General features: G+C 41.1%; 2 protein-coding genes and 2 long non-coding RNA genes across 12 annotated transcripts; 3 read left to right on the top strand and 1 right to left on the bottom strand.

The window, feature by feature from the left end:
* Positions 1–37,712: 37,712 nt before the first annotated feature.
* On the bottom strand, positions 37,713–47,954 carry LOC135311912 (uncharacterized). Its single transcript, XR_010371459.1, has 2 exons — positions 44,858–47,954; positions 37,713–41,013 (listed from the first exon to the last, which is right to left on the bottom strand). It is a non-coding gene; the product is annotated as an uncharacterized LOC135311912 (long non-coding RNA).
* A 69-nt stretch (positions 47,955–48,023) lies between these two features.
* RAB2A (RAB2A, member RAS oncogene family) lies at positions 48,024–93,421 on the top strand. The gene is made up of 9 exons (XM_064442656.1): positions 48,024–48,179; positions 48,305–48,440; positions 57,540–57,611; positions 61,190–61,257; positions 71,473–71,555; positions 72,947–73,039; positions 77,182–77,293; positions 89,470–89,538; positions 91,794–93,421. Exons 2-9 carry the CDS (start codon positions 48,395–48,397, stop codon positions 91,887–91,889), a joined length of 639 nt encoding a protein of 212 aa, XP_064298726.1. The 5' UTR covers positions 48,024–48,179; positions 48,305–48,394; the 3' UTR covers positions 91,890–93,421.
* Positions 93,422–99,440: 6,019 nt separating this feature from the next.
* LOC135311911 (uncharacterized) lies at positions 99,441–109,386 on the top strand. 4 transcript variants are annotated; one of them, XR_010371457.1, is made up of 4 exons: positions 99,441–99,735; positions 104,794–104,855; positions 105,186–105,530; positions 106,699–109,386. It is a non-coding gene; the product is annotated as an uncharacterized LOC135311911 (long non-coding RNA). The 4 variants fall into 4 exon arrangements; XR_010371455.1 differs by lacking the exon at positions 99,441–99,735 and adding an exon at positions 100,387–100,906; XR_010371456.1 differs by lacking the exon at positions 99,441–99,735 and adding an exon at positions 100,387–101,150.
* A 3,140-nt stretch (positions 109,387–112,526) lies between these two features.
* CHD7 (chromodomain helicase DNA binding protein 7) lies at positions 112,527–244,756 on the top strand. Of its 6 annotated transcripts, none has more exons than XM_064442655.1 (39): positions 112,528–113,026; positions 154,802–156,659; positions 186,700–187,121; positions 195,458–195,596; positions 198,445–198,582; positions 199,660–199,725; positions 204,607–204,662; positions 205,873–205,987; positions 207,401–207,484; positions 208,419–208,556; positions 208,653–208,774; positions 209,239–209,482; positions 215,318–215,494; positions 216,988–217,131; positions 219,470–219,725; positions 224,253–224,463; positions 224,988–225,183; positions 225,404–225,571; positions 226,224–226,403; positions 226,690–226,800; positions 226,886–227,091; positions 228,018–228,217; positions 228,818–228,977; positions 232,073–232,162; positions 232,697–232,800; positions 234,159–234,288; positions 234,556–234,628; positions 234,846–234,900; positions 235,611–235,839; positions 236,008–236,216; positions 236,351–237,028; positions 237,443–237,603; positions 239,241–239,468; positions 239,715–239,832; positions 240,061–240,158; positions 240,736–240,957; positions 241,369–241,509; positions 241,977–242,081; positions 242,868–244,756. In XM_064442655.1, exons 2-39 carry the CDS (start codon positions 154,977–154,979, stop codon positions 243,822–243,824), a joined length of 8,814 nt encoding a protein of 2,937 aa, XP_064298725.1. In that variant the 5' UTR covers positions 112,528–113,026; positions 154,802–154,976; the 3' UTR covers positions 243,825–244,756. The 6 variants fall into 6 exon arrangements, with proteins under 6 accessions (XP_064298723.1, XP_064298724.1, XP_064298725.1 ...); XM_064442652.1 differs by adding an exon at positions 149,090–149,204 and having other exon boundaries at positions 239,715–240,158; XM_064442651.1 differs by adding an exon at positions 115,158–115,261 and having other exon boundaries at positions 239,715–240,158.
* Positions 244,757–262,946: the final 18,190 nt, after the last annotated feature.

Below are 262,946 nucleotides of genomic sequence, written 5' to 3'. Positions count from 1 at the left end.
GACAGAGCAATGGTAATGAAAAAGTTAAGTATTAAAGGCACTTTTGGGCAGTCTATCAGTGTTTATCACTACTATTATTACATACATATCCACAATATCCATTTTTCAAAGCAGACAATAGTAACAATTTAGGAAAGCAGTGACTTAAGATAAAAGTGGTGTTGGCTGGTTTTACAGTAAGCAATAGCAGAGCTACTCACCTATCAGATAAGAAGAAAGGAGGGAGAAGAGTTTAAAATACTTTGTTTGAAGTGATATGACCTGGCACAAATAGCCTTGGTGACATTTTAAGATCAAATAGTCCAAGCATCAAGTACATGTACTTCAATACATAAGGGGAAGTCATGAAAGTTCAGCCTGATCTGTCCAAGCAAAGGATCTAGTGCCCAGGGTGACAGAGACTTTTATTTAATTCTGAGTTCCTGAAGTTAATCCTGCATATTTTTACAAGTATCACCAGGTTGTATTTACTTATCTATTTGACTTCAAGTATTTTCTAGTGATAATATTCTATTGAAGTGTTTCATACAGTAATTAAAAATTCATTTACCAAGCTTCATTTTTAGATTAGTGACTGTTTTCCTGAAAGAATGGAAGGCAATTGCTACCAAGGCAAAAGTAAGTATTTCTGAAATTGATAAAGAGATACATGCTTAGAAATTTTTTTAAAAATAACTATACTTAAATATGATAGTCAGTAAAAGGAACATTAAAAATGTTGAACAAATACTAAAGAAAGAGAAAGCACTGAGAAAGGTAGGGAAGTCAGGGAGATTATCAAGTGGCCTACACCATCAAAAATACATTCAATCAGAGACTACAAGATGTTGAGACCCAAGCTCAATCACCAATGATGCAGAAAAGGCAGAGGTCCTCAACAACTTCTTCACCTCTGTCTTTACCAGCACTGTTGGGTCCCAGGCTTTGGGAACAAAATTGCCGATTGAACCAAACATCGACCCACCATCGGTGAAGGAAGAGCTAGTATATGAATTACTACAGGAGCTTGACCCCCACAAATCAATGGGCCCTGACGCCATCCACCCGAGGGTGTTGAGAGAGCTGGCTGACATCATCGCAAGGCCGCTCTCCAGTTGTGGAGAACAGGGGATGTCCCAGAGGACTGGAGAAAGGCAAATGTTACCCATATCTACAAGAAGGGCTCGAGGGAGGATCCGGGTAACTATAGGCCCATCAGCCTTACTTCAATCCCTGGGAAATTTATGGAACAAATCCTCCTGGGGGCCATCACAAGTCAAATGAAGCACCTGATTGGGAAAAGCCAACATGGCTTCACTAAAGGCAGATCGTGCTTGACTAACCTGGTGGCCTTCTATGTCAAACTGACTTGCCTGGTTGACGTGGGGTGGGCAGTGGACACTGTTTACCTGGACTTCTCCAAGGCGTTTGATACAGTCCCCCACAGTCTCCTCCTGGAGAAACTGATGTGTTATGGCCTAGACAAGTGGTCTGTGCAGTGGGTGGGGAACTGACTGACAGGCTGCACCCAAAGGGTGGTGGTAAATAGCTCTTTCTCAAACTGGCAACCTGTCACTAGTGGAGTCCCCCAGGGATCGATATTGGGCCCAATGTTATTCAACATCTTTATAAGTGATCTGGATAACGGCATCAAGTGTAGCCTGATGAAGTTTGCTGATGACACCAAGTTGAGTGGGGAAGTAGACACTCCAGAAGGGAGAGCTGCTCTGCAGGGAGATCTGGATAGGCTGGAAGAGTGGGCCAGCAAGAACCTTATGAAGTTCAACAAAGAGAAGTGTAAGATCATGCACCTGGGAAAACATAATCCAGGAGTGCAGTACAGCCTGGGATCCACCTGGCTGGAGAGCAGCTCTGTCGAAAGGGACCTGGGGGTCCTGGTGGACAGAAAGCTCAACATGAGCGAACAGTGTGCTGCTGCGGCCAGGAAGGCCAACAGGATGCTGGGTTGCATCAAAAAGGGCATCGCCAGCAGAGATAAAGAAGTCATTATCCTGCTCTGCTCAGCACTTGCCAGGCCACACCTGGAGTACTGTGTACAGTTCTGGTCCCCTCTATACAAAAAGGATGTGGACAGGCTGGAAGGGGTCCAGAGAAGGGCCACCGAGATGATCAAAGGACTGGGAAGCTGCCATATGAGGATAGGCTGGGAGAGAAAAGGAAGCTCAGAGGGGATCTCATCACCATGTACCAGCACTTAAGGGGTAGCTACAAAGAAGACGGAGACTCCCTTTTTACATGGAGTCACATGGAGAGGACAAGGGGGAATGGACACAAGTTGCTCTTGGGGAGATTCCGATTAGACATCAGAGGGAAATTTTTCACAGTGAGGACAGTCACCCATTGGAATAATCTCCCCAGGGAAGTGGTTGACTCAGCCACATTGGACACTTTTAAGAGTCGTCTGGACAGGGTGCTGGGCCATCTTGTTTAGACTGTGCTTTTCCTAGGAAGGTTGGACTAGATGATCCCTGAGGTCCCTTCCAACTTGTGATTCTGTGATTCTGTGAAGCTGTGAGAAGTCAGCAGGAAAACAAAGTGCTAACTTTGCCTACAGTAAAGCACAAGAGGTGCATGAGGAGGGGATTTAAAATCTTGCCTGCGGTTGTGTTTTGGGGAAGTGTCATTCTGAGGCAAACGGGCAGGTGGGCAGCTGTTGCATAAAAAGTAACTGTGGGGAAAAGCAATGTCACCTATAAAAATCATTGGAAAAGAGGGTTAGAAGTTTCTTCCATTGCAAAGGCTTTCATTCAGAGGAAACAAATAAAGGACATTTTTGCAGCACAGAGCAGTCTGTCAAAGCCTGCCCCCTACCCCCCATGCAACAAATATCACTTCTGTTAGAAAGGAAATGTATATTTTCAGCCAGCATCGCTCTCTGGGAGTCAGTGCGGTGCCAGAGATGGCCACCTCTGCAGAGCACACCGAGCCCCAGCAGGACCTGCATGAGAAACAGGGCTTGAGCATGACAGCCAGTCTGTGGAGAATCTGGCCACAAGGAACAACCATCACTGCTCATTCAACGCTCACTGTATAAAAGCAGATACCTTTGGATTAATTATATTGTATGCCTGCTTTATGTTGATTATCATAGAAATCTATCTTGGAAGCAATGTCTTCTGCCTGGAAAATAAATGTCTCTACTTTGCTTCATTGCCTAATAGCTGGCGGAGTCCATTATCGTGGGAAAACATTTTTTCCATTTACACTGACTCTTAAATATTTTATGATCATTTTCCTTTCTAGATTTCACAGTAAATAAAACAAATACATGACAGACACAAGATGTTAAATAGTCACCAATGTGTATAATTTAGTGTATACATTGAATCCTCACCTATTTCATCCTGACTTTCGATAAATTGTACTGTACACTATACTGCTTCCTTCAACTATTTTAATTTACTGTAGACTGTCAGTGCTTAGTTCAAATACCATTCAGTCTCTGTGTTATAAGTGCTTCATAGTGGGCTTCAGGAGGTACAGCTTTTAAATGATGTAGCTCTGGGACTTGGATCCTAGTGTTGGAAAGACATTTAATTATTACTTCTCTTCTGTGAGGATTGCTGCAGTGAAATTTCAGTGCGGTACCTCTGCTGTTACCCCACTTTCAGTTAGTTTAGAACCAAACATTATTTTTATCAGCTGAAAAAGATGGTAAAAGACTTTTTTATATTAATCAAATGTGATACATTCTGTAATTCTGCACATACAGCCAAAATAGCTTGTGTAATCCAGCTACGCTGGTTGAAACCAGAGAGGAGGCGGGGACTCAAAGGCATCTTAGGGATGCACTGATTGAAAATATCCCTGAAAACTTATTTCTATAGCACTGTTTTTTTTGTCTCCTCTCTGTTTTCAGGAATCCTGATGAAAGAAGAATGGCAGGAAGATCATCAGCTGCATGGAAATGTCCAGGTAAGTACAGGGAAACTGAGCCAAGACCTCCTTAAGATGAGAGCGGGCTCTGCTTTCTATGCTGAACTGCTCCAGACTGGGTTATAGGTAACAGGCAGAGTCTTTGTTGCATATATAAAGCACAGTGTGCATGCTTGAGCCGTACAAGTAAAGGGATGATCATTACAATAATAACAACTGAATGTTGAACATTCAATTAAACCAAACCAAAATTTTGTAACATTGTAGGAAAAATATATCTAGGCTTATTATGGTCTATAAAATCTTGTTGTAAAATCTGGCTTGGTTTTTTCAGTCTCAAGTTGCAAACACTTAGAAAAGACATGCTTCTTACTTGCTGAAATGGAAAAAATAAAGTAGGCCCCTTTCATAAGTTTTATCCTGACTACTAAAGCAAAAAAAAAAATTATTCTCTGTGGAAAACCTCATCTTTTCCATAAAGTGTCTCTCTCCATTTTTCTGGTGCAAAACACACATTGATATTGAACAAAATGTTTCAGGAATTCCTCCAACCTTTGTGAAACAGTTACATTTACTATTTGCAGGATATATATGACATCGATTTTCAAAGGTCAAGATATGAAATATTACATTATTACAACATATTAACTGTACCCGACTATCACCATCTGTACACCACTGACTAGGCATCACAGCATTAACATTTTTTTTCTGAAAAGAAAAAAAAAAAGTCTTGAGAATACAGTCTTTTACCAAACTACCTTCTCCAAATCTTGCACGCTTTAGAAATTTGGTCTGTTTCCAAGGAGTAGTTACAAAAGAGGTGAGATTTAAGGCTGGCATCAGAGCTGGGCAAATAAGCTTTTGTGTAAAGTAAATGAACTCTGGGGGGACTGGGACTAGGGAACTTTGGATAAAATCAGCTAATAAATTCAGGCAGAAACAGGGACTGACTGGGGAGAATAAAAAGATCGCAATATTTTAGTTTCACATTTTCCTTATTAATGAAATTCTTTATTTTGAAAGCATTAAATATTTTGTTATGATAACTTTTAAACAAAACATTTTACATCATGTTTTTAAGCACCACTCTTAATTACTATTTTTTTATTTGAATAAGTTAATCAAAAAGTCTTAGCCCAAAATCTTAAAAGAGCATTTTGATCTTTTGGAAAAAAAAAACCAAAGTTTGGCAGGTTCCAAAATGGACTTCCCAAAAGCCTCAGAATATATATATTTTTCCCATTCATTTAGTTTTTCCTCTGAACAAAAATGTTTGCTCTTCAGATTACTTTCTTATAGTGAAGCATAGAGTGTGTAATCTGCAGAGCTGTAGCTTGCACTACAGTTGAATTTACTTTTTAGAACATTTTCTGAAATGTGCTTTATAGGTATATTCATTTGACCTAAATTTTACCTAAATCCCTGAGCCTGTTGTCTCCTATTGGCCCACCCTAGGCCTTCAGAGAAGCCTTGTCAAAGGGGAGCATTAATGCTCAAAAATTTAACTGGAGTTTAAGCTGTTTGAAAGTGGTCCTAGATTTATTGTAATTCCTTACAATGAACTTTCAAAAGTATATATAATATCTAATACAATACATGACATGGGGGGGGGGGGTGTTGGCTGTTTATATGGTTCATTACTGTCTTCGCTAAATGAATAGGAATATTTACAGGAATATTTTCTGAGACTGTTTACTAAACCATCATACTGGGGAACTGTACATCATGAACGCACTTATTTCTTGAGTCATACAGAGAGGCATGACAGTGATGCTATTATGAAGAGGAACAGAACATGTCCAAAATACATATTCAGCAATTCAGGGTGAGGCAGTAGCATTGGCCATAACTTCACTGAAACATCAGTGAAGGAAATATCCTCGAAGAAGTGTAATTTCCTTTCAAATATTTATTTCGGTGTATATCTTTTGTTCTTATTTATAGAAATAGATATGAATCCAGTCTATCACTTTAGATATCCAAAGCAACATATTCCTTAACATTGTCTTCATCCCATGCCCAGTAATCATCACACAAAGACCAGCCCATACTTCATTCCTGCTTTCCAGCCCTACCTTCAACCACTGAAAAGGGGTAAAGGAGAAGAGAGACTTTCCAGCATACCTTGAGGGAGAAAATAATCCAGGATTAAGGTCAGGAGCAATTTCTAAAGTTGAGGAGGGCACATGAAAAACCATTTTCCTCCAGTCCCAAAATTTGGATAGGTATAACTGCAATTTAAATTCTTCCACAGATGGGCACTGGGGTACAGTGCTCTGAGTGCTGAGTAAGCTAAACCAGCTTATTTCTTCAGGCCAAATGTTTCTTTAGGAGTCCTGTTTGTTTAGATTGTCAAAATCATCTGATTAATTGGAGTTCTCTCATACTTCTGTTTCTCACCAGGCTAATAAATATGAAAACTGTAACGGAAAAGATATAATAAACTTAATATTACTTACTTGCATTATTCATTTGTACCCTATTGCTGTTTGTTGTTTTTATAACTTCAGCCTAATGCAAAAAGTACTTTTCAGATAGTATCCATGCAAGCAAAATCCCTCTGTCTCATCCAGGTTTTGGTTGAATAAAAGCAAAGGAACAAGTCTTTCTCCTCTTAACTTGAATTCCTCCATCTTTGCAACATACCCTCAGAAGGTATATGACAAACTGCTATTGTAATCAGAAAAAACTACCTACTGATAGCAAAAATGATGCAAGCTTAGAATATTGGATTTGTCATGCTGAAACTTAGCCCCAATGTATTTCAACTACTCTCTGACAGAGGCCTCCTCAAGATATCCCTGCAGAAAGCAATATCATCACTCTCAGTGCCTACAAAAACTCTCCAAAGTGCATCTGATCAGTGTTTATTCTCATAGAGTGCTTGGGATGGAGACACATGAGTGACTCTAACCAGAAGCGCATGAACAACAAGAATATCATCTGCCAGTTTTCCTTTCTCTTTACATGGTTTTGTTTTCCCGAATCTCATAGCTGGTATCTGCTTAGAAGGATAAATACAGTTGTTAGGGATTTACGGGAAATGTCTGAACAGTGTATGGCATCACTTGAACTGTATCAATTCTCTCGACATTTTTCAAAAAGGTAGAAACTTAGTTTTACCCAGCACTAGAGATGGCCTTCAGCTTTTGCAAGCCCTATTTGAGTGTCTGTGTCATATGTGTGTCCCCAGAGAGCACTTTCTCTTCTTTCATCCTCTGACTTCCAGCTGGTATTCACTGCAATTTAGCTTCTAGGAATCCCATATATAAGAGTGAAATGGCTACACTGAGAATTTTAACTTGTTTCTCTACCTACACAACCCAGCTGACAAATCTCTGTTTTATGAAAACACAAATGCACGAAACAAAGTATGTGTGTTCAACATTGACCTTTATTTTCTGTGACTATGTTTCACTGTAAATTTAGGATCTAAAACCTCAGTTTGAATCCAGGCAGAGGCATGCACTTATACATTTTTTATTATGGCAAAAATAATTCTGTTACAGCTTGATCCACTTACTACTCTTACAAAGTCTTTTTATGTAAAAGGTATTTATTTTTAAGCCAAATTTCATCCATTTAACATGTAATGATTTATCATAAACACTTATGATAAATCTTACATAGCTTAAGGTAACTGGCAAAGAAAATCATGCTTCCCTCCCTCTCAGAAACGTAAAAATAAATCAGCAATGTATGTTGGCCTGCACTAATATAGGAGCACTTCCATCATTCCTCACTGCCTAGTGCCTCTTCCTTGACAGGATCTTTTCCCTACCTCTGCTGCCTTCCAGTGGCTCTGTTGCATTTCAGCTGTAACCTACTCTCAACAAGAAAACCCAACTCTGTAGGTTTGTCTTTTCCCGATACTTGTGTGAATGACTGTCCTCTTTCAGACTGCAGGTAAGAAAACTTCTCAGAGGGCAAATGGGAATTTTTTTACTAACAAAAGTGTCAAGAAGGGCAAGAAGGAGGACCTGGAAAACTATAAACCAGTCATTCTCACCTCCATCCCCAGAAAAGTGATGGAACAGTTTCTTCTGGAGGTCATCTCCAGGCATGTAGAGGACAAGAAGGTTATCAGAAGTAGTCAACAAGGTTTCACCTTGACCAACCTGATAGCCTTCTATGATAGCATGACTGGCTGTGGAGATGAAGGGAGAACAGCAGTGGATGTTTACCTCAACTTCATCAAGGCTTTTGACACTGTCTCCCATAATATCCACATAGACAAGCCAAGGAAGTGTGGGTGAGATGAGTGGACAGTGAGGTGGATTGAGAACTGGCTGAACAGCAGAGCTCAGAGGGTTGTGATCAACAGGGCAGAGTCTGGTTGGAGGCCTGTCACTAGCGGTGTTCCCCAGGGGTCTGTGCTGGGTCCAGTCCTGTTCAATGTATTCATCAATGACCTGGGCGAAGGGACAGAGTGTGCCCTCAGCAAGTTCGCCGATGATACAAAACTGGGAGGAGTGGCTGATACAGCAGAAGGCTGTGCTGCCATCCAGTGAGACCTGGACAGGCTGGAGAGCTGGGCCCAGGGGAACCGCATGAAATTCAACCAAAGCAAGTTTAAGGTCCTGCACCTGGGGAGGAACAACCCCATGCACCAGTACAGGTTGGGGGCTGACCTGCTGGAAAGCAGCTCTGTTGAGAAGGACCTGGGAGTGCTGGTGGACAACAAGCTGACCATAAGCCAGCACTGTGCCCTTGTGGCCAAGGCAGCCAAGGGTATCCTGAGGTGCATTAAAAGGATTGTGGCCAGCAGGTCGAGGGAGGTTATCCTCCCCCTCTACTCTGCCCTGGTGAGGCCACATCAGGAGTACTGCGTCCACTTCTGGGCTCCCCAGTTCAACAAAGATAGGGAACAACTGGAGAGAGTCCAGCAGAGAGCTACGGAGACGATCAGGGAACTGAAGCATCTCCCTTATGAGGAAAGGCTGAGCGATCAGCATTTGTTTAGCCCGGAGAAGACTGAGGGGGGATCTTATCAACGCTTATAAATATCTAAAGGGAGGGTGTCACGAGGATGGGGCCAGACCCTGTTCAGTGGTGCCCAACGACAGGCCAAGGGGCAATGGGCACAAGCTGGAACACAGGAAGTTCCACCTGACTATGAGGAAAACTTCTTTCCTGTGAGGGTGACAGAGCAGTGGCACAGGCTGCCCAGGGAGGTTGTGGAGTCTCCTTCCCTGGAGACATTCAAAACCCGCCTGGATGCGTTCCTGTGCCCCCTGCTCTGGGTGTCCCTGCTCAAGCGGGGGAAAGATGATCTCCAGAGGTCCCTTCGAACCCCTACCATTCTATGATTCTGTGATTCTGTATGAACAGTGCAACTCTCCTCATGAAGCTCAGACAGGGTTCATTTCGCAGACAATACAAGCTATTAGTGCAGAAAAACAAAATTAGCTCTTATGTCATTCAACTTTGCCTGTGCCAAAACAAGAAGTAAATCACGGATGCTGTGTATTATGCATGAGATATACAACATTGTTGAAAACTGATTTTTTTTTTCTAAATGATAAAAGGGAATTTGCACAGGAGTGAGATGTGATTTTAAATTCTTAGCCTAATATCATTGCTAATTTTAACTGCTATTGGAACAACCTTGTTTTCCTCTAAGGCATTATATGAAGAATCATTCTAGCCCAAATATGCATGGGAAATGTTTAGGGGCCATTACAGAACAAACAATGACTATGAGAGCAACAGCAGTAAACTAGCAAATATCCCTAGCTATGATGCCAGGACTTGGCTGTTTAGCTATCAAGCAGACGTTAACAGATGACAGATAAGTAATTATTCAACAAAGTTGGATGAAAAACGCTTAAATGCATCCAAACAATAATGCCAAATAAAATCTAAAATTTGATGAATGGGGAAAATTACACATAACATAACAACATAATTTCTATATAATATTCTTAATTATGAAATATTAACATTTCAGCATGCAAGGTTTTAGCAGCAGTTTGGACTCCCATTTATGAAACCGAGTCCCACACATTTACATATAATTGGATACGTGCAAAAAATTCCAGTTTGTGCTGAGAACAGACTTTGGCACACAGTCCCTTGTGGGGGAAACAGCACAAGGGCCACTGCATCCTATACCTCGCCTAGACACTTTTCTGCTCAGAAGCAGAGCTGTCCTGTATAACAAGAGCAACAGACAGAAGCTCTTATCACCTTACAGGAGGTGACCTTCGTAGGAAGGCAGAAAGGCTCTTTAAAGGCACACCCTTTTCCTCTTCTGACCTCAGGAAAGCCCCGCTCGTTGCTGAATGAGAGAAGTGACATTGGTGAAGGACAATGCATGGGATCCCAAAAATAGTGCCTGCAAAAACTCAGCAGTGCTAGGTTAATGGTTGGACTTGATGATCTTAAAGTCTTTTCCAACCTAAATGATTCTATGATTCTATGCAAGAGATACTAGCAGGGAGATAAAATGGAGTACTTTGCAATGGTTGGGGACTTTAACACATCTAACTAAAACACATGAAATTACAGTGAAAAAGGAAATCTTATATTTAAGTAGCATGCAAGTAAGTGTGATTCAATGACAAAAAAGTATTACACAGCAAAACTAGAGCTGGCTGAACATTCACCTAGAAACAGTGCAGGGATGCAAGCAGACAGATATTTATTAGTGTTGTTGAAGATGTAAGCAGATGCTGTGTTCATGGAAAAAATAAAAAAAAAAACCAAGTAACAGAAAGCAAAAATATTTTTAATCGAATTTTCTAAACAAGTGTAGCTTTTCCATAAGGATGGGAATTGGAATAAACCAGTGCATGTAACCAAATCCAGCATAAAAATCTTGATCATGGTGACAGCACAGACTCAAATGCCGCCTTCGTAAGTATCTCCTGTAAAGTGTATTACGAAATGAGGGAATAAGGAAGCAGGAGAAAAAGAATACAACTCAGAGTCCAGCTCATTAGCTGAGGCATTCTCTAATAAAGGACCACATTTGTGCTAGTCTGCAATATAAACTCTGAGAACTATCCAAAGTAGACAGATTCTAGGGTAATTTGTAAATCAATTACTTACTTGTTAACACTGTTATGAAGAGCACTTTGGACATTACACAGACATTTGCCCAAAACAACAACCAATTTGGGTTTAATAGGAGAGAAGTGCCTGTAGCCAAACAAACATGCAGGCCATATGTAGAACAATTTCACAAAACTAATAACTATATTGAGTCAATTCATAATCAGTTAATTTGAAGAAAAACTATAGTTTAAAATATCCCATGAGACATGTAGTTGCTAGAATTTTTCCTGTATGCTCTGTGTTCTCACTGGCAGGAACAAATTGGTCATAACAATTACATTTTAATGAGTAACAAAACAAGGAGGTAATGTAAAAGACATAATGACAAGTAAAAACAACAAATTCTGGCACTGTAGTCTGAAAAGGAACAAATAGAAACCATAAAGTATTAGTCATAGTAGTCACAACACTTAGTTTTGATATATTTGAGGGAGTGAGAACAAAACTGCATATTGGCATAAGGATTTTTTTCTGATCGAGCAACACAAATCTTTTTGTGGATAAAAGGATGGAAAAATATTTAGACTGAGTTGCGTTAAACACAATATTCTTAGGTCATAAAAACATCTGATTTATGTTTTTTGTCATAAAATGCTATTTGTGTATAAATACAGACTGATTGGCTGGAAAAGAAGTCTGTATGCTAAATCATTAATTGCTTACCACACATTAACTTGGAATTGTAGTTAACTATTTCAGAATTTTTCTAATGAAAGGTTACTTACATTGTTTGACATGGATATGCATATTTTCTGCCATTCTTCATTGCTCAGTGTTTTGCATATTTCATAGGAATATAAGACTGGAAGCCCTCCCCTGCCCTTTAGTCACTAAATACATTCCCTGCCGAGAAAGACAACCATGTGAATAGTTTGCTATCATTCAGTTATTATTAGATACATTAGACAGCTTCCTTTTTCTTTTTTCAATAATATTGTCCAGGGAAGCTCTGTAAGTCTCATTATGTTAGGTTCACTGCCAATGCTCATGAACAAAGGGGAAACACATACAACAAAAACAAAACCAGTTATCTTTTAACCACATGTGAATTTCTGGCATGACTGAAGTCAAGGGGTGTCTTGCCATTTGTGCGGGATTTCGCCCTGCAATTATAGAAAGGGGGTGTTCTCACTCTTAAGGGCTTTTCTCATTTAGCAATCAGAAGCATGAGAGCAAGGATGGGAATATAAAGCTAGATTCATAAAAAGATTAAGGTCAAGGATTTACGCACTGAATCTAAAACTCACCTACCTGAAGCCCTCACTTGGCAGCTCCTTGCTTGAGGAAGGCTTAAAGTTTCCAGATACCTAAATTTTGCCAATAAAATGTCTGGGACACACCCAGAATTACTCATGTCCTCAGAGGGAATTCCCAAATTATAGAAGTGCCATTGCCTTTCTCCCTTGTGAGGCCATATGCGACTCATATTTAAAAAAAAAAAAGCTGTTTCTTCTACAAAATTAAGAAAAAGTACTGTATCTTTTGTCCTCAGCTTTTAATGTCCTAATCATTTATTTAAAATTTAGAAGACAACTTGAACTACATCCCCCACTTCCCAGGGGAATATATTATCACTGTTTCTCAAAAATTTTCTCAATTAGTCCTCTTAAACTGTCTCTGCATATAGCAATTTGATAGGAGTTCAAAGACTGGAGAGATCTGAACAGTCAAAGTCCATTCAACCACTTCATACAGTACGCAAAAGTTTTATCACAAGAAACTATAAAACCCACACTCGACTCTGCCCTCACTGCCACATCCAAAGACAGAACAAGTCTGAATACAGCAGTGAGTGTTTCACAACACTGAATAAACTGCATTGGATCTGCCTCTCACCTGCCTTAGCGATTTCTGAGAAAGGACACCTAACTTCAGGAGAGAGTTACTGAAGATGGAAAGCCTTAGCTTTTTATGGAGTGAGGCTTATGCTTAATTGGGGTTTCTTGTTATCATTGCATGCCAACAAGTGACCTCCCATAGACCCCACCCTTGCACACATAACTCTCCATATATATAGTATGATTGCTTAACTGTTGATTTCTCCACATTGAAAAGATGATCCCCAAAAAATCTTTAACTGAGGCATAGAGAATAAAAGAAAATACAATTTCTTCCTGTCACTCTTTATCTCTAAATTACTAAACTTACTGATCAAAGGTGATATAACACCAGTGTGAAACTGGACTGTTAAAATATTTTCCTGGGGAAGTAATACTTCTGGGACTTGCATAAATGTTCTTGTATTCATGGAAACATGGAGTTAATGAAGTACTTTTGGACTGAAAATCAATATTTCCCTTACACAGAACAAGTCATGCAGACTCCTTTAACCAGTTGTGAAATAAGCAAAAAATGTCAGCTTGAAAACATGTTTGAACTGATGGGCTAAGGTGAAAGATACTTGCATTTGCTGTCTTCTGAACACAAAACAAGGCTTTCACTTTCCAGCAAACAGTGATTTTTTCTTATACGTTTCATTGTGTTGTGCATTGGTATTACTGAGGTCGCTTTTACACAGCTGCTTTTGGCGAGAGGAAGGAGTTCACAACCTCCCTTCTTGTGAGCTTTCACTTGTTCTACAGAGACACACTTTAAAAGAAAAATCTCCATCATTGCACCTGAACTTTGTGTCCCACGATTTTATCTCTGACTGTGGACATCTTGGCTCTTAATCTCTTGTTTCTACCTTAATTAAGTAGAAAACAATTGCTCAGACTATCCAGCTATCTGGAATATTTCCATACAGAGATTTGAAAACAGGAGTTTTTTCCTCAGTCTGGCTCTCACTTCTGTTGCTTTGAAGCGCAACCAATATAAATTATTTTCTGGTCTCTGTCCATCATATAATATTTGAGAGTGTGTCAACCTCCTGTAGCATTACCTGTGTGGTTACAATGCTTAAAAGGGCTGGCACAGCAAAACTTAAGGTGAAGAATAGTCAAGAATACTCTTACACATGGCACATAATGCTTGAAAATGGACCAAACAATTCTCAGCATAGCAGAGACATTAATAAACTCTCCCTACCTGTGTTGAAATCAGAGGATTTTTTGCTTTCCTGATCAATTAATCCTTTCCAAAGCTGTACCATCAAAAAAAAAAAAAAAAAAAGGCAATTGCTAGCTACTTTTCATTAAATAACTCTAGATAGACCATCCCTTCAAAAAACAGTTAAAGAGGTGGAGGTGATTTGTAAGATATGAATACAATAGCACTCCTTATGACTACCATGCTAATTTGGTACACCTACATGCGCCTTATTTAAACACTTCTGAACACTTTTAAGCACTTATGAAAACAAACAGGATATGTTTTCTTAGAGAGCAAAAAGGAAAAAGTGAAAGACTGAAGTTCATTATTGCCAAACCAGAAAGTGCAAAACTGGTACAATGCAGAAGTCAGAAGAGTTGCTGTGATCTAGGTTTCTGAGAAGTAATCTGCATTTGTCAGATCTTGGGATGGGTTCAACTAGCTCTTTTTTCTGTACTGATGAAGACCCCCAAAAGACTTTTAAATTCAGAGAAGTCAGTTTTCCTTAGCAAACTGAATTATTTGCTTTTTATACCCAGGAAACTCAAAGTGATTCAACCAGGCAAAACAGAAATTTTAAAGTTTACAAACAACCCTCTGTTTGCCTTCCATACCCTACAGAGGCCTTCTTGTGTCCAGGCTTTGTGACAGCCAGCTCAGTGGCCTTCTGGACCAAAGAAAACTGCACAGTCCCCTGTGGATCCCAGGAAATTTCTCTTTTCTTACTCATGGACACTCCCTGTCTCTCTTGGAAGTCTCTTAGCCTGAGCAGCAGCTCCTAGCTCATGCTTTAAACCGACTCCTGCTCTTCTCCCACTGGTTCCAGTCACTAAAAAGTGTATTAAATGGCTGGAGATATCCATTCATTAATCTGCCAAAGGACATAGATGTCTGCTCTCTGCAATTTTTGCAGGATCTTTTATGCTGTGAGCATTGCAGGTGAAGTGAAGGCTGTCATACAGCATATGCATTAAGCTCTGCGCTTGCACCAATCCTGTTTATCTACAGTTTTAATGGTTTCTTGTAACAACAGTGAAGCCTTTGGCCAGAAGCCTCTGCTGTGTCTGTACCATCACTGTGGATCCACCAGCAGGAGAACTTTGACCACCAGCGCAATCAGAGCAGACAGACCTTTTTCTCTGTTGTTCCTTATGTTCACTACCGTTTAGCACTGTTGAGCCTGCATCTCAAAGAATCATAGAATCATAGAATTGTTAAGGTTGGAAAAGACCCTTAAGATCATTGAGTCCAACAGCTAACCTATCACTGCCAAGTCCACCACTCAACCATATCCTCAAGCACCACATCTACCCTTCTTTTAAATGCCTCCAGGGATGGAGACTCAACCACCTATCTGGGCAGCCTGTTCCAATGTTTGACAACCCTTTCGGTGAAGACGTTTTTCCTAATATCCAACCTAACCTTCCCCTGGTGCAGCTTGGGGCCATTTCCTCTCGTCCTATCGCTTGTTACAAGGGAGAAGAGACCAACCCCCATCTCGCTACAACCTCCTTTCAGGTAGTTGTAGAGAGCAATAAGGTCTCCCCTCAGCCTCCTCTTCTCCAGATTAAACCACACCAGCTCACTCAGCCACTCCTCATAAGACTTGTTCTCTAGACCCTTCACCATCTTCATTGCCCTTCTCTGGACACGCTCCAGCACCTCAGTGCCTTTCTTGTAGTGAGGGGCCCAAAACTGCACACAGCACTCAAAGTGCGGCTTCACCAGTGCTGAGTACAGGGGCACGATCACCTCCCTGATCCTGCTTGCCACACTATTCCTGATACAAGCCAGGATGCCATTGGACTTCTCGGCCGCCTGAGCACACTGCCGGCTCATTTCAGGCGGCTGTCAACCAACCCCCCCAGGTCCTTTTCCTCCAGGCAGCTCTCCAGCCACTCCTCCCCAAGCCTGTAGAGTTGCATGGGGTTGTTGTGACCCAGGTGCAGCACCTGGCGCTTGGCCTTGTTGAATCTCATACCTTTGGCTCCGGCCCAACAATCCGGCCTGTCCGGGTCCCTCTGTAGGGCCTTCCTGCCCTCCAGCAGATCAACACTTCCACCCAGCTTGGTGTCACCTGCAAACTTACTGAGGGTGCACTCAATCCCCTCATCCAGATCATCAGTGAAGATATTGAACAGGACCGGCCCCAACACTCAGCTCTGGGGAACACCACCTGTGACCGGCCGCTAACTGGATTTGACTCCATTCACCACCACTCGCTGGCCTCGGCCAGACAGCCAGTTTTTAACCCAGCACACAGTGCATTTTTCCAAGCCATGAGCAGCCAGCTTCTCCAGGAGAATGCTGTGGGAGACAGTGTCAAAGGCCTTACTAAAGTCCAAGTAGACAATGTCCACAGCCTTCCCCTCATCCACTAAGCGGGTCACCTTATCATAGAAGGAGACCAGGTTAGTGAGGCAGGACCTTCCTTTCATAAACCCATGCTGGCTGAGCCCGATCCCCTGGGTGTCCCACACGTGCTGCTTAATGGCATTCAGGATGATCTGCTCCATGACCTTTCCCGGCACCGAGGTCAGGCCGACAGGCCTGTAGTTCCCCGGGTCCTCCTTCCGACCCTTCTTGTAGAGCGGTGTCACGTTTGCTACCTTCCAGTCATCTGGGACCTCCCCAGTTGACCAGGACTGCTGATAAATGATGGAGAGTGGCTTGGCAAGCTCCTCTGCCAGCTCCCTCAGTATCCTCGGGTGGATCCCATCTGGCCCCATGGACTTGTGAACATCGAGGTGAAGGAGCAGGTCGGTGACTGCCACCTCTTCAACAACTGGGACTTCATTCTGCATACTATCTCCATCTCCCAGCACAGGGGCCCGACCACCCCGGGATGACCAGTCTGACTATTTGCCAGACTGAGGCAAAGAAAGCATTAAGTACCTCAGCCTTCTCCTCATCTTTTGTGGCAAGGTTACCTTCCGCATCCAACAAAGGAGGGAGATTCTCCCTGGCCCTCCTTTGGTCACTGATGTATTTATAAAAACATTTTTTGTTATCTTTAACAGTGGCGGCCACTTTAAGTTCCAGCTGGGCCTTCGCTTTCCTAATCTTTTCCCTGCATAACCTCACAACATCCTTGTAGTCCTCCTGAGTCACCTGCCCCTTCTTCCAAAGGTGGTAAGCTCTCCTTTTTTTCTTTCTCATTTGGACCAATTGTGCTGTCACTCTGTCCAAGAACATAATTCCTGTATTTGCAGGTTTTTTCAGTCCAAAGCGTACTCACTGGCCACCAGTGTAATACTAGTGCTATGCAGTCTGTCCTAGACAGCTACACGATGGGATTTTGGGATACGAGCAGGTGTTGGATACATGTCCAGACGAAGTCAGATTCAGTGCAGCCCTCTGCCAAACTGTATGGGAGTTACCCTAAAACAAATTACCAGCCGGGCCTGGATTTACATTTGGGTGAAATAATTGCCAGCTTCTGATGGGAGGCAGGTATGATGGCTCTTCAAGGAAAATGAGGCCCAGAAACAGAAACAAGGAATGACCAAAACAGTGTGAGAATACCTTCACATTCCCCAACACTAATGCAGGCCTTCATCGTGCTCATGAGGCAAATACACACACTACAAGAAAACCTAAGTCTTAACTACTGCTGTCACATGTCTTCCATCTCACATCAGTTCCTGCAGCGCTCCTAGAGGATGACAAAACCCCAGGGCACCCCTTGTCAGACTGTCCCATTCCATCTCACCCCATACAGGAGCAGCTGGGGGGCAGCAGGGCAGCCCCAGCCCCGGGCATTGTGCACCTCCCTGGAGACAGGCAGTGCCTTCAGGCAGGGACAGAAAGGAGACCCCTAATCTAAGCTTTAGCTTCGTAGAACCCTTACTTCAGCCTCAGCCCTACCTTTGGCTGTGGCCAGGGAATAAATTCTTACTGTAAAAGTGAACACAAGCGCTATGAATAAAGACAAAAATGAATTCACCAGCATCTCTTTGACAACAGGGCAGCCGTCACTGATCACCAGAGACTGGCAAGCTTTGATGCCCAACCTGAAACAAAGTCCTGCCTTTAGTGCTGGACAGCTGACAAATTCAGGAAATGAATACCACAATCACCCACTGCTGACACTGATGCCCTTCATAAATTCAGAGCATTAGGTAAAAATCAGCTGTAACTTGAGCCCTCAAGGGTTTCAATTCCCAGGCCCTAACCCTAGCCATACCCTTATCCCTAATCATAATTATACCGGTGAGACCATCGCTTACAATAACAGAAACAGAGCTTCAATGCTTCTTCTAATGCTTTGGGCAACATAAACAGCAGCAATAAATTGGGGTCTTAAGGCTATCAAACCCTCACCCTGACTCTGACTTTAATTCCCAGCAGGGGTTCCGTTTCATCAGTGAAAAGAAAATAATGCATTGCCTCCTAATGATCAATTCCCCTTTCTACCCCAGAGGGCCCTAAAAAATGCCGTAACAAACTCAAGTCTTCAAATATTGGTTTTCCAAACGATAACTCATACATTCAATCTTAATTATGTTTAATTAGATATGGCCTCTACTACCAGTAATATCTTTAAGAAATTGCCCTTTACACACATACGTAGACCTTACAAAAGAGGAGAATATACTGAAGTTTAGAACCTTTAGATTTCTGAGCTCTAAATTTACTTCCAGTCCTGAACATAAACCTAATTATTAGCAGCAGTCCCTTCTAGTGTTCTTCCCTATATTATTTAATAATTTTGAAAGCTGTTATTTTATAATAACTATTACTATAAATAAATATTAATTCTTTCTGTCTTGGTAATTCATAAAAAGTGCAAATGCTAATGCAAAATTTAATTTTATGAATGAATTGAAGGAAGCCCAGAAGTAAATGAGATCATAAAGCATTGGCCCATCCAACTGTTTTCTTTACTTGCAGTTATCTAGAACCTCTAGAATGCAAAAATGAAAGAGGTTCCTTTACGCATTAAGCCCAAAACTTTAACCCTAGCTTCAATCCTAATGTTAACAACACCACCAGCAGTGAGCACAGCAATGAAAGCAAAAGAAAAGCATATTCCCATAGAGAAACACATCATCTTTGTATTTCCCTAGTACATGGAGAATCTACCTTAAGCTGGGAACAGTAAGCTTTAGATTCCTGTTTCCTAACAGTAACCCTAGTCAGTACAGCTGTATAAATCCAGCTTTTAAAAGACAATGTAGAGCATTGGTCTTTTCCAAAACCTGCCCGCTTCCAACTCGTTAGTAATAAGATGCAGCAATGATCTGGGCCCTTAGGAAGGAATGTGTTGATAGGAGAGAATAACTCTTAACCTGAAACCTAACGTCAGTGCTAAATTTAAAGCAAGTTAGAGCCATAACCTAACACATAGCCCACCACTAGCCCAAACCTTAGTTATAACCCAGTATGCATCCAAGCAACCAGATGCACAGCATTTGCCTTTACCAGCACCTACTACCTTGTCTTCTGTACTCTGCAAGCCACAGAGAGTAGATTATAAACTAGAGTCTTGAAAATCCAGTTCCAAACCTTATGTTTGACCTTAATTATTTGCAGCTTAATTATTTGCAGCATAATAAAAGAGTATATCCAGTCTTTTACACTCTCATCACCTGCCCTCTTCCTAATTCTGTCAGACCACCAGAATAGACATGAACAAATATCTTGAAGACCTGAATTTTCAAACCCCAGCTCTACTACTTGCGTTAATTAAACACACATAAATAGTAAAGAAGGACATAGAGCATTTACCCCTTTCTGCCATCTTTCTGATTCTTCACTCCTACGAGAAAATCAAAAAATCAAATTCTTTCTTATACTCCCAAACCCCAACTCAGAATGTACCTTGAAGCTTAATGTTAGCTAGCACACCCAAACAAGCGATGGCCCTTTCTGAATTGTCTCCTTCTGGACATGTGGGTCCTAGAACCCTTACACTCTGATTCTTACACCAACCATATACCACTTTTAATTATTTCCAGCAGGCAGTTGTGCAGACTGCAAGTTCCTGGCAGATTTGTTCTGGCAGATTAAGAAAAACTGGCCCAGTTAGTCTTTATTCTCCTCCCACCTATATGGGACCTATAGAACACTGCAATGCACATGGCTCCTGAATCTGCAGAAACTCCAAAGTTAACCCCAGTCTTGATTCTGCTTAATGGTTGGGACCTACATCCAATATAAAAAGACACATTAAAATAGTCCTTTTTGTCAGCATTTGCCCTTTTCCTAGTTCTGAGGAACCTGATAACTTAATATTGGCCTTGTTGACAGAAGCAGGGGTAATAATAAAATATGACATTTCCTTAACTTATGATTAACTGGGATCCAGTTAAATAGGGTTTTTAAAAAATAAATATCTCTTTTTGGCAAAGATTTTTCACTGTTTCTTCCTCTAGACAGTCTGCATTGTAAGCACCTCATTAGAATGAGCTGGATGGTAAAGGAAAATATTTTAAATTAATACATTCCACAGAAAAGTTGATAACTAGTGAAATCAACTTCTTCAGCTAATATATCAAGAAATATATGCTAATCCTTTTATTAATTTTTAAACGTAAATTAATATAGTGCTCTACAACCTCACTGAATTACTATGCTACAAATTTAAAAGTGCTTTTCACCAGAAATGATAAAAGGAAAGTATGATACAAAACCTATTCAGTTATTAGGAGTTTAATTTTTGCAGCAGTGGCTACTATATCAGTTAGTTCTAACATTTTTAGTTGCATACTTGATGCAAGCTCTCCACCTAGTGGAGTAATTTTTAATGCTCCAAAGGATCCCAATTCCTTGCATGTCATTTTTATTTCTGATTCATTTAAGGAGTAATAGCAACAGTTTCCTGACATAATATTTTATAAATATTTAAGCTATACAATAAGTTTTTCCAAATTAATATTAATTTCACACAGCAACTGAAACATTTATAATAGCTTTGGAAAACATTAAGGCCAAGAGAGGTATAAGAGAAAACCCAGTCACAACAATCAAACTGTATCCACAAAACTATTTGAACCAAGCAACCTCAGATGTTTTGTTTATCTAGGTTTTGGTAGTTGAGCAAAGTTCTATTTTTAGAAAACCCTATACGCTTCACAAATACTAACAACAATCATATTCTAAAGAAAATTTTAGAGCAGGCAACATACCTGCTTATATAGCATCGACAGAACAAACCCATCCAGGTGCCAGAGTAAAAAGGAGCAATTTGAACAACTTATGGGATGAAGTTCTTTGATGGCTGGGTAGGACTGTAAAATATGTATTCTGGTCTGACCACATCACATACGTATGTATGTATGTACATTGTGCAGGAATCCCAGGGGAAAGGAGAAGGAGCATTGCCAAGCAGCAAGTCAAACCAGATGAACATAATCATCCACCCAGCTTAAACATCTGAATCATGATAATACTCCTCCCTGTGCTTATGAAGAACAGCCTCTTGGAAAAAAAATACAAAGGTAAGACCTATTAAAACTTAAGCCAACTCCCAGCTCCAGTACCTGTAATCACAACTGTAGCACACAGCACAAAGAAACAGATGTCCCTTCAGGTAGGTGGGTCCTGAGCCATTTAGGGAGACAAAGATCAAAACAGAGGATATGAATTTCACCTCTGTTCTTGCTGGCAACGCATCAGCTCCCAAAGCAATTGGTGTAATGCGCTCTGCTCCTTGCATGACACATAATAATTGCATGGCTGCATTTCAAGGCACCCTCAGTTCACAGTAGTCTTTAGCTGTGACTTGACAGCAAGTGTGGGTTACAGTTATCCTGTACTTGAGATAATTAAGGTGTAGATTATAGTAGAGAGCCCACATCAGACAAAAGAGGTCACCCATCCTGACTCGATACAGCTCAACATTATAAACTTGATCTCATATAACATGAGCATCAGAAAGGTGCCCTGACTCGTTCAGTGCACTTAACCAGAACTCAGTTTGCCAGTACTGGAGATCATATTCCCTTGAGCTGCTGAAGTTTCATTTCAATCTTTCTTACTGTATGGGCTGACTCTGCCACAGCACCAAGTCTTGCAGATGAAGGTAGATGTACTGGGTAACCTAACTCCCAGCCAGCACATCATCTCACATGTATGCTTTGCTGCTTGCATAGCAGCAGCAGGCAGATGTCCCTGCTGCACAGAAGGGGAAACTGAGGCAGCAGGAGGCTAAGACTTACCTGAACAGATCGCAAACAAGTAGCAGCGGAGTAAAGAGACTTAACTGAAATATTGTCCTGTATGCTAATAACACATACACTTCGAAAACAGTGCATTATCCTTCCAAGCAGGAAGACAGTACTTAATCCACCACAAAAGATTTCTTAATGCTAGATTAAGCAACATAAACACAGTATCCTGCAGGATATGACACGAGGCAAGAAAAGACAGGAGTTTCCTTGTGATCATGGGACATACACATAAAATACTGTCTTTTAAGGTGCCTAACTTTCAACTGTGGCACAAACCTTAGCCCATGAATTTTGTTGTATTTACTCTTTCTTAGAGAAAAACTAAAATATGGAGCTATGGAGCTTGTGGAATCATATGGCTTTTTTTTCTTTTTTTTTTTAAGTTACTGATCTCCCTGAGTTTCCACAAAATTTTGGCCACCTTGAAGCAACTTCAGTACACTTTTTACTGTGATTCTAGTTCATGATTCATCACCAAGAGCAAATCCCTCTTTCTCATTTCTGGAGATCAGAGTGCAGGCTTTAAAACCCCAGCAGCTCTTGAGTGGAAACAAAAAAGATAAACTGCGGAAGCCAGCACCATCACCTCCCCGGCTGGAGCCTGTAAGGAATACAAGTGTATAGCAAAGGTTAGGTGTGAAGCTAACAGGCCCCAAATAACTGTTCTAAGAAAGGTCCTCACCCCCTCAGCAACTTTTGCTGTAAACATTTCACTTTGTTTTCAACGCACATGGGTAAATTTTGTGACACACACACCCTGCTTTTGCAAAGGGCTGCTCAGGGAGCCGGGGCTGCCTAATTGCATGATGAGTTAGCCAGTGTGTGTACTCGAAGCCTACTTTCTGGCCCTTGGCGTGTTCCAGTAGTCATCTGCACAGCTGAAATCAAAGAGTATTGCTTAACAAGGGCTGCCAGATACTAGGGTGCAAATACCCCAAGCACAGTTACAAGGAAACATCAGACTTAGTAACTAAGTCAGACCATACAAGCAGTCTGGTTGAAGCAGGAGGGCAAAATTCATCACCCCCTCTTCCCTCTTCTTCTGCCTGGAAACATGTCTTCCACTCTTCAGTTGTAGCTACACTGAACTTTTGCCAACATACTGCTTTTGAGATTTTCTTCTTCAGTGTCAGTAGTCTACTGATTCCATCTGCTATTCCTGCTTATAAGTTTCCATTATTTCTTCCTGAGAATCAATAAATATTACTGTTATTCAGAGGCAGGAAGATAGACTGGGTAATGGTGTTCCCTGCTTGCCAGGTTCCTTCCGCTGAGATTGCAGCAACAAGGTTTCGGGTAATGAGCTAGAAAACCCCTGCAACATTCTTCCATCCTGCTCTCCACAAAGGAGGGAGTTCATGTGCTGTATGTATATATTCAAGTAAGTCCTAAATTTTTGTAGTCTGGCTGAAATTAGTTTGCTATCTGAATGAAAAACTGACGTTATGTTCCTTGCTAAAATGCAAATAACCAGGAGAAAAAGATATCCTCAGCCATTTGAAAAAAAAAACCCAAAACGATTAATTGCGGATTATGCCTTGATTTTTAGATGTGTTCATGGAGGGGTTGCCGAGAAATCTCTTGATACTGAGAAGATAGTAATTTATAAGGATGTAGCTACAAGACACTTCTTCATGAGTAAGAACTAATGCATAGTGCTGAGGTTTTTTAAATTCCCTCAACAATTGTGTGACCTTTTCAGTACACCAGCAACACAAAATGAAGTTTGGGAGCACTTCAGAGCTCCTACCCTGCCAAATTTCACCTTGCTTACCACTTACTGCTTTGGTGCTAGGATTGTAACAAGTTTTAAAATAATTTTTATAGGGAGAAATATTTTTTACTTGTCGTGATTTTAAAAAAGGCAGATTTCTTTTGTGAAATCTTTGCAAAAAAACCCCGTATGAATCAGAAAATGTAACTGAGGCAAATGGAAGCTTCTAGAAGTGATGAACACATGGAAATATTGACTAACATTCTTAGTCAGACTTGCAACTAATGCACTGGTGTATGCAAGTTGGTGAAGTTCTTTACTTTGGAACAAAGTCACAACTATCTATAATTCACATCATTATCAATGCAGGTGTCCTTTTGGGTTTGGGTTTTTTTTCAGTTATATTAAATTAAGCTGGTATCTGGTTTTGACTTTGGGCTACTTGATACTTTCTTAATAGCACGGCAGATTCTTCTTTCTTAATCGCAGTTCATTAAAGGATCCCTTAAAAAAAGTGTGCTATTACAAGAACACAGCTCACTGTTAGAAAACATATATTCATATATCTAGAGCTGAAGGCAATTTTCTGCAGATTGCCACTGTGCAGCTACAGGAAGAGAGGGAACTTTCCTTCATTATATTATCATTATAATTAGGGTCATATTGGACACAGAAGAAGTATCCCTTGGGGTTGGACAGTGATTCCAAATTCTTTTTTCTTCCTAAAGATGATAAATGCAAAACATTTTAAGTAGCTGTTGTTCCTTCTTTATCTAGAGTACACGGACAAAATCTGTCACATTGTTCTTTTATGAATTGACCATTTACTGAGTACTTCAGAAATTCTAAAATGCCTTTCACAGATGGACATTGTTGGCAAGGATCGTATTCAGAGTTATGATTGTGGATGACATGGGAGACATGTGGTCTATTTATGTGTATATGACTTGATTTTTTCCTCTCATCTGTACCACAGTCCCTAACTGAAGATTTACAAGGGAAGTTTTAGAAAATTGAAACCTTCAGCTTTTATTGGACAGTACCACAGTTTCATCACTTGCTTGTTACCCACTAAAATAAAGTTCAGAACACAAAGAAGTTGATTTCATACTGCCCAAGGTAAAAATCATGGCTCTGTATATAGTTCATGGAGCAAAAGAAGTCAAATTATTATCTGAAGGAGCTCTCTGCATTGCTTTCTGAAGTTGTCTGCCTCCATTGACTAGAGAGGGAACTTAGAAGGGCTGATGGCTAAACCTAGACAGGAAAAAAAGTTAGATGTTTTCAGGAAGATTTTGATGTAAATTAGGATAGCCTCAAGGAAGTAACTATTTTAAGCTCTGAGTTTGTTATTGGGGTAACAACAGCTAAACATTTCTATTTGCAAGGCTGAGATCGTCTTATGAAAACAGCAATGGAAGGCTTAGTCGGGCACGGGGGTGGTTGCTATTGTCATGATATTAAGATTGTGATATGCAGATTTTTTTGATGTTTTTTCCATTCACCATTGCAGTCTTACAGTTAAGCAAAATGGATTGCCATCCTGCCCTTTGAATTGGCCCTTAAAATCCTTGTGTTTCCCTGCCTCCCTAAGATAGGAAGAGATTAAGGGTGACTGACAGCAGAAAAAAATTATGCAGCCACATATATGTTAATCTTGCCATCTTTTCTGCAGGATTTGGAAGGAGAGGGATATTTATAGCTGTTCCTTTGTCTTGCTTTTGGACTAGCCACTGATTTCCCAGCACCCTAGAAAACATTTCTAAAGGTCTGGGACAGAAAAATAATTCTTTCGAGACAACTAATCTCTCCATTCATGTCATTCATATGAAAGTAATTCTACACTCTTAATATTGGCCAGAATATTTGGTCTTGAGTCTCAGGCCAGGAAAAGACTGGGAGACTCTGATAAACATTTCCTTTATCACAGTCTTAGCAAACCCAATTTAATGTAACATTTGAAATTAAATCAGTATACTTTTGCATGTTGGCAAACATGGGACAGCAGTCTGTTTCTGGCCACAGGCTGCAAAGGTTTTTTTCAACCACAAACACAACCAAGGTCTTATCTGAAGGCCTTCTTAAATGAAAAGCGCCCAAAATCTTGACTTGTATAATCTGGCTATGTAAATGTTATTAATTCAAAGTTGTTAACCTGGTTTATAGGAGCTGAGATACGAGGTTTCTTTAATAGTAAGTTAAGGCCTATTCATTTCTCAAAAAAAACCCCACCTCCAAATCCCCTCTAACATTTATTCTACTTCATGTATTTTCAGAATAGTTAAGTCCCACTGTTCTACAGATTAGGCTCAGAATATTGTTTCCTCTGCATCTGAAGCAGACCCTTGTCTTTGCCTATTCAACCCCACATTAAGTACCAAACTGGAAAAGTTTGGTACTGCTGCATATCCCTAACCACCACCACTTGTTATTACTACTTTTTTGAGATGGCCATATTGGGTACCATGACAACAGATTCTGGACAAGAATGACAGGACTTACAGGGAACATGAATGACTGACCTTTGTTCACTTACAACTAAGTATGATAACTTCAGTTTTTCACTTTATTAATATTTTACATACATAAAGATCCTTTTGTCCTAATGGATTCCAAGGCAAACCATTAAAAAAGGAATAGGAGTGATTTAGATATTACTCCCCATAATTGGGTTATATATTCCTTGCTTCTGTGTTAAATTACTGTAGCAGTTCAGCCTACAGATGACCAAAGTCTCTGATTTCTCAGTTGAGAAACAGTCTTTTCTTTGAGCAACAGACTTGTAATTGTAGCACAGAATTTGTCAAAAGAGCCATTCTATCCTCTGCTGAATTAAACTCATAAAAGATGCAAGAACACATTTGTGCTGCTGATAGTGACAGTACTAGCTCTGCAGATGTCACTGTTGCTGTCACTTTGTCCTACATAACTCAGGCAATCTTGGGTATCCTTCCAGAAACTAGCACAAAGCCTGATTCAGTCCTTTGCTTTTAAATGTGGCCTTTATAGTACATGGAATTATAGCAAACAGGAAAAGGAGAATGCCATTTGGAGAGCAATTTCTAATTAATTTATATTTTCAGTGTCTGAACTACAGTTTCAGCAAGCTATTACTTCTCGATTCTTGGAGATGCAAGGAAGAGGGTCAGCAAAACTGCTACGCTGAACTTCAGAAGGGCAGACTTCAGATTATTAAGGCGTCTGGTTAACAGAGTCCCTTGGGAAGCAGTCCTGAAGGGCAAAGGAGTCCAGGAAGGCTGGATGTTATTGAAGAAGGAAGACTCAAAGGCGCAAGAGCAGGCTGTCCCAATGTGCCGTAAGTCAAGCAGACAGGGGAGAAGACTGGCTTGGCTGAATAGTGAGCTTTGGCTAGAACTGAAGAAAAAAAGGAGAGCTTACCACCTTTGGAAGAAGGGGCAGGTGACTCAGGAGGACTACAAGGATGTTGTGAGGTTATGCAGGGAAAAGATTAGGAAAGCGAAGGCCCAGCTGGAACTTAAAGTGGCCGCCACTGTTAAAGATAACAAAAAATGTTTTTATAAATACATCAGTGACCAAAGGAGGGCCAGGGAGAATCTCCCTCCTTTGTTGGATGCGGAAGGTAACCTTGCCACAAAAGATGAGGAGAAGGCTGAGGTACTTAATGCTTTCTTTGCCTCAGTCTGGCAAATAGTCAGACTGGTCATCCTCGGGGTGGTCGGGCCCCTGTGCTGAGAGATGGAGATAGTATGCAGAATGAAGTCCCAGTTGTTGAAGAGGTGGCAGTCACCGACCTGCTCCTTCACCTCGATGTTCACAAGTCCATGGGGCCAGATGGGATCCACCCGAGGATACTGAGGGAGCTGGCAGAGGAGCTTGCCAAGCCACTCTCCATCATTTATCAGCAGTCCTGGTCAACTGGGGAGGTCCCAGATGACTGGAAGGTAGCAAACGTGACACCGCTCTACAAGAAGGGTCGGAAGGAGGACCCGGGGAACTACAGGCCTGTCGGCCTGACCTCAGTGCCGGGAAAGGTCATGGAGCAGATCATCCTGAATGCCATTAAGCAGCACGTGTGGGACACCCAGGGGATCGGGCTCAGCCAGCATGGGTTTATGAAAGGGAGGTCCTGCCTCACTAACCTGGTCTCCTTCTATGATAAGGTGACCTGCTTAGTGGATGAGGGGAAGGCTGTGGACATTGTCTACTTGGACTTTAGTAAGGCCTTTGACACTGTCTCCCACAGCATTCTCCTGGAGAAGCTGGCTGCTCATGGCTTGGACAAGTGCACTGTGCGCTGGGTTAAAAACTGGCTGTCTGGCCGAGGCCAGCGAGTGGTGGTGAATGGAGTCAAATCCAGTTAGCGGCCGGTCACAGGTGGTGTTCCCCAGAGCTGAGTGTTGGGGCCGGTCCTGTTCAATATCTTCACTGATGATCTGGATGAGGGGATTGAGTGCACCCTCAGTAAGTTTGCAGGTGACACCAAGCTGGGTGGAAGTGTTGATCTGCTGGAGGGCAGGAAGGCCCTACAGAGGGACCCGGACAGGCCGGATTGTTGGGCCGGAGCCAAAGGTATGAGATTCAACAAGGCCAAGCGCCAGGTGCTGCACCTGGGTCACAACAACCCCATGCAACTCTACAGGCTTGGGGAGGAGTGGCTGGAGAGCTGCCTGGAGGAAAAGGACCTGGGGGGGTTGGTTGACAGCCGCCTGAAATGAGCCGGCAGTGTGCTCAGGCGGCCGAGAAGTCCAATGGCATCCTGGCTTGTATCAGGAATAGTGTGGCAAGCAGGATCAGGGAGGTGATCGTGCCCCTGTACTCAGCACTGGTGAAGCCGCACTTTGAGTGCTGTGTGCAGTTTTGGGCCCCTCACTACAAGAAAGGCACTGAGGTGCTGGAGCGTGTCCAGAGAAGGGCAATGAAGATGGTGAAGGGTCTAGAGAACAAGTCTTATGAGGAGTGGCTGAGTGAGCTGGTGTGGTTTAATCTGGAGAAGAGGAGGCTGAGGGGAGACCTTATTGCTCTCTACAACTACCTGAAAGGAGGTTGTAGCGAGATGGGGGTTGGTCTCTTCTCCTTTGTAACAAGCGATAGGACGAGAGGAAATGGCCTCAAGCTGCACCAGGGGAAGGTTAGGTTGGATATTAGGAAAAACGTCTTCACCAAAAGGGTTGTCAAACATTGGAACAGGCTGCCCAGATAGGTGGTTGAGTCTCCATCCCTGGAGGCATTTAAAAGAAGGGTAGATGTGGTGCTTGAGGATATGGTTGAGTGGTGGACTTGGCAGTGATAGGTTAGCGGTTGGACTCAATGATCTTAAGGGTCTTTTCCAACCTTAACAATTCTATGATTCTATGATTCTATTGGTCCTTAATTTGGCCCTTTGGGGTTAAGTCCCTCTAGATCTCTGGCTTTGGAACATTCTTCTAAGCCAGTGGGCTCAATGTGAAGTGCTGACTGGTGCAGAACTCGGTTTTTTGAAAGACCAGTGTTCAGTTATATTTTAGAAGTTCCATGCTGTAAGCAGTTAGTGAGATATAGCCACAGAGTTTCTAAAGGGAAGCCAAATAATACTTGTAAATGTTCGCTTTCTTTCAGGATTGCAACTCAAAGAAAGAGGCAAAAGGGAGTAATCACAGGATTGTAGCAGTCATGTTTTTTGGAAAATCATCTTGCAAGAGAGGTACCCATCCAAGCTATGGTATGAAGGTTTTTACATGCCTCAAGTTAATAGATCTCTAGTTTTAAAACTGCCTCTTGTAACATTTAACTAGCCTGGCAGGAGATGCTGAACTGTTAAGATCCTCATTTACGTGATGCAGATTGCTCTAGGAGAAGTTAGTGTGGAAGATTTAGTTACTCACAAGTATAATCTAATGAATAGTTGAAAGATTTTTGCATTGGTATAGAAGGACTCAACATCAGCTAAAGAAAGAATATTTCAGGGAAGTCTTTGAGTATTTTTGGGGGGGGAATGGCATAGAATTACAGCAAAAATCCATTCTCACATAATCAAATATTAAATTACTTACAGAAGAATAATTAGCAAAATTGAAATGAACTCCAACAAGGGAAAAAAGAAAGACGGGAGACTTCAGAAACACTATAATGAAAACCTAAAATTGACATACTGTTCCAAGAAAGCATAAAGGAAACTATGTGCCAGTGGAAAATCTGTTAACCATCAGCAACCAAACCCAGAACAAGTAAAATAAAACACTTCAAAAATCACACCTCTCTGTAAACAGAGAGATAACTCAGCTTCAGCCGGTTTGGTTTATCATAATGAAAATGGGATTTGACCAGGGTATCCTGGATAATTGTAAAAAGGGAGTGTTAATTCTGTGAAAAGTCGTATTTGGGACCGGTGGCTGGGATACAGGATGCAGAGTAGTATCATCCAAAATGCCATGCAAAAGAATAACAAGTGAACAGACACAAAGCAGGAAACACTGGCACCTAAAATACTGTGAGTAAATTAGATTTACTGATGTAGTTGGAAACAGAAGAATAAACAATGAGGTTGTGGGAGACATTGGAGCCCACGGGCAAGTGATTTTCTGTGGATACACCCTAGAAAGTTTGGAGAGTAAGGGAAGAGTGTGACTGTCAGTGGACATAAATATATTAGAAAGTATAGAGGTAGCTTTTCTTTTAATTAAGCACAAAGGTTACCAAGCTGGTCATTAATTGTCCCCAGCTGGACTGGGCACTTGATCAATAGCTACAATATTTCTGAAATTATAAACATAGTGCAGCACAGTAAGTACTATGGCTCCAGTTCACTAGCGTGGTATCAAAATTGACCTTGCTAAGAGTGTGGAATATGTTCTTCATCAGGTTGGCACTTGTGGACATTATTACATTCCTATAATTTAGGCATACTGAAAAGGAAAGGGAATTAATTGTCTCCCCAGAGAAAGTCCCTAATGGGGCACGTTAGACTTGTGGACCTAGTTACTGAAAATTTAACAGCAGCATTCTTGAGGAATACTACTGCTCAGTGACTCAAGAAGAGAAAATAAAACATACTAATCTAAGTATTTTAAAGAATTATATTGGTGTTATCTTAAAAAGACAAGACTGTTGGTAAGTTTACAGAGATGAAATTGCAGTGGACACTCAGCACGTGTAGGTGGAATCTATCTGGAAAAAGAAGATTTTGTGTCTTGGATTAGCCAACACTGAGAATAGCTGCTTTGAATCAGCAGTAAGCCACTTATTGGAGATGTACAGGAAAATAGCTTACAAAATACTCAAAGAAGAGTATTGGAACATCTTTGAAGGTTTAGGCTGGATCTCTAGTCTGCATGTATATATTAAGAAATATGACCAGTAACCTGTAGAGAAGACATACTAGTGTCTTACCTGATATGCCAAATGATCAAGGAAAACAAAAAAGAATGATAAAGTATACCAAACTCCGGCTCTGAGAAACTGGAGAAAAACATACTGGTATACAACAGATCTCTCAAGTCCAGGGCTTTCAATAGGTAAATCTTGCTACTTACTCTTAGAGCAAGAAAAAGCCTGAGATAACCATTAAGGGTTAACAGTTGAACAAAGCATAGTCTTCTGTAGGCACAAAAATCCTATTTGGTTGAACAAATATACATGAAGCTTGTAACACTGGATAAAAATATCATGCAAAACTTCAAGGTGAGATACGTGTTCCAAATGTGGAATAACTCGTGTCACTACTGAGGACTATGGCGTGAGTGTAAGAAAAATGTTGCAGCTATCGTAAGAACATTGAATACATCTGGATGTTGGTGAGCCTTCAAATAAACCTCTTTGCTTCATTAAAATGGGCTGAAATTCATCCTCCTGTAAGGTTCATTGGCAGAGAATTGATGCAAGTTCTTAAACTTCCTCATCTGCTTTCAGAAGTATATTTGAAATTTTTTCAAGTACCAATACGTAAAAAAAAAAACACTACAGAAAGGAAGGGAAGGAAAGGATATATAATATCAAAATAGTTTTTGAAATTACCCTCTGCAATTAGTCAGCTCAAGAAATACTTTCACAGGTATTTTTTTCTAGACAAAAGCTGGCACAGTGCAGTAAATTTCTTGGTGAAAATATATTTAATAACTCAAAATATTTAGTAATTACTTCTAAGTTGTTAGAAATTCATTACTTACTACAAAAGTGACAAAATTTTAGAGAGGACAAGCTTAATCACTGTTTTAAGTGAAAGACTGATTTCAGTTCTGTTATGAAAATTCTGGTTACATTTCACAGTAAATTCAGAAAAGAGTTACTAATATAGCTGTATCCCATATATGGAGAATATTTATACAATCCCAAACTCTGAGGATGTTTACATAAACAACATAAGCAACATAACATCCACCTATCTCTGGGATAATATTTTACAACAGGACAGGAAGATGTCTTACTGAAGATCTAAATGATCTTGAGTAATCTAACCATGGTCAAAACATCATCGCAAATCTGGCCCAAATATAAACAGAGCCTTGGTCATTCCAGCTTGGGAATCACAGAAGATGATGGTGGCTTTAGCCTTGTGCACACACAATTTGTTACAGAAGTACACACTTTCTACTGAGTTACCTAGTTTCAGTTGACTGCATATCTAATAGGCTTGCATGGCCCCCATTACTATGATAGCTGAGCTCTTCAGTCTTTCTTGATCCTGGTAATACTCGCATAGTGCAAGAAAGTGCTAACCAGAATTTTTACCAAGACAACGGCACATCTATGGTAGAGCAGTAAATTCAAGTCACTAGCTGATGTCCCAGTTCTTAAGCCAAACTTCCCTGATATGGTCTAAGTAAATTTAAACTCTCCATCCCAAAAATATCCGACTTTCACTCTTAAGTGAAGTTTTGCAGCGAGAAAAGCTGGCAGTAATAAGCTGCTTTGCTGTTTCTACATTATTTAACCAGAAAGACGTGACTGGGGGGGGATGGTAAAAGTGACCTTGAAACTTCTTGGTGTATAATAGAAGTAAATTTTGTAATGTAGGCCTCTCAATTAACATAGAATATTGCAAAAGAAACACTGACTTCAATAACGTATGCTAGCCTAAACTGTTTATTTTTAGTCACTCAAGAAAGTGATGTTCAGCCATGACTGCTGACCTTCCTCAAGGTTTCTTCCAAATGAGTCAAAACAAACTCTCCAAATACCTAGAAGAAATGCAATGTCAAAACAGCGTGCTTCAGAATAACTGTCAACATGTATGACTAAATTAAATTAACCTGAACCGAAGATTCAATGCCGTTGTTCTGAAATGCATATCAAGCTTTGTATTTATTGAGGGAACTGCAGCAAGGTAACCTTGATAATTTCTGTGGATTTGGGGAGGGAGACACAAATACAGAGCCTCTTAAAAACAGTGGTCAGCAGTCAGCGTTGGCCCATGGAAACAATGAAAAGCCAATACTGTGTTAAATGGAACAGCAGTAGTTTCAGTTTTAGGATTTAATATCTGAGGTATTGACAATGTTGGATACAATGGTTAACATAAATCACGGTTTGGGGAAAGAAGCTCTATGTTCTGAAGTATCAACTAACTGTAATAGTGTTGTGGAGATTTTTAATGGTTATCTCAGGATTTCTTTCTGCAGTTAGTAAGAGCATCCAAATGCTGAAATGGTAGCCTGTAGGAAACAACTACGGTGCATTTAGATTTTAAAAGCCAATCATGTTACTCAGATTACTTTCATTGGTAATAAAATAATTACAGTAAAGCAGGAATAAGCTCCACTGAAGACTAAACTACAGGGTTTACAACAGAAGCAAACCCTGGAAAAGATTTTATACAGCTATTATTCATACATATATTCAAACATTTAGGCTTCCTCAAGGGAGTTGGAGTTGCACTGTTTAGCCCTGAGTTAGTTATATAAATCTAAACTGTCTGTTTCTCATCTATTTAAATTCAAATTCCTGGCAGTATAACTGGGGGAGCAGATGTGGGCTTCTATACACAAAATTTTTTAGATTATTTAACTGAAAATAGAAGACATTGCAAATTAAAAAAACAATACCTAGAACAAACTGTTGGTTGTGAGACAGACATCACTGTTTAGTACATGCAAAGCCAAGGCTGGGTTTTTCCCCTTGGTGTTCACAGATACGTTTCTTGCTATTTAAACTCCAGTAATTCCTCTTTTAAATATCCAGTATCACTTAACATGCCAGGAAAAGTACATGAGCCAAAATGCATCTTTGGGGAGGTGTTATGCTGGTCTGAGTGGTTCACTGTTCCAACATTTAGAATCTATGGTTCTGTCATTAGATACAGATGACGTTTAAACCTTCGGGATCTGTGAGGTTTTGAGGGTAAATTCAGCCCAGTCAAAAAAGAAGCTATTAGTAAATTTTAAGTGGTTTCTTTCCTTTGTTTCTCAATGGAAGCTGCTATCGTATAAACTACTCCAAAGCCTATTATTAACTTTCCTGGAATAACTGCAGCTCTAGGAAATGCTTGCATGCCACCACAATCCATACAGTTAAAGGATCTAAATTATTCAGTGAAGCATCTTTTCCAAACCTCAAATCTCAGCAAAGCCTGCTCCTTAGAGAAAGACTCTACTAGAATGGACCATCGCACTCTGATCCCCATAGCTCCTCTTTCCTGTAGTTACTAGCAACTATCTAGAAAAAGGCTTCTCCTTTGCAAACCAAAACTAGGTTTGCAGTTTCTTATGAACTTAAATGGTTCTTAAGGTCTCCTTCCTTATTCTGCACTTTTCAAGCATAACAAAGATACCATACCAAACTTCCACTACCCTTCCACATTCCGTTGAGGCAAAAAGATGAGAAACTTGCTAACCTTATTCCACCATTGGAAGAAGGTTCTCCCCTTCTCTCCAGTGCTTCCCACAAGGTAGCCTTCTCTGATGAGGGATTATGTTTGCCCTTGTGCTGTCTTCCTTTCAGCAATGGCCCCCTAGTCACTGTCAGACGCGAAGACTATTATTGTTTGACAAAGAATTTAAACTGTTCAACTCAAGTCTAAAATCTGGTCTTGTTTCAGTATCTCGGGAAATTTGCCAGTGACTTATATGATTTACTTTAATAGATTCAGATTTTTAGCCAGTAGTCTAAGGTCAAGACTTGCTAAATACACTCTGAGCCAAGTTCATCAGTTGTAACTGAAACCTGAAGTCCTCGGGCTGATGCTCCTTGGTTACTTTTTGAAGCTTTTCATTCACAATGCACTTCTTGTTTTCTGCAATGTATTCTCCATGCTGTTAACTTTATCTTTATTGCATCACCTACTATTTCTTCCATGAAGAAGCAACGGTTTCTAATAAGTATTAGTGTAATACTGAAAATGCTTGTTCTTAAATAGTATTGAACATCAGAGACAGGATAAAAAGAAATAGCAGATACAGTTAACTGGGTATTTTCAAAAGAGCAGGATAAGGAATGTATTTTTTTTCTGACAGAAGAGAATATTTTCTCATAAATAAAGAAGAAAATACACATGACAAAATTATGTCAGAGATCCTTTACTGCAGATGTTTTTATTACATATAAATAATGCATAATATAGATTATCATATATTATATAATATTTCATAATATAAAGTATGAATTTTTTTGAAAGCATGGTTGCTGTTTTAACAATAACACCTAGTGCTTCGTGCATATAATTTGAAGTAGGTTTGGGGAATTGGGCAGCGATAACTTATCTCTCTTTGTGCCAATTTTAAAGATACTAAACTTCTGAAACGATGTTGTTGTTATTCCCATCTATTCCCGATACACATCATGTACATTTCCAAAGTGTTACAGTGCCACAGAGACACATCTATGTCCTCCAGTCTGTGGCAGTACTTTAGTCAAAAGTGTTTTGAATCCTCTCATTTTGTTTCACATTTACCCTAAATATAAACAAGCATACACTGTGTCACAGCTTTTTTTGGACTTACATAGTTTCTGTTTATCAAATATGATACTAATCATATTAATGTTATAAATAAACATATAATAGGTAATGAATTTTTCCCCCTCACAGAACTGCATTCATGAAAGTTAAATTTGTAATTTCTTTTTTCCTCATTCAGTATACATCATTAACAGAACTTCAATTCTGATCAAGGTAATCACTTTAAAATAACTCTCAGCAAAATACTATTTCTTACTGGTTGGTTTCTCAGTTCCAGTCTACTTTTCTTTAAAACTCAGCTAGATCACATTCATTACTAAACATCATTTAGACCTCTGTAATCTCTTTGGTGGAAAAAGCAGAGCCCAACTTATATATACAAAAATGCATGGAATTTACTCACCTCAGAACATAAGGTCAAACACCTGCTTACTGCAAGTATGGTATTTAAGCCTACTTGATCTTTATCTGAGGTGTAGGATAAAATGTTTTCATGTTTTAAAAGATACTTGTAAACTTACCATTTGTAAAGCTGAACTACTGAATTATTCCAAACAATGGGACAATTCTATGTTCCAGATCGACTTATGGAAAACAAAATAAATATGCCTGTTGTCATTACTAAAGCAAAATTTTCATGTAAGAAAGTACAATGAAATCGTCAGTATTTTTTCATAATTTAAATGCAAATTACTGGCAGAAAATTCAACTTATTAAGATGAAACCTGAAAGAATAAGCCACAGGGTCCACAGATGTTCAGCAAACCCATCCAGTTCATGCCCCAAAAGGTCCCAATTACAATTTTTCTTTCCAGTAAAAGTGGAAAGAGAAGCAGGCTTAATTCAGAGAAATTAGGGATTAATTTACTGGGAAATGTTAGCAAGCCTATGAATCTCTACATGGCCCCTCTTTTGGAAACCAGTCGATATGTATAACTGATCTGTTCCTTTATCTTTCCTTTTCTTTCTCTTCTCTTCTTCCCTTCAATGCCTACTGTAGTCAACATATTTTTTTTTGCAAAACAGTTGGGTTTATTTTATACATTACATTGTACTACTTAAGCTGGCTGTTACATTCCTCCATTTTCATTGGACATAAATACTGTAGTTGTCATAAGCTTTTCTCTGTTTTCTCTTTGCTTCAACCGACATTATCTTAGAGGAACTATACATTTTCATTGCTTTCACTTGGAGGAACTGTTTTAATACCTTGCTTTGTGTCATCAAGATACAAATATTTTGATCTCTACTTAGTCTGACTCACGTGAATCAGATTATTGCTGCCATATCTTCCTGGGAAGGTTGGCTGTTTGGTTTCTTTCTGTACCAAGACAGGTTGCATTCTCAATCCATGGCAGAATTTTATTATGTAGCCTCAGCATAGTAAGCCTGGTGCACCATGGGAGCATCCCATTATACTGACTAGGTAAAGACTGATTGTGTATGTTACACAGAGTATACACTATGGAGAGGATGGCTTTGGCCTGACTGCTAATGCAGAAAGAATTTACCTAGTATGCACCTGGTCACTCTTTTTATCAGGGGCAGCTCTGCTTTTCCCCATCATGTGGCTAGGTTCATGTGCATGGCAAGAACAACTATGGAAAATTTCCATATTACTGGTTGCTCATGGGAAAAAAAAATCATTCAGGCTCTTCCCTGTATGCTCCTCCATTGCCTCTGTCAAAAAAAACCCTCCTAGAAATAGTACTAGGAGTAGGCTCCCAGTCCCTACAGAGCATAGGTTAGCATGCTGACTCTGTTGTATATCGCCTTGGCCAGTTGTTATATGGCTGATGATTTTCTAAAAGGACCAAGTTTGGGATTTATTTCTGAAACACTAAATTACTTTTCATAGTTTGTGGACCACTCTGTGCTTATACTAGGGAGTACTATATACTGTTTATTTTTTTCCTACAGCACCAAGGAGTTCTGCAAAGAGACAGCTTACCTTACCTTTTGAAAATATGGGAAGAAAATACCATGACTGGAATTGTTAACTAGAAGGTCATTTTGTCAATTTTCATTTATTTTTTGACCACATAAAATAAATGAAGGTCAGCCTGGAAAAAAATACAAACAGGATTGAGAAACATAGCAGGAAAAAATGCTGAATAGGAACAGGCCTTGGACAAGAGGACTGTCAACACAGCACAGGGCAAGCCTTATGGTGATGAGGGCTTGGCACTGCCATAAACTGCAAGCGTTTTCTGTGCTGAGTAAGTATGATGACATGAAGGTAGCGACAACTAAACAAGCTTTGCTGTTAAAAAGGGTGGGATTACAGTGGCTATTGATATCACTGGAATTTAAGTCTTAGCAGACAGGAGCTTTCTTAAGTCAAGATGCGATACAACCCTTCTTTCCATTTGTTGACTAGAAATAAAGAATTGAAAAATCCCTTTTTCAAGTGGTATAGAAGTAAACTATAGAACTATAAAGGAAGAAACTCTTCCAACAAAGAGGAATCCGACTAAAAATAAACTGGACCTTAAAGCCAGAAGAATTACTTTTCTCCTAGTTATTGCCATGAAATGTAAGACAGAATCTTTGACATCCAAAATTTTGTACTATTTGACATCTCATGATCAGAGCAACAAGATATTCTCAATAAACATGTAGAAATTGAACACCTAATAATTTGCCATCTGAAACGAATGCAAGTTGATGGGGGGTGGGGTGGGGTGTTGCCCCATTACAATTAATTCTCTTGGGTTTTTTCCCTTTCTAACATGTAATGTTTACCCTTCTCAGCCAGTGTATGAATGGCCAACAGATGACGATATAGGAACTTTCATGAAAGGAAAAAAATTAACACTTGTCCACCTTCTGATCTGTGGAATTAAAGACTCCCTAGCTTACAATGTAAGGCTACAATGGCACAGCTCATGTGCTGGCAATAACAGCTTTGGTGTGACCTTCACAGCCTGAAGACAAGTGAGGGAAACTGTGCTGAAATAACCTCGAAAAGGCTGGAGTTCTGAATCAGATTCAATCAAATGAAGGAAAATACATGCAGAAGCATGTGCTACCCTCTACGTCAACAATGGCTGAATAGAAAAGGAGCCTACATACGTATTTGCCAAAGTAAAACATCTTCTAATTTAAAATACTTAAGAAAAAGCCTATTCAGTGGAATGCACAAATACTTAGAAATAAACCTCTAGTTTCTCAACTCAAATCCTTTAGCAACTCTGCTGACTCTCAGAATCATAGACAGTTCCTGACTTTCTACAGCCACCAAAAGACATCAGTGGAGGTGTCTGAAAAAGAAAAAAATAATTACTATTGAAAGAGAAAAAGAAACCTTTTTTACAAAAAGATTTAAAAAGGAAGCCTTTTTTAACTCTTTCAGACAAAAATATTTTCAATTTGAAAAAATATGTATGTGACCAGGCTTGCCTATCCTATTGTCTTTTAAGCAAACCAATTCCCTTAAAGTTGTCTCACTTCTTGCTATGAGTAAACAGGAAGTTTTCATTTTTTTCGCTTCCTGTGAGACTGTGCAGTAACTCTTTATTTACCTTCCACTTTATTAAACCATTGTTAAAACAATTTCTGGGATCTAAAGGAAATTAAGAAAAGTTTTGCCTCTAAAGTAAAAACAAAAATTAAAATTTACCTTGATGCCAGTTTAACTAGACTTCTGCACTGATCTCTGACATTGTCTGTGTAGCACTAATGCTCCATGCTCTTGTGATCTTTGTGATAGGAGCACACATTTTCTAATCCTTCTGAGAATTAAAAAAAAACCACAACATATCTTTTCAGTTGGTTCGTTAGCCATTTCAAGGTTATTTCAAGGATCCTTTTGTTTTCCCAGTTTTTATGGGAAAAATGTATTAAAATTTATCATGTCCAAACTGTTTATTTTTATATCAGGCCAGTGAAAAACAAGGTTATTTGCAAGGAAAAACAGGGTGCAATGATAACAGTGGCAAAGGTCCTTAGCGAATAAACAAGGATAAAGCAGAGGTTGGGTAAATATTTCCACGAGTTCAAAAAACTAAAATATGAATACAGCTGGGAAACTGAAGAACTCTAGTTTTATTTTTTTTGTGGCACTGGCTTGAAGATGTAGTCTCAAGATTGTACTTCAAAACCAAATATATTCTATTAAAACTGTTTTTTTACAATCCCCCAAAAATATGTCAATGTAGTTGATCGGGAGTAAAATATTAAATAACTATAGTGATTGTAGAAATACTGTGTCTTTCAGAATGCATTACTTTTATTTTTAGTGTTTATCTAATAGCATTTAACTAAGACTGTTCATTAAATACTACACCATTCTACACAAAGGTTTTAAAAAATAAACCCATTTCCAAGCTTTTCTCACCAGATCAAAAGCAACAATGAAACTTAGATTAGGTCTTTTAAAAATATATTAATTGTCCTTTAGTAAAACTGATGTATTTCTGAAAGCAAAGAGGCTACAGAAATTGTGGGGTAACAGCCTTTGCACATATGTTCCAGCTGTTAGCTGAAATCCTAGCCAAAGCTGCCTGGACTAGGACCCTCAGAGCCTGAGTCACCTATCCCTAATAGGCACATATTTCTAGGTACTCTGCTCAGAAGCCCAGTCTCCAGTTTCCCTCTTCTTCACTCCAAAATTTCAATTTCTCAACTCTTTGCCCCTAAACCCCCTGCTCTAATCCAACTTTTCACTAGAGGTATTTCTTCTCATGTTGCCTAAATCCTCTCACTCCAATCCCCAACTTCTCCCAGCCCAGAGACCCCTACTCTTTCTACTCCCTGCACTCATGCTCCTCATACCTGAGTGGGAACATCTAAGCATTTTCATTTCTGTGCTCACGACTACCTGTCCCAGAGTCCTGCAGATACTTGCTGCTCTGCCCCTCCTCTTCCCCATGTTCTCTACGTGTACAGCCTCTGCTGCTTCCAACACTCTGGGCCTAAATGGCATAAAAAAATAATAGAGATTCTAATATGACTGCTATGTTATGGATTACATAGCTAGCAAACCAGCCAGAGCATAAAGGTTTACATCATTCAAGCCATACTCACTTTCTTGAAGGCAAAGATTAAAAAAAAGCAGTGGAAGACAAGCCTATATTCCAGCTCCACAAGTAAGAATCCTATTATGAAGCCCAAGGGATGGAGGACTGGGAATTAAAAGACTAATTTGTTTCATTCTTTCTGTGCAAACAGGAAATGTGCATTAAATTGTCCATTCAAGATAGACAACAATCTGTCAGATTGACGTGAAGAAGGGAACAGAGACTTCTATCCACAGGAGGTACAGAGACCAAATGCATCTGAGCCCTTCATGATGCTTCCAAAAGCACCTGTCACAAAATGAAACCAAACACAAACAATAAATGAGAACCCTGCACTGCCAAATTCAAGTATCCAAAGCCCTGCAACTGTAGGGAAAAATGGAATTTCATCACTGGACTCAGCTACAAATTCCAGGGTGTGGGTTGGAGCGTTTCATATAAGACCCAGTCAGCAATGAGTGAGTCAGGAACCAAACAGGAATTTCAGAATTTTTTTCAGAAAGTTTGCACCAGCAAATTTCAACATTAAGGACAAAAAAATAAAACAAGCAACATCAGCAGCTCTCTGGCTGCAAGTGAGAACTGTTCCCATATCTCAAGGCCATACAAGATGCTTGCATTAACAGACCTAACAAATGATGTGCCAATTTTGCAAGAGAATGATAAAAAAACCCAAAAAAATAGTGTGCCATCTAACATATATTAAAGACAAATTTTAAAATATAAGTTAAATAACCCAGTTTGGGTGGTGATAATCCACTGTGAAAGTAAAGGATCCATAATTTCACCACAGACAACAGAAAAAGTCCGTAAATACCACTGCTTGATGCTGCACGTCAAAGACTTTACATGGGCTTCTACCATGACTTCAGGTTACAAGTTTGGGACAAGTAAAAGTGTTATGAACCTAAATCCAATGTACTAGACTCTTAAAATCCCAGATTGGAAGGAGGAGGTACTACACTGATCAGCTGACAAATCTTTGTCTATGCCATTAACATAATGATCATTTTATGATAATTTCAGAGGGTTTATCAATAGGTTGGATTGTCCCTGTAGTCCCTAATCTTAATAACATCTAAAAGGGATTCTATGACAGAATTTGTATGACCTCAAAATATCCTAGATCTTCTATAAATAAAGGAAAACTAAGATGGCTAACAAGGGGCTGTTAACTTTTTATGCTTAACAGGTACCCAGAAATTCTCTTTCCAAAGGCAGATCTTCACTGAGTTTTATACACATTTGACTGTCTTCCTGCAGGATCTGCTCTGCATATTTCCACATGAAGTGGGGACCCATTCTCAACACTTATAGTAAATAAAATATGCTATGTTTTGCCTTGTTACTTACATAAAATACAAATCTAACCTAAAAACTGTTAAATAATATTCACAAATTAGACAAATTGTAGCACATAATTAATGTTCAGAAAAAATACATAGAATCATAGAATTGTTAAGATTGGAAAAGACCCTTAAGATCATTGAGTCCAACAGCTAACCTATCACTGCCAAGTCCACCACTCAACCATATCCTCAAGCGCCACGTCTACCCTTCCTTTAAATACCTCCAGGGATGGAGACTCAACCACCTCCCTGGGCAGCCTGTTCCAATGTTTGACAACCCTTTCGGTGAAGACGTTTTTCCTAATATCCAACCTAACCTTCCCCTGGCGCAGCTTGGGGCCATACAACCAGATTAAACGCCAGACACTAGAAAATAACATTCTCTATTCAGCATCTGTATAAATAATTCAAGGAATGATTTAAAAATCGTAAGCTAAACTGAAGAGTGGGTAGAGATTGACTTTAACAGTTAAATGATAGCACAGTGCAAATCATAATTAAAGTGTGGTTGTATTCAAATGTTATGCTGGGGTTTTGCTTTTGTGTTTTAGTTTCCTTAAAAAACTCCTGTCTAATGCTTTGCAGAGTACAGCTTTGGGTGCCACCACGGCTCTTTCCTAAGTAGCACTATTAGTGGTAAGGATCCTGCAAACCCTAAGGCTTTGCTATAAACCTCAGATGAGTTTGCGCAGTGATAAATGACAGAACTTTAGGGAAAAACTGAGTGACACAGAAAAAGGAGCAAGCTCTAGTTTTCTCAAGTGTATTGAATTTCCCAGAATATAATCCTGGTCCTGTCATCTTAGTAATACATAAAATCACTAACAGATAACATTATTATTTAAGAGAACATTAACAAAAAACCAAAAGCAAGGCAATCCTCTGCAAGCATTATGATTCAATATTGAATAACCACTGCCTCTTTTATATCTCTTGGCTAACAATTTTTTTAATAAGTGAGACTGTGTCCACAGTAGCCTTCTATTAAGGTAATAATACTTAACAAAAGAAGATATTCATTTGTCTGGAAAACAAAAATTTAGACAGGTGAGAGGTATACATATATAAGTATATATACAGATATATGTATAAATACCTATTTACTTGCATGCCTCTTAATGGCATTTAAACAAATGTACATTACACATAACTTGGAGGAAAATCAATTTTGCATTAATCTTTAGTTGGAGGCACCCAAGATTTGCAGAATGGCTGATAACCCTCAATAACTCAGGTATGTGATCTCTTAACCAGCAGCAAATTAGCTTGTATTTACCATGGGGTAGTGTAAGCAACAAATCCTTGCATGTTATCCTTGCAAGCCTCTACCAAACCCTGATTTCATAAATATCTCAACAGCAACATCACATGCAACTGAAATACTCCAGTCGGGCACACATAAAACTTCTCAAGCCCTGCTGGCCGCCTGTCAAACCAGGAGAGGTCTTGCTATCTCTTCACCATGCCGTTGCTCACCCAAGCCAAGCGGCCACCAAGCCAGCCAGCAGGACTCAGTCCTGCCCTGTGTGTCACCAGCAGGTTGGTTACTTCAGTGTCTCACCAGGCTGCCAGAGCAGAAACAGGTAGGGCTGCCTTCTCTCTGAACTGTCAGTCACATTAGTAGGCTGTTAGATGGTGTTATGGATACCTCCCATTTCACTGGAGATTCTGCAGTGTCTGTATGTTCTCCCCATGAGCAATCTGCACTTTTACAAAATGGAAATTCCCCTTTCTGATCAGATTTAATTCAATCACATTAGGCCATTTTTACTTGTGTCAAACCTAAAGTCTAGATCACATAATTTGGAAACTAACAGACAAAATCCCATCCGTGAGGTAAGTACACTTGTAAATTATTACCCTGGGATGCTGAGGACACATTGCCGAGCCTTGACCAGCCTTCAGGCTAACACCCGTTGTGGCTCAACCACGTAGGAATCCCTGATGCTACCAACAGAGACTTGGAGTGTGTCATGAGTGACTGCAGAGCTCTGGAGGAGGTGAAGGACACAGAAGCCCACACAATTCTCATAGAATGTCCTGAGTTGCAAGGGACTCACAAGGATCATTGAGTCCAACTACTTTCCCTGCACAGGACAACCCCAAAAGTCACACCATGTGTCCGAGGGCATTGTCCAAATGCTTCTTGAACATCATCAGGCTTGGTGCTGTGACTGCCTCCCTGTGGAGCCTGTTCCAGCGCTCCACTACCCTCTGGGTGAGGAACCTGCTCCTAGTATCCAGCGTAAAACTCCCCTGCAACATCTTCCTGCCATGCCCTCAGGTCCTTCATCGATCACCAGAGAGAAGAGATTAGCACCTGCCCTTCCTCCTCCCCTGGTAAGGAAGCTGCAGACCATGATGAGGTCTCCCCTCAGTCTCCTCTTCTCCAGGCTGAACAAACGAAGTGACTTTAGCCACTCCTTGTACGGTTTCTCCTCTAAACCCTTCACCAACTTCGTGGCCCTCCTCTGGACACTCGCCAGTAGCTTTATATCCTTGATGTACTGTGGCGCCCAAACCTGCACACAGCACTCGAGGTGAAGCTGCACCAGAGCAGAGCGGGACAATCCCCTCCCTTGACCAGCTGCAATGCAGGGCTTGATGCACCCAGGGCACGGTTGGCCTCTTGGCTGCTAGGGCACACTGTTGGCTCATGCTCAGCTTGCTGTGGACCAGAACCCCCAGGTTCCTCTCTGCAGAGCTGCTATCCAGCCTCTCGTTCCCCAGTCTGTATGTACACACAGGGTTGCCGTGCACCAGGTGTAAAATCCAGCACTTGCCCTTGTTAAACTTCGCATGGTTGGTGATTGCCCAGCTCTCTAATTTGTCTAGGTCTCTCTGCAGGCTGCAGGGCCTCTCTGCTCTCAAGTGGGCGTTCAATTTCTCCTTCATATTCCCCAATACAGGCAGAGGAGAAGCTTCTGTAGGAAAGGAGACTGAGTCATTACCTGTCTGCGTGACTGCTGTAACAGAATGGGCTTTAGCCTTGACATCGACAGGACCGTTTTTGAGGAGTGAGGACTGCTGGGCAGAGATGGAATCCATCTGGCAAAGCTGTCAAAAGCATTATAGTTCGTTGCTGTGGCTGTGGGACCCCAAATGGATTTGTCTGAAAGCTAATATGGAAAAAATAAAGCTTAGCCACTCCAGTTCCCTGATTCAGAGATGACTCGGCTAGTGCCAGAACAAGGAAGGGTCGAAGAGTGGGTTAGTGGGGGCAGAGCTACCCCATCTCCAGTAGCAACAAGCTTTACTTATACTGGATCAGACCTTACCTTCTTACAGCCTGGTTTCCTGCAGCTTTGTTTCCTGTGGTTGAGGTCACACAAACCCATGTGAACAAAGTGAACGCCAGCTGAAGTTCCTACCTGTAGAGGGAGCACTTGGAAAGACTTGTTTTTGTGCGAATTCTTGATTCGGTTTAACCGCTGACCCCAACTGCAGCTTTTCCTTCAGCAAAGGTGCCAGTTTTCGTATTCATTACTAGGATAGGGAGCATAGAGGCAGACCCCTACACACACGGATATGTGAAAGCGGAAGCCTAACTTTCATAGGAAACAAGGCAAAAACTTGTTTTTCTGAGAAAACTCACACTGGATAAGAATTGTTAATGAATTATTAAATTTAAAAAGTAATTAACAAAACTTCACTTCTTGTACATAAAATAATGGGGAAGCAGCTCTCTTCTATGTGGAAAGTAGGGTCCTCCAAAATAAGCTTAAGTTTTTCCACCCTGTTTTGTTCGCTTCACGTCTTCTGGTGGAGACAAAGTGTCTGTATTTCCAAGATAGCCAGTGCTTTAGATTGGTTCCAAAACTTTCTGAGGAAGGCTGTGTTATGCAATACAAGTGACTTAAAGTTTCAACGAATAAGTTCAAGAGCTTGCAAAAAGTGGCAAATAGACAAGATGGATTCCTCAAGGATAAACAATGATCGATCAACCCTATTTCCTTCTCTGACAAGCTACATAGTATGAAAGCAAAAAGCAGGTGTGCCACACCTTGACTTCAGGAAGGCTTTTGGCACTCTTTGCATTATGTTCTTACAAACAAGAAAAATGCAAGAAAAGAAATCAGTATGGCTGAAAAAAACCTCTATTGTAAAGGGTTTTTAAACTAGGAGAAGTATTTCACATGCTGCTTTCCAATGCCTTACTGTCCAGGCAAGACCTATTTTTATGAACAACCTAGGTAACAAAATGGCTGGGATAGAATGAAAAGAAAAAAATCAACTATGTTTGAAAAACTGAGTGGCTCTGATCAAAGTTACTGAAATTTAGTGAAGGGAAAAACAGTGCTTAATAAGGAAATACCAAATATACAGATAGATTTCAGTAGTAACCATCTAGAATAGGGATCTAGGATGAAAAAGAAAATTCAGATGCTGTTGGAAAAAACCAAAACCAAAAAAATCACAGTCAGAAAGGAGCAAGACTGGAGATACTCATACAACTTTATTTTGAGGTGATGAGGCTGGTTATGGACACATGAGAACTGCTATTTTGGACTCCACATTTTACAAATAATGTTAAGACACTGGGAAAAATACAGAGGAGAGAAAATGAGAAAAATGACTGACAAAAGAACATGGAAAACTTTTTTTTCATGTGGAAAAACCAGATATTTTATAGATATGAGTAATTTCTTTTGTCTGTCCACAGGGAAGAAAATAAACAAAAAAAAGCAAAAAAAGCGCTTATTTTTGGTTCACAGGGAAATATTTCTCATAGAAAAGTCATGAAATATGGAAACAGAATTTGGTGTCCTGCAAGATCAGTGTATTGAAGGTTTTTATGAGCAAGTTAGACGCACACCTCTTACAAGCAGCGTAAGTCAATGTTGTTCAAGTTGTTGACCTGACACACCACAAATAAAAAGTCTTTATCTGTTTAAAAGCTACCAGACTGGCACAGCCAGAAAGGTAGACTTGTGAGTTCATATGAAGGAAATGCCAATGCCTCTTCAACCATCCCAACAATTCACTGTCAACAAAAAGCTGAGCTGTGGGACACTTCAAAGCATGACCACCTTAGCACCTGGCTGGAGAGTCCTAGTGAATTACTATTGCCAGGTGCCTGACGTAGCCTCGGCGTGGGACCAACCTGTAAGCTGAGCTCCCTCTGACTGCTCCAGGGCCAACGGTCCGGGTACACAGGACACTGTGAGGCAGCTTAGGCTAAGGAGGACCTTGAAGTTTCTTCCAACTCACCAGTCCCACGTGAACTCCAAGTAGAAAGTCCTGAACAGCAACTGTGAACTTAGGCTACCTTGCCTGAATCATTGCTTCCAGTTTGATAAGGAAAGACAGAAAGAAAAAAAAACCTTTTGCAAGCCAGAACTCAAGCTTGGTAAGTGAGGGAAATAAACTGGCACAGAACTGCTTGCTGGTGCTTATGCTTAAAGACTTCTCTAGCTCGGAGCTGGCTTAGTAGTCTCAGACCGGACTTTCTTCCCCCAGCCAGAAAAACCATAAACGCTTCAAAGAGCTGCACTGGATTTTCGCCCACGGCCATCCCCCACCAACCCACCCCCGTGCCCCGGCACCCCAGGCCCTGCTACAAGCCCGGGGCTCCGCAGCGCCCAGCAAACGCCCAGCTGCCGCCACTCTCCTCCCCCTCGGAGCCGCTCGGGGGTGACGGCGGCGGAGGCGCCACGGCCTCCCTGGAGAGACCCCAGCTCCCGCGTCCGAGTAACCGGTCGCTTATTCCTCCCGCCAAGGCGACGGCTAAAACGACGTCCCCAGCACCCGTTAGAGCGGGGGAGGGAGTGGGTTCAGGTCAAGTAAACATCCCCACAAAACAGCTCCGCGCCGCCGCTTCCCCTCAGCCGGGGCGGGGCAGGGCGGCTCCTCCCCCACGCCGGCGCGGGAGGAGGCCGCGCAGCGCCCCCGGCCAACGGCTACCTCAGCACTTCCGGGTCGGGGGCGGGGCGGAGCCAGGCGGTGGGTGCGTGACGTTGCCGGAGGGGTCCGGGGGCCGCTCGGCGCCTGTTATTGTTCTCGCCGCCCGCTCTTCCCGCTGCCGCCTCTGCCTTCCCCGGCGCCTCGGGGAGCGGCGGGAGGGCAGCAGCGACTAGGCCAGCCCGCCGGTGCAAGGGCCCGGAGGTAGGAGGGAGGGAGCGAGCGAGCGATTGCCCGCGGAGGCGCCCGGCCGGCGGGAGCGGGCCTCTGCTGCCGCCGCCCCCACCCCCACCGCCCGGTGGCCGTTAACCGTTTGCACCTCTCCGCAGCGCGAGGCCTCACAGCGGGAGCGGGGGCAGAGCGCGCTCCCGTCAGGAAGGAAGGAGCGGGAGAGCCGGAGCGCCGGGGAGCGGGCGGCCATGGCCTACGCGTATCTCTTCAAGTACATCATCATCGGGGACACAGGTGAGCGGCGGGGACGACGGGGCGAGGCCCGGCTGGGCCGGGCCGCCCCGGCGGGGGGCGGGCGGAGCGCCCAGCGGCGCCCGGCTCCCCGCTCCCATTTCCGCAGTGCTGGCGTCGTCGACGTGGTGGCCCTGCGCGAAGAGGCGGCTCCCGCCAGCCCCCCCTCTCCCCCCCGCCTCTGCGCCGGGCCCCGCCCGCGGCCTCGGCCTGCCTTCGGGTTGCTTGGCGGCCCTGGGCCCCGCCGCAGGCCCCGGAGCCGCCCCCGGGGCTGGCCGCGGCCGCGGGGAGGTCGGGCTGTGTCACACCACTGGCTGCGGCATCTGGGGGGGGTTGGGGGGGGAGGCGCTGTCACTGTAAAACTTGCACGTGTGTAGGGCCCCGTGTTGGCGTTCCCGCAGCAGCGAGGCCTGAGAGGTGCCACACACCTTCCCGCAGTGTGGTGGTCAGGCCGAGACCACTGCTGTGAAGTACCTCAGGTCACAGGGATGCCCTTCCCAGTCCCGGCTGGAGGTGCCGTAGCCAGCTGTTAAAGTGGCGAGACATGCTGTCAGAGGAAAATTAAAAGCCCTGGTTCTTTCCTTCTAATTTACAGGGGCTTGTTTTGGGGTTTTTTTTTTTTGGACTACTGCTTCAAGTTGGTTCTGTGGTTTCTTCCCTTCCACACCCATCTGTTTGCCACTTTTTAAAAACTTGCTTCGTTCTGTTTGTTATTGGCTGCTCTATAACAGATAATAATGCTTATGAATGCTGCAGGCCTAACTGTATGCTGGTAGGAATTGACGTTTGAAGCCCCTTTGCTAATGTATTCCGTGCTTCCTCAGCATAGTGTGGGTATAAGTAGCATACTTTTATCAAACTATTCTCAGGACAAGGTAACTAATGTTGTTAACTATTGTACCTGTGTGTGCATCTGTCTTGTAGTTTTCCTCATACCTGAATAAATGCCTTCTTTAAGCTGTCATTTTGCATACTATTCTAAGGATACCTGCATAATTGGACTTCATACCTATGAACCAAATTATTTGTTGCCAGAGTATAATTATATGTTACAGTTGCATTACACGTGAGGTTATTAAATACACTGGATGCAACTAGTATGTGATTTTTATCTTTTTTAAAGCCACTTTTAAACTCTGGAAGCTTTTTTAGACTACTGCAGTAGCAGCTGTAGTACAAATAAATCATAAGAACTATATTGCAGCTACAGTGACCGTGTTGGAAGCATTAGGCTGCAGATGATAAGGAAAAATTCTGTTTCTCCTTGAGTGTTTAGGTGAGAGTTTGTTAAACCAGAGGACAAGAGATTACCTGAGTAGATTCAGGGGAAGTATGAAGAGGTTTGCCTGCCCAGCGTGATGCGAAATGGTAGTGCAGAATTCAGAATAGCAGGGGCCCATTCAGGTACATCTCTAAAAACTATAATTGTTAAAGTGGTAGAGACTGCGGCAGCCAGTGGGTTTGATACAGTGATTGCAAAAATTTAATGAAATGTCCTCATTGTAGTGGTCTGTGCTGCACTTCTGCATTTCAGTTGCTTGAAATGTGAAATACAGAATGGATGTGTGTCACTTCTGAAGTTAAGCTGCTTGAGAGCCAGTTTGGAAAGAGTGAAATAGAGGTGGGAAACAGAGAGAGGAAAACAGCTCAGAAGTTTTGTTTGTTTGTGTTTTTTTTTCTTTAATTCCTGTGGCTTTTATTCAGAGTATCTACAGGAAGCTAATTAAAACTATTGCAATGATCATTCTTGAAGTGAATTAAATATGCCAGTAGTGGTAAGTTGGTTTTGCTTTTATTTAGATCTCTTGTGAGCCTAGTAAGTATTCTAATATAGCTAGTACTGAAGAGCCAATTTATGTTGTGCGCAGTTGTTTGTTGCCAAAATTACTGTGGTGGTTTACGTGTTACTACTGTTCCTCAGAGGAAGGCAGCTGAACTCACAGCTCTGCAGATGGAAATTAAGAGTGGATCAGGACTGTCCTCTTCAGTTCCAGTGGTGGTCTGCCACAGCATTCCAACCAGTGAAGATAACGTCAGTGGCCTTGCAGGCCATGTCATTTTCATAATGATCAAGAAATTTATCTCTGGGACTTGATTTAGTGTCTTTGGAAATGGATCAGCTGTCTGGTGACTCAGCAATTAGTTGTAAACAAACTCTAGGAGAAAAGTAAGACGGCATCAGCTGAAGATGGATGTTAACATTTAGCTTGTCTTCCTTTTCAGCACTGCAAAACAAAGTGGGTTACGCGAGCCATAAACAAACCAACGAAGAAACCCTGCAGTTTTACCAGACACTTGTATTCCTCTTCTGAATTGTGATTCCACATACCTTCATCTACTTAAACACAGGAATTCAGGATGATCTCAGCCTCTTAAAATGACAGCCGCAGAAACTGACTGAGCAGGACTGCTTTTTGCTCAACAGCTCTTGTCCCATTGTATTGCTTGCTTCATTGGTCATTGACATTCCATGACTTTTCTTTGGTTGGTATTTTAGGCCCGGTAGCTTTATGAACATGGGATTGATTCTATTATGGTTGTTACATTTTATATATATAAAAAATATTTTTTTTCTATGTAGTCGGAACTGTTCCAAGATCTAGTTAGTTTTCTGTTGTGGGAGAGACCTGAAATGGCATGACTGTCTTTCAGGTACTCAAACATTGTCATAATCTGCATGGTTTTTACATTGTATCAGTGGGACAGTAGCCATGAAACTTAATGGAGTTGGTATCTTAAAGGGAAAAATACAAGTATTATGGAATGCTGACCGTTCTGAGTATTAACCAGGAAATATCTTGATCTGGATATTTCCAAAACATTATAGAAGTTTGCAAATGCATTTAGAAGCATGTGTGGTGCATTCTGCTTAGGGCTTTGAGACCTTTGCCTTGGTAGTTGATAGTGTCTGCTTCATTTTGGTTCCTGGTAGGAGTTGGTGTGTTCATCCACTCTTCCCTATACATCATCTCTTGGCCACTAGTTGAGATGCATTTTGATCTGAGCCAGGGTGAACACACTTAGCACACAAGTATTGCCTGGTTTTGCTGTTGGTGACTGGAAGTCTGTCTTTTTTTTTTTTACTTAAAAGTTCTTCTGTATGATGGTGAAATCTTCTTTTCTGCTTAAACGTTTTTGTTACCAGCAGTGTACCACATGGGAATAAACTGGGAATGATATGCGAGATTTCTGTGAAGACTAGAGCCGGATACTTTTTTTCACCCCAGAATATTTAATATGCATTAAATGGGATTTTCTTAGATCAGAATATGTTTACTAGATTCCACCAGAGAATGCTACTGAACTTTACTATGCCTGAAATACCAGTTTTGCAATGGTCAGATTTCTTGCCACCAATATAACTTGTCACTTGTGACCCATCTAAATGTATCTTAATGATCAGTTGTGCTACATCTTCCATGAGCAGGACTGTCTTCTGCTTTTCTTGAACATGTTGCTTCAGCAGCCCTCTGGTTCTTGCATATGAACTTTAACTTGCCTTTCAATTTCTGCAGATATCGTTGGTTGATAACTAGCAGCTATCTCAAAGTTATTCTTATTAGGGGAAGATGATGAAAGGAAATATAATTACTTGGAGATCTAATTCTCCTTACCCTCTATAGTAAAGTAAGCTGTCTAGTCAACCATTTCACTTGTCTAGGAGATTCTCAAATGTTGAAATTCAGCAATTGAATTGGCTTTATTTTTCAGGCCTCCTTGTGAAATGTTTCTAGGGTCAGTGCACTTTATTTCAGAACAGCAGCTGTTACTAACTAGCAATGTGCATGACCAAGAGCCTATTGCCTTTATTTTCTACAAGTACGTAACAATATTTCTTACCTGAACAGGTTTTCATCCCACTAGAGATGGTGTTAACGCCCCATGATAGTTTGAGAGCCTGTTCATACTGAAAACCACAGTACTGATCTGTACTACTTGTATCTTGCTTTGAGACCCGTTTAATGATACTTTCATCCCTAAAAGAGCAGACATTAGGTGTTGTATAAGTACATCTTCTTAATCTCTTAGAAGTTAACTAGCAATAACAAACTCTAAGTAGAAGCCCACACAAATAGTTTCATGAGACTGTTACTGTGCACCCCTGTACTAATTCTAACCTTTAATTACGCCCCCCAAAATAACCCCAACAACCCCCCTCAACCTTGACTAAAGAGCTAGGAGTAGCTCTTAAGCCAGGTTAGAGGTAGCTTGTGAAATTTGTACTACTTAATTACCTGGTTTACATCAGAGTTGGTTTTAAAATCTATGCTGTTTGAGACTACCCTTAGGCTATTTAAAGATTTATTTTTGTTTCTTTTGTAAAGGCAAATAAGAGAAGAAGGAAGCTTGTTTCAGCTCAGCTGGTATTGGGGCTTACGAGCTGGCATAGTTGATTACATGTGAAAGGAGGATCTTGTGCTCCCCTTACCTTGTGGTGGCTTTGGTAGTTTACCATGAGCTGAATCAACCTACTAATGCAGCAGAAAACTACCTGCTTTTTGTGTTAACTTTTTGCTTGAATTGGCTGAGTTGGCCCAGGGAAGTGCTTACCAGGGTCTGGAGTACTTTCAAGGTAGGAAGCTGGACCTAGCAGGATTGGTGAGAGCAAGGTGTCAAAGGGGGAGTAGGTCTTCATATCTGTGGGTGGTGAGCTGATCGATTACCCTGCCTTGTGAAGCAACGGTAAGAAAAAGTATAGTTCTGTGAGATGGCTGAGTTAAGCCAGTTAAGCAGATAAAGCAGTGTTTATCTGCTAAAATGGGTGGATCTGGTTCCTATTCCTAGTCTGAGCTATGAACTTCTGCTGCTTAGCTGTCAGCATCAGCACTTGTCTGATCCTTCAGAAAGTCAGTTCAGTTCACAAAGATGATTTAAAAAACAAAGCCAAACAAATTGCAGATATGGTCAGAAAAGTGTAAGAGCCGTTTTGAGTAAGGAGGTGGAACTGTGTGGGAAGGAGTGAGTCTACCCATGAGAGGCAGCTCGCAGATTAACTAAAGAGATTTGTCTGCAGGATTCTGTTTTGATACCCAGGTTGGGATGACAACTGCTGAAGTTCTTTTCCTCTGTCACCTTTCTTGAGCTACAGTGGTCACTCATGAGAACAAATAAGGAAATTATCTTAGGCCCTCCTCCTCCCTTGTTTTTGAGGCTTTTTTAGTTTTGAGCCAGATCAGCTTTCAAAGACACTCAATCAAACATCAGTGGAAGGAGCACTGATGAATTTCATCTAGTGGTAAGAAAAGACTGGAAGTTTTCCTCATGTTGATAGTAGTACACCTCTGACTTTGCAGCTGACAACTGAACTTTCTTTGCCCTGTTCACAAGGAGTCACATAAGCTGAAAGGGGAGAAGGATGCAAGTCAGCTTTCTTAGCAAAAGCCATTTAACTGGCTCAGCCGTATCACCACCTGTGCTATGGGTCCAGGGCTGCTTTTTTAATTGCTGAGTGCAGGCTGCTACTGAAAAAAAACCACCCTTCCCTTTGCTGTATATTTTGTAGCCCTAGTCTTATGCACTTACTTGTGTTTTAAGTGGCTAGAGTTTTATGCTGGATTCATTTCTTGGTTTAGCTCATTGCATAATGTTATGAGTGAGAAGGGTGACGGTAGCTTTACCACTTAGCTGTTCTGGCTTGCCGAGCAGTGAAATGAACACTAGTGTTGATATAAGGAAGGGAGGTGTTGGAGCATGGCTGGGCTAAGGTGGACAATAGAAGAGCTCTGGCAATGCTTTGCCTAGGGAAATTGACTGCAGAGTGGCAACCAGATAGAGAGGAAGCTGTTAAGGGAGGCAGAGGAATTTGGAGAACCACCTCAGGCTGCTAGTTCGGAATTCAGAACCACAGGGTAAAACTACTGTAGCACAAGTTCTGCTTCCTGTCACTGTTTGGGTGCTAAGAAGTGATGAAGGCATCCTAGAACAGGCACTTGCAAAAAGCACACTGCTCTTCTCTGAGCACATAATCCATTGTTTTAATTAGTTTCTAAGCAAGAGCTTTTGTTTACTGTGTGTGTTTGAAGTGTATCCAAGCTCTGCTCATTTCTTGGTTTAAGAGACTAAGAATTTTTTTCTCTGAAAGTGGTTTATCTGAAGCTATATTGAGGTAATTGTGACAGTAAAATGGAAAATGAGTTAATACATAACTGAATTTGTCCCGTCTGTGTTCTACAATTGCTTTTGTAAGACACGCTCAACTACTTTTCCCAGACTGTCTGCCTCATTTCAGGTGTAAGATTTACAGTGCGAAGTGAATGAGATACCTGGTAAATGGCCACTTTGCTCTTAGAGTTAACAAGTGTAGTTTTTTTAACCATTTGTGTGCCATAGAATTAGCTGCCATGCAATGGTTAATTGAACTTTGCGGCATCTGTTACAAGGTGGTAAACTGCTGGGGACTTCATGTACAGCTCTTGTCCATTCAGGCTCTGGATGTGAATGGGCCACAAGCTGTTCTCATAAGAGCTCTCCTGTTACAAACTTGCAATGTCTTAAAACTATAAAATTAAAACAAAATATTAGGCAAGTAAGATATTTATAAGTAGTACCTAAAAAGAATTATAACACCAACTTCCCAGGCACTACAGCTTCGTTGTCAACCTTGAACCTCTTTTTCAGTCAACAACAGTACAAAACTTTGGGGCTTCAAGATGTTTTTTGCTAGAAGGTTCTGAAGTAATAGGAATGTCACTAAACAGAAACCATTTATTTCTTCTGTTTCGGTGTGTGAACCCATCAGCCTGCTCCTAAAAGGCCTACTCATAGAAGTAACTAGAGGTGCAGTCATCTTGTGCCAGTTCGAGACAGGACTTGCATCAAAGGGGCTGTGCTTGTCTGTCATCTTCACTGTGCTGACGCTGGTGTTTGTATGTTCTCCTGAACCAACGAGCTGGTCACCAGCCTTATGAGAAGAAGAAATATCAGATTGCCACTTGAGAGCTAGTGCTGGGACACCTAATCGAGTGTCACTTTGTTGATTAGATTTTGAAATATTTTTCTGATCTTTAAGATTTTTGCAGGAATATTGGGTAGTTTTGATGTTCTGGTTTATCCAGTGTTACTGAAATCACTTTGTAAAGTTAATGGCAAAAGCTATTCCACATTCTCTTTCTGATGTGATTTATAATGTTTTTTTAAGTGGGATGGTGATTATGTTCTGCAGTGGGGCAGCTGTATTTCATTGGTGGTATAAAAGTTATCTGTCTACATAAACAGTGTTCTGCGAGTAGAAGAATTTTTAATATTTTAAGGTTCCTTAGAGATTTGTGTTCTCTGTCCCTACAGCTCCAGTATTGTGCCTATCCTTCTTCCTGTTTCCTTCTTACCTCCAGCAGTCTCCTTTATTACTCGTCTACTTCTCTTATGTCCACTAATTTTGTTGAACAAAATCTGTACCTGCTTCCAAGCTGCTTGTGTTCTGACAGCTTGCTATAATAAGCCAGAGAGCTACAGAAAAGAGGTCTGTTAAGGTGGATGCTGTAAACTTTGCCTTAGGCTGTAGTTCCATGCCACTCTTAAGCTGCTGATCTGTTTGGCTGCTGCATTTCTCTTCCCTCATTTGAACTAACTCTCATGCTGGTCTGACCCTGCACGAAGCCATTTGTGTTTGTTGTCACTCTTCTTGTCAGGTTAGTGTGCTAACCCAGCGGACAACTGAAATAGCTTAGATGAGTTCTGAAGCAATGTGGAGAAAGGGGCATGAAAATGCTGTTGGGAAGAGAGCAGGGATAGCAGCACCAACAGCTGGCTTAGGCTGCTGGAATTTCTGCAACACTTGGGATATTAACCTCGGAGTATCATTAATTTGTCACAACTCATTTTGTGACAAAATTAAATGTAAGTCTCCGATTTCTGTTAGATGTGATTGAAACAGGCCACTTAGCTTTTAAATCTAAAATGACGGGTGGGCAGTGATTACGATTGTATAGGCTTTGTTTCCTCATGAAACGATACTAAAAAAACTCTGAGAATGCTGAATTTAGTAGTAGAAAAATCAATGTCTCTATATGCAAACCTGTGGTATGCATATCTTGTGTCTTGCAGCATGGTTCTCTTCCTTATCCCTTTGGTTGCTGTCTTTTATTATGAGATATGTCACTCCTATTCAGCTGTTGCTGACCTCTAGCATGTAGCTAAAATAGCCTTATCTTGCTGGACAGATAAAGCAAAGTACAGGGGGAACTTGGATGCTACAGTATTGTGTGTTATGTGATATCATTCAGAGTTTAAATGTATGTAAACCAAATGTATGACTGTCAAGTTTTAGAAGGCTGAAAATAGGAAATTTGGCTGAGCAGAATGGGAAGAATGACCCCTCTGAGTAAAAGAACAAGCAAAAACTAACTGTAAAAATTATGTTTACAAACCTAGGTAGTTTGAGTACTCCTACTGACTGCCTTAACTTTTGCTTTTCTGTGTTTTCATGAACCAAAGAAATTGCCCTTTTGCTGACCAGTGTCCATGTAATGTGAAATAGTTACCCATTTGGGTCTGAAATCAGGATATCTGAGGATGACAATGTTTGTGCTGTCTGTCTAGCTGTAATATGAAAACTGTTGCCAGTTTCGTGTGGACTATTTTTTGGCCTATGGGAACTAGTGGGCAGTAACACATAGTGGTGGTAAGCAGCTGTATAGGTATTGCTGTTACCTCTGCTGATAAATTTGGAGATAGGTGGGAGTGAGGTGCTATGGAGGATCTAGTTAGCTTGGAAGAAAACGGAAAGTACTGAAGAGGAAGCAGACTTAAGGTTGTGAGGAGCAGCAAAACCTGTAGTTACTGTGGAGAGGGGATGTGAAATGATACTTTGAAGGTCTCTTAGGAGACTTTCTGTTTCATTTTAAAGGCAGAACTACTTTTTCAAAGGAAGTATTAATTTTTTCAGTTTTTGAAAATAACTGCTTTGACTTTAATGTTTCTGGAACTTTAAAAGCTGTTAAGTTATGAGAAAGTTGCAAACACTTCAAAGTAGGTAAAATCTAGTGTCTCAAGTTCTACTAATGAATTTTAAACAATATATACCATTCATTTAAATTAATTTATCTTGGTTCTTAACACATTTTTTTAATTTGCTTAAAACTTCTTTCTTTCCCTTTTTTTTAGGTGTTGGGAAATCATGTTTATTGTTACAGTTTACAGACAAGAGGTTTCAACCAGTCCACGATCTCACTATTGGTAGGTCTCTTGTCTTCCTTGGTGCTAATGGTTAAGCAGCTTGGGTACCTCAGCGTGTGTTTGAGTTTGTGCTGAGGTAATGTAGGATGTGTGCTGTATTAAGGTAGCAGTGAATCTTTAACTGATGAATACTTCTTAGCTAATAAAGCCAAGAGGCTTTTTTCTTATTGGGAAGGTACAACCTGAAACAATTGAAAAATTCATACCTGTAGTATCTCAACTGTCTCTTCAGAAAAGCTAAAAACTGTTCCTGGAAGCAGAATTGGCTGAGCTTGAAATGCCTTGGTGGTAATGCAAATGGCAGATTTGTCACTAGGGAGCCTAGCCACAGAACCTTGAAGAGAAGTTGCAGACAAACTAAATCAGTGTTAACCTTAAAGATGAATAAACAAATTTACTATTTGGGAAGACTAACTTCTGGATAGAGAAGGATTGAAGTGTGAAGGTATTCACTGTTTGGAGGGGACAAGGGTTTTTTTTCCTGACTGCTCAACTGACATCCAGTTTGTGTTGGGTATAGTTTGGTATTGGTACTAGGGGAAATGAATACATGTTGATAGCATGCATTGCCTCTTATCTAACTACAGTAAATGTTACAAACTTTTCTTTATCTTTCCGCGGAAAATATGAGGAACAGTGTGGGAATAAATTATTCTGTAGGGAAGCTTAGTCTTAGATGAGTTTGTGTTAAGTGTAACAGATGCTAACGTCTGATAAGGTTGCAGAACCTTTGAACTACTTCTTGATGTTATTTCAAGGAACCTATCAGCTCTAGTCATGATGAGCCTTGCACAAAATGTATCCCTAGTCTCTATTTTTAGTTTGTGCTCTGGAATAGGTAGGCTTCCTGTGTTTGGGAGTACTGAAATAGATGTTTGAAATATAAACAAATATTCTTCATACAACAGAATGTATCAGGTGGTTCAGGTATGGCTTCCCTTTCTCTCCTGACAGTCTTCCCTTACCTTATGTGTGGCTGTCTAATGTAATTAAAATTCTTAGGCTAATGTTGGTTTTCAAATATTTCTGAGGTCTTGGCAGCAGATAGGCTGGCTGGATAAAGTGCCTGAGTTCTTTAGGGAGGCATGAGTTATTGTCATCCTTTCTTCTTTTTCCTGCCAAATATATGACACCTTATATATCATGCCTTTGGCAGCCCTGTTATATCAGCAAAATGATAGGCTGTGGGAAGTAGCTTCACCTCAGCGGGGTGGTTGTAGTGCCTGGCATATAGGTAGCTGAAATCTGGGAGCAGAAACTGAAGCTAGTGGGGTGAGAAGGTGAACCTAGATAGCAACGTAATCTGGGACGTAGGAATGGAGCATGGGAAGCTGCTTGGAAAGGCGAAGAAGGGGCATAGGCTGGAAGCAGCCTCCTTTCACTTAACTGATAGGGCGTGTGTGCGTGTTTTGGCCAGGAGAATGCTTCTCCCAAGTACCCAAACAGATCTAGAAAGACAGAGATAAAGAATGTGGGTTCTAAATCAGGAATGCCCATGCAGGTTGAGGTGGGATGGGTTGGTGTTACCTCATGCACTTCCAGTTGATGATATTAAAATTAATGAGAACCTGTAGAGTGAATAAAAAGGCTTGTGTTACATAGCCTAACTTTTTTCAATATATTACAATGATTTTGGCCTATGGGAATGCAGATGCTATTCCTGCCATGAACAACTCAGGAGAAGAGAAGGGAAACTGAAATTGGACATGTGGAAAAAAGACATTTCATCTAGAGTTGTGCAAAACTTGGCCCCAAATTTTAGTATAGCTAGCCCTAGAGGTTATCTCTAAGATTTAAGAAATTCAGAGAGAAACTTTACCTCTAATGAAAACAAGATGGGGGGAAGATAGAATGCATAGAAGCAGGTATTTTTCTGTCTTTGAGCTACCTTCAGAATTTTGCATAATTGTAATAGTGTACTCTAAAAGAGCTTACAATGCAACAACCGTTGCAATTTTTCCTTTGGGAATTGAAGTATCTGTTATTAAAAGAAATGAAGGAGCGAGGGAGAAGCTGCATTGATGTTGTTGGATTTGGCTTTTTGAAGGTTGCTTTCCCCCCAGCTGCCACAAAAACCAAGCATACACACACAAAAAACTAATTAAAAAAACCCCACAACATTTGTAGGTAGATATGGGTGACAAAAACCACCATAAACATTGCTTGGTTTACCTGTACTGTAAACCTGAACAGCTTCTATTCCTTCCTTTAAGACAACAAACTTATTGTACTCTGTGTGTTGTTTCAAATTCAGAATTTTCTCTCAGTGGATGTTTTAAAGGAACAGGACAAATATTATTTTAATTTTTTTCTGTGGGGTTGACTGCTGGATTTTAATCAACAGCTCTAAATCTGCATTTTGAGATCAAATAATACCTGCAGGGTTTGACACTCCTAGTAGTCCAACAACCTTCCCTTGGCTTTGCAATCAACTTCAGAGAGCGCTTTGTCATTCACCTGCTTCCTCCTTTCTGGGTCTCCCCCGTGCTATTCTTTTGACTTGTTTGCATACAGTTACTGCAAGTTATTTGGATGCTAAAGAAAGCACAGTGTTCTTTGGCCCACAGCTTTGATTTGGCTCTTGTATCCTGCGTGGGGAAGACTGGTTCCTCCCTTTCCTCTTCCCCAAAAGTCATTCTGCAGAAAGCAACACAGTCCCCCCAAAATATTCTAAACAAGCTTTGGAAGAGACTTTTGGAATTCTTCAAATCAGGGCTGCTTAACTGAAAGACTTTGGTCCAAATCTAACAGTGACCAATTTTAGACAAAACTTAAGCCACCAGATCTTTTTTTCATAATGGATATATGAAGTATAGATTAATGGCAGCTTGATAGCCTTTAAATATGTCCACTATCTCTAGGCATTTTTCAGATTTTAACTACTGTAGTAATTGCGTCAATTTATGCTTAATTTACTGTTAATGATCTTAAAATTGCTTTAAAGGACGGTACAAAAGGCAGAATGTTTCCACTGAAGAAACTCCTTTTGTTTATTTTAAATACTTTAATTTTTTTCTGTTGGTTATTAAATGTGATTTTTAACTATCTATAATTCTGGAAGTCCTTTTTTTTATAAAGGCAGATGAGTTTTAATACAGTAATAAAAGTTATCTTTTTGCAGGTGACATTTCTATGCTTATTTAATAGAATATTTTCTTGATAAAGACTTGTAGGTTTAACAACTTCTAAACTGGCTTCAGCAATCTATCATTGGTAGAGTGTTGAAATAACTGTGACTCTTCAATTTCCTGTTTGCATTCAAACGGACTTGTTTTGTTTTTCTCCCTCTGATCTAGACTTATTAAATTGTTTGGAAAACTTTGTATTGTAGGAAATCCCTCCTTGACTTGCTCGAATTAATGCATTTTTAAAGCACTCACAAAGTAACAGTTTTTCTTCTGTAAAACTTTTAAATTTTCAAGCAACCAGAAGATTAACTAAAAGCAGATTATGAAGGAGATTATTTCCTACAAATGCAACATTGAGTTAACTTAAATTTATGTTCTTGCTTTCATAGCACTTGACATGCTCTTTTCTGGTATATGCTAATAATGTAATCTTTTGTAAAATCTATTCAGGTGTAGAATTTGGGGCTCGAATGATAACTATTGATGGAAAACAGATAAAGCTTCAGATATGGGATACGGTAAGTAATAAATCATAGAAATTATTTAAACATATGGCTCCACTAGCTTTCCCTTTGTTCTGGTTAAGCTCTCTGTCGTCAGCACCCATGTAAGACTATGTACTTTGTCTAGGAATTTTCTTTGGTTTCTATGAAGATTAAAAATTTGCTAAGATTTCCTTTTTTGGTGTGATGTAGTCTTAAACAGTGTGAATTTCTGCTCTTTGCACAGTAACTTTACTTCCTCAAGTAATGCTTTGTCAGATTTGTAGGACTGGAATTCATGCCGCCTCACTTTTTTTTTTTTGTGAAAGTTTGATATATTTTTAAGAACTTATATTTCTCGAAATAGTCTCTTTCTGTGCATTCATGCAAGGTCTGGTTAATATACCATCCTGTTGGGAAATTGTGATGCGTCTACTAGCTTTAATCAAGAGTTCTCTAGAGGAAATATTTGCATTTTCAAGGTAAAAGAAAAGATACGGCTCACTGTTTTCACAGAAGAGGACTCAAGAACTCAAGTTCACTATAATCCTGAAGACAGCAAATACTTCAGAAAATCAAGAAGGGACTAGTGAAAGCTTAAATTTTCAAAAAGCCTACCAAAACCCAGACACTGTCTTTTGAGAGGGTTCAGGGTAAGAACATACCTTGGTGAAGGCAGCCGTTTACTTCTTGTCAATCACTTTACAGCAGTCAGCCTCAATGTCTACACTTGTGATGCAAGGGCTTTAAGATGCTCATGCTGATAGCTGTGTCTTTCAAATGTGCTTAACTGTTCTCTAAGGCAGGGCTGTCTGTTTCCTTTTCCCATAGCATTTTAGGATACCTTTAGAAGCTGACGGATACATGAGCTATAGCTTTGTATATGTGCTCTTTCTGGTATAGGAAATCAATGAAGGGAGAGGTATTCGTATATGCATGCCTGCATACATGCATGTGTATATAAAAATGTAATCAAATGCAATATTTTAGTTAACTTTGTAGGTAAGATCTGAAGTACCTTACTTATTTTACACTTGAAATGGCATCTAATGCTTGTGCCTCCTTGGAAGTTCTCCATGGAAGAGTATAGAAGAATATGGTCAGGTTGTGCTTACTTTATGCTTTTACTGCCCTGGGCTTTTTTACTGTTATAATTGTGGATTGCTGTCTACCAAGGTGGCTGATAATTTTTAAGTTCAATAGATCTCAAGCAAATTTCTGCATAAACAGTAGCATCAGAAGCAGAATTTTAGTATGTCATGTGGCTACATGAGAACATACCTCCATTGGTTCTTGTTTCCTAAAACTGGGACAGATGCTTTGGAGACAAAATAACTGATTTTACTACCAATGCAGCTACTGTCTTTCATTGGCAGTTGAACTGGTTTAGTTAATGTGCTATTATCTGCTCCTTGGATACAAACGAACTTCAGTGACTCTTGAGTAGATTGTTTTTTTCCTCAGTGCCTCCTCCTACTCAGTAGCTCTTTGCAATGTTTGATTTCTTGAATGCTTGTAGAGTGTCCAAAACCCAAAATTTTGACAGACTTGCTTCTAGTTATAACTTACAAACTGGTTTTGGGCAGGGATTTGGTATGGCTAGCTTCTTAACTTTATCATACATAAATGAAAAACACTCTTTAAAAGCATTCATACATGGAGGAGATTGTATACTTGTGCTGTAGTTAATTTTTGTTGTAAGCAATGAATGACTTAGTATAGGTCATAGTAAAAATTTTAACATTATACAATCTGATTTTTAAAACACAGAATATTTCTATTCTAATCCAATCTTGGCTTGTAAGCATATCTAAATTCCACCGTCTCAGTTCTGATATTGGGTGCAAAGGTGTTAAAGGAATAGCAAGGTAAGAAATATGATTATGTAATTGTCAAGAGGTGCTTTACTTACGAAGTGTTAAGGTATGCAAAGATGTTAACAATGACCAAGGTTACCATGTCGGTGTTGTGTATCTGGGTTGAGCATTTCCTGAATTTCTTTTTCTGTTAGCACCAGTAACAGCTAGCAGTTTTTGTTATCTCCATATTTATTAAGCTGTAACAATTTGTTTGATATGAGAGAGTTCATTTTACACCTATGGTTAAGGAAACACATGAAGCAATTATGTTTTCAGCTGGTGCTTACTGAGTCGCAGCACCAGCCCTTCTCTGATTTAGTGCCAGATAGTCTTACATACCTCCTTTTAATCCACCTCTGAACAGGAAGCATCATTAGCAGAGACATAAGAAGTGGGCAACTGGATGAAATTTGTTTTGACTGGTTAACAGTAAGGACTTGCTTTCTTAAGAGAATCAAACACTTTAATTCAGATATTTCTGGCCAGATATTTCTGTGCAATGGTGCTCAGTTTGTGTTCTCTTCAGCAGGTCACTGCAGCTCCAAGGAAAGGTATATATTAATAATGGGAATATATGGAACCTGCAGTGTACCTCACTGCAGGAGAATGTCATAACTTGCAGGCGCAGCTGAAGCTAACACTGTTGCATGTCTGAGAGATCCATTTGTGTGCTCTTCTTGTGTCATAACTCAAGAATATTTGACCTTTTCATTAGCATCTTAGTTTGGATCAGAAGTATGTTGCAGGAGTTAGCTCTGCTTACTGCAGTCTGGTTTTCATGTGGGAGTGTGCAAACTGAATTCCTTTCAGAGGAGGCTGAACTGGAAGATATGCTCAAGGAATGCATGGGTGCTCATTAGAAATTGCTGTCCAGGATTTGATCCTGTGAGCTGGCAGTTTAGTAAAACTTGTCTGCTGGGGAAAAAACCCAGTGAAACAAATAAAAACAAAAAAACATATGCATAAAAAAACAACCTTCCCCCCAAAACCCAACAAGAAAAAAAACCAAACCCAAAACCCCAAAACAGCAACAAAAACCCCAAACCCCCCCATTCCATGAAAGATATTCAGTGTGGCCCTTGCATACTTAGTGTTAGGTGTTGCGGTCTTGGCTTTACTGCTGATGGTATGTCTACACCAGCAAATAGTGTGTCCTGTTCTCTCCCAGCTGTAGGTTACTGCTGATCTCCCCTCTGCTGGGCTCTCCAAGCTTGCTGCTGTGTGTGCTGTGGCACGCCTGGGTTTTTAGGTCTGTGAGTCCTTGGGTTTCACTCTTCCTTTCTGATGCATTTAGGTCAGTCAGGGGGACCGCGGGTACTGGGCCAAACTGTTCATTTGTTTTGTCTATCTTTAGTCTCTAGATTACTTCCTTTCCCTGTGTCTTTAATCTTAGTAATCATTTTCAATAGTTGGATAGACTGAGAAATATTTTTGTCAAAACTGGTTAGTTGGTAATTGCCTACTATGAGAAGTAAAGCTACTGTTTTGTGGAAGTGTGATATTTGAGCTAGTGTCATTTACCAAAATAACTTTTAGGGAACTAGAAGTGGACAACAGATGCTGGTAAAGATGAAAATGACTGTTCTGGGAGCTATTATGCTTTGTGAGTTTAAACAAGCTGTGTAGATGAGGCTGGTTGTCTTGTGGAAGTGACACACAGAGAAATATTAAGATTGCTTTTCCTCAGAAAAACTCATTGTTGTAGAGAGATACTGGGCTTGTTATCAGGCTGAGTCAGTAGCCTTCATTTTGTTGTTGAGGGGGATGTTCTGTATTGTATTGACTGTTACTAACAAATCATTGTTGATGAGCAAAAATAAGTGGTAGTTGAAAGAGGGAATTAAATTTCTCCCAGACACTGTGGGGAGAGGCATCAGTGATGATACTAAGTAACACTGCTTATGTTCTCTAAATTAAATTGATATGAATGAGAATTTTTCCTGCGTACTTAATTACAACAATTTTTAATACCTATTTCTGCTTCATTTCATGGAAATCTGTGATAAAAAAATGTTTATTTTTATTCATCATGTTTCTATTAACACCTTAGTCTTGCTCAGACTAAGACTAAATAGCTGAAATAACATATTCTTTTTTATAAGCTGATTTTGAGTAATTTCTTGGTTTCCATGCAAGTGAGCTTTCTAATTAAGTTGTCAGGGCTTTCTAGTAGTTGAGACCTCACACAAAAAAAGCATGTTTGTGCAAGACAGAAGGCATAATTATTGAAGGCATGCCTCTTTTCCCTAAACCCATGGTGTGACTTGTCTGTCCCTTCCAGGTATTCGGAATATACTAATCCTTCTTGGAAACAGAGTCATTTTCATGTATTTGCAAACAATTTGGATCTAGTAGAGCCAAATAAAGTTCCCTTAATTCATTAAATCAATATTAATTTCATCTTAGTGATACTGACAATTGCTAGGATGTAGCACATCCCTGAGAGTTCTTTACTAATTGTTTCCTTAATGATATTTTCTACTTGCTTTGGTGTTCAGAACATATTTTTGTGTTCATAGGCAGTTGGTGAATTATTCTGCTGAATTTTTACTAATTTGACTCTTTAATCACTCTACCAGCAAGAATGTGGCTACATATTACAGCTCAAGTTATGATGGCTCAGTGCTTGTGACCTTCTGTTTTACTGCTGTGAAATAACATCAAGAACTTGCAGAAGGTCTGTTTTGGTTCCTGACACTGATTTGATCATAAGTTCACAGTGTGTTTGCTGCTGCATGGAAGTGTTAACTTATTTCTGGATTCATGGATCAGGAGGGAATTTGTCCACTTAATGGTTACTTGTATTACAGTTTGTGTAACAGGACCATCACCTGAGCCTTAGTGCCAGTAGCTAAGTTACTGTTCGCATCCATGGTGGCACTTTAGGAAGCTAAGGTAACTTGATACACTTTCTAGAGTAGTGTTCACAAATATTTATCTGTCATGTGCTTAAATGTATTTGGTTATTGAAATACTATATTATTGTTATTTGATTTTCTGACTGGTTATAGATTTCTTGCCAGTGTATCTGTGGCTTTCTACAATAGTAGGGGAAGCTCTTGATTAGGATAAGACCTTAGATGGAAGGAGGGCAAATCAGTTCCTTTTGTCTGTAGTGGAACACACATCTTGGTGAGGGTAGCTACTTAAAACCTAGGATTGGCAGGCAGGTGTTCAGCCATCTGCAGGAAAGCAGGGCACCATCATGCATAATGGTGACCTGGGAAGACAAACGCCATTGCTGTCAACATCCCCCACTTCCTTATTCTTCCTCCAGCTTTATAGGCTGAGCATGATGCCATATGGTATGGGATATCCCTTTGGTCAGTTGGGGTCAGCTGTCCCAGCTGTGTCCCCTCCCAGCTTCTTGTGCACCCCCAGCCCACTCACTGGTGGGGTGAGCAATAGAAAAAGGCCTTGGCTCTGTGTAAGCACTGCTCAGCAATAGCTAAAACATCCCTGTGCTATCAGCACTGTTTTCAGCCCAAATCCAAAATACAGTCCCATACTAGCTGCTGGGAAGAAAATTAACTCTATCCCAGCCAAAACTAGCACAACTGGAAATAAATCATAAGTATACTTCTAATAACAGAGTGCTAAAGCTTTTTGTTTCTCTGATGTGTTGGGAATTGCTTTGGATGTCTAAATACCATGCATTCAACAACGTCAGAAGAAAAGGCATATGTACAAATGATCTGTATTTAGACATATGTACAGTTTCACCCTTGGGGATCTTTAGTCCTCTTGAAATTTCAGTTCTTATTAGGGTGCTGACAGGGTTATTCTGAAGCAGCATGTAACTTGACTGAATCCTCCACAAATTCTGACATTCTTAAATTGTTCCAGATTCCTCCTCTTAAGCATCTGTAGTTCTGTTCTTGTTTGGGAATGGCTTTGCTGGAAAGCAGCAAGTTTGGAATGTTTTGTGTGGTGTGTGGCTTTTTTGTTTTGGTTTGGTTTTTAATTTTTATACTACTTTTGTGCCTATTCTTTGTACTACATGCTAGTAAATCACCTTACAATTCTTTCTATTCTGGAGTAGAGACAGGATTGCAAGAGAGATTAATGCATTTGTATAAACAAGTTGCCATGTGACTAAAAGGCTGTTGATTTATTTATAACTTTCAAAACTATATTCAAAGGTATGTATTGCTCCTCTCTTTCTGGAACATCTTGTTCCAGGGATCAACTTTGTGGAGTAGTTCCCAACTGGCAGTTGTCATAGGTACTGTGACACTAGGATGAGTTGGTTGTTTCTTACATGTCTTTTTAGTTTTCTATACAGTTTGCAAAAGTGTGAACTAGTTTGAATGAGTAATAATTCCCAGTGTGAATGAGGTGTTCTGTCACCAGGTTCGAACATACCACACATGTATGCCCTTTCTAAAAGTGCGGTTTCTCATCTTTCATGTAGATGTATACTATAAAGTTTCCTCCTAATAAACCAAGCTGTTGGTCAGCTTGGATCTTGAAGGCCTGCGGGGATGTGCTCAGATAATGTTGTCCTTGAAGAAGCTTTCCAAATTCTTCAGCATTGAGAATAGAGAATTCAGTAAAATTTAATGGACTGTTTTCTAGGGAGATGTGCTGTCGTGGATCTTATTTCATTAACTAATCTTCCTCCCCCCCTCAGTTTATAGATTCAAAAATATGCAGTTAAAGAATTTGCAAGAAACCCTTTTTGACAGCAAAGACTTGTCTGCACGTTTTGCAACTGACCTGTGTGACTAAACCACAGAGTTGGAAATGACATGGAGATTTCTTATAGGAATAGTAACACTTGGGCGTCCTTTCTCAAATGTGCCGCAGATACTGTGTCAATGGTAACACAGTTACAGAGCTTAAATGTTCCTGAAAACTGTAGTGCAGGCCCTAAATCTTTGTATCTTAGTGACCTAAGGTGATTGATAATGCTTCATGTCCTGCTTACATCATTATTTTGAAATTGCATTGTGGTCTCTACACTGAGGTGTATTTAGAGAAGCACACAGGATATATGTCCATGCAGTTATACTGTTCAAGCAGGGATGAAGATCTTGGTACTATTTTGAAGATGTGTAACTCCTAGAACAACAATTATATGTGTCTCATATCAGGAAGTTTTGGTTTGTTAACCAATATGATATGAACTGTAAAAACTTACAGTCCAGAAAACAGCCAAAAAGCTGTTTCAGAGGCCCACGTTTTTTTCATGATTAGTGAACTACTTGCGTCAGAACTAGCATGTTTTTCCTCTGAAGAGGAAGGATGCATGTTCAGGCCTGTTCAGTATACATGGGTCCTGTAAGCAACTATGTCTGAGCTAGAGTTTCTACATGTGAAATAGACCATGACAGCTATCTGTTACCCAAAAAATCTTCCATCTTCCCACCTTCACTGCAGTGTAACTCTGAAAGTGGGTATGAACAGGGAGGGTATAACCTTTGCCTGGGAGCAAAGGTTTGTGTTGCCTGTACTAGATGTAATATGGCTTTGGGAAATTCTCTGGTTTAACATTCACTTAGTGGCAACTGCCACTGCTGTTCCCTACGCTCCCCCCACCCCACACTGAGCCCTGGCGCAGGTTTCCCAGAGAGGTTGTGGAGTCTCCTTCTGTGGAGACCAAAAGCCATCTGGACATGGTCCTAGTCAACCTGGTCTGGGTGGCCCTGCTTGAGCAGGGCATTGGAACAGGTGACTTCCAGAGGTCCCTTCCCACCTTGGCCCTTCTGTGATGCTGTGAGAAAAGCTTTTTAATGGGGGGGGGGGGGGGGGGGGGGAACAGGGAAGGGATGGTAAGAACAATGTTAATTCCACTTCAGATAAATGGCTTTTCTCTGCTATCAAAGCTGGTTTGACTGTATACTGAGCTTCCATACTGCTACTTCTATTCATTGCTCCTTGTAGCAAGTAGATAAGCTTGGTACTACTCCAAGACTGGTAAAGTACAACTATAACACACTTGTATCTTTTAAAAAAAATCGATTTTTGGCTAATGGCCTACATCTTCTTTTGATTTTCTCTTCTTTGAAATAACTTGTTCTTCTTGGGATGGTGAGGGGGTGAAGCAGGGGTGTCCAGAGGGCAACTTGTGAGATGAAAAATGATTAAAGTAATGATACTTCTAAAAAATCTGTGGAGTATATTCAACATGACTAATCCTGCTATATTGACCTTCTAGATTTCTCATTCAGAACGATTCTGTTAAAATAGTAAATAATACATATATAAGGTGTTTCTGATATATATTCTTACATATAAAATAATATATTAACATTAATATAATGGAATTTCTGTAAAGAAACTCTATTTTCTTCAGTTTAGAATGAAGGGGAGTTCAGTTTGCGTTGCGTGTTCAAATATGTAAGCACAAATTCATTATTGTTATATGGAAGATTGTATCTTCTTTGGTGAAAGAGTAACATTTTTCCACCCTTTCCCCAGTCTTTCCTTCAGGAAGCAAGGATATTTAAATTCCATCACGGGCAAGTGAGACAATTAAAAATGTTATAGTACTTTCAGAATTTAGATACTGAACTTTTGTAAGTGATTCTTGTAAGAATTGTGAGTTCTTACATTCTTGTAAGATCCACTAGAGCCTCTGACAATCTTGGTTGACCACAATTAATTTACTCAGGGAGATGAACAATTTCATGTGTCAGGGTATGAAGGTGAAACAGGCAGTCTTAACGTGGTAGGCTAAGTCCACTTCAGGTATGATTTTGGGCAGTACATGGAATAGACTGGTAACAACAACTTGGCTGTTGCCTAGTTAGGAGGAAAATGTTTTGTGTATCTACCATGCACTTGAGCTAGTCACCACACCAATAAAAAAGTTGTGGAGCTTCTGGATGGGGAACCAAGTATTGTGCTAAAAACTTGGGTTTTTACTTTTCCTTGGTATATTCTAGCAGACTGTCTGTATTCTGTTACCTCAGTTCACATAAAGATGCTCTTGAACTCTTGGCCAAGTGCATATGCTAGTGTGTTCTAATCGTGTTGAAACTATTAAATATCTTGTCTGTCTTTTTGTAACTTTTCCCACTGGAATGGCTAAGATAAAGGTGTTTTCTTAAACTGAAGTAACTGATTATTCTGGAAGATAAAGGTGCTTTCTGAGGACTGAACATGTCAGAACTTGTTGTGCCAGTGTTCTTGCTCAATGACAGAATCTAGATCAAGTTCTCCTTGAATTCAGGAAGACCTGATATTAAGAAAAGTACAGTAACTGTGAGAAGAGAAAGTTCTCTGTACACTAATTTTGTAGGTAGGGCTGAAGGGTAGCTTATATTTGATAAATATTTCATTTTTGCTTTTCATGGTTTTAAAACAGGGTAATTGCCTGTAGTTCTGAAGACAGCTATCTTACTGCATATAGGGTTTGTTTCAGCATTAATATTAGTATTTTTTAATTGTGTTTTGTTATCTTTGAATTATGCTAAAGCTTCTGTTCTTCCTAAATGTTAGAGGAAACATTTACTTCTAATAACTGTCAGGTGCTAGATAGCACTTCTGAAAAACACAAGCATGGGGAGCTCAAGGTCTGCAACTGTGAATATTTATTTTTCAGGGCCATGTTCTTTTGAGCAAGTTCTTTTAAGTGCTGAGATTTTTGCAGAATACTTTCCTGTGAGAACTATCTAATTTATATAGGATCTCTGAAGTTTTTCACCAATGCGTATGAAGATGACTCTTGCATCCTGTAGCTGTTTGACAATCATTATTTATCAAGCACAGAGGAAATTGATTAACTGTGGAGCAGAATTGTGTAAAATTGAATTCAGAACCGTTTTCTGTTTTTTCATAATAAAATGATTACTGAAAGAATTCCATCTGAAGACTGTTGAAAGCTGGCTGCAGTTTATGATATAACAGATAAAATCTGCATCCTTGGCCTTCCAACAACCTTTACACCAGCAGATGGTGGGCGTAAAGATGTCATTCATCATTTATTTACAATGGGCTTTATTTATTCTAGTGTCAACAGCTGCCCCAGGGAGCAGGTTATTGAATTCAAATGTGAAGCTCTGGGTTATTTGCTTCCTTTCAAATTTGTCTTCAGAGCTTAGTTGCTAGGCGTCCATTCTGCGCTCTAATAATGATTCATGTATTGTGAAGCCGTTCAGTAAATTGGGTTGTCAGGGATTGCCAAAAAAGGTTTAGAGGTCTTGTTCTGATTTTTTTTTTTTAAGCAACACTGTGCTGTAGTTGGTGTCTTCTCCTTATGTGCCTTCTCTTGCTAGGGTTAGAGACTTTGTCACCAGTCGTCCCCTCTCCTATTTCCCTTCTGTACTTCTCCTTATCCCCGTCCTCTCAAAAGTCGAATTCTATGACTCTGTGATTCTAAGTTTGTGGTTTTCAGTACCAAAAAATAAATTTGAGATATGAAATAATGAAACTTTGTCTTCTACAGGCAGGGCAGGAGTCCTTCCGTTCCATTACAAGGTCATACTACAGAGGGGCAGCAGGGGCTTTACTAGTGTATGACATTACAAGGTGAGAGTACCAAGGAGGTATAACTGGATTAAAATCATATGTCTTTGTAGGATTGTGTTAAAATGTCTAACTTAGTTTGGCTTTTTGTATAGATATTTGTAATCTAATGTTTTGCCAGCTTTCCCTAAGTGTTCAAAATCAAGATACAGACTATGTGACCTATATACTGCCAGTTTTCTCTATATATAGTGGTTGAGAAAAAGTATACATAAAACCTCAGGAAGAATGAAAAAAGATATTTTAATAAAGTACTTGACCATGAACCTGTGGATTACCTTTATTGAGAAAGACCTTAAAATAATAATTTCTTTCTAGTATTTTTATTACCGTGAGCTATAACTTTTCTTTAATTATGGCAGATCTTTTACTGAAGTGCTGTTCTGCAGAGGACTGAAACAGTAAAACATCAAAGTTTGCTTACATAAAAATAAGAGGAAACTTGTACCATTGCTGTGTTTATGAGGTTGGGAAAATACAGATTGTAGTGTGGGTTTTTTTTTTTTGTTTGGGTTTTTTTGTTTTTGGTAGCAGCTGTTCAGAAGTAACTAAGGTTTTCCTACTGCATTGAATAAAGTCTCTGTAAAACTTGTTATCTGCAAAACTGTGGGTACTGTGGCTGGTTTATAAAAATGTTCAGGCTCCAAAATCCTATTAGGGTGTGTGGCTCCTTTTGTGGATCTTGGGTCTCATCGCTGAATTAAACAACAACTTTTACTAGAGACTTCCTGGATATTTTTCCTTTGTTCCCCAATTATTTTTAAATATCAGGAAGCAATGTGTTCTTTCCAATGACTTTCCAGCAAGTGAATCTTTGATTCATAAATAGATGGTTTTGCTCTTGTGAAGTCTTAAACACACTTTACAATCATGTCTTTTAATATTTAGTGTACACATTCTGTAAAATCTGTAACATGTTATATTTGTGTACCCTACTTTAAAGGACTTTGCTGCTAAATTCATTATTCAGTTTGTAAACTCACAGAAAATTGTCAACCACTTTCTGCTTTCAGTAGAATAAATATTACTATATAAGTAGGTGATTATTTGTACTGCTGTTTGAATTGGTTGAGGCTGTTAGGGACTTTAAAATTCTCTTTAGCAGATTTTATATGTATATAAAATTACAGATTCTTACAGCTATAAGAATCCTCCTCCTTTACTCTTTGTAGAAAACATGTTTTCAATTACTTTTTAGGCAGAGTTCTTTAATGCTCCTTGTTTACTAAATTTTTGTTTGCCTATTTTCCCTCTCACAAAGGGATTACTAGCTTTTATCCTGGAGCATGTGTACCAATAAATGAGTTAGTTACTCAAGTAAAGAAGCTGACTAACAGAAAGGAAAGAGATTTATTGAAATACTACTTCTAAATTTCATTTTTTTCCATGCTTAGGAGGGACACTTTCAATCACTTGACAACTTGGTTAGAAGATGCTCGTCAGCATTCCAATTCCAACATGGTTATAATGCTTATTGGAAATAAAAGGTAAAATTTAACCAGCTTTGGTTTTGTAAGTGGTAAAGATTTATGACTTCTGTGGATTTCAGCTTTTGTGTTTTCTTATTTGTTGGCAGTATGTTAACTTTGGATTACTTTGAGTCACTGGGCATAATTCTACAGTGAACCTAAAACCTTTCCTTTTCTAATTAGACTAAAACAATGTACAGCACATGTGGATCAACTACCTTCTATTCTGGGTACTTTTTTTAGAAATAATTTTATTTTAAAATGATTGAATGCATGAAGTCGTGGATTATATGAATTATTTTTCTCATTATGTTTTTTTACATCTGGAATCATCAATTAGAAGCACCTAGATCTTTCCCTTATAAAGAGAATATGACTCCTAATTTCAGGTGTTCTAAAGTGCTTTAGTTTAGAATCACAGCAGAGAAAATGTCATTAAAAATAAAAAGCCCATACTACAGGAGTCACTTCAAAAACTTTCTCAAATGTAAAAAGAGAATACCTCAATGATTATATGAGACTTTTCTAAATTCTAAGCGTGTTTCATATCATATATGTTTTAGCTGGGGTTGGAGGCAGAGAATGCTTTTTGACCCTTTCCTCATGAATTCAGGCTGCTCTTAGATGAAAATGTAACTGGAAGTTATGGAAGTGTGTTGTGGTTTAACCCCAGCTGGCCTCAAAGCACCACGCAGCCACTCGCTCACTCCCTGCAGTGGGATGGGGGAGAGAATCAGAAGGATAAAAGTGAGAAAACTCATGGAATGAGATAGAGACAGGTTAATGCATAAATCAAAAGCCCCAAGCAAAGCAAAACATTCACTACTCCCTGTGGGCAGACGGGTGTTCAGCCATCTGCAGGAAGGCAGGGCTCCATCATGCGTAACGGTTACTTGAGAAGACAAAACGCCATCACTCTGAGTGTCCCCCCTCCTTCTTCTTCCCCAGCTTTATATGCTGACCATGACGTCATATGATACGGAATATCCCTTTGGTCAGTTGGGGTCAGCTGTCCCAGCTGCGTCCCCTCCCAGCTTCTTGTGCACCCCCAGCCCACTCACTGGTGGGGTGAGCAATAGAAAAAGGCCTTGGCTCTGTGTAAGCACTGCTCAGCAATAGCTAAAACATCCCTGTGTTATCAGCACTGTTTTCAGCCCAAATCCAAAATACAGTCCCATACTAGCTGCTGGGAAGAAAATTAACTCTATCCCAGCCAAAACCAGCACTGTGTTACCCAGTTTGTAAACAATTATTTACTTGGTCTTTCATCAGCTAGACTGTCCAAAGTTCTAAAATAGTTCCCTATTGATGCTGAGACTTTGATCTCTGTTGAAGGTCTTCATAGAAATAAATCAGTGAATACTTTAAGTTTATCTGTAATTTTTTTAGTTCTTGATCCAGTGAACTCTAGCATCATGTCTAGATTTTCGTGCTGGATGTGGGGTTTTTCCAAATATCAAAAGCATAATCTCAGAATTTAATAACCTATTAGTTATGGACCTTTACCTAACTGACTTTAACTTGTCTCCATGCCTCAGCCATTCTTGAAGATAAAGATGCTAGTTTAAATAATGGTGTGTATGCTTGTCCCTTAAAATTTAATGAACAGACAGATAATTTCTTAGATAGCACTGCGCAACAGCCTTGTAGTAGAGTCTGATTTTGCTACTCTGGCCTGTTCACCTCTTACTTTATTCTTCTTTCCCCTTCTCCATTGTTTTCTTCCCTCTGCCCCCCACCCTCTGCCTCCCCCTGAAAAACATGTTAAACATTAAGTAATTGTGAAGCTGTCCACATTTTCATACACAATCTAGAAAATTACTAACACCCTTTTTAACTGACGAATGTGATAGGCATAGTCTTCACAAATTAAGAGATTATGTTTTTATATTATTAAATGAAGCTTTGGTATGCCTGTGATGTCCCTGACCAACTGTTCTTATGCTTATGTGAGTAAAAATATAGCACTGAGAGAAACAGTAAAGTCTATGGTTTACTTAAGATAAGTACAGCATAAGTTTGCATACTTAGTTGACATCTGTAACTATTCCTGATTATTCTTAGCTGTTAAACTAAATTTTTATCTTGCATTCTGCTGATGCAGACTGTACCACATGACTGTATGTTATAATATGCTACTTCCAGCTAGCTCAGTAATTCCCAGTTAGAACTATGTTTTATTCAAACAATATACTTAAATTATGTATTCTAAATTACAGATTAAGGTGCTACATGAAGTAAAAGTTCTTAAAGAAGCTTTTTAAAGGGGTTTATTTTCAGGCCTCAAAGAGGAGGATGGAAAAGAAACTCCTTCAATTATATTGCATTATCCTGAAAGTGTGTTACAGGAGTTCTTATAGTAGGGCATGGATGGATGGAAGAACGTGTATTTTTGAAGGAATTAATTTTGTTCTTACGGGTCCCAAAAGTGCACTTGGTATGTTTGTAGTACTGACTTATTGCTGGATTTGAAGAGTGTTGAGAATTTAATCTGAAATATAATAGCTGTTTTTTGAAAACATTATAAATACTAGTGTTGAAACATGACAAATACTGTACTTAATCTTCTTTCCAGAACAAAACATAGCTATATTGATCTAGTAAGACCAAATGCCTCGAATTATTGGAATGGAGAGAGGAAGACAACTGTGGTTAGTAGAAGCAGTTAAAGCTCTTTAAGAATATGTTTAGATATCAGTAGTGAGTTTTGACTGGATTATCACTGCAGTTTTTGATGCAGCTGCACTATTTCAAGTCAAGAGAGTTGTTTATTTCTATCCTATCATGGAGATAAGACTGTAGCGAATCCAGGTTTTGAATAAGATATTTTTGAGAGTAGCATGGTAGTAGCAAATAAAGACATTGCTCAAGTTCAAAAATACAATGTCAGATAACTACTTCAGAGACATGAGAATGAACACCTTGTTCAGATACCTTAAGTCTGAGGCTGAGATACTGGGAACGCTTACATATAATGAACATCAACTTTAACAGTGTTTTGAGAAGACATTTCTTGTATCCTTACTTCAAATGCTCCGTGTTTGAATTAAGTGCTGAATTGTTTTGACTCTATAATTCATCTAAGATAGCATGTAGTTGTAAAAATAACAAAAACCTGCTTTGCTGCAAAATAGATGTCACAGTGAGTATCGTTTACTTTTAATATATATATAATTACACAGATGGCAGCACTGAAGCCCAGTATGATACTTTTTACTGATATTCTGTCTGCAAATTAAACCTCTGTATTTGCATGCTGTTCAGTTTAAAAATGTGTATCTGAGAAGATATTTTTACAACTGAAATGAAACTTTATTTAAATGTATATGTATAAATGTAGCATTGTTATGGCTCAAGATGTAAATACTTACAAAGGACAGAAACTGTGTTCTTGTTGTTCCTAAAGAAGCTTTAAACTTAGAGAAGTGGATTTGTCTTCAATTGTCCAGTCGAAGAGGGTTTGGGTGTTTTTTTTTTTCTTTGTGTGATATTTAACTTTGATCTAAACTGCTTGAAAAGCAGGAAATAAGAGACTACATAACAGTCACTTCAAGCTCTTCTGCTGGTAGGGGGCCACATCTGGAGTTCCAAAACCTAAATGCTAGCTTGTTTAGAGAGAACAGCTAATATAGTTTAAAATAACTTATTTTTGCTTTTAAGTGTTTTTGTTAGAACAGAAATTGACTGTATGAAGTTTTGTTACTGAATAGAAAAAATGAACTCTAATTTAAAAAGTAGTTTTAATATCATTAAGAAATCTTCTATAAACCTCCCTTATCAGTTCAGCTTTACAGTGTGGATTTGTAGATAACACTATACTAGAAAAGAGTGGAATTTACCTAAAATTACAATGTCTAAAGTTAGTGTTCAGGGAATAGCTAGATAAGTATACACACAGCCTGTTGAAAGCCATTTATGAAGTGTTTTGATAAGATCTATGTCAGCTGGGATTGGTAGCTCAAGCAAGTGGGATGTCTGTGGCTACTCCATGTACTGTAAGTGCAAGATTTACAGTAATTCTGCTTTATGTAAGGGCTTGAGTAGATATCTGTATGTACATAAGTTCTCATGAGGGCACTTGGCTTAAAAGCATGTATCTGAAGAATAATATTTACATGGACAGGTTAGACCATGCAACTAACTTTTTTTTTCTATCTTAGTGATTTAGAATCTAGACGAGAAGTCAAGAAAGAAGAAGGTGAAGCATTTGCACGAGAGCACGGACTTATCTTTATGGAGACATCTGCCAAAACTGCTTCCAATGTAGAGGAGGTAACTTTGCTTAACACTGGTGTTCTAGTAAAACAGTTGCTTTGAACTGCACTTCGTTATTTGTACAGATGCTATTCCTTCAGGTTTTGGATTCCTTAACTTGAATTAACAACTCTTCAATTTATATTATGAGAAAGACAACGTCTACGTTGTATTTGAGTGTGTGGCGCTAATTATACTGTTGAGACTCTAGTAATTAAAATACTTGTTCTTTTTAAAACTATTTGATCAGAGCAATGGGTACTTCTGTCTGTCCTGAAATCTAAAAAGTAAGGCTAGAATAGATTTGCTAGTCCAAAGCATTCCAAGCTATTGGTATCTTTGGCAGATGTCAGTCTAACATGTTCTAAAGACCTCTAATATTTCACAAGCTCTTCAGAGCAATCTATTGCAATGCTTTGGTATTTGTATTGTTGTCATCTTTCCCCTCCGCTACCTTGCAGGAACCTTTGCTGCAATTCATGCATGCAATTTCTTTTTCTGTCCTCTACAGAGCTGCTGAAGAGGTCATTAATCTTGGTTACTATAGTCTGCTATGCTTTTGAATAAGTTTTTCAGTCTTTGCTACTTTAAAGTACTTAAGTCTTCAGAAGTTTCATATTTCTGTTCATATTTCTGGCCTTATGTGAGTTCTTACATATCTTGCCTTGATTCACTGCATGCCTTTCTTGAAGGGTCATTGTGGTGGGTTGACCTCAGCCAGCAACTAAGTGCCCATCCAGTTGCTCACTCACTCGTTCCCCCCATCCAGTGGGATGGGGAAAGGAACCAGGAGAGCCAAAGTGACAACAACTCAGGGCCTAAGATAGAGTTTAATAAATGAAGGAAAGAGGTCAGGGGAAGAGTGATGGAAAGGCAGTCACTCACAGCTTCCCACAAACAGATTGATTCCTAGCCAGCCTCTAAGCAACAGCTACTTTGGAAAGGCTACCCTTTGGGGGTTTTTTGGGTGCTTTTTTTTTGTTGTTGGACATGATGACATATAATATGAAATATCTCTTAGGCCAATTCTGGTAAGCTGTCCTGGCTGTGTTGTTCCCCACACCCCACCCCCTGCCCTCTGATTTTGCCTACCACAAGCCTAATCGCTGCAGGGGGCAGAGTAAGAAACAGAAAACCTTGGCACTGCGTAAGCACACTTCACCAGTAGCTAAAATGTTAGTGTGTTATCAACACTGTTTTAGTCACAAATCCAAAACACAGCACCATATGGGCTGCTGTAAAGAAAAGTAACTCCATCCTAGCCAGACACAGTACAGCAGTAGAGAAAGAGCTCTAGCCGAGATGCTATGTAAAGCAGAAAGGTTGCTTCACATGTCTTTCGGGCCCATATGCAGTTCATACATTGCCATTTGTTAACCTTGTTTTTTACAATAGCATGACATAGTTCAGGTTGTCGTGCTACATAATCTGCCCTCACTCTTTCCCAAAATTGTTCTAAATGCAAAATGGTGGACAATTGATGAGGCATTCTTTTAGTGGTAAAGCCTTCTAGTTTTGAAATACTGAGTATTTTTTGAAAAGTCATAGTAAGAGTAGCACACAGCTTTCACTGACTTCATTCTGGTTTGTTACTACCTGATTCTAACATTAGCACCTCTCTCCATGTCCAAAAATATGTGCTAGTGAATGAGTTGTCCAGTACCTAATATTTCTGATTATCAGGAGGAAAATGAGCATAAAGTTCTCTGTCAAAAGTTCAAGTAGTTTCTCTCCTTCTGATGATACGAGTGATTGCTTGCTTGCATGTATTAACTTTCTAACTCTGATGGAAAAGCTTTAGGATATAATCCTTTTAGTGACAATCACATGCATTCCTTAAACGGTATTCTCAGTCAAGACTAGAAGAGGTGGCATGATCTAGAATAGTTAAGGCTGAAGGAGCAAAATTTTAATCTTTGAGACAGTAAAAATAAGTGAGGAGAAAGAGTAGGCATGGTAGGTGAAAGGTACCACTTTGTGCACAAAAGGAGACCATTTTCATTTTAATGGTGATTCTGGACTGTTCAGTATAAAGAAAAAAAAAGGAAATGAGGAAATTGTGTGGAATGGACAACATCTGAGGAAAGAACAAGTATCCAAAATGGAGGCAAGTCTAGCAAGCCTTCAGTACTCGACTTGAGGACTGGAAAGAACTGATAGTTTTGTGACTGCCTGAGAATGTAGAAACTAAACAGGAAGAGCATCATCTCAGGTAATTCAGCTAAAATTAGATGAATCTTAAAGCAGTTGTAGTCTGTGGTCCTGTGTCTATTCATGTTATTTTATGTGGTGGCAGTGGAGAACACTTTTACGGGCTTGTTTGGGAGATTAAGGGCTAAAAAAGTAAAGCTTTTTCACTAGAAAGAGGATGTGTTTATACTGTTGAATTTTTTTTGCATTGATGGAAATAGAATGGATCTAAAAGCTGGACATTACAAGTCTCTGAATTTGCATCTGGATTCTTATATCAGATGTTTTCAAATGCATTGGTATTAAGTGTTGAAGGAGAGACTTTCTTCTGCTTCCTTAGGTTTCAGATAAATTGTCAAAATACTTTGTATGCATTTAGTGTGAGTCTGGGAATGCTCATCTTTTCCAAAAGTACCAGAATTTTTACATAGAACTACTGGGATCAAAGGGGTGCTCTCTAATTGTATGGAAGTTATTGGGATGAGGGGAAAAAAAGCTATGGGAATTTGGGGGGAAGGAATATCCCCTTAATTACTCAGCAGCATTTTTAATCGGTGCTGATAAATCACTGGCGACTGTAGTGTATCACGCATGGGTTAGTAGTTAACCATTACAGTGGCAGGATACCTGTTGGGATCTTTAAAGTCAAGCATGTCTGTGTAAGATAGAGCAGCAACAGTGTTGAAAGAGCAGGTGATTCTACCTGAGATAAGGATATAGCTCTAGAGCAAAATGATAGATGTAGATTCTAACTAGATAACAGCAAAGACTATGCAAACAAAAGTTTACATGAATAGAGCTTCAAAAATATCTAAGAATTATTTGTAACTATTAGGCCTCCATTCTTTTCTCAACTCTGTATTTAATGAAGTCTTATAGAATGATAGAACTAATGTTTAAGATTTATTTTTAATGCAGTTACCAGCCTTCTGTCCTTGTTACCCATCAACAGGAGATATTCCTCAAAAAGGGGCCTGTGGAGAAAGACACTTTACTGTAAGGCACATGCATGTATACATATGGAAATGCATATATGTAACAGGCTAGAACATTCCCAGATAACAACTGGTGTCTTGTTTTCTCTTTCCTTTCCCAAAAGAGGGATTTTACCATCTGGAGATTGTGCAGTCGACTAATAAAGCCTTGGCCTGCTGCATTTGTGCCTGTGTTGTGTTGCTTAGTGGTTGCTATGCAAAGCGAAGTAGTAACGGAAGTGTATTTCTGGGTATTGAAGGAAGCAATATTAGTGTGATTGCCAGGAAAAGTGACAATAAAGAAGCTACACAGTATCCAGTAATAATAGGGCTTGTACTATTCTTCCACCCATTTAAGAGAAATAGTTAGATCCAACTTTGAGGTATCTGTCTGAAGTAGAATTAGGAAGAATATCCATTTTTCCTGGTCAGACTTGTTTTGAGAACCAGCTGTGTAATGAGAAAAATAAATTTAATTCACAAACTTCACTTTCTGAATCTGAGGCAAAAGTACTCGTGGCAAAAGAACGAAGACCTGTTAAGGGTTTAGAAATAATCATCCTGGATTGTTCACAGAAGCCCTTCCTCAAATCACTTGAATGCTGTAGTCCTCTGTAGCCTACCTCAGTATGTGGAAGCAGTCTGTCTCATAAACATACATGGATGCTTGAAATACTAGTCACCAGAATTTTATTTACTTACTTGAACAAGAATGCTTTAATGCATGTTTTTAGAGTAGAAAATGGAGTAAACTCATCTTATTTAGTTCTTTAGCATGGCTGCTTTTGTCAGTAATTTCTGAAGTAGTAAAGGAAACTTCTCAGGCAGTTCTAAAATCCTTCAGATGAAATTCTTCATAGGAAAAAATGAAAATTTCAGAAGTGTTCTGAATTAAATGACTGCTTTGTAAAAAAGCAAGGTTATAGCAGTCTTTTTTTCTGAACTGCTTACATTGCATTTTCAGGTCTCTTTCTAGTTTATAGAAGATGGATTCATTCTTGTATAGTGTATCTTTTGGTTGATATCAGTAAGTCTCACCACTGTACAGATTGCGTCCTACAGATATAAAGCACCTCAGTGCTTTTTATCAATTTTAATTATTTTTGAGACACAGTTAGCTATACAGGTTACTGTGTGGGACTGAGAACAATACAATTAGTGGATTATCTAACCACATTCCACATATTCTGAACAGCTACTTTGGTAGGGGCATTTCTACAGCATCTGCAGATCTGGCATGCAGTTCTCAACTTCGTCTCTAGTCTATGTCCAGACTAATACCTGGCCCTGCAGGAAAGGGCTAGTAACTGTGTGGCTCTTGTGCAGAATTCAGGAGGGGCAATGTGGCATTACGAGCTGGGGGTGCTATGTAAGTTAACAGACAGATCTCTGTTGTAAAGCACGAGCGGATAGCCATAAAAGTCTTGCGGTCCTATTCAGTGCCGTTCAGTGTTCAGACTACTTGCCTTTCATGTGCATGTAACACTGGAACACAGCACCACGTGGGTGTATGTCTCTTGTGTTGTACCAGAAGCAGTTAAGTGGCCAGAGGAGACTTTTTTCCTAACAGATTTTTTCATCTCTCTAGTTGAAAATGCATGTTTCTCTGTCAAGAGTGACAAGACAAGCCTCTAGACTTTGTTTTGATCAGTTTGACATTGTTTCTGACCCAACTTTATCTTACCTTGTGTCATAAATGTCTGTTGCAGATGTTTGAAAGCTAATGGTGGCATCTTCAGCAGTTTCTTTATATGAACAAATCAGCTTCTGTTGTTAATGTTATTTAAGCTGTTCCCTTGTGTAAACCTGATTTCTACCACTGTTTAATGCCTTAGTCTCTAGCAGTAGAAGTTCATTGACCTGTTCAGTACTTGCATCTTGAGACAGTTTAAAAGTTCTCATTGTTCTTCAGGATTATATCTCATAGCCTACATCTTGGATAGAAATGTCTAGCAGTAGAGAATATCCTCTTAGCTGTTTGTCTTGTGCACGGCTGCTAGGGGATGTTTATAGCCTGATTGCACAATAGGTAATTGGTAGCTAGAGCGGGAAGTAGATGTGTAGGCTCTTCCTTTTTAGTTTCTGTGGAAGCTTTGAAGAATTCAGTGTGGCCACAGAGTGAAATAATCATATTTAATATGGAATGGAATTGGGCGAGAAGAGTTCCTGAATCACTGGGAGGACAGAAGGGTTATTGTGTCTAGTCTCTTCAGTGGTAACATATTTATTTAAACAGGTTTTTTTGTTGTTGTGTTCCTTTTAGCCTCTATCTAAAGCTATCAAGATAGCCAGCTATCAAAACATAACTGAATTTTTGTGCTTTTTTCTTCAGTGATTTCTAGGCTGTATCACTAGTGCATTTCTTTCTTTACAATTCTGTTTGAAAAAAAAATCTTGACAATGTTCAATAATGTACACTCTGAGCATGGCTGTTGGATTTCTCACAGTAGAATGCATAGTTAAATCTGACCTGAAACTTTGAACTTGTTTTTAATTCATGCTGAAAGGAATCTAGTGTTAACTTTTAGAATCTTGATTATCTCATCTGTTGTACTTTTTTGAATTGTGGATGGAAGGGTGTGCGCTCTGAAGTACTGTTTGCAGAATTCAGTATCACCTACGTAATTTTTTCTTTGAAGAAAACACTCTGATGACTATCAGTAGGTTTTTCACTTGTTTGTGCTTAAGTCTGAGGTCCAAATCTCAGGCATGTTTGCACTTGTTTTAATCATAACATCAGTTACTTTCCTGCCTTACATTAAAACTACACATAATACTTAAGAATTTTTTTCTCAATCGTGAGGAACGTTAACAGTTTTATCACCTTTTTTCATTGGTAGTTCAACAACAGTGTATGACTGTTAATTGTAGTCTTATCTGAAACATGCAGTTCAGAGCTTGCTGTGTGGTTTCTGCTTGGGCAGTGTGTTGCACTTGTAGAGGCAGGATAGAATCATCTGCATGAATTCGGGGGGACCATGCAGTCTCCTAGAGCACACAATACTTACCTTTGTGTGCCTGGAATATAATTTGTTTGAATCCATTTACATGCACTGATTCTCAAGAAGTAAAGATACCTAGCTGTATTTGGGAAGCTGGAATAACTTTGTGCATTCTTCTTGCACTCCAGTCAGCTGCTTTTAATAATGATTAATGTGATCAACCTTAAGCAAAAGAGCTTTCTGGATACTGGTCAAACCAGTACTACACACCATCACAGTTCAGAAGCTGATCTCACTTGAGTTGTACTGGTGTTCACTGACTCCTGGTGTGGGAGTTGGTTTAGTAAGTTGTTTCCCATATGGAGGGGATTATATAGCCCTATGCCAAGCTTTGGTCTTAAGAGTATTGTCTTTGTTATTCCAAGTTGTCTGCACATAAATAGAATGCAGTAATGGATTCATTATTTAGGATTAAATCTGAATGGGCTAACGGCTTTCACTGAGCAATGGAGCACTTCTGCTACATGTAGCTGGATGGTCATTCAATGGTTTTGTTTCAGCTCTAACTTAATTTTCTCTTCAGGCAGCTTCTTTCATACTTCTGCTTAAATGGATAATGAATATTCAAAACCCCTGTAGCTTCAACAGCAGTACTACGTGGTCACAGATAAGGGAAGGAAGATGGTCTTTGTAATAAAGGTAGAAATGAAAATCTCATGGAAAGACGAGATTTGTAGCAGCTTCCAAATTTGAACTGATTTTTAGAAGTGTTTTTTATTTCCCCTTCACGCCCTCCCCAAGCAAAACTACTTGCTGGTAAACAAACTGTTGTTTGACCTGGTAATATAGCTAGTAGGGATTTAGTGAATAAAACTTGAAAGCATGGGATGTTAATAAGTTTCATAGTAAGGTAAGGTGACTCACAAGATGTAATCTGACTAGAACTTGCAAAAGAGCAGGATTTCTAGTTCATGAGTCTTAAAAAAAAAACCAACAACCAACAGTTAGGTTTATCTTAACTTGTATTAAAACTAGTATTCCTTCAAGTTCCTTGAAATCAAAGTTCTGTGACCTTTGAGCTGTGTGAAGTGGGCACTTTAGCTAGTTTCTCTCATGAGAGACAGAGGTAAAGCTCACGTTGGTTCAGCTGTGGGAGACAAAAGGGGCAGGACATCTGGCTCCAGAGAAGATTCACAGTTTTTACCTCTTTGTGGCAAAACCTTGGACTGTGCCCCAGCTGTGCAGGAAGGAGCACTGGCTCTGCCATGGTTCTTGGGGCTTCTGGGCATCCCAAGGTAAAATCAGAATAAAAAGTCTCAGTTAATCGAGGGTTTCAGGCTTTATAGATGAGCATGAAAAGTATGATATGGCTGCCTGCCTGAGCTGTGGATTCTGCTGGAGAGATGGATCCTAAGTTCGGGGGGGGTTTTTTCTTTTTTCCTCGGGTACCTTCTCCTTTGTAATTGTTCAACAGCAGCTGCAGGACTTTTTGAGACACTTTGAGCTCTAGTAATGTGCCTCTTCTAAGTTTTTCAGGAGGATTGCACTTCATCGGGTACAGAGCAACAAATTGTCAAGGTCTGTTTTGTGCCTGTGCACACTAATACGTTGGGGTGCTTTTTGAGGTGTAGAGTCATGATATAGCACCTTCCTACTGCTTGATAGTTAACCTCTCTGCCCCTAGCTCCTAGACTTCTTTCTGAAGGATCATTTAGCTGTAAAAAGTATTGTCTTACTGTGCATAAAACAGCTGCTCAGCACTTGGGGATCTCACTCTATTACATGGCCATCCAGCACCACTCACACACTGGCATGGTCAACACTGTAGGGGTAAATCTGTTTGTGGTCCATGTTGTTACTGTTTCCAAGTACATTCTTTAATACTAGAGTAATCTGACTATATTATATCTTACTGCTTAAAGATAAGACAGGAAATTGGGGAGGAGGAAAATCTAGGTGTTGGCTGATCACAGAGGTGAGGGTCATGCTTTAGCATTTGTGGGGTATTTAACCTTTAAGCATTCCTCATTTAATTGTAAGAAAGCATTCAGAAAAAATGACTGCCCGGTTTGTATTTCAAAGCATTAAATTTAACTTTAATACTGCCACCAGATGGCAGCATGTTACATGAGCTGGCAGTGCAAAACCTGATATATTCTGACTTTAAGCAAAGATGAACTTGTAAAATCTGAGCTTTGAAAAGTGTGATTTATTTACAGGTTTTCCTGTTAAGTTCAGCTTGTAGCTAAGCCCTCAAATACTCAGCATGGCATTAGCTTTCTGAGAAAAAGAAATGATGTTATTGACATCTGCCAAATGAAAACTAAATGTAGCTGCTCTATAACTTGCATCCTGGTGCCTTTAGCTTATTATTACTCCTGCATACAACTTCCATAAGACAGAGGTATCAGGAACTTATTCCCTTAGTTCCTGCATTGTTTTTACCAGGTACAGAATTCATTCTTCCCGTTTTTGTCTTAAGGGTGGTAAACGTACATTACTTGTTTGCTTTGTGTGATAAAATGAATGTCAAAGCTGATTTAATTCTATGATGTTCAGTGTTTTTAGGAATAATTTCACTTAAGTGCAGCATCTGTACTGTTTGGTAATTGGGTTTTTGTGGTTCAGGTTGTTTAGGGTGGGACGGGGGGGTCTTGATGTCTTGATTCCCATGTAGCAACATGATCTAGGAAATTCCTCATACAAATCATCTGAAGAGATATTATACTGGTTTACTGGGACTTGAAAAACCTCCATTAGCTTTGCAGTAGGTGCATGTGTGACACAGCAGGCAGATCACATCTTACAAGACTCACTTTCCCACTTGGACAGTAATGTAATTTTCCTGCTATTATTTGAGAACCTAGTTATAATATGAACACAATTGAAAAACATGTTATATTAAAAAAAAATCACTGAATAACTTGTACACAATGGTGGTTTTTAATGCTGTGGTACAGATACATTCAGTAGTCTCATGCATAAAAGCATCAGTAATTTATTGTTTAGAAAGAGTAAAGTCCAGAGTTAAACCTTAAATGTAGACATTGTCCTGAAGTTACATTGTTTTCATTTTCTTAAAATAGGGTTCAAAATTTTTATATTTAGAAGTCTAACATACTGTTTTTGCAAAAGTCCAACTCTTCCTTCCATGAATAATGGCGATACTGTGTACTAGGGCCTTGCCATCTTTCAGGTGACTGAGTATAAATCCAGATTGAATCTGGGACTGCCACTCCTGGGGTGGTGAAAACAAACCTGGACTGGAGCTGATGTGGGGTGGAAGCGCTCAAGTATCTTTGTATAGTGTTTTAGTAACAGCAGTGTTATGGGAATGTAAGAGTGCAGCCGCAGTAGGCTTGGTGGGCCGCCAGCCGAGTCCATGAGGGCTTACTGGTCGAGGTCTTGTGTCATGTGGAAGTGGCTAAACTGCACCTGGATCCAAGCTGGCGTGTGAAGTGCTACAGCTGTGTGCTTCAGTCCCCTGCACATGGTCTAATAAATCCAAACTGGATTTGAGGGGCAACTGCTCTGTCTTTCTGCATCCATGGCTCAGTTAATCTGCAAATAGGATAAACTGCCCATAAATAATTGAGAGTTTATAGTATACTGCGTGTTCCAGATAAGATTTAGAACGTGCAGTATTAAAAGAGGTTTTTAGAAGTAGTCAATTATACCAAGTTCACCTTCTTGTCCTTGCTAATTGGGGCACTAGCATGCAGTGCCAAAATCTGATACGATGTTCTTAAAGCGAGTAGACTGCTGTTTTCAGTAAAGTTCTCAGGTGGTTATTTTGAGTCCACTCACACTTCAAAAGTGTAAGCTAACTTAAAATACATGGATGCAAGGAACAAATGGAAGTCTCAAGGGATGCAAGTCTCTTTTCATGGCTGATTAATAGTAATTTTTCAGAATCCATACCAACTGGAGAAAACATGAGGTACGTTTATTATGTGCTATGTTCTTCTCAAACCACTGTTTTCAAATAGGAATTATTTATATGTGACCCAGTGCAGCCTGGCATCTTGCCATGCAAAATAGCTGTACGTGCTGTTTTAACACTAAGACGTGGTACACTAGAATCACTGATGGGAATGTGGTAGATTTTGTCTTATCAAGACAAGTAAAATGATGGAACTGAGATCAATGGACTAGTTGGATTTTTCAGATCAACAGTTTCTTAGGCAATACGTTTAAAATAGACTGTACTGAACTCAGTATGTTGGTTTTTTTTTTACAGTACATGTGTAATAGCTACACACTGATTGTGTCATTACAACCACACTATGTTTTCCAGGGCATTCCATTTTTTGTGAGGATAGATGCGTTCATGCAGTGATCTGTTCTTGAGTGTAGCATCCAGAAGCTATTTTATACTCAGTTGTGTTAGTTTGGAGTTTGTAGCCTGCTAAAATTCTAGTTTTGTTGGTCTAAAGTAATTTTTATAGATCTAATATAATTCTCGTGAAATTAATTCCAAGAGCCTAGGCGTACTTAGCCAGCATCTTCTGGAACTGTTAGCAGTGCCAATTGTTAAGTACTTGTTTACATGAAGTTATCATAACACATTTTTAAGACTTCAAGTTCTGTTTAATGTCCCACTGAAATAGCAAGCAAGCATCCTCACGGATTCCAGCTGTGTGAATATCCAAAGTTTGACTTATACCTTTCAGTAGGCCCGTGTATGAGGCCATTACAATAATTAGTGTGTTATCAGAAATGAAGATAAGTTTGACTTTTTTTTCTTACGTTGAAAACTTCAATTTCTGAGGAATTTGAATCAATTCGTAGTTGGCTGAAAGCCAATTTTTCTCCTCAACTCTAACGCATGTTTGAAAAACGAACTTGCTTCCTAAGTGCCTTGTGAATCTGCAATGATTAATTCTTCTCATTATTTTGCTGCAAATTCTCATGACCCTCTGTGATGATTCGATCACCCACTTAGAGTTTATGCATATTCATATCTTTCCGCTCCTGCTGCAGTCGTTCAAGTCTCCTTCACTGGCTGTGGTGTGTGCTTGGTGCAGTAATTGAGCTGCAGTAGATTGATTACTCTGGGGAGCTGTAAGGCCTTTAAAGGTGAAAACATATCAGTCCTGTTAATTAGGAAACAAAGCTCTGGTGGCAAGTTCAGCAGTCAAATGCTTCCAGTGTAGAAATGAGGAAAGGTATGATTTGTTCCTCTCCATGAACCCTGTTTACTTTTTTATATTTGAATTAGATCTGTATTTGCTGTAATAGGCTTGTGCAGAAGATAGCATATCTCATATGATTGCATGCTGTTGGTATTTTAAAACAAAAAGAACTGTATGTTTGATATAGATTGTAATTATTAGCTGCTGTTAATCACCTCTTAAATTATAGATTATTTTAGGCATTACTTGACCTACGAAGTTAAATAAGAGATGAAGAATGGAATCACTGACTGTAAACTTTAACCAAAATATTTATATCATTCACTTTTTCAGACCTGAATGTCAGTCTTTTCTCTGAATTAAAATAATAGATTTTCAGAAATCATAATAAAACCTGGGGCCTCTCGTTTCTATTATTGATGCCTATTGTCTATTGTGTGCAAGATTAATTAAAGAGAATACGTTGTTCTTAAAATTAGGTGAATATTAAATGATAGCATAAGGTTTCATCCAGCAGACAGCATCCTTACATCATCATTGTAAGTACCCTGTGGTTTTATGTTGCTAAGCGCTCTAATCTAGAGTGGCCTATTACAAAGATATTAAGGGTAGGGGAAACCATCTGCCACACAATCTATCCATAAGGGTCAGAAATAAATAATTTAGAAGTAATTTATATATCTTAAAAACCACTTTTCCCCTGTAATTACTGGACAGCAGATTGTAGAATACAGATGTTATGAAAATGCCACTGTTTTTGTAAACAGCGTGTGATCCATTGCTATCTCAGGGTAGGTTACAGGATGCTGCTGTCATACCTGTTTCTGCTGAGGTCAGGAAGAAAAGTCTTGCTGAAACAACTGCATGTGAGATTGGATTCCAATTAGTGCATCTTATACCAAAGGATATCGCATTCATTGTGTTTGTGGTTTTTTTTTTCCCCTCTATTCTAGGCATTTATTAACACTGCAAAGGAGATCTACGAGAAAATCCAGGAAGGCGTTTTTGACATTAATAATGAGGTAACTTTTAGTACTCTGAACACTTTCTGATTGTTTTTTAAATGTACAAAATTCACCTTCCCTAGAAGGCTGGACAGTAAAATACTTGTCTGTTCCATTTGGGTATACAATTGTCTGGCATTGTGATAAAAACGGATTAAAATAAGTGACCCTATCCATCCATGAAGCATCACAAAATAATATAAATCCCCAAAAGAGAAGAAAATCCACTTTCATCCACTTCTCCATATGGTGTCATCTGTTTTCAAAGATAATTTTCCACTATGTAAATGGGAGACCATGTTGATATGCCAGATGCACTCCATGAGCTGTCCAGTGTAGGGGAGGGATTGCTTTGAGAGTTACATAAAAGACTTTTGAAATGTTCCTGGTTTAGGTGGCTGGATTCTGTGGGGAATAAAAGATTAGCCATTTTGCCTATGCACATTACTGAAATTACAGATTATCGGGGCCTGTCTCTTTGCTTCTTTGGGGTGGGGGTGGGGAGGTGGAGCAGGGAGCACTTTTGTAATGCAAGAACCTAGAAAGACCTATAATGTCTCTCTTGAATTTTGAAATGATTGTGCTGTTGAAAATCTTGAGCAATTAGGAGAGAGGCCATAGAAAAAGCAGATTCAAATTCCGTAGTAGTAAATAGAAATGTTAGGATCGTATAAGCTCTCAGTTAACATTCTCATAAAGTCACACCACAAGGTTTAAATTTGACAATGTGGTCAGTCCTTTCTGATGCCCAGGGGTTTTGTTTTTGTTTTATCCTGCATGTCCAAATGATATTGTTGCTGAGGTTCTTAGCGAAACCACATGTGAAAATCTGCACCACTGCTCTGGTGTGTATCTGTTCTGTGAATAGGTGCATTCTCTGAGTGGGACTGTCAGTCTGACGCCGTCTTAAGCATGATAGTCCTTGCAGAATTGTTCAAGGTGTAGTGAGGGAATGTGCAGAACTCTCTTAAATAGCTTCACCTCTTTCTGCTTAATGTATTTCAACAAGAGAAAATTTAGACTATTAAAAATAATGCTGTTATGACTTCAGACAGGAAATAATGAGAAACTTCAGTAGCATGCAAAGTATATGCATTAGGGAACTTGTAGCTAAATAAGACTTGAATAGTAATTCTTCAAATACATGACTTCTGACTGGAAAAATGTGTGTTTGTCTGGTGTTTTGGTGAAAGACGTTTTGAATTCAGTTTAGTGGTGAAAAACGTAAAATTTTCTCCAACACTTTTGCCGAAGTAAATGCACTCGGTAGTGCAATATGAATTGGGCAGTAATCAAAGTGTCTGAAAAAGCATGCTCATTGTATCTGTCGAGTTTCATATAGTAGCTGACTGCTTTACTGTGCCTTATGGAGCTTTGATTGCAATATGCTGTCAAGAGCCAACAGTCCGTGCTATTTATTTGGCTTTACGCCAAGTCTGGCTCCTTGATTCCTCAAGAAGTTGCTATCAGCCCAGAGGGGGCAAAACCAATGAGCCATAGGGCATGCTTTTTATTAAAGAGGAGTCAAAGAGCGAAAAGAAACCACATCAGCTGCTGTCAATACTGAGCTAGTGCCAGAAACCCCAAGGCTACTACTGTTGCAGAACAACTGCCAAGCACTATAAATCTGAGATTTACTGTGACACAAAGTTTCCTTAAGAGCTTAATTTCTGAAGCTACTGTATTACTTTGAGAAAAGTGCTGTATTTTTAGGTAAAATCCACTTGAGGGAGTGAGGGTTAAGATATAAGTGTGATTTTGATGAATGAAAGAGCTACGCTGTGTGTGGGTTCTTGGCAAGTAGCCATGTCTTTCGGGATCATAGAAATTATTGATGACACAGAACACTCGTATGCCCTTAGCCTCTACAGCTGATTCAACACAGAAAGAAATGCTGTCTAGAGAGGAAAAGTTTTATATTAAACTATTAAACTAATGGAGATTTTGGTGAGAGGGGAGAGGTTATGCGTTCCTAGCAAATGCTATGTATTTTTAAAGCTTTATGCCAAGTAGTATTTAAATACAACTCTTGCTCTGTGTTCTTGCATTAGAAGTTTAAGGTACAGGATTTAACACAGGGATAAAGTTTAAATGAGAAGGAAAGCATCTTCGGTGATTAAATCTAAAGGAAGACATGTTGCTAGAAGAAATATATAAACTTTGCTATATTTATTACACACGCTAAGAGAACTTGCTATATGATCTTCTAAAAAAGCTTTTCAAGTATATTAGGGTTCTAAAATATTTACACTGTGTATTAAACTTCATTTCAGGCAAATGGCATAAAAATTGGCCCTCAACACGCGGCTACTAACGCAACACTTGCAGGCAATCAGGGAGGACAACAAGCTGGAGGAGGCTGCTGTTGAGCCTGTTTTTACTTTCTAGCTGCCTGGATGGGGCCTACTAACTTGTTTGTTCACCCTTCCCTCCCCCTCCGCCCTGCTCGCCTCCACTTCAATTCAACTGAGACATGAAACTTGTAAGTCAGTTTCCTGTTGCAGAAGAAGACTTTATCCTTCAAATTCTTGTATAACTTTGAATAAATGGTTAATGTTCACTTAAAGACAGATTTTGGAGATTGTATTCATATCTATTTACATTTGATTTCTAAGTCAATTGATGTGATTATTTTTGTTAAATGTTGTCTTGTGCCCTTGACTACGAACTGAATTGTATTAAACACTACGAAGTCATCTGAGTATTTTAATCAGTTTGTGTAGTTAGGTTTCCCAGCTCCTGCGGTTACCTAATGTTTAATATTGTAGAGCTGTCCTCAAGTTTTTTGTCGATTTTCAAGGCTATAAAGAAAAGCGGAAGGACTCTTTTAATTCTGTATTTATCACTTTCTGTATATATAGTTTAATAACCTGCTTGGGTGTACTTGCCAAGCTAGAATTCTTTAATGCATTTGCATAAATTCTATACTACTTAGAGCTTGAAAACTACAGAAGCATTAATAGAAGTTGCTTGGACGCTAAATTTTAAGCCTTTTTGACATTGTTAGCATGTTCATCCTCCCCTGTCATTATCCTGAAGTCCAAGAGAAATGCTTAATGTATATTACTAGAGGCTACATACGTGATATCTATTTTAATGCCAAGTGTTTGCTGTTTGTCCACAATTTCCACAGCACCTCTTCAGAAATGGATTAGCTGTTTGCCTTAACGAATACTATAGGTAAAAACAGAGTATGAATGACAAATAGAGGAGGAGTTGATAAATTTAAAATGGCACATTATAAAAATGTTAATCTTTTCTTAATGGTTTTTTCTTGTTTACCACTTGATTTCTAGGTATATTTTTCATGCAAGGACAGTTTTCCAACCTAAATGTACAGTGGTTGTGTAAAGTTTTCTTTTAGTGACAACTTGTAATCCTAAATATATGGTAAGCATCTTGTCTATTGTGAAGAGGGTGTGAAAATAAAATCTGCCACTTTGGAAATCTTGATGAAATTCAAAACTAGAAATGCTTTGGTACTTATTACGGTGGTGGTCGGGCAGGGGGGAATGTTTTGCCTCAAATGAAAGGGTTGCAACAGTGCTAAACAAAATCCTGTGTTTAAGTGTTTATTTGTTCAAGTACAGAATATTCATGTCACTTTTCCTACGAATAAGGAAACAACTGAGTTTCCACCTCATCCTATTTATATAAATTGCAGATAAAAGGGTGATGCTAATGCTAGGCCATGCTTCATGTATTAAAAAAGGGGGGGGGCGTGACTGCAAAACTTTTGTCTTACTGGACCAATACTGACTGCAACACAGCGCTGGGGGACATGGATCCTTGTGTCATCCATTCTTATTGTCAGAACTTCAACATCGGAAGTGAATAAACTTCAGCCTGACGGGTGTAACATAGCAGTGGTTCTGAGATTAAATAAAGTTTAAAAAAAAAACCTGTGGAACCTTTTGTTTATATCTGGGGGAAGGGACAACCGATGAGGATTTGCATTAGTTGCCAACCTCAGACCTTTCTTCCACATTCAGGAGCGTTACAAGCAATGCAATGTAACTTTTTCAACTATTTAAATTCTTAAGAGGGTACGTCATTTACATACTTTCAGCTATTAACTGTTAATTATATGATCTTCGCATTTATAAAACACAAACACTTCTTGTTTCAGTTGAAGTTTGAAAATTGTGCTGCATGACAGTAAAACTGTAGGACTGAATTGCATTGATGGTGAAGGAAAACGGGCTTGTGGTAACTAGATGCTCACAAGAAGGAATGAACGAACAAGAGCACTTGCTTGAATTAACTGCTTGAAGATTTTTTGGAACTGGCAACACTGCAGAAACTCAGTTGCTTGAGATGGGAGAAAAGCATGCCCTGATATAGCAGCCTCAGCTACATTACAGATGGGAGTAACTCTCCTAGCTGTAAAAATCGCCCCTGTTAAGGGAGCAGAGGAGGGGAATTTGTATCCTCAGAAGAACAAAAATGCATGCTCTTTTAAGTGGTAATGATTTACAAAGCTAAAGCTTCTGACAGCCGCTCATTTTCTGAAAGCATGGAAGATGTATAGAAGTGACCAGAATCTAGGGCTATTACAGCAAAGAGCCACCAGCATTTTTCGGGGGTGGGGTGGGGGTGTAAAGGGCAGGAGGAATGTGCCGTGACTTACTGTAGTCAGGTGTGCATATTGATTTTTTTTGGTCCTGGCTTACATGCCAGCCTTATACTGTGCAAACTTGGTACTTTCAAAGAGGAACTGGAGCAAAACTGAAGTTTCCTTGCATTTTGCCTGGCTCTTTGTCACAAGCTTTCTGCATGCATACGCCTTTTGTTGCCAGTTAGAAGGCTGTATATTTTAGTGTTGGGTTTTTCTGTTGGGTGGGTTTTTTTGGTTTGTTTTTTTTATGTGTGTCTGGTTTTGTTTGGTTGGTTTTTTTTGAGAAGCCACTGATTCTATTTTATACTATTAGAGTTTGAAAATTATATAGCACAGAACCTAGCTGCAGGCTTTGCTTCTAGAGCCTGTGCTTTACAAGGTTCTTTCACAGGTTTCAGTTTTACTTGTACATGACTGATAACTTGCCTACCTTTTGTGTTCAATTCCAGTTGCTTTTATTGGTTGCATTTTCATAACCAAAGAATTAAAACATTTCATTATTCCTCAGCAACTTGTACAGCTGTTATATGTAATGTAAGACTACCATTGATACTGAAAAATCATACCACAGTGCAGTTTCCCTGTACTCCCAGTTTAGCATATGGTAAAAAAAACATAGTTAATTTATAAAAGAGTAAATTTGGAGTGACAAATCCTCCAAGCATGATTTTAAGACTTGTCTCTCTCATTTCTACTTAAAATGAGATGCTCCAGGAACTTTGGCAGTCATTTAAGGAAGATTAACAATGCCCCTCAATCTTGTATATGTGTGTTTCTGTTGGCTTCAATCATTCTGATTTATTTTTGTGCAAGATCAGACTCAGCTGTGACTTAAGGTAAATGACTGCCAAAACATGGTAAGCTAAAATCATGCGAGGCTGGCTGAAGCCCCTAGCAGGAGGAGAGCGCTCTATTCCCTGCTCCAGAGAGGTCTCCATTCTGCTGCGGTATACTTCCTGTGACACTTGGTTCATCATGTTGCTGACTAGTTGAAGAGCCTTCAACTGCAGTATTCATATATTGGTGGGGTTAGAAGGGACAGATTAGTTTTAGGCTCAATGGTGTGCATTTAACTTGGGAAAGTTGTTTCTGCCTTAAGAGTTTGCCTGTGACTGTTAAAGCACTAATTCTGTTCTTGGAAAGAAAGGAGAACCTCTTACCGGGCTCTAAGTTACAGTTAAACTGAATCTGAGTGAAAAATGGGTATTAAAAAAACTTAGAAATATTATAAGACTATTTTGGGGCATTAAAGGATTTCTTTAAGTAATCATTTGAAATGAGGGCACCCCAGTGTGCCTGCATTTTTCTCAATGTTGTTACCAGTGGGGTGTTGCTTTTGTAAATGCTGAAGCCTGAGATGGTGAGTCCTCTGTATGGTCTACTCTTTTGATGCTACTGATTGTCCTACAGCTTTCTTCTGGGTTTTTTTGTTTGTGGGGCTCCTCCCCACCCCACCTAAATCAAGTTTCTCTTGTGTATTACCTCCTTTTTTGTCTTGCCTGTTGTGGTAGTCTTTCATTCAAACTGAGTCCGGCGAGCAAAGTGCTGCTCTCAGTCTTCACTGCTCCACATATGTTACGGCTACGCGTGAGGGAGTTTGCCCAACATGGGGCACTGCTTTGGGGATGGAAGGGTGGGGCAGCGGGAGAGAGGGATGTACTGGCTTGCTGCATGATGCAAAATCATGACGGAAGCATTGCATGGGTCCTGTTACTCGTTACACATACCGCGTGTGCTGTTTTGCATGTGGGGGGGGGATATAATTTGCCTATTCCTCTTCTACTATTGCATGGGAGGTGGTAGGGGAGAAGAAGGAGGGCTGACAGGTTTTATTTGGATATCGTAATAAATTTGTTTGCTGGTATCATACTTGTGATTTGTATAAACTTAATGTTCCTCCCCTTAGAATCCTGGGTTTTCTTCTGCCATATGACTGCAGTGTGACTTTAACAGTATGCAGTGGTGATTTATTTTAATACGGTACTGAAATCTCCATTTGTAAATAATCCAGGCTGCTGCTGTGTAAGTAGCTGATGAAATGTCTTTACTGGGTCTGCTGCATATGAAAGAAACCACAACATTAGGCAATAAAAACTACTAACAGAATGTTACGAAACCAAGACCATGACAAAAGAGCAGCATGTTGTGGATCTATCATTTTTATTCTTGGGACAGATTTTATTATTTTTGGAACTATTACAAGACTTATGTTAAATATTGCGGATGATAAGAGGAAACAGACTCTTGGCAAACATGGAAAACCAATTACAGCGTATTACCCTATTCCCCTTCCAATAAAGGAGGGGCGGCGCTGAAAGTTTATTCTTTGCCTAGCAGCTGGAGGAGGTGGGGGGAGCATTCCTGCTTTAGGATTGGCTTGAGGAAGGAGATTGTTGCTGGAGCGGCCTTACCGCGGGGGATCCAAGCTGGAGAAGGCAAAACCAGCATCTCCGCAGTCAGTTGTGCCCCAGTCTAACAATGTATGCTGTTGTCATGGGAGCGCTGATCAAAGAAATTACTAGTCTATACTCTCAGGTACACTGTTCACTTAAAAATAAGTTTTTAAAAAGTTGTGTTTGGTTGCAACCTTCAGTACTGCAACTCCCCCTGTCATGGTGGTGAGCATTTCCAAAAACTTGTTCTGACAAATAAACTGGAATGCTTATCTGATACTCAGACATGGGATTTAACTGTGTGACGTAGAGGTGAAATAAGGCATAGGGAAAATCTGTTTGGAAGCCTGTTTAGAGGCCAGTCTACTACACTGTCTGTACAGCCATTTAAATTCCTATCCGGAATTACAGTTCTTGTGAAATTGTCCATGGCAGCATGAATGTTGATGAATCAGTGGATTAATGTTCTCTGTGTTTTCTTCCACTCGCAGCATAGTTACGACCTTCTTTAAAGAGTCAGAGGGATAAATGTTTATATTGGGCAGAATCTTGCTGATGGTTGGGACTAGCGTACATTTGGTGTAAATTATAGCAGGCTCTAATCAGCCTTTCTTACTTAAGCGAAGCCCAGTACCATGTGTCAGACTAACTGAAACTGACTGTTTACTTTTCCTAGAGTTACACATAAAATACTGGAAGGCAAGAAAATCCCTAAGCGAGAGGCCAGCTCAGAAGAGACCAAGGTACAATTCTACCAATTGTCAATTTAACATCATCCAGGTGAAAATAGCCAAGTAAACAGGATGCTCTCAGATTTGTGGCTTGGGAAAACATTTTCAGATGCATGAAATGTTTGAAATAATGCGACTTAGAAAACAGTTAAATAACAAGGGTACTGAGGAAGGCAAAAACCCATGGGGTTGCTGGCTGTCTCCCATGAAGGCTGTTGGTTTAGGAAGCGCTACCCGGCAGCTGAACGCTGCCACCTACGTCTGGGAAGGCGCTGCTGCTCCTGCTCGAGAAGCGTAGCGCTGGGCTGGCTGTGAGGAAGGAGCTTTTAAATTTGGGCGCCCTATTGCCAGGTGGGTGCTGGCACTGCTAGGACCAGAGCTGAGGCGGCTTCCAGAATTTGAGGACGTGTGTGTGTGCTTTAAGGAGGACAGGTGGGAACAGAACAGCAGTGGAGGGCCTGGGGGAAATTAACTTGTTAAGTGCTGGCTCAAAAAATACCTGTCTGGGATCACTGTATGCAAATGCAGAAAAGCTTTGTCTTGAATGGAGTTGGAAGCAGGCTTTTTTTTCTATGATATTTTAATTTGTGAGGACCTTACTTGTGGGTTGCTGGTTAGGTTCATGTCAAACGTACTCGAGACGGAGAATACCAGGACAAAAAAGAATTTGTTTCTGGTATCCCTGAGAGCTAACCCAGCACCTCTAAGCAAAGTGTGACTGACATACCTAAACTAACTGGTCACCGACGAAGGTCTGTCAGCATCAGTGGTGTACAAAAATTTCGCGGGCAGGCTGTGCAGATTCTCCTTGCCTCATGTGGTTCAATTCTGATCTCCCAAGTAAAACATTCTTGGACAGTAACTAAAATGCCTGCGGTGCCTCCCACAGCTGTTTCTATGAAGCAGAAATGAAGTTTGTGAAGTAAAATAGCTGCAGTATTGCAATTCTGACTGAGGTGTCTTTATATAAAGCCATGTAACTTCAAAGAAAAGGGCATCATTACCACTGAAGAAAATCTAGCTTATACAGTTATGTCACAGCATTGGCCTGCAGGACTGACCACCGTGCACCAGAAATTAATACTTCGGCATTTTCTCTGGATTCCTATCCAGGTCTCAGTCTGTTTTATTTCCAGTCTCCAAAGCTCTGTGTCTTGTTTCTTGTATATTTCTTCACATCTTCTCTTCCTTTTTGTTACTTCTCCCACCTTTTCCTTTCCTAGTTGTTTTGGGGGTGTGTGTCTGTTTAGGGGGAATGATTCAAGGAAAGGAGCAGCATATTTTCAGAAGAATAGGGAATGTAAGAGCTTTATTAACTGTCACTGGTTAAAAAAGCTTTAGTTTGTCCGCTTTGGACGAAGTGATGTTTCCTTATAACGATGCTACTATATAAATTTAACATATAGGTAGTTGGTCACAGACCCACCTATTTAGCTCTGCTGAGGGTGCGGGAGAGGTACAGGACGCGTGAGGAAGCTGGCTGAGCTGTGCCTGGTGTAGGCGTGCTGCAGAAGGCTGGATAGCCACAGCTGGCAGTACGAACCCTGGGCACGGAGCGCTAGGCTGAAGGTTTGCCTTACTGACAGGCCTGTGGGGAGGCCACTACACTCTCTCTCCTCAGTCATCTGCTGGCAGCAGAAAGGCTTCAGTACAAACACAAAAAAAATGTAGTTGCTGCTCAGCAAATTTTTTTGGCTGAGCGCCATCCGAGCAGTGGAGGTTTTTTGTTTGTTTTGGGCTTTATTTTGAAGGTGTATGTAACTTTATTCCGTCCTACTGGCTTTCCAGTTTAATGCAGTTGCTATGCAAGGTGCAAAGCAGTTCAATGTCAGAATAGCTCTTAAGTTCTAAAGTTAGCGTTGCCCATCAAATGCAAAGAGGATCCATTTAGGGTTGCAGTAAAGGAAAAGCTGCTACTGAAACTATTGCCTCGTGAGCCAAGGAAGAAGTGTGCTTGCTGCAGGAAGGTGGAGACCTCTGTTGTTATCTGGGTGCTGGGAGCCAGTCGGTTAGAGCTGTCTCTTCCTGCTTCACAAGGACCTAGGCTCTCTTTGAGGTATGCAAAGCAGCAATGCGATACTCCCCAGGCTTATCAGCCACTATCAGCTGGATCTGCTGTTTGCTCCAGACTCCACCTTTGCTTGGAAAGCGCTTGCAATTTCATGAGGTAATTCTTCCTCCCAGCGCTGTGGCTTGTTACGACGACCATGTGCTCCCGACTACCATAAGCCAGGACAGAAAATTAAAAAAAGCCTACCCCAATATCCACGTGCCTAACTTCCCCTTTCTCCCTGCCGCTGGGGAAGGCTGTTGTGCTTCACACTTTCACCTTTGCCAGTGTGACAGCAGTTAGTGCGGTGGGGATGGCGGGAGGCCAGAACACCGCAGCCCAAGCTGAGCCATCGGCCAGCCACCCTGGTGCACCGGGCCTTGCCCACTCCGCAGCCGAGGCCGGTGCAGCCGCAGGCGTGAGGTAAAAACCTGTTCCGTTGGGCCTGAGGCCTCCGTGGTTGCTCTGGGGCTGATGTAAAACTGCGTTGTTTGGGTTTAGCTCGGACTGATTAGGAACAGGCCCAGACTAACGTACCATAAATACCTATTAAACCGAAATAAATAAGTCTACGTGGGGGCTTGAGTTAAACGGGTGCGGGAGCGGCAGCAGGCCCCGCATGCGGCTGCCCCAACGGAGTCCGGCCCTGATGGGGCGTCCCGCCGGGTCTCGGCAAGGGGCCCCCGAGGCCCTCCCGCCCGGCCGCGGCGGGCTGGGGCAGCCGGGCCGGGTCGCTCCCCGCGCCGGGAGCGGAGGGGACAGGCCAGCACCCACCACGCTCCACTCCGCGGCGGTACCGGTATGGGGGGAAGGGTGCTGGTGGAGGGAGGGGGGCGGGACGCGATTGAGGGGGCGGCGCTTGTCATTGGCCGGCGGCCGTGCCCAATCAGCGCGGCCGGGCAGCCACCGTCAGGGGAAGGAAAGCCCGGCCGCGGTGACGTCGGGCGGAGTCGGGGGGGGAGGGGCGGCCGCCCCCGCGACCGTAGCGGCGGGAGGGGTTGGGCGGGGCGGGGGTTCCCCGGGGGGGAGGGGCGGGCCGTACCGGGCCGGTGCCTCCCTCGCAGCCCTGGGGGGGATGGGGAGTGGCCCGGGGCCTGAGCGCGGCCGTCGCCACGGCAACCTCGGGCCCGCGGGGGGGAGGGGCCGCCATTTACACCACCCCACCCCCCACGCGGATCCCCCGTCCCCAGCTGCTGGCCGGTCCCCGCCGCCCCAAGGGGCCGCTCCGAGCAGCGCGGGCGCGTGGGCACCGGCGCGCCGGGCCGCGGCCCTGTGAGGGGGTGACCCGGGGCGGCTGGCTGGCGGTGACCCTCGGCTGAGGCCGGGGCGGGATCTTCGGGACCCCTTCCCCGATCTGTTCCCGGATCCCCCCGAGGCGCTGCGTCGGCCTGTGCCCGCGGCGCCCGCACAAGCCTGGCTGGGCGTCCCGCGGCGGTTTCTGTGACAGGTAGCGGTAGCTCGAGGGAACGGCCCGAGGTTTCGGGCCTGGTTAAGCCGAGCCCGCCGGGAGGCGACGCGTGGCTCGCGCCTCCAAGGGCGCTGCGCAGGAGCGCGCCCAAAGCTCAGGCCGGCAAAGAAGGTTGACCCTTAAAAGGTGAGATTTCCTGCTGGAGCCCGAGCGCCGAGAGGCGTGAGGCGCCCGCTCCGAACCGAGAGGAAGGGGCGCGAAGTGAGGTCCGCGCTTTGTACACGGCGCCCGATCCCCTGGCGTTACAACAGCCGCGGCAGCTGGTGGCACATTGAAGCCAGGCCGCTTCTTCAGACCATCCCGGGGGACTTTCCTTGCTGCTGCATTTGCCTGTTCCAGCGAACGCTTGCTGCACGCAGCCTCGCTGGCGGTGAGCGTTCTCCCCTTGCTGCGTCAGCGTGGAGCCACGCGGCTCTGTGAGTGCAAGGAGACGTGGGAGGGCTGTGTGAGGAGTGACTTCAGCAGTAAAACTATTCCCTGCAACCTGGTGCAGGGTTTCTTGTGGTCACTGCAAGGGCAGCCCAGCCTGCGGCCCCCCCTTCCTTCCCCCGCAGAAGCTGCCTGGAGCCCGTCCCAGAGTCCCTCCTCTGACCCAGCTCCAGCTGAAGCCTTGCTGGCCTGGCTGGTGTACCAAGCCAGCTCTGCGACTGGCTATTTACAGTGAAGACACAACATAGCTATTCTGCTTAGAAAAGTAATAGGAAAGTTGAGGGGTTTAACTTCTCTCACTGCATTTTACTATTTATAATGCTATCCCCGAAATAATTTCAACTTATTACACTGAAAAGTTACCACAGTGGAGGAAGAACGCTTTCTTTCACTTTATTTTTGTACTTGGCAAAATGAAGGTGAAAAAAGAAGCAGTGAGGTAAATATTTTGATCTTTAATTGGTTAGACAATTGAACTTCGATGCCTGTAAATTTTTTTCACAGCATTAGCAACAAGTAAACATTTTTACCGTCACCTATTTTACTTGTGAATGCAGCAACAATCTCTCTGGGTTTTATCTCTCTGCACATGCCTTCTGTACTGATAAAGGCGTTAATTTTAGTATGATCAAGACTGGCCTCATCTAGAGAAAAAAAAAATCATAGAGAAAACGGGAATTCCCCATAAAGTCAACTTTTCGTTAATTAAAGTCTTGTGTGGATGATTCCTTACTAAATACGATGCTTTGACAGTAAAGTTTCATCTTACAGAGATAAAATACCCGTTTCTTATTGCTCTAAATCTTAACACCCAGGGACGTGCTTAGAAGTTGGCAGTGGGCATAGTCGGTATTTGCCTGGACAACTCCTTCAGTTTTAATTTGCTTTTTGGACGGGTAGAGCCCACCACAGGCATGCCTGGACGTTTGGCCCTTCTGAGTAGTTTGTCATTGAGGAGGCAGATAACAACTGCAAACTCAAAGCGAAACCGTTTCAACGCTCACAGATGAACACCTCTTCTCCTTTTTTCTGACCTCCTGGTGTCCCTAGTTTAGGTGGGTTTAAATAAATGGAGAAATGCATTGCAATGCGTACCTTTAGGTACACACTAATAGTATGTATACACCGAAATCTATTTAATAGAAAGACAAGCAGCATCTGAAAAGCACATAAGCCTAATTGATTCCAGACACAACTGGCCTGGGTTTTGTTTCCTCTTATTCCAACTTTCTGACCTTGTAAAAATTATCTTGATTGTGTTATACTAAAACAAGGCCATGATCTGGCAAAACCACCACGTGTGCTAGTGCTGAGGGGTACTGAGTAAAGCGCTGTGTATGGAACAAATGTCGACAACATTAGGCCCCAAGTTCGTTTGTTTGTTTTCCTTTGCTTATATCTAATCATGGTGAAGCAATAGTCTCACTTCTGCTAAAAGCTGAATCTGGGTTTTCGTTTTTAAAGGGGGTGAAAAATGTGTAGTAAAACTTATGATTTGAGGTGAGTGATAGGCTTAAAATTCTTACAGCATTTAAAGCCATGGGGATTTTATGGCATTTAGACTAGGGGAAAGAACAGTGAGGGTTTAAAAATGTGTATCGCCTGTAATTTTTTCAGTACTTTTGTGTGTGTGTGTGTGTGGTGGTTTTTTTTTTTGGTAGATTGTTTCTAGGGATTGGTAGGAAAGTTTAAGGACCTAGTGGCTTTGATGATAACCCTTCCGATACCGTTGTGCCTTTGTATAAACATGTAAAAAAGACCTAGGACAGCATAAAGCATTAGATGTGCTGCTGTCTTTGGCGCTGGAGAACTTCGGAGTATAATTATATTTTCTGCTTGACAAAAATCTGAAGCCCAGGTACACTGATCCTTTTATTGCAACAACTGCTGCTGCTTCTGTGTTTGGGAATCTGCGGCTTGCTAGCCTTAAACCTCTGTGAAGAGTTGTGACAGAAAAATGTCTTTCCAGCGCATTGAACTGAACAGATGATCCCTCTCGTTATTCCTCTGAAGGCTCTCCTGGTTTTTTTTCCTCAGGATCAAGAATAAACCATGTATGTGTGCTTTTGTCAGCAGGGCTCCCACGGGGCAATCCTTGTAAGCACTGGGATTGCCTTTTTGGTAGTGAGGAGGCTTATAAAAAGCAGCTCCAGGTGGAAGTGGCCTTTTCCTGCTCCTCCCTCCATCCTGCTGCAATTCCCTTTCATCCAGGCCCTGAGAACTACCTGCGTTTCAGACTAACCTACAAATGTAGGAGGGTTTTGGTCACTTGGCCAAAGTATTAAGATATCTACCTTTTACTTACGTTGTTTCATTGACATGTAAATGTTTTGGGGAGCTTCCTTATATATAATTTAGCCCATCAACTTACAGTGGTCATGCAACAGCAAATGTAACTTAAATTTTTTAAGCTTTTATATGTCATGAAACTCGGTTTCTAAGAAGTTGGCACGAATAAGGCTGCCACCTTGTTTGGGCTTTTTAGCTCCCTTGCCAGCCTTCCTTGTTTCCCTACAGAATGCAAGGTGGCCATGGCGTGCTGTAGATAATTTATTGAATACAAAAACCTGACAGCGTACACAGTGTTCTGACCCAAACGTCAGGTTGGTAACCTACTACACCAAAGATTAAACAGTAAATATCAGTGCTACTGTATCTGTTGTCTTTATCTTCTAGCAACTGTTTTACATCTTTTCTGTGAAGCTGTAGAAGAGGGTGAAGTAAAATCCTGCCAGTTTAGAAGCAGTGATATCTGTGAGATACCACTTGATCTGTGATCTTGATAGCAGTGGTCTGTGCTCTCAGTGCAAAAAAACCAGCATGTTCTGGCTTGCATTTTTTAAGAGTGAAAAGAGTTGGTCCATTGCTTAAAAGTTGCACCGTTCGGTGCAGCCATTCTTAGTGTGCGGCCTGCAAAGTGTTACCTGTAGGGTTACAGATGCAGCGCACATCCTCTCCCTCCTCTGCCACCACAAGGTGAAGACATGAGGTCTTCCTGCCTTAACTGAAATAAGCAGGTCCCGTCCATCTGCCAAGAATGTACAATAAATATAATGATCGTGTAAGTTGATTGTGATATCCAAAGTATAAACAAACTTGGGCATCGAAAAGGTGAGTTTCTGGCAGGTTTCCAGGGGAGCTGCCTCAGCGCTGCAGAGCTGAAGCGTTCCTCTTTAAGGGTAAGGCAAATTTTTTAGCTATTTACACAAGACAGAAGCAGAAAAGGTGTAGAATGGAGGGGTACGAAATGAGGTGTCTGCTGCTGCTGGTGGTGATGCTTTTAACACTGACCTGTGGCTCTAGATGAATTCCTTCACCATTGGCACTCAGCGGTATTGAACACCTCTACTTCCACGTCAGCGCGAATGACAATACGCAGCATCTCGTGGAATCAGATCTAACGTTTCTCCTATGAAATATGTGAAGTGAGGTGTTCCTCTATCTGTAAGCTGGTATTATCAGAGTACGTTTTGTTAAATTCAGTTTACACTTAATATTTGTAAGATTCAATTAACAGTGCGTTGTTTTAAATACTTTGATGATCAAACTCTTCTTAGCCAGGCAATTGCTTTTTTTTCTTGCAGTGGAGTGCTGTGCAAGGGAGGCGTGTTTGTCTGGATTGTGAGAAACTGTGAAGATCGTACCAGTAAGTTTAAGCCTTTACATGTTTGCTGAATGTACTTTTGAACAACCCAGGACCCACAGTACAGTGCCAATGCAGGCTACGGTGTGAGCATGTTATCCTTTTCCTCCATATTATCCTGTTTCCATACAGTATTGATTCATATTTGGTTTTAGCCCATCTCTTCCAGTGTTCTGTGCCAATGAAATGAAGAGCACAGCGGACAACTTTGCTCTTCTGTCCTGGCAGAAATCTGATAAGCTTTAAACTTGACTGTATGTGAGACTATTTTCTTGGGTGGGTCTGAAATAGTGAAAGGAACAATTTATTTTACGTTTTCTCCTCTCTATAAAGGTACAGTGTTATGGATGTCCCTATATCCTTCTGAAACTAAATTTTCGACACTTGCCCTTCTGGAGAGAGGGAGGAAAAGACAGAGAGGGAGGAGAGAGGCAGAAAAGATGTCACCAATTACTCTGCTGTAAGGCACCGAGACACTACTGTGGTAAATGTGGCGTAAGAAAACACGAAGAATATGGACTGATGCAATGCAGATGTATGCAGAATAAGAAATGTCTCAATTACACCAAGCCAGGAGGATGGAGACTGCTATGGATGATCAGCTCAGAAATCAAAATGAACTTAAATGCAGAAGTGAAATTCAATTAAAACAATCTTCAATTTCTTGCAGAAATCAAGGTAGGTGGTTATCGGGTTTGTAGAGAATCACTAACAAAATAGAGAGGGACAATGCAACACTTTTGCAAAATGCAGTGCTCTCTTAGGATTTATCAATAGGTGGCATATGTAAGTCATAGAGAAAGATGTAAAGATGACTCCACTAAGTGCTGGTAAGTGCCTCAACTGCAGCATTGCCTTTGGTTTCATGTTCTATGCTGAAAAATAAAGTGCAGGATGGGGCAAGAAAAAATAAGAGTAGAATATAAAAGGAAACGGTGAAGGAAGGGAGGATCCTGAGCCTGAAATATAATATTTAGAGGGAATTGGATAAATTTTCCAGTGTGTAAAAGGTTAAAAGAGGTTTGATCAACTGTTTTTAGATTCTGGGGGAAAAGATGGGATAAATCAGATCTGTACAGAGTGAAGATGCCTCGCACTGGATATTAGGAGTGTGGGAGGATGATTTAAACTGGATATTAGGAGTGGGGGGGAAGCAACAACAACTTTTAAATCGTTACAGTGAAATTCCAGAACAAGCTACTTAGGAAGCTGGGGTATCTGCTCACAGAGGGTTTCTAAGAACAGGTTAGACAAACATCTGTTGAGGATTGGGGTTACTTTACCCTGTCTTTGTGCGGCGGGGGGGGACCAGATGGTCTTTTCAGATCCCTCCCAGTCCCCTTCCTAGACGTTTACCAAGCAGGGAGGGGAGTGGACTTCAGCTTAATGAGAAAACAGTATCATCCTATTAGTTCATCCTCTTTCAGGATAGAAAAGGGATCGGAGAGAAACCACATCAAACTTAACTATATAAGTAAATGGGGTCGGGGGTTTAATTGTTGTTGACTTGCAATTTTATGAAGCATTTACCAAAAAATACATGGAAAAGTCATAAAACTTAAGACATTTAAGGCGTTACCTACTGCATTTGTTTCTTTAAACTGTTACAATTTTAAACGCATCTTTTTCTCGATGAATGTAAGTAGCAAAAAACCAAGTTTATAAGTGTTTTTCAAGGCTATTATAAATGTGTGTTTGGCCGTGGGTTTTAAATTGCCTCACATTTTAAAACAAGTAACAACTACACACGTAGGTATTCTGACCGTACCCGAGAATGTCGCACCTGGGTGCTCTTTGTGTGTGCGAACCCAGGAAATAATCATGACAGATCACTCTTACTTGCCAGTCCGCAGAAGGAACAAGTTATTCAGTACCTGCTCTGCAAAATCTGTCTTGAAGGAAAGCTGAATGGAAACATGAAAGTCAGTGCCTCGCCTCCTCGGCAGGTGAACTCTGTGACTGCAGTGGCGTTTCCCTCCCTCCCTTCCTCCCTGCCTCCCCCGGGCTGCGCGTTGGGAAGTTCCGGTAAAATATAGCTGCTGTGGAAAGTCCTGCTCATGGCGAGGAGACGTGACCTCTCGGCAAGTCAGATCCAATTTTACAGGCGGCTCTGAGTCAGGGTGGAGCCCGTGAACTGAACTTTGTATGTAAGAAGGAAGTGATGATGGTGGCAGCTTGTGTTGCTGAGCAGATGAGTTGCTGTATTTTTATGTCAGCTGATAGTTTCACCGGGTGCGTGACTTCACTCTTAGATATGATGCCTTCCATTTATTAAGGACAAAGGTCGGCAATTGTCAGCACCATGATAGCTGTGTCTCTCCATATAAGAAGAGGCATGTTCTGCTGAGCCGTCAAAGATGGAAATGGGGGTCCTTAATGCTGCTTCTGCACGGTGAAAACAAAACCCACCGTGAAACTGTTGATTTATGTCATGGTCCAAGCGCAAACGTCCTCAGGAGTAGGTCAGTTCCCCAGTGTTGCCTCATTTTTATAAGAGCTCACTACTGTTCCCGATTAAAGAGGTGGGCTGTCTGACTGAGCGTCTTGTCTCCAGTCATGATGGGAATGGGGGGGCTGAGGCGAGCAGTTGGGCACTGGCCTGTTAGATCAGTATTTAGATGGAAGGCTGAGCGATCCTGCCTCTTGCTTCAGTACGCTACACAGTGAGGCTGTTTGTGAAGGAGAGTGATCCGTGTGTCCCCTCCACGCCGCTGGCACTCCAGTGGGTGCTGCCCTCCAGCTGTCCGGGTTGTCATGGGTAAGGGGCAGCCCCAGGGAGTGTTTCTGAGAGACGTGAGCGGGAGAGCGCAGGCAGGTTTGGGGCAGCTGCGCACAACTGTGCACGCACCCACGCAGCCCGCAGTCATGGTGTGCTGTCTCAGATGGCATTTCCACCTATTGCCCCCTTATAGTCTTTGGTTGTGTCCTTAAGTTAGCTGTGAGAGAGCTATATGTTGTTATCCTTGTTCAGAGAGATGTTACTGTATCAGAAAACTTCCACAGAAAAGAATTAATTTTGTGAGTAGTGTTAATTCTCCTTGTCGCTGTTGGTTTCCCGAGGGTGAGGCAGCGGGGGATGCTGACGTCCTTCAGAGAGCTTTGCCCCTATAAGACCTGGCAGGTGAGTGGCGTGTGGACATGAGCTCCCGGAGCTTGCTGCCCCTCTGCTTTTCTGCTTCAGTTCTTCAGTTAAGGAGTTCCCTGCCACAGAAGTGGCTGTTTGGGCCAGTTCCAGCTTTTGTCACTCCCGCTGGCTTGAGTTTCAAAAAAAAAGAAAAAAAAAGTCAACGCACACAACTGCCTACCCTGGCTTGCCCTCTGCTCCCTTAGCTTGCTGGTGCCACAGGGTGGCTCCTTGCAGCACTTGTATTCCTGATGCTTTTAGCTTTTCAGCTGAAGTCGTGAAGGTTGTTCTTTCTGATACAAGTCTACTGCTTCCTGGTCCTGACCAAAATGCACGTGCTCTCAGTATTTCAGCACACTGTACATTGGTGAACAATTTCTTCTAAAAAAGGAGTATTGGTTTAGCGTATGGCACATGGTTACCGTCTGCGCCCCTTTTGGCCACCGTACCTTCTCAGTCTGGTGTGCTTCCATTGCTGCCTAATTTTTGAGAAACTTTGAGTAAAACTTTCACTTGTGAAAGAAAAAGAAACCATTTGTCTTTTTTCACTTCATTTGGCTGAAACAACGTTCAGAGATGAATAAAACGTGAGTATGTGTCAGGGTAGTGTGATTTCGGAGCCACTTCCCACCAGTTCGGGGAGAAAACATGATGCCTTAGTTTGTTTGAGGCCATGGACCGGAGTGCCTGAAAGGCAGCTACTCCAAGCACAGGCTTGGGCTCCTGGTACAGCTTCACATCCCTCCTTGCACAAAGAGAAGTAAAAGAAAGGAAAGGCTATGAGATGAGAAGGTGTTGGGGTTTGGGTACACCAGTACAGAATTTCCGGGGGAGCTGCGAGTTCCTTCATCAAAGCAAGAAAAGCCTTTTGGAAGAAGCCAGCCGGAGGGTCTGGCAGAAGCACAAGTGCTGTCTCTTGGGACCGATGCAGGGCTTGGACCGTCGCCATGCTGAGCGGGTGGTGAGGAAACGGAGGAACCCAGCGGAGCTTTTCTCGGGCAGGGTGGGTTGCTCTGAGCTCGCTGTGCACAGTCCTCGGCGTTAGCAGCTTTCAAACATGCCAGACACCTGGACGGGGTTGTCAGAAACGAGGCACAGACTGCCGGGGCCCTGCGGCCCGACGGGCTACCTGCACACGGCTTGTGTGGGGACTCGGCATCGAGAGGTGTCATCAGCTGCCTTCGGAAGGGACAGCAGCTAGACCTTAAGATCACATTTTGCTATACCTGCCTTTTAAAACAGATGCTGGTTATTCAAAGTCTGCTGAATAAATAACCTTCCCTTGTATTTTCATGTGATACTAGATAATTTGCATTTTGTAATACTGCTGTTTTAAAACAGATGTAAATGCCGCTTGGCAACCTCTGTGCTGTGCTTCTTGTGGAGTGCATTAACTTATCTCTGCGTAATTATGCCTGTCGCACACAGTGACTTGCTCAGCTTCGTACGAACTATCCCCACCTTGAAACTTCACCTGGCTAGGCAAAGTGTAGCAATTGGTTCGGGTTTTGTTGGTGCGCATACCCCTGCTCCGCAACTGCTGTCAAAATTCTCAGCCGTTCATGCAAATTCTTTCTAATCTGTGAGCCAAATGGCTGCCTGCATCAGATGGATCGCTTCGTCCCGACAGCGTACAAAGGGTTGGGCGGCTACCAGTGAATTTTCATCCCTGTCATCTCTTGGATATTTTAATAAGCTGTTACCAATAAGGTTAATCACGAAGGCTGCCATGCTGCCGTTCCCTCACTCCTGCGGAGCTGCAAAGTGCTTGTTGATAACTCTGGGAGTTACGACCTTCTCCTTAGGGACTGGTTGAAGCACGAGTTAAGGTTTCAAAACTTCTTCCTCCGTAGCAGCCACGCAATGATGTATTTCATCCATGTCTGGTACCACCCTGGGGTATGCATGTGTGCGAACCAGTGCCGCACCAGGGCTGTGTCCCACTTCGGGGTGGTGAAACCCCTCCCGCGCTTTTCCCTGCCCTCCCTTTCCTGTCGCTGCTGAGGAGTTGGAGAGCGGCCGCAGTCCTCCCCGTTCTCTGAAAGTGCCATTTGCGGATTCTGTTTCTTCTAGCATTGGAAAACGTTGGGAGACTCCCTTCACATTTTTATTACCCGAGTCGTAAGCCAGCTGATTTCGTAGGCCGTGGCCTGAGGATGATTTACAGGACCCAGGGAGCTGGTTCGGTGCCTTCAGCAGGAGGCGTGCGCTGGAGACCGGGGCGGGATTTTTTGCCTTGGAACAAACATTTAACCAAGTACCTACACGTGCCCCCCCTCCTTGCTGGTGCCATGCTGATACACTTCTTTTTTTAAAGAAACGCTGCGTTTCTTTGATTGCCTTACGCTGTCACCACGATATTCTTTAAACGCTTTTCATGCTCAGAAGCTTTGCAATCTGATTTCTGCTCAACAAGAAACTGAAACAAGTTTCTAGGGGGAGCAGCGAGGCTGCTGGCAGTTGGTCTCAGAATGAGTTTCTCCTGCCCCTAAATCTTGGAGAACTTAAATCTTTGAAAGCAAGGGGAGTTCCAGGCGAGTTTACGCTGCGCCAGGGTGCTCGGCTCAGACCAGGGGCGCAGTTAAATGATAGATGCAGAAAACAGACTTGTGGGTATTTCTAGGCTGTTTACTCTCTGGTCTGTCAACAGACTGCAAGAGAAAACTGAAACCGATTACATTTAGTAACTTGGGAGGATACCTCGGTGTAGTCGTTGGTTTTCTTTTTCTTTTTTTTTTTTTTTCACAGAGAAATGCTAAAAATAGAACAATCCTAAACCGAGCAAAATTGGTGAAGGGATGCTCGGGGCATGTGCTGCTTCAGTTGTGTGGGTTTTTTGTTTTGGGTTTGTTTTTTTTTTTTTTAAATGCTATTTCCACTTGCTATTTTTAACTTTATGGAAGACCACGGTGAAGAACAGGGAACGTATTATACCGCACCATCACGTGCTATCAGCTTTTCAACACGTTTTTCAGTTGAAAGCAAGGGACGGCGTCACTCCCCGGCGGCTGGCCCCTCTCTGCGCGACTGCGCGGGCCCAGCTGCGCGGGAGGCGGTGACGCCTCTCCATCCGCAGACTGTCCCTTCTCCCAAAAAGGTGCTTTCCCCCTAAACCCAAGAGAGGTCGAGTAGGCCAGACGTGAATGACATGATGTGGAACGGTTTCAGGCTTCCTCCAGAGAAGCCCGAACCGTTGTTGCGTCCGTAGCGGCCCTCAGGGCCGCAGCACCAACGGGGACGCCTGGACCCACGGAGCCAACGACCCGAGGAGCGAGGGGAGCTTTTGACATCCGCGTGTCGGGGCCCAGCTCCCGCCTCGCTAACTGCGTAGTAAGAGAGCGTAGGGGAAAAACTGTACGAGATCCTCGGAAAACGGCTTCTCTCCTTCCCACAGAAGAGGTATGAGGGTGGGTGCAGCGAACGTCCCCGAAAAGGAGCGGCAGGAGGGGGGGTGCCCCTGCTCTGCAGCACATGACGTTGTTTTTCCTTCTCCAATCTGCTACAACCGACGACGGTAAAAAGTTATCTTGTCAAATGACTCGCTGAAAATTCCTGTAACACAGAGCGTCTTTACACCGGGTTTACGTTTTAATCCCTTTATAGTTTTTAAGACGCTTATTTAGTTTTCAGAGCGAGGCAGGCAAGACTGTTAAGCGTGCTACTGGTAATCACTTTTTTGGTGGGATTCGTATAATTTACTTAACGAAATGAGTTTGTTTCGCTTTGTATCACGAATCTGAACGTTCAACTTAGAAACACGGTGGCAGCAGCGGCCGAGACCGGCCCGGCCCCGGCCCCGGCGAGAGGGAGGCGCTGCCGCGGCGGGCAGCCCCTAATGGCCGCTTCCCTTTGAAAACCCGACCCGCTCGGGACAAAGTCCACCCGCAACCGCGGACGGGGGCCATCCCCCCCCTGCCTTGCCCCGCCCGGCCCCGGCGGCGGCCGGGGAGACGCGGCGGTGCCGGGACAGGCCGCGGGGTGCCGCGCAGCCTCCCGGGGCGCCTCTCGCTTTCACTTCGCCGCCGCCTTTGGGAAGTTTGAGGCGCGGGATTGACCCGGAGACACCCCCGCACCCCCCACCCGGGGCTTTGCCGGGAGTTCCCCGCGACGGGACGGGGCCGGGGAGGCCGATCGGTCCCGCCGCTGACCCCGCGGTGCGGGGCCGCCCCCCGCGCTCACCCACCCACCCCCGCCCCGGTCACCGGCAGACGGGGCGGGGCGGCGGGGGAGGCGCACGGAGGACGCCGCGCCTCGACCCCCGCCCCCCGACCCGCGGCACCGCTTCCTCGCCCGGTGGCGGAGCCCCGGCCCCACGGGGCGGGGGGGGGGCGGTCAGGTCAGTGACCCCCGCCCCGGGCTTTCGCGTGGTTTTTCTCCCCCCCTTTCTTTTATTTATTTTTTTTTTTCCTTCCCCCCCCCGTTGCATAAATTATGCCGGGCGGGGCGGTGACGTCGCGGGGGGGCGGGGCGCGCGGCGGCGCTCGCCCCCGGGGAGGGGGCGGTGTCGGGGGCGCGCCTTGTGGCGGCGGAGGGAGGGAGGCGGCGGGGGCGGGCGGCGCAGGCAGGGAGGGGGCGGCAGCCGCCTGGCTGGCTGGTGTCGCGCTCGGCTCGGCTCCGGCGGGCGCGCTCGCTCCCTCGCTCGCTCGGGAACTATCGGATTAAACTTGAATCGAGTGAAATTACACAAAGGAGCGAAGCGGAGCCGGGACCCGGCGGAGACCCCGAAACTACCCGAGACCCGCGCTGACCCTTCCTCTCCCTCCCCTCCCTTCCACCCCTCCTTCGCCCGCCCGCCCCGGTCAGGGATCCCCCTCCTCCCCTCTTAGCCCAGCCCCGGTACGAGCGAGCAACTCCGTGCGTGTGTGTGTGTGTGCGTGTGCGTGCGTGGAGACCCGCACCCTGCCTCGCCCCCCCCTCCCCCCCCCCTCGGCCGGCGGCACCAACTCCGGAGCGTGTCCCCTCCTCCTCCCCGGCCCCTCGGCGGAGGGCAGCGAGGGAGCGAGCGGGGGACACCGGTCCCCGACGGCCCCGACGGCCACGCACCGGCCCGGTGAGTGACCCCGCACCTCGCTCAGCGCGGCGGGAGGGAGGGAGGGAGGGAGGGAGGGCGGGCGCCGGCCATGGAGCCGGGGACTCGCGGCAGGTCTCCGTCCCCAGCCGAGCGGCGCGGCGCGGGGGTGCTCCGTGCCGGTCCGGGGGGGGTGGGGGATGATGCTGCGCCCCGCCGCGGCTCTGGGCGAGGCGGGGCGGGGGGGGGGAGGTGTCTCAGCGGGGCACTTCCCCGGGTGTAAATGGCTTTTTGTTGTGCTGCGGCCGGCCGGCCTCGCCTCGGGGGAGGGGAGGGCACCGGGGAGCCGGAGCGGCGGCGCCCCTTCCCCTTCCCTTCTTCCCCTCCCCGCCTCCCCCATCCCCCCCCCCCCCCCCCCGCTCCTCGCCGCAAGTTTGGAGGGTGACTAAAAATCCGGGAAAAGTTGAGCGAAACTGCGGGGGGGCGGCGGGGCCCAGCGCCGGCCGGGATGGCCGCGGTGAGCGCTTCCCCCGCTGACCACGCTGACGGCTCCCGGCGGCGGCGGCACAACAAGCGCTAACAAAGTGAGGGCGCTTCCCCGCCGCGCACGGCCCGGCCCGGCCCGGCCCGGCACCGCCCCGCCCGCCGCCGCGCTGCCGGCACATGGGTCGCCGGGGCCGGGGCCGGGCCGCGGCGGGGGCACCCCCAGCGGAGGCCGGGCGGTGGGTGGCGGCGGGCGGCAGGAAGGCGGGCGGGGAGGGAGGAGGAGGAGGAGGAGGAGGAGGAGGGAGGCGGGAGCACGAGGTGCCGCTCCGGCCGCCGGTGCGCGCGGCGGGGGGATCGTCCTGCCCCGGCGGCGGGAGGGGGCAGCGGGCGGCCGGGGAAGAAAGGGGAGCGCGGGGGGGGACGGACGGACGGACGGACGGGAAGGGAGGACGCTATCTAAGGCAGCCGGAGCAGTGCCGGCGGACGCTGCATAATACGGGGCTTCACCCCGCCGGGCACCGCGCTCCGCCGGCGGCGGGCCGGGGGGTTGGGGGGGGGGGGGGCGGGGGGCGGCTGGCCGGCCCCGCCGCCGCCGCCGCGCACATGGGGTCGGGGCGCTCCCACCGCTCCCCCCCCCCCCCCCCCCCCCGCCCGGTTCCGGGCCATTTTGAGGGTGAGCGGAAAAAGGTGGTTTGAGGCCAAGCGGTCACGGCACGGGGGGGTGGTGGGGTGGGGGAAACACGGGGGGGGGACGGACCCACGGAGCGGGGCCGGCGGCGGCCGCTGCGTGCGGGGAGCGGGCAGCGCGTGTGAGTGCGTGTGCGCGGTGTGTGTGTGTGTGTGTGCGGTGGCGGGGGGAGGGGGGCAGGGTTGTTAGTGAGTCTCAGGGAGAAGGCGCTGCAGGCAATGAGCAGCCATCATTACATTGCATTCATTTATCCCGGTAGCGTTACATCAGGGGACGCGCTCCCACGCCGCGGGGAGCCCCCGCCGGCGGGCCCCGCGCCCCCCCGGGCCGGCCGTCGCGGGTGGGTGCCGGGGGAGCCGGGGGGTGCCCGGGAAGGGGGCGGCTGCGGGGCACGGGCTGGAAATGGAGCCGCTTTCCTCGGCTGGCTCCCACACCCCGCTCACGCCCGGGCTGAAACTAGTTGTTTTTTAAACAGACAATGGACAAAAGGAAAGTAGCGATGCCCGGGAGTTCCCTCCCGCCGCCGGGGCCGCCCGCCGCGCCGCGCAACTCTCCCGCACTTACCCACTTTCTGCCTTTGTTTTCGTTTGGGAAGGGGCTGAGCCGGCCTCCCGCTGCAGAAAAGGGCGATTATTTTTTTTTTTTTCATGTGCGAGAAGCTTTTCCCCCCCCCCCCAACACCCTCCACCACCCGCCCCCCTCCCTCCCCGCCGCTGGGTCTTTCGTGGTTTTTTTTTTTTTGCTCGGGGAATATCAGAATAACCTCGATGCGATAAGTTTGTTTCTGTGTCGATGTGCGTCTCGATTTTACTTTCATCAAAGCAGATCGCGAGCTGTGTTTGTCCTAGAAGATGGCTTTCGGGAGAACGTGTTTGCCCTTTTCTTTCTGGTTTTTTTTTTTTTTTTCCTTTCTCCTTTCCTTTTCTCACGGTGTATGGGACTGGCGGAGATGCGAACGAGCAAGTTGAACAAAAAATGTTTCTGTTCGTTTCCTCACAGATCGTCCATTCTAACGACGGCAAAAAAATCTTAATGACTATGACCTTAGCAGCATGGGTAGCTGATTTATCCCAATTATAAATCCCGTTAGTTTGCAGTAATGTGTGAGTATCAATATATAATTCGTATTAAAAAGCATGATCGGTAATTATTATTATCGCTATTTTTTTTATATAAAAGTTAAAATCCATCGTTTGCCAGTGAGAGTGCTGCATCTGTCGCTTGGAGTGTTTTTGTCTCGCTGTTGCACAACAGAGGCTCTCTAGTCTTTAACCTAAAATGGCAGCTTTAATTTGACTGGGGCCCATTCATTGACAATGATAATAAAAAGGCTGAAAGCTAAATGTAGCTGGATGCTTGGGGCACGTTTGCAGAACTCTCTCCATTGCTAGGCACTGTGAAGAGAGGAACTTCGAAGCTCTCTAGTTTCTATCCTGAAAGTTTCCAGCGCTCTTTCTTTTTTTTATTAAAAAAAAAAAAAAAGAAAAAAAATAGGCTACTCTGTATAAAACACGTTCTAGATGGCAGGGTTGCTGCCAAACTTAGCGGTGAGGAGGTAGTCAGAGAGGGCTTCTTCCGAGAGGTCTGCCTTTTGAACAGGTCTGCCTTCTGAACAGCAGCGGAAAAATTCTAGTAATGCCTTTTAAAATAAGATGTAGTCTTGGGGGGGGGGGGGGGGAAATTAACCATTTGTTTCTGAGGTTTGTAACAGGTGATTAGAACAATTGCATTCTTTACATTTTCCCATCTCCAGCTACTAAAAGCGGGAACGTTGCTTGTTTCCTCTTGTTTGGGGTTGTAAACGTGCTCAGGGTTTCGCAGAGATCCTTTTGATAGGGTGCTGTTTTTCCTCTAGGATAAAACCACAACTGCTTGGAAAAAGTAATTATTTCTAGCTCGAGACATCATTTGAAGTTTGAAACAGTTTCACAAAACAAAATTTCCCCTGCTGTAGTGTTGGAAAATGCCACAGATTCATACGTCCCCTGTCCTGCTTTTCTGTTAACCTAAACTGCTTACCTTCAGTGTCGTCTTAGCTTTTTTTTTAAAAACAAGAAATATATAAAGATTTCTTTGAAGCTGTAGAACACGCTCTTAGATGAGCATTAAATGCTGTGATTGCGAGTTGAACTGAATCAGTGATTCGCTGATACTAACTAGATAATCATATTTGACCAAATATCTTACTAAATATTTAACAATGTAATGATATTTCTGTTATTACTTGTAAATCCTGGTTGGGTTATTTAAACAGTGGAAAAAACTTGCTCAGATTTGAAACCCAAAACAATTTTATTGCCTCGTCAGTAATTAAGGAAAGTTTTGATCATAGGCAAAGACCACGCAGTTTTTAGGAAAATAACGATTTCTGAGGACGTAGTGCAGTAAAAATACCGGTCAAGGCGAGGTATAGCGGAATACTCCCTGTTGCAATCAGAACTCTGTAGCGTGGCGGGAGATTTGAGTTGTAACCATTTTCTTTTGAATTTGGTTAATACGGAAACCTGAAGAATTAGGTCAAAGGAGCGCTGTGAAGGCTTCCCAGCCCGTCTAGAGGGGTCAGTTAACCAGGGCGTAGCTTTTTTTCACGTGAGTCGTTTTGCTGTTTCACACTGAAAAGCTTTCGATGAATGTCCACGCTGTTTCCCGTTAACGCTCAAATAATATTCGGACTTTAGAAGATGTAAAGTGGAGTTATTCGCAAGTAAAGGCAAAACAAGCCGATGGCCAAGCTACGCTGGGGCAGGTGATGTGCTGCCGGGTCCGGGCTTGGCACCCTCTCGGCGTCGGGGGGCCCGTCCTACCCCAGCGCGGAGGGCGGCTGCGTGCGAGGTCTGTGCCCCGCTGCAGCCGTGCAGGGCAGGAGGTGGCCTAGGCCCTCGGCTGGAGGAGAGTGGGCAGTGTAAGAATACAACGTGGCTTTAAAACCTCAACAAACAAACAAACCCAACCCAGACGTGATTTTCTGTAAAGGTGGAAGGCCTGAGTAATAGGAACTTCGCAGGTTTTCAAAGAGCTGCTGAAATCTCACGGTGAGGCTCTGTGGTTTGCCGTATCAATGGCATCCTATAGTGGCTGGCTCTTTGGGTTTTTTTTGTTTTGTTTTTAGTGTGTGGCGTGATACGTAAGGGTTGTTAAGGTGGGAGGAGGAAAAAAGTAACCAGAAAGGAAGAGGCTAGAAATAAACATGTGCGTTGCCTTAAATCCTGTGCCTTAACTCTGTTCCTTATTTCCCATTCGTCTTATTTTCACATTAATTTGCAGAGGGGAAAGCTTTTAGAATCTGCTGGTTGGTCTTGGCTCTCGTGAGCCCGGCGTTATTCAAATAAATCTGTGTGGCTAGCAAGGATACGGGCAACTGTGTGACAAGTCGTGTGTGCCTGCGCGACACCCCCCCTTCCCCCAGTTCCCTTAAATCCTGACTTCCAACCCCTTTTGTATTTGTCTGCTATGAACAGATCACTAACTGTGCAGATTTACGAGCTGGTTAACTGACGCCCGTAAGTAACACGGGTGATACTTTTATGTTACTTTTATGTTCCCTGTATACATGAGACAACTGCAGATTTTAGTAAATAATTAAACTGTCTTTTTTACAAGTGAGTCTTTTGCGCATAGGTGAGGCTTTAGATTTCACTTTCCCAACAGAAAAGTTATTGTGTTAATTTACTGCCTCTATTTAGCTTCACCATTAAGACAGACGTTACCTCCATCGCTTCTCATCCCTTGTATTTCTGTGAATAGCTTGTTTGCCGAATACAAACCACTGGATTTTTATGGAGCAAAGTCTCAGATGTTGTCTGTGTTTTGGCAGCGATAAAAAGGCAAAGGGAAGCTCCAAGTATTATTTATTTTTAGAACTCTTTTCAGAGGAAGGAGTGAGGTACAGTATGCAGAAACTTCCCATGCTTTTATTAGCATTCTGACAAGATACTGAAACCCGAAGGAAGAGTTTTCTCCTTGATTTCTTTCCGCCTGCAGAATCAAACTGTAACTTTTAGTGGTTCGTATCTTACCTGAGATCAGCGGTCGTGGAAGTACCGCGTCATAGTTACACACTAAAATTCTTACTTGGAAAATGAGGCTGGAAGGCAGGATACAAAAAATAAAAAAAGAGGCTGTGACCTAAAGGACACATTCCAAGCGCCTGAATATGACAACAAAGCTCTTAAGGATATTCTTAAGTATACAAAAGCTGATTAGCTCTCAGCTTCCAACACTGTGACTTTTCAAAGATGTAAACACACGCCTGGAAGAAGCCAAGTCAAAACCAAGGGTCTTCGTGCTGTTGAGTTCTCTCGTTTCATGGATGCTGCTCCGTAACAGTTTCTAAACATCCTGATTGTTTTGTTGCCATTATGCTAAACGCATTCTCCTGGTTTTGGGTTTGTTTTTGGTTGTTTGTTTTTTTTTTTTTTTTTTACATAAAGATACTTCTTAATTTAACCATGTTCATTTAAAAGTTGAAATTCAGTAAACGAGTGCTAATTATCAAAAAAGCTCTCGTGTTATTAGAGCATCATAACACGACTTGGAAAGCTTACTGGCATATAGGAACTAACCAGAAGCCCTTGCTGGCATGATGTAGGGCTCGCTTTGCTTTGTAGTGACCTATATAGCTATTTTGGGTGTGGTTTTGCTGGGCTTTCATGGGAGCTGTGTCCAACCTTCCTCTGACATAGACAATTGCTGTGACGAGAGGGCCTTGGGGGGAATGGTGGGGAATAAATAACTTCGAGGATCAATTGTCTGGAAAAAGTCATTGCAGCCAAAGTGTCGGCCTTCTTCCTAATGGTTCTGAGAGGAAAACTAAATTTCACATACATGGTCGTGATCCTAGAGGTTACTCAGTTCAGGCTTCCTTTAAATATGGGCTGGTAATTGTAAAGAACAGTGGCAGTGACTTACCTGCCTGGGAGTAGCCGGTGTGTGGAGAACCCAGTGCTGAATAGTTTCGGAAGTGCTTTAATTTGGATGTCTTTGGGCCACTTCTTAAGCTGTTCAGTTGAGTTTTCTGTTTACTGCTAGAACTTCAACAGGTAGCTGGCTTTAAAATTTCTTCTAAGTGATTTTTTTTTTTTTTAAAGAAATTGGCCTACCCCACAGTTTATTTTGTCTTCTAGCTACAAAGTAAGTGTCATTTCTTAAAGCATTTTACGGAGGTGTATATCAGATGTACAAAGTATGATTCCTTGTATGCAGCAAAGCCAGTCCTGCTCTGAAATCTAAATGTTTTGTTTCTTTCTATTTCTCTTTCCTGATCCTCCCCCCGCCCCCCGCTTTCCCATAGATTTTTCTTCCTCTTCAGATTGTGCCTTTCTTTCCTATTGGGTTTCTAATCTTCTTTCCAATTTATATTGCTCTTTGTTTGCTTAGCAGAGTTGCATTTTCTTGCCAGCCTCAGATAATTAGGAAATGTTGCAAAATAAACATGCGTTTCAACTCCTAATAACACTGCTTTCTACCCAAAGCACGGAGGATGTTTTTGTCGGTGTGGGAAGAGTTTGCTGGCTGCACCAAAGCCTGATGAAGTCTCACGTGAGACCCTGGGTGCTGGCCGGCAAGGGGGTGACGGGCAGCGGAGAGCTGGAGCGGGGGGCCGCTTGGGTGCTGCAGCCTGCCGGCAACTTTGCGAAGGTTCTTCGTGACCCTTTGAATAGGAAAGGCCTCTTGTCATTTCAAGTTTTGTTTTCATGAAAATGATGCCTCCCCCATCATTTACTAGTGAAGAAACACAGCTGTAATAGTGTCCCCTGCTCTGTGTGTGGAGTAGTTGCAAGTGGGGAGAGTCCAGTCTCATCACGCTCCACGTGAAATGGGGATAGCTGTCATGGGATGTCCCTTTCCAAACAGAGCGCTTTGGGGTGTGGGGAGGAGCTCCTGCTGGGGATTGTGATGTTTTTGAAAGGAACGGGGAAGGTTTGGAGACCAAGAACTATGTGGCCCATGGTGAAGCAGATCAGAACCTGGAGCAAGTCCAAGGAAGACTTTTATAAAGGCACTTTTGTCCTGGATCTTAAAATAGGAAGCCTGTGGATTTATTTACAGGGTAAACAGGATTTGTTGAATGGGTAGTCTCGAGGTGCAAAGGAATACCAGTCATTCTTGGAGAGAGGATTCAGGGGAAAACTAACTAAAACTGACCTGAATGCTGGAATTTTAGAAGTTCAGAGATCAGCGATAGGACAGAACAAGGAGGAAAAAGTCTTGAATCAGAGAAAGCACCGGGGTAGTACTGTTCCAGGAGAAGTGTGAAACAAGCCCTTAAATGAGAGGAATGGAGAAGTGCAGTTGAAGTCTTCAGCATTAAACGGCTTGGGTGAGCTCGTAAGTGGGAAGTCTGAGTTGATAATAACTTACTCTAAGAAAATATTTCTTGCTTCAGAGAGGATTCGTCGATGTAGTTGTTGAGATTGAAATCCAAAGCTGAAATGTTGCCCAGTAAAATGTCGTACAGGAAAGTGCACGTCACTCTGGACTGTAGAGAATAGCAGTTTAGTATTTTTTCGAGTTGAAAATAAGACAACCAGAAAGGAGATATGACTGACTTTGTTTCTAATGCTTGATAGAAGGAGGATTGAAGAAAGCAAGGTAACAATGAGGCTAACAGATGTTCAGAAATGGCTCTTATCAGGGCAATTGAGACAAAATTGTACGTAGGTGAGAGACTGGTAAATTTCCAGGATGCATCTTAATTAGTCGTTTAGGGTATAACAAAGGTTTTGAAAATCTTACCTATCCCTGGGTAGGAGAGCATATCTGAAGTCCAGAAATCTGGCATCCCAGGTAACTTGCTGCTTCTAGTTCTATGTTGGAATGTACATCGTTTGTTCATGTGGGATCAGAAATACCTAAACAGCCGTAACTGTGGTTATTAGCTTGAAGTAAGATCTGAGAATATGATTTATTTTTTTTTTTGTCTCAACTGTCTGGCATATATCTAGGCAAATCCTGCGGCTTTTTGAAGATGTGCTCTGGTTTGCACTGCTATCGGACTGGAGTAGCTGCTTGTTGGATTTGGTGGCTTATTGCAAGGCAAAAAGCAGGCAGGTCGTCATCTCTGGTTCTTGGTTTGGGAGGTACTTGGGACTGTGTTGCTAGTTCCTGGGAAGATCTTGCAGGTTTCACAGAGTGCTATGGTCGTGTCAGGATGGCTTAAACGAAGGCCCTGTGTCATCATAGCCGTTGCGTATGTGAGTTCAGAGATTCCTTTAAACTCTGGTGAGGGGACTCTTCCTAGGAGTATAATTATTGCCTCAAGTTGTTTTAACCATGAAGAATTAAAGTGAGAGTTTATAGTGAGCAATTTAATATCTCTCTTGATTTAGGAAGGAATCATTCAGAAAGTGAGTTAAATAGGGGTTTCTGGACTGCCTCAGGAGGTAAGTCTGGGAGAGACCTGCTAAGTAATCCAGTTTATTTATCAGTACCGTTATGAGGTGTCTGCTGTGCTTTGCATTCACTCGTCTCTGTGAATGGGGTCCGGACTTATTCTTCCTTAGTTTAATCACCGTTCTTTGATCAGTGGGGAAGTGAATAAGCAGGCTTCGGCTTCACTTCCCCCCTCTTTCTCTCTCGATATCTGCAAAGGTACATTGTCATTTTGGTTTTGTTCCTCCCCCCCATACAGAAGTAAGTGAAGGCAGTTATGTGATTCTTTAATTCCACTGTACCCTTATCAGAGGTTACCGAAAAAATTGCATCAGTTCCACCTGCATTTCTCCTTTACTACGGTTCTGCAGTAATCCCCAGCCCATGCTGTCTTCCCTCACAGAAGTGACTCTTAGTGAACATACTTTTGTATTTTAAACAGGATTTGAACTTCGTGGCAGCCATGCAGAAGGAAGGAGTTGTTTCGTAGAAATGGCATGGCTGTTGGAAAAATCAGCTTGTTAAAGGCAGTGCTAGAACAGAAACAGGCTTTCTAACTTAGGTGCAGTAATTGTTGTAGTAGGTAGTCTTAGAAGTTGAACGTGTTAGATGTTGCACTGAGGGGAAAAAAAAAAGGGAGAAAAATGGAAGGGGGTGTGTTTCTGTGTGGCTTTTCGTTTATCGTGGTTAGATTTAGAGAAATACTATGGTTAAGGTGACTGAGTCCTTGACTAGCTAGTTCTCAAGGAAATAAACTAATCCCTTGTACCTCTGCTCCTCCCTGCCACTTAATTTTGGGGTGTTAAAAAAGAACCTTGGCTACAAAAAAGATGGCAGGTGAAAGGAATTGCTTTCATTGCAGTCATTTGAAAGATAAATCTCCTTGATCTATTCTTCTCCTTCCTCCACCAGTCCCCTTTCCCAGCTCCCTCCCCTAAAAGAAAGGAAACCAGAATGCCTGCCTTTCTGCCTTGCCTCTGTAGATGAAGGGTGGTCAACCTTTGGCTTGTCAGTGGTTCGCGTGTGATTCCCCTGCTGAGGTTGTCACATGACTAGTGGCGTGACTGGACTGTGCAGTTATGGGGATGGTTGGGCAAGGTGAATTTTTGCTGTGGGAGGAACTGGACTAGTAGAGGCTCTTGGAGGCGGATATTACAGAGCCAGCTGGGATGCAGGCCGCGTGCCCGATCTTATCCCCCGGTGGGCCTTCTGGGATCTGCTGCTGTCTTCCTTTGTGGCTCCGTCTCTGCGGCACTCAGAGATTTGTGGTGTGTTCTGTGGCTGCCCAACATTAAGATTTTTGGTAGGCAGCTGGTAGAGTCAGGAAGGCTGAAAACCCCTCGTCTAATTTGATAAGGTGTAACGATGGTGGTGTTTTGGGGCAGGGTGCTTTTTCTCTTCAGTGCATTCTGAAATGAGTTGCTTCTGTTTTGAGGTGCCTCCAGGTAGGCAATGAACTATGAATAGGAAGCAAAGGACTCCAGCAGCTGAGCTGTCCTGTTTGCTGCTGTCATCGATTCAATTTGGCTGTGGGAGTGATATATTTGATACATGTTCACTTCTTGCTTCTCAAGTGAAATGGCAGATCCACAGTAGGCAGTCCATCACAGAACGAAGCGGATCGATCTGTGAAGAGAAATCGCTGGGCAGAAAACCTGTGGACTAGGCATCCAGAGCACATGGTCGCTTGCCTGTGGTACAACACCTTGCAGCTCATTGGTTCCACTGCCTCCCTCCACATCCTTTCTCTTAGGCACGTCAGCCTTCCCCTAGTAGGTTTACTTGGATACTGGTGACAACTTCAGGAGAAAAGGCAAAGTTCCTGCTGTTTTTTCCTCATCAGAAACACTTGTAGCTCTTCTATATCATAATGCTTACTGACATAGGTGGTCACTTTCTGAGGGCTTTTTTTACTAAAAAAACCAAACCAAAACAAAAAGCTAGGATGACATCTGCCAAGCTTTCTTTACCCTCCTCTTCTGACTTTTTCTTATCTCGCTGTGTTTGTAAGAACTTTTTTCCTGCTGGATTATTATACTTAAATCTGTATAAGAATACATATTATATCTTTGTACAATAAATTTTTTGTAGCTCCGAAGATAGCTGAAAGCTGTTGAACGTCGTCTTGTGTCCGTCTAATCATTTATAAATCGGGGTATGGTTTGAGAAATGCAGTGAGCTAATTTAGCTGGACATTGTTCTGAAAGGAGAAGTTTCCTCTCTGCCTTTGTCCCCCTGCACCCTTCCTCCCAACTGCATGGCTCTGCTACTTTGTTATAGCAGCAGTGCTTGTCAGGTCCTTCTGTGAACCACTTTAGTTCACTAAAATGGCAGAAAAATAACTCTGTAAAATGGAGAGCATTTTGCTGTTGTAATGAATCAAACCGGCTCATAAAAGGATCTGATGAACACCAGAGCTGGTACTAAGGACGAGGGGGGCCGGTGGCTTGGAGAGCAGCAAGCCCTTTTCATCTTTTCATTTTGGTGGCAGTGAGCAAGTGGATTGGATCAGTCGCCTGGGAACCTTCATGGGGGAAATAGAAATAGAGTAATCATCTGTGAAGCAAAAGACACCAAAAGAAAAATGTGCTGGCCCAAGTTCAAATTGATATTAAAACGTGTTTATTCTAGTGATGGTATGGATTGCATGCTATGAACAGTTTGTTGAAATTAATAATCCACAGCCCAGAAATCAGTTTTCCTCTTGAGGTAGGAAGACAAAAGCCTTAAAGATTTACTAATATATAAATGGCTTGTCTGATATTTCAAATATATTTAATCTTTAGAACAATTTATCCACAGGAAAGTACATTGCTCTGGGGGAGTGTGATTCTTTTTGTGGGCAAGCTTGAAGTTCTCCGTTAGGTTCATCAACCTTCTGAGTCTATTTATACATCTCCAATTTTATCAAATCAATATTTTAATTCAGTGGATTCAGTTACTCAGAGTTTTACTTCAGGTATCTACATTATTCCTGTTAGTCTGAGATGGTGTGAGAGCTCTTGGTCATAGTAGATGGCTAAGACTGTTAACTTCCTATCATAGCCTAAAGCTTTCTCGTAACGAAATGAACACACTCTTATTTCCTTAAAATTCATGAAAAAAATTACACTGCAAGTAAAATAACATGCTGCTTAGTTACTCCTGTAACACTATACTCTTGCTGTTCTCCAGAGAGAGAAATGGGCAGTTTACGTTGTGTAGCTCAGCAGAGGAATGAACACCTTACAAAAAATCGGATATTCTGACTGTAGCTCCTGCTTAAGCCACCTGCCAGCTTGAGGTGACTCTTTCAGCGTGGCGGGAATGTGGCATGAGAAACTGCTTGCTTTCTAAAGAGCCCTGGCTGTTTTGTAAAGTTATTTGTGTAAACTGCCTGCAGTGTGACAGAAAGGGGCTTCTTAGCAGGTGGAAGAGTGGAATCTTGTGCTTTCCTTCCTGTTTTTCTCAAGATTTGGGCAATTGTATGTGCCTTAATGGAAGGTAAGCGCTTGCCATAATTATAAAAAACAAAACAACAACAAAAAAACCCCCAGACCCCAATGTAGTGCAGCATCTAGATGCCTTTCTGCAGGTTTTACATCTAAAAAATTCCCTTTCAGGAGCTACAGGGGATGGCGGGAGGAGCAGGAGAGGGCACTTCCACATTCTGTCTCAAGGCACTGAGGATATTGCAAGCTGCTTTTGGTAGAAACTGTGTGAGGAGTGGTGGCCCTGGCTAGCATTGTGTGTGTGTTCAGAGGGAATATTATAGTTACTAAAAGCAGCTTGTTTACATTAGGAATTGTATGTGCTAGCTCTAATGGGCTTTAGGAAGCCCAAAGAACAGCTGTAAAACATCTGTCTCTGGGACCAGATCTTGTCTGTCTGATAAATTTTTGTCCTGCATTTTATGTTCAGATTAAAAAAAGAAATAAAACTTACTTTTTTTTAATAGAAAAGTTCTTAGCCATCCTGCTTGAAGACTGGTTTACACTTGAAAGGCTATCATGCTGTTGTCTTGAACGCAGAACTTAAAATAGTGACTCAGTATTGACTTAACTCCACTTCCTCTTTAATCCGACCATCTTGCTATATGACCTTATAACACCTTAATTTAAAGGCTGCTTATTCCAGTGGATTAAATTTGAAGGTGTCTGGTGTGGTGGGCATTGCTACAGGAAGGGCTTAAGAGGAACTGAGAAACAGTGTGGCCTCAAAAAAAGAAAAGCGGGGGGGAATAGGAGCGGCGGGGGTATCTTCCCACTTGTTCTTGCTGACTGTTGCTGATGTATGGTCTGTGCAGTAGCACAAGGCTTGCAGAAAGGTCAGGAGGAGTTCTGAGCACGTAGTTCTGCTGTACTGGAGGAAAAAGTACAGTCACTTCCAGTGAGTGAGTCCGATGCTCTTTGTCTCGATTATGCGTGGAAGTGATAGAAAGCAAAATATCTGTTTAGTGCACGTGTCTCTGAGTGTTCAGATGGTTTTTTTTTCGTTTCAAGGCTAGTGGCCTGAGCAGATGGTCAGAAGCCAGGAACCAGAGTGCTACTCCAAACTGGTATACCAGGTCCATAATGATGTGTTTTGAGGTCTGCCATATTGGGATTTGTAATAGTTGCTGTTTACCTAGCAGCTTTCATCAGATGAGAGTTCTTCACCGAGTGTTAATTTTGCCTTGCCACTGCTCTCGTGAAGTAGATAAATACTGTCCTTAAAAGCAGAGTTGGACTGATATTTAGTACATAAAAAAAAAGAAAAAACCCCAAACAAAAAAACAAAAACAAAACCCCAACCTTTTTAAGTGTTCAGAGTCTGTGCCTGAATAGCCTGCTATTTTTTCAGAATTTACGTCGTCTTCCTTTAAATACTTTCTCAGGAGTAAATTCTAAACAATTATATTTGTGTATTGAGTTTAGGGACTATAAGCTTCCCCCATGTCTTACGCAGTTTCCTGAGTAAGCTCTGCCAAATAGTCTGTGGTTGTTATATGTTGAGCTTAGATTTAGGAGTAGAAAGAGTTTTAGTAGTACACTTTCTATTCTATGCTATGTTATTAGCCATTTTGACTCACGTTTTCTGTGAGGTTTTTCTTCCTTCTCAAGTCAAGTATTTAACCTGACTCAACTAAACTACAGCCAAACAATCTCTTTGAAGAACTTGTGGTTCCAAGCAAGGCTATGTAATTTGTTGTGTGTGATATGGAGGTTATGGTGAGTTTTACTGTACCTGTGGAAACCTTGATCGGTACGAGTCCTTGAAAAAAAACCACTGGCTTGTGCTGCTTTGGTTCTGATGGAGGTTTAGCAGAAGGCCTTTTCTGCTCTGGGCACACGCTGCTGTCTTGAAGCTTGGACGGTGTTCAGCATAGAGCGGCAGCAGCACCTTTCTTGTATTGGAGGAAGCAGGAGTAGGCTGGAAGGTGCAAAGAGGCAGAGTTCTTCCATTGCTTACAACAGCAATTGTTGCATCTTCTATATTTGTTGAGAGAAAAATTTGGTCCTCTAATTTCAGGGATGGGCAGGATCCCCACTTTATAGGTAATAGGGAGGGTTTGTTTTCGGCAGCTAAGACGTTGCACAATGACTTGTGGATTGGAGCTGAGGATTGAATTCGGTCTTCCAGTAATTCCTTTAAGTGCTTAACCTAAATATGTTGTAGTTATTTTAAGTACCTTTTTATAACAGTAGTAAAGCTTCAGGCCAGTGCTTTGAGCTGATATAATCTCTTAAAACTGCTGCTTAAATCAGAAAAAGTATGAATATTTTAATCTTTTCACCACTTAGTGTTGTTTTTAATTCTTTTTCTTTCAAACTGAAAAAAGGTTTTTAATACAAGTCCAATATTCTTAAAATTTCAATGTATAACACAACTCTGCTCCGAGTTATTCCCAAACCAAACTTAAACACCACCGCAGGTACTGAGTAGCATCCAGAGAAGTACTGCTCGTACTGCAGTATTTAGCGTTGCCAGTGTTTCTGTTACTACCCTTATCCACCTTTTTTAACTCCCTCACGGGGTAAAAAACAGATCATAAACTCTCCTTGAATTTTTGGTTTTTGGAATAGGGTAATCTTTTATACAGGAATGGTAGAATTTCAGCAGAGCCTGATACTCTCACTGTTTTGGACGTCCCTGTCTCATTCACGCTGTGGTTGTCTAACGTTGTCATTTCACTTGCATTCTTGAAGTACTGATAACGTGGACTGAAAGACGGTTTCTTCATGAAAGGAAGGTGAAATGATATACTGGAAACTGCATTATCGAAGTGGCATGTTTGTCAAGAGCTATTAAAACCATGTTATGAATACAATCTTGCTTTTTTAGTATCAGGGAATAGCTCTGCCAGTTGAGACCAGAGGTCAGTCTCATCCAGAATCTTATCTCGCAGTGACCACAGCAGAGGCTATCCAGAAACAGGGCAAGTCCCTTAGCCTCTGCAACTCTGCAGCTCAGAATTACCTCAGAGAAAGTGATAGGTAACACTTAATGAATTTTTCTTGCATGAATTCATCTAGTCTTTTCTTGGTCTGTGTAAACTCTTGGCTTCCAGTGGGACCGTGGCAATGAGTTCTGCAGCTTAAGTACACAATGTATGAAGAACTGCTTCCTTTTATTTGTTTTATTTTGAACCTACCACCTGCTAGTTTTGTTTGATGTTCTCTAGTTTCCTTGTTAAAAGAAAAAGGGAAAATGGTTTGCTACTTACCTGTTCCATGCCACTCCTGATTTCGTGGACGCTCTTATTCTCTCCTTGGCTGTCCCTTCTTGAAGCTGGAGATGGCGAAGGGTGTTCAAATGCCTGTCACCCTCCTTTGGTCTTTCTGTAATTTTACTCTTGAATTGGACGTGGGCAGTGCAAACGCTGGCACTGCAGCAAGATACAGGTACTTCATAGACTTGTGCATCTCTCGTACAATTCTGTTTTGGTTTTTTTGTTTGTTTTTCTTAAATATGCTTAGTGTTCTGTTTTCTGACAAATCTTGTCTTCCTAGATATATGTGTTCTAGCTCCTAAATCTTTCTTGACAATAAGGTAATTGGGCCAGGGCTCAGTAAAATATATGTAAAACAGCCGGATTGTATTTTCTCAGGTGCATTGCCTTCTGTTTACCTAGACTGAACCTCATCTGCATTTTATTACACCTTCACTGGGTACGATGAAGGTCTGCTGCTTCCTGCATAGTTGATTTTCATTTTTAGCATAATGAACTTGTTAACATTATCAGCAAACTCACTTCAAGGCTGACCACCTGTTTCTAGATCCTTTATGTGCATGCTAAACAACACTGGTCTGGAAAAGTCAGGTGATGTTTCCTAACACTTTTTTCCTGTTTTGAACTGGTTACTTACCCATGTGAAGACCTTCCTTTTTTTACACCTTCCTCCTTTTACTGTTGTAGCTTAGTTTCTTTAGGAACCGTTGGTGGAGGACCTTTGTTCAGCAGCTGGCACGTGTTTTGGTCATCCAAGTTAGCACAGACTTTGACCACTTATCAAAGAATTCTCATGTATTGACAAGACAGGTCTTTTCTATGGGAAAGCACCAACGTCACTTTTGCAGTCTTTACTTAGCTATGTGCCCGTGAACATTGTTTCTTATACTTATTTGCCCTGCTGAGACGTGGGACTTGCTGGTCTGTAGTTCTTTGCAGTCTAATGGTGTGACCACCTTTTGAAACTGCTTCACCATTGACACGAAAGCAGTGTTTGACACCAAGGTACTATGTGGTATAGTGGATAGATAGGCTATTTTATCCTTCAGCTTTTTAGAACTCTTGGACGAGTACCATCTCGCTCTGGTCACTCGCTACTGTTGGCTTTGGTTTGACCAAAATTGTCTCTGAGGCTCTATGCGACGAAAAAGATAAAAGCCTCCCTTAGCTTCTGCAATGACAGTAGATGCAAAAACCTTCTAATTTTTGTTTATTTTATGGGAGTATTTCTTTCATGTCTTGTCTGTATGTTAGCCCAGTGGATTCTCTAGCTGACTTTGTGTACCTGGCATTTGTGAAAGTACCTCTTATTACTTCGCCCCTTTATGAACACGGCCTTTGTTTGCAGTTTTACTTGCTATTTCTCTTCTTCTGATGTATTCCCTTCTTGATGAAAAACGTTCTTACTGATAGCCTCCTCAGCTTGTGGTTTAGCTGTGATGATTTTTTTTTCCCTCGGGTCTCTGCATTTTCAGTGTAGTATTTTTTGTCCGTTCTCTGCAAACATTTTGTCCAACGGTCTCGTTTTATTTCTCTTACCAAGCTTCCTCATTTTCATGCATTTTTCTCTTTAAAGTAAGCGCTCCAATAATGCGTTTTTGTCGCTGTTGCTTTTTTAGGAATGCTAAGCTTAAATTCAATGGATTTCATTAGCAGTAGCCATGAGTCATGGTATAGTTGAGTCAAATATGACATGGACAAATCTGAATGTAATATAATTTGTTGGATGTTGAAATAGCCCATAATCTAGTTAAAATGCAGCAGTGTTGCCCTGTTTGCTTCACTGTAACTTTGGAGAAGTTTGATAAATACGGTTTATGTGCTTTGATAGCCTGTTTTCTTCTTGCTAGCAAACCAGCCACCTTACCAAGCTATACAAGTGGCATGGAAATTTATTTTGAATGCCACTGATTTATTTAAGAGTGAGACAAAGTGTGTGACTGTGGCCTTCAGCTACAATTCCCCATCAATTGTAAATTGATGCATTTGTTCAAATGTACAGTAGAAAACAGTATTACAATCAAGCTGTAGTTATCATGGGAACCATAACTTTGACTTTTCTTTTTCTTGGCTTCCTATGTGAAAAACCATACTGTAGTATATTATTTAATTGTTTAGTACTGAGGTCTCTCTGTTTTATCATGGTGTGTGACATGCTACAGTACCACTCTGTATAAAAACCTTTGGTGCTTGAAGCAGTGGTGGAACAGTAAGAGTTTGTTTATGTCTTCATGCATAGATATGCAAGTACCATATTTAGGAAAACGTTTGCACAAATAATAACCACTTCATACTGTTGTGGTTTTTTTGGTAATTATGTTGCTTTGCTTAGCTAAGAAGCACTTAGAAAGTAGTAAGTCAGTAAATCTAAAGGCATAGGCAACAACTGTTAACGTCTTCGTTTTATTTGGTAATTTCTGTTAGAGAAGAGGCTACCCTGAAAGTTACTTAGACTTTCAGAGTAGTCTGTAATATGCACTCATGCAGTACTTCAGCATAAGCAACTGAATTTTGGGGAGTTTTACATTTCAGGAATGGAAAAAAAATGTCTGCTGTATAAAGATTGTGAAATATTTGAGAGCCCATAGTCATGAAAGTAGGCGAACTGATTCCATAAAGAAGGAGCAGTTGCATTTTCAAAATGGATGCTCAAAGGAGGCAAGTGTGAGTTCGTAACACTCAGAAATAAACAGAATTTTAAGAGAGAGATCTTAAATTCTTCTGTTATTTCCTACCAAGAATGCAGGTGTCATAAAAGGCTTGTGTCTGCTCCAGTTGTCGAGGAGTCATGGTTGTGCTTTGATAAGTTTAAAAATTAACTTTCTCGTGAAACCTACTTCAGCTTCTAGATAGCATGCCATATGTACAAGATAAGCTCATCAGTTGTTTTGTTTTTCTTCTTAAAACAAGTCCAGTTGCAGTCAATGTGCTTACAGGTAATTTTTTTGAGGGTAACAGGGAAAGAAACTAGAAGTATAGATTTTTGATTTTAAAAAAGAACTTAAAGGAATTTTAGGATGGGGTCATTTCTTAGTTCAAATAATACTAGCAAAGCACCTAGAAGAAAGTGAAGGGGTAGTTTTCTGTCTGCAAAGAAAAGGTTGGTTACAAAATTTGATGTAACAAGGCTTGAAATTAATCAAGCCTGGACACAATCAAAAGCAGCATGTTGTGAGATGGTAAATTCTCTTAGGTGCTGCTTAATGAGCACTTGCCACTTTTTAATCTCTTTCTGAACTAATGCATTTTGAGCTTCTCCTCCTAAGTAACTTTCCTGAAGAATAGAGGGGAAATCTGTAATTTGTTTGTTTAAAAGCCGCGTAGTTGTTGTGCATTAGCGCAAGGTATGTCTGCTGTTGGAAGATCACAAGCTATCAGTCATTTAGTGCCCAGGTTTAAATGGAATAGGGGCTTTTATAGGCTGATTTATTAGAATACACTGCTTATAGGCTTGTTTAAAAGTGTCACTAGCAAATTTGATATGAAAAAATGGCATGAAGACAGTTGGAGATTATTTTGTCATGGTCTATGAATAGCTGATAAACAAAACGAGGTGCTGTAATGCTGTCGTTTCCTCCCTTAACCTCCTCATCCCCCATCCCCCCACGCACATGGGATTTCGAAAGTGGCATTGGGAGGAGGAAGTAGGTCTGAATCTACTAGCATGAACAGAGCTATGGATTATAGGTATCTGCTCCTGTTTCTGTGATCCTTGTCAAAGGCATATACCACTTCTGTTCCCCCATCCCCCAGCAATAAGTCAACATCTTTTGGGGCTGGCGACGGGCTTTTAAAAGTCTCTGCTCCATTTAATACACTCTTAACAAAGACCTCTGAGTAGCTGGGTACTGCACCACAAATGACAATTACTCGTTAAATTGTAACTTTGAATTGCTGAAAATTGAGACAACTGCATATTAGGTTTATTTTAAACTGTTAGAAGCGCAGTGTTTTAAGCCTGAAGTATGCTAAAGGTATGAAACTAAAAGGCAGGACAGCCTTTCTGCAGCTCAGTTAAGTCTTTCAGATAAGTTGGGTGTGATGATTTAATGATCTTGTCAGTATTATCTTAGTACTAATCAAACGGGTGTATGTGTTGATGAGTGGTATGAAATGAAATAATGTGCTTTGGGTTCCATGTCCCTGTTTTAGAGGATTTTTGGAGCAGTGATACATTAGCAGAATAGAGTCCCAACATAAGGCTTGTTGTAGGATAAAATCAAAACTGATTTTTTGACAGTAAGTTTTCGGTTTTCCTTGCTTTTTCAAAGGCTTGGATACATACTTGTTCCTTCTGGTCTACCTTGAAGTTTAACTGCAGTAGGGCTCATCCTGAGTTAACTACAACAGTAAGCTCTTGGAAATGTTATGTGGAAAGTACTTAATGTTCATAAAGACAGATTATTCTGCTGTGGTTCTGATGCCTCTTTTTCCCTTGTATGATTATTGATCTGATTGGAGCATGAGCTGATTTACATTTGCCCATCACTCAGCCTCATTTTCTTATTAATGAGATAGATAAGGATAAGTAGAAGGAAGTAAATCATTTGTTTCTGTTTAAGCACAGTTTTTGCATGGTCAAGAATGATGCTTTTTCTTTCCTCTCTTCTTCCCCTTTTACCCTTATACGTCTTCAGAAGAAATAGTCCAACTACCAGTTATGTGTTTTTAGCTGGAGGAGTAGAGGAATAATACAGGCATTTAATGTATCAGGTATAAAAGGAAGATGCTTATTTGAATACTCAGGTAGATACTACTGAAATACAAAGATGATGTAAATTTGGAGTAACTTCTGAGAAGTATGCAACTGGAAGGAAAAAAAACCAACAAACCAGTATGGCAAATTTTTGTGGTTTTGACTGGGCAAGCAAGTTGGGGCCTCAAGACAAAGGGTCAGGATAGTTTCAGAATATGGGGGTGCAGTTTAAGGCAGTTGTCTTAGTCACCTGGCTTGGAAGGAAAAATACCACTTCTATGTTTAAGTTGATGCATATTTAGAATTGGTAACGGTGTCGACACCAACGTTACAAACACTTTGCATTTTTGTAGGCTGAAGTCCATAATCTCTACCCTTTCTCAAAAATCAAGAGATCCGAATTCTGTTAGCATATTCTGTCTTGTGATAAGCCTGACAGTATGTAGCTATTCTTCTAGTCACGGACCATCATTTACCTTATGTGATTACAAAGTAGTTGTGCATTAACTGATGGAATCCATAATATGTTTAAATACATGCCCAACTGGCATTTCCTGTGTTAACAACTCCAAACTCTATATAGAGTTTCCTTATGACTTGTAATTTCTCTTTAAAATCTTTGTGAAATGAGTAACTTGGATCTTCTGTGTAATTAACAGCATCAGTAAAAGTGATCTGTGAAGGAAAGACCGTTGTTGGGTTGTTTTTTGTGTTTTTTTTTCAGTGGTGTTTTTTTTTTGGAGATGTACAAAATCTAAAGTCATATTTGTTGTGCGTCTTATTCTAAGTCGAGGTTTCTATAACATTAGATGTCATTCACTGGGATTAAACTGATTTCATACCGAGGCTTCTGTTTTAAGATACAGGTACTTCGGACAGTGGAAGGTTAGAATGATATCTTGAAATATGTTCCTGTTATCTTGAAATATGTCTTGAGTCAGCAGCTAAGTCAAGTTCTGGTTTTGAAACCTGATAGATCCCAGCCTCTGGTATTCCTTCAAATAAAACTGTCTTCTGCCCAGAGACTGAACATTTGGAATTAGTCATAGATGTGAGCTTTGTGAAGTTGTGAAAATGAGGCTTGGGTTATAGAGCCAGAAATCACTCTTAGAAGTTTACTTTGCTTGTTGAAGAGATTTGGCGTAGTCAAGGGTAGAAACCTGTTCTCCAGAATGGCATTTGCTTTCTCTGTATCCCTGTATATATTTCATTTTTTGTTGGCCAGCTAGCTGACCGCAGCAAAGCGATTATGTGAGGTAAAGCAGACAGATTACACAAGAAAAAATGCCCTCTTGCACTAATTTTTGTATATTAATTACAGGTTATTCTTCATTTATGACCCTGGAAATCTACATTTCCTACTAGGAAACTCTTCAGTGAATAAAATCTCTCTCTGGTCTGTAATAAATATAGCCTATGATGTAGATATTTGCTGTAAGCTTTAGAATTTGATTTTTGTCAGTCTATAAATTTTCATTTTCTTCTTACACTATTTGTCGAGTGTAATTATGATTCAGTTGATGATCACTGCATAATTGCACTTGATAGGCTGAGTGGATCCACTGTATGTAACTTCAGGTAAAAGATCTTTATATAATGCTGCTGAACGATAAAACCACCAATAATTTATTTTTCTTCAGCAACAGTACTGCAATTCTGTGACATCAAGTTGGTATCTCCTTAAAAACACTTCTAAATTGTTGGAGCATCCTGTGTGATAGCTCTTGTATTCAGTGAGTTCTTACATGTTTCTGAAAGATTTATAGTGAAGTCCAGAGCATTTCAAGGCCAAGTATAACAGTCTTGTCAGATACAGCTTTACAGCCTAGTGACTTATAATGAGAGTAGAATGTAATTAGAAATTGTCCGTGTCTTTACTGAGTACTGATGAAAACTATGGCTCAAAGGTTAATTCAAATAATAATTAATATTGGTTTCTGTCAGAACAGGTTGGTAATGAAATCTTTGTCGTACGATGACTCTGATTTTAAGAAGTGGGTGGGTGCATAAGAAATAGAGGCTACAGTTTACCTTTTCTGATTATATTCAGTTATCTTACAATCAGCATGATAGCTTGATAAAGCATAATTTGAGGGCAATTTAAACATACTCAGAAATATTACAACCTACAGTGAAAACCATTTAACATGTTGCATCCATTTAAGGAGATAAATTCATAGCTAGATTGCTGAAGTAGGTGGATTTACTACAAATTATCCTTAAGGACTGTGTAAGAATTTTTTTGTTGTTGTTAATAACTGAGCAATACCATGTGTTTGTGGAAAGTATTCTTAATAAGATTTGCTAGCATGAGAAATGTGGGATGTTACATAGATGTTTGTTTAAATTGGACTAGTTTCAACGAAAGCGATAGACCAGGTTTTGCTGGCAACCAAAACAAATTCTGTTCAGTTTCCTTTCCCGACTTGAAATTTTCTATTGGAAAAAAATAAACGCTGTTAGCTCTTGCTTAAGCTAAACCCATCATTTTTCAGTTGCAAGTAGTCAGCGAACTACTAGACCTGTTATTTTTGAGAGGCATTTCACAAATGCTTTGCTATCTTCTGATTTTTCTGTATCTGCTCTGATCCTGTTCTTAAAATCTGCCTACCGAAAACCTTCTCCAGAAGGTTATACCTATAGCTTGGTTTTATGCGTCCAAATAATTCTGTGTAATGTGCCTTTCTCAAACCTCTTCTTTCTATTCAATATGCCTGTCTTAAATGTTACTGGACTGCCTCCCACAATTTTTAAACTTGCTGGGATTTTTAAGGCTGTTTCCTCTGTTGCCAAAAGGGAAACTTAAATGCCCCTAAATTAGATCTGACAAAGATCAGGTATTTTCATTCTTACACTTGTGAAGTGATCACTGACTGATTCTTCGTCCCCCCCCAGTCTAGATAATGCTTTCCATACAAACTGCATCAATTCTTGGGAAGCAAAGGGAGTCCGCAATCAAGATTGTACCTCTCAGGAGCGGGGCACCCAATGGGAAATGAGTTACATGGCGGGTGCGGGAGTTGAGAAAGGGGATGTGCATGCGTGTGAGGGGGGTTTTAAAACTGCTAAACTGCTGAGTTGAGAGATATGAAGCATTATGTTGACTTCTCAGAACTATTCCTGCTGTTCTTGCTTCTGTCTTCATACATCTTCTCACAGACCTGGATGAGAGAGTCTGTGCTATGCTGAAAGTTCCACTAGATGGGGGGGGGGGAAGTGCAAATTTTAACAGTAGCATTGGTAAAAAGCTCACTGTGCAAGTTAGATGCTTGAATTTTTCTCTTTCTCATTTTACTGTAAGTAAAGAAATACTGTCCTGGGAACTGAGCTGCATTTAAGAGTCTTACAGAGATGTCTGAAGCTACAGGATTTGAAAACTCTAGTGAACAAACTTGATTAAGAAATAAAGACCTTTGATCTAAAATGAAATCTGCATACAAATTTTCAAAAGCTAACAAAGCAAAAAAATCTAAAGGATGGCTGAAATCTTTCTTAGTGAACGAAAGTTGCATATTTGTGCTTAATGATTTAGTTCTTTAAGAGAATCCATTGCCTGTAGAGTTGGTCCAGCTTCAGTAGAAGGTCTGCTGTAGTGGTAGGGGGGAAAAAAAATATTTCTAAATCTGAAATAATAAGATTTACTGAAAATTAAACTCCTAATACAGATATGCTGCACTTGTAGCAAGACTTAAATGTGCCAGAACTTGTGCTAGTACTCAAAGGTGTCAGAGTACAAATGTGAACAGATAGACATTTAAAAGGAGGTGTTTTGTTGACCATCCTAAAAACATTTTTTTGTTTGTTTCTGTATATTCTCCAAACAGCAATTTGAACTGCACATTAGGTTGTTCTCCCAGTCCCTTTCAATGACAAGTCTGTGTATTGATATGAAGGTATCAGTTAAGACTACCTTTATTTAACTAGACATGCACGCACTGGTGTAAATACGCCATCTCCAAATAGCAGTGAGACTAGGCGGTGGGGAGGGGGGGAAGGGAAGAGGAGGATGGTCATTTCAGTTCATCTTTTTTAATAGTGTAAGTGGCAAAGTTGCTTGGGTTAGGTCTGCTTGAAACGTGCCGTAGACTGTCCTGTAGCTTGCTTTCTCCAACCACTTGAAATTCTTTGGGAAGGGAATCTCCCAGAGGATTGTATCTGTGCTGTGGAATAAACAGTTGTCGTGTGAAACTGATGTGAGCCTTAGTTTTACTCTGCCTCCACTAAAATATACTTTTACGGTAGTTTGTGCAGGATCAGCACAGAGGAGTACAAAGAGGGAGCTTTTCAGTACAAAGGCTGCCTGTTTGGCCTGCCCAAACCACCGTGAATGTGTTTAAAGGGGACTTTTATTACCATGGAAACTCTCAGACAGGAAGGAATTTGTCCTGCCATATCTAGAAAATAGTCTGTAATGGTCAGCTCTTGGAACAAAAGTGTTTCAAATAGTGGGATATATTTAAAAATTCTTGTGGTGAATATGTTTTTTAAAAAAGAATATGTAAAACCTATTCTTATGCTAATGGACTTTTAGTATGGGGATTTAGGGAAGACTGCAGACAAGTACGATGTGAGCAGGGGAAGTGTTATGGGAAATCTAAGAAAGTTTTACCTCTGTGTTCAGAAGGCTTCCTAGGTGTTGAATGGATATCGATGAAATATTCTCCTGTTAAGTAGTGTGTTTATCCATCACATCCGATCATTGAGGGACTGTGCGTGTGCTTGGCTTGAACTGCTGGAGGCAGTCCTCTGAGCGCCATGGATTAATTGCTTTTGGAATGTCTTAACTAAACCCTGTTCTTTGACTCTTTTGACAAATATCCTTAGTATTCACAAATGGCCTCTATTTTCCTAAATCACAGAGATATAACATTTCTTGTCTAAAAGAAATTTTAACGCCAGATCCCAGAATATTTGGACATCCTTCACTGGAGTTGTACGTTGGTATGAAATAACTCCAAGTCGGCAATTTTCCTTTCCAGCCAGCAGGAGCAGCTAGCGGTAACTGCAAGATTTTCCATGCTTTGCGTAGTGTTCGGTATTGATTTCATTGTGTGTTTGATTAGTCAGATGCACAGTAGTTTTTTCACTTATTTGATCAAATTAGAACTAGTTGGGTTTTTTCTTCTCTGAACGTCATACCAGCAGACACTGGTTTCTCATGTTCTTTCTATACAGCAAATGCCTAGCTTGTTTTAATGCTGTGCTTTTCAGGTTAAGTTGTTGAACCACCTGGCCGTGGCCTGAAGGCGGTTTGAATGAGTGGTATAGTAATATATACTGATCCAGTGGGCTGTGCTGCTTGAAATCGGCCATACCACTCTTGCTTCTTCCGTTGAGCTGTCATTGCTGTTCAGCTGCCCCTGCGGTGACGATCTTCTGATGGCAACTAATGGTGAGATCAGCTTACCTCTAGTGTCAGACTGCACCCGAACATTTTCTTGAGATGTTTGGTGTAAGCAGCAGAATGAAAGCATCTTGTCTGTGGTTAGGAACAGGAATAACTAAGGAGGAGAATGTGTCATGAAAACTTGCCACTGCCCTGTCAATTTTGTACTTGCTGACGGCTGCTGAAAATCAATGTTCAAGTCTAATTCCACATGGCCGGTTAGGTAAAGAACAGTTTTTTATACGTAGATAGTTACAGATGTATAGATATAAAATGGAGTATTTCTGTGTGCTTTTTACAACCATTGAATGACCTTGTTTGCATCATCAGGGTTAACACTCTAATCTGCTGCTCTCACATGAGGACTTCTCTCTTACATGTTGATCAGTTTAGTTTCTTGCCTCTTGACTTGAGGAGGCAAAAGGATTGCAGAAGGTAGTTCCAACCGGGCTTAAAAGAAACAAACAAGAACAAAACCTCACCCCCTGCTCTTGTTTATAAAACTGTCTGCTTAATGGCTGTTTCCCTCACAGGGCTTGGTCCCTTTCCCTCATCTGGGACCTGAGTGTAGGCTGTGGTCCAGACTGTGCCAGGGGATGGGCATCTTAATCATGGACAGTCATCTGACTTTACAAAAGTGTAGAAACCACCGTTAGATGTATTTCCCTAATAGTTGACGAAGTTGAGAAAGGAAGTACTGGTGACATCATGTATGACTTAATATAGTTATTAACTGCGCAGGTGTTGTAAAGCTGTGAATCTAAACTGTAGTGGAATAATTTTACCATATGTCATGGGTTTTTTCTTCCATTTTTATTCTTCTTCATTTACCATGTTTGGTTTTTTCCTATTTAAAAATGTATTTCTGTGCTGCTTTGGTTCTGTAGTACCTCTTATTTAAAAAAGAAAGAAGGGGAAAAAACAAGCATCCCTCAAACCTTGAATGGTTTTAGTCTTAATCCACTCATTTCTCCAGTATGTGTGTGTAGTTTTTGGCTCCTTGCTTACCCCTTCAATTCTAGGCTTTCTTGAGCTGGCAGTTCTTCATCTGCTGTGATTTTCATGAAGAAGGCAGATGCCCAGCTTGCTCTTTTCTGCTACCTCCTGCTCCTGTGAGGAGCTTGCACCCAGTGCTTGCAGGTCCATGTTGCATGGCTTAGTGTTGCTCTCCTGATGGGAAGTCTGGGAAGCACTAAATCATCCGGCCACGTACCGCTTCCTTCAACTTTCTCCCCAGCAGATCCGTGGGCTGAGTTGCAGTACCGCATGATGGCTGCACACAGCTTTAAAGCTCAGGAGCAGGGATGGGCTTTCTGCCCCCACCCCCTCGCCCCACGCCCGCACAGACATTTCCCTGCTCTCCAGCTGCTCTGGTTTCCATCTGTTACGGGGCCTTCTGGTGTGACTGTTTCCTCATCTGCTGAGCCGAGTAAAATGCTGAAGGACCAGACACTGCGCTGACCCGGGGAATTAGGGGGTTGTGGTTTTGGAGAAAATGTCTCGCATGTTTATTTTCCTTTCCTCTCAGAAACTTGGCATGCAACGCAGGCACATCTAATATCTTGAACTTCGTTAGGTGCATTTCCATTTCTTTGTAGCAAATGTGTTTACTCATCTTAGTTGTGTGTGCAGTGTTGCAGGCCTATCCTACATGGCAGCTGCCTTCCACCCTGGGAGGAGTTCTGTGCTTCGGTCTGTGATGGGCTCAGAAATGTACAGCAATGCTGAATGCTAACTTGCAGCAGACAGTGGGAGAAATAGTTGAAGCCTTATTTGTGAAGACAAAAACATGCAACTAGTAAGAAGTGGGAGGGAGCCAAGGGAGGTGTTAAGGAATCTTGGAGTGGCCATCTCTGTCTTGGCCCAGGAGCTGCAGAACTTTACCCTGCAATGTGTCTTCTCTTTCGGCGGGTGGATGCCTGCTGCCCATCTTCAGACTGCTATTTTAGGCTGCTCTTGTCTTTAGCACTTATTCCATCCTGCGGTCGCTTAGATTATCCCTTTCACAGATTGCTGGGCTGTTGCTCTCTTGAGTGATGCTGGTAAGTTACCGACAGCAGCAGAGACAGTGGCAACACAGGCATGCAGCTGAGAAGTATCCCTGTAAAGCAAAACAGGTGAACAACAAAAGATCTGTTTTATACGTATGAAAAATTGTAATAAGTTCTGACTTGCCAGAATGCAGAAGTCCTGCAAAACTTCATTAATTATCCCTGGCAAAGTATATAAAATTGTCAGAGTGCAGTCCCTTGCTAGTCAGGTTGTCCTACTGAGTGAGTTGCTTCCCTTTTTCTGACTGTTGCGTCATCTTCCTTTTGGAAGTGTTTGTTCTTGGCTTTTAAAACCTGTTTAGACACTGTCAAATTGGTTTGGATTTTAAAATTATACGTGTAAATGAGAAATGTACCTAGCACCCACTTTTGTAATTGAACAAAGCTTTTATTTCCAGAACCTGACTGCTACTCAGCGTGTGGGAGAAGCATGCTCTGACAACTTGGGCTGTTTTTTGAGGACTTCTGTGATCTCACTGAAGGGTTTTAATATTAATTCATCACTAGTGTTATGGTTGTGTTTTGATGATAGTCACTTAGGAGATGGGTGTTAGGCAACCAGTTGAAAATTACTGTAAAGTGATTTTTTTTTTTAAGTGGTTCATACGTTCAACTTGAAATCCCAGAGCACATTAAAAGCACTAATGCTCATTCTTCTGAAAGCAAGGTTTTTTATGTATTTCTCAAATTAGCGCCCCTCTGCCCCCAGATTCCAGCTAATATGGTGTATGTAACTTAACCACTGATTTCTAACTGGGGATCATGCATTTATTAGCTTGATGTTGGCAGAAATTGATAATGGAGAAATAAAATAGAGTTGCTGACAGGAGCAGTTGTTTGCCTTTTGGGAGGATAGGTGTATTGCATTATCAGATGTAATACACTTCTGGATAGTTTTCTGTTCAAGTACATGACTATCAGTGCAGCTGCCACGCGTTGTTCTGTGCAGAGTGAGAAGAGAAGCTCCATGCCCATGAGATCTGTTGCCTTCCTGAAAAACATGGCATGAACAAAACTGTGACTGAGAAGGAGAGGACTCAGTGAAACAGGAGTGTTTTTATTGATGGATAACAGCGTGTGACTCAGTATCTCAGTTGTGTGCTCTGTCATGAGCAACTACGACGTTGTAAATAGCTTAGCAGTGTACCTGAGCAATGAGAATGGCATGGAGATGCCACGTAAGGGGCCCTGCAGGGTTTTGGAAAGAAGCTTCCCCACCATGCCTTCTGCACTTGGAGCATTACTAGGGAAGACACAAAATCAGGATCAAGGAGAAGCCAGCTTGTGATTTCTGAAGTTCCGTTTCTGTAACAGTGGAGCAAGTGTGGATGGTTTAAGGAGTTAGGTGGATATTTGGTATGCTAGTCTGTCCAGCTACAAGGCTACTGTATGGTGCAGCAGAAATGGGAAATTCATTTAAACGACTGACTCAGTAGTTACCTGGGTTTGAATTCAGCCAAAGCTGCAGATCCCTAGAACAAAAACAAATAGGGGAGACTGGCTGGACAGCCTCCTGGCTCCAGTGAAATGTGAAGTTTGTGGTAAACACTTAAATCGTTAGTCTAATTATCAAAACTGTAAAAAGATTTTGGAGTGTGTCCTGTAGCCGTTTCACTTGTATCAGTTACCAGAAAAGTGGTATGGCTTTTGTGAAAATACAGGTGGACGCTGCTTTTCTAACAAAGTATACATGATTGGACTATATTGCAGTCACAGGTTTAAAACAGAGGCGCTACATAGATTTCTATCTTGTAGATGTTCCTTGCATCACTGCTTTGTTTATGTATGCTTCCTCCTCTCTTCTCAAATGAAACTCTGTCTTTAAACTTGTTTTAGTTGGCTTCAGCTCTGGAAGAAAAGGCGTTTATAGTACTGCTGTGGACCTTACCTGTAAATTCACTCCAGCTTTAATGCTGTTACTTCATTCAGTGTTGTAGAAGGTGTGAGAGGAAGCTCAGTTTTGTCCTTGCTGCAAAGATGACATAGGGAAAGGGTGTGAGATGTGAAAAATTAACTGTTCATCCTCAGGTGAAGTAATATGTCATGGCCATATCAGTAATCTCAAATTCCCAGATTATCAACAAGGGCTATTTGTGGACTAGGCTGATAGCCTGGAGCTGACTCTCCTGGTTTAAACGAACTAAATTGAATTATGTATTTATTGTAGACAGAAAAAGTGATTTAGTCTGTTTCTTAGTAGAACATCTTGATGCTGTGAAAAAAATGTAATAATCCCTCCTGTATGTGATGCTGCTTACAATCTTGAAATCCCTAAGGAATAAGGGAATTTTTCCTCCTGAGCAGACAGATGTTGATGAAGTGGTTTTGTTGGGTTTATTTTGTGTCTTTTGGTTGGGTTTGATTTTTTTAACCTAATGCTTCAATTACTATTTACTAAGAAGAGTGTAGAAATTCTTGTTTCATAGCACCTTCCATCCCTTCTAAAGAAAATGCATTTTATATGGAGGTGTCAGGAAGAGTTACTAGAGTACATCCACCATTTAGTTTTACAAACAGCTAACCGCTGCTTCTGTAAGTGCAGGTGCCTTAAAATGTAGGTATTGAATAATCAGAAAAATCAGTCTGATGCCATTTATGGTTTTTGGATAAGTACAGACAGTCTCTTTTTTGATAAGAGACTGTCAGTATTGTAAAGTCTGAAGCTTAGAATTTGTTTAATAAAACATTCACTTAGCCTGCCCCTAGAAAGTTAGTTACTTTGTGGCTACTTATAAAGGTAGCCACAAATCAAATGCAAATGCAGTCTTCCTCAGAGGAAAAAAGACCACAAAAAAAGGTCTTAATTTTAAATAAATAATTCCAGGTTTTGGTAGCAACAGCTTTTGTATAAGTTGAGAGTGCAGTCTGTGCTGTAATGCAAGCTTGACATGAGGCATGGTTGACTAGCGAGGAGTGACTTTGAAAAGGGAAGGTGGCTGCTGACTTACCTGAATGCTCAGAAGCAGGCTGGAACTCCTGACAATCCCAATGAACAAATCCGGTTGACAGCTGTTGCTACTGCCTTGCAGACATCTCTTGATTGCTTAATTCTTCTCTTGGTTTCTGAGTAATTTGCAGAGCTGCGCAGAATGTGTTGGGTGCTGTGGAGATCCGATAGGTGCAGTTGGTATTAGGTCCTTCTGTTAGCATCCATTACGCTGAGCAGTGAGACCTGGGTTTGAGGAAAACCTGAACAAAAGAGCCTCCTTAATTTTTATAAAGACCAGGTGGTAGAAGATCAGTCTATCAAATTAAGTCTTCATGTATTTTAGAGTGGTGAGACACTGAAGTTTCTCAAATAGATTTTTTTTCCTAAATAATTTGTCTTCCAAGCTTGGCACACTGGTATACAGTGTCCAAGGCGACCTGATTCTCATGACTGGCTGTTACTGAGGTGTTTCATTGCGTGCTTTGCTTTGAAGCTGCGCTCTCAGTTGAGGACGTAACATGTACTTTTTTGAGTTGCTTTTATTTCAAGACTAAGTTCAGGGATTGCTGTTGCCTGAAAACAGAGAGGTACATGGACTTCTGGTGCTGAGCAGGGCAGGAAAGGAAGAATCCTGATCTTAATGTTTCTCAGATTTTTGGACAATGCTTTGTGATCAGGTACAGTAATTTAAAAGGTGCTCTAAAAGTTGGTCAGGAAAGCTTGTTGTTGAGGTTTATCAGTGGCAGCAGGCAGTTCATCATCCCTTTCAAGTACTTCTAAGTACTTTTACTTTCATAACTAGTTTTAAATTATATATATAAATTATATATATATAACTGGGGGGACAAGAAGGTAGTTTTTATTGCTTTGCAAGCACTGTTAGTAAAACAGTTAACCGAGTCTCAGCTCTAGGTCCAAATAATATTTGTTTATACAGCATAAGCATTTCATCTGCCACTAATGCCTGTGACTTCTAAATCAATTAAACTCTAGCGGAGCCTCATCCATGCTTTTTTTTCTCAGCTGTGCACTGTATTATTTGGTTCAGGTGATGTAAGTCTTTGCATGCTGACTTAGAAAGATAGGCCATCAGGATAGTTCTTGATGTACTAGGGATGCTGTAATAATGCCATTTACTGTTTGCTTAAGTAAAACATAGTGTAGGGTTCATGCTTTTAGTCTTTTGATGGCTGTTGTATTCTGAATGAGTGTTTTTGTAGAGGTAAAATAAATTTGGAAATGTTGTTTAGCACTGGAACTTCGAAGTTTTTCATACCTGTTCTAATTTCTTTCTCTACATAGTTTGTAAGCAAGAGAGTACGTTTTTAGCTTTTGCTTGATGTCTTTTTTTCCACCTTTGAGTAGCAGGTTTTTACCCCTTGATAGACTGAAGATTTTCCTAGTGTTTCTGCAATGCCCTGTAGCATAGATAATATACTGGCTCCTGTAGGTCTTGTTCTGTCAACCAGACTGTGAATAGTCAATGAAATAGCTCTAAACATGGCTGGTTACACAAATCTGTATCGTAGCAGTCTTCATATAGTACTTAATGAAGGGCCCTGAACTCTGTTGTTCTGGGATCTTTGTTACTTAAGTGTTTCTGCTTGTTATTTTTTTTATGAGCCATTTTATGGGTCAGACTTTCACTTTTCAAGGTATTTACAAACACAAAATAAAGAAATTGTGGGTCCAACAGAGTTCACAATCTAAACTTCTCCAATGTTATAAAAATAAATCTTCCTATTTTTCACACTCATAAAATAGTATTCTAATCTAGTTAGCCTGTCCCCTCCTTTAATTTGCTTGTTTTTCCTACTTCAAACAAACAAACAAAACAACACCCTCTCTGCTAGATTTTAACCTTACAGAAGGCTTCTAGTGAGTAGAAGTACATTTTTGGTTTTGTTGAGGGGAAGGTAGTGTGGGAATTACCTTCTTGGTTTGGGTTTTTTTTGTTCGTTTGTTTAAAAGGACTTGGAAACTTCTAGTCCTCTGTAGATGGTGCAGCAAGATTGATGAGCTTGGAAAGTAAATTTAAATGGAATGTGAATAATTAGGAACAGCAAAGATAGTGCTTTCGGTTATAAAATTAAGAGATTCTGCTTTACGTAGTTATCTTTGCTTTTTGAGAGAGGTGGAGCTACCTACCATGAAATGGAGCCAGTTTCCAAGCTTGTTTTCAGATGAGTAAAAATTTCCTTTCATATCTTATCCATGAATGCAGCACTGCTCTTGTATGTTCATCATCAATCTCTGAAAAGCTTGTGGAGAATTGAAGGTAGCTCAAGAACTTCCCTGTTGGGCGTAAAAGATTTTGTGGTAGATGAATGTCAGCTGCTCCTACTGCTTGCAATAGCTTCAATGACTATGGCTCTGGGTGCTGGGTCAGTAATTATCTTTGACTTGCAAACTACATCCCAGTTCTTCAAAGTCTTGATGAGAAGGGGAATGAGATTGCATAGTTCTAAAACTTTAGATGACAGAGTTTTCCCTGGAAGGCTTTTTTTGTTTGTTTGAACAAAACTATGTTGGAGTAATTCTAGAAGTGCATATCAAATAAGCAACACACCTCAAAACACCCCAGTTAGTTTTCTTCTTTGTGAAGAAATGGGAGACCCATTAAAGTTTTGCACAAGAAAATTTGGTTCTCTTCCTTTTGAATTTCCCCTGCTTTTATAGAGGAAGAGAATTTTAGCTCAGTCCTGCCTGGAAGGAAAAGCCATGCTGCACATAATGCCTGATGAGGGTTGCACTCATCTGAGAGTCCCCTTTCCGATTTATAACTTCTGGCACCGTTGCTTATGCTGTGTAGCCTTTTTCTATGTCTAAGTGAACTTGAACACAGCAGGTTTTTTTACTCTTAAATACCTCGGTCTTACACACTGGGAGCTGTTGAGAGCTCCAAACTCTTTACCTTTTCGCATTCTCCATTGCAGAGAACAGCTTGGTATAATCACTTATGTTGTGGTCTGAATAAACACTGATGATCACTGTGAGGCAGGCATTATGTTAAAAACAAAACAAAACAAATAATCAAACTTGATTTGTGCATGCAAGAGCCTGCTTCCATTCCACAGGCCAAGAATAAACTACCTTTGCTGGCATATCTTTCTTCAAAAAAAGGATAGGATGTTTAAGATACATGTCTTAATTTTGTTAAAACAAACAAATAAGTGGTCCGATAAACAGCAGTTGTGGAAGGTCTTTTTGGTATCTGTCCTCTATCCCAGCTGTCCCCCATATTCTTTGGGACATTATTGGACATACTTAATTGTTCAGGCAGTAAATGAAGGTTCCTGAAATCTATTTACTCCATCTACTGTGTTGTATCCTGCAGTGTGCTGTCTTTCTCCACACCCTCCCTCCCCAATCCTTTTTCTTCACAGTAGACTTTGTTAGTGAAATAATTTAATACTTCTTTTAAAGAATCTATTGCATGTGATAAAATACATAATTAGTCTGGTACTACAGGTCTTCTTTCTAATAGAAAGTTAAGATTCATAGAATCCAATAGATAATGTGTGATTTCATTTAACATACTTTATAAAACATTGATGTTGTTTTTTCTGGAAGAGATAATTTGTAATCCTTTACCAATGTAAGATGTAATTTTTTTCTTTCCCAAAAGGTTCAAGACAGTATGCTTAAGTGTATTGGGCAAAAATTATCATCAATGCTGGAAGCTGAGTAAGGGCTTAAGTTCAGATGTAGGATGATTCATCTTGCCACATGTAAAGAGTATAAGGGAGAACTACCATTTTGTTCCACAATCTTGAAATATGTGAAAACTCTGGCTTTTCACTTTGGATGTATAAGGTGTATTTATCTTCACAGAAATGAGTGTGGATATGTGGTTCCTGTGCAAGCGCAGACTGTGATCTACCAGTATTTATGAAGAACACATGTACAGGAAAATGACTCTTAAGTACAAGTCATAAATTGAAATGATTATAGAATATGCGTGGACAAATATACCATGTGTGGTATCGGTAGACTGTAATTTCATCAAGTGGTTTTTCAGACTTCATAAACTATGAATGAAACATGATTGTATTGGCCTTACAACAGGTAAAGTAAAATATAGGGTCTGGCTACTTTAAAGCGCTCATAATTCTATAGCTGGAAATAGCCTTTTGGGATACGATTAAGTCTTAAAACCTGCCCGTGATTAAGAAAATACATTTCAGTGAAAATCACATGTTCAGAAACCCTGGGAAACATTTGAGTATCCACCTCATGAATTTTTACAGTTCCCAGCTTTCCGGGTGTAAACACTGCGAGCTACTTCCAGTAAAAGGAAGAGAACAGGCTCCGTTTTACTTTGAGCTTCGTCACCTTTCTGATTATTTTTGTCGTTTACGTTTTTTTGTTTGGTTGGGTTTTTTTTTTTTTTGCGATTGGGACCGCTTGCTGGTCTTTGTTTACTTCGGGGGATGCGACAAAGTGGGAAGGCTTGAGGCTGCTGTGTGGAGGGAGGCTGGGTGAGGCGGCCATGCGCGCCCAGCCCCGGCCCTGCACAAACCCTCCCGCTTGCTGCGGCGACCTCTGCCCTTTTCTATCCTGTGACACTCAGCCTGTCTTTGTGCTCAAGTTTATTCATGATGGATACGTTTCCCTCCCAATCGCATATGCTGGGAGCCCGGCGGAGCGAACAGATAAATTATTTTCAGCTGCAGGCCTGGCAGGCCTGGGCTGGGGGAGGAGGGCGGCGGAGCAGGGAGAGGGGCCTGCTGGAGCGGGGCCCCTCTGCACCACAGCCAGCCAGCCGGACGGGGCGCAGCCTCCCGCTCCCCGTGGAATATGAAAGGGGATGACTCTCGGCCTCTCAGATCCTTTTTAAATGCAAAAGAATGTAGGAAGTTGCCAGAGCAGTTGGTTAATCAGTGACGACTGCAGTAGGTGCACAAAAAACAGGGCCCTTAACAAGAGTCATCAGTTGCACGGGGTGTTTTTTCAGCGCCTCAGCAGGTCGCCGCTGGCTCCACCTCTTGAATCCCCCGGCCGGTTTAGTGTCAGCTTTATAAGACAATGTAATTGCTGGGAGACTTCTTGGTGACTGATGGCGACAATGTAAGTCTTCTCCCTGACACCACCTCCCCCCCTCCGGCCCTGCCTCGGCTTTTTGTTCTCCTGGACATCGTCCTCGCCGTCCATCGTCCTCGCCGTCCATCGTCCTCGCCGTCCATCGTCCTCGCCGTCCATCGTCCTCGCCCAGCCGCGGCTCAGGGCGGCAGCCGGCACCCAGCGCCCAACACGCCCTCCGCACCAGCGGCTTCCAAAGACCCCAGCCCGCTGACACCAGCAAGGGCACAGGCGATACCGGCTGCGCTTGTAGCGTTCAAACCTTTTTTAGGGTTACATCCAACATGTTATAGTTCCCCTTTATGAAGTCATTTGCAAGATAACACCGCTATCAAATATTTTTAAAAGTATTTCTGAAATATTTTTGTGACTGCATTGTTTCCTTTGCTTATCTAGGACTATTTTTAGATAAACCTCCTCCTCACATCTGTATTTTAAACTTAGATTGGGAGAGAGGGTGGTCGTATGACCAAAAAAGGCCTCTTAAAATTCCAGGCTACGTAACACTAAAACTGAAGTGTTTCTGGCTTAGGCTTGTCCCCTCTCCTCCCACCTCATGTTTGTAATGTACTTAAATGTAAAAACCTTTTATTTTTTTTATTCCTCTGGTTACCTCATTAAAGACCTCCAAGTACATGACTTCTAATAAATGGCTATAAACTTTCCCTTTTTTCTAATGACTGCAAAGAAAAGACATGCTGAGGTTTCTTATTTTAATGTTATAGGTGCTGACAAAATTAGCAGTGCCCCATGTTTGGAAAAGAGTTTGCAGCCCGACTGGTACGGCAAATGCAGAAGGCATGTATTGGGAGCATATGATATAACGACGAGGCTCAGAGGGTTTGCATCAGAGTGCTCCTAGATGTTGTTGTGGTCTTGTATCAGAGCTCCTGTGAACTTGAATGACGTAGGATATTGTTTCCAAATGTGTGGCACAGGCTGAACTCTAGCTGGTCATTCCTGCATCAGCTGCTTGACAGCAACAAGCTGCCAAGTATTCGAAGGCTGTTGTGCCCTCAGTTGCCTCTGTAAAAGCCCGTTCTTTGCCAAAGTACATGATGTGTTAAGCAGAAACCAGATTGCATTTTATTTCCTTAAATACTGTACGGGAAACTTAGTTTCATGCATTTCTTGCCCAGTGTTGAAGATGTTACTGAATAGCATTCATGGCATTTAGCTGACTGCACATACGCAAAAACCCTGACTTTTGAGGAAAGGCACGTGAGGTTTTCACACACCCCACCCCCCTTCTGAGTTTAACAAGACATTATTGACTGCCTTGAACTTGCCACTGCAGACTTCTGTAAGGATGTATTTCCTTGAACTAAATGAATTTTACTCGATAGATGTGAAATTAAACTTTTCACAAATGCTTATACCCTGTTTGCTGACTCTTCCCACTGAAGGCAGAATATTCCTGACATGTGTGAGGTCATTCTTTTCATCCTTGCAAGTCCTGTCTCCCTTTCCTGGGATGGGGGGAATGAGATTACTGTTATCCTTTGATCTGATATAAACTATACAGACTTAATTTTTAACACAGTTGTACTGTGTGAAGTGCATACTAGGAAAGCATTCTACATGAAGAAGTGTCTTTTGGCATTTGGATAACCAAGTTTACTTGGAAGTTACAGTCAGAAATCATGTTGCCTGCACAACAATGAGAACGAAGCATTAAACACGCAGGAGACTAGGCGCGCTTCCCACGGACGCAGTTAGGCACTTGCGTAACTGTCCTGGCATCAGCAGCACTATTTGCTTGGTAGGTAATTGGGCTGACAGGTAGAAGTCTCATCAGTCATCTTCCCCAATTTGAATGTCTTGGCATGACTTTTCCAATGTTGTCAGGGTTTTACATGTGTTTATGAAGATTTTGGTGAATGTTTTCCTCCAACTTTGTTCATAAAGTAAGAATGTGACTTTAATTGCTGTCATTTGTGTCATCTACTTCCATGCAGCAAATGCTTAAATTACTACCCCTAACAGCCATCAGGAGCTTAGCAGTTTTGAAAAGCAGTTTAAATACAAAATGTTTAAATGCAGATTTAGTAGCCTGATGTTTAATCCTACATTTTGAGGCTCTGGTCTCAAAATGACCTCTGGCATGTTTTTAGCATGAGAGGTCTTTTTAGCCTAGTTCTTCAAAATAGGACAGTATTTGCAGTGTTTTTTGTATTGCATTGTAGGTGCATAGTTCCGTTATATGAGTAACTGTTTTGTTTCTGTCTGTCGAGTACTTAAGCGCTTTGTCTGAAATATCAACTGATAGCAGTAAAAATATTAACTCTGCATGACACATCTCACTTCAAAGCTTTAAGCAGTCAGTATTAGCTCCTTCACACATTCTGTTTATTCAGTTTAGTTGCTGCAAGGCCATCAAGAAATGTTGCTAAATTTCTTGTATAGAAGGATCAATAGTTGAATCGAAGGACCTGTTGATTTACAAAACATTGTTCTGAACAGCAGAATGTGAGGAGGGCATGTGCATCTGTGCTGCCCCTGCTGCTTCCTGGTCTTGAGTACTGGGATCTGCTGCTTTGGGAGCAAGACTAACAAAGTTCAGGTTTTAGTTTTTACAGCCCTAGATCAGGTTATATGTATGCAGCAGGCAGTTTTGTTCCACTCAAAGTGGGAAGCGGCCCAAGGCTACTGAGTCCACGTAGCTCTGAAATATTAAGTTGAGCAATGGTTAACTACTACTTAAATTTGAGATCTAGCTGTTTAGGACTGGAATGTTGCAGACTGGAGTAAATGTAAGCTTTGTCTGTTGAGACAACAGGGTTGTTAAGCAATTGACTGTGTCCTGGAAGCTGGGATCATGCCATTGCTTTGAACAGAAATAGGTTGTCTAGGCAGTCTTCACTCTTTGAGTTCAGCTTCATTGATGCAATCTTTCATGTTCAGGAACAGAACAGCTATAGAATTTTGTAGCTGAATCTGCATAGTTTGGTTAAGATTACTTTTAAAAAAAGGTTCACTATCTCTTCATACATTCGCACTTTTATTCAGGAATCCGCCTTTCTAAGGCCCAGAAAATAGTTGTCATTTCATGAATGTCTATTGGTTTTAACTTATGGGATGGTAGAGAAGATGATGCACTAATATATATTTTTAAACTACTTAATCATAAAAAGACTTTCAGCGGAGCTTAACATCATCAGTCTTGCTGTTAGTTGTCTGCTTTCCTGGAGAAGTGAACAGTGGCGCTTAGTGAATTCATCATAGCTAGAATTATTGCTTGGTGCAGGTCCTACCTTTGTGTGGGAATTTTTTTTTGACAAGCCTTGAGGATTTAAGCAGAGAAATTACATTACTTGTAGTGAAAGAAGCAAAAGATTGCAACTTATAATAAGGCTGTGACTCTCATGACTTGCTTAACTATCTAGAAGGCATCTCTCCTGTTAGCATAGGAGGTTGAGAACTTACTAGGTAATTCCAGTATTGACTGTTTTCTTATCAAAGAGTTGATTAATTCAGTTTGATCGGGCTTCAGCTGCTACTGTCTTTTCTTCAACATGTGCTATATATCACATCAGAGGTCTGACTTTTATTTGGGGAAGTAGAATCAGGTTTGAGAGCACACAACTTCTGACTGTAAAGGGCTGTGGTCATTAAATTTAAGGCTAAACTTAAACTACAGTTTCAAGACATCTTCTCAAGCACATTCTTAAGCTGTGTTTTAAACCTAATAGCTTTAGCATCAACAGCTCAAACATTAAATCAATTCACACTTCAGATAAAAATGCAGAGCTAAAATCATAAGTAGCAGCAGACAGTGTTTTAATTCTTAATTTGGATGATGGATTTGTTTGCATATAAACTGCATCATAAACTTAGAGGTTACTTTTCTTTTTAAAGAGAGTGTTCTCAGGAAGCTGTTCCGTACCATGCCTCCTTCATTGCAAGGGACAGTCCCCATCCCAGACCTGCAAACTGGGATGGAGTCAGCTGGGCAGAATTAAGGTCTGTTTAATTAAACACCCCTCTTACCCTTTCCTAACTTGGTTTTCTGGGTATGGTAGCAGCTCCTAACTGCTGTTAGCTTTTGACTGTTACCAGTGGCTGACTCTCACTTGAATTTTATTGGAAGCCTGTCAGCTGATGAACAGTGAGGGAAGCAGTGTGATTCAAATGTGTGCTTGATGCTCGCACCCTTGTTTCTGGAGATGCTCTGTTAGCTTGTCTACAACAGATAGCAAAGAGAATTCTTCTATGTAGTTTTCAGGGTTTTTTATTGCCCAGTTTCACTAGTCTTGTCTTCAAAAATGGTTCTTTAAGTAGGCGTGATTCATATAATAAAACGAGTGAAAATCCTTACTTATTCATAATTCTGTGGTTGTAAATAAGTTAGCTGCTGGGTGAGATCCTCTACCTGGCTAAAGTTTTGATATTGCCCAGATTACATCAGTGGCTGGGAGGTAGCAGCGTCTGTGCACCGTGCTTTTTGCATTTCCAAGTAAAAAGGCTGTTAGACAAGACTCAGTACACACTGATGTCCAGCTTCGCCAGCTTCTGATGGCAGAATGCATCAGCAGAGGTAGCAGTGTCAGAAGTCCTCAAGCAATCTTAAATCACTGGAGGGATCTTTACCACAGCAGTGGTCTGCTCTGGAGCAGTCTAATACCAAAAGCTTGTTTTGGTGAAGGAGGTTCCATCTCACTTTGTTGTTGGAACTTCCTTATGCTATGCTTTAATAAACTGGTAGAGGTGGTAAGTATTACAGATGGCTTCTGCTTAATAAAGAAAATGAGAACAAAAGGAATAGATATTAACAATATGAAGATGGCTCATAGGAATTTACCCCCAAGTGGTTTAGAAATACATGTGTTAATATCCCAGCCCGAGCACTGAAGAGATTTGAGTGTGGTTTTAAAGGTGACATTCAAATGCTATTTTAAGAGGAGTGATAAATGCTTGTGCTTTTTTTTCTTGCCCTCTACTTCATGCTGTAGAAGGTCCTCTTGACAATGGCTACAAGAAGTGTAATAATTATGCTGATATTTTCTCCTAAAACTTGTCTGGGACAAATCGCCTTCAGTTAAAATAGCCTGGCCTGGCATTCTGCATCCAAAGTGATTGAAAGCATCCCTCCTCCAGAACAAAATGCAAGATGTGAAAGTAGAAACTTGTAAAGCTTCTTTTCTTTGCTCACTGATTAAGGGCAAGATGGTATCTGCAAGTACAGTCGCTACTAAATTATGACAAAGATGTAAAAATAGTTGGTTTTGTTTGCTACGTCGATGGGCTTCCTTTTGACTATCGTATTAATTTTGAGATATAAGACATAGCATTTAAAATTCTGATCTTAAGAAGGAAAGAGAACATTAGCCTAGTTTTGTTCATAATAAGCAGATGCAAACAAAGTCTTTCAAGTTGTTGCGGGAAGAGGATGGGGGGCACATTTCAGAACACTCCCGTCTTCCACGTGAAAAACCTAAACAGGATATTTTCTGAATCTAATCTGTTACTGTGTGTTGTTTTCTTTTCCCCAAGTCCAAGAATGTACCTCGTTAGGCTAGCATTTTATTATTCAAATTCTTTTGCCATTACTAGTTCTCCTGAATGAATTTTCAAGATTGTAGTTCTGGAGAGAACAAAATTTCAGTGTGGTCTTCTAAAGTGCTGTAGTTGCAGTTAGTAGCATGATTGCCTGAAGATGAATAATGAACTCCAATGGTAGTGTTCCCTGCTATCATCATGAGAGAAATTAGGATATGGCTTGAGAAATCTATCCTATTATAGAATGAAGCTTTTGAATTTAATTTTCTTACGTAAATTGAGCATATAGTTTTGCTTAAATGGGAAGAAGCATCATGTCTTTAGTTTACAGCTTCATTAAATGAAGATAAAATATGTTTTTAAAAATTTTTTTCTTCCTAAATCTTAAGTCTTGATGTTTAAAACGTTTTAGAGGGTCACCTCTGTGTGCATTTGAAAAAAATCTGTTGTCCGTATAACTAACTTTAGTCTGTCGTAGGACTTGGTGCTTCTGCTTGCTCATCTGATTACGCAGCTCAAGGGAATAAGGTTAAGGACATGCTGTTGGTAACTAGAGCATTTTCAGGGCTTTAGTTCGGCAGATGGGCTGCTTGGCTACATTCATACATCTGCCTACCTGCTGTGGCAGCTGCTGCTGCTGCATGTTGTGTTCTTTTGTTCTGTTCCACCCAAGAAAGGAGCACTAGGAAGTCTAGTGAATGGATTAATTTAAGGTTAAGGCTAGTGTTTTGCTTGCTTCCTAACTCACTATCATAATAAAGCTTCTGATAAAACTAATGAATCCTTCGAAAAGCGAAATAGATTTTTAAGATGTGTTTCAGGGGCTGAAACTAGCTAGCATTGTCTAAAAGACAGTCAAGTGTGTTTTCTTTGTATTGCCTGACATTATTTATTTCAATATCTTCTTCTCTTTCTCCCCCTTCCCCCGCTTTTTCTAGGAGCAGTAACCAGACTTTGCCTGACACTGCGTGGTCCAAAAGAATTAAGGAAATATGGAATGACATGAAGGAGATTAGTTGAGGATTAAAGGCTTTGAGGACAAAACACCTCGCCGAGGTGAAGCACAGACTAGCATTCTAGTTGTAGCTCTGAGGAGCTGTGTGCTGAAAAAAGATGGCAGATCCAGGAATGATGAGTCTGTTTGGAGAAGATGGGAATATTTTCAGTGAAGGGTTGGAAGGTCTTGGAGAATGTGGATATCCTGAAAATACAGTAAATCCTATGGGGCAGCAAATGCCCATGGATCAAGGATTTCCCTCTTTACAGTCATCTCTTCATCATCCCCCTGCAAATCAAAATCAAGCCAAGTTGACCCATTTTGATCACTATAATCAATACGAACAGCAGAAAATGCACCTGATGGATCAGCCGAACAGGATGATAAGCAATGCCCCTGGGAATGGTATAGCGTCTCCTCATTCACAGTATCACAACCCTCCAGTTCCTCAGGTTCCTCACGGCAGTGGTGCTGGTGGTCAGATGGGAGTCTATCCTAGCATGCAGAATGAAAGACACGGGCAACCCTTCGTAGACAGTGGCTCCATGTGGGGACCACGGGCAGTTCAAGTGCCAGACCAGATAAGAGCGCCGTACCAGCAGCAACAGCAGCAGCAACCGCAACCGACACAGCCACCACAGGCACCCTCTGGACCCCCTGGGCAGGGCCATCCTCAGCACATGCAGCAGATGGGAAACTACATGGCTCGTGGTGATTTTTCAATGCAGCAGCACGGTCAGCCGCAGCAGCAGAGGATGAACCAGTTTTCTCAAGGCCAAGAAGGCCTCAATCAGGGAAACCCTTTCATTGCCACCTCAGGACCTGGCCACTTGTCTCATGTGCCCCAGCAGAATCCCAGTATGGCACCTTCTTTGCGACACTCAGTCCAGCAATTTCACCACCATCCCCCCACTGCTCTCCATGGAGAATCAGTAGCCCACAATCCCAGATTCTCCCCTAATCCTCCCCAGCAGGGTGCTGTTAGGCCGCAAACACTTAATTTTAGTTCTCGGAGCCAGACGGTACCCTCACCTACTATAAACAACTCAGGGCAGTATTCTCGATATCCTTACAGTAACCTTAATCAGGGATTAGTTAATAATACAGGGATGAATCAGAATTTAGGCCTTACAAATAACACTCCAATGAATCAATCTGTACCAAGATACCCAAATGCTGTCGGATTTCCATCAAACAGTGGTCAAGGACTAATGCACCAGCAACCCATCCACCCTAGTGGCTCACTTAACCAAATGAACACGCAAACTATGCACCCTTCACAGCCTCAGGGAACTTATGCCTCTCCACCTCCCATGTCACCTATGAAAGCAATGAGTAATCCAGCAGGTACGCCTCCTCCACAGGTTAGACCTGGTAGTGCTGGAATACCAATGGAAGTTGGCAGTTATCCAAATATACCCCATCCTCAGCCGTCACACCAGCCCCCTGGTGCCATGGGAATTGGACAAAGGAATATGGGCCCCCGAAACATGCAACAGAATCGTCCGTTTATGGGTATGTCTTCAACACCACGGGAGATGGGTGGGCACATGAGACCAAATGGTTGTCCAGGTGTTGGCCTTGCAGATCCACAAGCAATACAAGAGCGACTAATATCTGGCCAGCAGCTTCCTAGTCAACAGCAGTCTTTTCAACAGCAAATGCCAACCTGTCCTCCCATGCAGCCTCATCCAGGGATACATCATCAGTCTTCACCACCCCCACATCCTCATCATCAGCCTTGGGCACAGCTTCACCAGTCACCACAAAACACACCACAAAAAGTGCCTGTCCTTCAGGTAAGCTACTTCTGATGAATAGAAAATGTTTTTAATAATTGTAAATGAGTTCCAGGATACACAAGATCTTTGGTTTCAGAATAGTTGCTCCTGTCTGACTCCCCTGTTTCTTACTGGTTATGTGGCTTTCTTGGTGCACACAAGCTGAAGGTAAAGTGGCGTTCAGGTAGCTTGCTAATGTCCTTACAGTAATTTTCACAGGATAATATTAGGGATAGAATAAAATATGATACAGCAACAGGACAAGCTGAATACCTGCTTTTTCACATTGTCTCCTTTGAGGGGAAAATGGAAAGCATGTGTGAGAATTGTCATTTAAACTACTAATTTTTGTATTTGCAACTTGGAAAAAGAAATGTGTGTTAATAATGGGTTTGTTTTGGCCAAACCAAGGGGTTTCTTTAAATCCTAAGGGAATGTTTTGTGGTTTTAAGTTAAAGCTGAAAATTTTACATGTGAAAAAACTTCCAGGATTAACTTCTCAGTTGCATTACTTAGTGCTGAAGAAGTGATGGGGCAACAGTTTATGCAAGAAGGCAGCAGATGTGAATCATAGTCTGAAATCAAATCTGAGGCTTAAATGAAATCTCAAACAGGATAGAAGTTTTATTTTACTGAGTCTCTGATCTGCCAGGTTTTTATGAAAATGTGTTGCTTCCATGTAATTTTTCAATTAAAAGCTAAAAAACTAAAACATCTTGATCCTCTCTAGCTTAGCAGGTTTGACTGCATGCTAACATGTTAAGCTTGAGCTGAAAAAGTGCCTTTTGGGATCTTCATGTTTGCCATTGCTTGCCTCTGGCTCTGTGAGTCATCATTCAAGAGGTTTTTGATAGTGAATGAATAAGTGGTCAAGATATGAGGTTTGATTTTATTTTTTTTTTTAACCAGTCAGTAATTAATGCCAACTAGCTCTGCCCATAAATATTTGGAGACAATTGTTGGAATGCAGTCATAATGATATGATGCTACAATAAGCTTAATAAATCATAAAAACAGCTGTCCTAGCCAGTGTCCCAGGCCTGTGCGGAAAGCAGCTGCTCAGCAGTCCCCTCCACTGCTGCCTGCCGGCTGCTTCTGTTAGCCGCTCCGCACAGCATGAGGTGGGTCTGGGAATCAGATGTATGCGCTGCAGAGAGGCAGCTGACAAGGAATGGTAGATGGAGCAGCTCATCAGCTGGGAGAGGCTTCCACATTCCCTGTGGAAGAGAGATGGGGGGAGCACTGGAGGTGCTGCAGGGTGGGGAAGCCCTGTGAGGGAGACCGGGCCCTAAGCTGGGCAAGGGGAAGGAGGCTGTCATGCTGGGAGGGAAGAGGAAGCTTTCCTCTTGAAGGGGCAAAAAATATCATAAAGACTGTGTTTCTCTCCCCTGCCCCCTCAAAAATGATGTGAAATTTTATACCAGCTGTTGGCCTTTCCTCTCCCTCCACCTCCACACACAGGCTTTGCTTGAAGAACTTAAATTACCGTTCTCTCGTGCACATGGAATTGTGTGTTCCTTCTGGAGGAAGCAGCTCTTGACAATACTCCTAGTGTTATTGGCTGTGTGGGTAAGCAGGATAAAAAAGAGAGAACTCAAGACTATACAGAAAAAACCAAAGAGAATGAGTAGATATTTGGGAAGCAGGTAATGGCAGCACAGAGAAATCAGTACAGAAAGACTGGGGATCAGAAAAAGAAGTAGATAATGTGGTTTTCTAGCAGAAGAAAAAACTGGAAATAAAATTGTAGAAATGGTAACATAAGACTTCTAAGGCTGGGATGTTTCACATCGGGTGTGGGAACACCTGAGATTGACTGTGCCCTAAAGCTGTGGTGTTCTTTACCAGCATTAATTCCTTGTTTTCATCCAGTCAACCTTTTTTGGCAGCGAGAGGTGGTTCGGGAGGAGAAGGTTTACTTGTAGAATGGTCAGGCTTCTTAAATGTTCTTGGGACATTCATTTCCCTTTAATCGGTGAAGAGGTAAAATGCAGGCAGCTCAGCCCTTAAATGAGCTATGCAACCTATTACAAAGTGCTGAACTGCAGATGAATAGCTTGAACACAGGTAAGTGCTTGAAACTAAATAATTAGAGGAAAACCACATGATAAGTTATTTGATTAAAATCAGTAATCCAAACAGTTGGAGCTAGCCAAGTAACATCTCTTTTAGCCTAGTTCTGTTAAGTTTTTCATTTGGTAAAAGTTACTGTTAACATACCTTCCCATTAAGTAATTAGAGACCTGACTATAGTAATGAAACTCTTGACAGGCAGGCATTTCCCCCTTGAAAACTGTTTGGATGAAATAAATATTGTTCAAGTCAACAAAAACTCAGCTCCTCCCCACCCCCTGGGGAAAAATGCAGATGTGCAACACCCCTGCTCTTAAGACCGAATACAGAATTTGTAGCTCTCCTGTCTATGTCGTGGTTTCCCCTTCATGTCAGTTGGCAGAAAACTGTTCACTGAAGAACAGTTATTTAAATGACTGGCTTGTTTTTATTTGTATAAAATGAATCAACAAAACGAATATAGTCAGTGAAATGGAAATCACTGTGTACTTTTAGATCAACAGGAGCCATCTTAGTAATTATTTTTCAGTGATTTGAAGCTAGCTTTATCACGGGACGGCTGTAATAGTTGTGGTTAACCAAATTACTGTTTTGTTTTTAGATATGTTGGAAGGAAAGTGAAGTTCTTTTGCTTTTAACTTGAAAGAAATTGCTGTGTCGATTCTAGGGCTCGTTATTTCTTTTTTGTGTGCAAAACTGCAAATTATTTTGGCTGGGAGAAGAAGCTGGTGATTGACAATTCAGCTGGTTTAGATTAATAGCTGAAAACTAGATGTGGTTATTAGGATGTTGTTAGCAGTGAGTTGGCTGGCTTCAGTGGAGTTTGATAGATTCGTCAGAACCACCATAGCGTTGGGACATACAGTCAGTGTGCTTGGTTTTTCAGGCCCTTTTTTGAAATGTCCTTTGCCAAAGGCTTTTGGAAGAGCTTGGTGGCTGTGGCGTGGGGAGGTGGGTTCTGCTGTGGCTGGGTAATCGACCAAGGTGCAAAGCAAAGGGTAGGAGTAGCTTGCTTGTTTTCACAGTGGAGGCATCTGTGTTGGGCATGTGAGCTCTACAAAATACTCATAAATGATCTGAAAAGAGTGAAAAGTCAGATGGCAAAGTTTGCTGCTGCTGTTAACATACTCGAAGCTGAGTACCAAGTGCAGATATGGTGAAGAGCCTAACAGTAATGAAACTAAATAATTAGAAATACAACATGAATGTCATTTGCTTGGCTGTAAGCTGTGTGAGTCAAGGCGCGGCCAGGAGAGGTTTAGATTGGATACTAGGAAACATTTCTTCATGGAAAGGGTTGTCAAGCATTGGAACAGGCTGCCCAGGGGAGTGGTCAAGTGGAGATTTTTAAAAGGCATGTAGACATTGTGCTTAGGGTCATGGTTTAGTGGTGGACTTGGCAGTGTTAGGTTAATGGTTGGACTTGATCTTAAGAGTATTTTCCAATCTAAACGATTCTGTGATTCTGTGGTGCCTGGGCAGTGAAATGGCAGGCAAAAACTTCTCCTTAGGAACAGGCTCTTGGTGTTAGATGGCTATCTGAAAATGTTCTACGACAGTCAAAGAAATAAAACTGTGGGAATTGTTATAGAAGTAGTAGAGAGCAAAACAAAGATCATTATCATGTTGCTACGTGAATGCATGGTATGCTGATGTGGCAGGTGCTGTGCAGCTCTGGGTCCCTTCCTCAGGCCGCAGAAAATACAGTAGCACTTGAAAAAACATAGAGGGGAGGTGATTTAGAGGGGAAGGGAAGGAAAGAGATGGTAAAAGCCTCTAAAACTGTGAGTAATATGGGTGCATGAAGAAGGTGAATGTGAAACAAGGGTTGTTTGTCACCAGTTTTTATCTCCCTGAATTCTTCTAAGGTGTTCAGCAAATTATCAGGTGGTGAGCTCAGAACCACACAATAAGATGCTGATCTCTGAGATGTCCAGAAAAATGTATTGTCTTTTGATAAACACGAGGGTACCACGTTTGGCTCAGCAGATCTGTGCCATAAATAAGTGGCTGAGAGTTTGTTATTGGGGTGCATCTACTGTGTGCGTGTCTGGCCCTTGTACTGTTCCACAGAATTTATTGGAGAGGGAATATCAGGTTAGACAGGCCTCTGGGGGTCTAATGCTATGCAGTTGCTCTTATGTATCATTTTCAGAGAATTTTCTGAGTGATAGAACAAGTGTAGGAGTTTCCCTGCCAAGAATAGGCTATCCTGGGTGTGTTGTTATACAGAACAACTTATTTACCCACAGCTACTGTGTGGGCTGAAGTTTCAAGTCCTGTTCATTAGTCATATTCCACAAATGTGATCTACATTATTTATAGTCAAACATAGGAATACTTAAATGACAACCAGTTAGGGTATAGCCTCCGTGCTTGACTAAATGATAGAGGACAATGGCGGGCACCAACAGTGTTGAAGGATGCTGGGTTGTGGTGTCCAGCTTTTCGTGGAGAAGGAATTAATTTTTTGTGTGTTACTGGTTCACTGTCAGGTTTACTCTGCTGACCTTACTTCTGTGGGCATGTGACTTTACTTTAAATCATAACTCATAGCTGTGTTTGGTATGAATGCATTATTTTGAAATTTCCTGCCCTCCCTTGTGGGGGAAGAGGCAGGGAAAGTCCTGCTGGGTCACCTCTGTCACAGGCCCTTCCTGCATTTTCAAACCCTGTGTTGCTGCCTCAGTTTAGTTTATACTCAGATATACCTGAATGGAGAGGGATAGTAATGAAAACTACTCTTGGCTGGTGTGATTTGACACCATATCCTAACCCAGCAGAGTGCATCTTAAGTCAGTTACTGCTGGCACACTAAAATGAAGTTGACTTTTTCCTGGGTATTTAATTGTTCTAACGCCTATGAGTAGTAATAAGAGATTGACTTCTTCCTTACCTCCTCACTGTTATCACATAACTGATTATATTACAATGTGCATCCTATAATTTTATTTAGTAAGAAATAGTATCATTTGAGGTGGTTAGGATTTTTCCCATAAATTAGTAATCATAGGCAGTGTCCTACAGCTCCAGAGAAAACTGTTAGTTTTTTCATCCTTTGAGTGTTTAGCTTTTTGACTATTTTCCTGTCAGTGAGTAGAACAACTCCAATTTTTTAAAAAAACTTATAAACACTATTGAGTACTTCTTGTTTTGGTTCAGAGGCTATTTCAGGTGACTGCTAGTTGGTCTTTTGGAGTCCTGTAAGTGCTGCACAGTCAGCAAAATCTCATGGCTGCCCCTGCAAATTCTAGTTTACCCTTTTTTAAGTGTTCATAGACCAGCAAACTAGTGTATGTTGACAAGATTTTTTGAAAGTGCTAGACTAAATGGAAATAAAAAAAACCACTAATACTGAACCTTGATTGATTACAATTGTATATTATTTTTATATATAGGTATGCATTTGTGTGTGTGTGTATTTATGTAAAGTATATGTAAAAACACTAGGCCATATCAGAAGCTGTAGAGAATGATGAAGGAAGAGCTAAGAAGAAAATCCATAGTATTAATCTAAAAGTAAAGGCTGATAATAGTAAATTTTTCTTAAAAGTTTACAGGCTTCTGCTGTTATTTTGTTGAGGCTCTGAAGAACTCCTGTATTTCAGCAATATAAGCAGTGTATTTAACTATATTTTTCCAAAGAAAAGTGGACAATTAAAGCTACCTTTGATTAAAAGTATTGAAGTTATTTTACCTCTGGAGTAGAATAGTCTGTTACACTGATAACTTGATCCATCTGTGAGCCAGTTCAGAGACATGCAGGTCTCTTAAAGGATATAATAATTAATATGAAATACATTGTCCAACAAAAGTTCATGTTCTAAAACTCCACAGATATATTCCAGTCTAACAGTTAATATTAACATATCCAAAGGCTTATTTCCTCCTCATCCTTGAGAAGGCTAAATGTAATTTTATAAATACAGGGTTGCAGTGATTCTGCAGTGAATAGGCCTTTGGCCAAAGATTTGTAGTTTTGAGGTGGTTTTGCTATGGATTTTTGGTCTTTTTTACTGTTGAGGGGGTACAGGCAACTTCAAGAATACTTCTTCCCTCAGGTGCCATGATTTGACTGTGATGAAGATAATTTGTGCCATTAAAATAACCTGCTCTGGAGTTTTGGGTAAAGCCAGTTTGCAGCATTAGCATAAAACACAAGCCTGTATCAGCATACTGATATTGTAGGCTTAAGAGTTAATAGACATGTTCTTCAGCATCAATATGTTGAAAGTTTCGATGATATGTTGGTGACCTGAATGTGTGTGTTCTTGAAATCATTAGCATTATCTGAGGAATCACCTAACTAGATATATTTTAAAAATTTATGCTGCTGTTCAGTACTTCAGTACTTCTGCTGATGATCACTTCCAGTGGGATTTGGCAGTCATCTTATTTTCCCATGGCTGAACACAGTCTCCTATTTTATATTTATTTGAACAATTTAAAATCTGTTGTTTCAGAGAAGCTTTTTTTCATGACTGAAAGCTGATAGTCTAGTACAAACCCTCATGTCTGTGTCATCATCAGCCTACATAACTTACAAGGATGGAAAATGGGGGCAAATGAAAGGAGAAATGCTTGATTAATTTTTTTTTTAACGTTATTTCTTTTAGTACAGTGGCAGTCTTAATAAGGAACAAGTTGCAGGTGAAGTAATAATTTCCTGCTTTTTTTACTATGGATTCTCCTCCTGGTCTGCCATCCTGCTTTTTCATATGGAATTTGAAGCATCCATTTGTTTTAAACTAATCTGCCTTTGCTTGTATCTTGAATGCTAGTGTCACAAACTTACGTAAGTGTCCGTGGTTTTTTTTCTTTCCTCTGGAGAGAGTAAACGTCTTGGTTCCCACTGTGGTGGGACACCATCGCTCTGAAGTTCAATTTTTAACTTTTGTCTGTAGAGGTGGTTTTCTCCCTCAGTTCAGTGAGCCAGTGCTTCTCACTTTTGAACTTTCAGATTTGAGTTATCATGAAAGAATCAATAATCAAAAAATTATGAAGCTAAAATACTAGATTGGTGTTTTAAAAAGGGATGGTCTTACTTGAAAGATGTATCTGAATGAATGTATCTATCCCTCCCATTCCTTCATTGTCTTTGGGAGCTTTCCTTTCTAAGTATCAATGATCATTTAATTGTATGGGGAGATAATATATATATTATTATACAAGTGGCAATGTGGTCTGGATTTTGGAAACAAATAACTTTTTTCTTTAGAGATGTAATCTACAAGTATTTGGTACCTTCTTTTGCCAACAGAGTTGTAGGGATTGGTAGCTGAGGAGTGAGATTAACATCCTTGAATTTTTCATGGTGATTAAAGCATCTGTTTGTACACGTCTTTCTTTTGAAAAATTCCCAAGTTTTCAGGTGTGGTTTAAAGATGGTGAAGCAGCTTCTCTTGGGAGCTGGTAGGAGCAGAGTAGGAAGCGTGAGCAGGAAGTGGTGACGAGGGAGGGGACAGCGAAAGGCTGAGCTGAGCTGATGGAGCAGTGCTGAGCAGTAGGAACAGAGAGGAAATGGCCAATGTCTGTGTTAAAATGGGGACAGAGAAGTTCAGGGGGTCACCCACCTCTCCTGTGCCAGCTGCTCAAGTCACCAGCCTCCTGAGCCCTTGCCAGAGGCAGCCATTTGGCACAATGGTGCCCGTTACTGCTCTGCGCCCTGCTTCAGGGTGCACCTTTGCATCACCATGCTGTGGGCAGACACTGGCAGCTTCCCAGCATAGTTGTGTGAACTCAGTAACTCTCAATATCTAATCTGCTTTAAAAAATAATCCATGCAAATAACGGTGGCTGAGGTCTGGGATATAGAACCATAGCTCCTTCCTTGCATCAGCATGCCTGATCACTTGGTGAACTGGCTTATCTGGTCAGCTCACTTCTTGCCATGTCATGTTCCTGACATCGCTTAACTGTGTGACCACCTGATCACACATGCTGATGGTGTGGGAGTGGGAATGCTTGGTGAGGGCAGATGGGGACTGTCTCTTCCTCTGGCAGTGAGCTTTCAGGCCCTTTATGCCCTTACACAGCTCTAGTTTCTGTAGCACTTGCCCTCCGTAACCAACCCTTGAGTCCTCCCTCAAATTTTGATAAATTAAAACTTCCATTAGAAGCCAAAGCTTTGTCCGACTTAGTGACAAACAGGTCACATTCCAACTTCTCCCCAGTTTTTTTTTTTTCAACTCTCACCTTTTCTTGCTGTTTTGACACAAATATAAGTAACTGATTTGATTCCAGAGATGCATTGTCTTTTCTAAGAAAGAAGTACTTTTTTCCTTTTCCAGCTGAAGTATTTGCAACTATTTTGTTACTGAAGAGGTGAAAGAACATTCCCTTTCTAGCAAAAAAAGCTTGGCACAATTTAATTACATGTGCGTCATGTGGACTAAAAAGAGGGAAGGTGCCTCTAATATCTGTCAATGAATTGTTTTCCTTGAGCACTGTATGGGTTTTTTTCTCTGACAATGAGAAATGTTTAAAAGCATGAAAAGTTAGAAATAAAACTCGGATTAATTTTTAAAGTCTTCTTTATGAGGAAACAACTGAGAGATAGGGTGGCCTAGTGATTTGAGTGTGGGTTTGATTTATAAACTCTGGAATAAGCATTCTTTCTGGTTTTGCTGACCTTGATATATCACCTGTTTAGTTAGAATTTGGGCAAGGTTGATAATAATGTTGCCCCTGTTTATGAAGGGGAACATATAGATGACAGGCATAAAGACTGTTTTATGCAAAACCCTACTTCATAAAACTCTAGATTCCAATTATTACTCAGGTATCTCTTACTCTAAAATGTGCCATCTTTCTGCTCTGTCACTCCTTCCAGTATTGCTCTTGCCTAAGAGTGCAGCTCAAAAAGATAGAGGTGACCAGTCTAACAGTTCAAAGCAGGAAATCCCATTTCTTGTGTAGGAATTCGGTAATTGTAGAGGTTAACCTGAGAGTAGTGCAGCTATACAGGATGTGGAAGAAAATAAGTGGATCTTTCTCTGATCTTCCCGTGTTGTGTTGGTAGGAATCTTTGTTCCTTTGCTTCTGTTTTTCCCATCACCTGTTCATCCCTAAATCAGTACCAAGGGTCTGGATGCAACTCTTTCCTGTACTCCTCCTCAGCGATTTTACTGTGTTAGCCAAGCTTAGGAGGCAGCAGCTTATGTTTACATTGAAAAAGCACAAAATTTAAGAATTTCTGGAATTGAGTTCATATCACATGGGCTGCTGCTGTAGAAATTAAACATCAAGAAATGTTAACTTCTGGAGCTTGACAGGTTTCTATGGAATGTTATTAACCTTTTAATTTTGGAAAGTTGCAAGTGTTTGTCTTCAAGAGTGCAACACTTATTCTTCAGTACACAGCACCAAACGTATCTTTGCTATATTGGTATAACATGTTGTGGGGAGTGCCAAACACTTAAGTTTCCTCTTTCACTTTTTAATATTTTGTTAAATATAAACTTTTGTTATTTTAATCAGGGAGGAAATTTTCAGTGTAATACAAGAGTTCCCAAAAGGAATGTATACCCACCTACAATAGACTTCCTTCTTAAAACAGAGTGAATAATTTAATCAGTTTAATAAGAAACATCAGTCAATTTTAATTGTGTTTTATTATGGCTCTGTAACTCCCGCAACCAAAACAACATAATGACCACAGTAAATGAGGAGTTAATACTTTTACAGATTTTTTGATTTAGTGTTCCTGTAAGAAAAGAGAGGCAGGACTCAGAACAAGCTTCATACAAACTTCCTAATATCATATAGTCAACATGAACTCTGTTTTTTCCACTCTCCTTTTACATCTCCTTTCTCTCCAGATGGCCCTCCATCCACTTGCATTCTGGTACTTCCTATCTTTTTTGGCCCTGCAGGACTCCGATAACTGTGATAATACTGTGATTTTCCTTACGTGTGAGTGCTGAATGATATGAAGTGCTTTATTTTATTTTTGGAAGAAATCTTTCTGTACCAGCCAATTGTTGCTAAATATAGTACGAATCTTGTAATATACAGTGCATGTTTGAATTTGAAGTGACGCTTTAGTGTAAAAAGTTAACCTCACAGTTGACTTGTGTAACTGTGTATGAAGTAGATAGTCATTAAAACTAGTCTAAAACTTTCGACTTGATAATTGTTATTCATATCTCATGCAGTTTGCTAATACGATACTGCAAAAGTTTACCAGGGCAAGCACTGTCAGTTGCGGATGCAGGGATGAATGCCTACAATACTGGGAGACTACTTAGTTCTTAAGTCTTTTCTCTGCCAGCCTCCTTTTGAAATATTTCAGGAAAACTTGTTGAAAACCAGATAACTGTGTAACTAAGGCATTAGGCTGGGATTCAGGGAATCTTTGCTGTCTGACATAGGTTGCTTGTTAACCATTTGTGTTTGTATTGCCAGTATTGCTGTTGGGTGTGCTTGGGAGGTGCTCTGCAGCAGCAGCGAGCAGGGGATGGCAGAGCAGTTCCTGCAGTTCCCTGCTGCTCTGTACAGCAACACCTAGAAATGTAACTCAAACTGTTACTGGCAAAGAATGGTAAGTTATAAAGGATCGCTTCAGACACAGCTCTCCAGTTGTAATATAATATTACAGTATAACTCAAAATTTAGACCTGAGATTGCTGTAGGCAAGTCTGACTTAAGACTTGTGTATAGGGATTTTTACATTTTACTCTAGGTTGCGTAAAGAATGGCTGGAGCTAGGATACTAAAGATATCTGCACTAAAGATAAGGTATTTAATGTTTCATAGAACAATGTTAATCAAACTGGTTGGAGGACCGAAGTATGATTTAGACATTGTAATTAAGGGTTATCTCAATTAGTACTGCTAAATGAGTGTTTGTCCACAGAAAAGGAAGTATGGGGAGTTTGGGTGTTTTTTTTTAAACCTTCTCCCCTCCAGTTCCAGTAATGCTTTCTGATTTAATTGTTAGTTTAGTTCAATTACTAGAGGAGCTGGGAAAGGCTTACCTGTGACATGTCATAAATACATATTAGATAACATATTCAAAGGCTTTTTTCATTTGTTGCTGTGACTAAAGAACTAGAGCTTGAGGAGTATCCTGGGCTCTTTGACATAAATGGATCTTGAGCAGCATATATAACATCAAAGGATTTTTAACAAGTCTGCAATTTCAAGCCCACTTTGTCATGCTGAAGTTAATAAAATACTGCAATGGAAAAGCCATTTGGAGAACTCCTGTTTTCCCACCCCAGGAGAAAAATAGAGTTGATTACTGATGATCTCTTCTCGTTTTGTATCTCACATGTATCCATTAAGATTTATTTGAGTCAGTGGTTTCAACCTGTGGTCTGTACACCTCTGAAGTCTCCTGCGGACTGCTTTTAAGTGGCCTGGGAAAGGTGATTAAGGAGAGCAGCTTTATATGCTAGGCAGCAATATGTGTATAGGAAGTTCTTAAAGAGAATTACATCTCCACTACTACAGGTTTGCAGATTTAAAAAAAAAAAATTGACAGGACAGACTTCTGTGTTGTAATGTAAATCTTACTTCAGACAGGATCTGCTCAGGCTGGTGTCTGAAATGACAGCAGTTGCACCTCAGTGTAAAGCAAAGTGTATTGGGACCAGTACTGTTTAATATCTTAATCAGTGACATGGATGGTGGGATCGAGTGCACCCTCAGAACATTTGCAGATGACACCAATCTGAGTGATGCAGTTGACACACCTGAGGGACAGGATGCCATCCAGAGGGACCTGGACAAGCTTGAGAAGTGGGCCTGTGTGAACCTCCTGAGGTTGAACAAGGCCAAGTGCAAGGTCCTGCACCTGGGTTGGGGCAGTCCCTGGTATCAATACCTGCTGGGGCGTGAAGGGCATGAGAGTAGCCCTGCAGAGAAAGACCTGGGGATACTGGTGGATGAGAAGCTGGATGTGACCCAGCAATGCACTCATAGGCCAGAAAGCCAACACTATCCTAGGCTGCATCAAAAGCAGTGTGGCCAGCAAGTTGAGGGAGGTGATTCTGCCCCGCTACTCTGGTCTGGTGAGACCCCACCTGGAGTGCTGTGTCCAGCTCTGGAGCCCTCAGTGCAGGAGAGACATAGACCTGTTGGAGTGGGTCTAGCGGAGGGCCATAAAAACAATCAGAGGGATGGAACACCTCTCCTATGAGGACAGTCTGAGAGAGTTGGGGTTGTTCAGCCTGGAGAAGAGAAGGCTCTGGTAAGACCTCATTACAGCCTTTCAGTACTTAAAGGGGCCTATAAGAAAGATGGGGACAAAGTTTTTATTAGGGCCTGTAGTGACAGGATGAGGGATAATGGTTTTAAACTGAAAGAGAGTAGTTTTAGACTGGATATAAGGAAGACATTTTTACAATGAGGGTGGTGAACCACTGGAACAGGTTGCCCAAGGGAGGTGGTAGATGCCCCGTTCTGGAAACATTCCAGGTCAGGCTGGATGGGGCTCTGAGCAACCTGATCTAATTGAAGATGTCCCTGCTCCCTGCAGAGGGGTTGGACTAGATGACCTCTAAAGGTCCCTTCTGACCCAAGCCATTCTATGATCTCTTCGGGGGGAATCCCAGTAGTGGCTGATCAAGGCAGTGTATCCTTTCCTCACCTGGAAGTAATGGCTTGTACAGCGCCACCTTTTTTTGGAAAGGACATGGAAAGAGTGAAGAGAATGTATACTAAGAATGCTATATTTGCCTTTGGATTTGAAGGGAACCAAGCATAACTGAGCCTTTCTGTGGAACTGCAAATCTTGTAGTGGAAAGTGACAGCATTAAACCAGCTAGAAAAAGATGGCTTTAGCCTGTGATACGTACCCTCCACGGGTGTTAACTTCTTCCATCAGAGGACCTTTGAGTACTTTGAGTCAGTGGGAATACACTAGCAAGGCAGGCAAACCTGATCACTGTTTCCATTTCACTGGGTGGAAACGTGCAGCTGGGTAACGTGCTTGGGGTTACGCAGGCAGCCACAAACCTCTTCCCTCTTCCGCCCCTGCCACCCTGGGCAGGCTCCTGCCACGGCTGCCTGGTGCTCTGAGGGGCACCCATGCCAGGAGTCCTCCCTTGAGAGATGTTAACACCCCTTGTTCCTCAACTCCTGCGTGCTTTCTCAGATGCCAAGTTGACTATTTCTGTGCATTTGTTTGTCCTCAAAAAGGCAAAAAGCCTTTGGATATAGTCTTCTGTTCTGGTTTGTCTTTTAGTATACCCGAAGTATAACCACTGTGGCTTCAGAAAGTAACTCTCTGCATTTAAAGGGCTTCTACTAACAATGTCTAACTGGATAAACAAAAATTCTCATGTGGAACTGTGGTGACTAATACATAAAAGGAATATTAGCAGTGCACATGAAAAATCTACCTTCAGTCCTAGAAAATCACCAATTTATTTCTTGCAAGTCACAAACACAGAATTACTGAAATCTTGATCATCATATTTTCCTTTTAACTCAGGAACATATTCTGTGTATTGTAGATGCTGAAGATGCAGATGCTTGTATTCATAGGTAAAGCAAAGAAAACATTAGGGGGGGAGAATATGTATATTTTATAGGAAAACCTGGGCTGCAAGTAGTTGGAAGTATGATCTGCAGGTTTTGCTCTTTCAGCACTCTTTGCTGGGTAAAAATCTGGCTGGATGGCAGGGCCCAGAGAGTTGTCGTGAACAGAGCTAAACCCAGTTGGTGGCTGGTCACAAGCAGGGTTCCCTAGGGCTCAGTTTTGGGGCCAGTTCTGTGTAATAGCTTTATCAATGATCTGGATGAGGGGACCAAGTTTGCCCTTGGTAAGTTTGCAGATGACACCAAATTGGGCAGGAATGTTACTTGAGGGAAGGATGGTTCTACAGAGGGACCTGGAGAGGCTGGATTGATGGGCCGAGGCCCATTGTGTGAGGTTTAACAAGGCCAAGTGCTGTGTCCTGCACTTCGGTCACAACAACGCTACAGCTTGGGGAAGAGTGGCTGGAAAGCTGCCTGGTGGAAAAAGACCTGGGAGTATTGGTTGACAGCCAGCTGAACATGAGCCAGCAGTGTGCCCAGGTGGCCAAGAAGTAAAGATACAAGCCACTATTGCTGGCTTGTATCAGGAATAGTGTGGCCAGCAGGAGCAGGGAAGTGATTGTCCCTCTGTACTCAGCACTGGTGTGGCTGCACCTCAAATACTGTATTCAGTTTTGGGCCCCTCACTACAACGGGGACATGGAGTTGCTGGAGTGAGTCCAGAGAAGGGCAACGAAGCTGGTGAAGGGTCGGGAGCACAGGTCTTATGAGGAGCGGCTGAGGGAACTGGGGTTGTTTAGTCTGGAGAAAGGAGGCTGAGGGGAGACCTTGTCGCTCTCTACAACCACCTGAATGGAGGTTGTAGCGAGGTGGGGGTTGGTCTCTTCTCCCAAGTAGCAAGTGATAAGACATGGGGAAATGGCCTCAAGATGTACCGGGGAGGTTTAGATTGGATATTAGGAAAAATGTCTTCATGGGAAGGGTTGTCAAACATTGGAACAGGCTCCCTGGGGAGGTCGTTTAGTCTCCATCCCTGGAGGTATTTAAAGGAAGAGTAGATGTGGTGCTTAGGGATGTGGTTTAGTGGTGGGCTTGGCAGTGCGAAGTTAGTGGTTGGCCTTGATGATCTTGAAGGTCTCTTCCAACCTGAACAATTCTGTGATTCTGTGATTTGGGGATTAACTGCTGAAGTCTGATACACTTACTAATAGCTGTTAAAAGACAAAACTCTTGCTCCTTTCCCTCTCTTCTAAGTGTCTCTACACCAACTTGTACAAACTTACCCCAAAACAAAGCACTCCTGTAAACCACCTGATTGCCTCAATGGGTGGGGATGGGAGAAGGGGTTTACGTGGTTAATTAACTGGTCTGGAGAGCCATCAGAGCGGGTCGGGGACTTGTGATCTGAGAGCTCTGGGGTTATTTCTATGGTAAACAATTTTTTTTGGGGGGGGGCAAAGATTTTATTCCACCTTCATTTATCCTCATTGATTCAGATCCTTGTGTTAGGGATGTTGTGTGTAAGAAGCTCTTGAGGAAGAACAAGTTTTCCAATACAACAGTAGAAAGAAGTGAAATTCTCTTAGGAGCCTTTCTAATTGCAATATTCCTGTTGGAAGTTAAGACACATGCACAGCAACTGGATACTAGCATCTCCTGCACTTATCCACTCCACTCCTAACAAGTATATCACTAATATTTAAATGTAACTTTGTAAATGACAACTGATGACCAGTAATTTCATAAATTGCTGACTTCTACTTTTCTCAAATCTCATCTAGAGTACCTAAAAATAAGACTTCTGCATTATTTTGGGAAATTGTCCAAACATGGGAATATAGAAGCTACTGCAAAAGGACACTGGGGACTGCCTCATCTTTATTTAAAAAGTAACCCTTTTTGTTTTAAATAGCAGTGTTGTATTTTTGTGTGACAATCGTGGTATGAACTAAGACAATTTCTAGACAAAGGAAGGTGTTATAAATACAAACATTTGAAATCACAGAGGTTTTCCTTGGGCTATCTGAGTAGTCACATTTATAGCTGCGATTTGAGGGTGGGAGCAAAGTCAGGCTTATAAAAGAGGTAATATTTAAGGTTTTTTTTTCTGATTATGTTGGCCAGTCTAATTATAAAAGCCTTTTGGGTAACCAACCTGGTTTTTTCAGGTTTGAAGGTAAAACTTCTGTGACCAGAAGCTTGTCTTACCAGCACTATTAGTCTGCTTAATAGGTACTTCTTTCCCCTAGAAAATTAAACATAAATGGTTGTTCTAAGCATATTTAACTCATTCCTGAACTAATATGCTCCATGTTCGTCATATCCCAAATTACATTTGTTATAATGCATTTAGTTTTTAATCTAAACAAGATTTTGTTGTTGATTTTTACTGTCACCAGTCATAACAGCAAAGTACTTGTGAAGATTGCTTGGGCCTCTAGCTGTCACATGGACCATCTTATGAACTACTTTTCATACCCATATCAAACTTCAGTTTAAAGAGCACTTGGCTTTTGCTCCCAGTACTCCATTTTGAAATCCTGACCCAAATCAGACTTCTCTAAATACTGGAACAGGCACCTGACTTTCTGTCCTTAACTTATTAGTCACTGGTTTTATTCCCAATTTGCTTGTGTGCCAATTTTACCCATCTTAATATTTTTTTTTATTTCCTGTATTAGGATCTGCCAATATTTTAATAAATATCAATCTATCTAAAGTAAGTTAAATTCTCTTTAGCCTTCTCCTTGAAGATAATCTATACCTGTGTCTGAGGTCTAATTGTTGTTGATGTGGATGATCGGAATTGTGTACAATATTGTACTATGGTACAAATACTTCTCTGGGTTTACTGGGAGTCATCTTGAGAGGCACTTTGACATTTCAATTTTCTTTTCCTCCTTGTACATTGCACCAGTTGTTTATAGACATCATATGGTTAAGTTCAAACTACTTTAGTCTTCTGCACAGTCTTATTTATGTAAACATAAATGAATACCAAAAAACGGGGATAGTAACACAAAAATTACAAGTTTGGAAATGTGCATGAAATGCTGGTTAAATTTGTGAGGTTGTTACAGCGATGGGGTTTAATTTCTCTGATAGCGTTTTGGAGTTGTGAGGTGTCCACAAATTTCTAAGCATCTCATTTAAAACTAGGATTCTGAGTAAGCACAAGCTGCTCTACTGCTGCTAGAATCACAGCTGTGTAATGCTTAAAGGACACCTTCCTTTGCAATAACATTTAAAAATACTAATTCCTCTTACTCATCTGCAATCCTCTTCCCACAGCTTGAGCTTGGGGCTATAATGGAACCTATTACAGGCAAAAGGTCTGTGACTCAGCCATTGAGCCATGCAAACTCTTGGCTTTTTTAATTGGCACCATTAAATCTTTAGTAGTTTTTCTCTCATAAAATAGGTATCGTTGGTGTAAAATGCATCACTGCTGAAGATATATTGTACCTTTTGCCCTCTGATTTCCATGAGTTGATCAACTATGGGTGTTTAAAGGCTGGTTAATTCGAGAGGCTTTTCTGGAATTACTGCTTTTCCTTGACAATTTAGGAGCGTATCTAAAACAATGTAAGAAAACCATCTCACAAGCCATTATGTTTTCATGCTATTTTCCTTTTCTATTTAGAGATGGGAGAGGGAAAAGAAAAACCTGCCTTTCCATCATATTTTGTTTTATCTTCATAGAACTTATTTAACCTGAGAACTGGGTATCTTCTACTTCACAGTATGGAAAATGTTGATTCTTGAGTATGTAACCAGGGAAGAACCCACATGATTTAGCTGATTATTTTTTCTGTTGCAGGGTTTTGGTGTGTTTTGGGGTTTTTTTGTTTGTTTGTTTGTTTGTTTGTTTGTTTGTTGTTGTTGTTGTTTGGTGTGGTGTTTTGGGGTTTTTTTTATTTGTTTTGTTTATATATATATGAAAGTGAACATGGAAACAGCTGTAGTTTGGGAAGGGGGCAGTACTAGCAGAGGAAATTTAAAGAACACTGTTGAAGTTAAATTTTTGAATACATATGTATAAATTTGTAAATATACAAGATGTAAGAAAAAAGTGGCTTTTTACTCTTTTGCTCTTCCCCACATACTTAATGTGTGACACCTCAGAGCTTTTAAGTATTTATACTGCTGTAAGCATCATTGCCTCTGAAAGAGGGGTGTGATGAGGGCATCCATAAAACTGTAACTGTTCGTTACAAACAAGGCAGACTGCAGATGGTATGTACAGTTCACAAGAAGTCTTTGGTTATTATGTTTGTATATACTTTGTCTATTCAAAGTAAGTATCAAGAAAACAATGAAGCTAGTTATAGAAAATAAACTATCTAATTTAATACACATATTTTAAGTGACTGTGCTTCCAGAATGATAGCAAGCTGCAAAGCTGGAAGTAGGACTGTCGCTACATGTTCCTTGTGTCTATGAAACAGGATGTAATCTGTATGTGCAGCCATGCTTTCTCTGTTCCCTTTCTTTTACCTGCAGAAGGTCTTCTTGATATTGAGCTGTTTAATTTATTAGTTCTTATTATTTGAGGTATGGAATGATAATTTCTTTATTTTATATTATCCAGTAAACCCAATCTTGAATATCACTGCATCTCATGAAACAGACGGATTCTTCCTACAAATGCTGCCTCTCTTCATATTTTGGTAAAGAATTAATAGCTAAATGGGCTTTTAATGTTAATTTTAATCATAACACAGAAGAACCTCAACAACCACTAATTCATTCATCTTCTAAACTCTCCTGCAATCTGTTTTCTCCATTTTACATCCTAGTAGACCCAGACAGGGAGTTGCCTGAGGTCGCAGTGATAGACATGGGATTTAGGGTTTCTTTTGCGTGTATTGCCCTAATGCTGCAGTGAGTAGTTATCCAGGTAGCTACTCTTGCAGTCCTGGTTGGGCATTTCTGAAGAAGGTCCATGGAAAGTCCTTTGCTGGAGATCCCTGTTATAGAAAGAAATGAGTATGTCATTTAAAAGGGCAGGGGAACCTTAAACCCCTTCTAGAAAAACCAGAAAAGTATCTCAGGGAGTTGAGGTTGGTGGAAAAAAGGACACTAAGTTACCTGCCTGACATTCACTGCTTTCATCACAGACCATCTTCTTGCAATCTTTCCCTTTTCTGTACTTCAGGTTTCAGGGTAACATGAGTCTTCTTTTCAGGTTAATACCTTAGTCGTTCAGATCTGATTTAATATAGGAGTCTCATCCATCCTGTATGCTGAATGAGGCAGCAATTCTGGAGGTAACTAAGGCAGAGTCAGCCTGTATGTTAAAGATATTAATGTAAAAAGTTCAGTACTAGGAAGTAGAATTTGTGTCATAAGTGATATGAATGACATTTATTCTTTGTTTTCAAGTATTTGAAATACTTAATCTAGACTGTGATTTAAAAAATAAAACCAGTAATAGTTTTTCTTAGGGTTACTGTGAACTTTAAATACTCTTCCCAAGACAGCAGTGCCTGTTTATTATTTCACTTGAAGGGTGGCTCATTTGGTCAATGTCTGGAGAAAACGTCTGAATTTCTGCTGGACAAGAACAGTTTAACACTGGATAAAAATGCGTTAGAAAAGTCACTCCAAGTTATTTGGGACAGCTAATATAAGTATATGTGGTAGTGGGGTTTTGGAGTTTCTTTTTCTCTTCTGATGTGGAACTTCTTTGCAACTTAAGGAAGTGGCATTGAGAATGTCAAACCAAAACGTTAACTTTTAGATAATTTTAAATTGTGAATCTCCGAAGTACTAAGCATGCTCACCTGGACTGTGAGATTGAAACAGCAAAAAGTAAAACACACTGAGATTTGGAGTAGATAGAAGCAGTAGAGACAAGATGATTGAGCTACTGTGGATATCATCTTATGATATTGGAAAACATTTACCAAATACAGCTTTTTTTGGAAGCTCTGAAATGAGACCCTTTTCATCAGAATAAGTCAGCAAACTTAAAGATTAAAAGTCATGAAAATAATTTTAAAAGTTGTTTTAGGCTAGGTTTAACTTTCATTGCCTTGGTGGTGCCTTATGTATTTTACAGTGTTAGAAGTCAATGGGTCTGGAGAATTCTGTGTGTTTTTAAAAACTTGTAGCAGAAAAGTCCAGAGTACAAGTTGTAGCTAAAAAAAATAATAAAAAAACACACACAAAGCGGCACTGGCTCAAGTAACAAATCAAAAAGAATTAATCTTTTGCTTGTGGATACAGTACAGCTTCGCCCTGCAGAGGGGGGAGATGCCAAGGTAAGAACAAGTATTGTATCATTTGTCTAGTGGGGCCTGTTGCAAGTCATCCACATAAAATACTGATGAAGTAAAAGTTTGTCAACTCCAAACTGAAACCAAAGTGTAGTATCTGTGCTGGTAGTATTTCTTCTAATGCTGTAAGCTCATTTTTCTTATGCTGGTATGCTATATCTGCAAGACATCCTGGTGAAATTTAAAAAAAATCTTGCTGCAAACCACGGAAGAGTTCAGAATGTTTTATTAGTTAATAAAAATATTTATGGATGGTATTGTGGAAGTATCATGGGACTTCCGGGGGACCTCCTTTCTAGGTAGCAGAGTAAGAACTCAGGGGTTTGACTCCTTTGTTGCATCTGTTGAAATCTTAAACATCTAAGGCCATTGCCCACTTATTGAGCTATTAGAACATGATATCTATTTATACTTTTGGGGAAAACTTGCTCTTTTTTCATGAGGGCTGGCAGACAGAAGTGATAAAGTTCTTCGTAAAGGCTTTCTATGAATTGCATCCTCTTTTCATCAGCTTCATAATCTGATGCATGTATGTCATTAAACTGTTGATGGATAAATTTTTGATATGTGCAGGCTTCTTAAACGTGCATGTTTAGCAACTGTAGAATCTGATGGGGGAGAACTTCTAAAACAAAAATGATTGTCTTTTTGTTTTCCTAGGTATATAAGGAAGGGGTTAGGAAAGTGACAGAGAAGTTGTATCTTAGTCTTACTAATGTATTGGAACAAACACTGTATACTAAAAAATTGTAATTGTCTAAAAATGTGTTTGAAACCATTTTGCTGGTGGTTGCTATATTTTATATTATTATGAGTGTATTCAGCTGCTGCCCTCATTTATTTCTGTGAGAGGGGGCTGGGTGGGCAGCTGAGGTCCCCAGCGTGCCTCCTGAGGAGCCGGCTTTCCCCAGAGGTGGGCTAGACCTGTTGTAGACACTTGCATTAGAGTGCCCTCAGAGGAGAGGCAAGAGGCTGCTCTGGGACAGGTGTGTGTGGCAAAGCAGAGTGTGGCTTACCATGAGAAGGCCAAAAGAACTGGCTGTGACAAGTGCCTTTATAAAAGGCTTTCTGAAGCTGGTAGGGAGTGACTGGAAGATATCCAAGTGCAGAAGAAAGGACATGATGGTGCAGTACACAAACGTGGCACATAGTCATGGACATGAAATGTATAAAGCTGATTTTGAGGACTTCTTGGCACAGGCGTGATGGTTAAAAAAAAATACATACGCATGCAGTGGTGCCAGGTAAATATATTGGGGCAATACACACTTAAATCCACACTGCTCCTGTCTGTGCTCATCTCTGCTTCTAGCGTTCTTCCTTACAGTCTTCATTGCAGTTTGGTCCTTCCGATTCATTGCTGAAGTTGTAAAGCATTTAGTACTGTCCTTACAAGCAATGGACTAGGGCTCACAGGATGTCCATGAAACAGGTGGTATTTACTTGATCCTTACGCACTGCTAAGTGGGCAGAAGAAGTAAAAATTGCCTGGCATGCTAGTCCTCAGCTTCATCCAGTTACTACTTCACACCTTATATATTTATATATATAGCCTGTTAAATAAGTTATCTGGTTTACTCTTTTGGGGGTTAGAAAGGACAGTGGAAAAAAGTCCAGAATAGACATGCTTTTGCTGTTGTGGCATGTAATGCTCTTGCTGTTGCTGCTGCAAGCAGTGAAAGGGCAGGTAGAACTCTTTTGGTTGGTTGTGGTCAGAGGAAGCAGCATTTGCACCAAGTATGCTGGGCTTTGATTTTTGTCCTTAGTTACAAACCTTGATGCTGTTTGCTCTGTGATTTAGATGTGGTAACGGTAGAGAAATGTATTGATAGAAGTAGACATGAGCTAATTAAGGTGGTTCTTCAAATGGTTTTCTGAGTGACTTTGTCTTCTGTAGGAAAAAAAGAAATAATTAGGGGACGTTTATTGCTTTAATTGCTATGGGCAGGCTGTAAGCGCTTAATACACCAAGTCAGTCAGGACTGTTCTGTTGGGTTTTCTTTTTCTGGGTAGGGGACAGGGTGTTAATTGGAAATCGCAGTTGGTACCAGAGCGCCATAACCTGTCGTGATGGCAATACCATGTAATGTGGGAATGGGTACCCTTCAGAGAGGATGGATCTCTACATATTTGATGTTCAGTAACCGAGTGGAGGGAATTCTGCTGGCAGAGGGAGGAGGCTTTGTGTGCAGGGCAGTATGTTTCCCTCCTTTTCTTAGGACCTTCAATTTCCAAGCTTGGCTGTGAAACCTGCCCAAGAGGGGGAGGATGGTCGCATTTTACTATTTCAGAGGAACTGCTTCACTTTCACAGCAGAGCTGAGGGGCTGTGGGGAACGTGGAGGCATGGCCAAGAGCAACAACTCAGCCTGCATATATGATAAAATGTTAGGTTACTCTTTATAAGGCTTATGTATTTAATAATAGCTGTTTCAATATTACTGTTTTGGTTGAACACGCGAAGGTGTTTCCTCCCCTGTTCCGCCTTTCCTAGAGAACTTGAAGTACTGTGCTAGGTCCTCTGGAAACCGTTTCCTCCTGACATGGTCTTACTGTACTGTGTGACTCCTATCTTGCCTGGAGATGTGCAGCCACTGCCTTATTTAGAGGGGTTGGAAAGGACTGGTGGTAAACATCCTGGGTATTCTCTGAACCAAGGAATTGTCTAGTAAGCACAAGATGTCTTAATAACTGTGCTTGGATGTAACTTCACAGACATAACTTCCCAAAGAAAACATCCACATTTTGAAATAGAGGTCCTACTTGGCAGAATTAAGGTGTTAAGGAAAAGATGCTTATGGGCTATTTTACAGTAGGACTCTTGCTGGTCTGCCTGTCATCTTCCCACCTCTGGTATAGACTGCAGAGCATAAACTCTGCAAAACTGTGGTGAAATTCATGTTGGTATGTTTCTGGCTTGTCTGCTGCTTGATAATGGAGCATACACAGAAGTGAGGTTTCCTTCAACGGTGGCTGTGCAGGGAAGGCAGGCTTGGGGTAGAGCATAAGCTGTTGACATGAGCGACACAGCTTTTGCCAGTCAAATTCAGTACCTAATTGTCCCACCCTTTCTTGTGTCTCTACAGCTAGAGTTAGTAGACCAGTCTACATGTTGGTGATGGAGTGTGGAGAGTCAGGCTTGTGCTGGCTTACGGGTCTGTAGTATTTAGGACTTACCCTGCTTGCATAAGGAGCAATCTTATGCTGCTGTCTAAGCCAGTTAATAAAACGTTTGGCTTGCGGACCATCACATTAACATTTAAATCTAATCAGTGTGGTAGCCGTTGCAATTTCTTACATGGAAAGCCAATCTGGAGCATACACGCTTCGTTATTGTAGGGGTGGCAGTTGTCTGATACTGTCTGATCAACACCGATGTTGATTCCGATCAATGGTCAGCAACCAGAAGCGCTCTCTTACAGGAGAAGTTAGTTGGTTTTGAGCTGTGAGCAGACTGTCGGTGCTCATCGCGCTGGCTGATACTCCAAAGGTTTAGCAATACCTCTCACTTTATGTGAGCACGAAACAGTGTTGCTACATATGATTGCTACAAAATGGAATGGAATGTTTGCTTTTTGGATGGCCAGGTTAGTGTCATTCTTCTTTTGTAATCTGTTTTACTCCACAGAGTACTTGACCAGAAAATAAATAATTCTAATACTGTAGCTGTGCTGAGACTCTTATTAAGGAACTCTGTATTTTTTATAGCATTGTTTTATTCTTCCACACACAGTGACTGGGTGATATTTTCAGCTCCCCCAGATCAGCAATGAGTGTACTTTTGCTGAGGGCATTAAGACTGGTTTTAATCACTTCCACTCCACTGTTAGGATGCTTCTGGCATCAAAATATGCTCCTCTGATAGGGAGTTTTTCTGAAAACTTTGGATCAGAAAGTTTTAATTCTTTAGTAGTCGCACCTGTTTTTCAACAATAGTCTCCCATTAGTAGTAACAGAGCAAGAAGACTTGCTTAAGAAATAAAATGCTATTGCAGTAGCACTTCACTAAAACATGAACTTTTTTCATGCAAAGTGATTTTTAATTGTCATGTCTTGCTAAGAAGGTATTAGTAGAATTTTGTCTTCCATACATTTTCATCTGTGTTGTGTAGAAGTATGGTGACAGATTTAGTAAACCACAAGATTCCTGTGGAGTCTTTTTGCAAAACAGTTGTTCATTCTCATCTGGTGTGATGCCTTTCCCTTTATTGCAGAAAAGATACTGAGTATTTTCATACGGTAAAGTAAGAGAGACCTATATATCTTCAGTTCAAGGCAGTAGTTTCACAGAAAAGGGAAGGGATCATCATTCACAATAGAGGAGGAGAAACAGGTAAAACAGATTTCGGAAAGAATGATGGGTGTGAGCGTAGTCTTGAGGATGTTTCTGGACTTTAGCTACTGTAGGAGTAGAGCTGTAGGTTTTTTGTTTTTGAATGTAGGTACTGGTATTTGGTTGTGATTTCAGAGTTGGTGTTGATTCCTGTTTATTTTGGACTTTTTAACTGATACGTGAGATTTGTAAATAGACAGTGTCTGAAAAGCATTTTTGTTGGTCTAGAAAAACTGAAACGTCCTTCAGATCAAGGAAGTGCCGAGACAGGCCTAATGCTGAACGTGTTGAGGAGACAAGTTGAGAATTGCAGGGACAAAGCAATGTATAGAGACATGATGTGGAAACTTTCCAAATGATTTGTTTGGAGGATAGTCAGGATGAATAGTGTGCTCTAAATAATCCAGAGGGATGATGAATCCTTTCATTAACCTTTGAAAGGAGGAATTGTGGAGCAATTTCTACATGTGATGGCTTTTAACACCTTGGGGACCGTGCTATCAGGAAGGATACAAATTCGAAACGGGTGATCTCTGTGGCACTAGGTAGATCTGCTTCCAGAAGCTATGCTGTAGTCTGTCTTCTGTTTTAAAAGAACTTTCTTTGGTCGCAAGTTGCCGTTTTAACTTTTCCAAAGCGAAGGTGGTAACTTAACAGGACTGCAATTGCTGCAAATGAAAATATTCAGTAATGATTTACCTAAGGTGAAATTATCCATCATACTGGTATCATATCGGGGAGGTTTGTGTTTTGGAGCCAGTGGGAACTGACTGAGCACTTGCTCTACTGTTACACAACTTAGTTAATAAACCAAAGTTCAAGAAAATTTAAATGAAGTATGGTTACAGTTTCAAAATACGGAAAAGACCAGGGAGTCTGGAAGTACCCATGGAGGAAATGAAAGTAGTCCTAGTAAAAAAGAGTTGCCCTTTTTTTTTGTTTTTGGTGCTGATGTTTAAATTTCACCAAGTTAGCTGAGTCATGTCATATACTTTACTGCTCTTGCTTCATACTTCTTAAAGCTTAAATTGGCTCAAGTTGCTGCTCTGCTAGGGAACTGACACTCAGCTACTTTCAGTGCTTAAGTACAGTTGATTGTGGTTCAATCCTTGTTCAAGCAACAGAAAGATTCTCCTCCTTAACCTCCCTCCCTGGATTAATCCTACATCCTGTCCATCTTGCTACTTTATGTAACAGGCCTGGTTTGAGACGTCTATCTGTGCTTTAGGCTGCGGAGAATAAGCTTAGTTCTAAATGTGTTAAGCAGCTGTGATATGCGAGCAGCTTCATTTTTCATTTTTCAGCTCTTGGTGATACATGTTTGGAAGTTTAAAAATTAGTTTGAATTCCAGAAAAGTGAGATTTTTGCACTCCAGAAACAATTTATTGGATAGTGCTTTTATTTATTATTTCCTTGGATATTGTTGGCTTTTACTGATAATGCAAAAGCATATTACCGTCGTAGGTAACCTGTTGGGCTGCAAATCATTTTAACTCCTCAGAGTTCCTCAAGAATCTCTGTTTTGCTTTAATAAGCTACGATCTTTAGGAGTGGCCTGCGTTGTGATATTGAATGTTAATAGCATTGATTAACTGTCAAGCAGTGGGAATTGATGAGAAAATGTCCATTGTAAAATTAAACAGTATTTCTGAAGGCAGTACCACACTGCTGGTTAGGGAGGTGACTAGCCCCAGTAGTCGGTGGTAGGAGTATTAATGTGAGCTCCAGGTTTTTTCGCATGATTAAAACAGGCCATCTGTTCTTTGTTAAATGTTTACAAAAACAGCTTTTCTCTAAAAGATTTAGAGAGATGTGGGTCTAGTAAACACACCAATATTTTTAAGCACCTTTTTCACCTTATTTCAAATAATACCAAAAATAATTCTGCTCCAATATCAAATAGGATTAATACCTATTTTTGTTTAATCTTCACTGGTTTCCTTCCTGTGGAAGATTAAATTCTGTACCAAGATACTAAATTATGGCTTTGTTATTACTCAAAGCAGCAGGAAAGCGATTTCTCTGAAGTATGCAGGTAAATTTTTCAATCTTTTGGTAAAAACTTGTAATATACATTTTTTTATTATTATTTTGTAAATGGAAAATGGGGTTCTTTCATGAGAAATTGTGACCCTGTAACTAGAGTTAATCCTTTGTAGATTTAAAGAAGTAGAACTATTTGAAATAATTCCCTGTGGCAGGCTGAAACTAATATTTACCAGTGAAAGCCTGTTCTTCCTTTTCTCCCCTCTTAAGAAAGAGCAGACCACTAGTTTGAGGGAAGCAAATGCATCTTTCAGGCTTCTTCCAATCTCCTCACTAGATCTGTGCTGCTCCTACACAGCTTCACACTAGGGAGCAATGTGGGTTTGTCAGTTAGGGATAAACCGTTTTAGCATATTGCAAAAGTGTAGGCACAGACTTCCTAGAAAAATGAACTTAATCACACCCATTTCTTTGAAAGAGTCCTACAATTTAAAAGAGCATGCATAAGTGAATTACAAAACATGCCAAACTGCAAAGGGAGTGGCATGTGGCAAGAGTAATGTATTTTCAAGTAATAGGAAATATAACCGAAGCCTAATTAGGGCAGAGTTGCCTTTTTGTAGCTTGTGAATGTTATGAAACAAAACCATAATATCTTACTTTGTATGCTTGGTAATGCCCATGACTTGGTACTGCAAATAAAAGGCAGTAAGTTTGGGGTTTTTTTTAAATTTGTTTCATGCATAACATTTAAGTTTAATGTACAGTCTTAAGTTGTTTTGGAGCCTGAGAATGACTTGTGTGGATAAGCTTTTTGAGGTCATAAGAATCTGAATTTTCACAGGATGCCATCTTCCAGAATGAGTTACTGAGGACTACAGTGTGGAAACAATCGCTGCTATGCTTAGTGCTTTACCTTCTGGCCAGACCTTACAATAAAACTACAAATGTCAAATCATGAAGGGCTGACATTGCTGATGTGGAAACCTGGAAAGCTGCTGGCCTTACCTTCAGATTTGCTTATGACTGTGCTGAAATTTGTTGTTCAGACTTCTAAAACAAACCAGCAAACAACACCAAAAAAAACCAACCCACAGATCTTAGGAGATGAGGATTAATTCTTTGAATTAGCTTTAAAATGTAATGAGAACACTCAAGCGTGTATAAAACTTCATATTGATTTCAGTGACACGGTCATATCACTAATGAGGGTTCAACCTTGAAAATTTTATAGAACTAAATTTATGTGACATTACTGGATTTCTTGTGGTTTTTAATATTTGTTGGCTTGGCTGCTTCACATGCTTAAGAGGAAGAAAGTAAATTAAACTGCCAATTCTGATTTGTTCTAGAAAGTTGGGCCTTATAGATAAGCTTTCAGATAGTTGTAGAAGTCTCTCTTAATATGGCAAACACTGTAGTGCCAAACACAAGGTACTTGATCAATACAAATGTTACAAATAACGGAAAGAAAAACTTAGATTTCTTATATGTTAGAGACACAGCAAGTGAACAGTATTTAAAAAGAGGACTGAGTATTGCAGTGAACATCTTGAAGACATTGATGAGACTTGCACTCAAGGTCTCTGAAAAATGTAGGATGCATGAGATATGAAATGGCAGATAATATAGAAATATATTGACTACCTTGGGAAAATGTAGCTTAAAAGTACTGCTCTGAAAACCCATGGATAAGAAGTACTTACAGGTGATCTGTGCAATATTCCTGTCTTTTCCTACCTAAAAATAAGTGTTAGCCAGTACAAGTACGTAACGGTGTGAGGTACAGAGAAGACAGAACAAATCTGAGGAGACGTGCAATTCAGTCAACCAAATTCAAAACCAGTTAGAAGATTTTAAAATATCTCTGTTTTATGTAATGTATAATTGGACCACAGAACTCACTGGCGCAGCTGACATCCTGGGGTCAACGTTTTCTGTACAGATACCCAGTCTTTAAACTTTTCAGCATGAAGATATGTAAGTGTTCTGGTGACGACAGATTTGTAGAAGAGGTGTTGGTTCTTACTTTAGGATGCCTAACATAAGATTGCCTTGAGGTGGGCCTGACTGATGCGGTGCTAGTGGAACGCGTGCATCAGGCTTGCGTTAGGGCTGAGTTTCCACTGCAACTAAGACCCTGTTGCACTAAAAAGTATCTTAATAAACAGGCAGAGGACAGAAGCATGCAGAAGTCATCCTGGAAGTTCTTGGTTATGCCACGTAGACCCAGATCTTCAGTCCAGCACTCAGGCCTTCCCTCTTTTCCTGGAGTCTCTTCCATAAAGAACTGTAGTGTCTAGCTCGTAGTGTTCAAACCTCTCCCAAACAGCAATGAAGAGTTGTCTTCCTTTCTTTTCAGCCTTTCTCTTTCTGCTGCTTGGGTAGCTTCTGAGTATGTGAGTTTATTCAGGGCACAGCATTTTTTATGCTAATGTGAAGAAATGCTGAAAATAGTTAGAAAATACACATGCATTCACTTTCTCATGTAACGAGATTAATAATTTTATTTCCTAAATCTTCAAGTGCTTTTTTCTTAAGATCCAGGTGGCTAAAGTATATGTCTGTGTATGCTCATGGACTTGGGTCTGTAGTCATTTGTTTGCATGCTTGCCGCTCCTAAGTAAGTGCAGTTTGAATAAAAAGTGGAGAAAAGGAAATATGAATAACATTTAGACAGTTACACAGGCACTGCTATTCCTAGAAGTAAAATTCTGATTTGCTATAAACCTTTCTTCTCCCCAATTCAATGGATCAAGCATCTCGAATGGCTAGATTTCATGATCACAGCTAATGGGGAATTCTTCTACCTAGAATCATCCTGACTTAATTTTTAGGGAAAAGGAGGAGAAACAGAGAGAGGACAAGGGTGGGAAAATGGTCTGACCATATATGCAGTTGCAAGACAGGCATCAGTACGGTGTCATGCTGTTACTTTTCCTTTTGAAAAGCACTGTCGTCCTGCATTTGTAACCATGGGCAGGCAGTGAGGAGAAGCAGGTTAGAGCTTCGATATGCTGCAAAGTCATGGTAGACTTTGCTTAGACTTTTTTTTTTTCATTGCAGACTCATGGATCTTTGTGTAGAACAGAACCATTAAGAGCAAGAGAGTTGCAAATATATTCAATATGTTTAGTCCAGGCACTTAAAATTTGTGTGATTATATGTAGATTTTCCTGTGCTTTATAAGTCTGGTGTAAACCTGATACATGATACAGGCTTTGAAATAGGATGTTTTTGCAGGGTCACAAACGCTTAAGGTGTTCTCTGTCCCGTCTGTAGCAGGAACAAATCTGTTTCAATTACAAGTAGGGAGCTGTGGGTCTTTGACATAAAACATAACATTATATTACATTTTAAAGTGGCTTAATCCTTCACATGCTGATCAAAATACCTCCTGTCACAGCTGAACCAATGCAAATTACCTTGATTAATCTTCTATAAATACAGCCTGTGATTATACATTCTTTTCCTTTGCATGTCTAGAAACAAACTTTAACAATTCTTTAACTGGAAGACAAAATTCCAGGGCGACTGAATAATTTGTAACAAGTTAGTCATTCTACTAACAGCTGTTTTGAAATACCTGGAATAACAGTTGCTGTCTCTTTGCATCTAAATGTTGAAGACTGTAAATATTTTCTATACTTCCACTTTGAATACAAGCTTTAGAATAATTTTACCCTTTCTATATAAAAAATTTCTGGCCATTTTGCTACTGTTTTAACTGCAGAAACCTTTGGTTTTTTACTGTTTTACCGTACAATGTTTGAGATACACTACTAGGTTGATCTTCTGCTTAGTATTTTCTCCCTCTGTAACCTCTTGCTCCAAAAGAGCAAAGTTTTAGAAATGAACGTTGCAAATCTACAATTTTATTTCTATTTGTCTCTCTCAGCATTCTCCGTCGGAACCCTTTTTAGAGAAACCAGTGCCGGATATGACTCAGGTTAGTGGACCGAATACCCAGCTAGTGAAAAGCGATGATTATCTGCCATCAATTGAGCCACAGCCACAGCAAAAGAAAAAGAAAAAGAAAAACAATCACATTGCTGCAGAAGGTCCCAGTAAAGGTTTTGGTAAGGAAGACTTTCCTGGGGGACTTGACGGTCAGAATCTAAGCAGAAACTCAGTGGATTGCTCCCAAGAAGAGAAGAAGAAAAAGAAAAAGCCCAAGGCAAAAAAAGAACCGAAGGATCCTAAAGAACCCAAGGAGAAGAAGGAACCCAAGACCCCCAAAGTCCCTAAGACCCCTAAAGAGCCAAAGGAAAAGAAAGCAAAAAATACCACGCCAAAACCCAAGACCAGCAAAAAGGCTAGGTAAGTCAGGAAACTTCTGTATGCGATCAGAGAAAAACTGTGTTTGTGGGATTTCTAGAGCATCTGTGCTAAATGGCCTGGGTGGAGAGGAAATCTTGTTTTGCTGTTTGCCTTCTACCATCTAGAGCATCATGGTTTTGAGGAACCTGGGCACATTTCTCTGTTTGGCTTTCCTGTTTATGGCTTTACAGTTATTTTAAACAAGCTGGAAGGGCAGAAGGTTAATTTTTCTTTTAAGGCATAAAAATTCCAGGATGTGTTAGATTTCAAAACTCTTTCTCTTCTAATGCTCATCCGTCCTCCTGTGTGGTTTGTGTATGAAGAAATCAGATTGCTCCAACATTAATATAGGTTTGACCAAATGCAGAGATGAAGGTTTAGAGGAAAAAGGTTTGACTTTTTTTCTCTAAAGAAGTGAGTTAGGTACTTAGCGTTGTTACAAGTTGTACAACCCTTACAGATGCTATTTTATACTGACACAACCCATGGGCTATAAGCTCTGCTGCTAAAAAGGCATTTTTATATGGATATTGATGTGCCCTTACTCTAGGGATTAGATTAATTTTGCTGTTTCATGTAAAGACAATTTTCCTAGCAGAAAATCTTTGTGGATAGACCAGATGCTTCAATCCTGTTTCTTAACTGTTTTCACTCAGCATCATGTCCCTTTATCAGGATAGGCTTAAAATGCTCCAGAGTAGTATGAGAAAGAACAAACTGCCGTTACATGAGTAAATACGTCACAGATAATAACACAGATTCTTTCCTTACCCCTCAACTCCCTAAACACCATGATTATAAATGCCTACTTGAAAGAAAACTGAGAGGAAAAAAGACATTAAAGCTCAATTTTTTTTCATTTGTACCTAGAATTTCTTACAACTGTTCTGAATTTGTTCCAAACATCTGAATCTGTTTTTCAAGATGTGGCTAGTGTTATAAAATATAACTTCCAGATGGAAGCACAGCCAGACTTGGTTAATCCAAATCAGTTCGCAAAACCCATTTGTATTAGGGTTTTAAAATTGTAGTTAATGTATCAGCTTTGCATATATTCTACAAGACTGACTACTGGTTAGGTTTGACACAGCTGTGTAACTAAGTGAGGCACGGACAGTAAGATATTATTTGTGCCTTTAGCAAGAAAGAGCTGTTTCTATATTAGCAGAGACGATGTTTCCTGAAAAATTTTTAAACACTGGCTTGTAAAATCAAATGCTGTCCTGAACAGGTTATATTACCTCTTCAGTAAATTACAGTTGATCAGCCTATCCCTATTGCAGAAGTTACTTGGGCTGTGTTTGACTGCCCTAAGGATGGGGTTTACACATACACAGCAATTCACATCTTAGAAAAACTCTTCAGTTATATTTTGAAACCAAAATACTAGTATCAGCTAAAATAACCTTTTTGTTCTATTTCTCTGTACTCCTAAGTTGAAAGGTTAACTAGGCCACATCACACGCTATTGAGCATCTCCCAGCAAATTTTTGTCACCAAGAAGTAGAACAACTTTTACTGCAGGACTCCTCAATTAGTGTAGTTTTACAAGGTCTTGACTACAATTAAGCTTTGTTTAATAACCAGTGGTTAGGAGGAGTCTGCTTCAAAAACAAGCATGGGTTCCTGTGGCTGTGCTGGACATTAGGCCTCAGAGCTGGTCTGTCCTGTCCACTCGATCCTAATATCTCTTTGCGTGTCTTCTCTAAACCTTGGGATGTGCCATGCAGATTAAAGGAGCAGTGTTTCCTTTGAAGGAACAAATCACTGCTTTCTAAGTTTTATTGTAGGAGAGTCTTCTTTCCCATGCAATGACTCTTGTCCCTGGGTGGCCAGACAACTTACAGTAAAACAGCGCTGCTGTTTTACCTGTGAGAGGAAACATGTCTGGAGCGGCATTGAGAGCATTTGCTGTTCCTCATGCTGACTGAGGGTGTGGAGAAAGTCCCACTTTACCCGCAATGGGCTTGTGTCTTCGTTGCCAAATGCTCTCTTGAAAACAAGGTTGTTCTCATCTTGTGGTCTTGTCAGCTTCAGTATCAAACTCCTTTGAAGAATTCTGAGACTGTGTGGGATGCTGTGCTGCCAAAGAATTTTAAATCGGTGAAAGAAATTTGCTTACCCTGGCCATATCACAGACCGGGGAGCCTATCCAGTGACAGATCACTGAATTGAGTTTTGAAATAAATCAACAGTCCAAACGTTTAATCATCTGACCCCCAGTATTTCATCAGCACTAACTCTGGAAAGGAAATATTAAAGTAACTGAGATGATTGAGATTAATACAAGTTAATGTAGATTATGGATTATTATGTAGAAGTGAAATATCTTGACAAAGTTAGTATCTGGCATGTGTTTACTACTCCTGCTTTATATTACTCAGTATTTTGCTTCTAAGCATTGAAAGGAGTAGGGTGATTTTTAGATTTCTAAATGCTGTGCAAAACTAACAGTTCTCATTCCTCAATAAGCTGATCAGTTTTAATGGAAGAGTGTTGCACTCAGGTAAAATTCAGGTAAATAAAGCCAGACATAGGAAATGTGCGTATTGAAAAGCAACATTTTTTTGGACAGAGTATAAGTCCTTGGTAGTTAATTTTGACACAGCCTGTATTAGAGTATACACAAAAATAAAAAAACCCTGGCATTTAAGTATCTTAACCATTTGATAATTTAATATAACTCGTAATTTAACCGTTATTTCAATTCCAATTTTGACTAACGGTACAATCCTTTTGTTGAACAAATAATAACAAAAACCAGAAACTTTATCCTTCACATCTCTATCTTTAGTGTAAGCAGTGACAAAATGAGGAGCCTGCCTCGCTGAAATGCACCTTCATGCGAGGGACAGCAGTCAGACTGGAGAACGGAAGAAGCTGATTAATTTTGTGCTTGTTTGAATTGTGTGTCCCATTGCATCTTAAAGAGAGAGAAAACACCCAAATGGGCTGCTAGTACGTTATACTGCATACCTGGTGATTTTGAAAGAAAGATCACGCATTAATATTGTACTATTACACTTGTAATGGATATTAGCCCAATCCTGCCATTGCAGAAAGACAAACACAGTGGTGGCTGGGAAAAAAAATAATTGCAAAACAAATCTATTGTGGACCAAACTCGTCAGGTTTGAAAGCAAAATGTAAGTATACCCAGGATTGCAAATGAAGGGTTTTCATTAAATTGTGTGGTGCTGAGTATTATGTGGGCTCTGAGTGTTATGGACCCAGCTTCAGGCACAGGCAAATGAGGCAGATTTTTCCAAAAGTAGGTGGACAGGGAAAAGCAAGTAGTCCTACTGAATTGCAAAGTCATGGCTCAGATGTCTGTTCCTCCTGTGCCTGTCCCTGGAGGAGATGAGGACCACCTGTTTGAGAAGATCATGCTGCAGCACAGCTGATATCTCTCCTGCTGCTTCCTATGAAATCCTAGAGAGCGGCCACCGATTGCAGTGGGAGAAGCAGTAACTATTTCCAAGGGCCAAATGGCAGCTCTTTGCAGGAGCTCGTCCCTCCTCCCATCTCCCCAAAGCAGTGTGCTGTGCTTCGCAGGGCTGCTCTTATCCGCTTCCTCCCCTCCCTGTGGCAGGGGAAACTCTTCATCCTTCCCACACATAGAGCAGCAGTCTGGGATGCAGGGAAGAGCGAGTGGGCTGCTGCTCGCAAGCGTGCTAAGCGTGAGCATAACCACCCCTTTTAGAGGTAGTGGAGACGGACTTTTTTGGCGCACAGATTCACTGTTTGTTGTATCGGAAAGGGGATGGCTTCTGGCTGCGGAAGCGGGAAGAGGCTGCTGCACGGGGGAGCAGTGCGGGCGGCAGGACGCAGCACCCTGGGGAGCTGGAGGACAGGAAGAGAGGTCCCGGGGCGGTGGTGGTAGTTTCCACTCCCAAGCTCCGGATCATCCTGAGCAAGGCAGGAAGGGGGTGCCTGTGGGAGAGAACAGGAAATCGTGTGAGATTTCAATGTGCGCGTCCACTGAGGCTGTTCCTATTCACACCTGTCCTCATCTCCCTTTTGAACCAGCCCAGCTGCCTGATATTTACCTTTGCCTTTGCTGCAGGCAGGCCTTGTGGGCTTCGCTGTTACCCAAGCGTACTTCTTAGTAATTTGGCTGAGTTCTCAGGCTGGGAAAAAACCCTGTTGTTCTATTGTTTTTTCCTACTTTTGTGATATATAAAAACTGATTTAAAAAAAAAAAATGTTTTGATTACACTAGGAGCTTTAAAAATAATTGTTTTCCTCCGGTAAGGCAGGACAGAAAGTCTGACAGCTCTAACATTTTGAGAGGGTGGGATTTGTTTTTTTACTGTTTTGATGCTCCACAGTGGATGTGTAACTTTTATTTTTTTTTAAAGCCAGGATCCAGTCGTTCATTTGTTGTCAGACAGTGTTCTCAAATGGTAAGATAGGAATCAATAGCCTGTCTGACTTACTTTAAATGTTTAAATTACAGGAAAAAGCATCATCCAAACCCTGATAGCCATCGTAAATTACACTAATAAACAGATCTGTCAGTTACCCAGATCAGATCAAGTAGTTGCACAGTGTAAACATATGGGCTAATTACCTCCCCTCTTAATCCTGCAAGGGGTACAATGCTTTTTGGGGTGTTCTTGAGTCAGATGGTTTGGCCCTGGTAAGTTCCTGGAGTTTGACCTAGCGCTTGACTGACACAAAACAGTTTATCAAAGTTTGGGTACTTGCTCTCATATTGTAAATCAAGCTTTCTTTTCAGTTATCCTGCTTACTGTTTTCCTCTTCAGCCCCTTTTCGTTCATGTTGTTCACTTCTCTGACCTTCTGCAGGTTGTCTTTTACTGATCCCCTTTGGTCAGTGTGCTGTGCCGCCCTCGGGGATAGGAGGAGGAAACCAGAAAGTGGTGTTGGACAGCTATATTGTAAGACATCTCATCTGAAATGTCTGTGTTAGTATCACTTGAACAGAAGGACTAGTTGTTAACAGACAGTTTGGAAATATTTTAGTGTTTTGTGTGTGGCAAATATTACTTTTTTTTTCCTCAGTTTTATAGTTCTTGTTTGGGACTGGACACTATCCTGTCTCTATTGGGACTTGGCTAGCTTCTGTATTCGTGCAAGTGTAAAAACAAACATGAGAGTCGTCTGAACGTGTGTATATTACAGTTTGCCTTCCTTGTTGCCGGATTTGGAAAGTACTATCAGATGTGCATCCAGAGTTAAGCATAGACACACAGACCCTAATGGTAATGGCAGAGTGTCTAAAAAGAGGTTTTTACCTGGCTGTACTTACATGTGGAAAGGTAATTCTGGTCCAGACTAACACCATTCCTGAACAGCATGAGTATGATCTGCCAGAAAGTGGAAAGGCTGAGTCAGAAGTTGGGTACACTTAATTGTCAGGATCAAATCACACTGGGTCCCATGGGAAGAAGGAGAAGAACAAGAGTGGCTGACAATTCGAGGAAGCCGATGCTCCCACCGGCCAGGTGAAGCTCCTGGGTGCGAGATGCACTGGGAAGCAAAGCCTTGCCTTGCTCTAGGGGACGGTGCTGTTCTTCTATGATTTGCTCTTCACCTTCCTTTCTTTTCTTGTAACAGCACACATGAAAAGTGCAATTCTTCTGCTGAATTTAGAACTTAAAATTCCCGGTGGAGCTGCACGTGGGCTTTGTTCTCCCAAACTTGGTGGCTCTTTCACATGTCCGTCTTCAACTGGCCTTGGAAGGGGGGAGATTTGAAACCGCGTCCGAATTGCTTCATCTGTGTGTCTGTTACCAAGAGCGACTCCGGAGACCGAGGCATGGCTCGGGGGTACATCTAGGTCATGAAATGCTCTCAGCTCGGAGTCCCTGCCACTCCGAGTGGGGAAAGGTCTAACACGAGACGAGAAAGAAACCTTTGTCGGGGTGGACCTTGCCGCCAGGGCTGGAGTCACTGGCAGGGTCTTTGTGTGCAGCAAGCACCGGGGAGCGCGGTGGCAGCCGCTGCGGCCACCCGGGGCAGCTGGGCCCTCGTTAGCGCTTCCCGGCCTTTCAGCAAATTGATATTTTATCAAACCTAGGCCACACTATTCTTCCCCGGACTTTAAGCCTGTTATTCATGGGCGGCGGCGCACCCGGGGGCACGGTAACGACTACTGAACTTAATTGCGCTCCTTGCTCTGATTTATGGGGGGGTCAGGGGAGGAAGAGGCACAGGGCTGTCAGCTTGCTTCACCTGGCGGCTGTCCAGCTCCCCGGACGGGTTACCTTTGATTTCAACAAATTCAAGAAATACGTGAAGTGGGGTTTTTTGGTGTTTTGTTTGTTTGGGTTTTGTTTTGTTATTTATTTTTTTTTTTAAATTTGGAAGCGGTTTCGCGGTGATTTGATAAAAGGGCCGGGGGGTGGTGGTGGTGGGGTGGTTGGTGTGTGAGGGAGAGGCGGGGGGGGGGCGCCCGGAGGCGGCGGCGGCGGCGGCCGCGCAGGTGCCGGGAGCGGCCGGGCGCTGATTGAGGGAAGCAGATGGCTGCAGTCGGTGGCCGCCAGCCAGCGGAGCAGGTGCTGGTCACGTGGCCGCGGGTTGCCGGGGCGACGCCAGCGCTCTCGGCGCGCGGATGAAAGGCGAGGGGGGCCCCGCTTCAGCTGCGGCTTTGTGCCATTGGTGGCAGCTAGAGCGGAAACAAACGCCGCGAGGGGAGCCGCTGCCCGCGCGCCGCCCGCGCGCCCGGGGGAGGCGGGCAGGGCGGGCACCGCTCTCCCCTCCGCCGCCTCCTCCTCCGCCTCCTGAAGGGCTTGGCTTATATCCGCGCTCTTTCCGCGGTGTCAAACTACACCACCACCCCCAACCCCCACCCCCATTTCAAATTCTCAGTTTGTGGTTTCTTTTTTTTTTTTTCCCTGGTTTTGTTTGTTTTGTTTTTTTTAGAGGAAAGCCGTGTCATGCCCTGTAATTTCACCATAACACAAATTCATTTCCAAAACTCCCAGTCTTTCCACTTGTAAACCTTACTATTTTCCAGTCAACATTAGTTTAAACGCAGGCTGCAAGAAAACCCCAAAACCCGATACCGCAACTGAGTTGCCTCAACCCAAAGCGACACGTAACAGTATTCGGGAATTTTAAAGTGCAGCTTTGAAATAACCCCTTCAGTGGGCCAACATGCTGGTCAATATGAACAAGCTTAAAGCTGGTGTTTTGTTGAGAAGTTACAAGGCTGGGGATTATGAAGGAAAAACGAACTCCAGGCAGCATCCTGGGTATGATATTAAAACTTTGAGGGTGCAGGAGCCAAATAAAAGTACGTGTTGTGCTGCTTGGCGACCTGTACTCGCTGTTTGTTGGGTACCTGTGCATAACTGTTATGCTCTTAAATGCCTCGGCAGCTTCCACAAGCAGCCTGTCAAATCGGTAACAGGCAGGGGGAGGAGGGGGGTGTGGGTGTGTGACCACAGAGGGGAAAAAGACTAGCAAAAACCCATGCGAGACTCAAAGGCTAAATATGTTTAAAATTACTAACTTTTACCATCGATTCTTCTTCATTGTCGGTTAAAAATTTCACCCCCACAATGCTGAAGATCGTCTTGGTGCATGATTTGGTGATGATGTTATTTAGAGCTGGGTTTTGATAGATGCATCCTCACCCATTTCCAGGCCTCTGAGTGCAGTTGGAGAGATGGGGTCCCAGCTCCTCAGGTGGTGAATGTTTTCATGCGGGAGAAGGGGGAGAAACAATCCCCCAAACCTTTCCCCGCCATCAGTGGATATAGCTTTCTAGTATCATGTAGGTGCTGAGATACCAGCTGGGTAATTCTTACACACATGCAAGCTGCAGTTGCTTCCATGCACTGAAGCTGTATGGGTGCCCTCAGAGCTGACAGAAAAGTGCCTTTTCTGCTTGGAAATAGCAGGGATGGTAGAAGAAGGCAAGGAATTTTCTCATTTGGTCTTTTGTTTTGGTAACACTTCCTCTGTTTCTGCTGGTCCACACAGTTAATGTCAAGACAAGTGCTCGTGTTATCCTGTTCCTCTTCAGATGTGTCAGGTTGCTTAAACACCTGAAAACTTTTTTTTCAGGAAAAAGTGCAGGTTTTGAAGAGAGCAGCTCTTCCTTTCCAGTCTCATTTTTAATTTCTTGTTGAAGACCTATTCAGTGTTGCTGTCCAAGATACTGAAGGAAAGAGGCGAGGTGTCCATTGTTCAGCAATGGGAAATGGGTAGTGATGGCCTGTGCATCATTGATTTTACAGTGATGTTTAAATACTTCAGTAAGGAAGGCAATTAAAAATAAACATCTCATAGATTAACTGTTTCTTTAAGCACTTTTTGCTTACATTTTTGTACAAATACTGATTAAAAATACCTCTGTTTCAGTAACAAGAAACCAGATTCAGAAACTAGTGCTGCAAAGAAAAAGGTTAACAAGGGAAAGGAAGGTTCTGAAAACTCAGATTTGGAAAAAACTCCGCCACCATCACCTCATCCTGAAGATGAAGATGACCCAGGTGTTCAGGTAATGCTATCTTTCAAGTTCCATGTAGCCTTTGACAATTTAGATGCATAAAACAGTAATTCTCACAGTCTTTGTTACAGAGATACAGGGATTTGGGTGTTTTCTGTGTTGTTTAGAATGTCATACCAAGAAGGTGAGAACTGGAAATCATTGTAGTGAATGTTTCACTCAAACAAGTATTTCTTCTGCTGGCAGTGGTCAGAGTGAGCATTAAAAATAAGAATTTCCTCATGAAGGGGTCGATGCAAATTGTGGTGGGGAAGGCATGAGACTCCTATGTAGCCATGCCAGTATTACTGAAATCCATTGCATTTATCTGTTGCACATCAGGTTGTGGATGTGTTGCTTCTAAGTTGGGAGAGATGTTGGGACTGATGATCACTTGAGAATGGTCAGCGCAGCCTGGTGAAGAGGTTGGCAAACAGCAGTGTCCTAACACAAACATGGTTTATGCCTACCCTCTTACTGTTTTCCAGAAGGATGTAGAGTATAATGAAATCTGAGCAATCTGATACACTCTAGTTAAAACCAAAGCAGCGACAGAAGAGAGTAGTGTTTCTGATTCATGCAAACCATATATTCTGAATTAGAAAAGTTGAGATACACCATGCAAATGTTAAAATGTTCAAAGAATAAGTTTTCTGTCCTGTGGCACAAATCTCTCTCAGCCTGATTATTAGCGCTGGCAAAAGATGTAGAAGAAACTTTTCGAGCTGATGGGGTTTTTCTGAGTTAATTTGTAGGTGATTATATACTGTCTATGTTTCAATATATATGCCTGTTTTGCTTGTCTTCAGTTTAGTGGGACAAAACTTCCTCTTTGTGAAGCTCAATTGGGTGATAAATGTCACATTTGAAATATTTTTTGTAAATATTATAAGTGTTAGGGTATTTGCATCACTTTTTAATTAAATATAATAAAATATTTCAGGTAATTTTTGCTTTCTTAATGCTTTCTCACCCTGTGCATTTTATACTGCACCCACACTTCTTGGCATAAACTTAGGGAAGGGTTACAGCCATATACACTAGAACAGCGAAACTTAAAAAATTTGCTATGGGTTTCTCAGCTGAGATTGAGATTATGCACTTGTCTAAAACACTGTTGTATTGTTAGCATTAAATACTGAGTCTTCTGTAGCAATATTATGTAGTAATGCAAAGTGATGCGTTGTTATCTTTAGAGAGGAAAAAATTCTTACTTTGTGTGTTGTCATACGGATTTTTTTAATATTCCATTATCAAGCCTATTACTCGCCTTTCTACCTATAGATCAGTTAATGAGTAGAAGATAATGTGATGCAGGTAAAGGTATGCACAGTTTCTGACAGCAACTCATAACAATTGCAAAGCCTCATGTGGATGTTAGAGGAAACAGGAAGCTAACCAAGTCAGTAAAAATCAAACAGAGGATTACCATAACGTTTTGGGCACCCTTTCTATTAGGGAAATGGAAGAAGAGATTTTTGGCACCAAAAGTAATGGTAAGACTCACATATTGAGCCAAAAGAAAATTGATATTTTTCCCATCAGTGGTTAGAAAATGAGGGTGCAGATTTGCCAGGTGATATCTATTTTCAAGTATTAAAATATTGTTAAAGTTTTGTGGGACCCCCCCATAAGTTACTGTGTTAAACGTAGAAGGGACATCACCATCGTTTAAAAGGGTGATGTAAACTTAACCTGTGTTCAAAAACTTCATTTTCGATTAAAGAAAGACTTTCTAATAGTGTAAAGTGCATCAGATATTTGTGCTTTAAAAAGTATGATTAACTATCTAAAAGTAAATATTTGTCTGCGTACATGAAGAGACTCGGGTGCAGAGACCTGTTAAACAAGCCACATAAGTATTTGCATATACCAGTGAAGATGTGTGTTAAGCTGAGAAAGATGTAAAAATAATGAGTATATCAATCCATAAAGACTTTTTTAAACGAACAATATTCAACATTTTTCTTTAATATATACGTCAGTCCATTGAGATATTTGATGCTCCGTTGGCAGTTTCCTTCAACAGCATATGCTCTCAGCTTTTCAAAATATATAACCTGATGCAGCCTATCTGGGAATTCAAATTTTACTCTTGGAGAAAATGGTGTCTTACTGAGTGTCAAGTTGCAAATTCTGTCAAATGCGTGCTTGTGTATTTTACAGATTGTTTTCTGCAGTTTCTCTGAAGCTTTCTCTCATCTTGGAGATGAGGGTATGGGGACATGTTTTCAATTTGGGGTGGTTCAAGTTTTTCATTTTCCTCTATTAGTTCGGGGTCTTCTTCCATGCTGTGCTGCAGGATGTCTTCCTGCACAGTGCTGGGTCAGTAGAGTGAGGAAACCATATTTCATTGTGTTTCTCTTACAAGATAACCTGGGTACAACTGAGCGGATGGGGAAAGCAAGAAAGTGTGTTGTTACTGCTTAGCAACACTGTGGGCCATGCTGCGGAAAGGTGGTGTTTGGTTCCTGCATTGCCCATCTGTCAAAGTTTGTCGTAGATGTGAATTGAGAGGTGCAACTTCTTGTATTTTAATTGCTTTCTGAGATAACGCTTTCCAATTTTCTAATGTGGTTTTAGTAATGCTAAAAGAAAAAATACCACTTTCCAACTCAGAACAAGCGTGAAGGCGTTTGTGTTGTTGTGGGTTTTGTTTTTTAATAGAAGTTAGAAGCAGCTAACAGGCAGGAATTTAGAATGGTAGTATCTTTGAGTCCACTATTTCTGTCAGGGTGCTGTAAAAATAATAGTGTTTGCTACACACTAGTGTATTTGAGAAATATGAAGACATTTTCTCAGTTATTCTGCAATCTATCAGTTTTGTTTCTCATGAAAAATATCAATGCTTTCTGTTTAGAAGCGACGCTCCAGCAGGCAGGTGAAGAGGAAGCGTTATACAGAAGACCTGGAGTTCAAGATTTCAGACGAGGAGGCTGATGATGCTGATGCTGCTGGAAGAGACTCCCCTTCAAATACTTCTCAGTCAGAGCAGCAGGTCAGATATGAACGGACTGGACAGATGGCTGTAACTGCAGCATTCAAAGTTCAAATATGGGCCCTTTTCCTGAATGATATTCACTCATGGTTGGCACACTGTGCCAGAAGGCATTTGCTTCTTACCTTCTTAAAGAATATATTAATTCATTACTTTGTTTACAAGCTGATGATTTGCAGTTTGACACCATTCTTTGACATTAATGGGCTCTACCTAAAGGAAGCCTAAACTGGACTGCTAGGAGTCTTGAATATACTTCTGTGAATTCAGTGGTCTGGCTTCTGTGACTTTAATAAACCACTCAAGCTTGTCCCCTGCTGCTAGGCACCATAAGAACCCCTTTATGAAATTATTGCCTTGTAGTACCCAGCAGGGTACACTTTATTCTCTGTGCAATGTAAATGGTGGATAAAATAGTTTGAATAAGATGAGGGGTAATAATGTAAGAATGACTGTTGTAACAATCTCATTGTTTTGTAGTGCTTTTTCAAAGAACTACTTCACTTAACTAACTGATGACCTATTGGAGAATATATACATGTTCTTTGGTATTTCATTTGGCAATTTGTTAAGCCCTGTGAAATATGTATGTGATCTCTCTTGTTAATTGTGTCTTATCAGGAGGAGAATTTTTGGTAGGTTTGCCTGCAGTTGTAATAGTGAATTAATGTAATAGTGTGATAGAGAATCACAGGCAATTCTGACAGCTGTCGTATGGACAGCCAGCTAGAGTTTTTGAACATCATCTAACATTTAGGCTGTACAGTACTGAAAGCGTGTGTTACTTTAGGAGAGGTGAACTGCCGATGTGGTTATATCCATGTATCTGTGCACATCAGCCTTAGGAGAGAGCTAGAGTCGGTGTTAGCTCTTAAAAATGGGCTTAAACAAGTATCCTGCAGTCCCTTATTATGGTATTAAATCTATTTGAACCCCCTCAGTTCTCAGGCTAGGGGGCAAAAGTCCTGTGTATGAAACTCCTGTTGCAAAAAGATTATTTCCAGTTTTTCTAATGAAGGAAGTCTTTAAGTAACAAAGATGCACTCCCGTAACTCTTGTATGGTATTTATGATGTAGGAATCTGCTGATGCTGAAGGTCCTGTTGTGGAGAAAATCATGAGTAGCCGTTCAGTCAAGAAAAAGGTAAACCAAAACAAAACCCCTTCCCCCCATATTTTTAAACAGGCAAAGCATATTTCTGCTGAAGCCTCTAAGTTCTTAAAACACCTTGGATATTGCAAACTGAGAAACTGTTTTACTGACTAGAGGAGGTTCCCTGAAAGTGTCTTTTGATGGTATTTAACACGCTTTTGGATAGATATACACAAAACAGATTACTTGTTTAGTCTACCACTCTTTTCATGTGTTTCTTAAGATATTAATTTTTATTTTTGTAAATATACATACCTGAGCGAAATCTATGGGTGCTCTTCACTTCAGAGCGGTGTTTCATGGGAGTTTGAGGAGTGAGAGAACCTCTCCTACATCCTAAGTTTGTGCTCTTTCTAGTAAAGAAAAATCCTTGCCCATAATTTTTGCATCTTTTGATAGTAGTTGTGCTTAGCAGCTAAAACAACTTTACATGCAATCAAGACTGTTACATATTCAATACAGGTGGTTAACATCTTCCTTGTCGTTATGCTAAGATGGTGAAAGAAACACTGTCTTTAGTTAAGTGTGGTTCACTCTTAATTCTGCCCTGGTTGCTAGTTACGGTCTTATTTTGCTTACAGATTCTTCTAATCTGCCTCACAAATTGATTGGCCTTTGCACTCCCAAACTATCAAACTCTGAGTAGGAAGTAGAAAATAACTTGTTCCAAAAAGAGCATTTTTATATTTTATAGACTTTTTTGTGTAGGTAATTCTCTGATTTGTACTGCAGTTGGGCAGAACATTGACTAATGTAGATATGGTACTCATGTTGATCTTAGTTAACCAGAAATATTTCTTATCCTCGAAGCATTAATTTTCAAATTGGCGAAGGGAAAGTTGCCTTTATTCATGGTTCATGACTTTTTTTTAATGTTGTGGCATTTTGGGGTGTGTGTGTGATAACATCACTAACAGGTTTGTAAACCCAAATTCATGCAATGTCATGACTGGCTGTGACTGAATTTGACCTGTTTCTGCAGCTTTCACAGCACAAAACCTCTAGGGCTTTTTTTTGGAGTCCAGAGCTTTATTTTGTATTTCAAACCATAGGCTTATTTTTGAGATAAACTTCATGTAATATAAACTCAGTAATTAGTTGTTCTGATGGTCTACTAGGCAGGAGAGGAGAATGTGGTCTTTTCATAAATATCTTTACATTGGAAGCTGTTTTTCACCAATTATTCTCCTCTTCCTCTCCCCTGCAAACAAAGGTGTGATTACTCATGGGGAGTGTGTATTTTGCTGCAGTTTGTGGGAAGTGGTTGGTCTGCTGCCTACATGTCTTTGATTGCAAGCTCTGCTGGAGGCAAGCTCTATTTTGAGCTTGCTCTTTAATGTGTTTTATGGATTGTATTTGCAGGTTTGAGGGGTGTCTCTTCTTTCCCTGCTCTGCTCCCCAGCCCTCCTCTTCAAAATCCAAAAAAAAAAAAAAAAAAAAAAAAAAATTGGATTTCAGGATGTTAATATTTAACATCTGAAGTATCCAACTGTGCTTTTATTAAAGGTCTTTTACACTCTTACTAACGTCATCAAAACCCTGGTTGTTAGATTACTAATCAAAGTAGAATTGCTGCGATCAGGACCAGTGCATAAAATAAACATGAGGAAAGGCTTCACTAGGAAACCTTTCAGTGGATTAGGATGTAACAAAGATGTTGCGTTCAAGTAAAGGATGTTAGATAATATGCTTTTTGAGCAGTATTCGTGTTGTAAAATTCTGTTGGTTTTCTCAAAAATAGCCTTAGTCTAGTTCTGGAGTTACCAGATATGATGCCACACTGTACTTGCAACCATTTTTGAAATGTACAGAATAAAAGGTAGAAATTTCTTTAGTTCACATTTGACGTATAAAAGATAATATTTTTCCCTGTTGTTCTTAACATGGAACTTTGTATTCTGTTGAGTGCTCTTCCCTCTTGGACAAAGTGTTAAGTACACATATCACACTCTTACCAAACCATCATGGCCCTGACGCCTTCAGTTTGTATGTGGAAATTTTTTATTTCTCTAATTATTTTCTTGGCCAGCTTCAGTCCCCTTTGAATTTGTGCTCCTTAACTTTTGAAAAGCAATGGCTAGAACTAAATATGCTTTTCAGCACACATAGCACATATTAGGGAAAGATGCGGAATTTGTAGAGCATTATACCTGCATGTTACACATCTGAATGTCTCTTTTTTTCCCTACCAATACATGGTGAAAATTAGATCTAATTGAACTGTGCACAAATGCCTACATCTCTTCAACAACGGATTAGTTTACAATCTAGTGCTGAGTATCAGTTGAGGTGATTGGGTTTTGTGTGTTGCTTTGCATCTGTTGTTGATGTGTTCTGTCTGCTATTTTTCTAGGAGCTGATATTTCTGAGTGGGGTGGTTTCTTCATTGTTTTTTTGGTGGTGATTTTTTTTTTTTCGTTTGGGTTTTGCTTGGTATTTTTTAAGCTCTTTCTTATCTCTACACCTGAGTGGCTTGCTCAAATAACTTTTGCATTAACAGGTATTACTGTATCATGTCTGTGGTAGTACAAGATTGTGTGCTCTTAAGTATTTGGTTGAAGGAAGGAATCATCAGTTATCTGCAGAGACTGGATCAGATTGTCAATTATGGTCACACCTGGGCAATGATAATTTGAAGTGTCCTGCGTTGCCCAAGTCTGCCATGTGCTATTTTAAGATGTCTGCCTAATCAGTTTTGGGAGAATTTTGCATACGTGTTCTATTTCACCTTTTTTACCTGGTTAATGTAAACATAGGTGTAGTGGTGGTTGGACAGTGATGTCAGAGGCATAAGCTTCTGTCTCATATATTGTAGACTGAGGTATTGTTAAATCCTACTTGAGTGTTTGTGATTGTAACTTGATTAGAATTTATTATATTTTTTTTTGGCCATAAGCATGAGTGCCAGAGGAAGATTTTAAAAAGATCTTTTTCCAAAATACTTCTAATTTAGGTGAATCTTTGCACACTCATAGAACATAAAATGACATAGACCAGTTATTACCTATTAAACAATACAAAAATATGTTTTACTCAGGAGAGTTACAGGTTTTATCAAGGTTTACGTGGTAAATTATTAAGTTGGCAGTTGACAGAAAATATCTGTGACTGAAATGCTGTTGAGGGGAGTTAAATTGGCTAGTATGAAACCTTTTTTATAAAGGTGTTCAACCATGTTGTCACTGTAAGATTGATGTATCTCAAAGGATTCTGATTTAAAACTAATGAAAGAGACTTAGCCATTATACGTTTCAGAAAATTAAAAAAAAGTTAATGTCTTAGAATTAGGGATGACTTCTTAAAGATCAGTTTTGTCTCAGGGTAGTGAATAGATTCAGATAATGGGTTCTCAATTTTTAATACAGTTTTGACCTCTAAATATGAATACCTTCTTGAAAAATACTCCCTTTAAATTTTTTTGTTTAAAAAATAATCTTGATGATCTTCAAATTCAGGAAGATCAAGAAGTAGCACCAGAAATACCTTACCTTATTCTATTTCTTCAGGGAGAATTAGGTGGAAGCTCGTGTTGTTCCTCTCTCTAGAAAGGAACACAAGCAGATTGCACTGGAGTGATATAAACGATAAAATTATAAAACCCCTTGCTAGTCTGAAAGAGAAGGAATACTATGTAAATCAGGGATTAGGTAGACGTCAACTTTTTCTTCACTGTGCTAGAACAGAGTTTAATGCAGCTGCTACTGTTGCTCTTTCATTGCCCTGCTATGGAAGTAATGTCTAGCCAGCCACTTTTCTTTTGAGAGAGCATTTGGAAGATGACAGTTCATCCGCTAGCTTCAGGGTAGTCTCTCGACTATATATATTTTTTTCTCTCTCTTTTTTTTTTTTATATATATATATATTAAAAAGATGGAGGATCTTGACTTACACAGGGGTCAACAGTTTTGTCTGTTTAGTGCTACATGCATGATGTATTACAGATGTTGTCCTTGATGAAGTATGTAAAACAGAAAATCCTTTTCTATTTAAAATTGTTCCAAAGTTCATTAGTAAACACAAACTGTTAATGTTGTGACATAAACAGAATTCTAAACGTGTGCCTGGTGCACTGTCCTTAGTTTGTCCTATGGCTGGGTTCAGGAGTAATTCAACAAAGTATTACATGCCATATGTTATGCAATACTTTGGCACTAGGGATGAGTTAAGGGTAGTCCCAACCCTTAGCACTGAATGCCCTTGGTTTTGCTCGTTTATATCACAACTTTAACCTTGCTTTAAATGTAGTTTTTGGGTGTTAATTTAATTTGGCTGCTCTGTATGTGAGACATCTTGCCTGAGTGAATTTAATTGCACCATTGAGTAAAACTAAAGCCATGAACACTGATGCACTAAAATTCTAGCAGAGGTATAAGGTTTAGTTTTATATGGCTTCTTGTTTGGAGTTATTAACTATATGGAGGAATAAACCCCCTTTAAAACTCTTTTTTAAAACATTACAAAACCCACAATGTAAAGTTGCCATGAGCCAGCCAAAAATAATACATATGGCATTCAGGAGTGCAGTTGCTAATTGGCTGCTGCCTGAGAAAATGGTACACTTGGCTTCTACTTAGCACTGTGGGTTTGGCAGAAAGCCAGATTTGGGGTGAGGTTGTGAATGAAGCTGCATGTGGTTAGGGAGGAGTTCAAATGATTCATGTCTTGGAAGTTGTAGTAAGCAGTGCAGTATGTACTTGGGTAAGCTGCTGGAGGAAACTCCTCATCAATGTCCTCCCCCTGCAAACGCTTTCGTACACCTCCACTCGTCTCTTTATGTGGGGACCGTATTCTGCATTTCAGTTAGTTTTAATCATTAACTAAATTGGGCTGTTTAGTGGTTTAATTAACATTTCAACAATTCTTTTCTTATAGATGGAGAATGGAGAGGAGGTAGAAGTAGAGGAATTCTATGTAAAGTACAAAAACTTGTAAGTAAAGCTTTAGGTTTGATTACTATCGTTAAGTTCATGTAACTGCCAAATAGTTTTTAAAAACGCTAAATGATATAACTGTTACTATCCAACTTTAAACATTTCTAATGTTTAATCCAAACCACCAACGAATAGGGGAATACCTTGCATTGGTGGTGCTGGGTTTGATAGTGTCATTTTTAACTTGTGTTCTCTCCAGAATGAAATCCAGAGGTAAAATTGCTCTGCTATTAAAAACTTCAATCTAAGGCTCATTATGCATGCAGATTCATGAACACATACCTATGTGGCTGTGTAGATCTAACTGCAGCTGTAATGTGCCTGCAAGCTACTAAAAAATAACCCTTAAAATTGTTTCAAACCCCAAGATTAGTGTTCCACAAAATGGCTAAGATAATGAAGGAGACGGCTTCCAGTATTCCAGCAGGTAGCTGCCCCCGTGTGAGAGGGATGCAGTAGTGGTGAGAGCAGCATGTTGTTTCACTTCTGAGGTCTGCAAATGCAATGCAATCAGTATTTAAAATAAGATAATTCATAGCTAGATAAGCTTATTTTTCTTTTAGAAAGATACCATATCTTCTTTAAGTTTAGCAAATTCGTATAACTTTTGACAGGCTCTAAATGTATAAAGTGGGACTAGTCATTTTGACAGAAATGGTGGTCCTTACTTTTTGTTTTCTTAAAGGTGAGTCGTTACCATGGACCCGCATTTACAAGGTTTTTTTTCTTTCCTTTCTATCAGTGTTAAAACTTCAGTTGACTCATGTGACTTTTAAATACAATGCTGTTCTCACCAAAAAAGTGTGTAGCATGTTAGTACTTAAAACCTTTGTGTATTTTTATGAACTCCTGAAAACCCTACTCTTTGCTAGAATATGATGTTAAATAGTGACATTTATGATAAATATATAGTAATGTTGTTTTAAGTATGCCCAATAAATATTATCTTAGCTGTGTGCCAAACACTAAATGTATGGGGTATTTAAATTTTGGGTGGGAGTTGTGTTTATTTACTAACAAGTTTCTCCGTTAGTAAGTATGATTACTTCCAGTAAAGATGATTTGTGAATAATCCGTATGATGAAGATGATAGTGTTTCTAGCGTGACACCGCAGTGTCCTGGGAAGACCTAGTTATACTTGTGGGATACATAGTAGTATGCAATGGAAGCATAGTTTTGAGTAAGATTTTCTGTTTCATCTTCTAGTTCTTACCTTCATTGTCAGTGGGCATCTGTGGAAGAGCTGGACAAAGACAAGAGAATTCACCAGAAGATTAAGCGGTTTAAGGCAAAACAGGGCCAGAACAAATTCCTTTCAGAAGTACGATTGGTTTGTTTGTTTCTTTCTTTTAGGTATTTAAGCAATATTCTTATGAATCCTTGTACTGTATACAAGCAGAAGATTTTGAACAACTGTGTGATACATCAGTAGCATTTATTCTGGTATAAAGTATTACCATTCTTGATCCAAGTCTTGGAAGTTTATGAAACTCACGTGATCGATCCTGACTGTATACTTTTTACTATAGTGGTTAGTTGTTTGCATTGTAAGCATGACTCTTACTGAATCAGTACCAGCTCTTTTCTCAGGAGCTGCTTATGCCAGAAAAATGCATCACATTTTTCTGTGTTACGGATTGCTGCTCACTAGGGATTCTAAGCTTTTTATCATCAATTTAATTTCACTTAGAGCCATAAGCAGTAGTGTGGCAGGGGTCCTGTCAATAAAAGACCAGATCTGCTGATTTGTCTCTCTGAAAGCTTACCTTGCAGTAAAATGCTGTCTTTTGACAAAAAAAAAAAACAAAACAAAAAAAAAAAAACAAAACAAAAAAAAACACAAAAAACAAAACCAGGTTCATGTGCTACTGTATTTATTTATGTTTATTTTTACTATATAACTCAAGCTGAATGAAACCTATTGCAAATTGAAAACTTCCGTCTGTTCTAAGTGAAGATGCCTGGAATTGCTTCTTTTTAATTTTTTTTAATCTGTTTCCAAGTGGGTCACAAGTTATTGTAAATACTTGGAATTTGTTCTTCTTTTAGAAAAAACTAGCAAAATATACTTAGTCTCTAGTCCTTTTGTCTGCCTCTTCTATTGGAGGGGATCTTGAAAGGATAAAATGAAACACAGCACTTAGTTTACAGGATTCTCTTGCGTACTTGTTGAAGGTGTAAGGAGGAACATAACAAATTGTGATTTTTTTTTTTTCCCTTTATTTTTTTTGTCGGAGAAACTGTGTATGCATGCAGTGTCTTTTCTCTGTTTTTGAAATAATAATCTTTGAGTCTTGCTTATAAAGCAGTTAGACAATTCCAGTAGTTCAAATAATCCAAAGGTACTTAGTGTACAAGGCTCTAATTTCTTTATTGCAAGCTGTAGTTTTCAAGAATGCTAAATGCATTGCATGCCATAAGCCTTTTCGATTGCTCATTAGTGAATTGTAATTTCACACTTCATTTAAAATATTCTTAAACATTCTCTCACAGTAAAAGGTTTCACACAGTAATTAAGAGGCCCAGTTAACAAAGTCTGAGAAGTCTGATTCCCTCACGGGGAATGATCTTGCTGAATTGTAGCATTTCAATTAACATGTTGAAGTTTGCCAAATATAAATTCTGTGTCACCGTGACCCAAAATATTATTGCCTGCTGAAAAAGATGATAATTTTTCCTCTCAGGAAGGGCTAATAGAGATATCTTCTATATTTTTGCCTCTCTCCTTGAACAGATTGATGATGAGCTTTTTAATCCAGATTATGTGGAAGTTGATCGAATCATGGATTTTTCACGTAGCACAGATGATAATGGAGAGGTAAACAAAGATTTTAGTGCATCTGTAGTCCTATAGACGTTGTGTTTATAATTTGTTTAGAAAGGTGAATATATTCGACACTTCAGAAGCTACCAGGGCATATGTGTGTAGAAAATAGGAACGTGTCTGAGAAAATATTGGCTAATACAGCAGTTTCCCTAAAATAAAGGGGTTTAAGTGAGACTCCCAAACTTCTTCTAAGTTACCTATCTTTAAAAAAAAAATATTAAAAAGCCCCCAAACCCCAACAACAAAAAAACCCCTCTGATATGTAGATTTGAGGTGGTACTTAATACTGTAGAAATATGACGTCGATGCAGGTGATACAGAATTTAAATGAAGATTGAAAGAATTTTAGCTAAATGTCATAATAGTTTAGACATTGCTTAGCCTGTCTGTTGCAGAAGAGGTCCTGAATTCACTGTTTCTTACTTTTTAATAACTTGTTCTGCAGAACAAGATCGCTTTGTCTTCCAGGAGACTCCTTTTTGGTCCTGGGAGAATAGAAAGCTTCACTGACAGTGTCAGTGTTTCCATATTCCTCTCTCAGTAAATGGTGGTGGTTCGGTTGCCTGCTGGGCAGTTTCTGATGAAGCTGATAAGAAAAAACAGTTGACTGCTTAAATACGTGTAAAACATAGAAAACGTAACCGTTGGAAAATAAATATTGTTTTACTTCTAAATTTCAGTCTAACCTTAGTGATTTCAAATGTAGTGTGCTTGTTTTGGTGGTAAGGTCGCATTCCCTGCGTTCTAACCTTACTTCGTTAGGTTGTCAAGGTGTCAGCCTGCTGTTTGCTTATCCTTTTGGCTGATTCAGACATTCAGGTCTGGTAAAGTTTTTTGAATTGTATCTAGCCTGCAGATCTGTAAAAATGGTTACACTTTTATTCTTTCTAAATTGTGATGTAATCTTATTTTTGTCTTAACAAAGCCTGTAACGCATTATCTGGTGAAATGGTGTTCGCTTCCTTATGAAGACAGCACTTGGGAGCTCAAGCAAGACATCGACCAAGCTAAGATTGAAGAATTTGAGAAACTGATGTCTAGGGAGCCAGAAATAGAGCGTGTGGTAAGAATTGGCTCCATATAGAGGATTTTATTTGAAAATAGTAAAGTAATGTGGTCTTTCAGAAACCACTAATGGGATTTGCTGTATTTGAAACAGGAGCGACCTCCTGCCGATGACTGGAAGAAATCGGAGAGTTCCAGGGAGTATAAAAACAATAACAAACTCAGGGAATACCAGTTGGAGGGAGTAAACTGGCTTCTTTTCAATTGGTACAACACGTACGTAAAATATTGCTTACTGATGAATCCTGCTTTGGAAAAGCTTTTATAGCTTATTTGAAACAACCTTTTACGTAATCTTCTAAAGCAAGGTTTTAGAATTATTTATGTCCCATTCTTCCCTGCAGGAGTAATGCAAACTAATTTTGGGCAGATAGCATGTTACATAAAACGTGAATGTTTCAGATTCTTGTGGCAAATGCTTTTGCATGTATATGTGTTCATGCACACTCCTGCTGCCCCTTCCTCCCCCATGTGAACTTGAGAGGTACATAAAATGGATATATCCATGCTTACTGCATCACAAATCATAACATTTACTTAAAATGCAAAAAGGTTGTGATGTTTCTTCTGTGTAAACTTGCCATTCTAGAAATTTCTGTTTTATTCTGTTTAGCTCCTTACTGATTTTCTATGTTTTAAGTTAGGAATAAATCTTTCAGACTTTTTATTATTGTTTTCAGACGAAACTGCATTTTAGCAGATGAAATGGGGTTGGGAAAGACTATCCAGTCCATTACGTTTCTCTATGAGATATATTTGAAAGGAATCCATGGTCCTTTCTTGGTTATTGCACCATTGTCCACAATTCCCAACTGGGAAAGGGAGTTCCGCACCTGGACAGAGTTGAATGTGGTTGTGTATCATGGGAGTCAAGCAAGCCGGCGGACCATTCAGTTGTATGAAATGTATTTCAAAGATCCACAGGTAAAAGCTCTTCATGATTTTTCTTTATTTTTCTTCTTTTGTATATGCTTTACTGTTGTTTATTAATCTAAGCATTGATTAGGATTTTAGTATTGATATAGTAGATTTTAGCTAATAATGAAAATATATATATTAATCAGAGTGTGCTTTCTAATAGTAGCCAAGAGATCAGCTGGAAATAGATGCAGACCAAGAGTTACTGAGATGGTGCAACTCTTTTTCAGGGTTTCAGGGGTATATGCAAGCAAGGTTTTCATTATTGTCCTTTCCTGAGGGGAGAGCTGGTAGAAGAGATTCTTAATGGAGATACTACTTTAATTGGAACTAAGCTTAAAAATCAATCTTTGCCTACCATTCCAGGAAAAGACTAGCTTGCAGAACTTAAACTTGTCAATGCTTCTTTACCAAATTTTTAAGTCAGATATATTTTGAATCTGTGTTACTGCGCTCAGGTTGAATAGTTGTTACGAGAGAAAGAACTCAGGTACAGAAAAGATTGGGAGTAGAAACAGAAAATTATTTGGAAAACTGAAGTTATAAAGAGCAACAGATATCTACAATTAAATGCATGGCTTTGTCCAGAGTAAGTAAACAGGATTGGGGGAAAATAACGTGCATGCATTAAATGATATTGCAAAACAACATAATCCTGCAATTCACAGCTTTTTTGCAAACTTTTGTTAAAAAAAAAAAAAGCACAAAAAACTATAATCTCACTTTAAAAAAAAGTGTGGATGGTCAACCTGATTTGATATATTGTGGAGTATTATTTCTAGCTGAGCTTAAAGAAGTGATAGTGGTGAATTCATATATTTAGATTTTCTGTAAAGGGTTTGATTTTATGCCACTGGATATTTTGATTAATAAACTAGAACGATACAAAATCAATATGGCACACATTAAGTGGATTTAAAACTGGCTAACTGATATTTCTTGATGTAATTGTAAATGAGAAATGATTTGCATTTCCAGCGTAGTTCTTTAGGGATTGGTTCATGTCCATGAGCTATATAACACTTTTATCAATGACCTGAAAGAAAACATAAAATCATTACTGAGGAAGTTTTCAAATGACACAAAGATGGGGAGAGCGGTAAATAATTAAGACAGTTCATGATACAGAGTAAGCTGTATTACTTAATAAATTGGATCCAAGCTAACAGGACTCAGAATAGCTAAATATAGGGTTATCTGTGGACAAGGAATGGAGGTGATTCTTACAGTAGGGAGAGCTCAGTTCTGGGAAGGCTGTAAAACAAATGCTCCTTTTGTGTCATGACACACGACCAATTAAACATGAGTTCATACTGTGAGACTGGTTAAAAGGGCTGGTGTAGTACAAGTGTGTAGGAGGAAAGAAACCTTTATTAAAGAGTAGAAAAGTTACGGCGTTCTTGACTTTGTCAGTGATGTGGTGGGTAGTCCAGTTCTGTCTAGTTCTCACTTCCAGTCCTCAGAGTGTTGAAAAACCAGAGTCCTTGGAGCAAAGCTGTGAGGGTGGTTGTGAGATAGAAAATATGCTTTTACAGGGAAAGAACTGAGTAAAGACTGTTTTGAAGGTGATGACTGTGGCACAACTTGATGTGCTATTAGGCCAAACAGAAACAGGATCACATATTAAATATAGTAGAAAAACACATAGTAATTTATAGTTAGAATTTGCATCTGTTTGGCCTAGAAAATAACCATTTTCTCGGCAATTTATCAAGAAACTTTCAAATCAAAATTGTACACGAAGTTGTTAAAAAAAGGTTCTTTTGAATAACAGTTGCTACACTGATGCCTAATGGCTTATATTCCTTAAAATAATAATTACATGTAGCTTCTTACCTAGATGTATAATACACAAATGAAGTGGAATTGATTTGTACTGTTTCTGGTTTAACATTTTTTCTTATCAGAGATAGATATTTTATTTGGGTTTATACAAATACTGTCTCTGCTGAAGTGTTTCCTGTGTTAAAAATCATGTTTCTTTGTTCTTTAATTGGCGCTTGTCCTTAGCATGTTCTTCCCCTTAGTATGCAGCAGTTTCATAGCATGAAACATGAAGGAATGTCATCAGAAAAAAAAACCCTTACTGTGCAGCTTCTTAGTGTTATTTTGGCAATATTGTTTAATTGATCTAAAGGCAATTAAAAGGATCTAAAGCAAGGTGCTGCAGAAAGTTTTGTTCCTTTTGTTGCCATATTCTTAACTCGCCTCTTGTAATGACCATGGCAGTCATTTGACCCCATAGCAAGTAATGACAAAGCACTCATGGCACAGAAAAATGAATCATTTTCTGCTAGCTTTGCTCCCTGAACTGGCTTAAGAGGAGAATCAGACAATTGCCATGGTTGGGGATAAAGCAGAAATGGAGTGAACTCGTCCTTTTGGTGGCAGCTAGCTCAGATGTGTCATAAAATAACCTTCTGTGTTCCATTCTTTGTAAGACTCTGTCAGTTGTGAAACGCATGGTAGAAACTGAATTACGGGGGGAAAAAAAATCTCTTCATGTTATGACAAAAGAATCCCCATGTAGTGTTTAGTCTGGCATCCTCTTAAGTACCATCAGTGGGTGTAGAGTGGGGGATGAGAAGGGACAGAAAGAAAAGCAGGCCTTGGCAGTATCATTTCTAGTCCCCTTGCCAAACACATCAACCCAGACGTGGGCATCTTTGGCATTTTAGGTCTTAACATAAAAAGAGGCCTCTCAAGCCGAGCCGTTTCTCAGAAAGACAGTTGAACATTGGGAAAGTATGAATAGCTTTAAAGAGCAATAATAAGAGACAGCATGCGTAAGAAGCACCTACCCCATCTGCAGTAGTGTGATTTTGGTGGTTTGTTTTTTTTTTTAATTATTTTAGTCAACACCAGTAACCAGAGTCAAGTTGTTGTGAAAAGCTAGAGAGCAGTCAATAACAAAATACACTTCTGCAGTGGTGTGACTTCAACACTAAGAACACTATGCTACCAGAGACATTCCCCTAAAATCCCTCCAGCCTTACTGCATGTGAGGGCCACGTAGGGAAGCCTCTTCTGGTGTTCCTGAGCAGTGTAACTAGAAGGCCCTTCTGGGGGCATTCCCTGGCTGGAATATCACATAAACCAGTTGCTCTCCTGTAGTATTCTACCTCTGAGAAAGAGTTCTGTTGTAAGATTAGGAAAACTATATATGCCAAATAAAATTAATGACAGAGCCCCGCAAAAGAGTTGACTGGTTTGTGAGGGAAATATGCTTCATAGTGTAATGTGGACTAAAAATAGAAACATCCTGGCTCACACGTAGAAATGGAATACCTTGTCCTTGGTAGATTTTAAGTCAAAATAATGCTACTGATGTTCAGGACTTTTTCTGGCTTAGCTGGTTCGTTCCTTTTGGGCTCAGTGGGTGTTGGCTTAAGAGAGCATAAATTGCCTGCGTGATTTTCTTCCTTGCTGAGAAGCTACTGAGCTATGAACATGTCATCAGCATAGGATTACCTCAGATTTCCACAAAGAATGGTTAGCGTGCAGCAGTTTAAGGCAGTATTTCACCAACAGGGACTCTGTCTTTCACGAAAGATGATGTCAGATTGCATTTTACAAAGTGGCTCCGACTCAGTTTTCCAGGTGCCTCCCAGCTATAATTGGTTAACTTGCCCATTTCTTGCATCTGTTCTCTTGTTCCTCAAAGCGGAGTCTGAGGTTGGTGGGAAAAGACTATAATAACCTTTCACGGATCCCACTAGTGGAATGTGCATCCTTTTGAGTCCACTTCTTATACCTATCTAATTGATCTCAGTTTGTATCTGCTAAGAGGTAATACCCCAAAACGTAACCCAACTTTTATATTGTACCTTGTGGCTACCTCTGTTGCTTGAGTTGCTTCCAGAAAAATTTCCCAAACAGAACAGGAAACGGCTACCTATTAGGAAGATTGATTTCCTCAACTGGAAGAACTTCTCTGAGCAAATGGATATGAAATTCCTGTGGTTCCAATATCAGAGACCTTCCTTGGGATGCCACACTGAAACAGGATGAATTGATTCCTAGTTGCCTAAGAATTCACCTCAATGATGCTATAGGTCACTTTCCTCATAGTTTCTACATTTAAATTTGTCAAATGTGACAGTGCTAGGATTACTTAGGATTTTTTTCCCCATACTTCCTCAAGTGTTGGAGGCCTGAATCTGTTGAGGAACATCATCATTCACAATCTAAACCTCTTGGAAAGCTCTTGGAACTTTCTGCTTGATTTACTCCTGTGTTCTTCAGTACAGCATTTGGCTGTCTTTCAAATAATGTGAGCTCTTGTGGCAAGACAACTATGTATATTTTAATGTGAGATTTAGACAACTCTAAATATATTATCAAGGGTCCCTCTTAGGATTTTTGCTTTACCTGGATGTGCTGCTGTATGTAGTGATCATTCTTGAAGAGCACTGCCTGCCCTACAGTCATGAGGTTGCTCATGGAAGTGTTTTCCACTACTGGGAGAGAATCTCCTGGGCTGTATTCTCTTACTTCCACAGTTATATCTGGCTCATGATAAGGTTACAGCATTTCAATTTGGTGGCTAAGTTGCCCACTTAGTGTATCTTCATCTGCTGTTTGTTAGGTAACAACTCTCTTTCTCACAAAGATGAATGTTTCTTGACTATGCCATGAGAAAGCACTGCTGAGCAGGTCATTACTTCCTCTGAAATACTCCTGATGTGCATAGGCAGATTTAATGCCAAGTTCAGGGTATCAGGTTTCATATCATTTTGAGTCAGTAGCCAGTTCTGATCCCCACAATATACAGGTCACTTATAAAAGGATTCAGACTTGCACATGTTTGAAGGAAAAAATGGTCACCTTACTGTAAAATACCTGTTTCTTTTGAAATATACAACCCACAACATAGCCTTGCTTTGAAAACATACAATGGCTTCGAACTTGTGTGAGGCCCGTTTTTAGACAGTGCTTCTGCGCAGACCCAGTGACACTGGAGATACCAGGTTACATTTCTCTTTGAACGACATTGGGAAGGAATGTAGCATAATGTCAGAAAGATGTTCATTTCATGATCTTAGGTAAAGTTTATTCAGGGTTTTTTTTTTTTGTTTGGTTTGGTTGTTTTGTTGTTGGGTTCTTTTTTTTGAGGGGAACAGTGTCTTAGTATCATCCCTGTAAATAAGACCTTCAGTTAACCAAATAAATAGCGATTGTGGTGTCAGGCATCAAGTAAATCATCCTGTTGAACTTTCCTTAACAAAAATTTACAAAAATACCAAGGAAATGTATGAAGAGATATACATTCTCCATTTAAGAGTTCAGAGATCTGCTTCTTTTCAAAACTGTTTGCTAGAATTGTAGGTGTTTTGGATATTCAGTGTCCACCAGGAAGAAATTACTGTTTACTGGGCAGAAAATATTTCAGTAGTCATCAAAATGGAGCCTTAATGTACTTCTGGCTTATTGGCACTGTTTGGGAGGACTGTCACACACCTTTGATTTAAAAGAAAAAAGAAAATTCTCTTGACCAAGTCTGAAAACCTTGTTTGAATATTGCAGCAATACGTTAATGCTTCAAGGCATTAGTAGAATCCATATGAATTATGACTGAAATACTTGTATAACATCTTTGTAATGAATATGCAGTGATTCTGTGGGCCTTTTCACAGGATTAAAAGCACAGCTAGCATGAAGCCAGTAGTAAACTTACACATTGGTATTCCCTCGTTGAGTCAGCAATAATGACTTCATTTACTTAAAATATCTTGCCCATTGTACTGTTCTGTATGTCTAAAGAATGAATTCTGAAGATGAAACAAATGTGCTTCCTTTCTTTGCCAGGGAGTTTACCTTAACTTCTGCTGTTCTTTCTAGGGTCGAGTGATAAAGGGGTCCTACAAGTTCCATGCCATTATCACAACGTTTGAAATGATCTTGACTGATTGCCCGGAGCTGCGTAACATTCCATGGCGTTGCGTGGTCATCGATGAGGCCCACAGGCTGAAAAACAGGAACTGTAAGCTTCTGGAAGGCCTCAAGATGATGGACCTGGTCAGTGTATACATCTCTTACATTTATATCTCCTGTATTTTTATTGCTTCTGATTTATGGTTTCATCAAAAGTAAAGTAAAAGGTTTTCTTGTCAGGTAAAATCATCAGGTGATAAGAAGAATGAGGGAATGCAGCTGAGAGTCTTTAAAATACCTGGAAGCATATGCATACCTGCAATTTAGGAGTGCTGGCTTTTCATAAGTCTCTTCATTGATTTAGACTTAGAATTATGTGGATTCTGTTAAGAGAATCAAGATAAACTTGTTCTTTCCTTTCTCTCTTTTCATGTGACTTACTCCATAGTCACTTCTTCACATAGGCATTTATTTAAATGTTTAATGTGGTCAGGTGGCCAAATATGGGTTCAACTGCTCTGCATTTATGTCAGCTCTAAGGTTAATTTGTTGTGTGGCCATGTGGATGTTCTTTCAGACTGACTTGAAGAAGGGGAAATTGAGTTGGTTTCTGATGCTTACATAAATATGTATTGTTATGTACACAAAATATGTGTATTAAGTGCACAGAGTACAGTAAGATGGTGGGTTTTAGAGGTATTTACCATTTAAAAGGCAAAATAATTAAAATTTTGGGGTTTTTTTGGTCAGAAGATTCTTTAAAAATGTGAGAGGAATGCAGTCATGCTAAGTTAATACCTGGAACTCAAAACTTCTTATTTCTGATATGAAGAAAGAGGAATAAACATTACCTTACACAAGCACTGCTGAGTTAGAGGTCACTTTTAGTGTCTTTTTCCCTGTTTGTTAAGCAATACTTTTCTTGAGGGAGTCTTGAGGCTTAACAACTGAAAGTTTGTAAAAATGCTGTATACAGTTTGTTTTCCTTATTATGGTTGCTATTAAAGGAAAGCTGATCTTGTAGGCATGGCTGTAGGTGGAGGTATGGGTCTTCACGCTTCAGTTCTTCTATTACTCAATTCGTATTTGACCTTGGGCAAGTCACCTAACCTCTCCGGGCTCCTCCTCTAAAGCAATATGCAACTTTTTCCTGTTGTCTCTGCCAGTCTCATGCTCTGCTGCGTGTAGATGGAAAGTAGGATTCCACTTCAGGTTTCCTAGATTAGAAACTTAAACCTGCCCTGAAGAGATTCATGTGCTGAGATGTATTGGAGGGGTGGTAAATTGATGGATTTGTATTGGAAGTGACGGGATAAGTTCAGCTGTTATTTTGCCATTTAAAGTTCATTGTATTTGTGAAAGGGCTGGGACGTCGTGGATCAGTAAAATATCTTCTTGTATCTGGAGGACTTTTGAAGGTGCTCAAGTCGTGAAGTACTTCTCTTCGCTGTTGCTGAAGGAAGGCCAGAATACTAGTTAGAAATGTCTTGAAAAGGGCTACTTCTAAGCAGTTGGGGGAGGGGAGAGAAAACAAAGATAAGCGATACATATGGGGGGGGAGAGAGAGAATTTTGTGTATTTCTCCATTGAAAATTAATTTAGATGGATTCCTAGGCAACTGTTTCTTAACGTTTCAGGAACATAAAGTGCTGCTTACTGGAACCCCTTTGCAAAATACAGTAGAAGAGCTATTTAGCTTGCTTCACTTCTTGGAACCAGGTCGCTTCCCATCAGAAACCACATTCATGCAAGAATTTGGTGATCTGAAAACTGAGGAACAGGTAAATTTCTCCTGCACACTCACCTTTCTATTTAGATATTGTGAATTTATCCATTTTATTGTCTGAATGTCATTACTTCTTTTACAAGTAATACCAATTTACTTTTTGCAAGATCACAGTAGTTTCATCCTTTTGTTGTTGTTCTTCTGTTTTCAGTTTTATTTTTTTTTGCTTTTGACCAAAAGTTATTTTGCCTGTTCACTTTTTTTTTTTAATCCTTGGTCTGTTGGTCATGCAGAAAGAGTTTCCCCTTGTGGTATTTAAAAATGAGGGGTGGGGTGTCTTGTAACAGTTGCTGGATGACAATACTTGTAGAATTGCTTGTTTGCTCTAGGAGAATTAACTTACCAGTTTACATTCTTCCTTAAGCATCAGTATCAGAGTGAGGGGACTGTTCTCTGTAACTTCTGTGGAGTTAACATCTGAGAGTTTTATCAATGACTTCTGTGCAAACAGGAACATACTTGAAACTTAGTTTAGCAAGCAAGATGTAACCAACTTTTTGGTTACCAACCAATTTTTTGACTGACTCAGAAACAGATTTCTCAAGCTGTCCAATAAAAGAAAGGCATAGATCAATGCAAAATGAAAGACCCTCTGCAGCATGTTTTAGATCTAAAATGTAAAAGCTTCTGATGATCATATATAAAACTCAAATTTCTTCGTGTATACATGAAAATGTTCTAAAAAGCCAACAGGTAACAGTCAAATCACCTTAACGTTTAGAGTTAATTGAAGCATTGCGCCTTAATTTAGGTGCCTTAATTTGGCCCTTTGCACCCTATGATAATCTAACTTCATGATTACATGCATTGTTGTGTGTGACTTTATGCTGGTTTTGTCTAAAAATTCAATTTCTGTTATTTCTAACGTCTGACTGCTTGAATTTGTTAACTTTCTATGAGAGCAACTCTTTCATAAGTGATAGTCTAAATTACAAAACAGGTCTGCCCCCAGCCCCTTTCCTCCTGGAAAATTCGTAGCATGTCCTGAGGGAATCACAGGATATGTTTCCACAGATTGTGCGGGCAGTTGCATGCCAGTCAGAATGGCCTCTGACCTGATTGGAAGTGAGCCAGCTCTGATCCAGAAGACATGTAGTCCTGTTAATATAGTGTTTGAGCTGGAGTTAATATATCCTGACTCTCAACATAGATTTTGTCTGGCCAGCTCAAAATGTCAGCAGAGCAGAACTGGAAATTTTGAAGCCATACATGGGAATATTACTAAAATAATGCCATGAGCCGTAAGCAGAATCGGAGCCTGGATTGCTTGGGCCAAGAAGTTTTGGAAGAAGTACCTTCTCTGCTGACACACCATTAGATGTTTTGGAATTTGATTTATCTTTCAAGTGATGGGAGAGATGATGTGTTAACAGCTTGGGTTTTCTCCTCCATTCCTTGCAATCCTATTCCATGTATTTTAGTTGTTCATCCCTCAGTACTAATTTATCCTTTTTCTCCTGAAGTTGTTTTATTACTAAGGCAATGATGTGAATTCAGGAGAAAGTATCTTTTGTTCATGTCTGTCCTGTGCAGCTCTGTATCAGGAGATGACAACCAATTTCAGGGTGAATTATCAGCTCTGCAACACTGAGATGGTTTGTACTTTGAAAGACAACCTAAAACAACCTAGATGCTAGTCTTTTCTTATATGGAATATGTTTGTCCTTTTCATGTAAAGGACTTTACAAAAACATTACAAAACTTAGCTAATTTTTTTGAGGAAAATAGGCATTTCTTCCCCCTCTCCCATTTAGAATGTGTCTTAAAATATATGCTGCAAAATCTGGAGTCACTAAAAACTTACCAGTGTGTTAAAAATTTACAGAAATAAAATGTTTTCATTTTGAGACCAGGCCTAAATAGTTTTCTACTTCAGCAGATGTCAAAACTAGGGGAAATAAGAAAATAATCAGAAGCAGATATATAAAGGGGAAAAATAGCATTAAACACTCTGCTTAGTGGCTAGAAGTTAACTGCAAAACTTGATCTTACAGTCAGATTTACTTACATAGCTGTGCTTACTTAGGGTTAGCTCTGCATGACTGGTGTGCAGTACTGTCCTTGTCTAGAAGGATAGTTCTAAGTGAGGTCTGTTTAATAACATCCACTAAACAGAAGGGTTGCACACGAAAAATGGACTTTAGAGTGTGTATGTCACTGAGTTAACAAGGAGAACTCAGTCTCTAGGTTATTGAGGAAAGATTTTTTTACAAGTGCTCTCTACTTGGGATCTGAGGTAGGAAACAAGGATTTTAGAATTAAGGAAATTGAAAAATAGATATTTGAAGCCTTGCAGTTTTAATTCAGTTATTTATTAAACATATATTCTCTAGGTGCAAAAACTTCAAGCTATTTTGAAGCCGATGATGCTGAGACGTCTCAAGGAAGATGTAGAAAAGAACCTGGCCCCCAAAGAGGAAACCATCATTGAAGTTGAGCTGACAAATATTCAGAAGAAATACTATCGTGCTATTCTTGAAAAGAATTTCACATTTCTTTCCAAGGGTGGAGGCCAGGCAAATGTACCTAACCTTTTAAACACTATGATGGAACTAAGAAAATGCTGCAATCATCCGTACCTTATTAATGGTAGGCATCGTATTTTCCTCCTCATTCAAAAAGATGGTTGTAAGGAAGTTCAGTAAGTTAGAAAATCTATTCTAGTGTGTCTATTTATTTATTCACTTATTTTAAGTAGAAAAGTGAGACAGCATTGCTTTTGAAGACATTGGTGCTGCTTTTTTCCAAGGCTTCCTAGCCCTCACAGAGTTTGTGTTGGTATTATCAAGTTTTCCTTTCTGTTATTTCTGACAAAAAAGACTTCAGTTACTGTGCAGGTTGTTAGATGCTGGCATAAATATGGCAATTGTTTCTGCAGAGTTAGTTAGTTGCTACTTATTTTCTTGCTGTAGAACGTTTTGACATAGTAACTTAAAATTTCTGAGTAAAAGTTGTGGGGTAAGAAATTAGGATCAGGCCTGCTTTTTATCGCCACATGTTGTCAGTTCATTTTCCTAATTTAACTACTCAGAAAAAGATTTGTGTGAATGTCATTGTTGACTTTAATGACAAATACTGTTTTTCAGTGTGGTGCTATTGGTTTTAGATCAGGATTAACTATGGCAAGTAGATAGAATTATAGAATATCTCAAGTTGAAAGGAGCCCATAAGAATCATCAAGTCCAATTCCCTGCTCCTTGCAGGACTACCTAAAAGTAAATCATACGACTAAGAGTGTCATCCAGATGCTCCTTGAACTCTGGCAGCGGTGGTGCCATGACACCATACCAGGGGACCCTGTTCCAGTGTCCGACCATACGATGAACCAGCTAGCTATAGCTGTCTCTGAAGTATGCTAAGCTTGTATGTGTCAGTCAAATCAAATCTTCCCTTTGAGGATGTAACACAAGTCTCCGTACAGGGTTGCGTTCTACTAGTTTCTTGTTCCCAGCTCTTCTCTGATACTGTATATGATTTATGCTATGGTTGGTTTCATGCTGGTTATAAGCTTCATGATGAAAGACACTTTTGTTCAAGAGCCATATGTGATTTCAGGTTTTTATTGTATGACTTCCATATTGCAGAGCTTAGGGTTTTTTCTTGACATTTTTTGTTTAAATGGGAGGAAAATTGCTTAAACTGATTCACAAAATGACATCTAATTATATTTCATGCGCGAATAATTATCCCAAAGACATGATACAGGGTTACTCCAAAGTACTGCAACCCAGCCATGCTGGTGGGCTGCTCAGTTTCTGAACTCAGACAAGATACAGTAAAGTAGCTTTGTGGTTCTGGTGTAGGTTTTTTTTTTTGTTGTTGGTTCTTTGTTTTAAGTTAACCCATTATATAAATCAGTTTACCGGAATATAGTCTAGGGTGTTCAAGTTATGAGCTTCTGACCTTGATGCTTTTTACATTTCTTGGTTTTCAGCTAGTTTTAACCTTGCCATTATTTTCCCTTGCTAAAAAAACCTGACTATTTTGCTGCTACTTTGTTTTGTCAAATAGAGTTCATGAGTAGTGCTTGCAGTGTTGCCTACAGCAGTGATTTTTTTTTTTCTCAGATATCTTCTATGCTTTAGTGTCTCTTAGATATTGCTGAAGTCCAGGTGGCTATACAGAAAAGTTCAAGTATTTTTTTTATGACTGTATATAACCCTAACAAAGGGGGGTGAGTTTCTCTTGAATGCTTTTGCCTTTATAACATTTCTGTGACTTTGGAACATTTGGACTTGCTTGGTGTCATGCATGGCAGGTGGGTCAAGCCTTCAGGTTTGAGGGAAGAATAAATAAATCCTGACTATTATTAGCATGGAGATGGAACTAAACAAATACATTCTTTGTAGTTCTAGGACAGAAAATACTCCGATGTCCTGTAGTTGTCTGAGCTTGAGGCTTTATTTTGTTGATTGATAATTAGCATCTTCATACACAGAGTGATGACACAAGCTTGTTGTAGTTCTACCAAGAGATATTGCAGTGCTAGTATATAATGTTGCATATTGTTCTGATTAATGATTTGTTGCAGTAGCAAGTTCTGGAGACTTAACTGCTTTTATAAAGGTGTCCCTGAATTCTTCTAATTTTCTTCCAAGTGTACTGGTTTTGTGAGCAAGCAGTATGCATGTGTATTTGAATATCCAAGCAGAACACTGTACATTTTGTTTTGCATAAAAGTTGGAATCAAGTCTTCCAGATAATCTTCAGTTAAGAGCCATAGAAGGTTCTATGACGGAAGTAGTATGGAGTGGGCGTTTTTGTGTGTTTCTTGATTGGTAGATGTGTTCTGTGGAGGGGAGAATGGTGGTCAGCTAAGACTGTCTGAGAAGACTTCTAAAGGAAGTTACTGCATTTTGTGTATTCTCCAACCAACTTGGGAAAGCATTGTCTGTCATTTTTCTTGGGGCTGGATTCCTTGCTTTCTCCCTAGCAACCATTCTCAAGTATCTATACATCGTTCCTCTTTCTCTGTCTCCGAGAGCCAGCAGTGGGGGAGTGCCTCTGTACTTACACATCCTACAGTGTTGAACACTGGAAAGGTTTCTTACTCTCTTCCTTTTGCCCTCTTGAGCCCTGGAAGCCTCTCCTAATTAGGAGTGGAAGTGGAGTTTTCCCTGATGGGCCAAGCACACATTCAAATACCTTTGTTTCATCCCCTACTAAAAATCAGCTAGGATAGGAACTAGTGTTACAGACCAACAGGTACAACGTCAAGTAACTTTTGGGTAGCAGGCTATTCAATATAATTACTTCATTGCAATTGAAGAAATGAAAAAGACAGGGCAGTCTTTTACAGGGTTTAGCTAGGATAGGGTTATGAAAGAGCAGATTTCTGAAGGTTATGGTCCTTTATGGAAGTGGGTCTTGCTGAGACCAAACTCTGATACTGAAAATTTGCAATTTGTTAGACTTGTTTGTGGGTTTGTTGTGGTGTGCTTGGCTTAGGTGGTTTGCTTTTGCAGATGGTATGTTTGCATATTGGTTTACTTCCTAGTAATGAAACTTAAATTTGGATATCACAGTTGAGTAGGAAAAAACCAACGTAACCAAGAAAGATCACTGAAGTTACTGTATATGAACTACTTGACAGCCTACTATATCCTGAAATTGCCTAAACTCAGTACAGAATCTTAGATTTACTACCCAAAATTATGCCTGTTTTACAAGATGGGAAGTGACATGATTGAAGCAAACTTAAAGGAGTGTCTGATTGTGCTGTTTTCACATAGGTTTATTTTTCTTATGGGCAAACCATTAGGATCAGTAATGCTTCAAGTAGGGAATCCAGATAAGGAAAATTAGCATGGTAAAACTACCTTCAAGTGTGGTCACCTCTTGAGTCTGTTAAGTTCTGTAAAAGCTAGTAGTGCGAGTGTATTGAGTAATATGAAGCTGTCAGCCTGCTTAGGGTGGTATCTAGTGAAGACACCACACTACAGTAGGCACTGAACCAGCAATCACACAGGGAGGGTGCGTTTGCATGTTTGTTTACAGGCATCTACTTAGAACTGGGATATGAGAGAGATGCTCACCAGAGGCCTGGCAGTAAGCTGTTCTTCCCCCCTCCCCCAACCTTCTCACCTTTCCTTGTGTTATTCAAAAGCAGTATTCAAGCTGAATATTACACAAGCCAGACATACTTCATAAACTACACTTTGTTTAAAAAACAAAAGAGCCCCAAACAACAGAGGGACTGAATAAGACAGCTCCAAAAAATGGTTTATTTGGATGTGAAATAAGCTTAGAACGAAGATTCCTAACCTTTTACATAGCCAAGGGTCGTAATCTGATAATTCTTGGAATAGTCCACTGTTTGTAGAAGTGACATAAAAAAATGGAATGAAAGCATAGGAGAGGTTGAAGAGAGAACTTGAAATTGGTCTGTAGCCTTCAGGTAATGAGCAGTACAGGGGAATATTTGCTGGTGTGCATATCGTTCATAGGCAAGGAGAGTGGCAGAGAAAGAACTTTTGACTAATTCTGGAAAGAATTTATACATTGGATAGCTTCATCAAACTGAAAAAAAAAACCACATTCAGTGAGAAAATGAAAGCTAAATAGAAGGTAAAATAATAATTTCACAGCTGCTTCCCCCCCTTAGTTTTTCATTGTTTGGATTTGGATTCTATAATTAATAATAGAAGGAGCAGGTCCAGGCCATGCTTGTGTTTAAGCCTGGTTTTGGAGGCACAGACATCAAATGTGATTTGTATTCCTTGCTTTTCCTGTGGAAATGAGATATTTTTTTTCTTTCATGTTGCATTTTAGGAAAGGACAGAAAATCCATTTGATCAGTTGGAATAATTATTTTTAATCTTTTTTCTTAATTTTTCATTACATTTTGTGCATCAAACAGTTGCATGAATTTATTTAGGAAAGGGTTTACTCCTGTTTAAGAGGGAAAAAAATAGAATGAATGCTCAAAGTTACTATTTATTTATGTGGTATTTGTGTATGTGTTTGCTTTAAATTTAAGCTTAATATTTTTTATAAATGTTTATTCACATCATGCTTAAAACATTCCTGCAGTTTCTATAGGGTATTGAAGACAAGCTCATTGTTTATTAATAAAACCCTTTGCAGTGTTCATGTATTGCTGTCCAATCTTTGCAGGTGCTGAAGAGAAAATTTTGGAAGAGTTTAAAGAAACACACAATGCCGACTCTCCAGATTTTCAGCTCCAGGCAATGATCCAGGCTGCTGGCAAGCTAGTACTGATTGACAAGCTGCTGCCAAAACTGAAGGCTGGTGGCCACAGGGTGCTTATCTTTTCCCAGATGGTGCGCTGCTTGGACATACTGGAAGACTACCTCATTCAAAGACGGTGAGAGCAACAATATAATACAATTCTAAATAAACTGCGCTTTCCTCAGTGGCCACAGTATTTAACCTGTGAGTAATCCATATTGAAAAGGGATGAAATTCAGACAATTCACAGTATTTTTTGTAGTGATCTGACTAAAGGGAAAAGCATACTGTAAGTTGCAAGAACAGAGATTTTTTTTTCTTTCAGGTGACTACAAAATTACCTCACATGGAGAGCTTTAAACCTCTTAGTTTACTAGTCAGTTAAATGTTTTGGTTGCTCTAGAGTTTTTTACCTTAAGCCTGAACGTTAATTTAATTCCTTGGAGTGAAAGTGTATTCTTTACCAAAAGACGCAAAGCAGGAGGCAGAGTAGCACGTCTTCCACTGATGGAGTTAGTAGACACAGGAACAGTCACTCAGTTTGTTGTAGTTCCTTTGACCCTATAGTGGCATAATTTCCTTTTTTTTTAAATTGCATATTCTTAGAAAGAAACAATGCCATTGCAGTAAACTTCTCCTTATAACGCATTTTTATTTCAGGTACCCATATGAACGAATTGATGGCCGAGTAAGAGGCAACTTGCGTCAGGCAGCTATTGACAGGTTTTCAAGACCTGATTCTGATAGGTTTGTTTTCCTGCTGTGTACAAGAGCAGGAGGTTTGGGCATTAATCTTACTGCTGCTGATACCTGCATCATTTTTGATTCAGACTGGAACCCCCAAAATGACCTCCAGGTAACAGTGCAAGAGATTATTTTATTGCAAATTTTTCTTTGCCTTTTTGCTGTGAAATTTTCTTCACCTAAAAGACAAATTCCCTGTTGTCCCTCTCTTGAAAGCATAAAGATTATTATTTATGTTGAAAGCAATAACTTTTAAAGTTCTCTGAATTTATTATTTTCAGTTTTTCTTCCTTTTGTCACCTGTAACTGAGTATTTGTCTTTGCTTCATCAGGCTCAAGCACGATGTCACAGAATAGGACAGAGCAAATCAGTGAAAATTTACAGGTTGATAACAAGGAATTCTTATGAAAGGGAAATGTTTGACAAAGCTAGCTTGAAGCTTGGCCTTGATAAGGCTGTGCTACAATCTATGAGTGGAAGAGAAAACGCCACAAATGGGGTGAGAATTACTATATTAAGGTGCATGATCAACAAATGCTATGAATGTGTAACACTTTTCTTGCTGTTAGAGTTTTAGCTGGAGAACAGTGGCTTTTGGATGGAGTACAGCATGTATTTTAAAGTAGGGTTAATTAAGGGCAAGGCTACATGAACAGGCTCAGCCCTATCTAATGGCTCATTTACTGCCGAAAGGGGGCAGGTGGAGTCATGTTCCTTCAATCCTCATCCATTCTCGTCATTCCACCCTTCACATTGTGTTGATCCTGGCACTTTCTGGAGTTCTTCTAGTCAGCTTTTTCTGGTGTAACCTGTTTCCTTTGGACTTTTTTTGCTTTAGCTTTTTGCCAGGTTAGTAAGTTAAATCTGCTCCCAGGAGGAGTTTAGCAGTCATCAGAGCTAAAGTAAAGGGATTTAGTGACAATGAATTATTAAATTGTTTAAGCCACTCATATAACTTCACCCTAAGAATTGCGTTGTTCATATTCTTCTTTTAAAGGTGACTTCAGCATAAAAGTTTAATTGACTGACACCACATTATCTTAGAGTTTCAGTTCTTAAAATGCTAAAGAGGCCAATGAGTCAGATCATGCTGTCAGGTGTACACATTGGCTAATGTAAAAATCCCCCAAACCCTCTCTTACATGTTACAGGTGCAACAGCTTTCTAAGAAAGAAATAGAAGATCTTCTTCGAAAGGGGGCATATGGTGCTCTGATGGATGAGGAAGATGAAGGGTCTAAGTTTTGTGAAGAGGATATTGATCAGATTCTCTTAAGGCGAACACACACAATTACTATTGAATCTGAAGGAAAAGGCTCAACATTTGCAAAGGTGTGCATTGATATTCAGAGAAAAATTAAGCAAATGTGACCAGGATAGATGGAAGTAGTATTAAATTGCCTCTGTGTCAATTTAATTTTTCAGTGTATTTGTCTCAGATATTTTCCTCACAAATGTTGGGATATCTGTATTTCCAGTCATGGTAGTTTACAGGCTTACTTTTTTTTTCTTGACACTACCACTTTATAAGTCACAAGTATGGTATTTACCAGTGAAAACAGATGTTCTTTGTAGCATGCAGTTAAAAAACCAATGCATGTGTTTTCACATTTACTAGGCTAGTTTTGTTGCATCTGGGAACAGGACAGACATTTCCTTGGATGACCCGAATTTTTGGCAGAAGTGGGCAAAGAAAGCTGAGCTGGATATTGATGCGTTAAATGGAAGGGTAAGAACTTTATGATATTTCTGGGTACAATTAAATTGAAGATTCCTCCCCCCGCTGAATTCCTTCATTTTCACTTTCATTTTAGAATAACTTAGTTATTGATACACCAAGAGTAAGGAAGCAAACCAGACTCTACAGTGCAGTCAAAGAGGATGAACTGATGGAGTTTTCAGACCTGGAAAGTGATTCTGAAGAAAAACCTAGCACAAAGCCCCGCAGGCCTCAGGACAAATCACAGGGTTATGCAAGAAGTGAATGTTTCAGGGTCGAGAAGAACTTGTTGGTTTATGGGTAAGGATATACAGATTGTGGCTAAATAACTGAAAATATGGAAATGATATATAGGAAATAAGTCATCCTTCTCTTGAACATGTTCACATAATATCTCACTGTGTAACCTTTACCTCATTACGCTGTATACATGCCAGTGAGATTTTACGTTGCTATATATATACGTTGCTGATATATGTGTTATTTAGCTTAAAGTGTCTCACAGATGGCTATGAGCTCACTGGTGAGATATGTAGCTTTGTGATGACGGAGTATTTGTTTCTGGTTTCTCATAGTGTAAAGAATTCCTGAGTTATCAAGGTTTAATCTCTCTTTTCTAAGTGTTGTGGAGAACAACAAAGAGTATTTGTGAAGAAGTGAAATCAGCAGTCAGCCTAGAGGTTTTCAACATAAATTCCTGTATTTTGGCATACTTAAATTCAGCTACTTGATACTTAATGTTTTTCCCCATTGGATTTACCAATTTGAATTTTATCTCTTTGCAAGCAAGTAGCTATATTGGGCTGCTAAAACAGCGGGCTTCAGGATGACTGTCTTTATTTTAGGGAGTTGTGTACAACAATTGCTAATAATGCATTTGAGGATCAAAATAAGAGCTGTTCCCCAAATCCCATAATTGTAGAAATGGCTTGAATTTCCTATTCATACCTTACTGAGACCATTAGAGTTAAACATATGTACTTTATTATTTTGAGTGTAGTTCAAGTGCAGCTTTACGAGCAGTGAACTTATTGCCTGTTCTGTAAAATAAATATTCTTAACTCTTTGGTGCTGGAGGTTGGATACCCTGGCGTAACCCGCAAATGCAAAATGCGTTAGTTCTAACACAGGAGGTCCCAACTTGCTTGGTACCAGGAGTTAAATCAAAAGTCACAAATTAAAATACCAGTGCCCTGGCTGTTGTATTGAACTTATTCTTCTTATAGCTGGGGTCGGTGGACTGACATCCTCTCACATGGACGCTATAAACGTCAGCTAACAGAACAAGATGTGGAAACCATCTGCCGGACTATCCTGGTATATTGTCTTAATCATTACAAAGGGGATGAAAATATCAAAAGTTTCATCTGGGATCTGATCACTCCAACTGCAGATGGGCAAACTCGAGCTTTGGTTAATCATTCCGGTATGTCTACCACAATCAAATAATGATTCTAGTAAATAGGAAAGAATTGCTTCAGTCATGCTATGTATTTAGTTTAAACTACAGCCATTCTGACATGTTGTAGGATCTTGTCAGATTTTATGAGTAAGGTGGGCTTTGACTTGGTCTGTGCTTAAAGGGGAAGTCTCCCTCAGACATATTGTAGGATGCCATGCTCTTTCCCTTAAATCAGTTTTGAACAAATATTCTAGCATAATTTTTAAGTGGCATCTACTGCTGGAGTTCCTCTCTTTCAAATTGCCGTAAACCAGAAAGCTTGTTTCCTTATGGCCGTTCAGATTCATGAGAGTTTTTACAAGAAATATTTATATAACACCATTTTCTGGCTAGCGCACTGAATTTTTGAAATCTTCACACATAAATTTGCATGAAATTTTTTGTTGATTTTATTATTTGCAATTTTTTGTGCTGAATTATGTTGCTGTTCAGTTTTTGGTGGTTGTGTTGCCCACAAAGGAATTAATATAACAGCGATGCTTAGCTTTAAATGTATGTTTGTAATGCAGTTTGGGGTGAGAGCTTTTCTATTCAGACTGTAAGAAATATTGGGGTTTTATGCAGGTCTGTCTGCACCAGTGCCCAGAGGGAGGAAAGGCAAGAAAGTAAAAGCCCAGAGTTCACAGCCAATGCTGCAAGATGCAGATTGGCTCACAACCTGTAATCCAGATGTATTATTTCAAGAAGACAGCTATAGGAAACATCTCAAACACCACTGTAATAAGTAAGTATCAAGAAATATTTTATTTGGAGGTTTTTTTTACTATGTGCTTTTTGAAAGTCCACAACTTCTTTTGGATATTTATAATAGAACACAGGGCCATTTAATAGGATGTAAAGGTGGTTATTACTTTTAATTTGGGGATAATCATCTTAACAGATATCTGGCTACTTCTGTAAGCTCTTTGTGACTGTTCAGCGCTTAAAACACAGTTCTGAAGAAAATTGTTTCCTACTTACTAAATAAGAATGGAATCAGATGAGGTTACTCTTTTACCATATAAAGGAAGGACTATATCCCTACACTAGGTCTATTTGCCTTGACAGTTGGCTATCTTTAAACAAAAGCTGTTTGTTTTTTACCCTTCTTGTGGGATCTCACAGGCTGGTGTCCTTAAAGTTCTGTTCCTTAGACATTGAACTCAAATATCCAGTTCTTAGTTTCCAAAGTTTCATGTACTAGTTCACCTATGTGTGGTTGTATGTCTTCTCTTCATTCTTTTTCTCCCTTCTTCTCTTGCTCTCCACGTTATACTGAATTTTTCTTCTTTTCTCCTTTGTTTGAGATAAACTTTCTCACCAGGCTTTCTTACCTGAATCAGTGCCGTGATTTGATTTTGAAATTATAAACATGTTACTAAACTGAAAACCTTTGGGAGATAAAGATCATTGTATTTTGATTTGGATGTTATGTTGTTTTATTGTTGCATGAATGTCTCGTAAGAGCCTCTCTTACATTCTTTCAGCTTTTGTTTTGTAATATCTTAGTTCTTTTTGTGTCAGCTTCCTTTGACAGTGTCCTGGTTGTCCATATTAGTTTTGCTTACTCCATTATCCATCATAGACACTGAACCTAACCCATGTCCCAAAAATATCTTGTTTTGGGGTTGGGGAGGAGGTTGTCTGATTTTTATTTTTTTTTTATTTGGGGTGGGGGTGGGGGGAGTGTGTTGTATTGTTTTTAGATTTATGTTCATTGTATATATACCAAACAGATGTAATGCAGCATTACTGAAAGATTGTCATTACTTTTGTGTTTTTAATACATCTTGTCTTACTAATACTGTTTATTGGAAAGAAATTATTGATTGGAAAAGTACCTGTGGCCTGTCAATAGGGGGTGTGGTGTGAAGGAGGAAAGGCATTTAAGGGGTTTATTAGCTCATTTCCAGATGCTAACCACGGTTAATTCTCAGCTGATGAAAACAGATACTTACAGAATTACATTAGCAAGTGCACATCCAAATAAAGCGCTGTCAGATTTTTTTTCTAAACTGTTACTCAGATCTGTTATTACATTTTTCTTGCTCTTAAAGTAATTAAATTCTTTCCTGTAACATTATTTCCATCTCCCAGGTAACATGTCCTTGTTACTTGTTATACCAGTTTGCAGATCAGACTTAAATTCATTTTTAAAATATTGCTTCTGTAATAATACAGTAGAACAATTACGAGGATCGCGAAGACTGATAAATGCAAGAATGCTTTCAGGTGTTATCTTTTTCCTTCACTTCCCAGATCCACCAGGACTGAGTGAATTGTAGAAGCAACATGGTTAGCCTAGGTAAAATCAGAGGTGGATGCCAATTAATAGTCTGAGTCAATTCCTTCAAAAGGTAGCAGTAGCAATTGGCTTTGTAAGAACTGGTGTCCTGTGTCTTGTCCTTATGTAACATGTATGCTGTTTTAAGGCATAGGACTCCTGAAGGTTGCAAAGAGCCTTTGGTTTTTGGTTAATGTTGTTTTTTTTTTTTCCCCTGCTCCTCTTCTTCGGCTTGATATAACAGCTGTTATTGCTTAATACTAAGATGATAGAGACCCTCAACAGCTTATTTACATAGCCACACAGGGAGCAGGGACACCTTACTGGTCCCAGCTATCAGGCATACAAAAGGAAGCATGTCTGTCATGTTTTGAATTGTAGACATGACCTTCATTCAAATCCCTGCTCTTCCAAGGTTTGCTTGAATAACACATGTAAAACCGAGTATTGCTCCGGTTGCATCAGATCTCTAATGAGGAGCTCTCTAAACTGGTGGTGGTCTAAATTTTTCATGCAAGTGGGTGATCAGATTACTGCCTCCCTGGTCACCCTTGCTGTTCCAGGGGCAGCAGCAATTCAACAGTTGCTGTGATGGATTTGGGTACAGTGAGAGGGCAGGCTGAGTAATCTCCATTTTAGCTGGTACTGATTCTACTTCATGAACTAGGCAGCAGGGGGTGCCCTGAATTGAGTAAACATAGGAGAGCAGGATTTTTTTCAGGTAGATACTTTTTCTACAGAGGTGACCTCTTTTCTAGTCTTCTTGAAAAGCCAGAGTCTGCCATTCTCTCTCCTGCCAGCTTCAAGTGTGACCACAACATCTGACAGCACTTCCAAAAATGGCTGTAGTATTGCAGAGATGGGGAAAAATAAAGATGGGCAATGAAGATTTTTCGCTTCCTTGTAGCGGTTAGGTTGTGCACAGGTAAAATTAAATAGCAGTTTCAACTATAAAGAGTAAAAATAGTTAATATCTCCCAAGGGAAATGGGGGATTATTTTCCTCCCCCCCATTCTCGGAAGCAAAAAGTTGTATAATCTGAAAAACCTGACATTCCATATTGAGGGTTTATTGTAAGGTAGTAAAACCAGATTTTATATCTCGTTTGTTCCTACAACTTCTGATGTGCTTCCAAAAATGGTATTAAGGCAGCAGCTGAGGAAATTTTATGAGATAATGAAGCAGAACAGTTACTGAAAGCCATCTGCTCAGTTGTTTACAAACTTGCTTCAATACTTCAGAGGCAGTGGTAGAGTACGTGTCTAAACTTCACAAGCTGCACTAGGTAGAACTAAATGAAATGCGCCGGGGCCGGGCTGAGCTGGGTCCCTCTCTGTGCAGTGTAAGCGGTTGCCAGGCAGGCCTGTTGGAAGCCAGCAGAAAGCACCACACAGAGGTGATTATGTGCCACCATCTGTCACGCTTCAAGCCTACCATACAGCATGGCTAATCAGCCTTGGCAGGATGATGGATGAACAGCAGCAGCTGCCAAAAGCCACTGTTGGCAAACAGTCCTGAAGTTAAGAACTTTTTCCCCCCTCTGCCTTCCTCTCCAGGGTCCTGCTGCGTGTCCGCATGCTCTACTATCTACGACAAGAAGTTATAGGGGACCAAGCAGACAAGATCTTAGAGGGTGCTGACTCAAGGTTAGTGCAAGTGCAGGTTTATTTTTTTGCTCTATGATGCTGGCTTTTATAAAGTACGCGTACTATAATAATGCAGCATTTAGAGGTTGTCACACTTTATCTCTCAAATGTTTATTCTCAAGCAGCCTTATTATTTTATCAAGCACCGTGGGTGATTTTCTCCGGGGAGGAAACAATGTGGGAAATAACAGAAGTGAATTCTCAGTTCTGCTAATACTGAAGGATTATTCTATCTCAATTTAAGAAATTTAAAAAAATATACTAAGTCCTTACATGAATCATATTTGGATAACCGTTGTCATTTCATTCCCAAAATAGCCTAATGTTAGCTTTTTTGTTGTGGGTAGGGTTTTGGGGTTGGGAAGGGCGGTTAACCTTCCTAACTATTTTTCCAGGTATTTCAGTTTCTGTGTTGGGTTTTGGGGTTTTTTTCCCACTCAAAATTCGTATTTACAAAACAGTGTGAACCACTTGTTCTTTAAACATCTTTGACTAGTAATACCTTTGAGAACATAAATAATGCTGTCTTTACAGTGAAGTAGATATATGGATACCTGAGCCATTCCATGCCGAAGTTCCTGCAGACTGGTGGGATAAGGAGGCGGATAAATCCCTTTTAATTGGAGTATTCAAACACGGTAAGTGATGTCTCACTCTGAACAAAACTCAGTTGTAAAGCTTTCTGTGTGTAGGACTGTTCAGTCATAATATTAACAAGTATTGTTCCAAGGAACTGTTGGCTTGTATCTCTCTTTTTTCTTGCCTGCATTAAAAACCTAATATGAGCTGTAAATATCAGATGCTGTTTTTAAATGTTTGCAGAACATTTGAGAAGAAAACATTACTTTCTTGGCTGTAAATAAAACAAAACCATATTTGTTTAAATAATAGCCAAATAGTAAGATAGATCTCCATAAACTTTGCTTCCAGCACTGCTTCACTTGCTAACTCTGCCAACCAGTGTCAAAGTGGACGGTGGGCTTAACCTCTGCTATTAATCTGTACAAGTGCCTCCTGGGCTTTGTTCCAAGCAATATTTCACAAATGTCAGTGTTGAGAACTCCCGGCTCCCTTGAGTGGGATGCAGCCTTGTTAACTTTGAAAGGCTGGGGATGCAGAGCTGGCATGATATATACAGTGAGCGATTCCTGATTATAATCCCAATTCTCTGGAGGTCGCAGAGGTATTCTCAGCAGCCCAGCCTGACTAAAGGGGAGAATGATGGCTTATAAAACCTTTCATGATTACAGTTTGGCTTGAGGCTCTACAGCAGTTAGGAGCAGTGTGTTGTAGTACAAATCCTAATTGAATTGTGCTGTTCTGCCTATGTACAGCAGCTCTGTTTTGTGGGCTCAGCTGAGGCAAGTCTAGTCTAAAAATCATTTTCCTGCAGCGCACTGTTGGGATCTGCCATTTTCCATCTAGTCAACTTGGGCAGTAAAAAAGCAAACAGCAGTTTGAAAACCATAGAGGGAACAGTGTCATCTTACTGACATGCATCATCCTAAACCTAATAAGACAGGTTCGTTGGCCTTACGTATAACCCATGCATACAGCATTTTTGCAGCCTACATTGAGGCTCCAGCAGGGCTGGAGCTATAGAAAATGTACGTGCGTGTGCTGCTGTTTGCACCTGCATGTTTCCAGTAGGGAGCGTTGAATGTGGAGAACCGCCGTGAAAGTCATATAGGAAACTTAAGATCTTTCACAAGTGAAGATTTTACCTTATAAAGGCATTAAATTGAATGTTTTCTTCAGTATCTACTGTTTGTTAATGTTATTGATGTGAAAATGTTTCTGTGCTGATGGTATTTACCAGTATGAAAAATTTCATTATGTGGACAAAATGTTTGTTTCCAGCACGGTGACAGCTCCTTTGTTTTATCTAAAAATAAATAAATGAATCCAGAAAATTGTACTAATACTGCTTAAACCTACTCTATTCACAGCTGGTCATAACTTTTTTAAAAAAATTTGTCTCCCACTCTGCGTGCAGGTTATGAGAAGTACAATTCTATGAGAGCTGATCCAGCACTCTGCTTTCTGGAACGGGTTGGCATGCCTGATGCGAAGGCCATAGCTGCTGAACAGAGAGGGACAGACATGTTAGCAGATGGCGGTGATGGGTAAGGAGGACATGAAAAAATTAATAAACTTTATCAGCATTGTATATGTTGGCATGAGTTCATATGTCATATTTTGCTTACATTTCGCCTGAGGATCTGAAGTGATCATATGATGTAAAAAGTTTACACAGTTGAGCATGAAATACAAATGCGTAACTTGGTACACCATACTTATGGCTTTTATTGCTTTTTTGCTTTTGTCCAGAAAATCACCCCCTCTCAAAAACAATGTATTTCTTAAAAATACTTCTTTTAAATATTTTACAGTGGTGAATTTGACAGAGAGGATGAAGATCCAGAATATAAGCCAACCAGAACTCCTTTCAAGGATGAAATTGATGTAAGAACTTCAACTTCCTGTAATTACAAATCTACATAATTATAACTGATTCTCTATGTTTATCTGAATATGCACTTCTTAAGTTTGAGAGCTACCAGATAAACACACCTCACAAAGATTGTTTGCTGCTGTGTTTGAGAGATGACATATTTTTCTCCCGAAATGATAACATATGGTCAAAACCGAAAACTAATGTAACTTCTGTCTTCTCCCCAAGGAATTTGCAAACTCACCTCCAGAAGACAAAGAGGAGTCCATAGAAATACACCCAAGTAAGACTATAGCAAAGAAATTAGAAAGGCAATAAATGGACCATTTAGTGAAAGGTGGACTGTTTATATTACCACATGCGGGAATAGGTTGTGTTTTGGGAAAACACCGCAGTAAACTATTTAGTGCCAATGCTTCACATCTTTCAAAACAATTATTTACTGCCTTTGAATAATCCACATTATAGCTTTCTGGGTTTCTAATTACATAGTAGAAGTTGTGATGATAAAGATCGGATGTTTCATAATGCAGACATTGATGTTTTTGCTGAGATAATCTTGGAAGTAATGGATACGTTGTTTCCTCAGAATGGAGGAAAATTGCCAAGGTTTAAGTGAGAATAATAAAGTGGGAAATCACAAGCATAGGTGTTTCCTCAAAGGCAGAAAAATCATCTTAGTAATATATTTAAAGATGCATCGCATTAATTTAAATACAGTATTCACAATATGTTGGCGTTCATAACATTGAATAATAATGCTTGATGTTTATCTCTAAATGCTTCACAAGCATTTCTGAGTTCTTAGTCGGATGGTTTGATTCTATTTTTTATTTCCTACCTATGTAGTTATCCTGTTTCTAATTTGTTATGCACCAGTATTAATGAGGCTTATGTTCTTATCAGATAAAACAGGAATCCAGTTCTAGCCATAGAAACTTTGAAATGTTTAGTGGTGGTTTTGCAGTGCACAAATACTTCTCTATTCTCTAGACAAGCACAGTGAAAGCAATGCTGAGTTAGGCCAGCTCTACTGGCCCAACACTTCAACCCTGACTACCCGTCTGCGTCGCCTCATTACTGCCTATCAGCGCAGCTATAAAAGGCAACAAATGAGGCAAGAGGCACTAATGAAGACTGACCGCAGGAGACGTCGGCCTCGGGAAGAAGTGAGGGCACTAGAAGCAGAAAGGGAAGCTATAATAACTGAAAAACGACAAAAGTGAGTTTCTTAGTAATATTTTTCTTTAAATCTCGTTTGAGCTTGTGTGTCACCAGTACTGCCCTTGTGTTTTGAAAGAATAAACTAAGGGAGTTTGGTGGCATCCAAACTATATTTGGCCTGTCATTTATTCAGTGGCCTCACTTCTTTTGCTTCTTCCTTGACTAGGTGGACAAGAAGAGAAGAAGCTGACTTTTATCGTGTGGTGTCTACTTTTGGAATTATTTTTGATCCTGTAAAACATCAATTTGACTGGAATCAATTCAGAGCATTTGCCAGGCTTGATAAAAAGTCCGACGAAAGCTTGGAAAAGTATTTTAATGGCTTTGTGAATATGTGTAGACGAGTGTGCCGAATGCCAGTCAAACCGGATGACGGTAAGTTTTACCTGACTGTAGGAATCAACTTTATGAGACAGTGGGACTGTTGAAACTTTGTGCGCAGGTGTAATGATTTTGAAATGGGTGTACGTGTAATTGGTGTTAAACAAGACAAATCATTGTCATTGCAGAACCGCCTGATCTTTCCACTATGATTGAGCCGATCACAGAAGAGCGTGCTTCTAGAACTTTATATCGCATAGAACTGTTGAGGAAAATCCGTGAACAGGTTCTCCATCACCCGCAGTTGGGGGAGAGGCTAAAACTTTGCCAACCAAGCTTGGACCTGCCAGAGTGGTGGGAGTGTGGTAAACATGACAAAGACTTACTGGTTGGTGCTGCTAAACATGGCGTCAGTAGGACAGATTATCACATTCTGAATGATCCTGAACTCTCTTTTCTTGAGGCTCACAAAAACTTCGCTCAAAACAGAGGGACGGGTAATGCAAATACTGTCTCTTCTGCAAACCCTCTGGGTGCTGGCTGCAGTCAAACACCACCTATTGTTGCATCCACACCAGTACAAGAAGAAAAAATTACAGAACAAACAGAGTCTAAAGTTGAAGGGTCTGAAAATCCAGCAGCCAAAGAGAAGCCTGATATCAAAGAGGAGACAGATACTGCAGATAAGGACACTAAACCGGACTGTGATGCTGAGGCTGAGCCTGGCTCTGTTAAATGTGAATTGAAAGACATAGAAATGAGTACAGATGTAGACCCAAAATCTATTTCTGAGAAAGGTTCAGAAGAAGATGAAGAGGAGAAACTGGATGATGATGATAAATCAGAAGAATCCTCCCAACCTGAAGGTAATGCGTTGGTCAGATCAATTCTGTGTGCTTAGCGTGAGCCCCACAGCTGTTGTAACTTGTGCCAGCTGGTAAGTGGCATACACGGAGCCATCATGGAGCTCGGGATGGGCTACATGTAGCAGTTCCTCTGCCCTTACGCATATCAGGTGGCTAGATAAGCTTTCATAAAAACCATCCAGCATCAGTGGGGTATTCCCCCACAAGGGATGGTTTCCAAGATAGCTTACTGAGCCAATAAGCACGGTCTCTGTGCCCAATGCAGAAGGCTACAGCTCTGCTGTAGTAGTTACTGAACAAAAGCCTGAGTTAGAAATGTTGTGTCAAGCCTGGTTGTCTTAACATACCTAGTTGGGTTGACACTGGGTGGTTGGGAACTTCTGCAGTTAATGCCTGGTCATGGTTGTTATTCAGCAGGAGCAGCTTCTCAGGGTAAGAATTTTGATGAAGAAAGCAATGCCTCTATGAGTACCGCAAGGGATGAAACACGTGATGGATTCTACATGGAAGATGGGGATCCCTCTGTGGTACAGCTGCTTCATGAGAGAACATTTGCCTTCTCTTTCTGGCCTAAGGTTGGTTAGGGGTAGAATGACACGTGTCTTTTTCAGTACAGATAAAATATGGGACATGTGGTTGCAAAATAACAGTGACCTTTGTATGATTCTGCAGTTCTAGTAGACAAGGGACTTTTTCCTATGACTGACTTGTGGAATAGCATTTTATTCTTCAATTTCATACAAATTAGCAGAGGAAATGAAAGGAAATGCTTTACTGTAGATAGTGTCACTTAATAAAACAACAAACTACTGACAGACAGGAGCTCTTATAGGCTCCATAACTGTATGTCAGCAGAATCACACCTCTGTTGATGGAAGCAAACTTATGATTTTGAATTATGGATTTTGTCTGCAGAGTAATCTGCAGTGTTAAGAGCAGAGATTTTGCAAGATCACCTTTTTATTTTGGGGTGAGGAGATTGTAGAGAAGAATATCGGCGACCTACATGATCTAAGCCGTTATGTAAGGTTGACAGATGTAATTGTATTAAGGTATCCTGCAAACATGAGCAGCAGTTTTAGATAGGATAAAGTTGTATCTTATTTTGGTAACAATGCAGAAAATTATCTAATATAAAATGTTTTTTAAAATATGAAACCGTAACCTCATAATAAATCCATACATAATTTAGTGCTCCCCTATGCAGTAAGGGGAGAAAGAGAAATAAAGTAGTAATAGTCTTAAGCTTACTAATCACCATAACAGGGCCATCTGGTTTGGGATGGGGGGGCAGGGCGGGGGGTCCTTGCTCTTAATAGGCTTATTCCTGGGGAAAGCAAGCAGTCTGTTGCAGCTGCTGAGATTTGCTAGTGGCTTTTGCACTGTTTTGCTGTTCAGGAAGCTAACTGATGCTCATATTCCCTAAGCAGCAGTATTTCTCATAGTTCTGAAGTTTCTACTACTTCAGGCAGGCTACCATAGAATGTGCTTGAATACTGAAATGGAAAAAAATCAGATGATACTCATCATCTTTGCTTTCAGCATGTATTTTGGAAACGTGGACTAAAATCTTATTCCAGTCGTCATGTAAAAGTAAAACAAAAAATCCTTCATCTCTGTAGGTTCAGCATAAGTAGACTAATAAACATAATTAGAGATTTTTAGTATACACGCTTCAGTGAAATTTGAAGTGATAATGGGCGTGGAATGAAAATTGACATTCATTAGATGTCCCTAGGTTGGTGCCCATTTCATAATGTTGAACTTTATTAATAGTGACGCTAATGAGGATCCACTTCCTAGGACAGAATTGCAGATCCAGCCTGTTGGATCTCAAGAACTGCAGCTTTAAGATACTGATTGCAGATGTTTTGATTTTTCCCTTCCTAACTGTTGATTTTGCTAACTACTGAAGTTATACAGTGTAAGATAATAGTGAGTTTCTGTTAAATTTGTCTGTTAGTACATTATCGTACAGAAAACTTGGTCTGTCTTCTTCCTTCCCCCCCAGTGTAAATGCATCTGTTAATTTCTAGTGGTGTTTTCTTCTACAAAATCATCTGTGTGTTACCTTCTTGTAAGGCGATCAGTTTATCCCAACCTGCAAGAGTAGTTGTTTCTGAATGTGTTTCTTATGCTTTGGAAGCTTTGGACTGAGTTTAAAAGCCAACTTTCACACTGAAGGTTCATTACGTACTTTTCCTTTATGCAGGACAGAGTAATGATCAACCGATTAGACAACATCTGTGAAGCAGTGCTGAAAGGGAAGTGGCCGGTAAATAGGCGCCAGATGTTTGATTTCCAGGGGCTCATACCTGGGTATACTCCAACAGCTGTGGACAGCCCTCTGCAAAAAAGGAGCTTTGCAGAGCTCTCCATGGTTGGTCAAGCCAGCGTCAGTGGCAGTGAAGACATCACTGCTTCTCCTCAGTTATCAAAGGCAAGGCTGCATCTTTCTCTTTCTTACATAAAACATTTTGTCTTTCATGTTCTATGTCTTTCATGTCTGTTATGCTTCTTTTGCATAACAGAAAAAAAAGAATTTATTTAAATAAAAAGAAAAATAAAGTGTTTTTTTGAATAAAACGAAGGCTTTGTTTTCAGAGTTATGTGTTTGGACTCTTATTGAAATTCAGGGTAGCAAACAGAGCTTTGCTAATGTTTGGAAATGGTCATTTTTCATTAGGAAGATGCACTCAACTTATCGGTCCCACGTCAGAGGAGGAGGAGGAGAAGAAAGATTGAAATTGAGGCTGAGAGAGCTGCCAAGAGGAGAAATCTTATGGAAATGGTTGCCCAGTTACGTGAGTCTCAGGTGGTCTCAGAAAATGGACAAGAAAAGGTTGTAGATTTATCAAAGGCCTCACGAGAGGCAACAAGTTCTACCTCAAATTTTTCATCTGTTACTTCAAAGTTTATCTTGCCTAATGTCTCCACACCCGTGTCTGATGCCTTTAAAACTCAAATGGAGCTGCTGCAAGCAGGTCTTTCACGCACCCCCACAAGGCATCTACTAAATGGCTCTTTAATAGATGGAGAACCGCCCATGAAGAGGAGGAGAGGAAGGAGGAAAAATGTAGAAGGACTTGATCTGTTATTTATGAGCAACAAACGGACATCGTTGACTGTAGTAAGGCAGCAACCTTTTTGTCTCATATTTGTGTCTAGTACTTTCTGAATGTGAGTTTATGGTGTTGTTATACCCTCCCTAATAGTAAAATACAGTTTTTACTCAACTAGCTTTTTCTTTGTGTTTAGAGCTGTTACTTCTTTTTGAACCAAACAAAATGGTGCTCATGTCATTCATATCAAGTTTTACTCTAGCAAATTGTGGCTGAGTTTTAAGTAGCTTGTACTTTCAAAAAGATTGTTTTGTACAAAAAAAATATTTGTAACAACATATATTTGAGGGTTAAGTTATGTCTGTCTTACTGTGTAGAAGAGGGAAGGTAGGTCTTGGGGGCCATTAACTGGAAATGCCCGAAAACTGCTCTGTCTTTAACTGTATGTTCTTTAATGTTCAAGAATGCTCAATTTACAAAGTTCCCTGATGTAACAGTATTGCTTTACAGAGCATGAATATTTAAACCCCATTAACTCTTGCGTATACAAAATCTCCTTGAGCATTTAGCTTCTGTCCCTGAAATTTTTTCTCCAGGTAACTGTTCTCTTGAAGTGAGAATTAATACAGACGTTAATGTTTTCAGGAGGATGCAGAAGTGACCAAAGCTTTTGAAGAAGATATGGAAGCCCTACCAGCAAGGAACATTCCATCTCCTGGTCAACTGGACCCAGACACTCGCATCCCTGTAATCAATCTAGAGGATGGGACCAGGCTGGTGGGAGAGGATGCTCCTAAAAACAAGGATTTAGTTGAATGGCTTAAATTGCATCCTACTTACACTGTAGATATGCCAAGTTATGTACCAGTAAGTATGCGATTCTAGAAGTGTTGTTGTATTATATTAATACAGAAGTTAGTTTTACAGACAACAAAATTGATTTCCTCACATTGGGCATAGTCATTGGATTTTGTAACTGTTGGTTTTCAATAGAGGTTTTCTCTTTAGCCACACTTAATATAATATCTGAACTCCCACATGGCACGGGAGTGTATGGGTTGCTTTTCCTTTCTTAATATTTGTATATAACAATGTGTTAAAACAGTGCTGGTGTCAAGTTCTGCAGAACGTCTTCATTTGCTAAGAAAAAATATTTTTCTGGGATAATCTGAGGGTAAAGTAATTGACCCCTTAAAATTGTAAGAAGGGGTTCCATGATTGATGATTTTTGTCAAGAAAATTAATAACTAAAAAGCAATACATTTCTTTTCTTTCCAGAAGAGTGCAGATGTGCTGTTTTCCCCATTTCAGAAGCCGAAACAAAAACGACACAGATGTCGAAACCCTAATAAACTGGATATAAACACCTTGACAGGAGAAGAAAGGGTACCTGTTGTAAATAAGCGAAATGGAAAGAAGGTAAAAATCAAGTTAGTTCAGTGGAGGTCTTTAACATCGTTGCGTGTGGAATGCAGGTTTTCTACTCCAAGCTTTTTTTCTTTCAGAGTTTCATAAGTTGACACCGGCAGTTATTCTTACTGGAATGTACCACCCAGTTCCTCTAATTCCTTCTTTGCTCTTCTGATATGTTAATCACTTGAGTAAACAAGTCTTACCTTTTGAAACTATATAGCACATTTTTTCCTTATATCAGATATGAATTGCATTACTAGCCCTGCCTAAGCTGCAGTGTTTTACTACTTTTTTAAAAACATGATATTCTCAATTCTAGTGTTGTTAGCTGGCTTCCGTGTAGTTTTCCACAGTCTGAAGTGAAAGTCTTTACTGCCATCCTTCAGAGAAAAAAAGTGCACAGATAGAAAATATCCGTATAAATAGTTGTTCTTTTTTTTTTTTTTAAGTATTAACCTTGTCCTTTTGATTAGATGGGTGGAGCTATGGCCCCTCCAATGAAGGACTTGCCAAGATGGCTGGAAGAAAATCCTGAATTTGCTGTTGCTCCAGATTGGACTGACATTGTTAAACAGTCTGTAAGTGAAACTCTCATTCCATGCTTCCCTCTAGATTATGGCACAAAAAAGTTAAAGGCTGTGTAAATTCATTATTAAGTCTTTATCTCATAGCTGGTTTTGAGCTGAGGAAATTGTAGTGTCTGGTGGGAGTTACCCAGCTCGGGGGGGATGGTGATAGGAGGCTGCTGCAGAATGGGATTGAAGCACACTCAGAAAATCAGCTACAGTAAGGCAGCCTTCAGGATTTGTTTTGCATTATTTTTTTCTTATAAGCAACAGTCCTTAATAAAAATGGGTATTCATATGTTAGGAACTATTAAGAAAATATTTCTCATATTTATAACAGAATTCATCATCTTCGTAACAGGCAGTGTCAAAGGATTAGGTTTTCAGCCTTTTCTTTTACAACAGTTGTTTGAAAATAAAGGGTGAAATTCTGCAAATACTCATTTTAATAAAATATTACTATACTGAAGTTCAGTACAAAGTACAAAGGTCTAAGCTTATAACTGCAGTGTATGAGGGTGGGTTTTTTAATGACGCTACAGAGTTTCAGCATGTGTTGTTTTACTGTTGTGTTTAAACGTAAAAAATCTGTGACTTTGCTTTCTTCAGTTTTTCTTACATGTTCTACTGCCATTCACTTTAGTAACTAGCTAGTCACAATTTGCCAGGGCTTGAAAAACAGACTGTTTTTGCAGTATGCTGAAATCCCTTCTGTTGCTTCCATCGTCATCAGTTAACTGCTGAAAGCTATAAAAGCTGATTGAGTATAAAGCTTGTTTTCTCGCCTCCCCTTTTCAGGGTTTTGTTCCAGAGTCCATGTTTGACCGTCTTCTCACTGGACCTGTTGTGAGGGAGGAAGGAGCAAGCAGAAGAGGAAGAAGGCCAAAAAGTGAAATTGCCAAAGCAGCTGCAGCAGCTGCTGCTGTAGCATCAACTTCGGGAATCAACCCACTACTAATGAACAGTCTGTTTGCTGGAATGGACCTCACAAGCCTCCAGAACCTACAGAACCTGCAGTCTCTCCAGCTCGCAGGCCTCATGGGCTTCCCGCCAGGGCTGGCAACAGCAGCTGCTGCTGCTGGGGGGGATGCTAAAAATCCAGCTGCCATGTTGCCTCTGATGTTGCCAGGGATGGCAGGATTGCCCAATATGTTTGGACTAAGCGGATTGTTGAATAACCCGATAACGGCTACTACTGGAAATGCCACTACTGCTTCCGGTCAAGGAGAGACTGAGGATGGTGCTTCAAAAGCTGAAGAGAAGAAAAATGAGAATGAAGAGGAGAACAAAGACTCTGAGAAAAGCACAGACACTGTTTCTGCTACTGACTCTGCGAATGGATCTGTCAGTGCTGCTACTGCGGCGACTACCGCCACTGCCACCACTACCACCACCACCAACACTGGATTGCCCACAAACCCTCTGGCCTTCAATCCTTTCCTGCTGTCTACCATGGCTCCTGGCCTCTTCTATCCATCTGTGTTTCTACCTCCAGGACTGGGAGGATTGACTCTGCCCGGTTTCCCAGCACTAGCAGGACTTCAGAACGCAGTGGGCTCCAATGAAGAGAAGGCTACTGACAAAACTGAAGGAACTGCCTTTAAAGATGAAGAAAATCTCGAAGGCAGTGATGCAGAGGAGAGCCTCGATAAAACTGCAGATTCCTCCGTTTTAGAAGATGAAATAGCACAGGGTGAAGAACTAGACTCACTTGATGGGGGGGAAGAAATAGAAAACAATGAAAATGATGAATAACCAGTACCAGTTACAGTTAAAGTGTTTTAAACTTTTGACAAGTGGTAGTCCTACTGTTTACACTCACAGTTAATGTCCATACTTAGTTTTTATAAGCTGTTCTGTAACATAGTGTAGCAAAAAAAAAAGTTCAAGTCATGTTATACAGATGTGTCAAAAGGTATCTTGGTCATTAAGTATTGTGCAGTGCATTATTTATTATCCCTAGGAGAGATGAAATTTGAGAGGTGATCATGTCTTTTTAAGGAAATTGACATAATGCTCTGCTTTTTTTTTTTCTTTTGGTACCATTGGTATTATGAATTAAGCAGCAATTTGTAATCAAGTGGCACTAATAGAAGGAAGTGCTGCTTAAAGGAAGGATGAAGTTATATATTTAATTTTTTTTTTTTTTTTTGCTGTGAAGGTCAAGATGAAATTTACCATACATATCGTACTCGCGCCTCATTTTGACTGTATGGGAGTTCACCCGCTCACATGCGCGCACACACTCACACACACACTCTCTCTCTGACAATCTTCATGATAGTGTGAATGTCTCTGTCTTGAGACGCAGCAATAATAAGGCAGCTGTTGAATGTGAAGAGTACCTTTTGGAAATTAACCCGCGGAGAAGGTTCTTACAGGATAAAGCTACAGTTTAATCGTCTCGTGATCTTGTAATGCACTGGTATAAACAAAAAGAAAAAAATCAGGTACCTTTTTTAAATTAAAGGACTTTGTTACTTTAGCCACAAAGCTAAACAGCATTACCTCAACTCTAAACTAGCCTTGAAGTTTACAGACATGACTTTGTAAATGTATTGTTTTTCTTTGTTGTGATGTCTTTTTATTTTTTTTTTTCTTTGGAAACTGCTATCATGTAAGATAAGATGTAAATTGCTGCCAACTGTAGTAATGATGCTTTTAATAAAAGTGACCCATGATATGCAGAGATGTAATTATAGAACGTAGCGTTTAGGCGTTTAGGGACATCACAACTGGTGTTCGCTTTCTGTATTTGCATTGTGGCTTTTTCATAGCATTTTTCTGCTATATTCTTTATAGATTAGTGGCTGTAAATGCTGAACTGATTGTCTTCAAGGGTCTAGGCAGGAAGAGAAACCTTGAATTACCTTCATATTTTCCACTCTAAGTAACTCTACAGAAATGCACACTAAAACCCCTACTTTACTCCTTCAAAGGGGCATGAGAGACTGAGAATACTTTAAAATGTGTTCAGCATGTGATAATGTGGTACACTAAAGAACAAAAGGGCAAAAGAAAAATGAGGCTTTAATAGGCACAATATCTAGGTCATTTATCCTTGGTTAATGGGTAGAAAAACACAATGCTGTAGTGACAGCAAGGGATACAAAGGCTCTGTGGTATCCTGTAGACCAGAGCTTGTGATGCCAGAAACCACTGTGTCAAACAACCTACATGAAACTAAAACTGACCCACTTTTCATAAAAACCGGTGTCTCTTCTGGAGAGCTACCGATTTGTACCCTTTTGTGACCTTTTGATATTCGAGATAATATACCATTTGAGAACTTCTGTTTTCACGGTGTTGTCACCTTGACACACATGCACACACCCATCTTGAGAGTGAGGATAAAAGGTTAGACTTTCAGTGGAGTACATGAAAAATTAGCTATTTGAGTAGCCAGCTGTGGGTGGACCCCCATCTTAGGACTAATATTAATCTGTGCTTTCGGAATGCTGGAGAGCTGCAAACCTCGCTCCTGTGTCCACGGTGAATTTGCACAAGAGCTGAAATCGACAAGTGGTGCAAGGCTAAAATCGGGCCCTGAGGGGGATGTATGAAAAGGGGTGAACTTGGCCTCAAAACAACGTTTCATGAGCGATGAAAGTAGGTGAGAAAAGAAGGCTTAGGAAGTGAATTTTGTGTGAATGAATCACAGGTACGCACTGCTGAAATGAATAGATGCCAGGATCTCTTCTAGTGCCACTTAAATAGATCATACGGAGTTAACGAAGGTCAGGAAGGATTCCCCCCGCCATGTACGGCCCTGAGCGGTTGACGAGGTGCGTTGCTCCTGCCTCTTTCTAAAACATCACATGTAGAAGTGAGAAGCTGAAAGCCAAAGTACATTAACTTGATCAGGTGTGTTACATACTCTGAACTCCTTTGAGCTGTTAAGTTGTTTAAATGCCTCGTGTCTTATTTTTTTTCTTCTATCTATAGAACTCCCACTGTAAAAGTTGGTGGGTGCCTCCCGTTGTGTGTGTTCCACATACTGGTACTAAACAGCCTTTTTTCTTTCTTTTTTTTCTTTTTTTTTTAAATTCAGTTTTATAATTCCCAGCAAAGATTTACACAGACTAATGATACCCCTTGGGAGGGCCCTTTTTAATTGGCAAGACTAGAAATTACATTGTTAAATGCCACGCTAACCCCCTTTCTTCTCCTAACCCCCTTCCTCTGTCGAAATGAGGGGGAAGTTCTGGTAACCACCTCTTTCCGCCTGTAGGTTTCTGGCACGGAAGCATCCAAGGCATGGTGTAGGGTGTCCAAGGGACTAATAAGTTGATTTTTACCCTTATATTATAAGCATTCCTCCATAACAGCGTTACTGATCTGCCTTTCCTAATCAAGGAAAAACCAAATCTGGTGAACTGTTGCAGCAGAATGAATGCCATGGAAATGGAGGAGCCTCTGTACTCTGTGCTTTCCAGACAGCCTCGCTTCCTGCAGGCCATACAGTCCTCTCACCTGTTGAAAAGGTGATGTGTGATTTTTGGAAGGGATATGGGCCCCTGGTATGAAAAATGAAGTGGGGGGATTGCCATCTAATGTCCAAGAACTGTATTACATGAAAATATGAAGGTTTTTCTTTGATTTGACACAGAGTTTTTACATGTTAATTATTGCAAAGATTCTTACGGAGTCTTAAAGTGTGTCTAAATGAATAAAAGTGAGTAAGATGCTTAGATCAGATACTATTCTGCACTTGATTCACATCTGGAGCACCCTTTTTGTCTGTCTCGATGAGAAACCACCTTTTGCCACCAGCCATTTTCTGCTGGACCTCCCAATGATCGCAGAAATGTTAATGGGGGTATCGAGGAGTACGAGTGACCTTTTTTTTGTTGTTGTTGCTTTCAAGAAGAAAGTTCCGTGTCGGAGTACAGGAATGGTCTGCAGGCTAACAGCCTTTTCTGTGTGCAGTCCTGCCAAGGGAAACCACGAAGCAACAACAAATCTGCTCAGGCTATTAAAGACGTGTTTTTTAAGAACTTGCAAAAGGAGTCTTAGGGACTTACTCTGCAAACCTGGACTGTAAAGAAGAAATGGTTCAAGTGCGAGTGTTGAAAATGGTCACTGATGAAATAGCAGACAAACCCCTGAGCGAGTCCCAAGTATCTTCTGTCAGCCTTGGACTCTTGTTTCCCATCACTGTCAAACGGCAAAGTGTACTGCTTGTTGGAGTAACGCATACTTCTTCGACTGAGGGCCTTTGCCATTGAGTGCGGCAAAATAAGCACTTTTTCATTTCAGGGGGGTTTGTAATTGGGGGGAGGGAGGGGAAGTAATCGATTGTACTTCTAGTATTAAGCGTCCCATCAAATTTCATATTGCATGCAAAACTGCTTGGGACGCTCAAGACTCCTGTGGCTCTACGCTGCGCGTTTCACCTGGCTGCAAGTGATGGTGCCTTGGAGAGACCTGAAAGTTGGCTTCTTACGTAGAGGGTTGATGTTTCAGGCATCCTCTCTAATCACTAGCTTGAGTCAGCTCTTCTGAGGAAAATTCGTGAAGGAAATGAAATTTTAAGGATTGACATGTGCTGTGACCAAAGTTAGCATGGGAGTTTTGGAACCAATCGAAAGCCTCCTTCCAAATGTAAGGTGAACGTGCCAGCTCAGTCTGCGTGCAGCTTTAGGTAACAGGTTTGATGCAAAATAGCAAATATTTAGGATAACGTGAACTCTAGTACAAAAATATATTTTCTAAAGGGGGTAAATCCTTGTCACTGAATGGCTTTGTTTTTCCAGCTTTTATAGATTGCTGTCAGCACTGGTAAAACCATCAAATCTTAATAGTTTGAGCTATTTGTGTTGCAGCAGCTCAATGCCGGTAGTTTCCAATCTGTTACTTGTACTCCCTCAGTCTTAGCTTAAAAAATTTAGATATCAGCGATAGCTGCAAGTCAGAGACTTCATTAAATCCTGGTAATTGTAGTCAATGTTAAAAAACAAAAAGTCAACCCACCCATTCAGAAAGCTTGCTCCGAGTGTGTAGATGCAAGCTTTGGTAATTGGGGTTTCACTGCAGAAGCTCCTTTTTTTCTTTTAGTTCTGACTTTTTATACGACGTGAGCCTTGTTGACCTAAGGGGCAATACAGAGACGTTGAACCACGGATTCATCAATCTTTTGGGCAGTTGCATCCGTAAACCAAACGGCAGGCAAACTGTAAGCTTTAAAATGTCTAGAAGGGGTGTGCTCTGTGGCCAATGAGTGGTCAGCTCTGATACGGGAGCTTTTGCAGCTCTCTTTGGACGATGCTTTGACCTTCCAGTCTTCAGGAAGTCCCAGGAACCTGTGGGCCTTCGCCGGCGAAGGAGTTGGGAGCAGCCGCCGCCTGGTCTGTGCTATCGGTCTCCTCCCACAGGGCTTCTGCTATTGTTGGGCCTGGGGAAGGATTTGCATATCTGTGTGCGCAGAGCTAATGTTTGCTCCCTCCGCTCAGAGGCCCTGCAAGGAAACTCCATGATCCTTCCCTTTCCACCCACACCACCACCCCACCCCCCTTTTTTTTTTTTTCTAAGGGCTAGTGGAAAATAAGAGACGGCCATTGTATTTCACTGCAGCGGCATTGTTCTGCACCAGACAAAGATGGCATATTTCTCCGATCCATAGTTTCTGCTCCTTCAGCCATGGCTGGCTACTGATGAGCAGCTGTGCAGACTCTGAATCGCCTAAGGCATTTCCTAAAACCATTAAAAATATGGATTTTCCCCAAACATGTGCCAAATCCCTCCCAAAAATACGTGGCAAGAGAAGGGAAGCAAAGCCTTTGGTCTTTGTCCGGAATATGTTTTCTTAAAAATCAAACTTTCAAGGCATACCTGCTCTCAAAGAAAGCATGTAAGTCCTCTCAAACGTATCGGTTGATTCCTGAACGAATTCTGTAAGTCCTGTTTAGAATAATATTTTAAAAGAATAAATGGTTTTTTATATTTTCTTTAAGGATTTCTGTGAAGGAAAGAGGTAAAAGTGAAAGGTTCAAACTGAGCTATGTAATTTTGTTTTACGAGCCAGACAGGTGCTGGTAATAAGTAGTTGAAACAAATGTTAAAAATCAATCCTGTTCCTCATCTGCCACGCACCTGACATTTTCAGAATATCATTTTGGACTGTCACTGTAAGGACATGCTTTTTCTTCCCAGTCGTCTTCAAGTTCTTCTCAACCAGACTGGCCATCTTCTGCTGTCTCAGTCTGCAGCAGGCTTGCCATCTGCTATATGGCTAATCAATTCACAAAGGTGCTGCTGGGCAGTGCAGACTCCCTGTCCTCTGCCAATATTTTCTGGAAGTTGTCAAACATAGCTGAATTTGTTCTCAGCTGTCACAATCATCACATTGATTCCAGCTTGTAGCACTCTAGTGACCAGTGGGGTATGCGCTTTGTTTTGCAAGCAGCATTTGCTCTTTTGTGCCCGTTTGATTAGGCTGGGGCTATCGCTGGGGTCTGGGGGAGCGTGTCTCGGGCTGCAGGTAAAAGGTGCCCTCTGACTGTTTGAAGTTGCCTACTCGCGAGTTTGAAGGGTGAGCCCATGGGCGAAGCGGCAGCCCAGGACTCCAGATTCGATTTCTAATTCTGTCTGCTTCCCCGAGGCGGTTGCTTTAATTGCGGTTTCCAATCTTCAGAATGGAGAATGACACTTGGCTTCTTCAACAGAGATGTTGTGAGGCTAATGTTAGCAACAATCACGCAGTACTCAAACCACCCTGATTAGGACTGCCTGGGTAAGAGACTTCAGCTCATCTTTGAACATGACAATCTTCATTACATCTCAGGCTGTCATAATACAGCCCCTCTCAATCAATTGCTGCCACTCTACGATGGCAAAACCTGCTACCCCACTGCGAGGTACCAAATCTGTCAGCTTCTCTCCGCTGTCTCCTGCTGCCATGTAAAACCACGTGCCCAGCTTTGGGTCTCACTGCTTCTCCCGTTGAGTCCTGCTTTCAGGGCAGGACTATGGCTACTGCTTCTGCTGCACAACTTGCTACCGCTCAACCTGCGACCACTTGCTGTTGTAACTGCATAGAACACCATAAAAATGTGAACACAAATCAGTATCTAGACTTCTTCAGGAGGAGGGTTGGTTGTCCTTCACGTTTCTTTAGTGCTCCTTTGGATGGATCTGATGGTGGAGCTGCTTCACCTGACTAACGCAGTTACCAAAGTTGCATGTTCAGACATTGGGTTTAAGTGTCAGGATTTGCATCATTACAGCTTCACGTTCTCCTAAAAAGGCTTCTGCTGTACACATTGCTCTGCTGATGGGGCAAATCTGAAATTAAAATGGTAGATTGCTGAAGCTTTAGTGTACTCCAAGCTAAGAGCTTCTCTTTCTCCCTGGTCATGCAGGAGTGAAAAGCCTCCTCTGTTTCTTCCTTGGCTTTATTTACAGCTGCCTCAATAAGGGGGATTGTGGATACACTGGGGATGGGCAGAGAGAAGATAATATTCTTGGGGTTTTTTCCAGCCTTGTCTGCTCTCTGACAGATAGCAAGAAGCAGTTAGCTGATGTTTCCAGTGTCCACCGGTCTTTTAGCAGAAATTGGTAGTTTTAAAAAGGCCTTAAGTCCAGCTTTCCAAGTACCAGTTCCTACCAAGGGGCACCTTCTGTCATTGGTGCTGTACAAATGCACTAAAAAGGAGCATTCGGGAAAACAAAAAGGCATCTGCTGGCTTTAAACACTCAGTGTTTCACTTGAGCAAGCTTTTTCATTGCCCTGTTAGTTTCCCTTGCCACATGAAGAGCTGCCATAATTTCTTACCTACTGTATATTTATGTTTAATCCAAAGGAAAAAAGCAAATCTCTAGAAGCTACGAGAGGCAAGCTCCAAAAGATCTTTCAGCCTGTTTTCAGTACATGCTGCTAAATACCTCATGTTTGTCAGCTCTTCTTGGCACCCTTTCTACGTAACAGCCTCTAATGAATTTGGATCAGGTTCTCTGCTGATGGCTAGCAGGGATCACGCTATGCAGTAACAGCACTTGAAGATGTGTAGCATTTGACTACAACCATTTCAGAGGTGAATGTTTTTAACCTGGATTTGGAAAAGGCTTTGTGAAACTGTTTTCATCAGTAGATTTCATTGTATACAAGCTAAAGGATGAGTGCACTTTCTTGCACGCTATTTAATGAAGTCTTCCTAAAGCAGTTGCAAGTTGGCATCCCAAGAGGGTCTTAACTAAATTGGAACAAATTACGCTTCTCTGCCATGTGCTTCATTTATTCCTCACGGAGAGGTAGCTTTTTAGATCTCTTCTTAGGCCTCATGCCTGAGGTGACCCAAGCAATGTTTGCGTGCAGTGATATCAGGTTTTCTTGCTGAGCCTTTACTGTTTGCACTACAGAAATAATCTGCAAGTGATTGTGGAGCTGGTTTTTATGTTTGTCTTCACTCTTTCTGATAGGTAAGGGGGACTATGCTGTGAGCAGGCAAAAGCAAATTAAATCTGCACTGATCTCTCTGATGACCAAGAGGGTTGCACGCAAATGTCGGTGTGTCTGCTGCTTGCAGCAAACAAAAAATGTCAGGGGGAATCAAAACCAGGAGTTCTGGGAGGAATGTGGAGTTTTCTGTGGGAATACTGAGATTGCCCTTCCTGGTTCAAGGTGGCAGTGACGCCCTTCCAGAGCAAGGTGAAGACTGAAGGGGTATGGGGCTGATGCAGTCAAGGAGTCCTTGATGGAGTCGTCCTTGTATTGGTGTGCATTGTTATTGGAGACTACAGCAAGGGCAGGGAGAGCTTCCCGCATCGACTCTGTTATCCTGGGGAAAATGCATGGGCAGGGCTGGCACAGGAAGGCTCTGCCCCTATCCCATCCTAGGCAGGGTTTCTGACAGAGGAGCCTCAGGAGGGAGGGGAGCCAGAATTGACAAAAGCCTCTCGTAACCTATCGGAAAAGAATGGTTTTGTCTGCAAGATGACAAATTGCTGGTATGAATCAGAAGCAAAATGCAGGGCCTTTCTGTCATGATTCCCTCTACCTGCAAACAGCCACTCAACCTTGGAGACGAACCTTGGAGCCTCCCTGCAGAATGTGGGTAGGATGGGAACATGTGGCACAGGCTTCTCGGTGCTCGCTAGATTGGTGCTGGGTAGCTTTAAATCATGGAGCATGTTTTTAGCTGGTGCAGGCTGTACGTATGTACTTGACTGCTGGGAGGATGGAAAAGGTGAGGACGCTGTCCTGAAGACCGAAATGTCACCAGGTGACCTACTCCCTCTGGACTAACTCTCCGTGTTCCTTGAGGTCCTGGCTGGCAGATTTAGTGTTGTTTACAAGGTCATTTTCAAATTCTGGTTTTATGTCCTGTTTTATGCTGTTTATTCCCTTTGGTTTTGTTACTGGTTTACAGTTGCTCAATTCTTGTGTTTGCTAGCACCGAACCTCGTGTGAATCTGCAGCTACCATCCCCACAGCTAAAGTGCTAACGGCAGCTACTGAAATCCCAGTAGCGATGGATGTAACACCAAGTGTTGCGGAGGATCCTTCAACTGGGAAAAATCCGTAATCCTTTTGATATTTTTGCAAGTTTGGGTCCTGGCCCCCATAGAAATAAAGGCATAAAGCTAAAAATTAAAATCTCACCCTGAAGTACGGGCAAACTGACCACTCCAAATTTCTTTAGGAATCACATTTGACTCTTAAGAAATCAGCCAAGCTGTGCTCAAGTAATTCAGGAAGATATAAATGGCTACATTATAATGAGCAGACACCTATTTTAAGCATGATCTATGTTTTTAAGAAAATTCATTACAATAAGTCTTACAATACCAAGCTCTTCAATGAATTTTTCATGTCTGCGTACCAAGATATATATAAAATGATCGTAATCATACACCTTTGGGGCAATGCTGAGCACCAGCTGTTTCGCTGATGATTTATAGGTTGCCATGTTCAAGGTTAATAATCAGGAGAAACAGGTTACAGTATGCAATGTATTTATGTCAGGTTAGAAGTTCAGTAGTGAGGATATGATGTTAGGACGGTATGTGCGGTTTTAATTAGCTGCATCCCAGCTCTCTGGAAAATCAAATGCAACCGTTTTCCAAAGGTAAAATCTATGAAAAGTTACTGGTGCTAATTTTTATTTTCAACTCAGTTGAAATTAAACCACCAGAATATCCTCTTCGTCTTGTCTGAAATCTGCATGCAAACTGCCTAAGCAGTCAATTAATAATAAAACTTCAGTGGGAAGGTAGATGGACATTTTCCCAGGACAGCGAACAGGATGGTTTCAACTGCAAATGCAGTTGCACTCCCTGCTTTGTGAGCTGCCATACTGTGCAGCCCAACCCATTAAGATAAGCCATTATGGTCTGTCAGCGTACCAGCCTCGAAGCAGCAGTGGAGATGGCGGTCATGGTGCATCAGCCTACGCAGCTGCCCCAGCCAGTGGCAGGGGCATCGCTGGTCACCATGGTTGTTCCCTCCCTGGTTCCAGCTACATCCATATGTCCTCCTGCAAGAGGACCATTATAACTGTGTGATTGCCAGGATCTGCTTTTCTGTGCAAGATGTTTACTTTAAACAACAAAAGAGAAAGACTTGGAGTCAACAATTGATGCCGTGGGCCTTTTTTTAAGTTTCTGAATAGTTACCCCTTGGTGTAACTAGGGAATTGCCTGCAAACTGAGAAGCCTAGAGCCCAGCAACATGGAAAAACTTTTGCCTCCACCTCAACAGGGGAATTTTCAGCACTGGAGTTTTCTGACACAACCAAAAGGTGCAAGCTTTTCTATTAAGGCCTGGGGAGCTTTAGCTGCTTGCAAACACCAGAGTCCCTGCGCAGGGCCTCGGAGCATTGTCATCACATTGCATTGCTTTGCAAAATCCTTTGCTGCTTCTGTTCAGCTTTCCTAAGCTCCCTTGAAGCTGAATGCTCATTCCCAGAAGTCAGCAGCTTTCTCCACATACAGCTGTGATTATATTCACAACAGGGAACTCCAAATAAGACGAGGAAAGGGACTAATTCATTTCACAAGGATGGCTTTAAATCTCAGCAGATTCAGCATTAGCAGGCTCCTCTTTGGATGAAAACAGTCGATCCATCTTGTCTTTGCATTTTCAGCTGCATTGCCCACCAGACTGGGAGCAATGGGAGATGTGCTGGTGCCGGCGTATCAGCCCTGAGTCAGGTCAGGCTCCATGCACACAAGTCGTTTTGTCCAGTGTCTCCCCCTGGAATGATCCGTGGCTTAGTGGGATTTGAGTCTTGGATCACCACGAGCCCTAGTTAAGGATTTCCTTGGTGCTGAGATGCTACATGCAGCAACATCCCTCACACACAGACCCCAACTGCATCCTTTGACTGTTGGATGTCGTGCATTGAAGGCCTGTCTCCACTTCCTACTGTGCATTGATGTATGCTAAACAACCTGTTGAACTTATAATAATGAATGCAGCCTGCCCTCTAAACAAATGGGAAGAGGCACCCTGGCATAATAAAATCACCAGAGAGAGGGCAAGGAATAGGACACAGATGAGATTTCTTTCTCATAAATTGCCTCTCTATTACACTTGGAGGATATTCACAATAGGGAACTCCAAATAAGATGAGAAAAGGGCTAATTCATTTCACCAGGATGGCTTTAAATCTCAGCCTATACCCATGCTAGAAAATTAATTATGGCTATGATGAATGAAAGGAGAAGTTATACTAGTAATGAACATCACCATATCCTGCTTTCTTAGCCCAATAAAATTTTCTTTAACTGAGCAGTGGCATTCATAAATGTCAGCAACGCAAAACATGAAGATAATAGGACATGTTGACCTGGGAGCAGGCAGTGGTGTCTACAGGCATGGGCAAAGCTGTTGAAGCCCTTGCATGTTTATGTGTAGTTTCAAAAGGCCAGGCTGAGTTAAGCATTTCACAGAGCAACTGATTGGGCAGTGGAGAAATAGCCAATAAAAATGGGTGATATAAACATCATTATTGAGAGTTGTGGTTGATGGTAGAGGGAGCTGGAATCCCAGGGTAAAAACTTGGCTGTGTTGAAGGTGGTAGTAAAACTCTTCCTGACTCTGGGTTCTGGTCTTACAGCACCCAGGTCCTAAACAAAATACCCTAAATTGTCCTACTAATTTATTAGACTGTATACCCTGAGTTATTACTGAAGGGCTAGTGCTCAAGCATTTTATTTCACTACTATGTCAATGTATATTTGCTTCTCATTGGCCTGGCAGAGGCCTGTGGAGGTCTAACAAATCTGTTGCCCTAAAAGAGGGCTAACCACTCTTCAGGCTCTTCTGGTCACATTTGCTTAACCCGTTCTTAAAGACCTTGACAGATGGAGATCCAGCAAACCATGCTGTGCTTCACTTGCATTTTAGCTTACTCTCCCTGCCATAGTGTTTGCCTATTCCTGTTACTCTCGTCCTCTGTGAGCATGGAGAACCAAAGGCTCCCTCTTCCTTTGCCACATCTTTTTTACGTTGGAAATCAGTTATATGATGCCCCTCAATCTTTTTGTCTTCAGACTGACTGAGTCTTTCCCTCCAGTTTGGACCTTCCAGATCACTCCCTTTGGACAGTCTTAAAGCAGGTCCTGGCGCTGGCCACCCTGTTTGGTCTGGGACAGTCCATGTGGCTGGCTTGCTTCACCCGGACCTTCAGCTCTTTCCCTTCACACCTCCTGGTACCCAGTTTCTCTCTTTTGTTGTGGCATGATGCTGGTTTGTGCTCAGCTTGTGATCCTCTGTTCCCCAAGAGGTACCTTTGGTGATCCCCTGACTGGTCGCCCCTCTGTGCATTATTGCTGCATAAATGTATTAGTGTGCTGCTTCTCATTGGACTGTACAGGCGTTTCTCTACTTCGTCATTTTGAATCAAGACCTCTTTAAGCATGAATGTTGTCATTCAAAATAATTCAAGACTCTCCATGAAGGCATGATCTCAGTTCCCTACTGAATACTGTTTGCATGGGGTCCTGCAAGGTGTCACAGAACCTGCTTTTAACCATAAGCTAAATCCTTTTGTACAGTTTCCAATTTGATTTTCAGTTGCATTGCAGGAGTTTGAGCCAGAGTGTGCTTCTCTGATTCACTTAGGTGGGTATTTGGAAGACTGTGTAAAAAGCCTGCTAACCTCAAATATATCCATGAAGCCTATTACTTTACCACACAAGGAAATTAATTTGATTTGGTGCAATATGTTCTTGACAAACCCATCTTCACTGAATCTCATCTCCTTGTTCTCATCCGTGTGCCTACAAATAGTTTTTTTTTTTAATTTTCCTGGGAAATGAAATTAAGCTGACAGTGGTTTATAAACCCCAGCTCTCCTTCCCCCTTACCACCCCCCCACCCCCATTCCCCGTGCATCCTCTTCCTTCTCTTCTTTTCCTTTCTCCAGCCACACTACAGCCTGTCTGTTGCTGCTGCAGCAGTCTTGGGCCTTCTGCTGAAATTTCCGTCCATGCTTTCCTGTCCTGCCTTTTTTTTTTTTGTTTGTTTGGTTTGGTTTCGTTTGTTTTTTGTATTCCTCCAGTGTGGTAACCCTCCCTCCCCATGTAAAATCCTCACTCTGGGTCTCCCACCGGGGATGGAAAGCTGCTGTTTTCCCTCACGTGTCATGACATTTGACCACTTCACCCTCAGCCAAACAGCAAGTGGCTCGCTGCTTAATTTCAGGATCCAAAATACAATTGCTTTTTAAACTCCCTATGGACTCTTTCCAGGCTACTGCACAAATCAAGCCTGTTCCTACTCCTTTCCCCACCACTTCCCTTCCTTACAGAGCGGCAGCCTCTTCCTTCTTTTTAAACTTTTATATAGTGCTATAAATTTATGTGGAGATTTATAGGCAGTAGATAAAACCCCCTGGCTGCCCAGAAGAGTTTGCATGCTGCTGCTTGGCTCCGGTGAGAGTCTCCTCCGCAGGCTCTGCCCTCCCTCTTCCAGCAGCAGCACAGAAGCCAAACGGGAGCAAGGCATCTCCCTCTTGCCAAGGTATCATCGACAAACAGCGCTGCCCTGTCAAAAATTGTTGCAGCCTTCTGCTTCTCTGCGAGGGTCTGAGACACACAGGGATCTGTGTGTCTTCTGCATGGCTGTATGGTCTCCTGGTTTCCACCCAAAGCAACCCAGGAGCTGCAGTTTCATTTCCTTTACATGCTAATGAGCTCAGCTGTTCTGGCAGCAGCAAAGCCGGGTGGGGGACTCAGCTGTGGGCTGCGTGCAACCCCCAAAACACTGGGAATGGCATCTCCAAAAGAACAGGGAGAAGCCCCGCCATGGAAACCAGCCCTTCCGCGCTCAGCCTCAGAGAGCTGTGCCCCACCTCCGTGGCTGCAAGGGTGATGCCGCTCTGCAAGCGTGGCTCCTGGCAGGCTGAGGGCATCCAGTGTCCTTCCCCCTCTGCCAACTGGAGAGGCCTCACGAACCCATGGGAACCACCACCACAGTGCAGGACCGAGGGCAGTCATTCGAAACTTGGCCCTGAGTCACGTGGATGAACTCGGTCCCCATCTACATTTTGTTTTGAAGTCTATGTGAACCATTTGATCTTTGAGTCTAAATGCGCCTGCTAACCAAGCTGAATTTCATGTGGTTTTGTCCTTTATGCCCACAGCTGTTGCTCTGCCATCTTGCTCAGCATCTAGTGACACTGGTTTTTGCAATGGAAATAAACCTGTGAAGACCTTCTGGTTAATGAATATTAAAATCCCTCTGTAAATATTGTTTGCTATGAACATTACAGCAAAAAACCCTCCACAATTAGTAGCGAGTGAAATTTAACTGCTGATATGCTCCTGCTTTGGTGCGTAATATTACATGCCTAAATACTTACAGAAATATCAGCACTGAGGATGCATGGTAATACAGATTTCACTTTTTACAGTGGTGTGGTTACCTAGTCAAAGCTAAAGTAGCTGGACTGTAAAGCTTGTTGAGTGAGTTCACAAATCCTCAGCAAGCAGAACTCATGGGGACGTCTGCTGTTTTGATTTTTAATCATTTTTGGCTTTGAAAAAAATACTCAGCTTCTCCAGCAAACTATAAAACCATCCTTGTGTAGATACTTTGTATGCTGTGTCATTTGCACCACCAGCTCAGCTCCACAGCCCTGTTACTAGGTGTTACATGCTTATTTAAAGATAAAAAAACCACCCACCAAACAGCTCCGGGTTGGGCAGAGCTGTGAAAATCCCAGGTGGGCGCAGCCATGTTGCGAGTCCCGTGGCTGCTCAGGGTCCCGTACCTGCGCCGGGCAGCTGCCCCGGCCACGCTGTGTGAACCTGAACTTTTGTGTGAACCTGAACTTCTGCATTTCCTGCCTTTGTGTTGTTTTGTTTTGCTCTATTGTTGGCCTGGCCAGCCTCCCCCCTCGCCTCGCCAGCGGATGCACCCTGAATTCAGCGTCTTCCTATTCTCAGAATCCCTCCCTTATTTTCTCCTCTTCGGGCTGAAGAAACTTTTGTGCCTTTTCCATGTTTACTTGATTTCTTCCAGCAGCTGAGTCAGCATCTCCCTTTCTCTGTGAGACGGGAGCCCCTTAAAGCCTCTGTTATCTTGCAAGCGTGCCATTTGCTACAACCACCACCTAGAGCGGCTGAGATAAGTAAAGCAGATGAGGGAGTAACCATGTCCTCACAGCCCATGAATGCTTCCAGTCAGGCTGGGAAATAATAGAAATAGTTATTCTCTAGAAAAGCTTCCCGCAGCTGCTCTTGCTCCCTCTTTGTTTCACCCGGTGCTGCCTAACTCGGTGGCAAACAGAGATGGAGCTGGGAAAGGCCTGAGCCCGGTGCAAAGTCCAGCTCTTCTCCTTGTTAGCAGGAATTTTAGTGAGTGTCAGACTGAGCAGAGCCCAGCTTTGCCCCCTCTCCTCTGCGATATCCTCAGCCCCTGGTGCTGCCAGAGACCGGGCAAGAGCTGCCCACGGTCCCCCTTTTGCTCTTGCGGTGCTGATCTCAGCCATTATCCCCCCTTTTCTGTTTTTCACAAGAAACTATAAGGATATAATCACCTTTCAAAAATCTGCCAGTTTGGTTGGAAACAGGGTGGCAGTACCACAACCTCCTTAGCAAAAGTCCTGTGTGATGAGCCCAGGGATTTCGAGGGGCAGCGGAGCAGCTGGGGGCCATGTCAGGGCTGGGGGTGACCCTCACTTTCCTTGCAGAGGCCGCCAAGCCCCAACAGCCACACTTTTTCCAGAAAGATATAACAGAGAGGAGGTTGTGGCACCGGCGTGAAGTTCGCACTGGTGAAAGGTTTCAAGCTGACACAGGCAGCGCTGGTGTGCCACGTGGGACAGGTTCGGCCGAGCTGTGCCAAGAGCAGGTGGAAATAACAGGCGAGGGCAAGGCTGCTGTGTATACTCAGAGATATATGAGCCCACACGGAAAGGCAGTGAAAGCGGGTGGGACAAACATATGTTCTGTATTTATAAACTTCTCAGCATCCCATTTAACTTCTCAGGGTGTAACCCTCAGGGTAGAAACTTAGGCTGTGGCTTAGCTGGAAAAATCTTGCAGCATGTATTATAAACACCTGCTAGACCTGCGAGTTCACTTTGTGACCCCTTCCTCGGTAACCCCAATGAGTCTGTGCCCAGGTTAGATGGAAAACTGCTTTCATAGAATCATAGAATGGTTTAGTTTAGAAGGAGCCTTTAGAGGTCATCTAGTACAACCCCCTGCAATGAGTAGGGACATCCTCATCTAGATCAGGTTGCTCAGAGTCCCGTCCAACCTGACCCTGAATGTTTCCAGGGATGGGGCCTCCAACAGCCTCTCTGGGCAACCCGTTCCAGTGTTTCACCACCTTCATTGCAAAAACTTTTTCCTTATGTCCAGTCTAAATCTACCCTCCTTTAGTTTAAAACCATTACCCCTTGTCCTGTCACAACAGGCCTTGCTAAAGAGTTTGTCCCCATCCTTTCCCATCCCCCTTTAAGTACTGAAAGGCCGCAATAAGGTCTCCCTGCAGCCCTCTCTTCTCCAGGCTGAACAACCCCAACTCTGTCAACCTTTCTTCACAGGAGAGGTGCTTCAGTCCTCGGATCATTTTTGTGTCCCTCCTCTGGACCTCTACCAACAGTTCTATGTCCTTCTTGTGCCGAGGGCTCCAGAGCTGCACACAGTACTTTAACCTGCTCTTCTCTCTGGAAATACCTGTCATGCAGCCAGTTCCTGCAATGGGGAAGCAGTTGCTTTCTGGTGAAGGCTCCTGCTCTGGAAGGTAGGTGGTTAAAGGGGAATCTGCCATTTTTATATCAGACCAGCAACTTCTACATCAGCTGTTCATGATTAACCTTTTTCTTCTCTCTCTCTTTGCAAACTGTCTGAAGATCAAACACTCAAAGCCAGAGCACCAGGTTTATCTCAGTATGTTGTGTCTGAGCCATGGTTTTTGATAGCCTGGAAGTGGCTGTAGGACATCTGGGCAACGGTTGCTCCCTGTCCTGGTTTTACACCCTTTTCTGTAAAAGGTAACTGGTAGCAGCCAGCGGTGTGCTGAGAGGCCAGATACTAGGGTTTGTTAGTGATGTTTGCGGGGCTTAAATGTGATAGTCTGTATTTCTCAGCTGTAGCAGGCTACAAGTGCTATCAGAGAAAGGTCTCTCATGACGAAGTCTTTGTATAAATGTATATTTATTGTTATACTGAAAAGTACAGGGAGTTACCAAAAGATGTCCTTCCCAGGGGCTGCAATCATCCTAAGGACAGCTGAAATCATCCCCAAGACTTTTTGCTGCTGCCTGCCCATAGCCTGCCCGTGTCCTGCTCTGCTCCGCTGAGCACTGCATCCTGCTGTGGCATGGACCCTGATGTGCGTCTATTTGGGGTTCATTCCTGCCCTGGAAGAGACAGGCTTCAGTAGGTCTGTGCTGTGCACAGCCTCCATGGGGCTCTGGCTCCTTGCATGGGTAGTGTGGGGTCTGCGAGCAGCCAGCTGTGCCTCAGGTCCCCTCCGTCCCACTCATCCAGATGCTTTCACCCAACATATCAAGTGGAAGCGGCTGGACCTTGACCAATCTTTAATTACCAGTGCACTGATTGAAACAGTGGCGGCAGCAGCTACCTGGAGTCAGTAGGAATTGACTCCTGTCATGCGGCAGGTACAATTACTCTCACTGTGACCCTGCCGTGGGACCAATGCCAGAAGACCAAGAGCAGACACCTGATTTTCAGAGGCGGTGAAAGCCTGCAGCTTCTGCCGGCAGAGCGGAGAGTGCTGACTCCTCCATGCGGCTGCAAATATCGGGCTGTGGTCCCTGGCTGGCCCATGTGCATGTGGGACCACTATCAGATAGCATCATGGCATGGCATACTGTGTTCTCAAATAAAGAGAGGAAGGAAAAGGATTTTAAGTAAACAAGAATGGAGCAGTTCACAGAGCCCGCCACCACTGCCAGGCAGCCTCGTCAGTAACTTGCATACTTGCCTCAGACTGCAGATTATTTCAATGTCAGCACAGATGCCATTTCTGGAAACTCCCTGCAGACCAAGGACATCAGAGGAGCCATTTTATTGTACTTGATGGGTGAGTGCAGGAGGCAGAGGTTAATAAGACTGGTATCATGCACAGAGTATGCAGAATAAAAGTGGCAGCATGAAAAGTTAGTGTGAAAAACGTTTCATTTTCTCTAGGCACACTGAAGAAAAGAACATAATTTCTTCCAATTCCTGTTTTTAAATGCACATTCATGGTTTTGCAGCTGCTAACGTGAGTAACGCTGCTCCGTAAAGCTCTCTGGAGCATTATACTTCTCACCTAATATGCACATACTTAACTGCCTCTGAAACTCATTTATCTACACCAGCTACTTCCAGATTCCCTGGCATAAAATAGTTTTGCACCAAAGCTGTGTTTGTATTCTCGTATGTGACAACACCACATGAGGTGTCTTGGTGTTATTTTGTAAAGTCTCTCTTTTCCTACACATGAGCCACATTTGTCTGTGGATGTAAGGAAGCCTTCCCACCCAGTTGGGCTTTAGAGGGAGATTTGAGAAAAGCAAGAGTTGCATTTTGAACACTGCGTAAGTTTAGAAAAGGAGAATATTTTTCTGTGTACTCTAAAAAATACTTGAGAGCATAGAAAGGTTTGGGAACATATTTTCAGATACTCTCACCAGAAGTCACAGTGAGTTTTATGGCTGTGGAAGCTTTCCAAAAGTCCACTCGTGCCCAGCCTGGGCAGCATGCCGCTTTCAGGGCACCTTGTGAGTGCCATGACACCCAAATGGCAAAGCCATCATAAGCACAAATGTCGCTGAATGCGGCGGAGGGCTGCCAGAATAACCCCCATTTGTAAAGGTGCCCTTTATGTCATAGGGAAGCCTCCTTGCACACCGGGCCGTGAAGAAGGCATATCTGTCATTCCTAAATAATTCCTGAATAAGTATTCCTAAACCTTTCAGGAGCAGCACAGACGGGAGAAGGAGAGGAATAGGGTTTGCTGTTGGTGTCTTTGCAATGCCATGAAAGCAAATCTTACCAAGATGCTGGGAAGGGAAGGGTCTTGGGTCACTAATTATTGGGTGGTTCTGTAGGGCTGAACAGGGGCCCCGGCACAGCAAAGGCAAAGGTGCGTGCCCTAGGTGATGAGCTGGGAATGGGATGGGATAGAATGGGATGAATTGGGATGGGATAGAATGGGATGAATTGGGATGGGATGGCAAGTAGGTGGCTGGCCGAGGGCAGCTCTCTAAGCACGAAGTATCAGTTTGCCTGTGCTATGAAAGAAGGGAAGAGGGTGCCATGATGTCCCAGGCCTAACGACACTTGACCACATTCATAGCAGTCTTGAGTGCTTACAAAAACAAAATACTAATGCCTCGGCTGGCTGAATGCTCAGGCCCAGTGAATGCTGAGAAAGCAAAGGGGCTTCAGCTATTTTGAAGGCAACAAATC

The sequence above is a fragment of the Phalacrocorax carbo genome, chromosome 2 (assembly GCF_963921805.1).
Source record: "Phalacrocorax carbo chromosome 2, bPhaCar2.1, whole genome shotgun sequence".
Taxonomy (NCBI): Eukaryota; Metazoa; Chordata; class Aves; order Suliformes; family Phalacrocoracidae; genus Phalacrocorax; species Phalacrocorax carbo.
The sequence above is the reverse complement of the archived record's forward strand: the minus strand, read 5'-3'. Positions and strand labels throughout refer to the sequence as shown.

Bases quoted from the DNA above. Each gene is read 5' to 3' on its own strand.
- RAB2A (XM_064442656.1), top strand. From the start codon at position 48,395: ATGGCCTACGCGTATCTCTTCAAGTACATCATCATCGGGGACACAG. The intron at 48,441-57,539 runs GTGAGCGGCGGG...CCTTTTTTTTAG, and splicing joins CATCATCATCGGGGACACAG to GTGTTGGGAAATCATGTTTA. The intron at 61,258-71,472 runs GTAAGTAATAAA...TGTCTTCTACAG, and splicing joins AGCTTCAGATATGGGATACG to GCAGGGCAGGAGTCCTTCCG.
- CHD7 (XM_064442650.1), top strand. From the start codon at position 154,977: ATGGCAGATCCAGGAATGATGAGTCTGTTTGGAGAAGATGGGAATATT. The intron at 199,726-204,606 runs GTAAACCAAAAC...CTTTTCTTATAG, and splicing joins GCCGTTCAGTCAAGAAAAAG to ATGGAGAATGGAGAGGAGGT. The intron at 234,629-234,845 runs GTAAGAACTTCA...CTTCTCCCCAAG, and splicing joins CTTTCAAGGATGAAATTGAT to GAATTTGCAAACTCACCTCC.